This window comes from Pogona vitticeps, chromosome 4 (genome assembly GCF_051106095.1).
Source record: "Pogona vitticeps strain Pit_001003342236 chromosome 4, PviZW2.1, whole genome shotgun sequence".
Taxonomy (NCBI): Eukaryota; Metazoa; Chordata; class Lepidosauria; order Squamata; family Agamidae; genus Pogona; species Pogona vitticeps.
In genome coordinates this window covers 125,778,286-126,066,643 of record NC_135786.1, presented here as the reverse complement: position 1 = coordinate 126,066,643, position 288,358 = coordinate 125,778,286, and the positions used below count along the sequence as shown (strand labels likewise).

General features: G+C 41.5%; 5 protein-coding genes and 2 long non-coding RNA genes across 11 annotated transcripts; 4 read left to right on the top strand and 3 right to left on the bottom strand.

The window, feature by feature from the left end:
* Positions 1-29,518: 29,518 nt before the first annotated feature.
* TEDC1 (tubulin epsilon and delta complex 1) lies at positions 29,519-56,592 on the bottom strand. Of its 4 annotated transcripts, none has more exons than XM_020812336.3 (8): positions 56,328-56,589; positions 55,246-55,324; positions 51,623-51,825; positions 50,163-50,330; positions 43,590-43,688; positions 36,067-36,153; positions 32,853-33,038; positions 29,519-31,133 (listed from the first exon to the last, which is right to left on the bottom strand). In XM_020812336.3, exons 1-8 carry the CDS (start codon positions 56,460-56,462, stop codon positions 30,729-30,731), a joined length of 1,362 nt encoding a protein of 453 aa, XP_020667995.3. In that variant the 5' UTR covers positions 56,463-56,589; the 3' UTR covers positions 29,519-30,728. The 4 variants fall into 4 exon arrangements, with proteins under 4 accessions (XP_020667995.3, XP_020667994.3, XP_078248572.1 ...); XM_020812335.3 differs by having other exon boundaries at positions 32,835-33,038; positions 56,328-56,587; XM_078392446.1 differs by lacking the exon at positions 43,590-43,688 and having other exon boundaries at positions 56,328-56,592.
* A 2,534-nt stretch (positions 56,593-59,126) lies between these two features.
* Positions 59,127-73,866, bottom strand: MGST3 (microsomal glutathione S-transferase 3). Of its 2 annotated transcripts, none has more exons than XM_072998273.2 (6): positions 73,533-73,866; positions 67,273-67,396; positions 62,987-63,060; positions 61,239-61,296; positions 60,497-60,569; positions 59,127-59,326 (listed from the first exon to the last, which is right to left on the bottom strand). In XM_072998273.2, the coding sequence occupies exons 2-6, from the start codon at positions 67,387-67,389 to the stop codon at positions 59,217-59,219; spliced, it is 432 nt and encodes a 143-aa protein (XP_072854374.2). In that variant the 5' UTR covers positions 67,390-67,396; positions 73,533-73,866; the 3' UTR covers positions 59,127-59,216. The 2 variants fall into 2 exon arrangements, with proteins under 2 accessions (XP_072854374.2, XP_020668010.3); XM_020812351.3 differs by having other exon boundaries at positions 73,599-73,864.
* Positions 73,867-80,921: 7,055 nt separating this feature from the next.
* On the bottom strand, positions 80,922-86,670 carry LRRC52 (leucine rich repeat containing 52). The gene is made up of 2 exons (XM_020812341.3): positions 86,067-86,670; positions 80,922-81,247 (listed from the first exon to the last, which is right to left on the bottom strand). Exons 1-2 carry the CDS (start codon positions 86,668-86,670, stop codon positions 81,003-81,005), a joined length of 849 nt encoding a protein of 282 aa, XP_020668000.3. The 3' UTR covers positions 80,922-81,002.
* A 5,505-nt stretch (positions 86,671-92,175) lies between these two features.
* Positions 92,176-211,526, top strand: ADCY10 (adenylate cyclase 10). The gene is made up of 33 exons (XM_078393076.1): positions 92,176-92,341; positions 100,347-100,451; positions 102,428-102,466; positions 103,676-103,819; positions 107,123-107,328; positions 112,561-112,657; positions 116,170-116,258; positions 120,246-120,437; positions 123,044-123,165; positions 127,898-127,974; positions 131,480-131,669; positions 133,397-133,452; positions 134,642-134,795; positions 138,509-138,701; positions 139,485-139,571; positions 156,528-156,811; positions 161,526-161,662; positions 164,155-164,274; positions 166,050-166,331; positions 167,226-167,582; positions 169,343-169,368; positions 175,212-175,288; positions 177,597-177,834; positions 179,578-179,685; positions 184,229-184,404; positions 187,246-187,405; positions 190,263-190,467; positions 190,544-190,640; positions 196,032-196,147; positions 198,167-198,284; positions 199,388-199,583; positions 203,005-203,193; positions 211,243-211,526. The coding sequence occupies exons 1-33, from the start codon at positions 92,176-92,178 to the stop codon at positions 211,426-211,428; spliced, it is 4,989 nt and encodes a 1,662-aa protein (XP_078249202.1). The 3' UTR covers positions 211,429-211,526.
* An 8,924-nt stretch (positions 211,527-220,450) lies between these two features.
* Positions 220,451-264,710, top strand: LOC140706779 (kinetochore protein Nuf2-like). The gene is made up of 14 exons (XM_078392445.1): positions 220,451-220,677; positions 221,866-221,989; positions 224,631-224,705; positions 225,253-225,329; positions 226,267-226,328; positions 229,355-229,452; positions 230,986-231,059; positions 232,109-232,205; positions 232,507-232,569; positions 242,921-243,058; positions 248,127-248,267; positions 249,187-249,362; positions 258,257-258,392; positions 264,481-264,710. Exons 2-14 carry the CDS (start codon positions 221,867-221,869, stop codon positions 264,598-264,600), a joined length of 1,380 nt encoding a protein of 459 aa, XP_078248571.1. The 5' UTR covers positions 220,451-220,677; position 221,866; the 3' UTR covers positions 264,601-264,710.
* On the top strand, positions 254,015-257,729 carry LOC140702152 (uncharacterized). Its single transcript, XR_012081206.2, has 2 exons — positions 254,015-254,704; positions 255,222-257,729. It is a non-coding gene; the product is annotated as an uncharacterized LOC140702152 (long non-coding RNA).
* A 19,044-nt stretch (positions 264,711-283,754) lies between the features above and the next one.
* LOC140701863 (uncharacterized) lies at positions 283,755-286,347 on the top strand. The gene is made up of 3 exons (XR_012080851.2): positions 283,755-283,831; positions 284,402-284,543; positions 285,526-286,347. It is a non-coding gene; the product is annotated as an uncharacterized LOC140701863 (long non-coding RNA).
* Positions 286,348-288,358: the final 2,011 nt, after the last annotated feature.

The window sequence follows — 288,358 nt, the reverse complement described above, 5'->3', positions numbered from 1 at the left end:
ATGTCACACCAATGTAAGACATAAGACATAAGACATAAGAAATTTATTTGTCATTGCGCTCACAAGTGGGTGCAACGAAATGAGGTGCTCTTCCCCAAGGTAAAACTGGACAACACTACAAAAAAAAAGTTAAAATATATACAACTTTCACCATCCAAATATAGATACCCCGTTTTCTCTCAGCAATTAAAATTCCACCAAAAACCTATGGCTCAATTAAACTCAATACTGCACTTGGGTAAAAACTGTTCTTGAATCTGCTTGTCCTTGCTTTCAATACCCTGAATCTCCTTCCTGATGGTAATAGTTTAAAGAGCTGATATCCCGGATGAGAGGAGTCTTTCAGTATGTTAGATATCTTCCTCTTACATCTGTTCTTATACAATTCTTCCAAAGAGAGGAGTGAACAGCCAATGATGTTTTGGGCCGTCTTAATCACCCTTTGAATTGCCTTTTTCTCTGCCACTGTGCAGCTCGTGAACCATACACAGAGACAGTAGGATAATATGCTCTCAATCGAACTCCGATAGAAGGTGATTAACAAACTCTCAGTCAATTGTTGCTTTCTAAGAATCCTTAGAAAATACAACCGTTGTTGCGCCTTCCTGATTAACGCATCGGTGTTTGCACTCCAAGTCAGGTCATTTGTTATGATAGTCCCAAGAAACTTACATTCAACCACCTGTTCCACACAAACTCCATCTATATACAGTGGCTGAATGTCTGCTCTTTTTTTCCTATAGTCCACTATGAATTCCTTGGTTTTTTGGATGTTAAATAAAAGATTGTTTTTTTTGCACCAGCGGGATAGCTGTAATACCTCGTCCCGATACGCAGACTCATCATCCCCAGAGATAAGTCCTACTAGTGTAGTATCGTCTGCAAATTTGATAATCCTATTACTGGGATGGTTATTGGTGCAATCCGATGAATAAATGGAGAACAGTAGTGGACTAAGGACACAGCCTTGTGGAGTGCCAGTGCTGAGTATCTTGTCAGTAGAGATGTAGTCATTCAGTTTAACCCTTTGTGGACGATTTGTTAAAAAATCCAAAATCCACAGACAGATAGAATCTGGAAAATCAAGATCTTTGTCTATTAATCTGTGGGGTATAATGGTGTTAAAAGCAGAGCTAAAGTCCGCGAACAGCATTCTTACATAATTCCCTTGTGTTTCCAAGTGGGATAAAGCCATATAAAGCACAGTATTGATCGCATCCTCGGTTGATCTATTTTCTTTATAAGCAAACTGAAGCCCATCAAAGGGATCAGGAAGGCAGGAGATAATATATTTCCGAACTAACTGCTCAAAGCACTTCATTAAGATTAAAGTTAGTGCCACCGGCCTGTAGTCATTCGGACTGTTTGTAGGCAATTTTTTAGGCAGTGGAACGATGACGGAAGCCTTGAGACAGACGGGAACTGCGCATAGTGTCAGGGATCGATTAAAAATTACAGTCCATATCCCAGCTAGCTGATCAGCACAGTCTTTTACCACCTGACCAGGAATTAAGTCGGGTCCAGCTGCTTTTCTGGAGTTAACCACTTTCATAGTCTGTCTCACATCCTGCTCATTCACAATGAAGGGGGGACTCTGCTGAGTAAATGATGGCAAACAAATAGTTTCAGTTTGATCGATCTCGAATCGAGCAAAAAAGTTGTTCAACTCCTCAGCCACCTCCACACCTCCGCCCGAGGAAACCTTTTTTGCTTTGTAGTTTGTTAGTTGTTGAACCCCCTGCCAAACTTGCCTCATGTTATTGCTGAGAAAGCAGTCTTCAATTCTCCTCTTGTATTCGGCCTTAGCCTGCTTAATGCCTCTCCTCAAATTCGTTCTTGCTGCACTGTAGTCTAGATCATCCCCAGACTTAAAAGCCTTATTTCTAGCATACAACAGACGTCTAACCTTCCCGGTCATCCAAGGTTTTTGATTGGGATAAACCCGGATACGTTTATCCACTGTGACCGTGTCAATACAGTGTGCCATATACCCTAACACTGCAGCTGTATGTTCTTCCAGATCAGGATGGTCAAAAACTTCCCAATTTGTTTGTTCAAAACAGTCCTTTAACTGCTCCATTGCTCCCTCCGGCCAGCTTTTCACTGTCTTGACTACTGGCCCTGACTGTTTTCTCAGAGGAATATACTCCGGAGCTAAAAACAGGGACATATGGTCAGACTGGCCCAAGTGTGGCAATTGTAATATCCTGTATCCATTTGCAATATTCGTGTAGACCTTATCTAAGGTGTTCAGCCCCCTAGTAGCACACCTTACATGTTGATGGAATTTGGGGAGGACTGCACGTAGATCTACATGATTGAAGTCTCCTGCAATAATGTATACAGCATCCGGAAATTTACTTTGCAAGTTGCCAATTTCATCGCCCAGATGACCCAGAGCCAAATCCGCATTCGCATCCGGCGGAATATAAACAACAAGAATAATAACAACGCTGAATTCCCGTGGAAGGTAAAAAGGTCTGCATTTAACAGACAGATATTCCAGCTCCAAAGAGCTATGACGTGTTATAATCTCTGAGTTTGTGCACCAGCTCTCTCTAACAAACACGCACAATCCTCCTCCTCTGCACTTCCCCACATTCCTGTCTCTGTCCAAACGATGTAATAAAAAACCTTCCATATCAATAACAGTGTTTGGAATAGTGGGGTTCAGCCAGGTTTCAGTGATTAACAGCACGCAACAGTTTTTCACAAACTTACTTGAGGAGACCTGTAACCTTAAGTCATCCATCTTGTTTGCCACTGATCTGGCATTAGTCAGAAAGAGACTTGGGAGTGGTAGTCGCTTTGTCTGTTTTTGCAGCCTATACAAAACACCAGCCCTACAGCCCCTTTTCTTCTTCCTCTCCTTACGTTTCCTTTTCCTTCTCACTCTCGCTTTTGCCGGAATTACAGTCCACAGAGAGCCGGGGGACCTTGCAATCTCTGATGGTATGCCATGTTTCCAAATAAACTTAGCTGTTATCTCCTGTTTACATTGCAATCCAATCCTCATAAGTTCACAATTGCTGTAGAGTATATTCACTCCGCCGGAGGTATTCACAACACCAGATAATACACACAAAAACATCCATAAAGAACGCCAAGTCTTGGAAACAGAACTTTATGACAGTTTGATGCATACATAAAACATTGCGTTTTGCAGAGTGTTATTCTCCCAGCTGTTATCATAGGTACTGTCATAGTGTGGGCAACTTGGAAAGCTGGTGTCTCTACAAGTTCAATAATATTTTAGGTCTCATTGAGAATCTAAGATCCATCCAGTAACTTCTCAATCTGAATGTCTAAATAATGTATTGCATTCCTTAATTCCTTTGTTTCTACTTCTTTGCCAAGTTGGTGTACAATCTCCCTTTGGTCTCTCTGGGTTGCAACAATCAGATCATAAGCATACAGATACTGTTTTGTTTCATCTTCCTTGAAGCCTTGCTGCAGCAATATTTTACATTTTTATTACATGTTATTACAGCCTGCTTCAGTCCATATAGTTTATTTAGTTTGCTTCATAATTCTGGTTGATTAAGATCAATAGTTGTTCTGTATATAACTCTGGTTTCTCTTCAGATCATGAAGATGCTTAACACGCATGTTTATAGGCAGCCAAATTTAGGAGCACTCTTATGGTGCTCTGCTTGACAACCAAGATTAAAGTTTCATCAAACAATATCAAAAGTTTAATCAAAATCTGCTCTTCTAATTTCTGTATAATACTTTTTAGTGAGTGGAAGCCATGGGAACTATGGGATTGAAGGAGGAAGTCTTTAATTATCAAAATTCTCTCCCTGCTGCTGATGTCATTTGGTGGTAGTTATTTTCAGTAATTAAAGTCTTCCTTCTTTTTTTGCACAGAAATCTGAAATATGTAATCAAAACAACAATGGACCTACATACAAAATCCATAAACTGGTTACAGACTGGCTACCTTAACATCTTATTTCCTGCATCTAGAGGACAGCACATAATGTCAATTATCTGCTTTGGAATATCTTGTCCTCTAGGTTCTACAACTGGCATCTGGGAAACAGCATATTTTTACCAGAGGAATTGTAGAAGGCAGGAGGTGAAATATACAGTGGTGCCTCGCTTAACGATGTTAATTGGTTAAAAAAAAACATCGCTATGGGAAAACATCATTAAGCGAAAAGCGTTTTCCCATAGAGATGCATTGAAAACCAGTTAATCCGTTCCAATAGGCATGGATTGCCATCCTTAAGCGAAAAAACCCATAGGAAACATTGTTAGGCGATACAATGTTTCCTCCATTGGAATGCATTGAAGCCTATTCAATGCATTTCAATGGTTTCGCGATGTCCATTTTTGCAAATGTAAGTGTATCTTAAAGGGTTCAAAAACTGTTTTAAATGTTTGGAATCGTTAGTGCACCTTCTAAAACGGGTGCAAACTTAATTTGGCTTTGATCTCACTTTTCGTTAATTTTTGCTGAATTTTTTTCCCCCACCAACTTTTGACAGCTGTCAAAATTTGACAGCTCCATGCTTTCCTATGGGGGAGAAAAAATTCACAAAGAATTAACGAAGACTCAGAACAAAGCCAAACTAAGTTTGCACACGATTTAGAAGGTGCTCTCACGACCCCAAGCATTTAAAACAGTTGCTGACTTTTCGTTAATTTTTTGTGAATTTTTTCCTCCCCCATTGAAATGCATTGAGCCCAACTTTTGACAGCTGTCAAAAGTTGGTTTCAATGCTTTGCTATGGGGGAGAAAAAAATTCACCAAACATTAATGAAAAGTCAGATCAAAGCCAAATTAAGTTTGCACATGTTTTAGAAGGTGCACTAACGATTCCAAGCATTTAAAACATTTTTGAACATTTTAAGACACTTTTAAAATTGAAAAAACGGACATCGTTAAGCAAAACAGGGGACCTAAAAATGCATTCACTATGCGAAGCATGGTCCCGAAATCGCTAAGCGAAAATCACCCATAGGAAACATCGTTAAATGATGCATAGAATTCTTTAAAAAACCATCGTTAAGCAAAAACATCGCTAAACGAGGCAATCATTAAGTGAGGCACCACTGTATTAGTGATTAATTTTATCATTCAAGCAGATCCAGGAAAAACTTGATTGAGTTGCTATTTAGTTCTCATTATTTGTTTAGACAGACAGACAGACAGACAGACAGACAGACAGACAGACAGACAGACAGACAGAGATAGATCACACATCTATCTTCAGAGAGCAGAAAATGGAGGATGGAGGAAACCAACAACAAGAAGGAAAGAACAGTCTCCAAGACTTTGAGGCGTGGAGACAACCCTTTAGGTTTAGTGGCTGATACAGAGCATGCTTCCCAAAGAAAAAGCATGCAAGATATTTTCCCCCAACATAATTGCTCTTACATGAGTTTTTCAAATAGCATTTTGACAAAAGTAATTAGTTAATTATAATTACTTTACCTTTGAGCGCTGGACCTAGAACAGGGAGACCCAAATTCATATCCTTGCTCAGTCACAAACCTTATTGACTGAACTTGGACTGGTTCCTACTTCTCAGCTAAACGTGGCTTACTGAGCTATTGTGGGGATACATGAGGAGAAAGGAGACCATGCAAAGTAGTTATGCACATTACTGATATGATATTATTTAACTAAACAAACAATAACATGCTGACACATGAGGATTCTAGTGGCATTCTCGTTGGATTGCTGTACTTTATTTTATTTTGCAATCAGTTTTTTTAATGGTGGAAATAAAAAAAGACAGATTTGTAAAAGTAACATAGAGAATTCCCACGTCGCACACTAGTCAAAATCATATTTGGAAAAAAACAAGCATACAAAGGCAATTGTGCAGTTTTTTCCCCTTTTGGCTTGCTGTCCTTTGCTCAATCAGTCATGCAATGATAGCTTCCCTGAACCATGAAAAGCAGAGGGACATGATCACCAGCAGCACAAGTATGCTTGCTTGAATGATGGCTACTCCATGATGCATAAATCCCATGGGATGATGGCTGTTGTAATCCAATTTGGAAAAAAAGGCCTATTGATAGTAAACACAGGGAGACATCAGGAGAAATTTTAAAAATGTATTATGATTGGGAAGACATATTTGAGGTGAAACATGAAACCTGTTACCTCAAGCTGATTTTTAGGGAAGTGCTATTTATGTTTTTTGGATTCTGATGCCCAGAATTCTCTAAAAAATTCCTTAGCCAAAATTCTGAGAGTTCCAGCCCACAGGCACATACCTCCATTTCACTCACCCAGAACGGGGCTGCCCCTGGAGGTTTCTGAGGCCTATGTTTCCTATTGTACAAAAAGAGAGAGAGAGAGAGAGAGAAAGAAACTGCCCCAGTGCTTCATAAGAGGCCTGGATCTCCATGGAAGGAGTAGTCTCATTGCCCATTAGGCTCCATAGAAGTTTCGTCTCAAAGAACTACACCTTGGACAAAGACCTCGGCTTTCCAGGAAGCATTGAGACAGTTTTCTTTTTCTTTAAGAATGTGTGATTCACTTCAGAATGCAAACGAAATATTTTATTATGATTGGTAACTTGCTCACTTTCCAGCAGCGCTTTGCTATTTTTTTCCCATCACATCAATATATCAAACCCGCCCCCCCTAAATACTGTGAAAGGTGTACCTTTGAGTGTGGAATCTGCACCTATTTTCAAGCAAGGGTTTATCCAGTGTGGTACTCATTGCTCGTCATTCATCACTCCCCTCCTGTGTGCTGCTTCTCCTCTGTATAAATTCTTTTCCCACTGCGGTGTCCACTCATTGTTGTTTTGTTTCACTGTCGTGGAGTGCATTGGCAGTAGGGAAGGATTCCTATCATAGCTTGAGAAGGTGTTTTTTTTTTGTTGTTGTTGTTGGGTTTTGTTGTTGTTGTTTTTTTTGGGGGGGGGAGCTACAACATCCAGAATCCACCAGCTAGCATGTTAGGCTTAGACCTGGCAGCTATCCTGGAGATAGGTGTTCCCTTGGGTTCTTAAGCAGAGTCCTTGGGTTGAATACCCTGATGCTTTACACTGTTGTAATCTATGTACCACATTAAATACATTGAGCAAGATCTTGTTGGAGGAAATTTATGCTGGAGTAACCCAGTTTGAGCATTGGAAATATTTAATTTAAATGGATTAATTTAAACTTCCTCACCTCTCCCTTCCCCTTTTCTTTCAGGATCCTTGGGATGGGGATGTGGGTTGGAGCCTTAAGCAGTAAGAATATTACATCAGATCACCAGTGAGGGTCCCAATACCAATGACAGCAAGCCTGGCAGCAATTTTTGACTATTAAAGGCTTCCCATTCCTGAAGTTCCCTAAAGCTTCCCCAGAGAAAATAGGGAGCCCTAGGGAGCTGCAGAACTTGAAGGGGGGAGGGAATAGAAAGTTGTGCATACGTTTAAATTAAATATTTCCTGATCCAGTGACGGAGAGGGAAGGAGTTACTGTAAGAGAGACCTCAGAATGGACTGTGGTGGTGCACCTGAGGGGACGTGGTCCCTGGAAGAAGGTGGTGCGACCGGACCCCACCTTCAACAAGCCACCCTCGGAGGGGGATTGGGCCCGCCATCCGTGCTGTGGTACTATATGTGCAGTAAGGATTGCACCTCTGAGGAAACCCAACAACAAGGAGTGTTTTGGTCCGGCACCCCAGTCCTAAGGAGAGACTTTAGTTGTAATAAGCACGACAGACTCTTTGATGGACAGTTGACCAAGTGGGGTTTGTTTGTTCCCATGGAAGTTGTTATTGACACACCGTTGTTGAATTTGAATAAAAACAGTTATGGTTTGAACAAGTCGTCTGCCTCTGTTTCCACGCCACATTCGGGACTGCCTAAAACTCCTAATGAACCTTCTGACATGGGATTTTGCCCAGAGTGTACAATTTAAATCCCTCCCCCCGAGTAAATCCACACATCTGGATCTGGAGCATCTCAAGAATGAAGAGGTTTATCCCTGCCTAGTTTTTATTTCATAATTTACTCACTCTGCATGGTGGTTGAAAAACAAACAAACAAAAGCAGAAAAAGGGCAACTCCTCTGGTGGTAAAGAAGCCCGTTGCCTATTTAGGCTTTAAGCCCCACCCACATGTCACTCTCTCAGTTCAGACTAGAGTCATGTGTTTTTGAGATCCCGGGCTTCCATTATCACTCAATAAAGTAGCTGAAATCCTGCTGTGTAATTTAAACTTGTGGAAGGATAATGACATCACCAGCAGTGGCAATTTTTGGTAATTAAAACCTTCTTAGTTGTGTGTGAAGGACAGGAGGCTGTGAGTGCGCCATCTCCTCCAGATGGAAAGGACATTAAAGAGAAGGGAGAAAGGAGGGGCGAGCCAAGAAGGGAAAGTGAACAAGAAAGGGTTAAGATACAGTGGTACCTCGACTAAAGAAATTAATCCATATTGGGACTGCCTTCTTAAGTCAAAATGTTCTTAAGTCGAAGCACCATTTCCCATAGGAATGCATTGAAAACCATTTAATCCATATCTGCTGTTTTTCATTCTTAAATCGAGGCACTGTTCTTAAGTCAAAGCATTAGTTCCCATAGGAACTAATGCAAAGCCGGTTAATCTGTATCTACCCCTAGGGGATGAATTTTTTAATTTTTTTCTTCTTTTGACCTAAGATGAAATTAGGTCAAAAAAGGGGCAGGAAAGGTTTTCTTTTTCTTTTTTTGGTTCTGAAGTCGAGGCTCCGTTCTCAAGTCGAAGCAACTTTTTGCGAACAGAGCCATTCTTAACTCGAATCGTTCTCATGTAGGGACATTCTCAAGTCGAGGTACCACTGTAGATGTTTGTTTGTCTGAAGGGGGAAGGGAGAAAGGGGAGGAGCAGTGGATAGACGTTTGGGAGGAGGGTATAAAAGAGGGGAACGTGCACGGGATTTTCAAGTGGCTATAGACACCGGAAGTAGAACGAAGGAAGATACAAAGTCCAAAGAGATAAAGGACTTACTAAAGGACTTTCTGAACCTAAAAGTCAGAGGGCTACTTCCTGGTCCAGTGACCAGTGAAGAAGGGATCACCATTAAAGAGACTACGGAATGGACGGTGGTGGTGTTCCCGAAGGGACACGGTCCCTGGAAGAAGGTGGTGCAGCTGGACCCCACCTTCAACAGACCACCGGCTGAGGAGGATTGGGCCCGCCATCCCTGCTGCAGTACCATATGCGTGGTGAGGAGCACGCCGCTGAGGAAGCCAATGGACAAAGAGAGGTTTGGACCGGCACCCCAGTACAGTACTAAAAAGAGACTATGTTGTTGACCAGTTCAGTAGAGTAGAAAGAAAGTTAAATGACTGGGACTTGTTCATGCCAACTGAAGTAATAATAGATACACCGATGTTAGAATTAAAGAGAAATCATTATGTTCCTGATAAACAAACTCCTTCTGTTTCTGCGTGTAATTCGGGACCACCTAAAACTCCTTACAAACCTTATGACATTGTGTCTGGTAGCTTTTCCAAGCCCTGTGCTTCCTTTCATTGTATAGGAACCATAGGAGTTGTCAACAGACGGAGGTAGTCTTTAATTACTGAAAATCAAGATGCGCAGAAGATTTTATTGCCATAAAGCAATTTCCCTCCTCCTTCCATCCTTAAAATCAAATAAATTGCAAGCTTTTATGGAGAAAACTCCACTTCTTCAGGCATAGTGTAACACCGCCATGGATGATGCAGAAAAATTCTATACAAGAGTCCAAAAATTAGTGCTACACGTCTGTGAGAGTTGGTGTAAGTCCTCTGAGGCTGGCCTAAAGCCTTTTTGCAGCATGGCAGGGTTTGGAATTTTTACAACTCTTTCCCAGGACCAAAGAGCTGCCAGTTATTCTGTGATTACCCCCGTTCCCCCAACACACATTGCATGTTTTGAAATTTCAGTTTCTTTTTAACTGTGGGGGTGGGGAAAGCAGCACAAAGACATATTAGTCTGTAGCACTAGTTATTATGGGTTATAATTTGGTCTATTCGCCAGGTGGAGATGGACAGTTGTTAAACTAAAGTCAAAACAACATTTTTACCTTCTGAGCACAAGGAGATGTTTCTTCAGATTGTAGTCATCTCTGGCTGATACAAAGAATCTATGTGGTTATTCTTCAAAGTCTACATTGTCTTGTAGGTCAGTGGTTCTTAACGTGGGCGATAATGCTCCCCAGGGGGCGATTTCATTTTTCAGGGGGTTGGTAGAACAAAAAGGGGAGGTGTGGGGGCACTGGAGCAGAAGGGGGGTGGTAGGGGGGCTCTGGAGCAAGCCCAACCTGTGAAGATGGCTGCAGCCTTTTTACAGTGTGCATGAATATATATTTTCCTACAATTTTAATTTAGTTTCAGACTTTTTGTCTTTAAATTTTTAGTTCCTGCATTTGTTTTTATGCCCTTTTTATACTTCATCTTGCGTCTTAAAATTCACTTGCAACTAAATCATTAAATGTTACTTTTTGGGGGCATTTCATTTTCTTGGAATTTAATTTTGTTTTCTGGGGTCATTGGATTTAAGTGTCTTAAATAAATAAATAAATAAATAAATAAATAAATAAATAAATAAATAAATAAATAAATAAATAAATAAATAAATAAATAAATAAAAGATATCATCACCGCGGGTAGGGGGGCAATGATAACTTCTTCAATGGCTCAAGGGGGCGTTTCTTTCAAAAAGGTTAAGAACCACTGTTGTAGGTGATGCTATGTGCAGCCATTATATAGGTATCTCATATAGTCCAGAAAGAACAAGGAAAAGTCAGTGTTGTCTTTGGGATCACATGAATGCAAGACTGGGTTATAACTTCTATTGGACCACTAAAAATCAAACAACCCCTCCATAGATAGTGCAGAAACTTGCAGACATGTATCACCAATATTTGGACCCTTGTGTACAATTTTTCTGCACTTTTCATAGAGTTGTACTAAGCCGAATAAGTAGAATTTTCTCCATCAAAGCTTACAATTGGTTTGATTTTTAGTGGTCCAAGAAAAGATATCACCCAGTCTTGAGTTTGTGTGATCTTGGGGACCACACAGCCTTCTCTTTTTTTCCTTCCATCCTGTAATTCACATGGCTTCCATGCAATAAAAGGACTATATCTCTCCATATAATTCCACCCAGTCCCTGATCTTTTCAGGGGAAGGCCTTCTCTCAGTCCCATCGACACTGTAGGCACATTTGTTGAAGACCTGAGAGAGGGAATTTGTTTCCTTATTTTTCCCACCATTCAGATAATGTAAGTTTTGTCTCACACTGTTCAGCATTTTTGTGCCTTTCTGTAGTTTTTGTCCATGCTGAAGGCAGGGCTTATTTTATTTTGGGCTTTGTTCCAGTGTGTGGAATTTAGTGCTTTCTAGTTCCCCATGAAGGTTATTTCCATGCTAGTGAGAAGCATTTAATCAGCAGACAGATTCTGGGTAAAAATGTTCCAGGGAACTAGATTTCTAACATATTTTTTCTGAGGATTTTAAAGGCATAACAATAAGAATGAAAGAGAATCCGTTTTCAAAGAGGTATTTTCAATAGCACTGTTTTGGCACAAATCCTCGTATGTTTGACTCTTCTCCATGACCAGCTGTGACCAGCTGTACCAGTCCTGAATGTGATCACGGTTACATCTGGGTATTTATATTCATGGACTCTAGGAAGGGGACCAGCAAAAGACAGAAACCTAGTCATAAGTTGCGGCTAGGATAGGCCCATTGAGTTAATAGGATTTACGGAGTAGATGCACCAAATCCAACTGATTCAGTTGGCCTACTCAAAGTAGAACTTACTTCTGGATTTCTGACAATGTCCGATATTTGTCAGGTTGTGAGAATAAGAACTTAGCTTTATGGTAAAAATAAGTTTACAGTTAAGGAAGCCAAATAGCAGCAGTATGACAGCATGCGTTTGCATATGTATGTTGCTACTCAAACGTGCTTGTAAAATCAGTCTATCCAACTTGCTGAGGAGCAAACAGCAAATCCTTCTGCTTCTTGTAAAGTACAATGCACCATTCTGATTTCCTGTCTACTGTGCCGTACAATTTTTAAAAAAGTAATTGAATTTGTCAGGTTATTCAGCATGAAAGCTCATGCAGTGGTAAAAGAGCCTTGAATATTCGAAGCTCGTGAGAGCTAGCACTTGTCCCATAATTAAATATGTTTACTGGTTTTATGTGTTCTCAGTTACTATAAGAGCCGTAATGAATGTCTGAATTAATTGCCTGCTTGCATAAAGTGAGGTTCCTTGTAATTGGCACAGCATTCCCTGATTTCCATGTGTAATTCAATTAAGTTAGAAAGTTAATTGATAGTCATTATAAAATCAATTCTTCATTGTATAATTCTCCCTTCTATAGCATATTTGGAAATCTTGTCACTGCCTGGAATGGGAATTCCTGTGAGTGTCTAAGGACGCCTTAGTGACACTAAGAGAGATTTTATTACATTTTTTAAAAACTTATATTAAAATATCTCAGAATTACATTGTTAAACTGCATTGTTCAGTACCATAATGCAATGGTGCACCAGGGATGCTGGCAAGTCTCTGGGTCCAAGTCGAATCCGGGTCTTTGACACCAAGTCCTGAGTCCCAAGCCTCAGGTCTGAGTCTCATGTCCCTACTAAAAATAAACTTTGTGTGAGATTTCCCCTTCATGGATTGCTGCTTTGTCGTGGCAAAGGAGCTTTAGTAATTCAGAGAAGCTATGGGCTATGCCGTGCAGGGACACCCAAGACAGACAGGTCATAGTGGAGAGTTCTGACTAAACGTGATCCACCTGGAGCAGGAACTGGCAAGCCACTCCATTATCTTTGCCAAGAAAACCCCATGAACAGAAAAAAAAAGCTAATGACACTTGAAGATGAGCCCCTCAAGTTGGAAGGCGTCCAACATGTTACTGAGGAAGAGCGGAGGAGAAGTGCAGGTAACTTAACTCCACAGCTAATGAAGTGGTTGGGCCAAAGCCAAAAGGATGCTCAGCTGCGGATGTGCCTGGAAGTGAAAGGAAAGTCTGATACTGCAAAGAAAAATACTGCATAGGAACCTGGAATGTAAGATCTATGAACCTTGGTAAGCTGGATGGGGTCAAACAGGAGATGGCAAGAATAAACATTGACATCCTGGGCATCAGTGAACTAAAATGGATGGGAATGGTTGACTTCAGTTCAGACAATTATCGTATGTACTATTGTGGGCAAGAATCCCATAGAAGAAATGGAGTAGCCCTCATAATCAACAAAAGAGTGGGAAAAAGTGTACTGGGATATAATCTCAAAAATGATAGAAAGATCTCAATACGAATCCAAGGCAGAACTTTCAACATCACAGTAATCCAGTTTTATGCACCAACCACTGATGCTGAAGAGGCTGAAATTGACCAATTTTATGAAGACTTACAACACCTTCTAGAACTGACACCAAATAATAGAAAGGGAAGAACCAGAGATCTGTTCAAGAAAATTGGAGCTATTAAAGGAATATTTTGTGCAAAGACGGACATGATAAAGGAGAGGATTTATAGCAGAAAGATCTGGATGTCCCAAACAACCCAGATACTGTGGTTGCTGATCTTGAGCCAGACATCCCGGAAAGTGAAGTCAAGTGGGCCTTAGAAAGCAAGGCTAACAACAAAGCCAATGGAGGTGATGGCATTCCAGTCCAACTATTTAAAATCTTAAAAGATGACGCTGTTAATGTGCTACATTCAATATGCCAGCAAGTTTGGAAAACTCAACAGTGGGCAGAGGATTGGAAAAGATCAGTCTACATCCCAATCCCAAAAAAGGGCAGTGCCAAAGAGTGCATACCATACAATTGCACTCATCTCACATGCTAGCAAGGTTATGCTCAAAATCCTCCAAGGTAGGCTTCAGCAGTACCTGGACCGAGAACTCCCAGAAATACAAGCTGGATTTCGAAGGGGCAGAGGAACAAGAGACCAAATTGCTAACATGTGCTGTATTATGGAGAAAGCCAGAGAGTTCCAGAAATATATCTACTTCTGCTTCATTGACTATGCAAACGCCTTTGGCTGTGTTTACCACAACAAACTATGGCAAGTCCTTAAAGAAATGGGAGTGCCTGACCACCTTATCTATCTCCTGAGAAACCTATACATGGGACAGGAAGCAAGAGTTAGAACTGGATATGGAACAAATGATTGGTTCAAAATTGGGAAAGGAGTACCACAAGGCTGTATACTGTCCCCCAGCTTATTTAACGTATATGCAGAATACATCACGCGAAAAGCTGGACTGGAGGAATCCCAAGCCAGAATTAAGATTGCTGGAAGAAATATCAAGAACCTCAGATATCCAGATGATACAACTCTGATGGCAGAAAGTGAGGAGCAATTAAGGAACCTTGTAATGAGGGTGAAAGAGGAGAGTGCCACAAATGGTCTGAAGCTCAACATAAAAAAAAACCCTAAGATCATGGCCACTGGTCCCATCACCTCCTGGCAAATAGAAGGGGAAGAGATGGAGGCAGTGACAGATTTTACTTTCTTGAGCTTCATGATCACTGCAGATGGAGACAGCAGTCACAAAATTAAAAGACGCCTGCTTCTTGGGAGGAAAGCGATGACAAACCTCGACAGCATCTTAAAAAGCAGAGACATCCCCTTACCGACAAAAGTCAGCATAGTCAAAGCTATGGTTTTTCCAGTAGCGATGAATGGAAGTGAGAGCTGGACCATAAAGAAAGCTGACCACTGAGGAGTTCTCTCTCTCTCTCTCTCTCTCTCTCTCTCACTCACTCACTCACTCACTCTCTCTCTCTCTCTCTCTCACATACACACACACACACACACCATATGTTTTTGTCCATGTTGTGTTTGTGTAGCCAAAACTAAGCCTTGGTTTTCTATCTGCAAAATGAATATTAACCTGTTGAGCTGAAATGTTGTGAGACTAACTATTGCACAGGCCTCTGTAGGATTAAACAGCCAAGTAAACATCAAATAGTAAGAAACAAGAGCCTCTGAATGAACTATCACAGTCTAGGAATTGTTCCAAAAGATTGGCCCCTCATTTTGGAATAACAGCTACCTCGGTACTTCCTCTCAGCTTCTGTATGACCATGGAAGCAGGCTGTTGCCATGGTGATGGCTGTATCAGCACAGTGTGATACAGCCATTTATAAATGACTAATTGTTCTATATTTTAAACAGCAGGAAATATTCACAAGAAGCCGCAAATAGACTATTGTATACACACACATACAGATACACACACAAGGGCAGATATATTTCTTCCAATCATTTTTCACACTTTTTGATATTTCTTGTTGGGAAAGAATCTATTAGATGTCATGGAGTGGGTGAATCTTTATTTAAACCTTTACTGAAAAAAAGTGGAAACAACAACAAGAAAATAGTACAGGTCTGTCACTAAAAATGTATACTATTGAGATAGTACTTTCACACCATTTTAATCTGGATCAGATTAGAATATTGCACCAAAGATTGACATGGGGGGCTGGTGGGAAAATGAGTTTTGTTATTTTTTATTAACATAGAAGATAGAAGGAAACCATGTGTTGCAAAAATCATCCTGGGATGAGGTTGTTTAAGGAATTTGGTGTGTTAATTTACCATTGGGGCAATGTGCTATATTCTGTTTCTCTATGCACAGAAAGATAAATTACCAGGTATCTTCCAGTTTGTGGCAATTTCCAAACATGCTGCCATAGAGAAAGAGATAATCAACTGTTTATGAATTAGCTGTTCATTATTGCCTGAAAATAAAGATCGAAAAGCTAGATCTGGCATCATAATTTTCTGCCCTGTGACAATACAGTATCTGTTTCAGAAAAAAAAACTGAACCAGAACAACTAAATGAGAGGGCATATCTACCCTACATGAAAGTATGTACCAATATTCCTACATTTCCCCCAAAAGGTTGAAATATACTGATATAACTTAAAGAAAGTGGTGTAAAATACCAGCTGTGCAAAAGCTTAATAGCATTAGTACTTGCTTGATTTAACAGCTGCTTCCATGATTTGGGGCCAGAACTATTATACAAATCTCTTAATATAAATCACTCTTTCCACATTTTAAATTCTCTTTGTCAACATCATAAAATGAGGGATGGTTAAGGAAGGGTTCAATGGGAATTTTTTTATTGAGATGGTAATTGTGGTCAGTGGTAGGAACTGACAGTAGAGATGGAGACTTTTGATACTGAATGCCTTTGGTGTCAATGATCCTGAATGTGAAGTCAAATTCGACCACTTCTTGTGTTTGTCTGATGTTGGTATGGGAGATCTTGATATTGACTAAATATATTTAGGTGTTGACTAGTGAGCTCAGTGTGATGCAGCTGTAGATCGATCTTTGACACAGAGGATCTTGATACTGATTGTAATTGACTGATTAGAAAGGTGTTCTTTTCTACATTGAGATCTCTTTGGTTCAAATGATTTCGACACCAATCTCAGTGTCTTCCATATTGATGAATATGTTGACCTAGCATCAGTGAGCATATAACTGATCTATGGAGATAGCTTGAACAGCTCTCGCTGTGCTCTTTGATCATCAAAATAGGGTGGTAGATAATACCACTCAGCTTCTGCATAAGATTATGGCAGGGCATTGAAATAATATGGTGGAGGAAAGATGGGTTCTTTCACCTAAAATTGCCCATGTGGAGATGCATTTATTATGAGGTGATTTTTCCCTTTTTATAGTTATAGGAGGCAATGCTGAACTAGTTGAAGATAGTAGCTGAGGTTGAGGTGATGATTGTTGATATTCAGTTAATTTTTCCATGAGAAAAACCTTTTAATATATTTATTTTATTTATTTACTTATTGCATTTATATGCCGCCCATCTAGACATAGTCTATGTAGGGCTGTTAGTTTGCTTAGAGATTGAAGAGTTCATACTGGAGACTGACTAAATATAGGTGAGGTTTCTTGTGGTTAGGGGGATGATATTTCAGCTTCCAATACTAAACCCAAACCCAGTCATTGTGATGATCTCTGTTTTGTGCTATGTGTTGTGGTGTTGGTGGCTGGTCTACCACTGAATGAAGTTCTTTTGTTTTCCATGCCTTTTGTTTTCCCTTGGCTTTTTTCGTTTGCATAAGAGCAGAGTCAACTGATTTTTTCATCTTTTTTAATACCAAAGATGTTGAGTTCAATGTCGATGTTACAATTTGTATGTCAGGAATTGGTTTCTTCTGTACACCATCATTTGTGGTGTCAGATCATTTTGCGTGTTTGGTGATGCAGATTCTGATTTAAATCTCCATCAGGACTTTCTTAGAAGGAGTTTTGTAAATCAAAACAATTAAAACCAATTTCATTGTTGTTTTATTATGGAATCTACCATTTAAAAAGTCTTTCCCCAAGGATAATACTTGAGTCTAGACTGCCTGTTTCTAATTGCTACTTGAGTGAAATTTCTCTAAATTTGGCAAGTCTGAGTTTGACGACCTTTCTCTGAACAGCAGATGCAATTAGAGTGTGCATTGGTGAGGGGCATTTTATTTGTGCAAGATTTACGCTTCTTAAACAGGCCCATGGGGCCATATAAATTGTGGACTCACAAGATGACAAATAATAACTTTTTTTAAAAAATTAAGCAAGTGATAGGTAATAATAACAACAAAAATGGAACAAGGGAATAACACATAGCTTTGTTTGAAATATTGGCTCTAAAAACTTTTGAGAAGCTGCTTCAGTGGCATTCAAGAAGGAACTGAGGATCAACTGGTGGGTGGGGGAGCAGATGCACTGAGAGAGTGTTGGGTTAGTGGCTTACAGGCTCTGGAAAGTTCTGAGGATGTCTTCACAAGTGCAGAAAGAACCCATACACGTGAATTGCAGAGACCACAAAGAAGGAGATGAGGATGCCTAAGAGAGGGATGTGTTGGCAGCAGTGGTGGAGACAGGGTCAATCTTCCTTCTGCACTCCGTGTATGCCATGAGCGGAGGGGATGTCTTATTCTTTATTATTGTCACATGTGTTGATTCCCCTCCTTGCCTCAAGTTCTCTTCAGCTCCTGTTTCCCCAAAAAATGAGTTTACTGGGCATGCCAAGGATACCTCCCTTAGGGATCTGATATTTTATCTGCTGGATCATCTTGGAAAAAGGACAATCCTGTACCCACACAGTTAAGACTAATCCCCATTAAACTCAGTGGCGCTTAAATTTAAATAGACATGTATATTTCTGAGCGGTGTATTCACAAAGGTTTCTTAAGAAATAGAAGGGCAAGTGTTGTACATTTTCCCTCCAAAATGCTGTATGTCACTGCAGAAGCAGTGGAAACTGTATTTAAAATAATTAAGGAAGAACATTATCCCCCTATAGTAAGCAGAGGGAAAGGTTTATAATACCTTCAAAGTACAATATTAATACAATGATACATTTGGAGTATTTAGGCAACAAGAGGCAAGATTGTATTAATTCATTTATTTGTTTGTATCTCACGTTTTTCCTAGTGCAGGACCCAAGGTGGATCATAAGATGAATTAAAAACAGATACAGTTAAAATGACCCTGCAAGCAGTATCTTGTTTAACATTTCCATGTGTGGAACTCAAATTGTGGAATTTGCTAAGCAATCTGATAAAGACACCAGTGTCATGCATTATCAGCACCTCTCTAGAGCACCACAGCACATTCTGCAGCAGGAGCTCTCTGTATGCATAAATACAGAACGGGACGATGGCCCATCATTTATAATATTAACACACAATTAAATAAGTTCTTATGCTAAAACAAGCATGTAGTCAAAACCTATTTTAAAAGTATGCAAATCATCCCAACTTAATTCTCCACTTGAGACTGATTTGTTCTAAATTAAAACTTAGTTGATCAAACTAAATTATCTGTGGGAGACTGGAGGCCAATCATTTTCAGTTGTGCAAATACCCGAGTAGCATATGCGGCAGTAAGGCTGGGGAGGCTGAGGACTACAACAGGATAGTTGCCCAGTTATTATTATCTCTCTTTTATTATAACCAAATGATCTTTAAATATTCTGACCATTTTGAAATGTTGGGGTTACTTTTGTTTTATCTATTGTATTTGGTGGTTCTGTAAGTTACCTTTCTGAAGATTTTCCAACCTAAAAATAAAGAAATAATGTTGATCTCAACCAAAGTAGAGCAGAAGAAATGAGGGAACTCCTGCACTCATGTCAGGAGATGTGGATTTTTTTTGTACAATTTTTTGTTTTGAAGTATTTCAAATAGTTCTGATGAAAATAGCTGTCTCATTGCATGGACCTTTTGGATCTGAGTACTTAGGGGTGGATTCCAGCACACCGACTGTGAATGCTGATAACAAAAGCTCTTGATCCAGATAATATTTTACCCTTGTGTTTGTTACATGGAGGTAGCATTCAGTCCAGATGCATTGTTTTCCTTCATTCTTTTTGTGTATAGGACAAATATAGAGCATGTTTAATTCTTGGCACAAAGAAATGTCACAAAGATCATTTTGGGTACCTTCCTGGATCATCCTTGGGGAACAATTATTAAGATGCTTACCTACTCCGTAATCTCATCCCAAGAGGCTAGTGCTTTCTGTGCTTTTCTTTATGCGCTATTGAGGATTCTGCATCATCATTTAATACAGTCACCAGGAGAAAAACAGCTATTGGAGATTACACATTCTATAAATATTTGTTGTAGCTTTTCATTTCCCAGAACTGTCTGTATGTTTTCCCGACTCATAAATCTCCTTCCTTCCACCCAGCCTGTATATCTGGTCCATTCCCTTGGGTCAAAACATACAAAATAACCTTGGTAGAGTGACCTGTGAAATCATAGTTGGATGGGATCTGGTATTCCATGATCTCCAACCCAGTCTAATTGAATGCAGAACATTCTACGGCTAGATTATTGCAATTAATGACTGTGTAAGTTATACATGGCTTTCAAAGTCAAAACCAGAATACTGACTCAGGTCAGAAGCAAACTGCTGACGAGGAAGGCTTTAAGAACAGTTCTCTCAGTTGGCTCAAATGTTCACTGCCAATTTATTGGGTGAAGACTGGCAAACGTATCTCCAAAAATGAAAAAAAAAAGGGTTAGAAAGGTAATCACATGCAGACACTGAGCATAGTAAAGAGAACAAACCTTCAACAGAACATGTCCCTCCAGTGCCTAATATCGGACAGCAGTGTCAGACATAGGCAGACAGTTGAGAACAGGTGGTAGTTTGGCACAATTCGCCTAAGGAGACCCCTTGTGAAAAAGCAAGGATGGTAGCGATATCTGTAGTGGAATGGCTTTTAGTAACGTTAGGCCAAGGTCTCTTACACAGCTGATGAGCCAATGTGATTGATTTCACAACCCACTTGGCAAATCTCTGAGCAAAAATGGCTGGCCCCCTTTTAAGGCCCAGAATATGCCAAGAAAGACTGAGAAGACTGCCTGAACAAATCTGTTCTCTGAATGTAGAAAGCTAATGCTCTTCTCACATCTAGGGTGTGGAGAACTTTTTCCACTGGTATCAAGTAAAAAGACAGAAAGTGTAATGTCTTGAGAAAGGTGGAAGTCTGACACAATGGGCAAGGAAGTTAAATCCAGTCTAAGTACCACTTTTTCTGGATACCAGCAAAGACAGGGCTGGTCTACTGCTACAGCATAAATCTTTTTCATTCAACATGCTAATGTAGTGGTATTTTCTGCTGAGAAAAAGCAGTGATAGATGCCAGGATAGAACAGGTGGAGGGGTGTGTGTGTGTGGGGGGGATTTATGTTGCAGCCTACACAAAAATTTACTAAGTTCAACCAGTGTAAACAGCGAAGAGTAAAGTCTATCCCCTGGAGCCAAATGAGCTGCTAGATCTCTTAGATCAAATTTTGTAGAACAAAAGGTAACCTCATATCTAATAACGTAAGGAAGATCTGCATAACTTGATACAGGGGACAGTTTCTCCCTCCATTATTTGATGCCTTCTCTTGTCTTCTTTATATTCAGCAGGCAGCAGCAGGCAGGAGCAAAAAGAATCCAAGGAAAAAGCATCAAAAACCAAAACAAAATAGGAAAGGAAAGGAAGGCAAAAGCAAAAAAAGCCCTCAAAGAGAGGGGAATATCGCCATAGAAATCAGGGGCACTGGGAGGGTATAAAAAAATCCCAAGGAGGCATGCAGACACAGGCAAGCTGCATGGTATCAGAAAAAATACATTTTAAAAAATGGGCGGGGGGGGAATCCTTTGAAACATTAAGAAAATAAGGCATAAAAGAGGAAAGGATCCAAGATGGAGGCACAGCAATGGAAGATGGGGGACACAAGGAGCTCATCACACAGTAATTCCACAAAACATCTCAAGCTAAAACTACTCCTTGCTGGGTTTTCTGATGACTCGGTTTTCTTTGACTTGCACACTTTTAGATTTGGTAATGATGAAGTTTATAAGAAGGAGACTTCCCTAGGCTGTATCAACTGAGATGCTAACTGTGTCAGCACTGAAGCTGATGTCTGCTTAGTCAGCTTGTCTGATAGTGATGTACGAGTGGCAGTTGTGACAGAAATGATCAGAGTCACCTAGACTTTAAGAAGCCCTAGGCACTTGCAGATGGACATAATTGATGCTGGGGTGGTCACCACTGCTGAGAGTGCCTTCTTTTAAAGGAATGGATCCAGTCTGGTGCTGCAGTTTCTTTATTTGTTTTAAGAAAGCTAAGCATGTTTTCCAGAAGGGGATCACATAGGCCACCCCAAACAAAAGAGAGAGTTAGAAGGAGAGTTAGAGAGAGACAGTTGGAGATGTGGAATGGCAGTTAGAGTCAGGGTTTCGGAGAACGAAGGAGAGGGTTAGTGAATTGAGCTGAGAGTGTTAGGAGAGGAAATTGAGAAGTTTAAACAATATTGAACAAGCAGGAATGAAAGTATAAGCATTACAAGAGAAATTGATTGAAAGCATACAGCAGTTTGGAATAAAAGTGATTGCTTACATAATCCAATACATATTAACACCTGAAAGAGTTCATATGTGATTTACCTTTATGATTTGTTTGACAATAAAAGAACACTTAATTAAACCTCTGATTCCTAAGTTCTATAACCCTTAGTGTTGGCAGCACATGTGTATGACATAAGTTGGTGTTAGGAGAATACCTGGTGGCAGTATGAAAGGACGTGTTCCTTTGTGAGGGCCAAATAAACAGGGGCAACAAAGGGTAGGTCGCCACAAGTGGTGAGCAGTGGCGGGATCGAAAGATAATCCAGTGAGCCAAAGAAAAAGTGAATTTCCTGAGCTAAGAAACCTAGTAGTCTGGTGCTGTAAGGGCAGGAGTGGGACCCTTTAAAGTGGCTTGGTGAAAAAGCTTAAAAGGGACTCCTGATTGCAGACCGGGGAAGGACTAAAGAAAGGAAAAAGCTCTGGAAAATTCAACAGTTTGAGGTTTACCTCAAGATTGTGAAAGACTAGTGGGCTAGCTTTGGGTCCTAGGCTCTGAGAAGAGAGTGCTGAGGGGACAAAAGCGGAAGCCAAGGTCAAACACAGATCTGAGGGAATGGGACCAAGCAAAGGAGCTTGGAAAACAGAAAAATAAACAGAAGTAGAAATAGCTGGGTGGCTGAAGCCAAAAGAAACAGTGTATCCTACAGGGAACAGTGAGGCTGGGTGCCTGGAATAACAAAGAAGCGAACCTAGGCAAAGGGAAAGCTACTAAGTATCAAGCAATCTCTCCCTAACACAGAAAAAAATAGGTCCCTTTTAAAACAAGGCTTGTCTATCTGAATCTGTGAGAAAACAGATAAAACATGCCTTCTAAGAGAGGGAAACAGTTAACAATGGAGGTATCTGAAGGACAAGGGTTACCTCATGAAGAGGAAAGCCCTCTTGAATTAGCTGAAGATGATGCTCAGGAGGTTACTGCTCAAGAGGATGATGCCTCAAAGGGAGGAGAAGCCACTTTAATCTCCTAAGAATTTCAAAAATGGAAATTGGAAAAGGAATTTCAGCTAAGGCAAAGTGAGCTAGAGGTTGAAAGAGAAAAGATGAGTGCTGAGAGAGAGGCAAAAGAAACGGTTGAAGCCAGACAGGCAGAGGCCAGAGAAAGGGAGATGGCCATGGAACAAGAAAGAAGACAACTAGAAATAAGAGGGGGAAAAGGGCTGAAGCCAGAAAGGCAGAGGCCAGAGAAAGGGTACTAGAAATGAGAGAAAGAGAAATGGCCATGAGAGAAAGATGGAACACCATTTTAAAATGAGACAATTAGAACTAACAGCCTCAAATCAGAATAATAACAATTCAGCAGTTGAAGACATTTCAAAAAAAGACCTCAAGAAATTCCCACAATTCAGAAAGGGGGATAATCCAGAGGCATTCCTGATTCTGTTTGAGAGAGCCTGCTGGGTTTACAAAATAAAGCAATCAGAGAAAATGATCCTTTTAAGAACCCAAATTAGTGGAGAACTCGCCGAAATATATGCCCAAATGCTCAAAGAAAAAGCAAGAGAATATGAAGCTTTTAAAAAGCTGGTTTTTGCAAGGCTTGGGATCAATGCAGAAGATTTGAGGTGGAAATTTAGGGCACTGACCGAAAAGCCTGAGGAATCCTATTCTCAATTAGGGGCAAATATGATGAGGTGTTTGGAAAAGTGGCTTGAGCAGTCAGAAGTCCAGACCCTAGAGGATATGAAAAATGTCATTAGTCTTGAACAATTCTTCTCAGTTCTACCTGGGGAATTGAGGTATTTGGTAACAGATAAAAAGCCTAAAAACATTTGAGGCCAGCGAAATTGCTGACCATATTACAGAAATTAAACATCCAAGATACTCTGAGGTAAAAATTGGAGGGAAAGCTTGGGATGACAGGAATAAAGAACCCAGAGAGCACCTCAAAAATCAACAGACAGTTGGAAGCCATTTTAGAGGCAAGTCCTCAGAGCAGAGCCAGCAGAGATATGAGAACTGGGAAGGAAAGGGAGATAAGTCCCCAAGTTTTGAACGAAAATTTTCTAGATCCTGTTTTGGTTGTGGAGAACAAGAACACTTCATATCTCAATGCACTAAGAATAGAGATCTTGGGCAACAAAAAGGGAATTTGAATTTGCCTAAAAAAGTATACTGCATACAGCAGAATGAGACACCCAGAGGAACAGTTGAAGTGGGCGCCCTAGCAACCCCAGTTACTGCTAGAGTAGAGAGCCCAGAACAACAACAACAACAACTCCTAATAGCTAAAATTCTCCATTGTTATTTGATTGAAAGTAACCAGGAACTTATTAGATGTTCTGGGGATAATATTTATATTGTTGTTCTTTAGTCGTGTCCGACTCTTTGTGACCCCATGGACCAGAGTACCCCAGGCCCTCCTGTCTTCCACTGCCTCCCAGAGTTGGGTTAAATTCATGTTGGTCGCTTCAATGACACTGTCCAACCATCTAATCATCTGTTGTCCCCTTCTCCTCCTGCCTTCACATTTTCCCAACATCATCGTCTTTTCCAGGGAGTCTTCTCTTCTCATGAGATGGCCAAAGTATTGGAGCCTCAGCTTCAGGAACTGTCCTTCCAGTGAGCACTCAAATATCTAGCTCTAAAAGACTCATGCTCTCAGGTGACGTTATGCCATCCAGAAATAATCCCTCCAAAATATATATTGAAAGATGAAAGCCTAACAGTCAAAGGAATTAGGATAGAGATAATTATGTTACCAGTGGCAAAAATACCGATAAAATATCAAGGATGGACTGGGTGGTGGAAAACAGGAATTACCAGGGAAGTATCAGTGCCATGCCTAATAGGTATAGATCTCTCTGAATATGTCAAGAGTGTTTTAGTGAATACTTGCTCCCAGAAAGAAAGAAAAAGAAATATCTGAGGAAAAAACTGAATTCCCTAAGGAACTAAGAGGGAATGATGAGACAGCTGATTTAGTAAGCATGAGGAATCCAAATGAGAGTACATTTAAAAAGGAACAAGAAGCAGATTCTACTTTAGAACAATGCTTTAAAATGGTTAGTGAAGGTCCAGTAACCCCTGAGAAACCTGAGAGGTACTTTGAGGGGAAAGGCCTTTTATATAGAAAGATCTTAATGAATCCCTGGAGGGAAGGGGAGAGCGGTCATAAACTAATAATCCCTTGTAAATACAGACAGAAAATAATGGAAAAAGGACACGCAGAAACCTTTTCTGGGCATTTAGGGATTACAAGAACTAAGCAAAGAATATCTCAGAATTTCTACTGGCCAAAAATGGGAAAGCGGATAAAAGCATTTTGTCAGAGCTGTGACATATGTCAAAGGCAAGGAAATAGTAATGATAAATCCAATAGTGATGAAAAGAATAGTGATAGTTACAATAATTATATTGTAAAAGTTAATAATTTTAATCAACTGATCCATGAACACAGAGAGATATTGGTAGTTGAAGAAGGGGGTTGGAATGAGATGAAACAGGTTAAGAGTATTCATATATACAAGTTCAAAAGGAAGTCAGGGAACACCAAATACAAAAATAGAAGAAAATTGGGAGGAACTAAAGGGGGAGCAAGATCCTAAAACAGTAATTCAATACGTAGATAACTTAAGGAACACTTTGCAGAAATCCCTAGAGATTGCAGCAGAAAATTTACAGGGCCAGCAACAGAAACAGAAATTATGGTGTGACAGAAAAGCTAGAGAGAGAACATTTAACCCTGGAAATGAGGATCTTATGCTAAGACCCATCAAAGGGAATAAGTTGCAACTAAATTGGGCAGGTCCATACAGAATAATCTCCAAAATGAATGAAATAAATTATATAATTCAGCAGAAGGGAGAACCGAGACGACAAGTGGTTCACATAAACATAATAAAACAAGATTATAGAAGGGAAAACGTTGTCCTATTTACTAGGAAAGAAGCTGAAAATGAAAGATATGAATTACACTATTGGGATGGGAGGGGCGAACCCAAATATAACCCTGAAGATGTCCAAGTCAGTCCCTTACTTTCCCTAGAGAGACAAAAAGAAGCAAGAGCCTTGCTGATGAGACCCAAGCAGTTCTTCTCAAACAAACCAGGGGTAGCACAGGGAGTAGTGCACAGAAGTGATACCGGAGGTGCAAAGTTCAGTGAAATAGCTGTCTCTATACGTGACCTGACACAAGAAAAGATGAAAATATCCAAGGGACAAGCAATTGCGAGGAGGCCTTTGGGAAGCGGAAGGAGGCGTTGATGGCCGGCCAGGTCGTGAGAGGTTTAGAGTTCCAGAAGGACTTCACCATCCAAACTGATGTGTCCAGATTCGAACATGGAGCCATGCTGAACCAGTGTTCCTTTATGAGGGCCAAATAAATACTGTAGGGGCAATAAAGGGTAGATCACCACAAGGTCTTTAAAGATATTAACCCACAGTGGGTAGTGTGGCAACCCCAGACCTACTGGGATATGCCACAGTTTCACTAAGCTGCCACCAACCATTCCCTATAAGAAGTCACACAGACCAGGGATGGATTTTTAACCAATAAAGGAATAGGGTTTATTTAAATAACACACAGGGAAAAATAAAATGATCAAGTGAATAATATACAGTAACGTGGCTTAGTCTCAATCATACATACACACAGTTTGGTTCACACAGAACACTTAACTTGAAGCACAGACCCTGAACCTATCAGTTCTGGCTAACCATACAGACACCTGAACCTATCAGGTTGGTACTGACTGACACACAGTAGTACCCTGTCTGACACACAGACTCCCACTCAAGCTTCTTCTCTCAGCTTTTTTCCCCCAGCTCTCCACACAAACTCCACATATATATACAGTACAGCCCCTCCTCCTGATGTCCCGCCTTCCACTCCCCATAGGATGGAACTTTCCCTCCAAACCCATGACAGACAGGTAACATCAGTGCTGTATGTAACAGGTAGAATGTTATATCTTGCAATATTCCAACAATTTGATCTTCCCCTTTTCCTGCCTTCAACTTTTCTTAGCATTATGATTTTCTCCAGCAAATATTGCCTTCTCATGATGTGCCAAAAGTACGACAGCCTTGGTTTCATCATTTTTCCTTTCAGAGAAAATTGAAAGTTAACAAAACTGAGGCCGTCATACTTTGGTCACCTACTTTAGATGACCTCAATCTTTAGCTGGCTATCTGAAAGATAACACAATTTTTAAATTGTGATTTAGTTCCAAAATTTTGATCCTACACATCCTCTTTCACAAAATTCTTATTGTGAAGTTTATATTTGTTTCACCAAAATTCAAACATTTAGTCTTATTATATAGACAAGATTTGTTTTGTTTAATAGCACATTTTAAAATTTGACAGCACTACGGTCAATGGGCCCATGTAATTTGAGAACATGTACATTCTATGCTTAATACTGCACATCTGTAAGTTTATGAATATATCAAGGTAAGTTTCCTGTTAACATTTCCACAATAACAAATTCAAAGGCACAATCAGAGAATGCTAAGGATACCCATGATCAAAACTGAATTAGAATCTGTGAATGTATGAAGTACAGTATGTGGCAAGAAATGAGCTGTTTCTGTACATAAAAGCAGTCTGTCTTGAGATCAGTAAATGTTTGGAGGCGAACCCTATCAATTGCTTTTAGGCCCCCAGAAAGCATTTGGTTGGTACTTCTGGTTTACAGAACACTGCAACACTGTTCGAGCAAGGGCTATGTTTATTTTCTTGACAGAGAAATGTATATGGAAATTAAATGTATGACTTAGTAATCAAAGCCTGGCACAAAGGGCAGTATCCATTCAGAACAAAGAACTGAATGGCAAAAGAAAAACTGGACTTGAGGAAATCTCATTCTGTTCTGTTCACAAGCGTTCATCTTTTTGTATAGATGACGGTGTTGAAGACAAGAGTAAGTTTTGCTGTATAACATAGTAAACGAAATTTCAGTAGCCTCTGGGTTTCATCATGCATACTTCTTCAGGGTGAAATAAAAATCACTTTTCCCTCATATTTAGCCATGAATAACAATTTTTTAAAGAAGCTTGAGACTCACCACTTATACAGAATACAGGCCTACTATAGCCTAAGGGAATTAATTGATGCACACATTGCAGCACTCTTATGTGGGAAAAATTCCCAACAAGAATCATCAGTGTGTGCCAGACGTGCAAAGTAATCCTGTCTACACTTTGTAAGGTATGGTCTTACCATTGGAAACTCAGAGTATTTTCTAATATATTTAAGTGCTGCATGATCTGTTCTACTAATAAAAACAATCCCTCTAATTTTTTACATTCTCATTAATAGTCTCAGAAAGAAAATATAAAAGGAAATTAGTAATTTCAATAAATAATTGAAGATTATTTGTACAAACCAACTTCTATACTTGGTTCCTATCCAGGTCTCCTGAGCAGAGAAGACTAGGGAAGCCAGAAAGGAAAAGCAAGTTCAGTACTGAAAGCCAGAAAGGAAAAACTAATTTTAATAAAATTGTATTTTTTGGGGGAGGGGACCTAATAGGAAAAAAAACTGCTATTAAAATGGTATATAAGATAATGGATCTCTTAAAAATGTTGTTTTGGAATATTTTTTAAACTTCTTACCAGAAGCACACATTGGCTGAAATCTTGTTGCTTAACATAATAGGTTGCACTAGAGTAGACCCACTGATTCAGTGGAGATTTAGTGAGTCAACTCTTCCATAAGATCCATTGATTTAAATGGGCCTACCCTTGTAATGAAGGTGAAAGAGGAGGGTGCAAAATACAGTCTGAAGCTCAACATAAAAAAAACCCCTAAGATCATGGCCACTGGTCCCATCACCTCCTGGCAAATAGAAGGGGAAGATATGGAGGCAGTGACAGATTTTGCTTTCTTGGGCTCCATGATCACTGCAAATGGTGACAGCAGCCACAAAATTAAAAGACCCCTGCTTCTTGGGAGGAAAGTGATGACAAACCTTGACAGCATCTTACAAAGCAGAGACATCACCTTGCCAACAAAAGTCCGAATAGTCAAAGCTATGATTTATCCTGTAGTGATGTACGGAAGTGAGAGCTGGACCATAAAGAAAGCTGACCCCTGAAGAATTGATGCTTTTGAATTGTGGTGCTGGAGGAGGATCTTGAGAGTCCCCTGGATTGCAAGGAGAACAAACTTATCTATTCTAAAGGAAATCAACCCTGAGTGCTCACTGGAAGGACAGATCCTGAAGCTGACGCTCCAATACTTTGGCCATCTCATGAGAAGAATCCCTGGAAAAGATGCTGATGTTAGGAAAATGTGAAGGCAAGAGGAGAAGAGGACGAAAGAGGATGACATGGTTGGATAGTGTCATCGAAACGACCAACATGAATTTGACCCAACTCCGGCAAGCAGTGGAAGACAGGAGGGCCTGGCGTGCTCTGGTCCATGGGGTCACGAAGAGTCGGACATGACTATACGACTAAAAAAACACACACTCTAGTTGTGACTTCCTATATTAGAGTAAGCCTATTTTAATCCATGGAACTTATAGAAGAGCTGACTCGCTAAATCCCCACTGATTCAATGGGCCTACTAAAGTGCCACTTAGTACAATAAGCAACAGAATTTTAGCCAGTGTCTTGTTGATACATAGCAAGTTATTTTACTCACAAAATTAACGATCTTTTCAAATGGTCTATAATCTTTTAGGTGACAAAAGTGCTTCATTTATTACATAACCAGTTAATGCATCCTTAAAGCATGTGCTCTCTACATACAGAGAGGGGAGTACAGTAGCTCCCCTCCTTCACTGTCTAAAGACAAGCAGCCCCTGCATCTGTGGAAGTGCTCCCCATGAGCTCGAGCCCATTGTTTTTTTAATCTTTTAGTTCACATGGGGAGCCTAAACACATACTATTATTATCCAGTTTTACAAGAGGTAGACATGTTAGGCTGTGCAAGCAAATCAGGCAAAATCCAAAGAAACAAAACAAGGACAAAAATATGTAAAGACTTATATGTTAATTTGAGCTTTCGTGGATCACACCCACTTCCTTCAAACATTGGGGGGGGGGGAATGAAATACGGAAATCACAAGTGGATGTGACCAAGTCACGAAAGCTCACATTAAAATATATGTTTTGTCCTTTTTTTTGGTTTTGCTTTGTTTCTTCGGATTTTGCCTGACATGCTCTTCTATAACTGCAGTCTTTTTGTGCTGAGAGCTATTGCTCTCCCCTCATCTCATGTGGAGAATACACACTTTATGAATGCCTATAAGTAATAGGCCCAGGTTTTAAACAGATTTCAGTTAGGGCTTTTACAGGCATTTCAGCAATATGGCTAACAGACACCTCTCCACACTACTTGGGTTTTATTCTTGTTCTGTATGTATACTTGTGATTCCCAGTGTGGTGCAGCGGATTGAACAGGATTCTGGAGAACAGGGTTCGAATCTCCACTTAGAAACTGACTGGGAAAGTGGAACTGTACAAAAAACTCAAATATCTCACTTACTTTGAAAGCTCTATTAGGGTTGCTATAAGTCAATTCTGACTTGATGGCACATAACATACATGTATACTTAGGATGGCAATTTAATAGATTCTCACTTGCTGAAGACTACCACATCTAGGCTAACGCCGAGAACCCACACATCAGAACACATCAACAATTAAAGTGTAAGGAGTTCTTGTAACTACCATGTTCAGACTGTAGTTACTAACATTTATTATGTTTATCAACTGCCTCTGCCTTGACAAACCGGAAACAGTCAGAAAACTATGCAAAATATGTTTTAAAATATCCAGAACAAATCATAGTAGATATACACATATAAACAGGAGTGCACACCAATAACAAAACGGTTTCCAAATCTTGTTTCAAAGCTAACTGCAGTCCCCCTATTCTGTATCTATTCTGTAACTCTTGTGTTCTGTCTTCTCATTGGTGGAATGAAAAGCACCTGAAGAAGTGTTTTTGCAGCTTCATGAATTTTCTTCCTGTCTTCATCCTGTCGTCTTTTCAGCTCCATCTTCAGTCTTGCTTCTTGCTTTTTGAGATCATTGATTAAATCTGCTGCTGTGATTTTTTCATTAATTAACTTGGTGGACTCTGCTGATCTGACTGATTTTGTTTTGTTGGCCTTGCAAAATTTGTCTTTAAATATAAGTCTGTATGGACCATGTGTTTTATTGATTCTGTGGGCACTATCATGGCATTTAAGATTAGAGAGTTTCAGATCCAGAGACGTTTGTGCTTCTTTCAAAGACTTGCAGAAATCCCTTTCTCCAAGTTGTTCTAGCTCTTCTTTTCTGATCTGTGAAGAGGAAATAAAAATTAGGTGACAAAATTAGGTTGTTGAAGAGCAGGAATGAAATAGATCATCACTGTCTGGAAAAGCTAAACAGAACCCCTTTTCTTTGAAAAAATAACATTTGAGCTTTCTTTTGGTTGATCACTGACAGACATTATTAGAGATGGGGTTTTTTTTTGAGTTTATTTAATTCCATCTCCCAAAACTCCCCAAGAATTCCCCAGACAGACTTCTGAGAGGTGCAGCCAGAATCATAAGTCTACAGACCAGCATTCCTTTCCCCCACTGATGCCTTTTTTTGTCTGCATTTACTTTCAAAAACAAGGATGCTGCCCCAGTGCTTCTGTAGAGGTGAAGACTTGCTGCCTGTATAGGACACCTCTCAAAGAACGTAACTAGGTTGGTAAGCAATGCATGATATTAAGCTCATATGAGCCTGTGAAGAAAATGAGGAACTGGGAAGCATGGAACATAGAATACATCTGTTAAAAGCCTGAGGCCGTTTGGACTTTGAGTGCCTCAGAAGCTGGTCAAGAAAGTGGAGATCTGTATCTGCTATGTACAAAAGGACAATTCACACTTTCAATTAACCTGCTAAAGAAGACTTCAAAGGATACTTCCAAGCAATGCCAAAACAGATTTGACACTTCCATGCTTCTCTCTTATCAGATGGGACATAAAAAGCTAGTCCAATTCCTTCTCATGAATCATGCAAATTTAAGCTGTGGAAAAGAGGGGAAGACGACGTTTGTTTTGGGGGAACACGAAAGAGGCTTAAGATATTGATTACAACAGGTAGGGCTCATTGATTATATAAAAGGATTACGAAACTAGTGGCTCAGTCTTACTTAGAAGGAGAAGACTTTGTCTGTTTGCTGTTCTATGAAGCCATGCTAGGAATGGATACATGCCCAAATCAAGGTGCTGTTTTTAACATTCAGAGCCCTAAATGCCTTGACGTCTTGTTATGAACCTGTCTCAAAGTTAGATTTTTAAGGCAAGACCCTCTTGAAATTACTAAGAACTGCTGTGGTTTGTCTGGCAGGCATACAGAAGGTGTGCTCTAGCTTTGCTCTCAGGTTGTGGAATACGCTAATCAGACCTGCAAAACATTTCTGATTATTATTTCATACCCTTTTAGAAAGGGTACGAAGATGAATCTTTTAAAACTGTCTTATTTGGGGTGATTTAACCCCAACTGCTTAAAGATATGATTTTAATGGTTTCTATCATCTTGTCTGTTCTTATTTAATTTTCTTGTTGAATCTGTTTACTGTTGTTTGTGTCATGTGTAACAGCTGTAAGCTGCCCTGAGTAGTGGAAATGCAAGTTATCTAGCAGTAGAAAGTTGGGGTAAGAAGTAAATAACAATTATAAATAATAATACCAATGCTAACTCCTACTAGTTGTTAAAAGGGGAATCCACACATTTGTCTTCTGAGGAAAAGCAACAATTCCTAGAACAGAATACGATTTTTATAGCCTTTTAGCTTCTACTGCAAGTACCAGCTGAAAATTAAAATATGTAGCAAAGAGAGAGCCATTTATATCCTCATTTACAGGATATAATGTGAATATTTTCTTAGCTTTCCTGCACAGAAAGGTGAGATCAAGCTGAGACAAGACTCATAAATCATACACTAATAACAATTAAAGCTTTGTATTCAACCAAACTGGATTTCTAGTATGCTTCCAAATTTTTACCTTTTCACAGCAACTCACTTTCTTGTATGTTGCAAGCTCATGCAGCTCATTACAGAGAATTAAGAGCTCTTGGGTGCATCTATCAAGCTCTTCAATAGTTCTGCTAATGCCACAATAACACAAATTTCCACTTGGAAAATGAGTATTCTTAATATGTTTGTCATGTGGTTCTACATCATCTCTTTCAGGATCTAAAATGGTCTCCTGTGAAATAGGGGGAAGTAATTTCTAAGTTTAATTAACTTTTCATAACAATTTATCATAATTCGAAGAATAACCATCCTAGAAAATAATATGATGAAACAAGCACAGTAAGTTTGCATCCAGCATTAGAGACTGGCATGAACCACAGCAGTTTGGCCCAGTTTGGTGCTGCACTTGGCACAAGTATTCTGTGGGTGTGCCACACTCCCACCTCCTCTGCACACTCCCCCATTCCCTGGGAAATGCACTTCCATTCCTGACTCCTCAGTGCAATCATTCACTTACCCATTGCAGTGCGCACTTCATTCCTGCAATGGCTGCCCACTCAGACAAGAAGACAGGGCAAGGAATCCTGCACTGCTTCCTTTGAGTGGGCAGTTGTGCTGAGGAGGTGGGAGATGGAAGTGCACATCGCTCGGGGAATGGGCGAGCGTGCAGACGAGGTGGGACAGGAGAGTGCACTGTTCCTGCAGTTTGTGCCCATCTCTATTCAATCATCTATCATTTCTTGAGTGATACAATTTCTATTTTTAGAGAATACTGGAAAACAACTTCTTCCCAGCAACAGTACTTGCAAATAATTAACACAATTTTGAGAGAAAATAATTTGATTCCAAAATAGATGTGCCTTATACATACCAATCACAGCATGGAGTCCAACTAATATTGCCCAACAGTATCTTAGAATTAGATACAGCTGTCCCAAAGGCAGCATCCCTTTGCAATCTGGTGCACAGTTGGTAATGTTAGATAAACACTTCCCCAGATTCAAGATCAGCATAAGTCTGATAAGGTAGTCTTTTAAGAATGCCATGGGCCTGTTTATGGCACTAATGGAATAATTTTTGGGTTGTTTTGAAAAGGCTGTCTTGGGCAGTTGATATGCCCAAGTGATTGCCTGAAGTACCCATCTGGCAAATCTCTGAGAGGAAACAGCCTGTTCATTTTTAGGTCTAGAACAATGGTTCCCAACCTTGGTTAACCCAGATGTTCTTGGACTGCAACTCCCAGAAACCCCAGCCAGAACAACTAGTGGTGAAGGGTTCTAGGAGTTGCAGTATAAGAACACCTGGGCTATACAAAGTTGGGAGCTACTAGTCTAGAGTATGCCACAAAAGATTGAATTGAGGCATTTTCTGAATATATAATGTCAGCTCTCTTCTTCTCCAACCCAGGGATCTGAACTCATTCAAAGTAATAAGGTAATCCTTGACTTTTTTGTTTATCACTCTCAATTAATCTCAGTCCTATATCCTTTCTTGTACTTCACATTCGCACAGAGAAGCATACACTTTTAGGAAGACCTGACATAGGAATTGAGCACTCCTGCCTTTTCTTCAACATCTGCTATCATTTCCCCATCCCCACTGAGTAGCTGAGCCACTGTTTCTTTTCTGTCTTTTGCTACACATATACCTGAAGAAGGCTTTTTTGCTGCTTTTAACATCTCTTGCAGACCTCAGCTCACGTTCAGCTTTTGCCTTCCTAACGCCATCCCTGCAATGGTTTTCTGTACTCTTCCTTTGTCGCCTGGCCTTCCTTCTTCTTCCTATATGTGTCCTTTTTCTGTTTTTAGATCCTCTTTGAGCTTTTTGTGCAGCCACATTAGTCTTTTTGGCCATCTTCTACTTTTTTTTCCTTGCTGGAATTATTTGTAGTTACGCCTTTAGAACTTCCTTTTTTAGAAATTCCCAGCTATCTTGGACTCCTTTTTCTGTTAGGATCTCCTGCCATGGGACCTTACCTATCATTGTTCTGAGTTTATTAAAAAGCTGTGGTAGAATTATAAGTAGCAATCTGTAAAACTGAACTGCTGACCAGAGGAAGGAATGTCTTACTTTAACATACTTTATTATTATGACCATAGATCAACCATAGGTCATAGGAACACAAGATTAAAATATTAGAAGATAGTGTTAAGCAACAAAGGCAAATGTAAGGCACAACTATATTGGGAAGCCAAATCAGAGCAATTCAGCTTTGATGTGATTTGATTCAAATCCTGTATTATGTTTGAAATCAGAGTTAGTTTTCCAATAGGGGCTGCAGATTGATTCAGGAGTTCACTGTTCATATTGGATGTGATGCAATTCACATTTCAGCTCACAACCTCCCTCCTTCCCTTTCTTCCTTCCTCTGGTCCTTCCTCTGCCAATTCTTTTATGGGGTATGAATACAGGAAATAATGATGATAACCAAGTGATATGGTGATAGGGTGATCCAGCTCTAAACTCATATAAGTAAGAAATAAAAACAATTAGAGATGAATCAGAGAGGAATGAATGTGGAGGCATGTTCCCTTGGCCCAAACATCATGCCCCAACTGCCTATTGTCACTGAAACACTACATAATACGTATCTGTATCTCCTCGTCTTTACAAGAACGTATCATATCTAACCAAACACAAAAAAGCCAATCTGAATCATTCTGGCTTGAAAAAATGGAAGTAACCAAGTGGCAGGAAAAAAAGGTTGACCGATTCAAATCAGCCTTTGTGTCATGTGGTCAGTAAAAAACAAAACAAAACAAAAACAACCCTTCTGAATTCATCTGTTTATAAGCAGAGCAACTTTTTCAGTGTTTGACCATGTAGTTGCAATCTAAGGCTACTTTCTTTCAATTGGAACATCTAATCCAAAAAAGAGTGAGATTTCAATTAGGAAACACAGATAAAGAGCTTCTGTGTTATAACAAAAACATTCGATCTGAGGGCTACATATTTTCTGTACCACTCATGCAGGCAGACAACTGAATAACCAAAGCAAGGTTGTTTATAAAAAACAAGCAAACTGTAAGGTATGCTTTGAAAGTGTGATACAAGCTGTAAGTGATGGCTGCATTGCAGCCTTTACATCTTCGTCAGCAGAGGCAACAGATCATCCAGTGGGAAGTCTCAATAGCCCCATATCTTGTAGTGTTCCCTTAGGTCCATTGCACATTACCTAGTTTTTCTTGTGCAGAAAATAAAATTATTCCCAACAATTATTTTCTCCATCCCTTTCCAGAGAAGTATTAATTGAGCCATACCATCCACTGCCAATAAACATGTTCCATCGTCTTCCATTTCAGAAAGGATTCCAGCCGAGAGCTCTCAGATTCTATACACTGTAAAAGCTGGGGGTGGGGTGGGAGAGTTTCATTTTTAATATTTACAGAAATGTATCTAGTGCTTGCAGGTGACTAGCAATTAAAACCAACAATAAAACACAATGAATTATTGCAATGTGACTGAAAGTGATATGTCCTCACCCAGCATGGACAGACAGGATTCTGCATTAGAGTAGTCTGAATTCTGTGCAGTAGCCCCAAGGTATGAAGCATGACTTTTTAAGCAAGTAATTTCATATGAATACAGTGGTGCCTCGCATTACAACGTTAATTCATTCCAGCGAAATCGCTGTAGAACGAAAAAGTTGTAAAGCGAAATGAAAAAGCCCATAGAAATGCATTAAAACCCGTTTAATACGTTCCGATGGGCTGGAAACTCTCCGTCCAGTGAAGATCCTCCATAGGGCAGCCATTTTCGCTGCCTGTGCAGTGAGGAATCCGTCCCAGAAAACAGTGGGGGGACATTTTGTTTACCCGGAAGCCATTTTGAAACTGCCAATCAGCTGTCCGAAAATCATCATTTTGCGAAGAATCGGTTCCCGAAGCAGGGAACCAATCATCGCAAAGCAAAATTCCCCCATAGGAAACATCGTAAACCGATCACAAAAGCGATCGCAAAAAGTTCATCGTAATGCGGTTTCGTCGTTAAACGGAGCGATCATAAAGCGAGGCACCACTGTACTAATAACATGTCCAATAACACTGTGCATTTCTGTAGAGCTTATGAATACTTATACCTGATCACAGTAATTCCAGGGACATCACTCAAGGGAAAAATATCAGTTACATAAAAACAAAACAAAACCAAAACCCTGTATTTTGGCAAAGACTGCAAATCACAACCAGAAGGCTATATAGATAAACAATAAAGAGGATGCAGGTTTCCAGTGTATGTGATATTGGGGAGAAACATGGGGCTTGGCCTCTTCCTGAAGAAACTTCTAAAGCAAGTCAAAAACATCCTCTTTCCAGCACACACTTGTCAACTGATAAATGACAGCTCTGTTCTTGTCTACTTTTATTGGTTGCCTGACAGTTCCTATTCTTAATATTTTAATTCTAACACGCTTAATTGTGACACCCAGTGTGGTGAGGTGGATAGAGTGATGGACTAGGACTCAAGAGGCCTGGGTTCAAAACCCACTCAGCCACAGAAACTCATTGGGGATGTGGAACTCATAGAGCCACGCCTTTAATAGCTTACTTACCTTGAAAACTCTATTAGTCTTGCTATACCAGTTGCTCTGTGGCTGCAGCACTTGCTGCCTGATTGAAACATTGAGTTCCATATGTCATTTGGGGTAGTCCTTGCTTCAACTTGAAAGGAATGGGTGGTTTTGCAGCAGAAAACCACACTGCACCTCACTAAGCTAGGTATCTGCTTTCTATGCATTTCGCTCATAAAGCATCTTGTCTCTTTAGCAACGCCATTTATATTTGGAGAATATTTTGAGAAAGAACGGATTGTTGTTTTTAAGCTGCTATCCTGGTGGAACTCATAGAACCACGCCTTTAATAGCTTACTTACCTTGAAAACTCTATTAGGGTCGCTATACGTTGGTTCTGGCTTGACGGCATGTAACAACAAAGCTCTGTCAACTGTTGGGAAAGACCACTGTCTTGTAACTTGACTTTGCTATCCAATGCATAGTGGAGAAAGTGATGGAGTAGGACTCAGGAGACTTGGGTTCCTGCTCAGCCACAGAAATTTACTGGGGCGATGGCATTAGTAAAACTATTCCTTAAATATCTTATATACCTTGAAAGCCTATTAGGGTTACTCAAGTAAGTTCCAACTTAACAGCACATAACACACACAACATAGACCTGACTGACAAAAGTCACTAGAACATTTACATTAGCATTAAGTTACCTTCAGCAGAAACATCATTGTTTTTTAGGCTACATTATATTTGGAATTTATGTATTTGTGGTCTAACATTGTCATCTGGTATGATAAATTATGCCAATGTTATGATTAAAACTCATCAATTTACTCACACTACACTACAATTTTACCGATGACATTACATGTTATCAGTACCACATGCCTTCTATTTCCTTGATTTTTCTGCACACCTTAAAGAAGCCATGTATCTTGTCTGAATTTCCTACTTTCGTATGTTGTTTGGACCGCTATTTTTTTTTTTTTTTGGCTTTTCTACTTTTGTTTCAGATGATCTTTCGTAAACAGTTTGCATGTAATGTTGCCTTTAATTTCTAATTATATCTCTGTTCAATTTGCTATGATATTTCTCTGTTATCCACGCTTCTTTTCTTTACATTTCAACTTCTGAGGTAGTCAATAATATCTACTAACAGCTGTTTCATTTTAGAGCAAGTAGAATTTATATCTGAGCAATTTAAGGGCAGTCTTACTGATGTCCTCATGAATCCCCTCCTTAACAATAATATATACATCAAGATCAGTTAAGGCCTGTTCTTTCATTATGAAAACATCTGGACTACATACATAATGAGAGGAGTTTACAAACCACATTCTTTCCATGTTTGCTTCAAGGCCAAGGTGTCTGGTGTATCTAAATGTCTGTTTCCACTGAAATAATTAAGTTTGCTAGCATGAAAAGAAGCAAAGGTTATCATTTCTCCCTTTTCTAGTTAGTTATGTGTCATCAAGTTGGAATTGACTTATAGCAACTCTAATAGGGCTTTCAAGGTAAGAGAGCTATTTAAGGAGTGGTTCTACCAGTTCCCTTCAGTCTGTTTCCGTGGCTGAGCAGGGATTCAAACCCTGGCCTCCTGAATCCTAATTCATCAGTCTATTCACTACATCCTGGGTATCATCTCTAGCTGTTCACAATGAACCAGCGCATGAACTGTGTTCAGACTCTTTCAGAAAACTGGTGCAAAATGGAAAGGCATTCTATATGAAAAGCTGAGAGATAGTATACTATTCAAAAAGTATCATACTAACTGAACTAACATTGCTTATTGCCACCTAAATATCACATTAACTCACACTTCTTACATATACAATGCTTTCAGATTGAATGATGAGCTGTAATAGCAAGCTACTACAACCATCTATAAGCAATAAGCATATCAAAGTAGAGATACCTGGAAACATCATATGCTGCAATATTTCCTAATTTTCTGTCCACAGATGTTTTAGACTTGAATTCCCAAAATACCCAAATTAGGGATTTTGGGGGTTGAACATATGAGGAACCACTGATGCACTGTATCTGTCAAAGAATAATGTAGATGACTACACAGTCTAGGGATTTGTGGACATTCTGATGAATTAGTTTCATTCTTCTAACAACTAAGACTACTATGTGTTTGGTCAAAGAAGTACATGAAGCAGTAACTCTTTCCTGAAATCTTCCTTTAAAAACAACCTGCTCTTTTAACTGAGAGCAACTATTAATCCTCTTTTGGTTGTGTAAAATGCTCACCATGGGCTTATTTAGGTGATATATGACCACTAAGGGTGTAGTTCAAGATAAAAATGATGCAAACCTCACTTGAACATTATTAAATATTACTAGAAGACTCCCAGGGATTCCCAAATAGACACCAAATGGAAGTGCATGCTGTCTAGTTTTTTTAAAAAAATAATATATAAAGAAATATATTAATATTAAAAGTTACATGAACAAAAATAATCTTCCTAAAGCAGGAACTGAAAATCTTGGTAGCTGGTAGATTAGAGAATTCTAAAGCACTCGCATCTACTTCCAAATAGCTTGGATATAAAATACCATGGTTGGACTGGTGCATGAAGCTAATTAACACTACAAAAAGAGGAGCTTCTGCAATCAGAGGAATGCATGTGCATTCTGTCTGGACACAGGGCAACTTTCATCTGATCATCAATCCCCTACATTGCTGACCACTGTGTAGCAAGTCAGCAAATCTTTCCACTGAACAGAAATTCCTGAGAACTGTCATCTAACTCAGCAGAAAGTCAACTGGGCTTTGCGTTTATCTTGGCTGACAACACTGCATGCTGAGGGCTGCACTCTGGCCAACTGTGAACAGCCTTGATCCACATATTTTTGTATTTAAGTGATGTGACAGTACAGCAAATGTGACTAGTGTGTCAGAATCGGTAAGAAAAAGTCCACTGACAGGCAGTGGAGATGAAGAACAATGCATGGAAAAGCACTGCGAGAAACACCTTCCCAGTAAGCACTCTGAAACGAAGTCAACAAAAGTTTTCCCTCTAGGAGGCAATTAGTACTATTATACTATGGTAGAGAAGAACGAGGGCTTCCATATTTTAGGAAATGGTTTTCAGCTAAATGCTATTTCCCCATTTCCAAAACTGCTCTTTTTGACAGGTGTAAAAGTTCTGAGTTTTGGAAATGATTATTAAAAATATGCAATATTCAGTACATAAAATGTGAGTAATGTACCAATTAGTCCACTAGATGGTGGTACAAGATAATAAATAATTCACTTAGAACAACCAGGTGGTCATATAATCCCCAAGATTACACAAGTATAGGAGTGGGTGATACCTTTTAGTGGACCACTAAAAATTGAACAAATCACAAATTCTACTTCCTCAGGCTTAGCACAACTCACCCATGGACAATGCAAAAAAAAAAAAAAAATGCAAAGGTCCAGAAATTGGTGGTATATGTCTGTAAAATGTGATGCACGTCCTCTTGAGGCTGCTGTCTTGCTTTGTAATTTGGTTGGAATTTTTACACCTCTGCTCTTATGGCCAAAAGATTGCCAGTTGCTCTGTGGCTGCAGCACTTGCTGCCTGATTGAAACATTGAGTTCCATATGTCATTTGGGGTAGTCCTTGCTTGAACTTGAAAGGATTGGGTGGTTTTGCAGCAGAAAACCACACCGCACCTCACTAAGCAAGGTATTTGCTTTCTATGCATTTCGCTCATAAAGCATCGTCTCTTTAGCAACGCCATTTATATTTGGAGAATATTCTGAGAAAGAATGGATTGTTGTTTTTAAGCTGCTATCCTGGTGAAACCAGTAATCCTTTTAAGGTTACAACTGCTCTGGTAAGCAGGTGATGTTCTGAGAATGCACTAATGTTTCAGGAAAAAAAATACTAGGAAAAAAATGGACACCTGATACACTAGCAAGACAGCAAGAATTTTATACTTCCTGATGCAATACTTTAAACTGCTTTCTCCTTTGGAAACTAAGCTCAAGATAAATATGGTGAACTGACCTCAATTTTATAGAGCTCTAAGACCCAGTCCAAGTATCAAACTGTTTAGCTTGACACAATAAAACAGCTAATTATCTGAAACTAATGCCCAGAATAGGGGTATTCTGATCAATTTAGACTTCTAAACCCAACTTTTTATTATATTATAGGCTCTTTATGATTAAAATGACTCCTGGCTTATTTGCTTTACTTACCAAAAATGCTGCAAGCTATTCTGCAATAATAATTTTAATGGCTGGCAAATTTTACGCATAAAACTCTGCTAAAGAGAGACTTTGAGAGTTAATTGTGTTAAAATTAAACCTGGGGTTGAAATTCAGATGCAACTAGATCGGCAAATTAGATCAGGCTAGATTAGGCTAAACGGGGTCACTTTGAGGTATGGTATGTCATTCGGGGCAGTTCTTGCTTCCACTTGGAAGGATTGCACCTCGACCTACCCTATTTAGCCTGTTTCTCCTTTTAAAGGGAAAAAAGGAAGGAAAATAATAATAAAAAGGAGATTTATACTGTATTTTAGAAGTCACACCTAAGTTCAGATGCTGCTTGCTCATTTTATAATAAGTCACAGACAGTCACCTCATGGGAACTGTTCAATGTAATTATTTTTTGGCTTCGCCAAAACCAGGCTAAAATCTTTGGGCTGGCTAATTTCAGACACTTCCATAAATCTTGATGGAAAAGAAAAAAGAAAGAAAAAAGTGCAGAGGACTAGAGATGGGAACAAACCGCAGTTCAGTGGTTCAGCCTATTTGGGGCGGCGTCTGTACAAGTGCTCCATGGGTGCCCCTGCACCCCCCTCTACCCCCTCCTCTGGGTGTTCTCCCCATTTTCGGCTGAAGCGTTTCCTCAGTGTCTCCTGGCCTCCCCTGTTTCCTCAGTGTGATTGCCCACTCACTGATCATAGTGTGCTTCCCTCCCCTGCCTCCTTTGGCAGCTGCCCACTTAAATGACATGGCATAAGGTTACAAAAGGACATTAGACTTAAAATGGGTAATTAAGAATTTAAATCTACCTGCACAAAACCAATGATCCCTTGACTGGCAGGTTAATGTGAAGACAGCCCCAGGAAATAGTCACTTGAATTTTTAAAGTTAATTTGATTTTCTGTGGGTTGGATCCAGACTGGCAGACTCATCAATATCAAGGGCCAAAATTTTCCTATGTAATTTAAGCCAGTGCAGAGAAAAATGTGTCAGTTTACTGATAATTAAAGAGTCCCTGCCTTGATTCTGGATCACACAAAACTCATAAGGAATGAGGCAAAGCTGAAGCGCTGGGGTATTGAAGGAGGACTCCTGAATTAGTGGCAATCTGCTGCTGACAGTGACATCACATCCCCTGTGCTGGCATAAGGTATACAAGAAGATTATGATGGGTGGGAAACAGCCACAATTAAGTCTCACTGATTTCAACAGATCTATACCAAGTATGATTATCCACCCTGCTGCTTTGTGCACAGCATGCAGAAAACCAGACAATACCTTGACACCAAGACACTGACTGAGACAATCAGCAAAAGAGATGATCTAACAAAAGATGTCAAGATAAAAACAAAGACAAAACCAGCAATTATTGAAGTCTGGAAATACGGAAGCAAAATGGATCTAGCAAGTTGAAGACTAGGATTCCACAGAAAGAAGTAACAATTCCATTCATATGAAAGGGAGAATGCAATTGTCTCTGCTTAACAATGGTGAACTTTTACAGCCTGAAATCTGAGTGTGCAGCAGTGCGTACCTACAGCAGAAAATCAGATCATAGTTAAACTTATCATGTATGGGAGCATATATATTGCCTTATACTAGCAAATGTGTACAACAGAGATAGGCCCTTCACAGAGGATGACTCCTTTTAAGTGACTCAGAAGGTTGATTCACTTTAGTTTGTGAAGACAGGTTCGGGGAAGCTTTGGCCCTCTAGATTTGTTCTTTGGTTTCTATCATGTCCAACAGTACCAGTTTCAGAGGGTCATGTTGCAAAACATCTGGAAAGCCAAAGGTACTCCATTGCTTTTGTTAGTTCAAGCTTAGCGAGGGCCTCAAGATGGTGGCAGAGTATAGTATCACCAACCTGGAGAGGTATCTTCGTATCTGGCACACAGAAGGATCATTTGGATCACTTTTGGAATCAAGTTAGTAAGCCTCCCATTTCAGTTACCCTCTTGGAAATTATGAGGAAAGATAGCAGTTAAAGTCAGACATACTTTTTTATACAGTTTCTCCACTAAAATGGTATTTAAAATAATATCATGTCGTAGAAAGAGGATTACCTGTTTATAACTATTTGGTTGTCTTGTAACATCTGCTTCTGTGACTGAGAAATGGCCAATAACAGAGTCACTGTGAGAGCCAATTGTGTATGTATGTACCTGGGGCAGAAATATATAAGTGAGAAATAAAGGTGCATCACCTACCACATTATCAACATGTTTACACAGCTAGTGGTTATTTGAGGCTAGATTTCTAGCAAGCTTAGCAATTTTAACATTTTTCTGCATTCTTTGTTTTCTTATCCATTAGCTGCTGGAAAGAAAATACATGAATGAAAATCAATGTTTGGGAGCTCAGATTATGATTTTAGCAAAGTTATGTATTTCAGTCTGAAACTCTGTTTTGTGCTATTTGAGCACCTTGCAAAATCCCAAAAATTAACCTTTCACTTTAGGGATGATATGGAGCAACAATTACCTGTTCACTCAGCAAACCAAAATGTCTGCTTCTGAACTTTGTTTGCCAATTCTGGTACACTTGCCAACTGGTTTCAGCTACCTAAGTTGAGATACTAGTCAACTAAACAATCAATCACTAACAACCAACTGTGCAATATTTGACCACAGTGAAATATTCCACCAAGGCAAAAAGGAACATGGACTTAATTAGACCTTTACATTATCTGAAAGTAAGCACAGGAGTGAAAACAGCTTGTTGCACAGTTCTGAAACAGCTTGGGTATAACATGTGCCATTTAGAAAAAGATACCATATAGTCCTATGATATAACTATAACCAGTCATATAACTGCGCTTCCCTCCAATATACCTGGTTAATTATCCATTAGTTAATTTCACTTAGATAGTACTCCTACATTCATATGGTATCTCTGAGCTTCTAGAATAATACGGGGGAGAAATCAAGTTATTGAATAGAACTATATAACTATTATCTATAAGTTTAGAGTTTAAGTTAAGAGTTTTGATAATTAACATTTATGTTCCTTTTTGCTATACTGTACTTGCCGGTGTACAAGATGACTTTTTTGGCCCGAAAACATGCCTCCAAGTGGGGGGGGTCGTCTTGTACACCGGGTGCACTTCATTTGGGCCAGGAAGGAGCTGCCGCCTCCGCCCCTGTTAAGTGACGCGGGGCCGCGCTGGCTGGGGAGGAAGGCAGTCGGGCGGGCAGGCAGTCTGTCCGGATGGAGGGAGGGAAGCAGAGCCGGCCATGCCTGAGCGGCCAGAGCCCGCCGCTGGGCTGCCCGCCGCCACGCGCCGCTGCCCAGCAGCTTCCCCTCTTCCTCGCCCTCTTGCCGCTGAGCAAGCTGCTCGCTCGCCCAGCCACTTCCCCTCTTCCTCGCCGTCTCGCTGCTGAGCAAGCTGCTTGCTCACCCAGCCACTTCCCCTCTTCCTCCTCCTCCTCTTCCTGCCACCGCCCGCCCTCCTCGTCGTTGCCCTCCTTGTCGCTGGCCATGAACTTCCAGGGTGGGCCCGGGCAGAGCCCCAGACAGCTGCCGCCGGCGCCGCAGCAGAGCCGTCCACTCTATATTTTGAGTGGAAATGTTGGGGGGGGTCATCTTATACGGCCAGTCACCTTGTACGCCGGCAAATACGGTAATTATATTCAGTCAGCACCATTAATATCTTTAATGAGAATTTGTATAGCAATGCATTACAGCAGTGGTCCCCAACCTTTTCTGAACCGTGGACTGGTTGGAGGGGTGGAGTCCATGCGTTGGGGGTCACCCCCGCGCTTGCGGATGGGTGTAATGCACTCGCTCACACATGCGCAGATGGGCGGGGCACCCGTGCATTTGTGTGGGGAGTGCATGCAGGGGGGGCAGGAGATCTGTCTCCGCGGCCCAGTCCTGCCAAGGCCACAGACGACCACTGGGCTATGGACTGGGGGTTGGAGACCCCTGCATTACAATTATTTTTTCATGTAAACTCGCATTTGGATTAAACTACACTGCTGATGAAGGAATAGAAGAATGCCTCTAGTGCTTTTTTTTCCTCCTGTGTCGAAATGACTAGATAGGCGGGGTATAAATACAATCAATCAATCAATCAATCAATCAATAAATAAACAAACAACCTGAACAAGGCAAAGGTAAAAAAATACATGTGAGCTCCTAAGTGAGGGAGACATTAAAAAAAACCCTGTTACTTTAATACACATTGTCTGGAATAATATTTAAAATAGGCCAATGACTGTGATCTTAGCAGTTAGTTTGAAAGTCTATGGCATAGATAGTATTTATTTATTTATTGATTTGTACCCCACCCATTTAGTCAACTGACTACTCTGGGCGGCTAAAAATATATAAAATAGACATTTAAAATATAGATCAAGCAATACAACAATAGACAAGGGCTCAAAATGAGAAAACAAAATAAATCAAGAGGTGGCTGAAGGGAAGGCTTACCTAAATACAGTTGTGCCCTGCTGGATGATTACCCCGCTCTACGATGAATCCGCTTAACATTGAAGTTTTTGCGATCGCTTTTGCGATCACTTCACGATGTTTAGATGGGTTTTTTTCACTTAGCGATGATCAGTTCCCTGCTTCAGGAACCAATGGAGGATCTTCGCTGGACGAGCAGGTATTCAGCCCACTGGAATGCATTGAACAGTTTTCAATGCGTTTCAATGGGTTTTAAAATTTTCGTTTGACAATGATTTCGCTCTACAGCGATTTCACTGGAACGAATTAACGTCGTCAAGCGAGGCACCACTATAGCCAGGTTTTCAGTTGGCCCTTGAAAATGCCCAGCGAAGGGGCCATACGGATCTCAGAAGGGAGGCTATTCCAAAGGCGAGGAGGAGCCACTGCCGAGAAGGGCCGGTTTCTTGTTTTTTCCTTCCGGGCCTCCCTCGGCGTTAGGCTCCTCAGCCTCACCTCCTGGCTAGATTGAGTGATACGAGTAGATTTGGGTGGCAGGAGGCATTCCATCAGATATCGAGGCACTAAACCGTTTAGGGCTTTATATGTAAGCATTAGAACTTTGAAATCAACGCGGAACCGAACAGGCAGTCAATGTAAGGCAGCCAGGGTGGGGGAGATATGATGTTTCCTCACCCCACTAAGAAGTCTGGCCGCCGCATTCTGCACCATTTGGAGTTTCCACATTGATCTCAAAGGTAGCCCCACGCAGAGAGCATTGCAGTGATATAACCTCGAGATTACGAGCACATGGACCAGACTGGTGAGCGACACCCCCCGTCTAGATAGGGACACAGCTGGGCAATCCTCCACAGATGGAAATAGGCAAGTAATAATAAAGCCTATCCAGTATTGGTCAATAATGGTAAGAGACTGTAGCTTTAGCAAATTAATATTCACAACTATAAAGTTAACAGTGATGGAAAACAATACAAACTTGGGCAAGATAAAGATATTTTATATGCACACAAGTTTGTATTAGAATCAGATTACTCTAATTAATCTGTCACTCGCGCGAGCCAGGAGATAAGGCTGAGGAGCCTAACGCCGAGAGAGGCCCGAAAGGAAAAGACCAGAAACCGGACCTTCTCGGCGGTGGCTCCTCGCCTTTGGAACAACTTGCCCCCTGAGATTCGCGCGGCTCCCTCGCTGGGCATTTTTAAGAAACAACTAAAAACATTGATGTATAGGCGGGCCTTCCCAACAGAAAACCCTTGACGATCTTTTTCTTATTCTGTTCTTTCTTTATTTATTTTTTTAATTTACGTTTCTGCTGTAAAGTCTTAAAATTACATTGTTGTTTTTACTGTAAGCCGCCTAGAGTGGTCTAATATGATCAGATAGGCGGGATAGAAATAAAATAAATAAATAAATAAATAAATAATTAGATGAGACTTTGGAGCAAATGTTTTGATTAAATATTTTTAGGTGAACCAAAAAATTACATTAACTCAAAAAACCCTGAAAAAAAGTTCCAAATAACTGATAAATGAGATTGAATCTAACTGGTAGCTGCAGCTAGAGAAGACCTGTAGAATCAATGGGATTTACATAATTGCTGAGTCACCATTCAATAACAGATTCTATGCATCTGCTCCAGCTGTGAATAGCAACTGGATTTAAATTACAGAGGAAATCAGTCACATACTATTTTAGGATAACTATATCAGAAATTCATGCTGTTACCTCAAAACCATGGGAGCCACAGAACTGTGCAATTCATAACTAAGGGTTAATTGTTGTAAGTCGCCCAGAGAACTTTGGGTTGTGTGGGAGGCATATAAGTTAAATAAATAAATAAATAAATAAATAAATAAATAAATAAATAAATAAATAAATAAATAAATAAATAAATAAATAAATGTTACACAAAACAATTAGACAAAAATAAACCAAAAATAAAAAATAAAGAAGGCAAAAATGTGGTGCATTAAAGCGGCTACATTTTATTATGAATTTTTGTGGATAAGTCCACTTCCTCTGACAACGGAAGCTCACATTAAAATATAAAAGTTAGTCTTTAAGGTGCCACAATGTTTTTCTCGTCTTTTCTTTTGTTTTTGCCTGATATTGTAGTACAGATTAACACAGCTACTTCTTCAAAGAAAACAATTAGTTATCCATTAGCTGAATCTGTTTGCTACAGCCCTACATATACAGTGGTGCCTCTACTTATGAACATCCCTACATATGAACATTTTGACTTACAAACAGCTCCGGTCTCACAATATTGCTTCTACATGCGAACGGAGCTTCCACTTACGAACAGAAAAATGCAGGGGAAAAGGGTGGGAAATTCAAATTTCTAACTGTAGGCGGTGACAAGGTTGCTTCTTTGTAGCTCTTTCGCCCCAGCAGTTAGAGTATGCAATCCGAGGAGGCTGCTTACTAAAGGTAAGGTGCTGCTTTATACTTTTTAAAAACAGTTTTGGGTATTTTTGCAGTGTGGTTTTTGGCTGGGGGGTTATGTTTCTGTGCTGTGATGGGTCTTGGGGGGTTGTTTGTTTTTTAGGTTCCCCCCATTTCTGATGGGGGGTTGGTTGATTTTTTGAGTGTTTTTTCCCATTTTTGATGGGTCTTGGAGGGTTGTTTGCTTTTTTGGTTTTTTCCCCCCATTTTCGATGTGTCTTGCATGCTCCCCTTACTTTTTTGGTTCTTTCTCTTTGCATTTCTGATCTGCTCCATTTGTTTTCTGTGCTATTGCAATTGTTCCTGCATGCTTCCCTTGTAAATCATAAAAGTTTTTGCAAGGGTATGTGCCGACTTGGTTTAAAGTGTGTTGGTGTAAAATGTGTGGGTTTAGCATGTGTTTTCGACTCCAAACGCTCTCCCTCCCCCATTGTCTTCTCTCTCTCTTTCTACTTCCTTTCCTGCCCTTTTTTAAACCTAAATCATCTTAGGTTTTTAAAAAATTCTCCCCCTAGTGGTAGGGGGCGGATTAACCGGTTTTGCATTAGTTCCTATGGGAACTAATGCTTCGACTTACGAACCGTGCCTTGACATAAGAACAAAAAACAGCCAGAACAAATTATTTGGGTTTCAATGCATTCCTATGGGAAATGCTGATTTGACTTATGAATGTTTTGAGTTACAAACACCATTCCGGAACGTATTAAGTTCGCAAGTCAAGGCACCACTGTACAGACTAAAATCGAGATCAGGGTCTCCAAACTAAGGCCTGTGGGCCACATCTAGCCTGCCTTGCTGGTTTACCCAGCCCGTTCCCTTCGGTCCATGCATGTGTGTGGTGTGCATGTGTGCGTGCACAGCTGCACATGCAAACGTTCCTGTCCCTTCGGCCCTCAAAAATGATGAAAATATCCGGTGTGGTCCTCATGGTCAAAAGTTTGGAGACCCCTGATCTAGATGAATGAAGTCTTTGCCTTGCAGAAGGAAAGGTGTTTGGTTTTTTCAAAAGCATTTCAGCCAGGAGGGCTGAAAAATTTCAGTTATTCAAGGTCATAAAAAGCTATTCAAGTTTTTGGACTACCTACTCACTGCTTTTGAAACCTGAGGAAGATGGAATCAGAAGTGTAACAACACACGTACACTAAGACTCTCCAAAGGAACCTAAAGAAGCTACTGGGGCTGGAGCCAGAAATAGTAATCAGAGAAAGTCAATAGAACAAATAAACCATTTTCCTGCAACTACTTAGTCAAAACTTTGGACTAGGCTGGGAACCAGTTAAAATATGCAGAATTTGTATCAGAATCACAACACTGACTCCAAGTTATAGATACTAGTCAAAAGAAAATGTGCAGAAGAGGAATGGGCAAAGTTCACCTGAGCACTCACCTCACTCCTCAAAATTAAGAACATTTAAAAATAGTTTGAAAAGACCCCCTGTGCCCTTTAAGGGGCATGTGACCTTGACACAATGGGAGACATGAGGATGCTAGGGGCTTAAGATACAGCACTTAACAGCCACAGCGTTAAGCCCCGAGCAACCTGTCTCAAGTTCAAAACCTCATTTTGAACTTCAGACCTTGGGGCACCAGGGGCTTGGTTTTTTTTAAAGCCTTCTTTTAAAAAATTCAGAAGAATATTTTACGGTGAGTGGGGCATGAGAGCAAGTGTGGCACCTCCAAGGTCCAGAGATATACTTGTGCAGTCCTTGGAACTCTTAAAAGTTGTCCACATCTGGTCAAGAAATATACATTATGCCAAATTAAGGCCTAACCATTACCTTATGCAGGAGTTTGCATTGCTCTTGCTGTTCAGTATGACAGCTTCGCCATTGGAACTGCAGTCGGCCATTTAACCACTGCAAGTATCGGATATCTCTGCGGCTTTTCAAATCACTTTCTAGAGCTATGTCTTTCCGCTTCTGCAGGCTATTCAGAAGACCATCACACTGTTAGGAGACAATAACAAAAATGCCTTTTTCACCAATAAACATATTTCCAGAACAGGTAACATAATATAAATTCAAACTTTTACAATTACACTTTGGGGGACATAAAATGTTTTCTAAAGGAATTCCATAAACCATTAATGTTCCCTTTAAATTCTGCAGAATGAGCTAGCTGGGACAGTGTCTCCTAATCATCATAATCATTATCAAAGTGCAGAGCTGGAAGGAACCCTATGGATCACTAAGCCCAGCCCCTGTGGTTCTGAGGAAGAGACCTAAACCACTGAGCTACCTAGCAGCTCTTCAGGTCAGACCTTCTACATGAAAAAAGAAATAGCAAGGTGCTTACTTGCTAGAAGTATAAAACTAATGCTCAATACTACAAAGTATTTACTATGATTTTCTGCTCTTTCTGAACTATCACCTGCTGGCAAAATACATGGTGTAAAAGTCAACAAACTTCAATTCTCTTTGGTGATAAATTAATTACTCTCTTCTTCCTTAAAAAAAAAATTCTGTTGGGTATAGAAGCTGGTGAGCTCTGTACTGCTAGATCTTTATATGCAGGTTTTTGGAAAAGTATCTTGCATCTTGTTTGGTAAAAAATGACTTTTTTTCCTTCTGAAATTCATGTATACATGTTTTAAAAAGCAAAGCAAATCCCAAAATTGGGGGGGGGGGACCTTTTAGTTTAAAGTAGGAAGTTATAACTAAAGTTATATTCCCCAAAAGTAAGCCAGTTTAGACCAAAGATCAAACCCCCAAAACACAGCCACGCTTATCCACACTTAGCTTCCACCCCAAGTAAAAACTACAGCACAAACTCACTAACGGGCACATTACTAGCAGTCCAGAAGATATATTTTTCCATTGCAAAAATCAAAGAGTGGAGATCTTACTGAGGTATTTAGTTGGGGTGGAAGAAATAAGAAAGGTGCATCAATGTACCCATATTTGCTGGGGAGGGATGAGCTTAATTCCCTTATTTCTGGGATTACAGGTTTAATAAACTGAACATTTAATTTTCTTCAGGGAATTATACTTATTTGCTGTTTCTTAGCAAGCTTCCTCCCTTTTAGCCAGCTTCAAACTAAGTATCCCCATTTACTCCACAGAGAACAAACAAATCAGACTTCACTTACGCATCTCTCCTCTTTTTCCCCCACATTATCATCCACACCAAATCAAAGAAGAGAAGATAAAGGCAGAAGCACTGAAGAACACATTCAAGTCAGTCCTGTTGGCAAATAGAATGTTTGAGAAGTGTTTCAAGAAAAGCCAAAACACCTCACCGTGCACACGATTGTTTCATCCCAAAGTTTCAGTCTATTTAGTGTCAGCAACTGTTCCATTAGACTAATTCTGCACAGAAACCAGGAAAATGCCAACAGCAGCTCTCCACTCCCCAATGAACCATCATGGGGAAGTTGATAAAACTCAAGTCTTCTGTAGCCATAGTTCAAGGCCACAGATTTGACAAATGTGACTTGGGCTCCTAAGTAGAAGATGAAACAAAAATGGTCACATTTCAATATTCAAAGACTTATGTTTGTGGAGAAAAAACATTAGTTATTATTTTCATAATCAACATTCCACACAAGGTTCAGTTTGAGAAAAAGGAAAACCTAGAGCTCAGAATCACTATGTGTACTTAAAAATATCTACACCAAAGTTTCGGGGAGATTATAAAAACTGTCAGTACTGGAAACCAAAATACACTGGTTAATTAAGAGGTAAAGATCAATCATCAAAAATAATTTTTCAATGAACTTAAAATAGTAACAGTATGATTTTACTAGCTATACTCAGTTCTAATAGAAAAATGGAACCACATGTTAAGAAAGAAGTCTCACGTTTATCCTTCCAACTTAGGTTTTCCATATTTTTGGGTGAAGACTTTCCAAAGAACAACAGAAATAGTTTACTGTACCTGAGCACGGCCTGATACACTTGCTACATAGTATGAATGCAATTTTTTCTTTGCCTTATGAGTAAAGCATGCTGCAAAAACAGGTCAGCAGGCACACACTGAGCACTTTTCTCAGCATGAATCTGCTTTCTGAGGGGGCCCAATTAAACTACGATTGCTATACACTGCTGTGCTTTACGTGTCATTATCCAAAGTATTGCTTATAATTAAAATGTAGCCAATCTGCAATATCATTGAGCTCCTCAAATGCGTACTTTTTGAATGATATTCATGGTAATCTGACCCACTAAAAGGTCACAGCTGTTCCCAAAAATAATATCCCAAGGAAAACAGAAAGGAAGCACACAATCTCGATTGGCCCTACACAACTCCAAATAAGCTTGCATAATAAGATTCCAGAACCTACAGCAAGCAGGCAAGACACTAATGAAACTGTACACATTAGTGCAATGAAAATAATCCCAAATGTTCAAGTTAACTGAAGAAAGGTTAAGAAAAATGGAGAGCAAGACCAAGATGGAAACCTGGAATACTAAACCAACAGTCCTACAACCTGAAGAATAAGCTCAGCTGTGTTTTGCAGGAAGCGTACTCTATATTCCTAGCAGGTGGCCACTGATCAGGCTTATTTTCACAGCCTTACGCAGCAGGGGGAACTCCCCATCATACCTCCCAGCTTGCCAGATCCCATATCTAGTCAGAGTAAACTGAGAAGAAATCCCCATTATATCAAACCAACGATCAGAGATAACAGTTGGGATTATCATTGCTTCACTCCCCACCCCTCACTTTCACAACGAGAAATGGTTCAAAGGTACAGTGGTGCCTCGACTTATGAACGTCCCTACTCACGACCATTTCAAGTTACGACCAGCTCTGGCCGCAAAATTTTGCTTCGACTTGCAGCCAGAGCTTCCAGTTACGATCAGAAAAGGGCGGGGAATTCAAATTGCTAACTGTTGGTGGCAAAGAGGCTGCTTCTTTGTAGCTCTTTCGCCCCAACATTTAGAGCAGGCTTGTCCAACCTGCGGCCCGAGGGCCGCATGCGGCCCAGGTCAGCTCGCAATGCGGCCCAGTGCAATTTTTTATTTTTAAAGAAATTCCAAAGTTTCAAGTTACACTGCCAGCGCTTGTGGCCGGAATGTGGCTGGGGCATGTCACAACAGTAGAGGGGGAGAAAGGGAAGGAAGGAAGGAGTGGGAGGGTAGGGGACAGGGGGGCTGCGTGACTACATTGTGTCGTCCCCGTCAATAGGTGGACCGCCTCCCAGCCCCATAAAGCCACCGGAGTCGAAGCTGGCAGCCTCTGCTGTCTGAGATCGCAGCTGCTGGTAAGTGCGCTTGGAGCGGGGCTGTGGAGGACGGCTAGGGCCGCCCCCCCATGCGGCCCAAACCAAATGTATGTGAGGCCCAAACCAAATTTTCATCTTCTAATGTGGCCCAGGGAAGGTGAAAGGTTGGATACCCCTGATTTAGAGTGAGTGCAATCGGAGGAGGCTTCGGACTGCCTGGTAAGATGCTGCTTTTTGCTTTTTAAAAACTGTTCTGGGTGGGTTTAGACTGGAGGGGGGTTATGTTTCTGTGCTGTGTTGTTTTGTTTTTTGGTAATTTTTTTGCAGCTCCAGCACCTTCAGGGCTTGCTCCATTTATTTTTGAGTTGCTTTTAATTTAATGACCCAGCGCCTTCGGGGCTTGCTCTCTTTATTTTTGGGTTTTTTTCTTTAAGCCCTAGCACCTTTCGGGCTTGCTGTTTGTTTGTTTGTTTGTTTTGCAGCCTCAGCATGTTCCTATGCGGCTTGCAGCATTTTATTAATATTTTATTTTGGGGGGTATTTTTTTCCTTCTGGAATGGATTAATTGCGTTCCAATGCATTTCAATGGGAAATGGTGCTTTGACTTACAACCATTTCGAGTTACATCCATCTTCTGGAATGGATTATGGTCGTAAGTCAAGGCACCACTGTACGTAAGAAAAACCCTGAGTCACAGGACCTATAGTAACCATGCACTTTCAAGAAGTTGCTCTAACTTCAAGATGTACAGCTCAATGGGTGCTTTGTCCATGCCGCAGATGATACAACATGGGCAAAGCCAGGTCATGACTAAGCTACAATGCTAAGGGAGCCTCCCAATGCTGCAGAGTTCAGTTGGGCCTTCACCTATGCCCTCCCTATCAGGGAAAGGTGCAGTGCAGGCAAAGTTGCTCCAATGGAATTAATCTAGAACACTGATATCAGGGTGTCCATGTACAACCCAGTAAAGTTCTCCGCCCCAGTATACAAGTAAATATGTAAAAGAATGGGTTTTTTCTTATCAATCTGCCCATGTAACAAGACCATCTTCACCGACCCTCCTCAGCATGTCACTCACTGAGGACAAGACTTTCTTTGCTGTAGCACTGTGCCTCGGGAATAGCCTCCCCTGGGGTGTTAATGCCTACCTGATGACAAGCAATGGCATTTTAACTTTCCTAGACCCTTTAAGGGACGTGGTGGTGCTGTGGGCTAAACCGCAGAAGCCTGTGCTGCAGGGTCAGAAGACCAAGCAGTCGTAAGATCGAATCCACGCGACGGAGTGAGCGCCCGTTGCTTGTCCCAGCTCCCGCCAACCTAGCGGTTCGAAAGCATGCAAATGCGAGTAGATAAATAGGTACCATCTCGGTGGGAAGGTAAACAGCGTTCCGTGTCTAAATCACACTGGCCATGTGACCACGGAAAGATTGTCTTCGGACAAACGCTGGCTCTATGGCTTGAAGAGCGGGATGAGTGCCGCCCCCTAGAGTCGGACACGACTGGACAAAAATTGTCAAGGGGAACCTTTACCTTTACCTTTAGAACCTTTAAGAGCAAACAAATCTTTTTTCTATGAAACACTAATTAAATATAAAACAAATAGATAACTACATGCATTGTGCACAAGGATACATCTAGCATATCTCTCTCATCCCTAAACAATGTATGCTCTCAAATAATCAGTAGTTTGCTACCTATATCAGGAGACTCCATCCATCCTTCACCATGGATTTGCTTCAGAAGAATGTATAGTAATTTCCAAAACGTAACACTCTGTTTAAAACAGATGAAATTCAGAACATGTTATACTTTTTACTGTTTTGATTCCCATCCCACCCCATCCTAGTACAGGTAGTCTGTATTAACTATAATGGTAACCTCTGCTCTGTGCCGTTACAGTTCGACTGATGCTGCTGCTCCTACACTGAGGGGGCACCTCCCTAGTCACAGCTCAGCCACAAGACCCTTGACAGCTCTAGACTGCAATGCACACTGCAAATGGTGAACAAGGACCCCCCCCCCCCCTTTTCCAGGAAAGGCACAAGGTGGCTTCCTATTCGCTCAGAGCACCCACACACACAGTGCCAACTGTCCTGACAAGCTTTTGACCCTCCACTTTCGAAATACAACTCCCACAGTCTTTTATCATTGGCAATACAGGCTGGGAACTCTTTTGAGTTGTAGTCCAAAAAAAAAAAATCTAGGGTGCCAAAGATTCGCCAGCTCAGCTGCCTTACTTCAAGAGGAGCGGCCAAGCCCTCCCGTCCTTCTCCCTCAGTCTGCAGCCACTGCCATGCCTGGTGGTCCCTTTTACTCCTCTCTACCGTTTGCCTCCTTTCGCTCCCCGGAGAGGGCATCGTTGCAAAGGGCAGGGGACCAGGCGGGCTTAGCACGGATCACGGGAGGGCGAGAAAGAGGCCGACCCCAGCAGCGGGAAAGACCCCGCACCCCGCCATAAGCTTCCCCCTGAACGTGCCCCGCAGGATTGGGAAGGGGAGATGCTGTGGGGGGGGGAGGCTGGAAAAAGCGCCGAATTCGCACCGCGGGCTCTCCCGCGCTGGGAACTTTCTTGAACAAACCCTGCTTGGTGCCCTCGAGGCCCTTGCCCTGCCCGGACTCAACCTCAGGGCAGGGTGCACGTGTCTAAACGGTTTTAATGCTCCCGAAAAGGGGTGGGAAACGCTACGATCAGGATGAGAGCGCTCCTGAGCATGTCCAAAGGGCATTTCCGCAGGAAGAAGGTTCTCTCTTTTCCCCCCCTTCTTCCTCCACCCACCGCCTGGGGCCGGCCGAACTTGGCGAGGCGGAAAATCTCCGGAGGAACACGGGGGCCAGGAAGGCTCAGGCTCAGCGCCCCAATAGCGGCGGGGAGAGAGGACGCCCCCGGTCGCCGGTCGCCCGTTCCCAACATGGCGGCTGCTCTTCTCCCGCCTTCCCGTTCGAACGCCGAGGGAAGGCGACGCGTCGCGCAGCAACCACGCCCCGCCTCCGTGGTCCTCCCAAGGGCGTTTTGGACCGCTTCCACCGTAGAGCTATGAAAAGTGGAGAGGCGCAGCCCTTCGTCGTATCTGCCCTCCACTTCCTGCTTTGGGAATTCCGTCTCCTTTGGCGGAAACGGGAGTTGCCAATACAAGTCAGCCGGAAAAACAGAAATGTTAGGAAAGCCTCCGCAGGCATTATCCGGCTCCTTTCCCCATAACCAATTCCTACTCTTTTTTTCACTCGGGGTTCATCTCATGTGAGATTGTTTAGTTTTGGGGGTGGGGGATTGAAAACGCCCTACCCATTTCAATTCTAATATGGCCTGTTGTTCATAGTTTAGGATGGCGCTGAGCTGGTGTGTACAAACCTTACAGTAGGTTCCTTTGAATGCAGTACTTGATGCTAGGAGTCAAGCTAAGGCTCAACAAAATGTTTTCTGTAACGTGTCTCGCCCAGTATATTTCTGCAGTGGTGTACCACGTTCCTGTCCCTATGATGCTAGCCGGAGTTGGGCGGATGATAAGACAAACTGCATTGAGGTTTACTGTGAATGTTGATGCTTCTGGGGTATTCCGAGCTGTTCCAGATACACGGGGGGGGGGGGGGGAAATTCCCCTTCAAATCAGTGTGTGCAGGTTATGGCAAATGTCAGGTTTTATTTTAATTGACTGATTGATTGGTCTGCTATGTTTGCACCTAATAGTGCAAGCCATTATTCTGGGCTGTGAATAATTCGTTTTCCTCCCAGAACAATTTTTATTAACCCCCCCCAGCAAAATAAAGTATTATATGCTCCTATCTCATGTTTCACTGATTCAGGTGCAAAAGCTTGCAATCCTATGTAGATTTACTGGAAAACAAGATTTGTTTAAGGATGAACCAGAGTACCATGCATTGTTAAATACTCAGCAAGGCAAACAATAATAATTAATGTTTTGCATAGCAAAACTGGTGAATTAGGAAAAAAAACATGCTTCTTTCCTGTCATGTTTTGTTTCTGAGTCGTTAAGTTGGTGCCCTGTCAAAACAATGCTTGCATTCTTGATTCCTGCATTGAAAAGCAATGCTTGCTTACTCTCAAGATGGGTGTATGTCTGCTGAAACCCCAGATTCAAGGTTATATGCCAAGGGAGAGCAACCTCTTGTGGTTTGCAGGAATACAGGTACAGTATGTGGATTTTTCCAAAATGGGAAAAGAAGTGCAGAAGGGAGAATTTACTGGATGGGAACTGATTTGAACATGAAACATCATTGTAAGTAAAAAATAACCATGATTATTATGGTTGTTGTGGGTTTTTCGGGCTCTTTGGCTGTGTTCTGAAGGTTGTTCTTCCTGATGTTTTGCCAGTCTCTGTGGCCGCCATCTTCAGAGGACTGGAGTAGGAACTCTGTCCATGAAGATACTGGCCACAGAGACTGGCGAAATGTCAGGAAGAACAACCTTCAGAACATGGCCAAAGAGCCCGAAAAACCCACAACAACGATCCTGGCCGTGAAAGCCTTTGCAAATACAACCATGATTATGTCCAACTTCTAGGAAGAGACTAAGAAATAGGAATTCCCAAAGCAGCAGGTGTATTAATTTGTTGCAGCAAAACACACCAATGAGTCCTGTGGAACCTCTGCAACACTATTTCAGGTCCGCATATCAAATATGGTGCTGTAAAATTCACTCACTCTCTTATGATTTATGGTTCACTCACTCTCCAGATTTATGGTTAGCTACTTAAATGCAGCCTCTCTATACTGAACCAGTGAAAAGAATAACAGCCAAATCCATTGTCCTTTATGTTTCCTTTGAAATCAGTGGCCTTTTCGCTATAACAGAAACCCATAGATGAGTTTGGCAGAGAAGAATAATTAGAAACAAGTATGTGGAGGAGTTATTTGCTAGCCAAAATTCTTGCTCTCCATAGCAACCCTCTTCTTTTATTTATTTATTTTTTGAAAAAGAACACTGGCAATAGTGTCTGTTAGAACAGAAACTTCAAAACAATAAAAAGAAAACTAAGGGAAGGCAAGACAGGAACAGCAGAAGAGAACAGGTGCTTCCACATCTTATAGGAACCATAATGAGAAACAAAGGACGGGAAAATAAATCGAAATCCAGCAGCTCCAGCATCCAGAGTGCACCAGTGAAATGCAGTGGTATGAAGGTGCTTTTCTCTAAATCTGCAGTACCTGCAGCCTGGCTGTTAAAAGGTGTAAAACTCCCCCTGGCTGGGAAAGAGCCAACCAGCCAGGCTCAACAGAAATGGTAAAGAGTTTATTACCCCACACTGGGAAGCAAGACACCTTCTTCCTCATATCAGTGTGCCAAGAGCTCAGGAGGGAAAAAGATATCCAGCTGTAGTAAAACATAGAGCCTCAAACTTCTTAGCCTTCCTCTTTTAGGCCCTAGGAAACAGAACTGAAAAATCAGCTTTTGATATGCCAAACTAATTGCCCGATTAGGGTAAAGATGCGTGCTAGTATACTGTCCTTTTTTCACAGAAAGTATTTATAATAACAGAGAAAGAAGGTTGCATGATTAATGCTCTTTGACATAGAACATTCCTGACGTGACCAAGAAGGAAACTTTTAAACTAACAGATCTTATCAAGAAAGGTTTTTATTTACGTGTAATATAAAAATGGCATCTTTGAAAGAATTCTTGGGGAGCCACAGATTACGTATATGGTGTCTAGTCACAGCCGACCCAGCCAAGGTGATGGAAAGCTGAGTGTACAGTGGTCCCTGCCAAACCAAGGAGTGCGAGTGAACCAAGGAATCCCCGGCTTCGCTTCTTGGGATCTGTAAGGCAAAGGCACAATGATCACATGATTTGCTACTGGCCTAAATGGCAAAATGAACTGCCTTATTTGCAAAAAGACCATCTTTTTTTCTGATATTGAACAAGAGTCTCTAGAAATACCACACGCAGCTAGTGTCATATCTGAAGGATAGATGTACAACCCATAATATAAAACCTCAGGCGTTTCCAATCTACTTAAGACAAAACAAAATTCTCATTGCCTTTTTTCCCATATAATTCTCACAAATTAATTTACAATTTTAGTATGTTTTGTTCTGTATATAGCTTTGCTTTCCCTTTCTCAAGGCCCATGGTACCACTATCACAGAACGACTGTTACTCAAGGCCTTCAGTAGCCAAGTACATAGATAATTTCTATTTCATTAGCACTGATCACAGGATTGCCCTTCTCACACTTCACATAAGCACAAAAGTGAAGTGTTTCTACTCCTAACTTGATGCTAACTAGGAAGCTGGATTAGTTTCTCCTAATCAATCAGCGTCTGGCTATTGAAACAGCTTTCACTGGTATTCCAGAGAACATATTTCTTGTGGAAGTGAAATGAAAGTTAAGTGCCTAACGCAACTGAGATTGGGTGCTGGAAACATTTAACTTATATTCACAAAAAGCCTCTCCCGTTTTAGGTTCTAAGACTCCATCAGGGGTCGGTCCTTTTTGACCTGGGGAAGCCTTTGAGAGCTTTTGGGCTGGGAAGAAGCTTTAAATGTTTTGTTTTTAAAAAATCACCATTGGATTGGTAATGATGGTCCCAGTCTCAATGGCAGTGATCCAGTGGTGACTTTTTACTTTAAAAGGTTTCCCTATCCTGTCTTGAGGCTCTCAAAGGCTTCCCCAGAGCAAAGAGGAACCCAGTAAAGCCTTAGGATCTAAATCAGGGGGATAGGAAGCTTTTAGTTAACGTACATTAAATGTTTCGGGCACCTGATTCAAGTTGCACTGCCCCCCAAACATCTTCCCATAATTTTCTACCCTATTCAAGAGGAGAGCATGGGACAGAACAGGTCTCTTGACTCCAAATGCATTATTTACATAACCCACACTGTCTTTGCATGCTGTGCAGAAGCAAGGAGGATCAAGATGTAGAATGCAGAGCAGATCCAGCTTTGCCCCAAAAGAATGGACTGCATTGTTCAGTCCAAATACTCACCCCCTGTGTAATAGCCATAGGCATATAGCAATCTTCCTATGATCCACGCTATGCCAAGTCCTGTAGCAGCACGCTAGGAAGAAAACAGAGAATTAGTACACACTGAGAGCATAGGAACTTATATAAACAGGTGAATGTACAGAGGAGAAGACAAGTTCCTGCAGGATCTACTCCTCCGTTTGTGAGAGAGTGTCCAAATATATGACCCATGGCCCATTAGATTAAACATTAAGGCAAGTTCACAAAATTCTTCACTTTGATTTATTTGGCACTAGGACCTGGGCAGGCAGTTTCAGTAGATTCAAGGGCAAATTTGCTCTCCACTCACCACTAGCATTTCCAAATCCTTACTGTAATGCTATGTCTATAGTGAAGGTTCTGTAATAATGTGCTTCATTTAAGTCACTGCTTCCTGCAGGTGGAGATTATATATGTGGTATATATTACACACAGGGAAGATAATACTCCACATGAAGACAACTGACTTTTAGGAGCTAGAGGACACAAACCCCAAAACTGATGTATTTGGGGCACAAATCATTTTGTTTCAGACTTTTGCAATCCCGTGTTACAAATGGGAATTACTATGAAAGTCAGCTCCACAAAAAGCAGACAGGAGCAGGCAACTGAAGGCCACAGGCTGTATGACAACATCCTGATTCTGAATGACAGCAAACACTCTTGGGCCAAACAATAAACAACAACTCCCACTGAAAAAGAAGCAAACAACAACACTACTTACCGGGTGGTAAATTCCACCTATTCCAAGAAAGAACAAAAAGGGGGGATACACTTCCAGCCTGAAAATATAAACAAAAATGGTGGGCGTTTTTATTTTTAAACTTAACAGTGTGCACCTAAAGCCCTCTCCCCCACCCCACCCCATATGGTACACAATGATGCTGAGATCTAAGTTAGTACAGTGGGGTCTCAACTTACAAACTTAATCCGTATTGGAAGGCAGTTCTCAGGTCGAAAAGTTCTTAAGTCGAATCTGCATTTCCCATAGGAATGCATTGAAAACCATTTAATCCGTATCTGTTTTTTTCGTCCATAGAAACTAATGGGAAGCTGCTATTCCGCCTTCTGCCACTAGAGGGGGATATTTTTTCTTTTTTCCTTTTAACCTAAGATGACTTAGCTTTAAAAAAAAGGAAAAAAAAGAGTTCGTAACTCGAATCTAAGTTCGTAAGTCGAGTCCATATATTCCTATGAGAGCGGTTCGTAAGTCGAAACGTTCGTATGTCGAGCCGTTCGTAAGTCGAGACCCCACTGTACACTTGTCATAACTTATCCCAACAAAGGGAAATCTCCATCTGTCCATGGATAACTTAGAATAATCCCATTCTGTACAGATAAAATAAACCCATATAAACCTACTAGGACATTGTGAGTGCACAAGCAAACTTCCGAATCTAGTAAAGAACTACAGTTTTGCCTCATAATGTCCTTCATAATGTGCTCCTGATGGCATTCTCCTGCCCCACAGAAAAGGTAGTGCAGGGCAAAGTAATATGGATTAGCATGAAAGATAGAAAAGGATAACCAGTGGGGAAGCACATAGTCAATATACGAGGTGCCCAAAGGCAGCACTTCAGATTTATGCTAAATATAAGTATCTTGTTTCCTCCTAAACTCTCAAAGGAAACTTTGGTGGAATCTTTGTCATTCCAAAAGGGGATGATTCCCCTAGGAGTCTGCAGCCCTTACTGACTTAAACATGAGCCTAGCACAGTGCAACTGCTACAGCTCCTGTGCCCCTTCAGTCTGTCCATGCACAGCCATGTCGAACTACAGTGGTGCCTCACTTAGCGATGTTAATCCGTGCAGCAAAAATCGCTGCTAACCGAAAACATCGCTAAGCGATCTTAAAAAGCCCATAGAAACACATTAAAACCTGTTTAATGCATTCCCATGGGCTTGAAAACTAACCTTAAGCGAAAATCCTCCGTTGCAGCGGCCATTTTCGCTGTCTCTAAAGTGAGGCAACACAGCAGGCGGCCATTTTGGAACCGCCGATCAGCTGTTAAAAAATCATCACTTTGCAATGATCGGTAAGCGAAACAGGGTACCGATCATCACAAAGCGATTTTTCCCCATAGGGAACACCACAAAGCGATCGCAAAAACATTGTTGGTATGCGGTTTCGTTGCTAAATGGAGTGCCCGTTAAGCGAGGCACCACTGTATTTGGCACTGGTAGTCTCCTATAGGCAACCTGCTCCCTGTATTCTCCAACAGTGAAATTTCAACAGTCCAAAGTTCAGCACAGCAATTTAGATATACATTTTCTTAAGCGTTTTATTATGCCTTCAGCTCTGCAGCAGGTATCTTTGGAGAAAACATTAACTACTGCATTAAAACTGATATTCTACATGCCAAACTTTCCAAACTCCTCTCTAAAGCACAAAGTAGCACATATGTCATTCATGTGCATTCTGAATCCTGAGCACTTGAAAAAACAATAAACTCAATGCGAAGGGCTACTCACGTGTTTTGATGTGCTCTCTGGATACAGTTGAAAATGTGGCCCTTTTCTGGATCTGTACTGTACATGTTTGGGTACTGTTGAGGGAGGCAGGGGTAGGAAAAAGTTTAATTTAGTAAACATCCACACATCATCAACAGGTGACAGAGCTGAGGGAGACTAAAGAATAATTTAGTGTTCACAGCAGTAAATGCATGTTTCCCTCATGAATACACAGATGGAAGCTAAGCACAGCAGAGTTGGAAGTGGTTTATATACTATGCATAGATTTTGTTATGTTAAATACTTACTTACATTATATACTAAGCACTTAAAAAAACTTCTGTTATGAAACACCTTCCATGTTGAAGTCTCTCAGCTAACTTGCAGAATTTTAAATTTGAATGCCTGGCATAAACCTGTTTTTGAAGTAGCCATTTGCCTGTAGGGCCCAATTCAGATGGTTGAGTTCAGTGCTGAGAAACTGAGCTTCACAGTTCCGATTTGCACGGTCTACCAGTGTTTTGATTATGCCTCTTTTTTGCTGTGGGTGGTGGTTGGAATTTTTGTGTAGGTACTGGTCTGTGTGGGTGAGTTTTCTGTAGACCTTGTGTCCCTATAGGAGGTCAGTTTTGTGTATGACCATGACATCTAAGAAAGGGAGTTGGCTCTCTCTTTCTTTTTCCATGGTGAATTGTATATTTGGGTGGATGCTGTTGAGATGGTTCAGAAATTCTTCCAATTTTTCTTCACCATGGCTCCAGATTGCGAAGGTGTCATCCACATATCGGAACCAGACTGTGGGTGCGAGGAGTGCTGAAGCCAGGGACAGTTTTTCAAAATGCTCCATGTAGAAGTTTGCTATAAGTGGGCTGGGGGGGCTTCCCATGGCCACTCCATCTGTTTGTTCCCTTTTCCAACACTGCCTAACGACCAGCTATTTTCCGTGGTGTAATGAATTCTACGAACAGTCACTTTGGGAATGAAGTTGTTTAAGTAATTTGAATTGGTGTCTTAATTTTTCCATTATAGCAATATGCTATATTCTGTTTTTCCATTCATGTAAAGATAAATTACAAGTCCCCTTCCAGTTTGTGACAATGTCCAAATGTGCTGCCATACAGAAACGACTCTCTTGATATGAGAGTTGATTTCTCTTTATGTTTAGAAAGGGTATTCCAACTACAAATAAGTACTGTACAGTGCTCACAAGAGGTTTTTAATAGGTCAAACTGGACTAAATAATCAGTTTATATTAAGAAGTCAGATTTCTGCAACAGATACATGTGTGAAGTCTTGTAGGTTAATTCTGTGCTGCCTTCTAATGACCAATCATAAACAACAACAAAAAATAATTTGCAGGATACTAATCAACATAAACCTTATCCTAGGACAAATAGACACATTTTAAGGAAGTACAGCTTCTGAAGGCAAAGCTGGCATCTCAGTGGAAACATTCAGAGATGTATGGTACAAAAGCTGAGGAGTATCAGCCAAGAGTCATGGGAAACAGAGTACAGTCAAGTCTTTTCACCCCTTTCTAAGCTGGTAAAAACATGCCTACTGCCATGTTCCTGAGATGGGGTTACTTCGAAGGCCAGCCAGCAGAGGCTCACTAGAACGAAAAGCAGACCCAGATACAGGAGATATGAAATTAGTCCAAAACAGTCCCAAGTCAAGCCACTCCAAGATTGAACAAACAGAGAAAGTCCCAAATCATAGCCAGGCAGTCTAAAAGGAATAGTAAGGATTTGACATCAAAGTCAAGGTTCAAGGCAAGGAGAATCAGAAAATAGCAGATACATTGTCTTCCACAGTTTGCATTCCCAACTTAAGATTTTTTTTTTTTTTAAATAGCTGGCCTGCTGAAGCCCCACCAGGCACTCGGCTGCAGTCTCTTTGGGAAGCTGAAATAAGAAGCCATTAGTCAGGTTTGGCCCATGGGTTTCCCAGGGAGGAACAGCATCTTCCAAATCAAACCACATACTGCTGAAGGGGCTTTGTATTTTGCCTTGGGGCTTCAAGCCAAGCCCATGTCTTCATCCTCTCATGCTTGTGTGGGCTTGGAGGGGATCCAGACTCCCCTGGTTTAGCTTCAGAGCTTCATTCACCTAAAGGTTCAGGTTCCTGGCCCATCAGAGGTCCTCTGCCATGTGAGGATTTGGCCTTTTGGATCTCAGGAAGTCCAGGAGCTACTCAATCACATAATCCCACATCTATGCTGGGTTCAAGAAGCTCAAGTTCTTCCTCATTTGACAGTCATTTAGTGGAAGTCTCTGCTTATTTTTATACAACCATTTCAGTTTAAATTAGTATTATTTTAATTTATTTCTGTAATTTATACCCTCATTTTAAAAATGAGTTCAGGGTAGTATACATGGCACTCCCCCCCCCACCTTCTTCCTCACAACAACAGTTCTGTGTTGTCCAGGTCAGGCTGGAAAAAGCATGACTGTACCAAAGTTATTCAGTGAATTTCACAGCTGCACAGGGATTTCAACTCCTGGGTCCTAGTTTAACACCACAACTACTGTGCCACACTAACTGTTCATGAAAAAGAGATCCATTATATAAAGAAGTCATAAGTAGGGTTGTGCTCTTTTGGTTTCCTGAACTCTTACTCCCCAAATCCTACAAGAATTCCCCAGGCAGAACTCTTGGTAGTTTCAGCCCATAAACACATAGCTATAGACACCCACATTTCACTCACCTGGAGAGGAGCCTACCTCTGAGGCTCCATGGCTTTCTCCAGCCTTGCTTCCTGAGGTGAATGTAAGAAAAGGGGGCAAGGGAGCTGCAGTGGGGTTTCCTGGAAGTCACGGTATCTCTGTCCATTATGTTCTATAAACAAATATCTCCCCTCAAAATTACAACTCCTAAGAACCACTGTAGCTACTTCAATTTTATTTAAATATGAACAACAGGAAACAAGGCTGGAGAAGGCCATACAGCTTCAGAGGCAGGCCCTTCTGCAGAATGGAGTGAAATGTAGGTATCTGTAGGTGTGATGTTTGTGGGCTGGAAGTCCCAGAATTCTGCCTGCAGAATTCTGGGAGAATTATAGTTGGAGTCCAAAAAAATGAAAGCACACAACCTACTCAAAAGTAGGTAGGAGAATAGGGGCCTTGAAATTGACCATTAAATGTTTGTATCTGGACAGCAGACAGAACACATTGGTCTTTAACTTTCCCACTGTGATGAGAGTTACTGTACTTCAAGTAATGACAATAACTATATCTATATGCATATTATATTATACTGTACGTTTATTGGCTTTATATCTTGACTTTCAACAATAATTGAGATTCAGAAGGACTTTTCACACACATACGCACCCTCTCCCCCCCCCCCAGTGATTTTCATTTTTGGCACTATATAACTGAGCACACTTCTAGCTCCATCTGAGTGTAGTTAAGACCATTAAAAAGGCTTCTGACTCACCATGTTAAGCAGACACACCCTTTAGCCCTTTTCCAAACTATTACAAAAGTCTTCCAACAACAGATGAAAAGGGCATGTGCTTTTTTTTAAACCACTTCATTTTGTTTTCCACAAGATTTCTGGGAGTAAAAAACTCTCTAGAAACCAGCTCATGGTCTTCTAAGGCAAGCTTCATCCACTCAAAAGATACAGACACAGTTCTAGTAGCTGAAGGATATACAGTATAAGCACAGGCAGGATTAACATCTATCCTAGGCAACTATGTTTCTACTAACAGAAACATTTATAGAGCACTGTCAGGGATAGTCTTTTAGAAATTCTGATTCATTCTCCAAATCTTCAACTACAGGCCCCATAACTCTTTCAAAGTTTTTGTAGGGGCTGCTATTTAGAACTGATTGAATGGTAGCCTGCTCATGTTTAGTAATACTCTCTTGCAGACAATTTTAAACAAAACACCTATTTGCTGTGACTTCTTTCTTCAGTGCAGAATCCAAAGGAAGAAAGAAGAATCCCAGCATTTACTCAAATTGTGAAAGAGGAAGCAAGGTATGCAGAAAGTATGATCCAGTGGGAACATAAGAAGTTGCTTCTTTGCTCATGCAAAGTACATCTCTTTCTCAGCCAGAAGACTTCAACCTTCTGGACTTGAGAGCCCCAGCACAACCCTCTGGCAACTTCTACACAATTCTGGCTGCTTTGCTGAGTAAAAAGTAAACAGTTCCAAGATATCTTTATGAATTGCAGGCTAGATGTTGTTAAAATCATTGGTGTCTCTCTCTGCGTGATTCTTTTTAATCAGTAGTTTCTACTCTAAAAATAACCACTAAATGAGGGAATTTTCAGAAGATACATAATTTTCTGCTTACCTCCACACGGTATTTCTTGCGTGCTTTCCCCACATTTATTGCTAGGTGCATTACCAAGACAAAACTAGCAGCACCAGTGAGGATCACATAACCGTACTCCTTAGAGAGAACCACCATTTTGGCACTGTGGAGAAAACAAAAGGGATAAGTCAGTCATAGCAGGGTAGAAGACCAACCCTCCCCCAGACAAATGGGTTGCACCCTTCTCACTGGTATCAAGAGAGATATAAAGGTCAAAGTCCCAATCATGCCACCCAAAGATAATAAAGAGGTTAACAGTATCTCACAGTTCTCTGGTTAAGCTCCCCTTCTTACAGCCACTAAGATACAATGCCCTTGCACATCCTGGAAGTTTAACTGGAACTGTATCACTCCCCCCCCCACCTGTTTAGTCTTCAGAGAGTTTAACACATAAAAAACATTCCCAAGGATGGGCACTGAGAACTAGTGCACCAACTTTCGAAGGTAGCTGCCACTACTCTCATACACAAACACTACAAAAACAAACAAAATAAATTGAGTAGCTGGCAAAGCAAGGAGTGGTTTTAGTACTGCAAACGCTCTCAGTTCAAAATCCAGACAGCTGTGTGAAAAGATTTTGTAGTTTATTAGAAAGAAAGAAAAAAAATTCAAAAGGGTAAAAGTTCCAAATGGTTACAAGAACAAATTGCAGGCCGAGTTTCATGCGTTTGGGAAGAAAACATACCAGAAAATAATTAAAGCTAATCTATTCTATATATTACTCATACTTCAGCAGAAAGATAGCATAATTCTGGGGCATACACAGAATATATCCTCTAGCACAGTTTCATTGGATAGCAAACAAATCCAGGTTCTCCAACAAGTCAGGCTGAGTCCTTGAGCAGCCTCAGAGACAAGCCAAGTTATGGAACTCATTTCTCTAATCCCTTTTGTACAAGTAAATGTGCTGTTTACACATCTGTTGCTAATCACATCTTAAGGCCATTTCATGTTCTGTAAGGACAAAAGGCAGCTTCCTGACCTGCTCGGATTCACACTGTCAAATCTGTATAAATCTCTGGGAAGCAATCAGGTTGACTTCAAGGGCTACATGTAAGGCATTAGAATCCTTGTGGGGTGACTCCTCTGATGAAGATAAGCAAGATAGCTTTCCTTGTTCGTTCCCTTATTTGAAGTGTTCAATAGCAGAAGATGAGTTGAAGGTGTGAACTTCCTGTTTGCACACTGATCTTTGCCTGTGAAGTCAGCTTCCCAGGTTCACAGAAGCATAGAAGAGTCCAGCAACTGAATTTCATATTTCATACATCCCATTCTCAGTCTCTTCACACAATTAGTACAAAATAGTTGGGGAGGCTGATCGGTATAGTTTGTCAACTCATAAGCATGACCTGAGTGCCACCAATCCCACAATACAAGCCAAGTAAATAATTCCTAACTCTGAAATAGATGGAAACCTCTTGGAGAATGCCATCAAGGCAAAATTAAATAAATAAAATACACTTTCTGATCCTTCCTAATAAGACTTCTATATAGTTGTAAGAATAAGACTTCTATATACATCGTGCGTATATAGAAGGAGGGAAAAGAGAGCCAGTTGAATCACTCTAGAATATTTATGCAATACAAAGGTTGCCAACTTTAACTTATAATGCTGATATATCTTGGGCCATTTTGCTGACACTACTAGTCTGCAAAAAGAACCATTCTGTGGAAAATTGTGGGTTATTTCACAAATTTGCATAGCATGTCAAATCATGAACCCTGACTTATTCCATACGGTGGTATATACTGTCCAGCTCTTTCCTCTTACAGAAGGACTGAATAAACAAATCATTAAATTTCATTGCATGGTTTGTTCATCATGTTGGATGAATTCAAGCAACTACCCTTTTGTGGTCTGTGTGTCTTCCAGAAAATTACACAAAAATATTCAAGGCATGTTCTTAGTCTGCTTTTGGGATTTCTTTGGAGAGAAAAAAACAGAGAAGGGTAGCTCTTGGTGTTTCCACCATGCTTAGAGGGGTCTAAGGTAGCTACTAGAGATGGCGGTATTCGCATTTGAATATGAATATCCCCACACAGGTGGTGTTAACTAGGGTCTAGCCTCATGGGGCTGGACGGTCCATTTACCAATTGACCGTGGATGCGGACAGCGCGATTCTACCAATGGCTTCGCAGCGCGCGATCTGCTCGCCACTCTTCAACCTTGCAGTGAGGCTTGTCCTCCCACCTCCTGCCAGGAGTGGTGAGTGGATCGTGCGCTGCGGAGCTATTGGTAGAATCGCGGCATCCGTGTCAGATTGGTGAGTGGACTGTCCGGTCCCAGGTGGCTGTACCCTTGTTAACACCACCTGTGCTGGGATATTTGTATTCATATACGAATACCCCCCCCCCATCTCTAGTGGCTGCTCTAATGGTTAAATGGGGCTTATAAAGAAACAGCAGACCAGAAAGGAATCAAGAATCTTTGAACACCACAGGGAGCCAGTGTTCCTTCTTTAAAATAAGGGAGTCTCCACAAAGGCTCTATGTAAGCAACCTCCATGTCAATGAGGTCTGATATGGGAGTGCAATCTACCTAAAAATGCTACTGAAGGAACTAGTGTAGTTGGAAATCTATCTGAATATGTTCAGAACACCAAGCAATTGTTTGTCCCTTCCTTTAAGAAACAAGGAACGATTCAATAAATTGTTAATGCTTATTTTCTAGGATGGAGGCATAGTTCCAAATTACTGTTTCATTTTTATCTAGCATTCATTATGTTGCTCCCCTACATATGGTGACTAATCACAGGGTTTTCAAGGTAAGAAAAATTCAGCCGTGGTTTACATTTGCCACTTTCTGCACAGCACTAACAAAAGGTAGCTTTAGCGCCCCTGTCATTGCCTCCTCCACCAGTGTCACTTTTAGCTACTGCTTGCCACCCAGTAGCTGCATCACTGCTGAAACTCTCCATTCTCTTCTGCTGATGCAGCAGTTATCCTTGAGGAAGGTGGGTGCATCTTTTGCCAGGCGTCTCAGCTGTGAACATTTTGCCTTGGGTGACCCAGCTAGGAGTCCAGGCTCCTAATGGAGTCTGGCCTTCTGACGGCACTGCTTTCAACTTTAATGACACACTCAAACCCCTTTCACCACCTTAAAAAGGGGCTGCTGAGGAGAGGGCATTTTAGAGACAGCTTGTTCATAGGGTCGCCGTAAGTCAGAGGTGACTTAATGGCATGTAACAACAAGGTAAGATGTGTCTGCTACTTTGCTCTATCTTCACCAGAAGAGCATCCTAGAACCCCCTGGTCTTTGCTCTGTCTACAGCAGTGAAAATTCATCACATACCATGTGTACGTACATTGCTCTCTGGAAACAGCAATCACTGGCAGTGCAAGTAAATGCTGAAAATTCTAGCAACACTACCAGAGGAAATGTCCAAGTGTCAAGGATGACATTGTAATTCACTGGGAGCTAAGCAGGCAGTGAGTGCAGTTCAAAGTACACATTCAAAGCTATATTGTAGCAATAAAGGAACCGTATTTTGCTTGCTAGCCAAATGTTCATGTGATTCAAAGTCCAAGCACAGAACTCTGCTTAAGAAAAGGAAGGCAATTTCCACTCATCAGGGGTTGATAAGGATTAAATATTTAACACATGCTTCAATCCTGCTTCCTTTTCACCTCCACTGTTGAGCTTTAACTACGGTATTACAAAATCATATATTCTCATTTCTCACAGCTGCATCCCCATACGCCCCAAAACACCTTTTATATATGGTTCAAGAAGCATTGCTCAAAAAAAGAAAAAGAAAAAAAAAGAAGAAAGAAGGAAAAAAAGAAGAGAGAACAGAGTTCATAGAGGGATAAGCACAATTATTACAGCCTATGTTAGGCCATTATAAAATAGCTGAAGAGCTAATAAGAAGGCAATCCATGTGGAAGCAATTCCATAGTCACCCTATTGGTGTGAAAGAACAACCCGATAATTCAAGAGGAATTTAACTACTAGCAAATTGCCATAAATAAGTTTTGCAGGCCTGTTTAAAATGAGACAAACAATGCAGCTAATCTTGTACAGTAACATCTACTTTTGCCTTTTTACCAAAAACAGATTATATGTGAATTGGGCTTTAATCTGCTAAGAGAGCTGTGGCACCTTAAAAGGTAAGACTAGTTCACACATTCGCTTATGTCCTCTAGGTGTTCAACTTGTTACCGTGAACCCGCGAAGATCCAGCAGAGTTAAAGTTTTCAGGTCCTGATGGCAAAATAACTCACGCAGACATGTTCAGCTTCCTCCAGCACAACACGTGTATTTACAGCGTATACAAATATACAAAGCGGCAGCACGACAGCATGGGATCATCAAAGTGAAGGGTGGTGCATGATCTCTGTACAGTTCCTATATATACACTTGAGTATCTGCCCTTGCCCAACCAGAGCAGGTGTTGCATCATCCAAGGCACCAGCTCTCCAGAGTCACTGTGACTCAGCATTTTACACACCTTGATATCATGGCAGCTCATCAATGCTTCTGTTCTGTTCTGTTCAGGCCTGTAAATTTTTAATACTGTGACACAACTGATCATATATCCTTAGTTACATAGAGGCCACAGTAAGAAAAACCAATGTGTAAAAATATGTTGCATATTTTGGTATATGTTGAACATTTCCATAATCCTGGAGAATGAATAGCACATATCCTCAACAGCAGCTATTCTATCATATGACACAGGCCTATTGAAGTCATAAATGGAACCAATGGCTGACTGAGTCTACACTCCACATAGGCTTCCCTGTGCTTTAGGCTGCCAGAGCACAACACCCCACTTGACCTTGCTACCTGGTCTACAAGCCTGTTTATCAGAATACTTAATCTGAATAAAACCTTAACCTCAGAATTTGTTTCTATTCATAAACAAACAGATTTATCTGTGCATCTGTGAAGATGCTTTAGAATCTGAGAAAAACCAAAACCACTGTGTGCTTTAAAAATAACTGTCATATTTCAAATTTTAAATAAACTAGCTTTCACGCATACATGTCTTCATTAGGCCGGCCACCACTATGTTGTGAATGGTGTGGAAAAAAAATATAAACATTCCAGATATCTGTGCCAGGTCTGTACCCTTTTAAATATTGTCTTAACAATAGAAGCTGCCTTGGGCCCCTTTTTTTTTTTAAGGAGAAAGGCAAGGTAAAAATATTTTAAATAAATAAATAAAAAATTTTAAGCCAAGAGCCTGGAGATACAATACAGGTTTTTCAAACTCCATCTCAATGGCTGCTGGTTGGTTTGCCTCTCCCACCTCACCAAACAAAGGACTGCCAGGTATTCAGCATCACTCCTCCTCCATGGCCTTATTTTGAAACTCTGACTTCCTCCTTGTCCAGGGATTGGGGTTATGCAGAAATGTGGCAACCCCCCTATCAGAGAATCAGGGATAAAATTTAGTTTACCTGCTAGATTAAGCCAGCTGCAGCTGAATGAACAGTGTTACCTAGTGACTGGAAAATGTTCAGTTTGCAGTTCTGCTTGGTGGATGGCAAATATTATATTTCCACGTGGATACAACCCACTTCTTCAGACATTTTGCCCCTGAGCAACCATGTCCATTCTACACATAAACCCAGGTAAACAGACATGGTATTCATGGCAAATTGTGCTGTGTCAGCCCTCCTTTTGTAAATCAAACACAAATCTGTCCTGAGGAAGTGGGCTCATCCGAGTGTCATTCGGGAAGTGAATCCAACCACCATCGTTTCCTTATAACAGGGACTCTTTTAAGTTTTAACATTCTTGTTTGTCCACTCCATATTGCTAATAGAAGGCAGTACAGAAAATACAAGAAGTACAACCAACTTCCAAAGGTCATGATGGCCCACTTTATAGGGATCTGGCTTATCTATCCTGCCTTCCATGCAGGCAGGCAGCTTTTTACTAGCCCAAAACAAAAGTCATTCACCTAAAATCTCCTTAGCATCTCAAAGGTGCCTGCTGGCACTCAAGTTAACAGATCAGCAATCCTGGTTAAGACAATAGCTGAAATTTTAGGGACACGCCTGGAACGTTTGCCAACATTTCTGCCAACCAACAGCTATTTGCTCCTTAAATAAATCAAACCCAGGATGGGTAAATCACATAAATGGGGCGGGGGGGTGGTGGCAGCTACGTTTTTAAAAACCAATACTACTCGCAGCTGGTTGTAAAGCTGTTAGAAAACGGAGGCCGCCTGTGTTTCGAAAGGAGGCTGCAAGGCGAGGGCCGACGCGCGCACCGAAGAAGGCCGTACCTGCCCGTCTCGCGCTATTCCGGGGGGGGGGGGAGGAGGAAAGGCGAGGGCGCGTGGACGTCTCACCTTGTTTTCACAATCCACGAAAGAAAGAGTGTACGAAGAGTTCTGTGAGAACCAGCGGCAAGCGAATCCCCGCGACGCCTCGACGTGCAGCAGACCAGAACGGCGACCGAGACCCTGAACTTCGGACCCTCGGGGCTTCCGCGTCGACGGCCGCCACCCTGCCGAGGTGGTTCCGGCGGGCCCTGCGGTGGGTGGTGCGCGATCCCCGCCCGCTGAAGGGAGAGGCAGACCGACGAGGACGTCCCCGCGCTCTGCTACGGGCGGCCCTCCCGCGGGCGACGCAACGCACACCCGGAAAGGCACCGCCGCCACCCCCCATCATCTCCCCGCCGGTCCAGCGGGGCTGATCCCGCCAGCTCGGTTCAGACGAGGGAGGAAGGAGGCGGGAAGGAGCGAGGTGGCGGGCGCGTTCCCCGCAGCCCAGCCTGGATGAGGAAAGCGTTCGCTGGGATTCTTGAAATAAACAACAAAAACGACAATACCAGTTATAGAGTTATATGGAGTAGCCGCCCAGAGTAGACTATCTGTCTAGATGGGCGTGGTATAAATCTAATGAAATAAATAAAATAAATAAAAATATTATTTTCATTGTTGTTATTTAGGCTTTCCGCTTGTGACTCTTTGACAGCAGCCCCACGCGAACCGGTAGGGGTGGGAGAGCGGGTAATGTTCTAACTCAGGATGGAGCTCCACTGATGATGGAAAAGGGCAGTCGCATAGTTACTACTAGGTCAGACCACTTGCTAAATCAGTCTTATCAAAGATGTTAAAGTTTGGGTTGTTACCCTTTATTCCTAGAATCTTTGTTGCATAAATGTGATTGCCGCTGGGAATGGGCACAGCTCCCACCCATCCCCGCTCCTCAGTCGCCCATTGACCTGATTATCTTTACAGGCCAATCAAACAAGGCGGGGAATGTGTTCAGTTGTGTGTGACAGTGACTGGAGGAGAGAGAGAACGGTTAAAATGAAGGACTTAACCTAAGTTTCCAGTGCTCGGTGAGTCTGTGGTTTACCCAGGAGAAAGCTAACCCTGGGGAAACCTGCTCTGCATATGCTCCTCCGCATACTACAACAACATGAAGCCGGGAAGGAGTGAAGACCAGTCTCTTGCCGCCTTCCAATTCCCTTCCGCCTGCTTGTTGCTTCCTTTTAACATGTCCCCTGATGAAGGGGCAGTGTTCCCCAAAGTTTGTGCATTTTGTGTGCTGGTGCACACTCCAGACTGGCTGTTTTAGGCTTTAAAAGCACAGTTTGAGTTCAGGGGGAGGAGCAATGTGCCATTTAGTGCACTCCTTCTGTCCAAAGGGCACTTTGGCTCCTGCTGTCAACACTGCCCCTGATCATCTGCAGAGTGTCAGGAAAAGTGAGATCATTTTTCTTAGGGTCTCCTAGATCATTGCTGAAGCAATGCATCACTTTTGTTAAATAAATATTTTTCTTTGCCAGGTGCTGATTGAGAAACTGCCTGCAGCAACTGAGGTGCTGCCTACAAGGTAGAGGCTTGTATGTGTAGGTGCATGCCTGCAGGGAAGAGGGGAAGGTTCAGCTTTTATTTTCTGACCTTTGCCCAGTAGATTATGAATATACCATAGCAAGTTGCAAAGAGTGAGGGAAAAGACAGAGGGGGAAGTAAAAATTGTGGGCAGTTTCTTGATGGGTAATACACAAACAGGCAAAGAAAAATATTTTTAATTTAACAGAAATGATGCAACACTTCAGTACAGATCCTACAAATGTTAAAAAAAAATCACTTCCCCTCATTGTCTGCAGACAATTCAATTTTTGATATCCTGAAGTGGTTTGTACTGGAAACAAACCACTTCAGAAGAGATTTTTAGTCCATTCCAAGTGACCACATTCCCTGGCAAGGGACTTCACTCAGTCCTTCCAACCCACACCAGAATAATAGAACCTCCTGATAGGGGTTCAGAAAAGTGTGGGATGGCTCTTAAAAGGGGAAAATGGATCAATCTCAAGGGAAGCACCTGTGGACACTGTCATTGGGCTTGATCCAAATGGTGCCAGCAGCAATCCATAGACCGTTCTGTGTGCCAGTGTAGTCAGGCTGTGGGTTGGCCGATTAAGGCATTATCTCAAAATGGAGTTTGGCATTCATTTTGTGCTAATATGGCCCTCACTGCTTTTGTTTAAAACAGGACAGGGCTCTTGCATCTTTAATAATTTTGTCAAAGAGTTAATTTGAATGTCAGACAAATATTTCAAAAATTTTCCCTTCTACACAATTTTTATTAAAGGTACAGAAGCCCTGGCCACCTTGCTCCTTCCTCCTTCAGCACAGTTTAAATTGCCACTTCCATTTACTATCGTTTCGGTGCCTGTCCAATATCCCCAGTATTGGTTTATGGTGGGCGTTGCAGCTCAGCATGCTTTGAATGTTTCAGTTTAGGGAAAGGTGGTCTCAGTCCATTTTATCCTGAAAGCTCTGTTAGCTCCATAGCACTGGACTGCCTTGGTGTGAGGCAGATCTATCATTCTTTAATTGCTGACAACCTGCTAAAGTAAAGGTAAAGGTTGCCCTTGACATTTAGTCCAGTCGTGTCTGACTCTAGGAGGTGGTGCTCATCCCTGTTTCCAAGCTGTAGCGCCAGCATTTGTCCATAGTTTCTGTGGTTACGTGGCCAGCACGACTAGACATTGAACACCTTTACCTTCCCACCGTGGTGGTACCTATTTATCTACTTGCATTTTTACATGCTTTTGAACTGCTAGTTGGCAGGAGCTGGGACAAGCAACTGGAGCTCACTCCGTCACATGGATTTGATCTTACAACTGCTGGTCTTCCGACCTTGCAGCACAGAGGCTTCTGCGGTTTAACCCTCAGCGCCACCACTGCCAACCTGCTACTTCTGGGTTAATTGACTCTGTTTTGCTACCATCTTCTGTGTTAGATGGATTTTATATATCGTTAGTTTTAGGGACGACATTTCCTCTGTTTGATATTTTAATTGATACCTGTTATTTAATTTCCTCTTATGTCCATTGTTTTGTTCGTAAACCACCCAGAGTAGTGGCATAGCCACAAGATGGGTGGAGTAATAAATAAATAAATAAATATTATCATATATACATCTCTTTTTTCATGTTTTTCTTTACAAGGGTAAAATGTTAGGTTCTTGTAAAAGCAACAGCGTCTTATGGTACTTTATTATTTAGTTAGTTAGTTAGTTATTTAACTTATATGCCTCCCACTCTACCCAAATGTCTGTGGGTGGCTTATAACAATTAAAATATAATAAAAAAGATAAAACAATTAAAATAGATACTCTAAAAATTGCCATCAGGACCCACAGTTGATATTATTTCAATTAAAAGCCTTCTGGAACAGGAAGGTTTTGACTTGGCGCCAAAATGTCATTAGCGTCGGAAACAAACAAATCTCAGTCGGGGGGGGGCATTGCATAGCCTGGGGGCAGCTGCCGAAAAGGCCCTTTGTCTACAAGCCAGCCCTCTTACCTCCTTGAGGGATGGCTCTTTCAAAAGGGCCCCCTGGCTAGATCTTAGCTGCCGGGTAGGCTCATATGGAAGGAGGCGGTCCTTCAGGTATCCAGGGCCCAAGCCATTTAGGGCTTTATAAGTCAAAACAAGCACTTTGAATTGGGCTCGGGCAGCGACTGGTAGCCAATGTAATTTAATGAGAATTGGCTTGATGTGTTCCCTAGTGTCCTCACCACTCACCAGCCACACAGCTCGATTCTGGACCAGTTGCAGTTGCTGGACCGTCTTCAAAGGCAGCCCCACGTAGAGCGCATTGCAATAATCTATACGAGATGTTACCAGTGCATGTGTAACTGTCATGAGACTCTGCTCGTCCAGGTAGGGTCGTAGCTGGTATAATTTCTGCAGCTGAAGGAAAGTGCCCCTGGCCACCAAGTCCACCTGGGTTTCCAGAGTTAGACTAGGGTCCAGGAGCACCCCCAGGCTGTCCCTTCGGGGGAGTGTAACCCCATTCAGGGCAGGGAAATGGCCCTCCAGCCTGTCTGGCGAAGCACCCACTAATAGCACTTCCGTCTTGTCTGGATTGAGTTTCAATTTATTAACTCTCATCCAGTCCATTATCAGGTCCAGACACAAGTTCAGCACAGAAACTACCTCACCTGGATTGGTGGAAAATGAGAGGTAGAGCTGTCATCAGCATATTTCTGACTCCTCAGGCCAAACCTTCTGATGACCTCTCCCAGCGGTTTCATGTAGATGTTAAACATCATGGGGGACAGTATCGAGCCCTGAGGAACTCTGTGACATAAACGCCATGAGGCAGAGCAACTGTCCCCCAGCACCACCCTCTGGACATGGTCAGCCAGGAAGGAGCGGAACCACTGTAGAGCAGTGTCCCCAACTCCCAACCCAGCCAGCCTATCCAGAAGGACACCATGGTAGATGGTGTTGAAAGCCGCAGAGAGGTCCAGGAGTATCAACAGGGTCACACTCCCTCTGTCTCTCTCCCAGCAAAGGTCATTGTACAGGGCGACCAAGGCAGTCTCCGTACCAAAACCTGGCCTGAAACCCGATTGAAATGGATCCAGAAAATCAGTTTCATCCAGCAGCGCCTGGAGTTGCCCGACCACAACCTGCTCCAACATTTTGCCCAAATAAGGGAGGTTTGCCATTGGTCGGTAGTTAACCACCAGCCTTGGGTCCAGGTTAGGCTTTTTAAGGAGTGGCCGAAATACCGCCTCTTTCAAGGTGGTAGGGACCACTTCCTCTCTCAAAGAGGCATTCACAGCCTCCTGGACCCAGGTGTGAACCCCCCTGGCAGAGCTTCCAACGGTGGATTCCACTGCAAATCTGAGCAATTTCCCCCTCAAAATAGAATGGCAAACTCATCACAGCGAGCTGATGAGTGGTCTGGGACCTCCACCGGATTTTCTGGTTGAAGAAGATCCCAGACCACTCAAAACAGCTCTGCTGGATGACATTCTGAGGAAGCAACACAGCTGGAGAAATATTGCCATTTTGCCAGCCGTATTGCCACAAAATAGGACCAATAATAGGCTCTAAGTCGTGTTTGATTGGACTCCCAGACGGGATTCCTCCACCTGCGCTCCAGCCATCTCCCCTCTCGCTTCATTGCTGCAGTTCAGAAGTCTACCAAGGAGCTGTCTCGGCTCGGCGAGCAGGGAGATGACACTTAGGCACAATTGTGTCAACCGCCCGGGTCATCTCCTTTTTCCATAGGGTGACCTGAGCTTCGACAGGAGCACCAACCATATCAGAAGCATAATCCCCCAGAGCATTCAGGTGTCATGAGTGCTTCCGAAGATCTGGACCCAGAAGGGTTAACTGTGGCTGAGGAGAATGTGGAGAGATTGGAAACAGCTGAGCAGCCTCCAGGTTCTCCCTTCACAGCAGACAGGCTTTGGGGCAGGCTTCGGAAAAGACTCAGGGCAAGAAGAGCAGAGGATCGCTCTAAGGCTTTCCACAGGGACCTGCGTTCACCTAGTCCTGAGTACTAGCAGAATAGAGAGCTTTCCAACAGCTCAAGGAGCTGTTTTAGTATAAAACAAGTTTCAGTGAAGCCAGAAACTTCGTGGAAGCAAGGAGTCAAAACCTTGGCTGGCATCCACATCTCTTGTTCCTGTCTCTGAACTCTGGACTTTGACCCTGGACTGCGCTGGACTTTGGACCTTGGCCCAGGACTACGTACTCTGAATTCTGAACTCTGACTGTGTATCTGACCCTGGACTTTGACTTTGGACTGCATTCTGTAAGTTTGTTTCGGGACTCTGGCTTTGCATTCTTGGTATCTCTGACCTTGGACTGGTTTATTGGACTTTGGCTATTGTAACCCCCGGGAACGTGACATCAGGAAACCATCTGGATCCATTAGTGTCCGAGGGCAGATCATCTTAATAGATCCCCCACCCTTGCAGAGAAGAAGCTAATAGACTAAACTTGACCAGGAAGTGGTCTGACCATGACAATGAGATCACATCCAAACCACCATCTTCCAGTCCCATTGAGCAAACCAGGTCCAAGGTATGGCCCTTCTCATGTGTCGGGCTAATGACACATTGAGACAACCCCATGGTTGTCATGGCAACCATGAAGTCCTGAGCCGCCCCAGTCAAGGCAGCCTCAGCATGGATGTTGAGGCCTCCCAGCACCAACAGCCTGGGAGTCCTCAACACCAGGTCCGAGACTACCTCCATCAGCTGAGGCAGGGAGACTGCTGGTACACAGCAGGGTGTGCGGTACATCAACAGAATCCCCAATCTGTCTCATAAGCCCAACACACAATACAGGCCCTCAAAACCTCCTCTGAAAGGGATAGGAAGCCTGGTCATGAAGCTAGAACTCCTACAGACTATAGCAACTCCCCCTCCCTGACCCTCCGAGCGACATTGGTGCTGGACCGAGTACCCAGGCGGACACAGCTGGGAGAGGGGAACACCACCCTCCTCTCCCACCCAGGTCTCAGTAAAGCATGCCAGGTCAGCAGCCTTATCCAGAATTACATCATGGATGAGGGCAGTCTTATTTTGTACTGACCTGGCGTTCATCAACAGCACCGTGTGGCTCGAGGATTTGCTGACATGGTCACTTGATACCATCTGGTTGGGGGTAGGACTAGAAGAGGGGATAGATGTAAGGTATCTAACCTCTCTTCTCCTACGTAGGCATGTTCTACCCCCACCGCCATTCCTTCCCCTACCCAGCACCACCTCAATGGCTGCCCCCTCCAACGCCATACCCCCTTCCTGTTCCCTCAGATCCACTATGGGTCTCTCTTAATTGATGGCAATTAATAATTACAATTTATAAAGACCCTTCTAAAGCCCCTCCCCCCAGCCAGGTGGCTGATGTTGGGAGGGGTGGGGCAGCCAGGAGTAGCAGGGCCCAGTCCTGCAAAACAGAGGGAGGTTGAGCCAGGCTCCGTTGGAAAAAGCTGGCAGCTGGTAGGGGTCCAACCACAGTCCCATTGTTTCTCACACAGTGACCTGTAGAAGGCAGATGGTCTTCGGCTTCCCTGAGCGCAGGAATGCTGGTCCTGTTCACAAGTTGTGCTTGATATACTGTGGCCCATCAAATCTGATGACAATAACATTGTCAGTCCTTAAGCTGACTCAAGGCCATTTGTTGTTTTTCTCATGCTGTACATGTGATATGGGAGATTTTTGTTCCCTGACCAAAGCCCAACAGACTCTTGTTTGGGATACCATTTCTTCTTGTTCGTGTCTCCTTTCCTCAGGGAAAGCAAAGCAGCACAATATACTCGTTTGCTTTGTTTATTCAGGAGGAGGTTTGACTTTTTTTAGGAAAGTGTATTTCCTAAGGAGTGTCTGGGGGCAGCAGCGTTATTTAGTCCCATTGAACACAGTGGGACTGATTTTCTATGGAAGCATACATGGAAATGCACTATCAGCAAGTCAGGTTTCAGTGTTTAGTCAGCTTCCTCATCCTCATCTCCTTTGCCTGTTAAGAATGCATATATCACTGCACACACTCCCAAGAGCCAGGCCAGCACAATACCAGCAGAAAATATGCAGAAACCAACCAGGCCTAAGAACAGATAATCTCGGTGATCAAAATGGATGTAGCACTTGTAATGCAGCTGCTCCTGGGCCTCTGCCAGCATTCTCAAACCATGGACAAAAGCTGGACTGTAGCAGGTGACATTGTCAGTGTCTGTAGAGGAAATACAAGAAGGATTACAATCTTTGTATTGTTGGGTTTCTGTTAACTGGATCCCACCGTTGCAAGTGGAGGCTGTGTTTATATACTTTGTCCCTTCCCCCCACCCCCTTACTCAGGGACCCTGGCAGCAGGGCAGCCCAGGGACACAGGGGGCTGGAGGAAGAAGAGCAACAGCTAGGGCGAGATGGATCTGGGTGGCTGGAGGTGGGGATAAGGGAAGAAAAGGGGGAGTTGACATTGGGATTTGAAAAGGTGTAGAAGGAGTTGCCTTCAGTCTTTTGCATCCTTGGGAGCACTGGCCCCTACTCCTCCAAAAGCCCCAGACAGGGGAGTGGGTCAGTTTTGCTTCCAGGGGAGGCCATGGTGGGATAGTGCCCATCTTCCCCCTGCCTCGCTGCCGCATCTGGACCTTCCCAATAGTGGCCAAACCATCCAACAGCCTCAACAAGGAAAGCCCATGCCTGACCCAGAAGGGTCACTGGAGGTGGTGTCACTGACATCTGAGACTCATCCAGCTGCCTCAGCAGGAGGAGGAGCAACTCTGGTGGGAGGACCCTCATCAGCAGGGCACTACTAGCCCTCATTGGTAAATGCCAGGTTGCTGGAGCTATAGTGCCTGGATCCCAGACTCAGTCACAGGTACTGGACAGCTGGAGGCTAGTGTGAGAAACTAAGCCATAACTGCAAACAGGGATGCAGGAGGCTACTGCTAGGAACTGAGCCCCACATGGACTGAGAGGATGGGGGTACCAAAATGTATGGTCTGGGAATGTACCCCACCCCCCTGCCCCAATAAAAGTTAGTTGGAGCTTATGGGAGCTTCGGAACCTTCTTCCGGCCATGCTGTCTTACTTTATGTGAACTGCCCGGAGTAGTGCTGCGGCACTAGAGGGTGTGATATATCAAACTGACCCATCAAATAATACATAATATGCCCTACCTGAGATGGAGGAGGAAAGAGTTGGAAAATACTCGCCATTGCCATTTTTAAAAGTCCTCTGTTTGCTGTCACCTCAGCCCATCAGAGCACCACCCACTGTGTGTGCCTCTAAGCGAGAACGATGGTGGAACAACCACTCGCTGTTTGTCTCGTTCCTCAGAATCCAGCAGTCAGCGGGCGGCTGCTTGTCCTTTGTCTCACGCTGAGGATCTTGTCATAGTGAAACAGAGTGAGCAGTCTCTGTGGATGAACTGGTTGCACAAGAGGACCAGCACATACGTATCTCTAGAGAGGCAGCCTGGGCATATGTGCCAAAATCAGGGCACATATGCCCAGGCTGCCTCTCTAGAACTTGGCTTCTTCCGAACTTGGCATTTAGTTTTCGCTGCAGCAGAAGCAGCTGAAGAGACAGAGGCAACGGGAGGTGATGGTGTGCCCTGCAAACTCAGCCTTTGGCAGAGATTGCGTTGTAGGGATTTGGAATTTGGATATTCCCCTTTTAATGCAGAGAAACGCATGGAGAGATTAGCCAAGTCTCAGAACGTCTCATGTAAAAGGAAAAATGGTCATTCTGAGTGCTTCTTGATTAAAGATAGGAGAATATCTTTTTATTTGAAGTCCCAGGCTATGTTCTTTTATATGTAAAGTGTGCAATTGCATCTCTACACATCTATCTTCTGGGAGCAGAAAAGAGGGGAGAGGAAAGGTAGTTAACAAGGAAAGTAAGAGAAAGGAATTGGGGTCTCAAAGACTGAGGCATGAGGAAAAACTCTTACATTTAGTGGCAAATACAGAAACCAAAATTCTATTGCTTAACGTAAACCAAATCTTAACTTTTGTCCCTTTCCTCTCCAGGAAGTGAACTGACCCTGCTGCAGTTTTTGGGAGCATGCACATATATTGGCTTGATGCATGCATACACACAAAGGCCAAGTATTGCAGCAGGCATGCTTTGTTTACCAGGGAGGAACAGGTCAAAAGTTAAGATTGGCTTATGCTAAGCAACAGGATTTTGACCATGCTCCTCACATACACTCAGAGTAATCATGCAAGATTTTGCCTGTAATCATGCAAGATTTTGCCTGTAATCATGTAAGATTTTGCCTGTAATCATGCAAGATTATTATTTTTTCAACAGCTAGCAGTAGTCATGTGATTATACCTGTGGCTTTAACGCTTTCCACATTCAGGAAAACATTCTCCCCATGCCTCTTCTGTCACCTTGTCAGTCTAAATGGACAAGCTAGAGAGTATTCTGGTAGATTTCTTGCTATACTTACTTACTTTACCTTTATTGGCATAAAAAGCGCATACAGACATACAAAGGGTACAAAGTACAACTTGTGGGGACAGCCCCTAAAACACTAAAACTTAGGATTGGATTCTCGTTCTGTATTAGTTTGGATTATGTCTAGCAAAAATTTGCCGAGGATAGTCAAAAAATGCTCGTCGGACCGCTGTAAAATAAAACTAAAATATGCTTCGTCAGTAAGCCAGGGCTTTCGTTGTGGAAAGGAGGCGAGGAATTTGTCCCTCGCGGTCGAATGAAGTGGGCAATGAAATAAGATGTGGGGTAACGTCTCTACAACATTCATCATGCAGGGGCATAATCTGTTATTGAAGGGGATATTATTAAATCGGCCTGTTAGCACCGCCGAGGGAATTGAATTACAGCGGGCTAACGAAATTGCCCTTCTGATTTCGGGATTATGCAGTATGGAAATGTAGGCCGGTGGGCTGCCTACTACCAGGGGAAGTTTCCAGAACAGAGGTGAGCAGGATCTGTTTGCGGCACTTAATAAGTTTTGCGAATCGATATCGGCCAGTCTTTGTTTGACGGTTTTTAAGGCGGCCTGGAACGTGAGAGAACCCAAGGACTCCGGATCTAGACCAATCTGTTCAATCTTCCTTAGCCAGCCATCAGCAGGAGGGCAACTATCTTTTTTTAGATGATAGAGTAGGGTTGTTTGGGAGGGGTCAAAGTATATTCTTAGCCAGTATTTGCAAGTTCTGTGCCAAGCAACGTCCTTTACTGGGAGTTGTCCCGTTTCGAGGCATAACGCCTCATACGGCACGCAGTTTGGCATGGCCATGATTCTTCTCAAAAAAACTGATTGAAAATTTTCTAATGATTTGTGGTAGGCGTTGATCCAAATAGGGATGCCGTACAAAGCTTGAGAAATGGATTTGGCATTAAATATTTTGAGGGCTGCCAGGATTAGGCGGCCCCCTTTGTTATAGAAGAATCTGGAGATAGCCGTTGAAGATGTTTTGGCAGTTGCATGTGCCATATTACGGTGGCCCACCCAGGAACAGTCAGCTGAGAATAGTAATCCCAGATATTTGAAAGTCCTCACCTGTTCAATTGAATGGTTCTTGCTATATTTTTTCCTGTGAAGCGGAAGACTGAGCAGAAAAGGCACCCCAGAATTCTCCATAATATTGATAGGTGGAAATTTAGGGGAGAGGAGATATCATAAAATATCTTCCTGAAACTTTCTATTAAGATCCTTTTCTGCATGCAAATGTTGAACTATGGTGTGCTTCCAGTGTGGAGCCAGAACATGCATTTTTTTGCATTTGGATATGTCCTGGAAGAGGAAATGTAACTTCCTTCTTTTGGCATCTTTATAATGAATGTCAGCAGTTGCCCTAATATATCTGATGGACTCTTGGTCATCATTAGATTTTGGACATGCCTGTAGTAATGAAACTAGTGATGACAAGCAAAGCTTATGAGACATGGGAAATATACACACACTCTTTGGGATGAATTCTCTTATAGAGTGGGATGGTGGTGAGGGGGCAGAACAGATTGCCTGAATCTACTCTTACACAATAGATGATAACAGTTGAGCAGAGCCAGCAAGTTATCAATAGTATCTTGTGCCAGTGAGTGACATGGAACAGGCTCCGTTTTATTTTAGCTTCAGAAAGAAAGAGGAACTCTTGCCACCAGATAATCTTACATGCTGCATTAAATTTTAAGCACTGTTCTCACAGAAGTCGCAGAGAATGCAAAAATGATATGTCTGTTTCACACACATTGTGTTGATCTTTGAAAAGTTTTAGGTGTGTTGTGTGAAAGAGGTGGGAAATGGAGTTGTCCTGGCTGCATCTAAACAGCCTAATTTTAATTTTGATACCTCAGTTTTCCTCCTCTGATGGTGAGGTTCTTAAGAATAGGAAACCCGACTAAGCAGCACAGTTTTATCTATATCTCAGTTGGGTCCAAACAAGGAATATCCTGACATTGGTGAGAGTAGTTCCACTTTGCAAAAGTGTGACTGAAAAGCTATAATATTTGTTGAATCAGTGGCTCAGTGTAGCAACATGTGTGTCAATCTTAATAATCCCCCAAAGAGCAACAGTTTAAAATTGTGATCTCAGCCAACTTCTCGGTAATAAAACAGGATGAATGCCACTCAAAGAGAAACCCATGGGTGGCTTTCTGCCTCAGACGCTAGTGCACAGTCAGTCACCCATGAATGTCATCAGGAAGACCTTCAGTGTGAATTGCACATGAGAGTGTAAGATAGTAAGAAGAAAACTCGGCATTGCTTTGCATCTTCAAAGAGCGGTTTTGCTTCATTAACTCCAGCGGTAAAGTACTTCATGTCTGCATTATTCACAAAGCCACTTTGTAGGGTAGTAAATTACTGTTGTTCTGCCCTGCTTTGACTTCAGGCAAAGTAGGGGCTTTGAATATGAGGATGTGGATCTTGGGGGAGGGGGCACCTCTCCCTACTTTAGAGACCAAACAGAGCTATATAGACTAGGAACATCCTCATTCCACAGCCTGTAAGCATGAACCCTAGAGTTCATCCAATAATAGAACAGACTCCTGGTTTCTAAGCATGTCATACTCACCGAGGATCGTTACCCCACTGTCTTTCATCCAGCTGCACAGTTCCATGAAGGAGCAGTTACAGAACCAGGGATTCCCGCTTAGGCCCAGGCTTCTCAGGTTAGGCAGGTCCTTCATGGTGGTTGTGTCAATGAATGTCAAACTGCAGCGACTCACATCAAGGTGCCTCAGCCAGGTGTTGTTAGCAAAAGAGTCCTTCTCGATCTCCACCAGGCCAGGGTTGTCTGAGAGTTTTAGTACAACCAAGCTGCTGAGCTGTGAAAAGGTGCCAAAGGTCACCAGGGTGAGGTTGTTGAAACTGAGGTCCAGGTAAACAAGCTTAACAATGCTAACAAAAGCAAAATCCAGATCCTCGCCTAAAGAGTTGCCACTGCAGTCGAGGTAGATTAAGTCACTGAGGAAGTTCAACTCTATCGAAGGCAAATAGCTGAGTTTGTTTTGAGCCAGGATCAGCTGCCTGGTGTCCAGCGGTACGGTGGCTGGGAATTCCTCCAGCTGCTTCCCTGTGCAATTCACAGCCAGATACTGGCAAGTGCATTCCTTTGGGCAGCTCATGCTTTCAGCTGCCCAACTCATTCCAAGGAGAAGCATCATCCACACAGACATGCCACTACTTGAGAGGGACACGATGTGGCATTGCAAGCAGCACCCTTTTTTGCTTGTGCTCTGATGGCCTCTGAGCAACTCTGAGAGAAGAACCATTTCTTCTCTATACTAAACCTGAGGCTGACTCGGGCTCCTGTCTTTCCACGTCAAGATCTCTGGCAAACTGCCAGTTTAAGCACCTGAGGCACGGAGCTCATTTTCTTGAAACTGCCAACTCGCTGCCTGCAGTAAAGCACATCTCCCATGTCAGTTGGCTGCCAGGGGACACCTTTCTGTCATCCCCAGGTAAGTTCATAGGCAGGTAGGTCTGTGGCACACTGTTTACGCTTCAGGGCGCGTGTTTGTGTTCTGTACATGGCGGGGATGCAGGGGGCCTCTGTGCCAACCAACTGTTTCGTTTCCAGAGAAATTTCAGGCAGTCTAAGATTGACCAGACATGTTCCCTGTGACAAGTCAACTCACATTTCCTTGTGTCACACCACTGCTTTTAAAAATAACATTAGGGAGAAGGCTTAGTTAGAAATCCTCCCGCAAAATCTATTTTTCTGGATGCTGAGGGCCCACCTATTTGTATTGAGGGCTGTTAAACCTGGAGTGGGGTACCCAAATGGATGCTTGGTGTGGCCTAGAAATCCCTAAAAGATTTGTTGCATTAAAACAGTAGATATTGGATTATTATTATTATTATTATTATTATTATTATTATTATTATTATTATTATTATTATTATTATTATTATTAATAATAATAATAATAATAATAATAATAATAATAATAATAATAATAATAATAATAATGATGATGATGATGATGATGATGATGATGATGATGATGATGATGATGATGATGATGATGATGATGATGATGATGATGATGATGATGCCATATTTCTCCCAACAAGGGACCCATTGGAGTTATATCCCAAATATATGTTGTTGGTTGTGTCAGGAATAAGGGCACAATAGCAATGCATGAAACTGGGCAGCTAGTAGATTCAGCATAGTTAGGGAGTAGAGATTACAAGCTTAGAAGAAGTATTTACTTGACGTGTCATAACAGTTCCAGACATAAGTATATGAACATGAAGGCTCAGCATAGCACGCATGAGAGCCAGGAGGCCAAATACGTACCTTGATGTTGGGCATAATTTGGATAAAACTATGTCCGTCTTCCTTAGATGTTAGATTATGATTGGTCTTAGGTATGGTGAATGTGTTGTTGAAATTTGACAGTTCTTTCTGGTGTGTTGCAAGTGTTGGTATTATTGAGGTCCTAATGAACTGGATTCTGGAAAATCAGAGGGAGAACAACCCAGTGTCTGGGTTGAATATGTAAGATCAAAACATACCATCTGTCAGCATTGATTGGCAAGGTAGGAAGAGATTGCTTTAAAGTGTTTCTCCCCTGCTTGCTGGCAGAATATGCCACAAACCCTAGTTAGGAGAGAGATAGAGATAGAGATAGAGATAGAGATAGAGATAGAGATAGAGATAGAGATAGATAGATAGATAGATAGATAGATAGATAGATAGAGAGAGAGAGAGAGAGAGAGAGAGAGAGAGAGAGAGAGAGAGAGAGAGAGAGAGAGAGAGAGAGAGAGAGAGAGAGAGAGAGAGAGAGAGAGAGAGGACAAAAAAACCCAAGAAAGAACGATTATGCACCTAATTGAGTGGGTTCTGGGAAATACAGTGTGCATAAATATCCAGGGTTTGCTAATTTGTGGTCTGGTGTGTTGAAGCACATTTGAGGGTTGGTAGTGTTGGCACTGACATGATTTCCAGCCAGGCTACGTGAAGGGCTGCATTCTTCCTTACTTGCTCTCTCAGTTTTAAGGTCTTTGAGGGAGATGCTTTTCCTGATCTCATTACCCTCTTAGGCTTCCTTGGAAATGCAAAAGAGAATGTGTGTGTGTGTGTGTGTGTGTGTGTGTGTGTGTGTGTGTGTGTGTGTGTGTGTGTGTGTGTGTGTGTGAGAGAGAGAGAGAGAGAGAGAGAGAGAGAGAGAGAGAGAGAGAGAGAGAGAGAGAGGCACTTCACACATTTTCCTCCGCATGATATAGATTATTGACCACAACACTGTAGAGATGAGAAAGAGAAGCATGAGATTCATCATATCACCATCACCATTCACCACATCTTTACAGGGTGGCACCACTTCTTTTATCTCATCATCATCATCAATGATCAAATCATTGTGTAATTTTTCAGGTGCAAGAGAAAATTCCGGGGTGGCCTTAGAAATGGGTGAGGAGGAATGGAGTTTGATTGGCTGGAATCATGCACAGCCCTCTCATTCCTTTCTCTCCTTTCAGGTTTGGCTGGCTTCCCTCCAAGCGGGCTGCCCACTGCATCAGCCAGCCAGACTCTGGTCTCTTCCCAGGTGATTCTCTTTCACCAGCACAGAGCCACCTTCAAAAACACAAGGGGACTTCATACCTGACCTCATCATACAAACATCATGCAGAGACATTTGCTTATCACCATTCTAGTCTCTTAGCCTTGGCATCAGGAAGGCAAGCATTCCTGCCCTACCACTCTGAGTCCTCATCCCAAATGTTTTCTGTGCTCCTCCTCTAACATATTCAAAACCACACTCACAGTTTTATCTTGCCAATGCCAATGCCATGCTTTCATCTGCTAGCAAATCTCCTATCAGTAGCAGGTGCTGGGCGCAGGCTTAGCGGCTTGCTCTTTGGTCCTAGTGCCCTTTGTTATTATTTCACTGCCTCCTTTAGCTCTCTTCAGGCAGGGTGGGTTGGTGGGAACTGAACAATTAACTTTTTTTTTCCTATTTAAAGGCAGAGAAATAACTTTTTTTCCTGCCTAGTCTACCTCAATAGGGAAAGGGAGGAAGCAGTGGTGAGATATGTATTGGCAAAGAGGTGAGATAGATTGTGAAACTTCAGTTACAACAGGAGCTTTCCTTTCAATTTGGTGTTTTAAGGCTAGGGCTTTACCATTCTTTCTTGATGCCCCCCCCCCCCCCGTAGGCAAATCTTTTTGTTTCCCCTTTTCTCCCTAAATACAGGTATTTCTCTCTCTCTCTCTCTCTCTCTCTCTCTCTCTCTTTCAACCCCTCACCTGTTCAGTAGTGACCCTATCCAACCTCTTGACCTCTTGGGAGATTAATGGTTTTGGGAAGCTTTCAAAAATTCTTTCTTAATTTTTCTGATTTGCAGGCTGGAAAAACTTTGGGTTTTAAACATTGGAGGGGCCTACTTTGTTCAAGCAGTAGGGCTGCTCTCTTTTTGGAGTGGTTTGGAACTATCAGGACTGGATGGAAGGGTTTCTCTAAGAAATACTCGGGTGTCAACAGCTTCTGATATGATCCAATATAATCCTGATGTGACTGTCTGATCGCACCCGGTTCCTCAGCATTGTGTATAAATAAGCGTGTGCACTTGAGTCACTTTGTTCCCCGCTTGAATATGTTTACTGGAGATCAGGCTTTCTTGCTCTCAGTTCTCCCTGTTCTTAGAATTATAGCATCATGAAGTTGGAAGGGGCCTACAAGGCCATCGAGTCCAACCCCCTGCTCAGTGCAGGAATCCAAAACAAAAAAATTCTCCCAGGTAGTTTTCTAAATCTCTCTGGAATGCCTCCAGTCTTGGAACACTCGCCACCTCTAGAGGGAATTGGTTCCAGTTCTGCCACAGCACAATAGAACTCCCACTAGTGCTTTTACAGACTGGAGTCTTTTCAGTTGATTCTGGGTCCTGAGGTGAGTAAAAATGATGGAAACAAGCAAGAGAAAGGACAGGCTGTGGAGGTACCACTGCATGTGCAGAACTTGGAGAAGACTGACAGCTCTCCAAAAATAGCATTAGAGGATTCACCATGCCTATTTTCTGTGCCACCTTCGAAAATATGCATTCCATTATACAGTGGTGCCTCGGTTAAAGAGTGCACCGCATAATGATGAAATCGCATAGCGATCCGTTTTTTCGGATCGCTAATGCGATCGCTTAACGTTTTTTAAATAGGGCTAAATTCGCTTTGTGAAGACCGGTAAGCGTTTCGCTTACCGATCTTCGCAAAACGAAGCCCGACGATCAGCTGTTCGGCAGCCAAAATGGCCGCTGGAAGCCCGGAAATGGCCCAAAATGGCCGCGCGCAGCATTTTCGCGCCCTCGTTAAGCGAGGCGAGGGTGCGAAAATGGCTGCCGGCCATTACGAAGCTTCGCTGAACGGTGAGTATTTGGCCCATTTGGAATGCATTAAACGATGTTTAATGCATTCCAATGGGTTTTTTTGATCCGTTCAACGATGCTTCAGCATAGCGAAGGTTAATCCGGAACGGATTAACCTCACTATGCGAGGCACCACTGTAGTTATGTTCTTGGAGTGACAAGTAAGAATTGAGGCATTACATAACTTTATGCAGTTATGTCCTTTAAAAAAATAAAATGGTTATTCACATTCCCCATCCTAATTGCAGTTCAGCTTCCCCATCCTAATTATAATATGAGTGGAGGTATTTTTCAGCTTATCAGACAAATTCCAAATTGAGAAGGCACCTATGGAGAAGCACATTTCAGCAGTGGGTGAGGCTGAGTAGAGTGGGGATGAATGTAGAATAGGTAGGGCCAAAGCAAAATGTATGAGGCTGCATGTAATTCTTAGAAATGTAGTCATGTTCCTACCATATACAGTATATAAAGCATAGTTCAATTTACACGTGTATCTACTCAGATTAAAGTCTCACTGCAGCTGTTAGACTTCAGCTCAGTTCTGTGCAAGGTCTAGAAGTTTAAATACTTCTTACATATCACAGCAAGAGAACCTTGCAGGCCGGAGGTGGCCTCCCAAGGGCCATCTGCCTGAAGATCACCCCACGTGTGATCTTTGGAGTCATATATATGAAGCATAGAATGGCTTGTCAGTGTTAGTTGCCTCTGTTTTGATTGTCCTTGAACTGCAAAACAGAGCCCTAAGAAAATTAAGAAGCATGTAGTCAAAGGTTATTTATGTAAAAATGTATGTGAAATATTTGTTGGTGTTTATATTACTGCAGGCAAGTTACTGGCATGCAGTGGTTTAGGTATCTGGCTGCGGAGCCAAAGGTTGGGAGTCTGATTCCCCCGTGTGCCTCCTTGATAGAGGCTGGACTCAGTGATCCATACGGTCCCTTCCAGCTCTGCAATTCCGGGATTCTAAGATTCAGGGTAGTCCAAGAGTGTAAGCTTGAGCAAACATCTGCTTTTAGAGAAGCTCAACAGGGATTCAGGATCTCTGTCTGGACTATGAGTTGGTCCATGGTAAAAGTGAATTCATTGGCAAAATAACGGTTCAGCCTAGCAACGAGCAACAGGACCATAGTATTCAGCAATTCTGATTGGAGGAGAAACTGCTGCCACTTCATTGTGACATCTGTCAGGCAACAGAGGTGGTATCTAAGCATTGGAAGGAATCCTTGCAATGCTGGAACACCACAGCTGAATGCCTGATGTGTCTTTTCTACCTCTAAAATAGTGCCTCTGTAAATTTGCTACATCCACATACAACGATGTCAACAGAAGCAGTACAGAATGAGAAGAAAAAGAAGTCAGAGTTCTCAACAATTGGCAAAATAGCTGCACACATCCCTGACCTCATAGTATACGATGGTTTCTCCCAGGAAGTGCCATTCATTAAGGATTTTGATGGTGTTTTACTCTTTATTGACATTTCAGGTAGGCTAGACGAGTTCAAGGGTAATGTGAGTGGATCTGAGAGAAGGGGTGGAGATTTGAACAACATTTTTAGCAGAAAGGTGTATAAGATTTCAGAATTCCATATTTTGGGGAAAAGATATGCAAGCCATCTCTTGCTCATCCTCAAAATAGATTTATTTTTTCAAATAAATCAAGCTGGTAAATACTTATTTATTTTATTATTTTATTTATATGCCGCCCACTCTACCCAGAGGTCTCTGGGTGGCTTACAGCAATTAAAATTCAATTAAGATACAATAAAAGATAAAATGATTAAAACACAATTAAAATTGCCATCAGGACACACAGTTGATGTTATTTCAATTAAAAGCCTTCTGGAACAGGAAGGTTTTGACCTGGCGCCAAAATGTCATCAATGCTGGTGCCTGACAAATTTCAGTCGGGAGGGCATTCCATAGTCTGGGGGCAGCTGCCGAAAAGGCCCTTTCTCTACAAGCCCTCCCTTTTATCTCCTTGAGGGACGGCTCTTTCAAAAGGGCCCCCTGGCTAGATCTTAACTGCTGGTACTTTAAAACTTCCAGAGGGTTTGTTCGGTTTGGATGTTCAGTCATCCAAAACCCTCCCATTTAGCTGTTTCTTCCCCTTTGTTGGGCCAAAAAAAACTTTCAGAAAGGACTGTAAAACTATTGACCAGTAGTGGGGAAATGATACTTCACACATCATTTACCATTAAGGAGGAGCCCCTCCTGTGCCCAGGGTTCACTTGTTCCCCTACCCTTCCCCAAGACAAGGCTCTTTTGGCACAGAGAAGAGGAGACTGGTGGGAAATACATGGCGACAGAGAAAAGAGAATAGGAAATTCACTTAAGGATGGTGTTTCAGATGTAATAAGCTCCTCCAAACACAAGGATCCTCTCCATCTGTAACTTCAACCTATAGTAAGAATTATCTCCCATGATTTCAGAAAATATGCAAATTCTATAATATACTTTAGGGACAATATTGTAAAAATGTAGGAATTCTACACATCAAAGGATACGTGTGAATTTTTGCATTAATTGAGTGATAAGGGAAATTTCTAGCCATCATAGTTTGGAAACTATGAATAATTTACGAATTTCTCAATAGATTTGGTTGGGAGTAGAATGAGCAGCTGCCAGTTCTATGGCCACTGTCACAGCTCCTGCAAGCTTGTGACTAGAAATGTATGATTAGAAGAGACTAAACAGGGTGTACAAACACATTTCTTGTGAACATTTATGAAGATGGATGGATAATACAGTGAGGTGGAGCACCTAGTTGCAGATTCCTCGCTGTGCCTTGTAGGAGAAACAATGGCCTGTGTAGCCTTGGGCAAGTTGCACGGTCCCAGAGCACACCTAAAATGAGAATACTGAACTTCTGAACTGCTGGATAGCTCAATAGTTTGGATATGACAACATTGGCAATTATAGGCCCGTCACCAATATTTTCTTCCTTAGCAAGGCTGTAGAGAGGGTGGTGGCTGATCAGTTTCAGGCTATCTTGGATGAAACCAATGTCCAGGATCCATTCCAGCTGGGCTTCAGGCCACGTCACAGTATGGAAATGGCATTGGTCACCCTGCTTGATGACCTATTGAGGGAGGTCGATAGGGGCAAAATGTTCTTGTTGGTTCCCCTTGATATCTCAGCCACCTTTAATACCATCGACCACAGTATCCTCCTGGGATGGCTTTCCATTCCCAGAGAGTCCAGCTTGGAGAGAGAATATTGGCCCTGTGGCTCCTCAATTGTAGAGTGCTGCAGGGCTCGATTATCTCCCCAACGCTGCTTAATATCTATATGAGGCTGCTGGGCGGGGTCATCTGGGGGTGTGGTGCTTCATGCCATCAGTATGCTGATGACACACCACTATACATTTCCTTTTTTCCAATAGCAGTGGATGCCGCTGTGCCCCTTGAGTGCTGCCTGGGGGCTGTACTGCAATGGGTGCAAGAGGGTGAACCTGGACAAGATGGAGGCTTTGAGGGTGGGGGCCCTCCTCTCAGTAGTTTGGGAAGCTCCCTCTCTTTTGGGGGGGTTACTCTCAGTACAAAGACTGTGGTCTGTAGCTTGGGGGTTCACCCTGACCCAGCGCTTACCATGGAGTCCCAGGTAGTATCTGTGGTCCATACCACCCATCTACATCTTCAGCGGATTGCCCAGCTGCACTCCTATCTTGATGCTGGGGTGCTCACCACTCTGATCCATGCGCTCGTAGTCTCGAGATTAGAGTACTGTAATGCGCTCTACATGGGTTGCCCTTGAGATTGATGCAGAAACTACAAATGGTCCAGAACACGGCTGCCAGACTAACTGGAGTGAAAAAATGTAATCATATTTCCCCCACTCTGGCAGCCTTACACTGGTTGCTCATTCATTTGTGCATTGACCTCAAGGTATTAATGTTTACATATAAAGCCCTAAACGGTTTAGGACCTTGATACCTGGCAGAGTGCCTGCTCCCACCGAGTTCTGTTTGTGTCACTCGATGTAGCCAGGCTTGGTGACTGAGGGGCTTGACCCCAAGAGAGGCCCAGAAGGAGAGAACTAGAAACTGGGCCTTCTTGGTGGTAGCCCCTCGCCTCTGGAATATCTTGCCCCCTGAGATTCGCCTGGCACCCATGCTGGGAATTTTTAAGAACAACAAACTACAGTACTGCTAAAAACATTAATTTTTTTAGACAGGCCTTTCCAGACCTTATAACGGCCTAACATAGTGGTTGTTTTAACATTTATGTTATTAGTCCTGCCACCTTGCCTCCATTTCATTTTAATTATTTTCAATTAAATTTGTTGATATGTATGTGTTTAATTTTGATTTTATAATTATTATATTTATTGTTCTAAATTGTTATTTGATGTTATATTTGTTTAACGTATAAACCACCCAGAGTGGCCTTGGCAGCTAGGTAGTTGGTATAAAAGTCAAACATCCATCCATCCATCCATCCATCCATCCATCTGGCTGAGGACCTAAAGGTTCAGAGTTTGATTTCCCATTGTGCCTCCTTGACAGGACTGGACTTGATGATCCAGAGGATCCCTTCAAGCTTTTCTAGTATACTAATACCACTACTGCTACTGCTACTGCTACCACCACCACCACCACCACCAATGAACAATCTCCAAAATGTCCTATGCTCAATAGTCTTGCTCAGCTTTTGTAAACCAAGGCCTGTGGCTTCCTGTGATCTTCCTCTTTTTCTGCTGCCTTCGATCTTTCTCAACAGCTTCAGTTTTGTCATTTTTGCTTCCATAGATAGTTCAGGCTTCATTTGCTCTAGGACCCACTTGTTCATCTTTCTGGCAGACCAGAAAGCAAAGTATCTGCAAAGTTCTTCTCTAGCACCATATTGCAAACAAATCAAAAAATTTTTCAGCTTTCTTTGCTGTCCAGCTTTCACACTCATACATGATCAGAAATACAAGGATATGGATGATCTTGGCTTAGTTTTCCAGTGACACTTCTTTGCGTTTGATGATCTTTTCTAATTCCTTCATTGCTGCTCTTCCAAATCTCAGTCTTCTCCTGATTTCTTGGTTGCAGTCTCTGTTTTGATTAATGGCTGAACAAGGGTATACAACATCTCCAACAATTTCAATTTCTTTATTGTCAACCATAAAGTTGTGTAGTCCTTCAACAGTCGTGATTTTGGTCATTTTAACATTCAACTGCAGTTCTGCTTTGGCACTTTCTTCTTTCACTTTCCCTAAAAAGTCATTTCAAGTCATTGCTGCTTAATGCCAGTAATATTTTGTCATCCACATATTTTAAATTGCAGATCCCCTTATCCATGGGATCAATATCCTCTAATTCACCAGTCTGAAAATATTAATGGTATTAAAAGAAAAGTTCTAGAAATAGATATTTCAAAATGTAAAGTTAGTAGAATCAGCCACTAAAGGGAGCCAGAGACCATGATATACAGTATTTAGCATGCATTAGAGAAATATATTTCCACAACATCATTACCAGAATTGGCCACTAAAGGGACCAAGATACCATGTTATGTATATCATTCACTATTAAAATAGCACTAGATATTAGATTAGAGTAGGCATCATTCAGTCTTGAGAGACTATGATAACGTGCTCTGAATAAGAACTTAGAACAGTGTCTGGTGTGGCTGAGGCCAATACAAGAGTGAAAATCCCTTTCACACTGAAGACAAATCCAATCTGTCCCCTGTCCAGCTCCCTGATTTTGCTGGTTTCGTGACTGCCTCTTTGCCTCAACCTGCTGGACAAGGATCTCATCAAATTTGGAGAGGCCATGATGCAACGCCTGCCTCCAGGCTGAATGCTCAGATGTCAAGGTTTCCCATCTGTTGAGGTCCATTCCTAAGGCCTTCAGATCCCGCTTGCAGATGTCCTTATATCACAGCTGTGGTCTCCCTCTGAGGCAATTTCCCTGCACTAATTCTCCATACAGGAGATATTTTGGAATCCAACCATCAGCTGTTCTCACCACATGCCTGAGCCAACATAAACATTGCTGTTTCGGTAATGTATACATGCTAAAAATTCCAGCTTGTTCTAGGACTACTCTATTTGGAACTTTGTCCTGCCAGGTGATACCAAAAATGTGTTGTAGACTACACATATGGTAGGTGTTCAGCTTCCTCTTCTGCCGTGCACACAGGGTCCAGGACTCACTGCAGTATAGGAAGTGTGCTCAGGACACAGGCTGTATAGACCTGGATCTTGGTATATGCCATCAGCTTCTTATTAAGCCATACTCTGTGTTTGTCCATCTTGACATCTAGGGAGAGAGTGTCAGAGATCGTTGAGCCAAGATACACAAAGTCATGAACAACCTCCAATTCTTGTGTGGAGATGTTGATAGAGGGAGGTGAGTCCACGCCCTGGCCCATGACTAGTGTTTTCTTCAGGCTGATTGTTGGCAGGCCTTGCTAAAGCGATTCATGAGTTGTTGGAGGTCTTCAGCAGAATGGGCAACAACAGCTGCATCATCTGCGAAGAGGAAGTCCTCATGCATTTCAGCTGGACTTTGGTCTTTGCTCTCAATCTAGATTGAGCAATAGGTATAATCCACATTTTTCAGCAGCTCTGGGTGGTGGGGCATTGCATATAGGGGTCTCATTGTATTGATGTTTCTTCCTGCAATTTTCACTAATCCTTTGTCTGAATCAAGCTTGGCTTTCCATATGATACGTTCTCATACAGATAAAGGAATAAAATGAAGCCTTGTCTGAAACCTTTGCCTATAAAAAACCATTCTATCTCTCCATATATTGTCCTAATTGCAGCTTCTTATCCATAATTAAAGTTTCACATCAGGACAATGAAGTACTGAGGCACACCCGTTTCTTTCAGAACAACTCATAGTTTCTCATGATCCACACAGTAAAAGGCTTTGCTGTAGTCTATTAAATATAGACTCATCTTCTTCCGAAATCTTTGGAGCACTCCAATAGGAAGCAGGTATTTGCAATATTTTATTTATTAATTTAAGGGACGTGGTGGCGCTGCAGGTTAAACCACAGAAGCCTCTGTGCTGTAAGGTCTGTAGATCTTCAGCTGTAAGCTCAAATCCACATAATGGAGTGAGCACCCGTCGCTTGTCCCAGCTCCTGCCAACCTAGCGGTTTGAAAGCATGCAAATGCGAGTAGATAAATAGGGACCACCTCAGTGGGAAAGTAACAGTGTTCTGTGTCTAGTTGCACTGGCCATGTGACCACAGAAAATTGTCTTCGGACAAACGCTGGCTCTACAGCTTGGAAACAGGGATGAGCACCGCCCCCTAGAGTCAAACATGACTGGACAAATTGTCAAGGGGAACCTTTACCTTTATTTATTTATTTATTTATTTATTTATTTATTTATTTATTTATTTATTTATTTATTCATTCATTCATTCATTCATTCATTCATTCATTCATTCATTCATTCAGTGTGTTTCCCCATAGGTCATTCAGCATCCTTAATCTAGGCTTAAATTTCCCTTTGACTTCTTGGATATTCTGGAAGATATTTCTTATTTTCCCATTCTGTTGTTCTCCTCTATTTCTTTGCCATAGTTATTGTAATACAGTAGTTCTGTTTGTCTCTATTTCACAGTTGCTGAACAACTGTATTTATAGTTCTAAATGTTTCTTTAATCTCTTACTTGCTTCTCATCATACCTTACAATTTTAATTGTTTTTTTCCCATTATCCATTACTTTCATTATCCATTGCTTTTCTGCATTCTTTCCTAATAATACCTGTAGCTTCAATTCACGGTTAATTGAGTTCATTCATGCAGATCTCTGGACTTCAAAATATTGTTTTAATTGTGTTTTGGCACTACAATTCTTTTAGTGTTCTTTTAAAAATTTTACTCTAATGTTGGATATTAACATAATCAGTATCACAATCTGTTCCTAGTCTTGTTTTGACAGAGATAATACAACTTCTCAGAATCATAGAATCAGATAACAGAATCATAGAATAATTGAATAGGAAGGGGCCAATATGGCCATCGAGTCCAACCCCTTGCTTAGTGCAGGAATCCAAATCAAAGTAGATCTGTTAGATGGTTGTCCAATTTTCTTTTGAATGCCTCCAGTGCTAGAGCGCTCACCACCTCTTGAAGTAACTGGTTCCACTGTCATACTGCTCTAACAGTTAAAAAGATTCTTGGAAGGCACTTCTCAAAGTTATGTTACTATAATTGTAGATGTAATTTACATGCATTACCTTTGAAAATTTAAATGTTGAAGAGGAATAAACAGTTATCAATAAATTGAATGGTCTGGTCTTCAAATAGACCTAATTGGCAAATGCACCAAACCTGACTTTAATTACTCCGAGGGACATTTTAATGGCTTAGAATAAAAAGAAGAATGATTTCAGTGATATCTCATGACACCTTGCCTATGAAAGATCAATTTATAATCACGTGTAATTTACTGAATCTGCAAGATAAAAAATCTAAAGAAATCCTTGCATAATTTTGTTCTGTTTTATTTATTTGTTTTTATTTATTCATTTATTTTGTTTTATTTATTTATTTATGTTTTGATTTGTTTTGTTTTGTTTGCTTTCCATCTTACAGAATTTTTAAATTGTGTAAAAATTCCTTTTTTTATATGGTTCTTGCATTTTGTATTTTGTGTTATATGCCACATAGAGTGGTCACAATTGACCAGATAGGCGGGGTATAAATGGAATAAATAAATAAATAAAAATAAATAATATATAAGAAAATATGAATGTTCAGGTGGAGTCAAGTGATATTAACTTTCTATGTCCAGTAATAGATTTAACAGGATTGTATGAGCAGAAAGTACTAAGGGGAATTTAACTTAAGAACATCTGCAATTAACAATAGATGAAGAGTAAACTCACCTTCATAAGAGCATTGCCATCTTGGATGAGATACCATGTAAATTAGTATGTTATATCCAGAAATGAATTTTTTAAAACTAATGTTATTAAAAACTCGTGGGTCAGCTGATATCTACTTATATTATTATTGGATTTGGGCACTTGCTAAATGCCAGGCAGAGGGGCAGAGATAGAAGAGAAAATGGTGACTAGGGTACAGCTATGGTTGATTTGACATATCATTTTTAAATGATGAACACCAAGAATCTTAAATCTTAGGGGTTTGGAATCAATAATTGTAATGATCAGGAGAAGAACCACATACTGTTTTTCTTCGAGAAACAAGGGAGACTAAGATAACATGACCAGAAGTAATTCAAAAGTTTGAGGAGTGACAATGGGCTTGGCAACATCTTTTTTTTCTTCACTGTGAATGGAAACTACTTTGCCTGATCCAAGAGGCAGATTCTTTCTTTTTCCTTTTTTTTTTTTTTGTTAAAAGATCTTTTGCAGGGAAAATGCATCACACCCATTTATGATTCAAAGATTGTACAACTTTTTGAAGGAAGTATTGCTGAACCTGCTCCTCCCATTCTAAAAGTAGCTGAGCTGTAATTCACAATTTCGAGTTGCATTTTATTGACCTTAAATATTTATACATATTAAAGGCTTCACGGCGCTGACAGAAAAGTTCAGCATGAATACCAATCTGGACTGTGGTGCTGATGAACTCACACAAACTCTCAACCACTATGTTGGTGACATCGTGGAAGGTGAGTACAGCAATAGCGCATGATCTGTTACAAGAGAGTACTCAGTGGATGGATCTATCATTCTGTCATCTAATGACATCCTTTAAAAAAATATGTGCTTCCTTTTCTGATCTACAACCTGAAGGCTTGACCAGACAGTTCATAGTGCAAAGAATAACAGTTACTGGCCAGTACACTGAATGTCGCTTTATTACACTATGACTGAAATCCTCTTGTGCAACTCCACAGTAGAGATGGGCACAAACTGGGGAAATGGTGGTTCATGATGGTTTGTGCTTTGTCCTTATTCACGAACAATGAACTTATATAAGCTTTTTGATGAAATGAATAGTTTCATGGTTTGTGTGATTTGGGACTTCCAGGAATTGTAATACAGCCCCTGCACGAGTTAGAGATGCCAAACTCAAAGTGAGTCTTCAAATGACTCCCCACCCCCACCTCCTCCAAGTTTGGTGATCAGATTTGGAACATCCAAGCTATATACCCTCAAAGCATTTACCTCTTAGCCACAAAAGTGCTAAACTATAAGTGCTAACTATGGGGGCTATAACTTGTATCCAATCTTCACCAAACTTGGCCAGACTCTTGAACTATCTTTCCTCCTCACCTCTTCCAAGATTAGCAAATATTGGATTTGGGACATGCAAGTTATAGCCCATGTACAGATCACCAATGCTGATAATAGTTTGACATTTCATTTCAGGCAGAAACTTTCCACTAAAGCACCTTGAAACAAACTACGAAACAACACAATTCATCGTGGTTTTTTTTCGCCTTGTGACTCATTTCTTGTCCATCTCTACTCCATAATCATAAAGACTAAAGGCGGAAGTTAATGTTTAGAGTTTCCTCTCTCCTCCTCCACAGATCTGAGGATCCCTAGAGATCCCTTTCAACCTGGGGAAATCTCTGGGATCCTTGGGATGGGGGGATGCTTTTAGTATCCAACAGTTATTGGTGCTGGTTCTCTCAAAGGGTCTCCATAACCATACAGCTCCACCAACAAGATTCCAGCTTATGGGTTTTTAAATTGATCATTAAAAGATTTTATTCTGTTTTTTTTAAATGAAGGGACAGCCTAGCACTATAATGTTAATTCCGAAACATATTTGTATGTTTGTCTAATAGTGCTATAACACCACAATATAAAAATTAACACTATATCATCTATAGCACTGTACCTCTCTTTCATGAGAGCACTATGACTGGAATCTCACTAGTATTTGCTTAAAGTTTCCCTAACTTTCCTCAGCTTATTGTGGCTAATTGATGAAGTGCTGGGAGACATCTCAGGTGCGCAACTGGGTACATAACCAGATGTAGGACTGAGATGCATCCCAGCAACTCATCATTTAACTGCAATTACATGTGCCAAGTTAAGCAACTCTTATGCAAATATCAATTGGATTCTTGCTCATATTGCTTTAATTTGAATAAAAATCCTCAAAAATCTAATTAAAAATGTTTTAGTTTTACTTAAACTATCCATATATATATCCAGCATACACACATACATGGAAAGACAGGCACAAACATGAATAAATTTGATTCTAAAATGGTAGTCATTATCAGTAGTATAGTACATGTGTGTTGTGATTGAAATGGATGCATCCAGAACAATTATGTTACACCCATTGGTGTTGAATAGTCATAGTGGAATCTGTCAAGTGCAATATTCCCCATAGTGTGAAAAGTCCTTAGCCATTTGCTTGTAGGCTACTGCAGAAGGGTAATGACTGGATGGTTTTAGAACCCAATTGACAACTCAGTTGTTTGGATGCAGCCAATAAAGATTTTCTTTGATTTGTATTCGTGTATTGAGTTGGACTCGATGGCCTTATAGTTCCCTTCCAACTTCATTATTCTATAATTCTATGAAAAAGAATGCAAGACTAATTTAAATTTAATGCCCCCTGACAATTCAGCAACAGATCTCTATATGATTCTGCTCTTCTTTCTCTTCCTTTTATCTACAGAAGTGCTGGCTTTTGGAGGTGACATCTTGAAATTTGCAGGTATGGATTGTAGAGAAAAATAATTTTAGATACTATGTGAGTAATTTCCTCTGGCTCTAACTAAGATTAAGATTTTATATATGGGAAAAAGATGAGCTTCCTAAATGCCCAGTTAATGGATGAGGAATATACATTGACTCTGCTCTTCGCTATCATGTTGATTTGCTTCTCTAGTTGATAGCTGCTAACACATCAGCTGCAAGTCCCAGAAGGGTTTGTTTAGGTTTATTCCTAACAGCTAACTCACATTCTAGGTATTTTCTCCACACCTTACCTGTGCTTAAATTTCTAAATTTGCTTGCCTAGAATTGAGAATGATTTAGGCTGCAATCTTATACTTCAGGGATCCCCAACCTTTTTCACCCCACGGACCAGCTGGGGAAGGCGGGGCACCCCCCGCGCTCATGCGCATGCATGAACAAGCGAGCACAGTGCTTGCACAGGTGTGCTGTAGTGTGTACATATGTTCAAATCAGCTGTGTGGGGTGAGTGCATGTAGGAGGGTTGGGGCGGGAGGTCTGTCTCCATGGCCTGGTCTGGCTCAGGCCACGGACTGGCACCAGGCCATGGACCAGGGGTTGGGGACCTCTGCTATACTTTCCTTAGAGTAAATCCTGATGCTGTAGGTCAGCCTTTTGCATAGGAAAGCAGTATATCATTGCAATCTCTGCACACATATTAGAAATTTATAAGCATTATTTGGATCACGATCCCTCATACTTTTTTATTTGGTACACTGGTACAAGGCTAAATTTACAAAAAAAAGCAGACATCTTTATTCCAAAGCAGAAAGCTTGCTTTTATATAGCTGACGGTGTAAAGATCCACTGCACTAGTTTCATCTTCTTGCTTAACTCAATGTCACAAACAGGAAAGAGAGTAGTACAACCTTCATAACATGTTGGCCATGATCTGAGGACATGCACACAATAGTAGCCACCTTCAAAATGATTGTGCACCTGAGCCTCCAAGGGCACCTGCAGTTATTTGTTAAGAGTTTTATGCATTAAGATAATTGTATCTAGCAGCAATCAAGAGGTACAGATAGCAACAGAGTGTGGGAAGTCATTGTAAGTCACTATAATAATGTGGCAATATGAGTGATTTACATTCCCTCTTTGTGAACAGAGCATTTGTGACAGATTAGATGTTGGTAAACATATTTGCCTTGATCATATACTTCTTTTTTCCCCTGTATGTTCTCCCCAGGGGATGCATTATTGGCACTCTGGAAGGTGGAGCGTCGTGAGATAAATCACATCATCACTCTGGCCATAATTTGTAGTTTCAAAATACAAGAAGACTATGGTGTTCGTGACACTGAGGTGGGACAGGAACTACGAGTGAAAATAGGTATCAAAGCAGCCATCTTTTGTTGCAAGAAGAAGCCTTTTATATTGTATAAACCACAGGCTAGTCAGGAGTGAAAGCCCTGTTCTCAGTCTGTACGATTCAGGAGTATTGGTGTTCAAATCCACCAATAGATAACTGTGGGAGACTCTTGTAGCATCTGCAAAACCCTCCATGAAGAAATGGACGTTTCGTGGATAGATCTGGTGGGATACAGTGACAATTTGCAGTTTATCCCTGGGATTTTTAAATAGGACCATACACTTGACATTTAGACTAATGCTGCAGGCACTTTTTCCCTTGCAGAAAATGTTCTGAGTAATTAAAAAAAAACACTGACGTTCCTGTGATGCACATATCATGTAGATAACTTTTCCACTTCCTTATTATCAGAGGCGCACAGCATCAAATCATCTACAATCAAGAAGTTTATTTTAGTGGTGGGTAATAGAATATCAACATCAAATTTATCCGGCAGTCCTTCTACAAAACAAATAAAGGGATATTTACACAGGAGATTTTTACATACAGGTTGCCAACAGTTATAACAACAAATAATATTTTCAGGCATATTAGAAAATACACTGCGAGCGTTGTCCAACATGTTTTTTTAATAAAAAAGGTTTTTCACAGCCACTAGGCCCTGCTAGAATGGCTAAAAAAGGATGGAACCACCTTGTATTCATTTCAGTAGCCATAAGGAAGGGTTTTTAAATCTTCCGTAATCATTCTTTTGTCATAAACCACCTTTTGAGTTTTTCTTAACAGCTTTGTGCAGATCAGCCACTGTCATTTATCCCTAACAATCCCTGGCTGCTGCACAACTGTTTCACAGGGCGAGCTATCCTGCTTGTCTGAAACGTGTTTAAAAACCTATCAAAATAATTTTTTTCACAGTTAGCAAAATTCAGTGTGAATTCTACGGGTTGACTGTCTACAAGGGAGCAAACCCAAAGTTACACATTCCCCTTTATTTTAAGGAACAAGCCCCAGTAGTTACATGCTTTTTTCTAATTCTAAACATAACATTACAAGGTCTTTAAAAGAGATAAGCTCTTACCTGTTTGCTCAGAATTAGAAGACTTATGGATCTGGGCTTTGGTGACCATTTTCTATAAAAGAGAGGAGAGAGTAAGAGCAATCATGCCTATAACAGAGAACCCAAGCATTAAAGAGTAAGGTTGGAAGAGTCCTAAAGGACCAGACAATCCAAACCTCTGATCAAGGCATGATTACAAGCAAAGGAATACAAGCTATATTACACTGAAATAAAATCTCACATTTGAAGCAGCTAGGCAGTAAGATACTTACATGTGCCGTCAGGAAGCACTTCTCAGCAACAGGTTGATGGCAGAAGAGGGAATATGTGGTGATCTTCTAGAGAAGCCCCCACTTTTTATAGTTTTCCATGGGAAGCAAAATAATGCAAAAAATATATATTTTTCCAGACTCTTTGTATAATTGTGTTTTGCATCTACAGTTTTCCCTGGGAATCAAAATAATGCCCATAATTTTGTTTTCCCTGGGAAGCAAAAGGCCTCCTCAGGTGTTTAAACATTTTTCCCAATCCCTTTGCATTATTGTGTTGTCTTTCCTCACTTACCCACAAATACAACAAATTATGCTGACACCTGCTTCCTTTTTTCAGGGGAGTTCCACTTACTTGTAAATGGGATGGTTGCTGAAAAATCAAAGAGGGATTTTAACAAACATATACACAGAGTTATCATATATAGCAGCCATCTGGTGCCACCCTTCCACAAATAATTACATACCGGTGTTTCACAAGATTTCTTTATATGAAAGGAAGCTTCCATATTATGCCATCTTTCAGGTTCTTCCAGGCATTGTAGTGATACAAATGGCATGTTAACATTGTCAGAATCTATACTCTTGCACCACTTTCTGGGGTTGGCTGGGGTATTGGCGTCCAGGTCCTTTTGGCTTTCCGCCTTTGGGGGGCCCTGGGTACCAGCGAGCTGGTTTTCCTTGTCCTCCATCTTCTCCAAGTCGCACCCGTCTCTGCAAAGAGCTGCAAGCATGCACAGAAGGCCCCCAAAACCATAGCTGTGGTGTTTCGGCAACCGCTGTGGAGTTTCAGCCCCAGGTGGCCTGGGGGCATGCCAAGGCATGATCTACGGCCACCCCTTTTCTAGACAAACCCCTCCAACCTCCCCCCATTGGCCCACAGGACCGCAAGGTGACACATCACTTCGGGGGCCAATCCTGAGGCTGCGCTCTGGTCATGGGGGACCCCGGTGTCTATGAACCCCTTCTATAGGCCCCTGGTGGCCTCAACAACCCCCTACATCATTGTAAAGCCCCACCCACCCAGGAGGAGGGCCATGGGTCGATTCTTGACCCTTTGTCTCACTCACAGGGGCAGCACGCCCGTCAAAAGTGATGTTGATGCATGTTAGGTAGTATTACTACTTCTGAGACCAGCAATAATGTCCCAGGTGGTCTCGATCCTGTTTTGCCTTATGAAGCATTGCTCGATAAATCCATATCTTAATTGGCTTATACTTGCTTGATGCTTACATCATCATGTGACACATCTTTTGAAACATCAGCTTTGGCTTCCAGTTTCCTGGCTCTGAATAGGTTGAACCACATGAAGAGGTCACTACTCTGATCCTAAAACCAGCAGAGTCTTTGATCAGTGAGTAAATACAAACTGTGCATAATATCCATGAAATAGATGCAAAATATACATTTCCCCTATGTATGCAGTTCACTTTTTCAAGAAATATTTTCACTGAAGAGAGTCTTCCTTTGCTTTTTTTTAACTCTAGTTCCTGCATGTTCCATCTCTTATCAGTCACCCTGAACTAAAAACTTCAAATGATGCTCCAAAATTTTGGGGTGGGGGTGGAGATAGAGAGGAAGAGCAAGCAAGTCAAGTGTATAGTAATCTAAAGGGTTTTATAGCTATAGAGGTATGTTGTGCAACTTGCTGAATCACAGTGCTTGGGATGTATTTTCAGAGCACTAAATAATGCATAGTATAATGTTAAGGGGAGGAGGAAAGGTAAACACACTCTCCAAAAATCAGGTCAACTGAAGTGTGATGTTTGCTCTCTGACAGCATTTTGGGGGGAAAAACATAGCACTACTGATAGAAATTTGGAGGGTATGCTACAGCCCTGTGTAAGGTGGAAATTGTTAGCATATAAGAGATGGATTCTTTAGTTCCTCTGAACCTTCTTGTTCCAGAAGGGATATTTAAGAAATAGCTTTTTAAATAATTAAAATACTCTTATATGGCATGTTAAAGCTCAACAAAGATTTTGCATATTTTGCCAGGAGTATCTGCTGGCCACATTTCAAAGGTTGTTGTTGGAGATCACATACATCAGCATTTCCTAGTTATTGGTCGGGCAGTGGACGAAGTTCGGTTGGCCCAAAATTTAGCAAAAGCTAGTGAAATCATCCTGTCACCAAATTGCTGGGAGCTCTGTGACCGAAAACTAATTGTAGTGGAAAAGATTCCAGGTGAAAGAGCTGTTAAGGTGGGTATCTGCTCCACTGCATGTTGTTGTTGGCATCGACTACATGGAATTCAGCTTACACTGAATTGGGTCCTGGATTATAAGTCATGGTGGTGGCTGGCTTGTGCTTCTTACTGTGCTCTGACCAGGAACAGATTTGGCTGGGTTTTAGAAAACTTACCATAAAGTTGCCTTTATTCTCTAAATGCAGACTGAATAGAAGCAAGTCTTAACAATAGTCCTTGATTTCTCTTAAAATTCCTCCACAAACTTTGAAATCCTTACAGAGAAACCTCTGTAAGAGATAAGAAATCTCCATTTTACTTCATTTATTCTTCCTGAAAAATTCATTATTCTACACTAAGTAATGTGGGGGGAGGGATTTTGTACTACAAATAGTGGGGTAGCTTGTGGAAAATTCTCCTGTCAATGTGTTGCGTGTCAACTGTAACCTTGTTCTTTTAAGATTTGATGACTCCTTCCAAATCCATTTGATAGAGCATTTGCCCGCAAGCAGAAGGTTCCAGGTTCAAACTTTAGTTTAAGAGAAGGACCACTAGAGCCACAAGCAGCTATAGACACAACTAGGCTAAAAGGATCAATGATGTGATCCCATGAAATGGTGTCTAATACTTACGGTATCTATTTATGTACAGTATTTAACTTATATGCTGCCCACACTACCCAAAGGCCTCTGGGCGGCTTACAACAATTTAAATGTAATAAAAGATATAAATATAAAACAATTAAAATACAATCAAAAATACAGTACTCTAAAAATTGCCATCAGGACCCACAGTTGATAATATGCTTAAGGCCTAGAGCTTACTGTGGCATCTTCCACCAAAATAAAGCATACCAACTTTAGCGTTCACCCTGCTCATTAATATTCATATTGATATTTGCATGCACCAATGGGAGTTGGTGGGGGGCAGAGTTAAGGACAGAGAAGAAAAAGGAGGGAGATCAGAAGAGGAGGAAGGCAATTTGAGTTTAGTTTGGCATTGAGAGAGAGTTTGGGAAGGCGGTAGAGAATTAAAAGGTATGTTGTTTTAGTTGAGAGTTAATGACACTAACTGAATTTTATTTCTTGTAAAAATAAACAATTTCTACTTGGTTATTAAATGACATGTTGACTGGACCTCTCTGCAATACTGAATAACAATGATGTAATCAACAGCTGCCTTTGTTTGATGAAATAACCAAGGGGCAGGTGAGAACGCGACACCAACCTATTTGTTTCATGTATCCATCAGATATAAATCCTTGAACCCATACACGTTCTTGTTACAGCCACTGTTAATTTAAACTCTGAATTGAGAAACAGAATAGCATAACTACTAGTGGAGCAAAGCATCCAGATTTAGAAAAAGAAGAAAGTTAATATTTATTAGAAGATACACTGGAATAATATTTATTACTTTTCAAAGGAGAAGTAATCCATTTTTTTAACACACTGATTGTGGAATCATTCCACGTACACATGTACAAAAACAGCTTAAAAAACTGTGATTACCTTACTCTGATAACACTCCAGAGAAACTGGAAGAATTTCTAAACCATCTCAACAGCATCCACCCAAATATACAATTCACCATGTAAAAAGAAATAGAGGGCCAACTCCCGTTCTTAGATGTCATGGTCATATGCAAAACTGACCTCCTATTGGGACACAAGGTCTGCAGAAAACCCACACACAGAGACCGGTACCTACACAAAAAACATCCAACACCACCCATGACGAAAAAGAGGCATAATCAAAACACTGGTAGACCATGCAAATTGGAACTGTGAAGCTCAATTTCTCAGCACCAAACTCAACCATCTGAATTGGGCCCTACAGGTGAATGGCTACTCCAAGAATGAAATCAAAAGAACCATTAAAGCAAGAAAACAACACCAAACTGAAGAGGAAAAACAGGAATAAAGTAATTCTGCCATACATCAAAAGGGTCACGGACCGCATGGGGAAACTTTTGAAAAAACACAACCTACAAACAGTATTCAAGCCCACCAGAAAAATACAACAAATGTTACAGTCAGCAAAGGACAGAAGCCCCCCCCCTCACCACTGCAGGAGTATACCAGATAACTTGCAGTTGTGGCCAGGTATATATTGGAACCACAAAACGAAGCATCCACACCAGAATCAAAGAACATGAGAGACACTGTGGACTAAAACAACTGGAAAAATCAGCAGTAGCTGAACATGCTCTAAAACAAGCTGGACATGAAATTCTATTTCAAAATACTGAAATACTGGACAACACCAGCAATCAGTACGTTAGACTGCACAGGGAAGCCATTGAAATCCACAAACACCAGCAGAGCTTCAACAAAAAAGAAGAAAGTTTAAAACTCAACAAAGCTTGGCTCCCAGCTCTGAAACATACAGCCTGCAAAAGGTCAACAAACTCTACCCAGCCAAAAGGACTGGTCATCACTACACACAAAAGATCAGCTAACAACACCCATCAATCGTAGTGACACATAATCTCTCATCCTTATCACAACAATACATCCACAACAAAAGCACACCGATCACCATAATCACCCATCTCCTGAAAAGGACAAAAGCTGATCCCACAGCTATAAATACTCAACTCCCAAACAAACTGCACAAGAGCACAGACAGTGTTCTGTCTCCTGTCCTCTGAAGATGCCGGCCACAGAGACTGGCAAAATGTTAGGAAGAACAACCTTCAGAAAATGGCCAAAGAACCCAAAAAACCCACTTCAACCACTCCAGAGGACATTCAGTGGTCAAAACCCTGTTGCTTCATTTAGTAGTCAGCACTAGATAAGGCTCATTGAACCAATGGGGATTTGATGAGTTAATGTCTCTATAGGTTCAATTGATCAAATGGTCGTACTCTAAATGCGACTTACTTTAGCATAGTAAGTCACAGTTCAAATACACCCATTCCATTTATACTTAGCAACAGGATTTTGGCCAATACCATTTTTTCAACTTATTTTTTATTTATTTATTTGATTTATACCCTGCCTATCTGGCCTAATAGACCACTCTATTTAGAAATAGATCACTTGATGTAGTACCTATCATAAGGCGCTGCATCTTCTTGCTGATTGTAAGCAGAAAAGCCCTGCACATACCTATGATTGATACTCCACAAGTAGTTTCAGGTGATTCTGTGCTGGGAGGTCTACATTTTTGTCAGTTAGGTTGACATTGGTCCTAGTTCTGCAGCACTCAGATTCCATAAATTGTAGAGAAGGACAGAAGTGCATTTTTGGGACAGTGGCAGACATTGTGTTGTGCAACTCATTTTCATGTGCTTACATTGGGACTGCCATCTTTCTGGCCAAAGTTGCAGCCAATCAGTGGTCTTAGAGCAGTGGTTGTGCCAATCTTGGGTAACCCAGGTGTTCCTGGACTGCAACTCTTGGGGATCCCAAGAAAGATGAGTACAGTATTGTCTGCCTAAAATCAGCAGTTTATTGAAATTAAACTGGCTAAGTGATTAAAGAAGAGAGCCACTTCAGGATATTGGGAAATGTAACACTTCTTCAGCATGGAGGGGGCTGAGGAAGTGAAAAAATATTTAAATATATGAAGTATGTGTATTAGGCATGTGTATACCTAATACATAAACTTAATACACTTCTCTTAAATGTCAAGTTGAAAGCCTAGCAGCAGCCTAGTACACTTATCTAATACACTTTACTCTTTAAAGAGTCTGCCCACAGGCAGATCAGGTGGTGGATATAACTCTGGGCAGATGAAAGTTTTAACAAATTTTTTACAATCGTCTACTACATATAGTCATTTTTTTTCACTTCCCCTGCTCTCTGCCACTTATTAAGCCATTTCACAATATTGACAGATTGAAAGAGGAAGGCTTGCTTTGTATCAGATCCAGCAATCACAGATAGAAAAGTAGAAAACTCTTGACAGGGGCGAGAAAGGTGTGAGTAGGAATGTTCCGGGGGGGGGGGGATAGGTTGCTGTGCTCTGGTCACTATTTTTAAGAGCACATCACAGCTCCTCCCTGCCGTGCTGCAACAGCATGTAGTTAGCCTCAAAATTATCAATGGGAGACTGGAAGCGAGTCGTTTTTAGTTCTGTAAATCAAGAAGATGATGAGTGTGGTTGCTTCTGACCTCTGTAGCTGTGCAGCAGAGTAAGGGCCCCCCTGAAAACTTTTATTCTGCTTATAGGGATAGATTCGATGGTGTTTTATTAAAGAATTGCATTTGAAAGTGATCTAAGAAATCAGTGGTTCTGTACAAAGCCAGTCTTCTGTTAGAGAAGTATGGGTGTCTCTTTTGGATGGGTGTGCTTTACAGAGTACAAACGCATGTACTTTCTGGCAGCAAACAGGAAATAGTATATTTGCAGTGGAGATAAGAGTGACTAACTTTGATAGTGTTCAACTAGCATAAAATGTTGAATTACTCCCATTTTCTGTTGAAACAAAAACTGACAAATTAAATTTTAATCTGACTGATCATTGATCATCAATGATCATCATTCAGAGTTTCTTTAAAGGTAAATGTTCCCCTTGACAATTTGTCCAGTCGTGTCTGACTCTAGGGGGTGGTGCTCATCTCCATTTCCATCCCATAGAGCTAGCATTTGTCTGAAGACAATCTTCCGTGGTCACGTGGCCAGCACAATCAGACACGGAACGCCATTACCTTCCCATTACTGGTTAACTCTGGTTAAGGTTGAATCAGCCTTCCATCCTTCCGAGGTCGGTAAAATGAGTATCCAGCTCGCTGGGGGGGGGGGGCCAATGTGTAGCCTGCATAATTAACTTGTAAACCGCCCAGAGAGTGCTTGAAGCGCTATGGGGTGGTATATAAGCAGCACGCTCTTTTGCTTTGCTTTAATATTCCAAGTTCTAAAGATACTGGCTAAAATACTCTCATTTCATGTTAGAGGAGGCCCATTGAATCACTGCTGTGTAAGTTCCATTGATTCAAATGGGCCTATTCTAACCATGACTTACTATGCTAAACATTACCAAACACCCATAGATTCGATGGGCCTACTTTAACACAATTTACTGCACTAAGCAACATGATTTTGATTAACGTTTTCCCAGCATTGGATGACAAGAGAGGAGAAAAATGCCCACTCTGAACAAGCTGAGATCTGGTGGAGGGGACATTTATTATATAGAAAATATGCTTGCCATGTCATTGGAGGAAAAAAAATTGACAGTTCCCAAAGCAAGAATAAAAGGCAGCTTTTTCTGAATTGGTGTTAATTCTTTTCACTTTCAGGTTAGATATATTAAGAATCTACCTGGATTTTCTACTGCAGAGTTACTTGTAAGATGTGCAGAGCACCTGGATCAAAATCTTATCAGTGGCAAGACTGGTAAGTTCTTTGGCTACACTTAGGTTTCTAGAAACCACTGAGCTTGTGTGCTACTGGCACTTCATAATCTTTCCATACATTATTTACCCAGTTTTGAGCCTTCTCAAACATTCTTGCACAACTAGAGTGGTGTCTCATTCATAGATTAGTTTCATTCAGTTATGCTAATATCCTAATATTCCCCACACCTCATAATATTGTTATTAGAAATCTGTTACATTTGTCATTTGCCAATGAGGGCCAATATGGTTTAATAGATAAAGAGGTGTATTTCGCTGTCATCCCAACTATAAAAGAAGAGTGATTTACTTTACAGAGTTGTTGTATAGATGAAAACAGTAATCTGCAAAGCATTTTATGGACTTTAAAAGTGTGGTCAAAGTTTTAGATGCATGAGTTAGTAACAATTCCTATTGCACCCTTCACCTGTTGCCTGAATGCTCAGAGGAAGTGTGTGCAGAACCACAGCAGCCAACCACACTTCTGACATCAGTGCATTTCTCTGGCCATCCCTAAATTCCTGAAAAAGCTGAATGCATGTAGTTATTTTAATGAGCCTATTGCACTGTAATGGGGTGGTGGTCTGCTGTAAGAATTTGCTTCCAAGTGGATGATGATGTCTAACTTTTCCAGATTTAAAATTCTGGTTAACTAAAATTCTGTTTAGCTACTGTAACATCACAAAACTGTCCACCAGCCCTAAATTCCCTTCCCCATAACCCTATCCCAATCAAAAAGAATTTTTAAAAAACCCTGAATAATAATAAAAAAGAAACATTGGTTAAGGTGAAGGAGCTGCTTTAAACCTTGTGTTCTCAGCTGCTTAGGGAGCTGGGTAAGAAACAAGCCCAAGGTGACACATACCTACTGTATATGACACACAAGTGTGGTCTTAATCTTTGGGGAGCCAAACTGTTTTTAGTTCAAACTCTGCTGTTTGTTTTATTTTTAAGAATTGTTATTACAGACACAGGAGCAGGGGCGCTTGCATCCTGGAGATTACCCCTTTTAACTTCTGTTTGTAACTACAGATGACGTTTTCTTACTACAGAAAAGGCTGGATTTTTGTGTTAAGGGAGGCTCATGAGACTGGGCTGTCTCTCTCACACTTCTGTGGATTTGTTTCTTGCCTTATGCCTTGTTAACAAAAGGAATAACCAGTTCCCTGGTATAAAACCCTTTTATCAAACATCCATAATGTAAGTTTCACTCTTTCCTGCATTTAAAAATGTTAAACCTGAAAACCATGGTCTCTTATTTTCTTGAAATTATGGATGGGTGAGTGCCAGATGACTGAAGGAGGGCTTCAAAAAAGGCCAAAAAAGAGGAACCCAAGAACAACAGTTCAGCTGAATCAATCCTGGGGAAAATCCTGAAGCAGATGATAAAGCAATCAGTCTGCAACTGTTCTGAAAATAGCGCAGCAATAACTAGAAGCCAACATGGATTTGTCAAAAACAAATCCTGCCTGAGTAATGTTATCTATTTTTACATCATGTAGCCTTCTTGGTAGACAGTGGAAATTCTTTAGAAGTAGTATTTCTTGACTTCAGCAAAGCTTTTGACAAAATGACAAGGAGCATTCCTGATTATCCCATTCTGCAGTCTGTGTGGTTACTTAGTTTACACGCAAGTAAAGCAATGGGCAGAATTCTGTTTGGTGACAACTCTATGATGTATGCAGTGTGTTGTGATATTAGAAAGGACAGTGAAGAAACCCTCTCCCATATTTTCCCCCTCTCATATTTTTTGAATATTCCCCTCAGTGATGCAGCACTATTTCAGATATAAGGGGATATCCATGTTAGGTTCATGTATTGCTGTAGTGCTATTCCACTTACTAAATTGAACAAAAACAAGGGATGAGTCAATGGTGCAAAACCTTGTTGGAAGAAGGTAAGCTTTAGCCAGTGCTTGAACATGTAAACCTTGGCACACACTCTGATGGAGACTAAACCTGCCTCTAGGCGTAGAGCTGCATTATGGGCACAAGGAGGCACTGCCAGTATAGCTCTCAGAAATTTGGCCTAGACAAACTCAAGGGGGTGCAGATTGGAATATGCAAATAATTGGGAACCATAGAGCATCTGTGCGATTACTTTAGCCTTAAACACTTGGATCACTGATGGAACTTGCTGTCCCCCTTTATTGTAAAAAAATTAATTAATGCAGAAGCACCTTTTTGTGCATTTATTGCTACATGCTTTATGTGGGAGATCCAGGATCCAGAGGAATGAAAGACTGTACCTAAAAACTGTATTTATAACTTGACACCTGCTCTATGGGATTCCCGTTGATGGACCATTTGTGCCAGTATTTGGGAGTGCCAAATACTGGCACCCCCAAGCCAACTACACCAGAGCACAGGTTGCTGTCCTCTGAAGATGCCGGCCACAGAGACTGGCGAAACGTCAGGAAGAACAACCTACAGAACACGGCCAAAGAGCCCGAAAAACCCACAACAACCATTAGATCCCGGCCATGAAAGCCTTCGCGAATACATTTGTGCTTGATTCTTCTTCTGCCATCAACCAACACCTTCGTTTTTAAGTAGTTAATAGTTAGCTGCTCTTTGTTACAATAAGAAGAGAGAGCCCTTATAGGTCATTTTAAGTCAACACAACTAGATTGTCGGCATATAAAAGAATTGAGAGAGAGCGGGTAGACAATCTAGGAGGGTGAAAATCAGGATTTGTTAGATTTTCAACTATACCATTGATGTAAAAATTGAACAATGTAGGAGCTAAAATGCAGCACTGTTTCACTCCACTGAACAATTGAATCAATTTGGACAGGACCCCGGCTTGACTGCATAGGACCTGTAGACAAGTATTTTCATGTAAATGCCACATTAGCAAAAGGAGTTGCCTGTCAATGTTAGTGGCCTGACATTTAATTTGGCCCAGAGTTTGTCTCGTGGGATGAAGTTGAATGCAGACTTGAAACTGAAAACAGGGAGCCACCTCTGGGTGAGGAACATTTATGAGTTAGATTATGAAAAATAAGGCCCTGGTCCAAACTTGACCTTCCAGGTCTGAATCTGCAGGGATATGTTCTGCTTGTAACCAGTCCTCTAATTTCCCTAACAAATAGTGTACATATAGTTTGCTGGTAATATTTAGCAAACTTATCAGGTGATAGTTGACAGGGTTCAATCTGTTTCCTTTCTTGAATACTGGAACATACATAAAAATTCCAGGGAGTGTTGTAAAAAAAAAAAAACTCACAACAATATCTCTTTCTGATATTGCTCATAATTGTAATCAGTGCAAGAAACTTCAGCCAACTCCTATCTTCCCTTTCTCTTTCACAGCATTTAAAGTGGGAATAATTAGCTAGCAATTTCTGTCAGTACTCCATCCTGTTGGCATATGAACAACACAGAGAATGCAAGAATGCACAAGTAGGATTGATAGATAAGTAACTAGATCAAAGTACCTTAAAGGAGACTTCACTCTTGTGCTTTCTTCATTACCTTTTTCTTTCCTCACTGGAATTTTCTCATATTTTAGGTATCTTCAGATACGCGTCTCTGTTGGCTCCAGATGAAGAACTGGAGAATCACTTGCGAAAATATGTGATGAAGAACATTTTGAGGAAGGTAGTTCAGCTTGATTGTTAATAGTTTTCTGATTTACTGTAACACAACATGTTCCAGACAGGAAACACTCACCATGCATTTTTAAAATATGAAAGTATGTGTATATCTTGCATGTTTCTTCCTTATGTGAATCTAATAATTAAATAAAAATTGGTGTAGTTGCTCCTATTTCAGATTTCTGTTAGGCAAATGAGTCATTCTCTTACATATCTGTAACTTAGAGATAATGTAATTTAGAGATACTGATACTAAACTATCTCTAACTTGTGACTAGACCAGTTTTTCAAACTTATGACAAGATTGATTCCCCCACCCCCACAAACCTGTGAGTAGGCCAATCCCTGTGCTACCGTATGCAGAAAGTTTATATTTTACTGAAGTAGGGCTTAGGATAGCATATTGCTCTGAAGAGTAGCTTGTAATAAACTACCTAAAGACCAAAAGGTTTGTTAAGCAAAAGTGGCAGATTTTGGTAAGAAGGCTTATAGAACAGTTACTGCCATTTTGAGGTGGTTCTTCTCAAAAGGAGGCTCCTGCTGTCCATACCACATGTACATGTACTAAACGTTTTCCAGGGCAATGTACCAATACACCATATGTGTAGGCAAGACTAAGCGTAGATTGAAACTTCTGCCCTCTTGAAGCAGTACAGTCTGGACTATGTGTACCACCAGGGTTACAAACCAGGACATTTAGGGATACAGTGGTGCCTCGCATAGCGAGGGTTAATCCGGAACGGATTAACCCTCGCTATGTGAAAACATCGCTGTACGGAACGGGGAAGCCCAGTGGAACACATTAAACATTGTTTAATGCGTTCCAAATGGGCAAAAAACTCACAGTTCAGCGATGTTTCCAGGGTCCGGCAGCCATTTTCGCACCCTCGGTAAGCGAGGGCAGGGCGCGAAAATGCTGCGCGTGGCCATTTGGGGGCTTCCGGTGGCCATTTTGGAACCGCTGATCAGCTGTTCCCCCAATCACAAATACCTCATCGCTATGCGATTTCGTCGTTCTGCAGTGCGCTCATTAAGCGAGGCACCACTGTATGTTAAAAAGAAAAGAAAAAGAATAATGGCAGAAAAAGACACATACATCAACAGTGTAAGATAAGATAGGAGTCAAAAGTTGTGAAATTAATTGAACATTATAATAAGCGGTGGAACAGGTTTTCTTTGTTATTTCACCTCAAGAAAAGCCCTCTTCCGCCATTTTGATATTTTGGGAAATGGTGTGGAGTCCCTCCCTACAGAATGTGTTGCAAACACATTATTATAGCATGCATGATTGGCAGCATGCCCCTCACAAACTCAGCTTTCACTCTCCTCCACTTTGTGAAGAACATTCAAATGCTAGTCATGCTGGTACTGGTGTATACACTGATCAGCCACAACATTAAAGCCACTGACAGGTGAAGTGAATAGCATTGATTATATTGATACAATGGCACCTATCAAGTGGTGGGATATATTAGGCACCAAGTTAGTTCTTCAATTTCATGTGTTGGAAGCAGGAAATACGGACAAACAAAAAGATCTGAGTGACTTTGACAAAGCTCAAATGGTGATGGCTAGAGTCAGAGCATCTCCAAAATGGCAAGTTTTATGGGATGTTCCCAGTGTGCAGTGGTTAATATCTACCAAAAATGGTGCAAGGAAAGGACAATTGATGAACTGGTGTCAGGGACACGAGGACCCAAGACTCATTGATGCATGTGAGGAATGAAGGCTAGCCCAAAGTGCTGAAAACCTCAATGCTGGCCAGGATAGAAAGGTGTCAGAATAGACAGTGCAATAAAGTTTGGTGTGTTTGGGGCTGTGTAGCTGCAGACCAGTCAGAGTGCCCATGATGATCCCTGTCCACTGCCAAAAGTGCCCACAGTGGGGACATGAGCACCAGAACTGAACCATGGAGCAATGGGGAAAAAGTTGCCTGATCTGATGAATCACGTTTTCTTTTAGATCAGGTGGATGGCCAAGTGTGTGTGTATTGTTTACCCGGGGGAGAGATGGCAGCAGGATGCACTATTGGAAGAAGAGAAGCTGGCAGAGGCAGTGTTCTGCTCTGGGCAATGTTCTGCTGGGATACCTTGGACCTGGCATTCATGTGGAGGTTACCTTTACACATACCACCTACCAAGAGATTGTTGGAGACCACATGCACCCCTTAATGGCAATGGTGTTCCCTGATGGCAGTGGCCTCTTCCAGCAGGATAATGCACCGTGATACACTGCAAAAATTGTTCAGGAATGGTTTGAAGAACATGACAAAGAGTTCAAGGTGTTACCTTGGACTCCAAATTCCCCATAACTCAGTCTGACTGAGCATCTATGGGGTGTGCTGGAACACCAGATCCAATCCATGGAGGCCCCACCTCGCAGCTTGCAGAACTTACAGGATGCTAATGTCTTGGTGCCAGATACCACAGGACACATTCAGAGGTCTTGTGAAGTCCATGCCTCAGAGCTGTTTCGGCAGCACGAGGGGACCTACATGATATCAGGCAGATGGTTTTAATGTTGTGGCTGATCAGTGTATATAAGCAGGCACCTCAGTTAGTCCACTAAGCAGTATTCAATGAGCAAGTTCTTCCAGGTCTTCTCTACATCTCTTCTCTTTATAATTGTTTTATGTTTTAAATTATTTTTTTTTCAGTTCATGTATTATCAGATATGGATTAGTGGTTGAAAACTGACACAGTAAAAAAAGCTGAAACAATGTGGATAGTGATCAATCACTAAGAATTTCTCAGGTGTTAGACCCATCTAACATCTGTGCAAAACAGTGAGGGACACAGTCTTCAATTCTTCAAACAAGTAAAAAGAGAAAATATTGTGGCGAATACATGAAGTACGGATTTTTTTAATATATAGGAAATGAGGATTGTTTCATGTTCCATTGTGTGCAGAAATATTATCCAATGGCAGCACAAAACCTTCTTTACTCTTGCAGCATTTACAAACAAAATATGAAAGCTATACAAACAAGGAATGGCAGATTTTACTTTGGACAGCCACAAACAGGTGTCTCATCTGTTGCAAGTAACTGCATTTTGACTTCCTGGGACTGTTGCTGTGCTCCACTTGGAAATCAGCAAGTTAAAAGCGGAAAGGGAAGAAGATGAAAAGGGAAGCAAGAGAAGGGGTTTGGTGGGGTGGATAGGATTCTACCCCCGATGTATATCCAAAGCTTAAAACAAGGGATGAGGCGAAAGGAGTGAAATAATGGTGGGATTTTTCTAATTTTTCTGGCGAGGCTTTCATGTTATCACCAACTTAAACTTGACTAGCAGTTTAACATTGATTTAACTGTTAAAAATTTTTCCCCTCCAACTTAAACTTAAGTAAATTAGATTTTCAGTCTCAATGAAGATTATTTTTTCCGATTAACTTTCCATCTCGGGAGATAATATGGAAGATATCACTTCACTGCATATACAGAGTTCAGCTCTATTTAAGGTCATGATTAACTGTTAATTCTAGTATCAAGTGCTTTCTTGATGCAATGAATTAACACTAAATTTAGGAATTAAGCACTTTCATCTCCAAAGGTTAAGAACAAAGTGATCTCCCAAAGGGGTCTGAACTCAATTACTCAGGGGCCCTTTGAGCCCTCTAGTTCTCTGATTGCATTTATCTGTTGAACTAACTGAGGCTCTGACAGAACCAATCCTGAGATATAACCGATCTAGTTATTTAAACTGGGGAAATCAGTATTTTCACCACAAGATTTTGTGCTTCTAGCTCCTCCTATTTCAAAGGAAGTCCCACCCATTGCAGATTTTTGAAAATATTTTTAATTCTATCTTTAACATTTCTGAAATCAAATGTATAAGCATAATACCAAAATCTGTTTTGTGATCAATAAAGGCAACAAAAAGTGCCCAAGTGGATACAAATCTACATATATTTGTTGTAGCCTTTTGACACACTTCTCTTCTTCTAAGTTAAAGTTCCTCACAAAGTTAATACAGCTTGGTTTGTTTTCCAGATTGATGATAACCAGCCATTGGAATATTTATCAGAGCTTCGTCCTGTTACCACTGTTTTTGTGAATTTGCAGTTTGATGCAAGTGCTAACACTGATCACTTGTGTAAGACTATCCAAGCTGCCAACATGGAGATCACAAGAGTCATACACTCACTCAGTGGCAAGATGAATAAAGTCTTCATGTTTGACAAAGTGAGTATCCTGCAGGGCAATCTCCTGTTCTAGTGGAAAACTGGAAAGTGCAACCAAAGTCAGTGTAACCCGCAGGTCATCAGGTGCATAGACAGTGCACTATGAGACTGGGTAGAAAATAAGGCTGGAGAAAAGACATATTGACAAGAACTTGAACAGTCAATTCCATCAGTAGTCCAGAGTCAGCTGCAAGCCTAAATAGCCCGGGTTATGTTTTAACCTCACCTTTATGTAACACAGTTATGGAGTCAAGATGAATAATAATAATAATAATAATAATAATAATAATAATAATAATAATAATAATAATAATAATAATTTATTGTCATTGTAAGTATATACACAGTATACCCATACAACGAAATTCACAGATGATGATGATGATGATGATGATGATGATGATGATGATGATGATGATGATGTTTTATTATGTTTTATTTATACACGCAGGGAAGTGTTTATCTTAGTACAATATCTAATATAGAATCTTGACTCCATAACTGTGTTACAGTACTAAATCTTTAACCTATGTTATAGTCTCTACTCATGTTTGTTTCTGGGCTCAATCATAAAACATTTTTCAGTTTACTTTAGCATAACTTCTCAAATTCTCAGATAACATTTCTAACAAGCTATCCCATTTTAAGCCCAGATCGACCTTGTATCTATAAATCTTTATAACCACATATGTTTACTATATGTGGTTTACTAAAGATATATATCTTTCAAATCAACAATTTCTGATATTATATTCAACAAGAGCATTTCTAGTTTGAAGGTTATAGTTATGTAATTTCTTATACAGTATATCTTTTTTATCTATCTCCAAAATCATTTTATTTTGTCACTTATCCACCACCTATACAAAAAATTGGATCATGCAAGCTGGACATGTTTGAGAAAGATTTCTCAGCTTCCTCTTGGATTTGAGTGTTTGCATTGAATGTACTCTGTACTGACTGCAATTTTGTCAATATTTAAAGTGATATAGCACTTTAAGAATATGTAGTTACTGTGAAATAATTCATACGCACGGGTTTTTATTTATTTTATTTTATTTTATTTTTATACCACCCACCTGGCAGCCAAGGCCACACTGGGCGGTTTACAACTAAATGACAACAATAACATAATGAAAGGGAGCTCAACAACATCCATTAAAATATAAAAGGTACAAAATAAATTGCAATAAAAATACACAATAGAACATAATAAATAAAACAAAGTGAGAAACATGGCGGTAGGTTAGATGTTAAGTTATTGGAGGCATTATTGCATCAAGGTGTTTTAGATCCAAGAAGGCCTGTCTTAAAAACCAGGTGTTTAATGGTTTTTTAAAGGTTCCTAACGAAGGAGCCAGGCAAATTTCGGGTGGGAAACTGTTCCATAGTTGCAGAGCTACCACCGAGAAGGCCCGATTTCCAGTGGCCGTTTTTTGGTTTTTCTTTCGTTACTTGGGCATGAAATAATAACAGAGGGGTTCCAGCGCAAGCTGCAAGTGGTTCAGAGGAAGAGACCTCTTGTTTATGCCAGAGATGGCAAAACACTTCTCAACATCCCAGAAGCATGTCTCTTCAGAAGAGGGTACAGCTCTTACACCAGCCATAGCAACAGATTCATCCATGTCATTATGTGGCAAAATTTTAAAAAAATGTTCTTAAGGTTGCAACATGTCAGGAAAAGGTCAGAAAGAGGTAACATTATGAAAAGCATAGGCATTAATATCAGCAATGCTGCTGCTGCTGACAACTTACAGGTATTAATTAAGTCAGTTTCACTGAGGGATTGATTGATCAATTAATTAATTTGTTAATTTGTACCCAGAGACCTTTGGGTAGAGTGTGTGGCATATAAATTAAAAAAATAAATAAATATTTAGAACAATAATTGTCATGTTATTTTAACTTTTACACAGCAACAATGTTACTGATTTGAACAATGATTCATGTTCCAATTTATTTTAATGTGTTTTTTTGGAGCTTAAGACAGGTTTTTTAAATAATATTTTTGCAATGTTTGATAATTTTAATGGATTTTTTGTAAATGTTTAATTTTAAAGTACTGTAACATTTTACCAGTGTATTACTAATTATTTAAATTAAATATATTAATAATGTTCATTGAAATTATTAATATTAACAATTTGATTTTCAATTTGACAGTAAAGTCACTGCATTAGCATAAGACCAACATTTCCTAGTTCTGGTTCTCCTTTGTGTTGTTCAGCTCCCTGCATTACAACCAAGGGATTAAAGGTTTAAACCAATTAGTTATTGAAAAAGAAACCAATGGGGATATCACTAGTCAATCAGCATCAAGTCATCAATTGATAATCATCTTTATCAGAGCAAATCACCAATAGATTTGGCTTGTGGACATTATTCCTTTTTTATTATATTATTTTCCTGGTTTTGAGTTTTTCCATTGTTAAACTTTACTTAACTTATTGTGCTTTTAGAGACTGGTTGTATCATTCTCAGCCACATTGGACTGCTTAGTCTCAAAAGCAGTTACTGAGGCCACTTAAATAAATATTTTTTTGCAAATAGTACTTTTTGCGAATAGTAATAGCGCTTTTTGAAACAATTTTTTCTCCTTCCTTAAAGGGTTGCACATTTCTTTGCGTCTTTGGCCTTCCCGGGGATAAGCAAGCCGATGAGAGCACAAATGCCCTTGACAGTGCCCATGAAATCCATGCTTTCTGTTCTACATCACTCATGAAAGTGAAGTAAGTGAGAATGGTTTGCCAATGGTATGTGTTTGATGGTGTTATTTACTTGTGCCCAAGGTCAAACTTCTGTAACCAAAACTTACATCTGGAGTTCAAAAGAAGAAAGGGATCATAATGCAAACAAACCAAACATAACATTTGGATTGTAGTTCAATGAAATACCGGAGGTCCCATTTGTGAATGGAGGCTACAGATAGACTGTACCACTCAGTGTGGCAAAAGGCAGGGTCACTGGGGCTTGAGAGACTGGGAGAAGGACCTCCTGGAAGATCTTTAAAAATCAGGTGGACTTGGGTATCATCAGCACACTGGTAGTACCAGACCACAATATTCTGGGCAGCCTCTTTCAGGTTTTTCATGGTGTATGTGAGATAGTATGGGGAATCATGGAACCCTGAGACACTCCACAGCCTAATGGTCAAGGTGCTGAACAGGAGTCCCCCAGCACCACTGCCATTCACAAAGTGACACCAGTCAAGGGAAAATCCCCGAAGCTGACTCCCTTTTTGATCAGTTAACTACTCCTCACTCAGACACAAAGCAATTCTCAGGGCTGTTTTTCAACACGTGTGAATGGCAGTGAGGAGAAGAGAGTATCCTGTAGACCAGCTTGACGGCTGCCACTGGTGTTGTCAACATTCAGGCTGCCCTTTGCTATGTACAGCTTTGGCATCCTTTTTCCTGCTGGCAACATAGGCATGATATTATGCAATTTGGTGCCATTTCCTGGCTTTTTGAATCATGGGCACAGAAGCACAATATCCCACGTTCATAAACTGGAGGTTTTTTGAAGAGTTTAATTTCTGTACAAAATAACCATGTTGAATGATTGTGAAATACCACTGTTTCAAACATGACTGCCCCTGCAGTGCAGTATGTGAGAACAATTTGAACAGTGTGTCTTATTGCTCTTAAACTCTTCCTACAGGAAAAATAATAATTTTTTAAGAAGGAGTACAAAGCTATCGGGAAATTTCAGGGGACTGCCAATAATTTACCAAATATATTTTTAAATATACACCAGCCATGCTTCAACATTTGCTTTCCATTTGGAACAGTATGGAATAATTACCAGGAAGGTTGTTCTGTCTTCTGAGCTAGCAAGAAAGTGAACAGAAATTTTTGGGTCTCCTATTTTAAAAACTTAGAAAGCATTAGATTGCAATGAGCATTCTTTACAGCAAGCACACAGCGAGCTGCATTATCTTTAAGAAAAGGTAGTATTTTGGCTCCAGTATGCTTCTGCCTAGATATTTAGGAGAACAAACAGGAATGTGGAAGCTATCCACCATACCAATACTATGTGGGAACTCAATTTCCAGAAATAGTAAGTAATACCAAACAGTGGTACAAGCTGACAAAGTGATATATCACTACAGCAACACAGATATAAATGTGAACATGTTCTTTGTTGTTCTTTGGCGAATAGTTCTTGATACATATATCTCAATTCTTCTGTCATTAAAGAAGGTTGAGTAAATGCTTCCAACGGTGCTACCCAGATCGGGATTTTTTAAAAATACATTTGCTCCTGGAACCTTTACCACACCTGGTATAATGCTTTCCTTATTTATTTATTGGACTTATATACTGCCCCATAGCGCTACAAGCACTCTCCGGGCGGTTTACAATTTAATTATACAGGCTACACATTGCCCCCCCAGCAAGCTGGGTACTCATTTTACCGACCTCGGAAGGATGGAAGGCTGAGTCAACCTTGAGCCGGCTACCTGGGAATTGAACCCCAGGTCGTGAGCACAGTTTTAGCTGCAGTACAGTGTTTTAACCATATGATTGAAAAAAGTTATTTAATCTTTACCCTTGCTATACCAAATATATGCATGGCATCCTAATCTTTGGTCATGTCCTTCTAATTTTAAAAGTCTTTGGTCTTCCAATGTAATCCATTCCTTTATCCAGTTCAATGCCGAACCCTTATAGTATAGTAAACCATTTGGTAAGCCCATGTGATACGTTTTTCTGCTGCTCCCACTGCTTGAGTGAAATCATCTATCTTCTGAGTATTTTTTTTCAATTTCCATTTTAAGACTTAAAGACACACACACACACACACACACACACACACATATATATATTAGCGTTGGAATAGGGATAGACTGAAAGAAATTAGAAGATTGACTATATATATATATATATAAAGTCAATCTTCTAATTTCTTTCAGTCTATCCCTATTCCAACACTAATCTTCTCGGGCATTTAATATTTATTGTATAGAGACACAGGAAGGCTAGAGCTGAAGAAATAATTTCTTTCATTTCTGGGGGTCTGCAAACCAGAGAATACAGAGGTTTTTCCCAGAGCCCTGGGTTTCCCCTGCTCTTGCTGCTGTCACTCCACCCCCTCAGATCACCTACATTTATGATCACCATGTATGGGTGTGAAAGCTGGACAGTTAAGGAACCTGACAAGAAAAAAATTGATTCATTTGAAATGTGGTGCTGGAGGAGAGCTTTGCAGCTACCCTGGACTGCCAGAAAGGCAAACAAGTGGGCCTTAGACCAAAGCAGCCTGAACTATCTCTGCAGGCAAAAATGTTGAAGCTGAGGCTTCAACATTTGGTGTTGATATCTTCAACACACACACCAAAAAATAATAATAATAATTTGGGCACATCATGAGAAGGCAAGATTCTCTGGAAAAGACAATAATGCTGGGAAAGGTGGAAGGCAACAGAAAAAGAGAAAGACCAACTATCAGATGATTGACTCCCCAAAAGAACCCACAGTCTTGAGTTTAGAAGAGCTGAGCAGGGCAGTTGTGGACAGAGCATTTTGGAGATTGCTCATTCACAGGGTTGCTGCAAGTCAGAGGTGACTTGACAATACATAACAACAGCAATTCTCATGTCAGGTTCTGAGGCTCCCTAGGAACTCCTTTTAATCTGTGGAAGTCTTTGGGAGTCTCAGAATGGGGTGGAGAAATATTTAGTGCCTGAAAATGTCCACCACCAGTAGGACTTAGGTGCAATGATTTTCAGGCATTAAATGAAGGCCCCTATTGGGGACAAAACACTTAAAACTAAAGATCAGTGGCCATGTTTGTTAATGTCATCAGCTTTTAGATGTGTGTGGAGTTAATAGATCATTGTTTTTCTCTCAAATACCAGGTGTTTCTTCGGCTTGTATACTGACTGTTACATACAGCACTGATGTTACCTGTCTGTCATGGGTTTGGAGGGAAAGTTCCATCCTATGGGGAGTGGAAGGCGGGACATCAGGAGGAGGGGCTGTACTGTATATATATGTGGAGCGTGTGTGGAGAAGTTTAGAAGAAGGAGAAGCTGGGAAGAAGAAGCTGGTGTGGGAGTCTGTGTGTCAGACAGGGTACTACTGTGTGTCAGTCAGTACCAACCTGATAGGTTCAGGTGTATGTATGGGTAGCCAGAACTGATAGGTTCAGGGTCTGTGCTTTATTTAAAAGTGTTCTGTGTGAACCAAACTGTGTGTGTGTATGATTGAGACTAAGCCACGTTACTGTATCTTATTCACTTGATCCTTTTATTTTTCCCTGTGTGTTATTTAATAAACCTTGTTCTTTTATTTGTTAAAAATCCATCCCTGGTCTGTGTGACTTCTTATAGGGAATGGTTGGTGGCAGCTTAGTGAAACTGTGGCATATCCCAGTAGGTCTGGGTTTGTCACACTGACCTGTAAGAAACACTGCCAAAACACAAAGCAAAAGGTCTCAACAAAGAATAATATTCTTCCTGTCAGGAACTCATCAGAACACACAGGCACAAAAACTAGGAAATCTGGACCCTATGCTACTCTGCAGGCAAATACACCAGTCTGGTGTGATATAGTTCAGCTTCTGCAAAACTGGTAGATTTAAACTTCAATGAAAACTGTAGGATCATTCCTGAATACCTGAAGCCAACCCCTATTGGTGAAATCTATTACCTAGCAGGCATTGCACCCAGTGACATGCTAAGAGACTTAGGAGCTCACAGTGAAAGATTCAAGACATGCCAGTCCCAGATTAAAATAAAAAAGTGTATTTTTTTTTTTAAAAAAAATCTGTGAATCTTGAGGGAATAGTAAAGAATGCCAGGACTATAATTTGAAAAGAAAGAACTACATACCTCTTAAATTGACTTTCCTGCGCAAGTCTAGCCCCTGTCCCTATGGAGAACTGGTGTACTTGGAAGTCATTTAGACTGGAGTTGGCAGAGCCAAAGTAAACCTAAGAAAATGGGGGGTTTGCGCTGGCACAGTTCTTATTGAGTGCAGGGGAAAACAGGCAACTTCACCCCCATGTCAGTGTATTCTATACTCCTCAATTGATACTAGGTAGGATTTGATTCTAGCTGCCTCAAATGCTCTTGATATTGTCCATTACTAGACAAAACCAACAAACTACTGATGCATTTATTAATTGTGCTGTGATGCTTCTGACATGAACAGAGAAAGAAGGCTATTCTCTTGCATGAGCAATGTCCTCCAATGCTTTTCACGTGCTTTCAGTCTTCAAAGCAAAAAGAATGCCTTGAAACTCAGAGAGCAGGGAAATGAGCTGGGAACATTCTCAGGATGTGCAAATCAGTGCATAGTACAATATTCTGGGGCTTGTGTTAAATAATAACTGTTCACAGCAGTTCCATTTGTATAGGTGTAAGTTATGTTCACTGAGTGTTACCTCATGGTTGAGAGGAACAATTCAAACTTTATTTTGGATTACTAACTTTCTGTCCTTCTTGTTGTGTTTTAGGATTGTCTCTATTGGGATCACCAGCGGATCAGTTTTTTGTGGAGTAGTTGGTCATTGTGAGAGACATGAATACACAGGTACAATTAGAATAGTCTTTTGAGCCTTTCTCTTGCCTAGGGCCAATTCAAGGAATGTTGGTACAATAAACAAAATATTTGTCACCTCACTCCAACACAGCCTGGTAGGTAGTACTTCCTTCACAGCCTCTTTCATCTATTCGTTTCTGTTTCTGCGTTGGGTAAAATTTTTGTCCTATGAGTGGAATCTTCTTTCTTTCTTTGTGCAAAGTACATGTGTAAAATCTTGGAAAACTCCAGGATATGGAGAGGTATAAACCTTCCTACAGTACCTATTTCTCTATTTTGAACATGTCCCCATGTATGGGTTTGCCTAAAATAAAGGGGAAAATTTCTCACCTTAACACCACATGTGCTGGGTGGGGACACAAGTAAAAAAATCTGGTAATGTAGGTTAAATTTTTACTTACCCACACATAGGGGTCCTGGTCAGGCCAACAAATCTGAGGGAGCCATCAAATATTAATTTAGATCCATTTAGTAAATTGATTAGGAAATACTCTAATGCTATTAAATTAGCTAAGAATATCTTCAACACCAGAAAAATTAATGAGGCAGTTAACCGGCAGGTGGAGCTCTACTGAGTGAATCGTTCCCATTGATCCTGATCAGAAAAGACCTCAATTTGACAATTTTATGTATGAAAACTTTGCAGTTTTCTTTAGATCTAAAACTGAGGTTATCTGATAGAATCTAGATTCCTTCAAACTGTCTGAGACTGCCAATGCATTGCCCCTCAGGTTTGCTTGCATCAGTTTCAGTCTGTAACATCAGAAGATATGATCAGGGCACTGATACCCATCACTGATATCCCCTTAATGGCCAAGCTGATCAAACAGGTGGTGGCAGACCAGCTCCAGATGTTCCTAGAAGAGGAAGATTTCCATTTCAGGCCAAGCTCAGGCTGTGCTATGTTATCGAGACAGCATTGGCTGCACTGCAAGATGATGTGTTAACGGGGGAGGAATGACCCTGATGGTATGCCTTGATATCTCAGTAGCCTTTGATACTGTTGATTACGGTATCCTCCAGGGCAGGCTGTCAGGTGCAGGGGTTGGAGGATTGGCTTTAAGCAGATTCCAATCTTTTCTGAACAGCTGGATCCACAGAGTTCAGTTTGGAGATGAATTGTCAAACCCCTTGATCTAAATTGTGGAGTACCATTTATTTCCCCAGTGCTTGTAAATGTCTATGTAAGGCGACTGGAAGAGGTCATGTGGAGATTTGGGGTGCATTTTCATCAGTATGCTGATGATATGCAACTCTATCTCTCCTTTACATCTTCTGCAGTGGATGCTGTCCAGGTGCTGGAGCACTGCTTGACCTCAATTGTGGAATGGATGAAGGATAATAGGCTGAAAATGAATCTTGAAAAGACTGACTCAGACTGATTGCCCAGTTATGCTCTTACCTAGATGGAGAGTCCCTGACAACATTAGCCCATGCACTGATGATCTCTAAGACTGCTGACTGTAACACTCTCTGTGTGGGACTACCCTTGAGACTAACCTGGAGACTACAGTGGGTGTAGAGTCTTGTAGCTAGACTGGTGTCAGGTATGAACAAGTTTGATCACATGTTCCCAGTTCTGATCTGCCTGCACTGGCTTCCGGTACAAGGTACTAATTAGTGTATAAAGCCCTACATGGTTTGGGGCCCCATTATTTGTTGGGGCATCTCTCCCTCAGAGCATCAGTCCATAGCACCCGTTCTTCACAGTCCTTTCATCTCCAGGTTGTCATGCCAAGAGGGGCAAAGAGGACGGTCATCAGAAATTGTGCTTTTTTGGTAGTGGCCCCTTCCTTATGGAATGGGCTCCTGGTAGAAGTTCATCAGATATCCTTCCTCCTGTTTTTTAAGAGGATGTTAGACTGTCTTTTCAAAAGGTGCTCAAGGACATCCTAGTCTAAGTTCATTTTGTATGTGTTCCCTGTTTCATGATCATTTAGGCTTTTTTATTTATTGTCTTAATTATTTAGAGGTGGCATGGAAGGTTTTGTTCTGTTATCTTACTGTAAATTGATTAGAGTAGTACTTTGCACTAAGTTGGTGGTATCAAAATGCATCAAACAAATGCTATAAATGGGAATAAGAATAACGTTGTGGTTTGGGACAAATCCAACTAATATGTTACACACACCTATTAGATGTGGGAATTTTGTAAGTGTTGACAGTGTGTGAATGTTATAGTTAGGCATGGGATATCTGTATTTTTTGGACTATAGTTTCCATAAGTCAGCAGGAATTCCCTGAACCGGAATTCTGGGGGCTTTAGCTAAAAATTAAAGTCCTCTTGTGTGTTTTGCATCATTTTAAAGGCTTCAACAGACATGATGAATCTTCATGAAGATGGAGGAAGTGGCTAAGAGGGGCTAAGTACTATGGGAGCTGCAAGGCATAGGGTCTGGTAGTCTCCCTACCCAAGGCCTTCAAGTTCCTGCAGAACTTAGACCTTCCCAGCTTTCCCCATCTTCATGAAGATTCATCATTTTATTATTCAATACATCTGGGATGACTTTAAATTTTTGGCTAAAGCCCCCATAATTCTTAGCTGGAAGATTTGCGAAGACTTTTGGGGTCTATAATCAAAAAAATACAAAAGTCCCATGTTAAAAAAAGAGATGAAATAGGAGCATTCCTCGTATTCTATAAAATTAGATTCCTTTGTTTTGCGATTTGTTCTCTTACACATTCTTTCTGTGTAAGTCTGATTTCTCAGACACAAAAAAGAGAAATCAGAGGCATGCTCAGAGGCAGTGTCAGGCTCCTGGTAAGGAAGCCAGACCCACTGCCTCTGCACATGTGCTTGACTCTCAGCTAGTGGCAGGCACATGCTAAGAGGCAGTGCTCAGCTCTGGAAAGCCAGGTCACTGCCTTTGAGCATGCACCCACTGACCATCTGAGAGTTGAGGACATGTATAGAGGCAGCAGGAGCCTGCCATTACCTCTGTACAGCTGGATGATGTGCGCATGTTCAGAGGTGGCAGCCAACTCCTGGCAGGGAAGCCAAATACTGCCTCTGCACATGCACCTTCCTCTCAGCTGGGTGATGGGCGCATGCTCAGAAGCAATGGCTTAGCTTCCCAAAGCCAGCCGCTGCCTCTGAGTAGGTGCAAGCCACCCAGCTGATAGGAAGCCACATGCACCAAGGCAGCTCCTGGCTCCTGGCAGGGAGGCCACAATCACTGCCTCTAAGGATGGTAGCTGCGGGAAGGGGGTGGGTGGGCATCCCTTTTTGCCGAAGCAAACAAAATGGCAAAAGGAAAACAGTTCAGCGTTCCATTTTGCTTTGGTAAAACAGTATCTCCAAACTGGTTCAGCAAACAAACCATGAACTAGCCTGGTCTGTCAGGGTTTTTTGGTTCATGGCTCGTTTTATACCCATCTCCAGTTGCAGGATTGTTCCTGTTTATATGTATTAATGACCAACTGGAAGAAGAAAGTGCACATCCTTGAGCGGATAGGTTTGACATAATCTGCTTTGCTCCTCTTCTCACAATAACAGTAATTGGCCAGAAAGTCAACCTTGCTGCCCGGATGATGATGTGTTATCCAGGCCTAGTGACTTGTGATTCAGTCACCTATGCCAACTCAAAACTGCCACATTATTTCTTTGAGGAGCTCCCATTAATTGAAATGAAAGGCGTTCTGAACCCTGGAGCAGTTTATCAATACCTTGGCATCACAGAGAAAACGTAAGTCTGATGTTCATCTGCGTAAAAAAGACTGTTAGGATGTGTGCTCCCAAGAATGTCTGAAGCCCTGGTGTGGGCTCTTCCTCTTCCAATATACTTCATTTCTCCAGTTCCAGCTCTCAGCAAATGGGGTACATGGATTCTTGTTCTGTGAAGAACCAAATGCAGGTACTTCCAGGTGCTTTTGTCAAAAGACTCCAGATAGGCTTTGCTGATTTCCTTTATAAATTATCCTTCAAAAGTCAAATGGATCTATGCAACCCTTTGCGGCTTATTGTTGTTGTTATGTATCCTCAAGTTGCTACTCTACTCTAGCGCAACTATTGTAGTGCAACTTACTACACTAAGCAATATGATTTCAGATAGTGAGTTTCCACGGCTGAGTGGGGTTTCAAGCCAACCTCTCCTGAGACTTGTGGCTCACATGTATCAAAATTCCACATAGCCTTTTAATTCCATTTCCTCCCATATGTCTCTTAGTATTCAGCGATCTGACTAAAGGCTTCCCAAGCCAGTTCTGTGATAGGCAGTACCAGTATGACAATCTCTGCAAGAGGGACTATGATATCTCTGTTTGTCAAGACCTATTGTGAACTCAGAACAGATTAACTAATGGCATCAAGAGAATCTGTATAGTAACTGATTTTACATTTTTACTATATGTAACAGATAAAATATAAACAGATTTTGAAAAAACAAAAACAAGCGCAGAGCTGGCAGAGTTCTCAATCTCATAGAGCTGAATCTGAAATATAATCTGATAATTCTTAGCATTAGATGTGAATTTCCTTATCCCCAGTTCCTCCAGAACACGTGAACATATGCCTCAGTATTTCTGTCACTTGAAAAATTACATTTTATAAAACTTTTGGAGAAGATCCAAAATTGATATTAATTTAAGCAAGTTGCACACATTAAGATGTATTGTAATATTGTGAGCCATCCTGACTTTCCTAGGAACAGAGTTCCATTATCAAGGTGCTGCTGCAGAGAAAGCTCTATCTGAGGTACTCATCACCCTTGCTTCTTGCGATGCTGTGACACACAACAAAGTCTTTACTGAAGGTCTGTGATTCCAGGCAGGGTCGTATGGCAGGAAGTAGTCTTTCAGATATCATGGCCCCAAGTAGTAATTTAGGGTTTTGTACATAAAAACAAACAAACAAACAAACAAAAAAACAAAAACAAAAAAACCTTGAATTAATTTGAGAAATAAATTGGAAGCACATACAGCTGGTTTGAGACTAGTACTATGTGGTCTATACAGTGCACATCAGTCTGGTTGCTGCATTTTGCAACAGATGTAGGTTACAAAGAGTTTTCAAAGGCAGCCTCACATAGGGTGGATTGCAGTAATGAACTAAGCAGTCATGAAGTAATTAAGATGTGATCACATTAATCTTTCCTTGGAAAGGGCACAGAGAGTATAGTAGCTGAAGCCAAACAAAGGCACATGAGGACACAGTGGCAACCTGGCCTTTGCGGAAGATGTGAATATGGTCTTTCAGAGGTAATGCAGGCCGAAGTAGAAATGGCTGTGATCCCAATCTGTTTGTCTTTCTGTTAGCCAACAAAACCTCTGTCTTATTTGCCCACATGCAATCTTCAGTGTGTCTGTGCAGGGTTTCAGGATTTCTACAGGTGTAAGTAGCATATTTGACTTGCAGAATCTCCTGTGAAAATCAGATATTCTTTTCTTGTTTCCATCCCTTCTCCCCCTCCCCCAGAATGATTTACAAATCATACCTGACCAGGGAAAGATCTGAACATTATCCTTTGTTAGGTAGGTGACTTGATTCCTAGTGTCCTAAGACAATAGATGATTACCTGTATGAGAGATTTCCTTATACAGTGGTGCCTCGCATTACGACGTTAATTCATTCCGGCAAAATCGCTGTAGAACAAAAATGTCATAATGTGAAAATAAAAAGCCCATTGAAACACACTGAAACCCCTTCAGTGCGTTCCAATGGGCTGGAAACTCAACATCCAGCGAAGATCTTCCATAGGGCGGCCATTTTCGGTGTCTGTGCAGCGAGGAATCCGTCCCAGAAAACAGCAGGGAGCCAATTTATTTACCCGGTGGCCATTTTGAAACCACCGATCAGTTGGAGGAAAATCATCGTTTTCCGAAGAATCGGTTCCCGAAGCAGGGAACCGATCATTGCAAAGTGAAAAACCCCCATTCAGACCATTGTTCTGCGATTGCAATTGCGGGGCAATCGTAAAGCGAGGCACCACTGTATCTGGTTAGTTCTTGCCTTTCTTTCGTGTTTTGCCTATATGGCAGCTATTGCAATTGCTGCATTAAACTGGAAGCATGGGTCACTAGTGAGATAACTGCAAGACATGAATAGTATAAAACTTTTTAAAAATTTTTTTGCTAATTTTGGTTTTGCCACTTATGTAGATCCTGACACAGTCCTCAAATATCACTCACAGTGTAAAGCTGTACTGTTTCTTAAAAAGTCACCCCCAGAACCTGGGAGTTCAGTCCATCCCTGTGCATCCCAGAAAAGCCAGTCTGTATGGCCTTGTGCAAGCTGGACAATCCCAGGATGCCCCCCAAAGAAGGGAACAATAAACTACTTATGAGTCACTCTCTGCTTCGGAAACCCTGAAAAGGGTTACCATAAGCCTGACTTGATGGCATACAATTATGATTATGATTATATTTTAATGGCATAATTCAGACAAATTTAGGCAGCTCAAGCATTTTGAAAATGTTCTCACTAGAATTAGTATGGCCTGACATGGCATATATGTTGTCTTGACTGTAAAAGATAATGGTCTTTTTTATCTGACAGCATTTGATAGTCAATAAAAATGTAAGAGGTATCAGCAGATCTCATTTTGAATGTTGAGGCAAAAAAATCTGAATATAAATACAGCACTTCTCATTTAAAACTTGACTTGTTGCTTTATGTTACCCTTTTAAAGCCACTTCGTTTGGATTTCCTGTTTTTCCCCAGGTCGCAAGAAAGAAACTGATGTCTTTGAGAATTTATTGAATGATTTTAAAGTCTCCCAAAAAAGCCATGTCATGGTGTATGAAGGCCCCATGGGATATGGAAAAAGTCAGCTGATGGCTGAAGTTGCCTACTTAGGGCAAGGTGCTGGTCAAAAGTCAGTGCTTTTAATTTTGTTGTATATTTCTAAATCTCCAGTATTAGCTTATCCACATGCTGCATTTGTTTAAATTTCCTTGTGTGACCAGCCCACCTGGCTAATTACTTTTCCAACTCTGTAGTCTTTTTGCTGGGCTATCCTTAAGCCCAAACCACAAGAGCCAAACTGATTCAATTGGAAAAGAAACAATAATGTATTTTAATTTATGAAGTATAATGGTTATGTGGCACAATTCTTAGTCAAGCAGTTTCCTGTATTATGAAGAATCTACTTTCTAACTATAACAAACTAGTTCTTAACAATATAACTATGAAAGACAATTCTCTTTTGGAAACCCACACTACTATGCTGGTAAACTATGTATTAACCTCACTCCAGCCCTCTGACTATTAACTCTCTTCACTCAGAATTCTCCTCTCAGACTCCTCTTTTTCTTCCCTGAACCCACCTGGTAAGTCATGGTTGGCTCAGCCCCAGTTTGAAACTCAACAAAACTTGGCTTCCAGCTCTGAAAAATGCAGTGTGCAAAAGGTCAATGATCTCTACGCAGCCACAAGGCCCGGGGATCACTACACACAAAAGACTGGCTAATGACACCCATCAATCACAGTGACAGATAATCTCTCCTCCTTATCATAACAATACACCCACAACAAGACACACTAATCACCCATCTCCTGAATAGGACAAAAGCCTATCTCGCAGCCATAAATACTCCACTCCCAAGCAAACTACACCAGAGCACAGAGTGCTGTCCTCTGAAGATGCCAGCCACAGAGACTGGCGAAACATTAGGAAGAACAACCTTCAGAACACGGCCAAAGAGCCCAAAAAACCCACAACAACCAATACATTACTTACATTAATATGAATTACATTACATCACTTTTACATTAATAAGGATTCTCACCATTATTTTTGCCATCTCTATACACACCTCTCAGTTCATCAACATCCAAGTAAACTGCACTTTAAGCATATTCCATAACTATTACACAAACAGAATAGTTAATACAATATTACAAACTTTTCTCCACCCATTAGTCATTTGGCCTTCAAGACAAGGCGTCAGTAACCACATTCTGTGTCCCTTTTATGCAGTGGATTTCAAAGTCAAAGTCTTGCAGAATCAGCACCCATTTCACCAATTTGCTGCTGTTGGCGTGAATAGACTTTAGTCATAGAAGAGGAGAGTGATCGGTGCACAGGACAAATCTTCTCCCCCAAATGTACGTCTTCAGCTTTTGCAGTGTCTATACGATAGCCAGATACTCTTTCTCTATGATGTTTAACTGTCTCTCACCAGATTGGAGTTTCTTGCTGATAAAAGACACTGGGTGTAGATTCCCACTGTCATATGCCTGGCACAGCACAGCTCCCAGTCCCACGTTCAATGCATCCATGTATATGATGAACTCATGGTCGAAGTCCAGTGCAATAAGGACAGATCCTGAAGTCTGTGCCCTCTTCAGACGATCGAAGGCTACTTGGCACTCTGATGTCCACTGGATGTCCTCAGCTCAGCTCTTTCGGGTGAAGCCTGTTTTCTTTTTGATTAGTGACTTCATTTTCTCAACTGTGGGAAGGGAAGGCAGTTTCTTGAACTCCTCCAGAACAGCTATGGCTGCGTTCTTTAAAAACTTCTTGCTCTTGCCTTCACCCTCACTCATAAACTCACGCACAAGTACTTTTGTCACAAAGTTCTTCATATGAGGGGGACCACTTTCCCAGGTCACCTCAAAATTCACAGGCAAGTTTCTTTTAAGTGCCATCTCAAACACTTAGCTTATTTCAGATTTATTGAGATTTTCATCATCTGGATTCTCAGGCAGGGGCTCATTTTGCAGGATTTTCAGTGCTTTCACAGCTGCATGTTGAGCCTTCTTTAAGTTTGTTAACAGAGCAGCTTCAGGTAAAGGGGTAAACTTCCACAAATCAGCCACATTGACAACTGCACCACATCCAACAAGTAGTTCAGCCACCTCACAGAGGTGGAACCTCCCCACTGGAATTATTATTGTTATTATTTTGACTAGCTAATTCCAATTTCTTCATCCCTATTTGGAATTGCATTTCCCTTTCTCTAAATTCTAGTTCCCTTTTTCTTTCAAGTTCTCTGTTCTTTTTCAATTCTAATTGGTTTTTCATAGATAGCTCCTTCTTCAGTTCAAATTCATGCTCTAGTTTCCATTTTTCAAAATCTTGGGAGCTTTGAATATTTTCTTCCTCAGAGGCAGTCAATACAGGTCCCTCAGTTTCATTATCTCTTTGAATCTGAGGGTTCCCATTTTCCTCAGCACTCTGGAACTCAACCTGTACTTCCATTACTAATTTGGGTGGAATAAACAATACAATTTCTAATTAACTTGGACTAGTTCTTTTCCCTCACAAAAGCCAAAAGCAGAAACCCTTTTTCTCTCTTGCAGTGGCTTTCCTTGTAACTAGGTTATGCTTTTCCAAGCAACTTGCCTCAGCTACTCCCAAGCTCACAACCCTTGTCACAATATTTCCCTGTCTGGGCGATTGTTGTCTCCTGACACCAGAACAACTTTCTGCTTAGCTTTTCTTATAACTTCAGATCTATCCTGACCTAGGCTTCCACTTCATCCGCCACTGCTCTTTACCCTCAGAGCTCCGGATTTTGAGCTAGCCACTAGGTCTTGTAAATCCTAAGGTAAAATGATTTCTCTTTAGTAGGTATATTCCTTCTCTTATGATTCCCTGTGGGAACATGAGGTAGAGAAGGTGTCAGAAAATGAGGAAGTCAAGATCTTGTGGGATTTCTGTGTCCAGACAGATAGATACCTTGAACATAACACACAAGATATAGTAGTAATAAAATGAGGAAATGTCTGGATCATTGACATTGTAATTCCAGGGGATGCCAGAGCTGAAAATAAAGAATTGAAAAAGCTAACAAAGTACAGAGGACTGGCAATTGAAACATCTTACTTTTGGAAGAAACACACTTCATTGGTCTCCGTAGTCATTGGGGCTTTGGGAAAAATATCAAGAAACTTCACACAGTAGTATAAGCATTTGCAGATCTCAGAAACCGCACCATCAGAGCTACAAAAAATAGCAATTTCAGGAATAGCACGCATACCGTGCCGATATTTAACAGCTACTTAGGTTTTTGGTTCAAACTTGTATCTGTTATATAGCAGTCAATGTTTTCATAATGTTTTTTAATAATAATAATAATAATAATAATAATAATAATAATAATAATAATAATAATAATAATAATAATAATAATAATAATAATAATAATAATAATAATAATAACAACGACAACGACGACGACGATGACGATGACGATGACGATGATGATGATGATGATGATGATGATGATGATGATGATGATGATGATGACAAAAGAGAATAACAATGGATGTGAAATAATAAATTGCATCATTAAATTGGAGATGGGTGGGTCATATCATAAGGCAAGTAGATGGGCAATGGAAGAAAGAATACATCAATGGCAATCTTTGTTTGGAAGAAGGAGTAGAAGAAGAATGCAAACTAGATGGATGGAAGATATTAAATGATCAGCAGTAGTAGCATGGGTTATATGTGAGATTACCCTGCTACTACTGTGGAGTGTCCAGATCTGGTCTCATGGTGTACTGGGGGAAAAAAAACAGACAGTAGGATTGTCACTGTTTCCTAATAAAACTAGTTCTCCTGTTCTTGTAATCAAACAGGGTTGTGGCAATGGAGCTCACAAAGATAAATGTGTGGCAGAACTTCTTTGCTATCCGGACACTCATGGCTATGGTTCTCGAGATTGATACCTGTAAAACATATTATGCAAGACAGTACATCCTTGCAGGCAAACTCCGTGAAATCATAAAGGAAGAGTATTTATGTCTTCTCAACAACCTATTTCATGTCAAGGTAAAAGTGCAAGCACATGAGAGCTTATTTTCTGAATAAATTTATGATGTTTGATATGAAGAAGATTCCCTATTCATAGTCAACTGGAAAAAGAAATCTCTATGAAATAGAGATGGAAAAAAATACCAGTTAAATTCCTGGTTTCTCATCAATTTAGGCTATCTGGAAAAGAAAGGACATTTCAGTGAGGAGTTTTAAAGCTTCCTCCAAATTAGGTGAAAGCAACCCATCTACTATTTCAAGTTCTTCAATAATATAGGCATCTTCCTAGTTAGGGCCAATCTATTTCCACAATTGCACAGGTTGCTTATATTGGATTTTTTCTCTGCAAAAACAGGTTGTTTTGTGTAAAAAGATGTTCTTTGGTTTGCACAAAATGTCTTTCTTGCCAAAACAAGAGTTCTGTTGAGAATGCCAGGAAATTGTTTGACATCTTTACTGATAAAGGTGGCAGTTCTTTACCCTTGCCTGCAAGGATGAGACAAGCAAGGATTTACATTCCTGATATGGATGCTTGAAATAGATGATAGAGACATTGTTCCCAAGGTACACAGATCACTTGAGATGCAGAAGGTTGGCCTCTAGTAGGAACACTGATTGCCTAGTTTCAAAGCCAATTACAGGGTGACGATGGGCTCCTTAACATGCAGCCTGAATGAAGCCGAGGAATTCTTGCTATGGCCTCAGTGTTATTTGTTACCATACGTATTGTGAGCAGATGTGTGAAGGTTTGCCTTGCTAATATAAAAAGTGAAATTTGCTTTCATTTGTTTTCCTGATCAGTTTAATACATCACAAGTGGTTTCCAAAATGAACAATGATGTGAAAAACAAAAAGACAGAACAGATATTTGTAAAGATTCTAGAGAACGTAAGTGACGTTTTTATCTTGCACACCCTTTTCATTGAGATTTCTATATGAACTGTTATTTTTAAGACTCTTCAGTTTAAGAAAACTGCTTGTCTTTAAGAAATTATTGAAAACCTTTCCCTGCTGAAGATTTTCTTTTAGAGCTTTTTGTTGTTTAAATGCTAACCACTCTGCAACTCACCGTGAGGGACCTGCAGAACACTTTCAGGCACAGTTGCTCTGATCTGCTCTGTCTTGGATACTGTAATCGATAGAGGTTCCATGGATGCAACTTTGGCCCTTCTTGTCCTGTTATGATAGATATGTTTTTGTTGGTGCAGCTACGGCCTTGCCCTTCCTGGCTTACAAAAGTGGCCAGTGGGGGAATGGCTGAGTGCATAAAGGGAGTGGTGAATGCCTCCTTGCAGCAGGGTAGGACTCCAGCATGTTTAAAGGAGGCAGTAATGAGACCATTATTGAAAAGGCCTCCCTGGATCCCCCTTTAATGGACAACTACAGTGGTGCCTTGACTTACGAACGTCCCAGCCTACAAACATTTTGAGTTACAAACAGCTCCATTCGCAAAATTTTGCTCTGACTTGCAAACAGAGCTTTGACTTATGAATGGAAAAAAAATTGTAGGGAAGGCAGGAAATTTGAACTTTAAGTTAACCGTTGGCCAGCGAAAAGGCTGCTTGTCTGCTACCTCATTCACCCCAGTGGTTAGAGTGTGGATATGGAGAGAGACTTCAGATTGCCTGGTTCTGTACTGTACGGACTGTTTTTTTTTTTTTTTTTTTGGCTTTTAAATTTTTTTGGATTTTTGACCTTTTTTAAAACAGAGAGACTGTCTCTTCTGGGTGAGTACACTGTATTTACTGTACAGGGGTTTTGCAGCTTAGGGATGGGCTAGGTGGCTAGGTGGGGATTATGTTTCTGCGCTGGCTGTTGGTTTTAAAATCAGAAAACTGTTTGCAAAGTTCTGTCTGGCTGTTGGCCTCTAAAATGCATTTTAGTCTTTTGGTTGCTTGCTTTAAAATGTGCTGTTGTAAAATGTGTGGGTTTAAAAAGTGTTTGATTTAAAAGGTGTTTTGTTTAAAATGTGTTTTAGACTCCGAACTCTCTCTCCCCCACACTGTCTACTCTCTCTCTGTCTTCTCTCTTTTTGTGCTTAAAAGCACAAACCTTTGTTTGAGGGGTCTGTGTGCCCCAGTGATGACCTTCTTTCTTTCTTTCCTCTTTTCTCCATTGTTCCCTCCTTTCCTGCCTTTTTTTAACCTAGGTTCATCAAGAAAAATTCTCTCCCTAGTGGTAGAGGATGGATTAACGGTTTTGCATTAGTTCCTATGGGAACTAATGCTTTGACTTACAAACTGTGCCTTGACATAAGAACAAAAATCAGCCAGAACAAATTAATAGGGTTTCAGTGCATTCCTATGGGAAATGTTGATTTGACTTATGAACGTTTTGACTTACTAACAACTTCTGGGATGGATTAAGTTCATATGTCAAGGCACCTCTGTATTGGCCAGTCTCATAGATTCAATTTATGGACAAGACACTGGACTGTGTGGTGGTTTCTTGGTTCCATTTATTCATTTATTTATTTGCCTTTTATACCACCCGTCTGGCTGCCAAGGCCACTCTGGGCGGTTTATACATTAAGCAAATATAACATCAAATAACAATTTATAATAATCATGTTTTGTTTGTTTGTTCAGTCGTTTAGTTGTATCCGACTCTTTGTGACCCCATGGACCAGAGCACGCCAGGCCCTCCTATCCTCCACCGCTTCCCGGAGTTGTGTCAAATTCATGTTGGTTGCTTCAATGACACTGTCCAACCATCTCATCCTCGGTCGTCCCCTTCTACTCTTGCCTTCACACTTTCCCAACATCAAAGTCTTTTCCAAGGAGTCTTCTATTCTCATGAGATGGCCAAAGTACTAGAGCCTCAGCTTCAGGATCTGTCCTTCCAATGAGCACTCGGGGTTGATTTCCTTTAGAATTGATAGGTTTGTTCTCTTTGCAGTCCAGGGAACTCTCAAGAGTCTCCTCCAGCACCACAATTCAAAGGCATCAATTCTTCGGCGGTCAGCTTTCTTTATGGTCCAGCTCTCACTTCCATACATCACGACAGGAAAAACCATAGCTTTGACTATTCGAACTTTTGTTGGCGAGGTGATGTCTCTGCTTTTTAAGATGCTGTCAAGGTTTGTCATTGCTTTCCTCCCAAGAAGCAGGCATCTTTTAATTTCGGGGCTGCTGTCTCCATCTGCAGTGATCATGGAGCCCAAGAAAGTAAAATCTGTCACTGCCTCCATATCTTCCCCTTCTATTTCTCAGGAGGTGATGGGACCAGTGGCCATGATCTTAGTTTTTTTGATGTTGAGTTTCAGACCGTTTTTTGCACTCTCGTCTTTCACCCTCATTACAAGGTTCTTTAGTTCCTCCTCACTTTCCGCCATCAGAGTGGTATCATCTGCATATCGGAGGTTGTTGATATTACTTCCTGCAATCTAAATTCCAGCTTGGGATTCCTCCAGTCCAGCCTTCCGCATGATGTATTCTGCATATAAGTTAAATAAGCAGGGTGACAGTATACAGCCTTGTCGTACTCCTTTCCTAATTTTGAACCAATCCGTTGTTCCATATCCAGTTCTAACTGTTGCTTCCTGTCCCACATATAGGTTTCTCAGGAGATGGATAAGGTGGTCAGGCACGCCCATTTCTTTTAGGACTTGCCATAGTTTGCTGTGGTCCACACAGTCAAAGGCTTTTGCATAGTCAATGAAGCAGAAGTAGATGTTTTTCTGGAACTCTCTGGCTTTCTCCATAATCCAGTACATGTTGGCAATTTGGTCTCGAGTTCCTCTGCCCCTTCGGAATCCCGCTTGTACTTCTGGGAGTTCTCGGTCCACATACTGCTGAAGCCTACCTTGTATGATTTTGAGCATAACCTTGCTGGCGTGTGAGATGAGTGCAATTGTCCGGTAGTTGGAGCATTCTTTGGCACTGCCCTTCTTTGGTATTGGGATGTAGACTGATCTTTTCCAGTCCTCTGGCCACTGTTGAGTTTTCCAAACTTGTTGGCATATTGAATGTAGCACCTTAACAGCATCATCCTTTAAGATTTTAAATAGTTCAACTGGAATGCCATCACCTCCACTGGCCTTGTTGTTAGCCAGGCTTTCTAAGGCCCACTTGACCTCACTCTCCAGGATGTCTGGCTCTAGGTCAGCAACTATATTGTCTGGGTTGTCCGGGATATCAAAAACTTTCTGATATAATTCCTCTGTGTATTCTTGCCTCCTCTTCTTGATGTCTTCTGCTTCTGTGAGGTCCCTTCCATTTTTGTCTTTTATCATGTCCATCTTTGCACAAAATTTTCCTCTAATATCTCCAATTTTCCTGAACAGATCTCTGGTTTTTCCTTTTCTGTTATTTTCCTCTATTTCTTTGTATTGTTCATTTAGGAAGGCCCTCTTGTCTCTCCTTGCTATTCTTTGGAAGTCTGCATTCAATTTTCTGTAACTTTCCCTATCTCCCCTGCATTTTGTTTCCCTTCTCTTTTCTGCTATTTGTAAGGCCTCGTTGGACAGCCACTTTGCTTTCTTTTTTTCTTTTCTTTTATACTTAAACCTTTATTGGCATTAAAGTATGTGTACATCAGTAACAGTTGGCACCATACTATAGCAAACAGAAGGAAAGCAATCCTGAAGGTACGAACTAGAGAGGTTATACAGGAGGGGATTGGGGAAGGAGTTTTGGCTTGGAGACCGCTAACAGAAAATCCGCTACCAAGCTGGAGATGGTCGCTGAGTAGTCACTTAGAAGGATAGGAAGAGGGTCAGCAAATGAAACAAAGAGAGAAGACAGAAGGGGTTCGAGGATATTGTTTCGTAGGTATTGGTGAGCCGGGCAACGGAGTAATATGTGATCTAGAGAGTCTGGCTCAGATGAGCAAGAGCGGCAGAGTCTGTTATTGTGTGGTATGTTAGCAAATCTGCCAAAATGAGCGGCTGATGGAAAGATGTTTAGCCTTGCTAACATAAATGCTCTCCTTTTACTGGGATTAATTAATTTACTAAAATAATTGGAGGGTCTACCGAGAGAGGGAGAGAGGCCGAAGAAATAGGGGGAGCAAGTAGGATTTAAATTGGGAAGTAAAAAGTTGAGTTCCTGTTGCCAGAGTTTGGATTTGATGATTTGGTGCGCTCTATAAAGGTTGGTGTCTGCGAGGGATTCGGGGGAGAGGTCCCATAGATTCAAGCTTGGCATTGAGAAGTTTAAACCACTTGGATGAGAAGGGATCTTTTAATAGGTCATTGAGTATGGAGTCTGGGTGAGTACTGAGGTGCAGTCTAAGCCAAAACTTGAAAGTTAGGGACCAAGCGGTGGTAGAGGGAAGATGAATACCTAATTCAAGTATCAATGTGGATAATCTAATTAGGTTAGGGACCCCAAGAATCCTTCTAAGGAAATGGGCCGCTATTTTGTCAAGGTCTTGATTTGCAGCCTCAATCCAGATTGGGGCTCCATATAGCAACTGGGAAAGAATTTTAATTTGAAATATATGGAGAGCAGCGGGGATGTACTGGTTGCCGTTGTAGAAGTGGAATCGGGCAATTGCATTTAAATGTGGCAAGGCTAAGGAAATGGCAGATTTATGGTGGTAGATCCAGCTATGTCGAAAGTGGAAAGTGATCCCCAAATATTTAAAGGTCTGGACTTGCTGGAATGATAATTTACCAATCTTCCAGACAGTCGGGGCCCAGGATTTCGAGAAAACCAAAATTTTTGTTTTCTCAGAATTAATTGATAATTCATTAGAAAGACAGTATTCTTGGAATGAAAAAAGCAGATGACGAAGGCCAGATTTAGTGACTGACAACAGCATCGTGTCATCTGCGTAGAGAAGAATAGGGACGGGGACACCATTGAGAGAAGGAGGGGAGTTTCCTGGACTAGAAAGAAAGGAAGGCAGATGTGCAAGATATAGGTTGAAGAGGGAAGGGGCACACTTTGCTTTCTATCCAAAGTTCTTCAGGCACTCTGTCCACCAAATCTAGTTCCTTAAATCTGTTCTTCACTTCTACTGTGTATTCGTAAGGGATTTGGTTTAGATTATACCTGAGTGGCCCAGTGGTTTTTCCTACTCTCTTCAGTTTAAGCTTGAATTTTGCTATGAGAAGCTGATGATCAGAGCCACAATCAGCTCCAGGTCTTGTTTTTGCTGACTGTATAGAGCTTCTCCATCTTTGGCTGCAGAGAATATAGTCAATCTGATTTCGATGTTGCCCAACTGGTGATTTCCATGTGTAGAGTCGCCTCTTGTGTTGTTGGAAAAGGGTGTTTGTGATGACCAGCTTGTTCTCTTGACAAAACTCTATTAGTCTTTGCCCTGCTTCGTTTTGAACTCCAAGGCCAAACTTCCCTGTTGTTCCTTTTATCTCTTGACTTCCTACCTTAGCATTCCAGTCCCCCAGAATGAGAAGAACATCCTTCTTCGGTGTCAGTTCTAGAAGGTGTTGTAAATCTTCATAAAATTGTTCAGTTTCAGTCTCCTCAGCAATGGAGGTTGGTGCATAAGCTTGGATTATTGTGATGTTGAAAGGTCTGCCTTGGATACGTATTGACATCATTCTATCATTTTTGAGATTATATCCCATTATGGCTTTTCCCACTCTTTTGTTGACTATGAGGGCTACTCCATTCCTTCTACGGGATTCTTGCCCACAATAGTAGACATGATAATCATCTGAGTTGAAATCACCCATTCCCATCAATTTTAGTTCACTGATGCCCAGAATGTCGATGTTTATTCTTGCCATCTCCTGTTTGACCACCTCCAGCTTCCCAAGGTTCATAGATCTTACATTCCAGGTTCCTATGCAGTATTTTTCTTTCCAGCATCGGACTTTCCTTTCACTTCCAGGCACGTCCACAGCTGAGCGTCCTTTCGGCTTTGGCCCATCCACTTCATCAGCTCTGGAGCTACTTGTACTTGTCCTCCGCTCTTCCTCAGTAGCATGTTGGACGCCTTTTGACCTGAGGGTCCCATCTTCCAGCGTCATATCTTTTAGCGTTTTGTTTCTGATCATGGGGCATTCTTGGCAAAGATACTGGAGTGGAATTGCCGGTTCCTACCCCAGGTGGATTGCGTTTAGTCAGAACTCTCCACTATGACCTGTCCGTCTTGGGTGTCCCTGCACGGCATAGCCCATAGCTTCTCTGAGTTACTCAAGCCCCCTTGCCACGACAAGGCAGCAATCCATGAAGGGGTATAATAATCATAGTAATTATAAAATCAAAATTAAACACATACATATCAACAAATTTAACTGAAAATAATTGAAATGGAGGCAAGGTGGCAGGACTAATAATATAAATGTTAAAACAACCACTATGTTCGGATGTTATAAGGTTTTTAATACTATGAGTCGCTTTGAGTCTCCTTATTGGAAGAAAGTTTCCTTTTTATGAATGAGCTAAAAACAAACCAACAAACCTTGAAGCTGCTAACTGAGAGTGTCTCCCTAGACATCACATTCAACGAGAAACACTATACTATTAAACTCAGCCCAGCCCCCTGAATACAAAATGATACTAAAAATAAACCATGTTTTCTGGATGGATCAAAAGATATGGGAAATCATGGAGAAAGTCATTGTAATTATTGAGATGAGAAGAGTGTCATATGGAGGATTGCCGAAATAGGAAGTAACTGGTGTTTTGGTTTGGTTTTTTTGTAACAAATTACTTCCGTAACATGTTGCCTTTTGCAGTAATAAGGTGGAATGGATTTCCTTTTTTAAAAACCTATGACTCCCACACCTGTATTTTGTTGGAGTTTTTGAGTTTGTAGACAGTAGGTTAAGCCTGAGTATTAAAAAGCCACATAGATCTTGAATAATATTCTCTCTTGGTTTACATATATGTGTATCAGGAGATAAAAGAATAATCATTCAGTCATAGTAAACTTTAAAAACATTGACTGAAAAAACATATTGAAAGATAAACTGACAATATTTGAACATTTAACTTGGTATAGTTTTGGCTTATGCTTGACAGACTTACAACAGTTTCGTAACATTTTCTTTTATTAACACAATAACAGCAGACACCTAGCAGCATTCTTAACTGAACATCTACATATCAACAGATATACAGTGGTGCCTCACTTGACGATTACCCTGCTCCACGACAAATCCACTTGACGATGAGGTTTTTGCTATCACTATTATGATCACAAAGTGATGTTTAAATGGGGAAAATTCGCTTTACGACGATCGCTTCCCTGCTTCGGGAACCGATTCTTTGCTGAACGATGATTTTAAAACAGCTGATCGGTGGCTCTCAAAATGGCCGCCCGCTGTGCAAAATGGCTCCCTGCTGTGTTTAGGACAGATTCCTTGCTTAACAGGCACTGGGAAATGGCTGCCCTATGGAGGATCCTCGCTGCATGATGAGGTATTTCGCCCATTGGAACGCATTGAACCGGTTTTCAATGGGTTTTTTTACTTTCGCTTGACGACAATTTTGTTCTACAGTGATTTTGCTGGAACGGATTATTGTCGTCAAGCGAGGCACCACTGTATTAACAGAAAAGCCTCATTCTGTCACTTTTTCTCATGTCTGACAGTTAACTTTTTAAGCATCTATTGGCGGACACTAGACACAATCTGATTGGTTACACATATAGCATTCTCTATGAAAATAATACATCTAATTCATTCTTATATATACATACAGTCACGTGGAAAAGAAAGTGCACCCTCTTTGAAATCTGTGGGTTTACATATCAGGAGATAGTAAAAATCATCTGGTCCTTAGGAGGTCTGAAAATTAGGCAAATGCAACCTCAGATGAACAACAAAACATGACGTGTGTATTACACTGTGTCATGATTTGTTTTACAAAAATAAAGCCAAAATGGAGAAATTTTGTGTGAAAAACTAAGCATATCTTATGATTCAATAGCTTGTAGAACCACCTTTACCAACATTAACTTGAAGTAATTGTTTTTTGTATGACTTTTTCAGTCTTTCACATCATTGAGGAGGAATTCTGACCCCCTCTTCTTTACAAAAGTATTCTTCCTCTAGTTCATTGAGGTTTGCGGGCATTTGTTTATGCACTACTCTCGTGTTGAGGTCTGGACTTTGAGTGAGCCATTGCAGCACCTTCTTTATTTTCTTTTTCAGCCATTCTACTGTGGATTTGCTGGTGCGCTTGGGATCATTGTCCTCTTGTATGACCCAATTTCAACCAAGCTTTAGCTGTTGGACAGATGGCCTCACATTTGACTCTGGAATACTTTGGTATACAGAGGAGTTCATGATTGGCTCAATGACTTCAAAGTATCCACGTCCTGTGGCTGCAAAACAAGCTCAAATCATCATCCCTCCAGCACCATGTTTGGCAGTTGGTATGAGGTGTTAGTGCTGATATGCTGTGTTTGGTTTTCACTAAATGTGGCGCTGTGCATTATGGACAGACATCTCTACTTTGGTCTTGTCTGTCTAAAGGACATTGTTCCCAAAGTCCAGATGCAAATTTGCATAGCTAACTGATGCTGCAATGTTCTCTTTAGAGAGAAGAATCTTTCTCCTACAACCTTTCCAAACAAATTAAACCTGTTCAGTCTTTTTCTAATTGTACTGTCATGATGTCATGAGTGCATCCGAAGACCTGGAACCAGAAGGGTTAACTGAGGCTGAAGAGAATGCTGAGATATCAGAACCACCTGAACCACCTTCAGATTCTCCTTCCACAGCAGCCAAGCTTCGGGCCAGGCTTCGGGAAAGACTTAGGACAAGAAGATCAGAGGATCACTCAAAGGCTGTCCACAGAAACCTACGTTCATCTAGTCCTGAGTATTAACAGGATAGAAAGCTTTCCAGCAGCTCAAGGAGCTGTTTTACTATAAAACAGCTCCCAGTGAAGCCAGAAATTCTGTGGAAGCAAAGAGTCAAAACCTTGGCTTGCATCCATGCTTCTTGGACCGTGTTCCTGACTCTGAACTCTGCCCCTGGACTACGCTGGTATTGGACTTTGGACTCTGCCCCTGGATTATGCTGTGTATCGGACTCTGGACTTTGACATTAGACTTCATTCTGTGAGTTGATTTATGGACATTGGCTTTGCATTCTTGGTATTCTTAACTCTGGACTGGCTTATCGGACTTCGGCTGTTGTAACCTCCAGGAACATGACACACGAGTTTTTCACATGCTAATGGAGGCCTGCAGAGCCTAAGATGTAACTCTTAGGTTGTTGTTTGTTTGTTTTTGCAATTTCTCTGAGTGTTACATGGTCTTAACTTGGAGTGAATTTGCTTAAATGTCCATTCCCGGGAAGATTAGCGACTATCTTGAATATTTTCCATTTGTGAATAATCTTCCTCACTATAGAATGATGGACTTTAAATTGTTTGGAAATGGCCCTTATAACTTTTCCCAGATTTCCCAGCAAAAATAGCTTCTCTATGATAATTGCTGATGTGTTTCTTCCTTGGCATTGTGTTAACTCACACCTGAATGGTCCAGACCAGCAAACTGCTAAAATTTCAGCTTTTATACAGGTGGTCACACTTGCTGATGATCAATTAAAGGTAAAGGTTCCCCTTGAAAATTTTGTCCAGTTGCGTCCAATTCTAGGTGGCGGTGCTCATTTTCGTTTCCAACCCATAGAGTTAGTGTTTGTCCGCAGACAATCCTCGGTGGTCACGTGGCCAGTGTGACTAGACATGGAATGCCATTTGCTGACTGTGGTGGTACCTATTTATCTACTCGCATTTTTGCATTCTGCATGCTTTTGAACCGCTAGCTTGGCGGGAGCTGGGACAAGCGATGGGGGCTCACTCTGTTGTGTGGATTTGATCTTATGACTGCAGGTCTTCTGACCTTGCTGCTACTTAGCCTCTTAATTCCTATGAAATCAGAAAGAGTGTGCTTAGTTTTTTGCACATGCTTTTGCCATTTTGGCTTTATTATTGTAAAATAAATTATGATATGATGTAATATGTCATGTGTTGTTATTCATCTGAGGTTGTATACTTACCTAATTTTCAAACCTGCTAAGGACCAGATATTTTTATCATCCTGATATATAAAACCATAATATTTAAAGAGGGTGTACTACCTTTTTCACATGAATATATATATACATATACGTACTGGATGGCATAACATTTATATTTTTTGCATCTCTAAAGCTTTTGATAATTTTGAGTGGTCTTGCCTTTTGAAAGTTTGTAGTTTTATGAATATAGGTTCCTCTTTTGTGAAAGTGCTTCTATTTCTCTATAACAATAATCAGATAATACAGTAGAACAAACAGACTGGACTCCGTACCCTTTTAGCAATGACAGCAGTGCTTCCCAACTTTGTGTCCTCAGATGTTCTTGGACTAAAACCCCCAGAAAACCCTCGTTTCTGGGAGTTTTAGTTGAAGAACATATGGAGACCCAAGACTGGGGACCAATGAAATAGAGGGACAAAGCAAGGATGTTCTCTGTCAACAATTTTATTTGCATTTGTAATTACACCACTGGCAATTTTATTTAGAGAACACCCTGTGCTTAAACGGATAGCTGTCAATAGAAAAAGAATTCCAGCTAGTTTATTTATTGATGATATAGCTATAATATCGTCTAGTCCTATTGAAATCCCATGTGCTTCAGAGTTGTTTCTGAATTAATTTCAGGACTATAAATAATTAGATCCAAATTAAAAAAAATACTGGATATGTCAAGGAGTTATAAATGCAGCCTTTAAAATCTACAAGTATTCCAAATATTTTATATTTTATAAAATATTTAGGGGTATTTTTGCCTGCTAAACTATCTAGAAGTACTTCTTTAAATTTCACCCCATTGTTAAACTGTGAAAAATTATGAGAGGATAATTGTAATTGTCTCATTTGTAATTGAAACTCCCTTTCTTTCTGTCTTCTTGCTCAAATTGTAGTTACTGAGCTTTTTCTCTAATTTCTAATTCCCTGGTTCTTTCTTTGATATCTAATTCTTTAAGCTTGAATTCCTGTTATAACCTCCATTTTTCAAACTCTTGAGAGCTTAGGACACCTGGTCTTTCTGAGGCATTTTCCTCAGTCTCCAACTTCTTTCCTGGAGTTAAAGGGTCATCATTTCCCTCTATTTCCTGAGGCAATAAACTTTGTGCCTCTTGAGACTCAGTTTCCACTATTACTGGTCTTTTAGTTCTTTTGGGAGGCATAGTTATCTGAGTTACTTATTCTAGAGTGTGTTTCTACTGATTTTATAATGGACCTGTCTTTCTTCTTTTACTTCCAGTCATTGAAATAATTTCTATTTCAAGCAAAGGCTTTTTCTTCTATTCCCTCAGATCTGCTCTGGCCCCTGGCTTCTGATTTTTCCACAAGCACTCCCTAAACTCTTAGAGCCTCGAACCTTAAGCTAGCCCACTGGGTCTTCAAATCTTGAGGTAAATACAAAGGAATTTTCTCTCAGAGTTGTTCCCTATCTTAGACCCTCTCAGATCTGGGTTCAGAAGCCCCCACCACTAAGCTTTTCCCAAAAGCAATTAGTGGGTAACCAAGTTTCTTTACCACAGACCTCTGTCTAAAAGGTGCCCTTGACCCAAGAAAAATTCTCTTTAAACTCAGGCTTGACTGGATTTATTCGTATCCCACCGCTGGACACCAATTGTGGCATTTGCCACTCTTGGCCCCTGCCTGACTCTCTAAACACATAGCACACGAAGGCAAACTAATACTTCTTTTCACCCACTGCCACCAGTTGATCACTAAATCAACATTACTTATGGAAGGATGAAGATGAAGGTCCAAATTTCATTGTCTTTTAAATAAAACTTGTTTATTGATTACAGATGTTTGATTATTAATCATTGGTAACTTCTCAACCTTCTATTGCAGAGGTCATCAATCCCCGGGCTGCGGCCCATTGCTGGTCCATGGCTTGAGCCTGACTGGGCTGTGAAGACATACCACCCCCCCCACACACTCCTCTCCCCACAGCTGCTTTGTGCGCATGTGTGTCAGCGCCATGTGAGCGCTCCCTCATCCCTTCATGCAAGCCCTCGCATGTGCAAAGCAGCTGTGGGGAGGGGAGTGCGTGTAGGGGTAGGTGGGAGGTCTGCCTTTGCGGCCCAGTGGTGGTGGTGACTGGGGTGGAGAAGAGCTGGGAGGAAGAGCAAGGCCTGGGCGCTCTCCTCCTGGCAGCGGCGGTGGCAATGTGGGTGGGGGTGGGGTGCAGAACCATGAGAGAGAGAGAGAGAGAGGCAAGCAAATATTTACATTTATAGCAGGAAGGGAACAGAGGTAGGACTTCCCCCAGTAAGGAGGCAGAAAGAATACGTATGCTGGCTTGGGGTATTCTATATCTTGGGACCGCTCGCCTCCCAATCTCCAACAAAGCCAGGGTCGGCACTCCTTGCCACCCTCAGCAGGCTGATGCTGCCGCTGGTGCCTCCTGCTCCAGAACTGGCACCAGTGGCTGCTTGCCGGGGCTGCCACGTCAGTCTTCGGCACTCCTCCCTGCCCTCCACCATTTGAATTTCCCGCTGCAGAGGGTGGTGAGGAGCGCTGCCCCTGGCTTTGTTGGAGCCTGGGAGGTGAGCGGCCGGAGGGAGCACCCCAGCCATGCTCAGACTCCCAGGCTGCTGGCGCTGGCAGGCACTCCCTCACCCCTTCAAGCATGCGCCAACACGCAGGGGTGGGGTGGGCAGGCACTCCTGCGAACATGTCAAGTAGTGGGGGAGCGCACGTGCACATGCGCTAGAGGCATGGCAAGAACTTTACAAATGGGGTATGATGGTTCCCAACCTGAGGCTGAGAATACCCCAAGCCAGCATACGTATTCTTTCTGCCTCCTTACTGGGGGAAGTCCTACTTCTGTTCCCTTCCTGCTGTAAATGTAAATACTTGCTTGCCTCTCTCTCACACACACACACACACTCACTCACTCTTGCTCTCTCTCCCGGCTCTGCACCACCCGGTCGCTGCCGCCACCCAGCTGTGAAAATAAACCTTCCCCCCTCACCCCTGCTCCCTCACCCCTTCAAACATGTGCCCCCGCGCAGGAGTGGGTGCACGGGTGGGCAGGCACTCCTGCACATGCACAAAGTGGTGGGGGAGCATGCGTGCACCTCTAGCGCGTGCAATCCCTCATCACTTCGTGCATGCATCTGAGAGCGCGAGCGTGAGGGGCTGCCCGACCTCCCTCAGAGGCTCAGCCGGTCCGTGGTAAGGAAAAGGTTGAGGACCTCTGTTCTATTGGTTATCACAGTTCTTATTCACTCTTCACTCTAATTACACCTCAGATCTCCCAAATACCACACTCTATCTCCCTCTCCACTCTCACTGACTTTCACTCTCTGACTCCGCCTCTTTTTACATATCTCTTAGCTCCGCCTCTCAGCAACATTAGCCTGCAACATGTATATGCATGACTCCTTAACATAATAAGGGTGAACGCTATACTTACCATTTTAGATAAAAAAATAAACCTTCAGAGATCAATGAAGAAATGTTAACTTGAACACAGTCCATTTTCAAACAATATTTAACTGTGGAATTCTTTTATCTAGATTCATTTTATTTGTTTACCTAGTTAGTGTGTTTTTGTGGCTGTTTTCTGATAGCCAAGGCACTAATGAAGTCAAGTTTGTGGCAGACACCCTTAAAATGTCATCTAAATGTTCATCTGTAAGTCTTAAGCTACACTTGGATTTCACAATTTTCATCTTCAAAAAAGTTTGCTCACAGATCTATGTGGTGCCAAAAGACTGCAAACATATCTGCAGCAAATTGCTTTTGGTTGATAAATACTTCAGGTAGATCAAAACAGAACTCTAACAGACTATTTTCTTTGCAAATGTCTCTGAGATGATCACTAGCTTGCAAATCAATTACTTCCATCTAAAAAAAGTCACTTTCACCTTCTGGTGCTACTTCAAATGGATTCTGAAGCATTCTTATTTCCTTTCCATGTTTATGGCAATCAGAGTGGTCACAAGACCAGATAGGCGGGATATAAATAAAAATAAAAATAAATAAATCAGTGAATCTGTTCTGGAATTCTACCTACAATGGGTTCAGTGCTTTGATGTGTCTTTCAACATTGAATTGTAAATTCCTGTCCTTCTCAAATTTAAGTTCATTGCAGAATAAGAAGTTTGAAAAGTTACTTTCACTAACTTTCTTCACAAAATGTTTTCTTTTGCTTTAGAAGCTTTCAGTTCAGAACACATGTCACACACAAACTTCTCTTTTCCCTGCAACCTTAGATTCAATGTGTTCAGATGCTCTGCAATATCAGTTAAGAAAACCAACTCAAAAATCCATCCAGGGTCAGAAAGCACTTCTTAAACTTTTCCTTTCTCCTTGAGAAAGGCATTATGATGAAGACTGAAAAAACATTTGAGGACTTTGCCTCTGCTAAGCCACATGACTTCTGCATAGTACAATACATCTCCATATTCTGCATTTATCTATGACAGAAAATTTTGAAATTGATAATGAGTATGGCCAAGATGCCAGATGTAATGAATGTTGGGTACAACAATACACATCACACTTTCCCACTGAAGAATTTTACTACACAAGACTTGCTGATGAAGTGACATTGCATGGGAAGTATACCATTTAATTTCGATGTCTCTTCACTGATTCTTGCAACTGCACTTGCACCATCGGTTGCTTTTCAATTTATCTCAACTCAGACCAAGATTTTCTACTGATTCACATACCTACAAAAATATGTTTTCTGCACTTTTAGTGACTTTCAAAGTCTGCAGTGGACACAATTCTTCTGCAATTCTGAAGTTGGAATCTATCCCACTGATAAGTATTAGGAGCTGAGCAGTGTCTATAATGCCATTGCTCTCATCTAATGCAAAAGGGAAAAAAAATAAAATCTTTTTGCCTTGACAGTCAGTGACATATGCAGTCTCCTAGTTCTTCAACATGCCCGATGATTACAGGTGCAGATAAACTAACACAACTAACACAAGGTACCTTGGGAGGACACATTTCCTCCATTACTCTAACCATGTACTTTTTAACAAATTCACTATCAGTGAATGGCCTGCTACTCTCAACAATACATTTAGCAACATGATAGCTGGCCCTCAGTCGACAGGTTCTCATCCATATGCTTTCTCAAACTATTTTGCTGCAAAAACATTGATTTTTAAAGAGAATTTGTGTTGTTCATTCTCACCTCTCATGAGAGGACTCAGAGTTCCTTTTTCATTGTATTCCTTTAATAGTGAGACCATTTCAAGACATATCCCGCAGACTGCTTAATCTTTGTTTAAAGTAGTCCATTTGTCATTAAAGACACGGTGCTCATTTGTAATTTCTTGTTGCTTTGAGACAACACTTTCTTTTGCAGACATCTTCTTACATAATTTTTAGCAGAGCAGCAGTTGTGGAGTTTCAATATTATCCCTAAATAAATAAAAACCCAAGAAGTATACTTTTAGGGGTCTAATTCTTCCTTTTCCCATCAAATCCACACCACCCTTGCTGCTGCTAGCTGGGGATTTTCAGTTGACTATGGCAAAGAAGAGACGAGACCCTTGCCTCTAACAACTCTCAGAAATATTGGGCCATATGCACAGGTTAGGAATATTTTTTAAAAAAATGGATTATGATTCTAACCTACCAGATGGCAGAGTTGTGATCCTAAGTACATTGGATACTACGGGTTTTATTTCTTAATAAACACACTCCCTTGAGGTTTAAATCTAGACATGCTAATATTTTTAAAATGAGGGGCAGGTAGAGAGAAGGAGTGACTGAAAGGGCAGCCTCCCACCTGGAGCAGGGGATACGCCATCAAGTTGGCTTTAAATTATATGCAAGGTGGACATACACATCACTGCCTGCCAACCACGTCTCAATTATGAGAAGCAAAATGGCAGCCATGGGGGAATGGAACTTGGCAGGAAGAAGATGTGGGAAGGGGAATCCCATAAGCTTCCCTGCAGGGGAGCACTCCTTCCCTTTCAACCCAAGGGGCCACTCACCAGCTCCTGCCATCACAGAGCCATAAGAAGACTCCCAGCTGGAAAGGGTGGGAAAAGAGAGGCAAAAGCAAGCAAAGTAAAAAGGCCAGAGCAACCAGCTCCTGTTGAGGAAGGAAGAATGCTTTTGCATCAAGCAGCAAATCTCAGCAGGAATCTTGGAAGCCACTTGCGGGAGCCTTCATGGGTAGAGTCTTTTGCCTCTAGAGATGTTTAGTATGCAAAACACTTGGTAACATTTTTGGAAAAATGGCAGGTGTTTTACTCAACTTTTCCTGCCTTTTTTTTTTAAGCAGGCCAGACATTTCCTGTACCCATCAACACAGCTGCTTTATCTTCCTTACACATATATTATATATAGCCTTCAACATGGTGATGTATGGAGAAGGAAAGAGAAAAACCTGAGTGATACGAGTGGCAGGGCTAGCAAAGCACCCAGAATAGCCAAAGTGCTAGTATGGAGGATAAGACGAAGAGGGGGCTGATAGAAGGAACCTTGGAGACCAGAAGAAACAATGTTGTGGTGGTGGTTTTTGTAAGAAAGGGACAGGGAAAAAAAAAACAGATGTAGATGGGGCTGGAAGAAGAGTGCGGGTCTGAGGGAAAATGCCTTGAGGGTGATGGCAGTAAACAAGCAGTTTGGAGGGCTGCACAGAAAGAGCCCAGAGGATACATTCGGCCTGAGGGCTGTAGGTTGAGAACCCCTGACCTAGAGGACCATACATCACGTATCTTCATTTTATGGCGTCTTGTGCAATATTAGGAACATTAATAGTAGTTTTAATAGTTTTATTCCAAAACAGGGTAAAGAAACTCGGGCTTTTGTCTCAAGGGGAAAGTTCATTAATAACAATAATGGATGACAGCTGTAAATGGTGTGGTGACAGAGACAGGAGGTCTGTAGTTATATGATCATCTGATACTGGATTGTTGCTTCCTTCTCAGGCAGCGAAGAAGGAAATTCTGATTTTTGTCATCGATGAAGCTCAGTTCATTGATTCAGCTTCCTGGGATTTCCTAGATAACATAATGAAGAAGATTGCCATCTTCGTTGTGATGTCTTTGTCTCCTATCAATCACAAGGAACGCCTGCCTTGCGCCACTGCAGTCCGAATTTTGAACAGTCCAGACACAACCTTTATTCAGCTCAGGGAGTTAACTCCCTCAGTAATTATTCAGAAAGCATGCCAAGACCTTGGCGTGGTCAGTATTGCCAGGGAGCTGGAAATGTAAGTGATACCAGCCATCATAGATCTTTGCACCTCTTCCATTGAAAGCAGAGGCAATTCATACCCAGCAGGATCAGGGTCACTTTATTGCTTAAGCAGTGGTCTAAATGTATGTTTCAAGTATGTGTTCTACCCCTTCACTCATTTTGTAGGGACCACACAATTCTATCTGACTTCCTGTATCCATAGCAGCTCATACAAATTCCCTTACTCTTGGTGGTGTGTGGGCTATCCAGTGGTCGAGTAGACCAGATAGGCGAGGTATAAATCAAATACATAAATAAATAAAATAAATATTTTTTTCTACAACTCTTTCTTTTGGTCAGGGTTAGGTGATGGTGCAAAGATTGTATCTCCATCTGGCACATCTTGGCTGCCAGTTAAACACCCACCATAAGTGCAAAAAAGCAAAAATAACAGCATAGTCTTGTGTCACCATCAATAAACATAAGCAGATACAGTATCTATAATATTGCCTAACATATACAGTGGGGTCTTGACTTAAGAACGACTTGAGTTAAGAACATTTTGACTTAAGAACCACTCTCATAGGAAAATATTGACTTGACTTACATACTTAGATTTGAGTTAAGAACTGAAAAAAACCCACGTGGGAGGCAGGGAAAGTGCAAAATTTGAACTTTCAGTTAACTGTTGGCCAGTGAAAAGGGTGCCTGTCTGCTTCTTCACTCCTCCCAGCGTTTAGAGAGTGGATTGGGAGACAGTCTTCAGACTGCCTGGTACTGCCTGGACTGTATTTTCCCTGCCTTCCCTGAACCTTTCTTGACCTAAGAAAAAAAGAAACAAAATATCCCCCTCTAGTGGTTGAAGGCAGAATAGCAGCTTCCCATTAGTTTCTATGGACGGAAAAGAGCAGATACGGATCAAATGGTTTTCAATGCATTCCTATGGGAAATGCAGATTTGACCTGAGAACTTTTTGACTTGAGAACTGCCTTTCAATACGGATTAAGTTCTCAAGTCAAGACCGCACTGTATGTCTTGAAATTTTGAAAAGTGAAAATCCAGATAGGCATTCTGGGTAGCTCATTAGAAAAGTGAAGGGTATTTGCACCTCCTCCAGCAAATACCATCTGTTTGACGATATCTTCTACCACTGTTTAATTTTACATGGCTAATTGGTATTATAATACAGCAGGTAACTATAGAGTATAGGAGCAGTTCCAATAACAGTGAGGTTCTTTTCTTAAGGAGCTACTATGTGCCTCCAAAACTTTAAAAAATTTCAGTGCTAGCAGAAGTGCACAATATGTTCAAACAAGTATCATGTATTGGGAATTGTTTCATTTTCATTTCAAATAGTCTGTTAAAGGAAAAGAGAGAGAGAGAAAGGCAAAGCCTGCATTTTAATGTTATTTAAATCTGTTAGGACGATTGACTCACAGCTCTGCTGTACTGATACTCTGATTCCAGTACTACAGCAAGTAAGCAATCTACTGGAACTCTCAAGTATACCTGAACTTTGGGGAAGTGCATAGGTCACCAGATGTTAAACTACATTTTAAAAAATTATTATTATTATTATTATTATTATTATTATTATTATTATTATTATTATTATTATTATTATTATTATTATTATTATTATTATTATTATTATTATTATTACATACAAACAAACATACAAAACAATAGAATAGGACACAACAAAAACAATGAAAGACAACTAAAGACATGCATACTACATATATAGATCAGAGATTTCGCCATCATCTAGGTCATCTAATACAGGGGTCGTCAACCTGGTGCTGGTCCATGGGCTTGCCAGAACTGGGCTGAGGATATGGATCTCCCCCCCCCCGCACGCATACGGGGTGTGTGTCACACTTGTGTGTGGGGGCATCTCGTCCTCATGGCGAGCATGTTGCACTCACGTGGGACATGCCCCCAGCACGAGCGTGACAACCCCCCCATGGAACTTGCTCCCCCCAGCCAGTCCACAGCCCCAAAAAGGTTGGAGACTGCTGATCTAATATCATCAATGGGTTCTTGTAAGTACTGGTATTTCTTCCCCTAAGTTGCTGTCTCTTTCTGGACACAATTGTACATCAGCTTCCAGCTTTCCTTTACAAAATGTCTCAGTTGATCATGTAGTGCCTCTCAAAGCATATCTAGTTCTTTAATATCAAGTAACTTCTTTAGTAGCTCCTCTATCATTGGTATTTCTCCATTCTTCCATTTTTGGGGATAGAGTAACCTAGCTGCTGTGTGTGTGTATATATATATATATATATATATATATATATATATATATATATATATATATATATATATATATATATACAGTAGACTATATTTTATTTTTTTTTATCAATGATCTCTGGCATTATATTCAATAAAAACATTTCAGGTTTAAAACTTTCTTATGACATTTCCCAAACCTGTAACCAAATTCTTTTTGGTTTTTCACATGACCACCACACATGATAAGTCCCTGGATTTTTTTTTTTTTTTTACATTTCTAACAAGCATTACTAATCCCTTCTGACATTTTTTGCCAATCTTACTGGAATAAAATGGCATCTATAATACATTTCAAGGATGTTTTCTCTAAGATTAACTGGTTTAATCAACTTATAAATATTTTTCCACATTTCGTCCAGTCATCTATATCAAAGTTATAACCAAAGTTTTGTGCCCATTTGACCATCACCTCCTTCACCCTCTCATCTTCCAGATCATACTCTAATAGATATGTATACTTTTTTGATTTTCCATTTCATGTAAATTCATAGTTCATCCACCTGAACTTTCCCCTCAAAAAGCCCACATTTGTATCCTTTTTATATCTCGCTTCTAATTTCAACATTGACCACCAGTCTGTTGATAGACCCAGTCCCTCTAAATCTTGTTTATTTTTCAGAATTTGATCTTTAGTCGACAAGTCTCTATATGTGAGTAGAGCTCCCTCCTGGCTTAGTACTTTTAATGTAAAGGCCTCTAGTGGGGCTACCCATATTGGAATTTTCTTATAGGTTTGGACTTGAAATTTTTGCCATATTAAATATAGAGCTTTCCTCACAATATGTTCTGAGAAATGTGTCTGTTCTTTGCTTTTTCCATACCATACATATACATGCCAACCCATCTTTAAACCTTGACCTTCCAATTTCAACAGTCTTCAATTTGGATTGTTATCCATTCTTTTATCCAAAGCATAGCACAGGCCTTGTAATATAATAGCCAATTCGGCAGTCCTAGTTCTCCTCTCTCTTTTATGTCTTATAGTGCTCTAAGTTTTATTCTTGGCTTTTTGGCCTTCCAGACAAATTTCGAGGTCAGGCTGCCCAGGTCCTTAAAGTATTTATAATTTAGTAGAATTGGTAAATTTTGAAATAGAAATAGCATTTTTGGGAAAATGTTTATCTTTATTATCAAGATTCGTCCCATCATTGAGACTTGTAGCTTATTCCAATCTTCCAAATCTCTCTGTATTTCTTTCTGGATTGAGAGATAATTTTCTTTCATCAAATTACTTGTCTTTTTTGTAATAATGATTCCTAAATATTTAACCTTTTGCATCTCCTCAAAACCAGTTTTCATTATCAATGTTTCCACATCCTCTATATTCATATTTTTTGTCAGAAATTTAGTTTTCTAATAGTTTATTTTAAGTCCTGAGACAGCTCCAAACTCTTCTACTGTTCACAATAGTTCTTCCATACTATCCAGGGGGTTTGCTGGTATCAATGCTAAGTCATCAGCATATGTTTATAATTTGTATTCTTCTCCCCTGATTCTGAGGCCTCTAATTTCATTATTTCCTCTTATTTGTCTATTCAGAATGTCTAAGATTAGATTAAACAGCAACAGAGATAGAGGGCAGCCCTGCCTTGTGCCTTGTTCGATTTAGATATCTTCAGTTATTTGACCATTGACTTTGATCTTCGCCATCTGTTTGGCGTATATTGCTTTAATTGCTTGTAAAAAAATTCCTTCTGGCTCCATCTTCTTTAATCGCAATAGCATACACTCCCAGTTCACATTACCGAAGGCTTTTTCTGCATCTAGGAAGATCAGCATCATTTGTTTTTCTGGATGTGTTTCATAATATTTCAAAATGTCTATTATTGATCTTATATTTGACGTAAGTTTCCATTTGGGGATGAAGCCTGTTTGATCTTAATGTACCATTTCAGTATGTACCTTCTTTAATCTAGGGATCCATTTGCAGAAACAGTTAGAAGTTAATGGGTCCCATTTAGATGGTTATTTCTCTGTATATATTCCCTAGGGGCTAGAGTTCAGTACTTACTTCCCCACTTATGATACTGATGTCCTTCCAAGGGCAAATAGCTCTTGATCTGGGCGGGTTACACAGCTAATTCACCCAAAAGGGAGAGGACTCGCCCCAAGGGTCAAATTGCAGTCCATGCCCATGTGCTTCTTCAATCCCTGCTGACACAGGAGGTGCTCTCCTGGACCCTCCTGCCCTCAACCAGACGTTAAATGTCTGATGGCACCTTGCAGTCAATGAAAGCAATCTCTGTACCTCCTGGCCAGTTTGTGACCATCTGATCAGGAACAGTTGGAGCTGCTCTGAACAGTTTCTAACTGCCAATTGTGAAGTCCATATACAACTAGTGTTTGCTGTTGATGACATGGCAACAGAAAATGGAAGAACCAAGATATTATGACAGTTTTTGAATTGTTCCTTAAATCCTGAAGCTCACTTATGAATCTCCATCCACTAGATTCCTAATACAGAGGAGCCATGGAAACCCATTTTACTGTGAGGAGCTTCTCTGCAACCTGTACCTAAACAATGTGCTCCAGTTCCACATTCTGAAAGAAGATGAAGAAAGAGATGACGAGTGGGACAGTCTTTTCAGTAAGCTAAGAGACATTAACTGTCCACATCACATAGGGTCCTGCAGAGGAGACTCTAGTGGCCCACAAAACCACTTCTTGATTAAGAAATTTTGGAAACTGATTTTTAAGGAAATATGTGATATATTTAGTAAAGATATTTAATTTAACTCTAAAATTGCTTTGTTATCAATATTTGATAAAATAGATCTTGATTATTATTCGAAGGAATTGATTAGTAACGTTATGACAAGCACTAGAATATTAATAGCTAGGTTTTGGAAAAACAAAAATGATATTAGAAGATTGGTATGGTGAAGTATGGGACATTGCATTAAATGATAAATTAACTATTGAACTTAAGATGAAAAATAGGGGAAATAAGTTCAAATATTTTTTATGCTATTTGGGGAAGATTTGTTGAATTTGTATTAGTGAAAGGAAAGGGGAAAGCCTCTAAACAACAATCTATACAATTTTGGAAAGGAAGTTTGTAATAAAAATATTGTTCAATGGGGTCCCGTGGGTATGGGGTGCACTGCAGAATTCAGCGTATAGTAAGCACTATTATTTGTATTTTTGTATTTCTTTTCTGTTTTAAAAATAATAAAAATATAAACTAAAAAAAGAAGTGTTGTTGCACAACATGGGGCCTAGTGGGATCTCAGACTTCAAGGCTAAGCACATTGACACCACCACACCCATCAAATTCTACAAAACAACACAGCTAAAACTATTCATCTGAATAAGCAAGCTACATATATTGTATTTACTCTCGTTATGAATATTAAGAACAGATTTTGGGTGGTATTTTTTTGAAGTGGTGCGGGAGCCCCATGAAAGCAGATAATGCTAATTTCTTTAAACCAGGTATGTTCTCACTCTCACAAGCAGTATGTGACCAATTGAGAAGGTACCTGCCCCATCGTTTTCATCTGGATTTTTGCCAGTTGGTCTTCATTACTTTTCTGACATGATCACACAGTATTGGATGAAAAAAAAAAGAAAAGTCAAGACAGACAAATTTAATCCCCAGAAGCCTAATTTGAAACTCCCTCCATTCAGATGTTAGTCTGGCTCTAACCTTGCTGAATTTTCAACAGGCAATCAAAGCTAAGAATGTCCAATGCATTTTTTAAAAAGTTTCTTTCATTTTATGTTCTTTCAGGCGTGTCTCATTCATTTTCATATTTTCTCTGTAAACATCCTTTCATTTTGCATAAAAAGGAAAACCTCTTTTGAGTTTCCCATGCGTGTTTCCCCGTTTGTGTTTTATGACACTCCAAAAATCCTAAAGATTGCTTTAAAATACTCTAGAAAAATAGGGGCAAGGCAATAGAGAATCAGACTACTGCAAAAGCAAGTAGCAGTACATGAGAAAGAAAAGTAATCATTAGAAAAAGAAGAGAGAAATTACCTAGGTTGTGCCCAAACAATCACCGCTACACACACAGCCCAGTGGGAGACAGACCCAATCGCAAAGCCCACCACTTGGCCCACACACTTGCACAGAAACAAATAAAACAGCCTCCAAAACCCAAACCAAAACATATATCTTTACCAGAATAAATACACAGGAAATTAACTGAATAACAATTTTTAAAAATTTATTAACTAGAGAAGACTCATGAAAAAACCCAGCAAAATTAAGAACAAAAGAAAACATCAAAAAACCTTTCACAAAATAAAAAAACCTTAAAAGAAAGCAAGTAAATATAGGCAAAAAAAAAAATACAGTATCAGTCTTCTGAATATGACGATATTTCTCTTTTCCCCTCCCCACCATTTGATGCTTCCATTTCTCTTGTTTGATTCCAGTAGGCAGCGGTAGGGAGGCAAGGCAATAGCAAAAATGATTCAAAAATGTAAAGGACCCCTGGAAAGCCTACAAAGGAAAAAATCCTGAAAGAAATCAGGTAGACACACAAATAATCCCAATACACACAAATCCAAGATGGAAGGCTCTAGTAAGAGCTCAGCAGCCGACAATGAACAATTGAAGAAAACACACTTCTGATTGGATTCTGGTCCCTTTTACAGATTCAGAATTTCTGCTTCCCTCAGATGTTTTCCTTAGCTGCTGATAGTCCTTGCAACACTGTTGGATGAAACATTTTTCAAGTTATTCGGCACATAGTAAAGGGTGAAAGAGCACTGAAAGATGATACCAAAGAGAAAATACAAAAGAAACACAAAACATTTGTGAGCTCTTCTTTCAAAAACACAAAATCATTTATATTCAGAGGCTGTCTTTCAGCAAACCCTGAAAGATTATGAATTATGCAAAAGAGAGCCTCCTGTTCAGACACTCAAGGCATATCCTTAGTTAAAACTATGTGATTTGATTGAGGCTTTGGCTTCCATAATTGTTTAGTATGTTTTGAAATAATATTTTTCTTCATTGAGAGATGTTTTTGTCTTTTGCTTTGGTAGGCAGAACAGCAGTTAATAATTAAACAAATTAATAATGATATTTAATCCAGTTATCTTGTTCCTTTTCACTCTTCCTCAAAGCCACCGCCATTTTGAAGACCAAAGACTCTGAAATCCTTAACGATGAGAGTGAATCATACATCTGTACAATCAGACAGAATGTGAAGTTGCATAATATAATGCTGCCTCCAACATTAAAAGGTGAGAAGATGAACCAAATTCTGTGACAATTTAAGTTAAAATTGTTTTATTTGCTGTCAGTGTTCATAGCTTTAACTTCTACTCTATCCAGTCCCCCTGCCTACATTTTTCATCCTACCGTGCACTGACTCCATCTGACATATGTGTCAGATCACCGGACTTTTAAAAACCAGATCCAGGATTATTAGATAGGAATTTTCTACTTCTCCTAATGTTTAAATGCAGACCTAGTGATCCTTGATGTGTTCACAGGGGAGCAATGTGTGTTTCATCTGCAAAGGTCAGAGACATTCTGAAGACTTATTGTAGGAAACTGTGTAAAAGATCTAAAAGGTACAATTTGTACTCCAAAAGATAATGTACATCACCTGGCAGGGTGCATGTTTCTCTATCTTGATGCTGAGACGCTCACCACTTTAGCGCATGCGCTTGTAATCTTGAGATTAGACCACTGTAATGCGCTCTACGTGGGGCTACATTTGAGACTGATGCGGAAGCTTCAAATAGTGCAGAATGCGGCGGCCAGACTTCTTAGTGGGATGAGAAAACACCATATCTCTCCCACTCTGGCCGCATTGCATAGGCTGTCCGTGCGCTTCCGCGTCGATTTCAAAGATTTAATGATGACATACAAAGCCCTAAATGATTTAGGACCTTGCTATCTGACAGAACACCTCCTCCCACCAAAATCTACCTGCATCACTCGATCTAGTCAGGAGGTGTGACTGAGGAGCCTAATGCCGAGAGAGGCCCGGAAGGAAAAAAAACAAGAAACTGGGCCTTCTCGGCAGTGGCTCCTCGGTTATGGAATAATCTACCTTCAGAGATCCGTTTGGCCCCTTCGCTGGGTATTTTTAAAAGCCAATTAAAAACCTGGCTATTCAGGAAGGCCTTATCTCCGGGCACTATTTGATCTATCTTCTTTGTCTTTTTCCATCTTGAATGATTACTTATTCTTGGATACTGATGTTATTTTAATTGTTTACTTTGTCTGATGTATGCCACCCATAGAAGTTGAATGACTAGATGGGCGGGATGTAAATATAACAAATAAATAAAATAAATAAATATTGGCCATTTCTGACTCTGCAGTTTGGAAATATTTATAACAACCATAAAAATTACTTGCTATCAAGTAATTTTTTACTTTGGTAGCCCTTATGGGTTTTTCTAGATATAAAACAGTAAGACGTGGTTTACCACTTGGTCCTGTGGGATCATACGGCTTACTCAAAGCTGCACAGATGGTTGGGCACATAATACATCAGCCACCAATAAATGTTTCCTTTGCCTGTTGATTGATTAGACAGTGGCAACAGCACCTGAAAATTCTTTCAGTGAGCCTTAAAATATACTTAATAGTAACTATGTTCGATTTAATATACCAAAGTAACATACGTTTTATTCATTACACCTAAAATGTAACTTTGTAGTTATTATTTATTTATTTAAAATATTTATATCATGCCTTTCTCAAGAGGACCCAAGATAATATTGAAACAACCAATATTAAAAGCTAAAAAAGTTATTACAGTATTGAAAAAAAAAGCAAACAGATATCAAAATAAGAAACAGTAGATAAAAACAGCTTATTCCCATTCTACAAATTTAAAAATGATAATAACAAAATAATAAACAATAACAAATTGCTAATTGTTATACATTACACCCAAAAGTAATTAGATGCAGACAACTTTGTTAGTTGTAATTAGTTATTTTCTAGTTCTGGCCTTCATTACATTTCTGACCATGTGACTTGACTTTTTGCGGCGTAGGAATTGCCCTGGCAGAACTGGACAACATGAATCCTTCAGAGCAGATGGTGGTAAAGTGTGCATCCATTATCGGCGTAACCTTTACCACTGAGTTCTTGCTTCATATCCTCCCTGAATGGACCAAGGTGAAAATGAACCAAACCTTGGCAGCCCTGGTGGAATCTCATATCTTCCAGTGTTTCAGAGGGAAAAAAAAACGGATTGCCACCCAAAAATGGGATGTCGTCTCCAATGAACTCTACGTTTGCTCCGCAGTTATGAAATCCATGGGAGAAGAGTCTGGTAGGTACATTTTTAGAAAAGAGATATTCAAACACTCCAGTTTGAATTCTTGAGGGATAAGCAAGCCTTATATAGTGAAATTGTTAGGGGTTCCTGTATGTTTATTTCATATTAAAATGTTGATGAACGTATCTTAAATACATGATGTATGTACAGGACTCTATCGCTAGCCTTTATCTTCTGCTAAGCCTCTAGCTTGGCCTTTGTGAGGGCCAAGGAGAGCAAGCTTTGGTTAGTACCTGTTCTGAGAGATGTCCATATGCCTTATATAATCTCCCACAACCAATGTGAGAAAGACTATGATACCAGAGCATGAAGGATTTAGGGACAGCCAGCCTTAATGGAGAAAAAAATCCTGTCTTAATGTATTTTCAGAACAGGAATGGGGAGGGCAATCTTTTCAGCCTGGGAGCTGCAGGCTGGATTGCTGGGGCACACACTTGTATGCACATTCATACCTTAGTGTGCAGATCTAGAGATATTCAAACATTGCCTCCTTGCCTGCTGAGATCCAGGAGTGCTGAACCCGAAAGACAATGCCTCTCCAGGCTTTGTCATAACAGAGGTCACAGGAGTTGTGTTTGAGAGAGGCTTTTAATTCAGCAACCCCCACCGAGACTGCTGTTCTCACATGGCTAATGGTAGTGCTGGAACAGATGAACCACTCCCACCTTGTGGTGGATTGAATGGGTTGGAAAAAAAGTTGGAGGAAATCTCCTTCAAGTTTTTGAGGTACACTGGGGTAATTCCCTACCCCTGATGTAGAATCTAAGCAGCAGTGGTGCTTGTTCTGTTCTGCCCTGTAAGGAACCTTTCAAATGCTAGGAGTAGTAGATGGGTGATGGAGGCATTTCTTGATAGAAGAGTGAACCTAAATCCTGCCTTCTGTTTCAGATCCTGCATTGACTGTTTTCAAGAGGCTCAAGCAAGAGGAGCTGGTGATGCAGAGTGAAGTCATGGGGTTCTGCACACCATTGTTACAAGAAGCAGCCTATGAGCTCTGGCTGAAGAGTCAGAAAAAAGCATTGCATCTCAAATGTGCTCATTACCTCGCGTTGCGGGCTCACCGATGTGAGTGCTGTGGGGAGGGAGACTTCATTTCCTTCCACCGGTATGCAGTGGACAGCATTCTGGAAAACATATCTTCCTTGGAGCCAAAACCTGAGAAAACCCAAGAAAGAAGGCTGACTGAGGCTGCTGGAGAGATTGTTTCAGAAACATTAAAAAAACTGGACTCCACCGCCTTTGAAGGTAGTATTGAAAGTCTTAAATGGTATAAGGCTTTGAAAATGGTGGTGCAATAATCATTTTTCCTTAATGTGGATTAGATTCAGTTCCCGTATGACACATTCCAGGGTGATGGCAGAAGCCTAAGGCAAAAGGCATAATTATTTCATAAAGAACAAATAGTAAATGTCAATGAGAAATGCAAAGCAGAAGCAACAACAAAGATTTTCATTCATTCATTCATTCATTCATTCATTCATTCATTCATTCATTCATTCATTCATTCATTTTACATCCTGCCTATCTCCTGGAAAGGACCCAAGGAGCTTACAGAGACAAAAACTGTGTTAAGAGCTAAAAAAACCCACACACAATAAATTATTATGCTATTAAATAATAGTTAAACAGCTATGGCATTAAAACTGTTAGGTAAAAACAGTTGTAAAAGCCCATTAAGAACAGCAAAAACACAAAAGCCCCACAAGAAACAAGTGCAGCAGGTATAGGTTTACTTTAGGTTGGCACTACCTGCAGGTTTGCCTGCATGGACATTTTGCTGAGGAGTTTGTTTTTTCTGGGATTTCTTTTGTCCCCCCCCCCACTGTATGGCCTAGGAGGTGGGGCTTTCCTCCTTAAATGAGGGTGTGCCAGGACCTGGGCCCTTTTCCCTAGGAGGCTGAGATGAGGATGAAGACCAGGTTTGCCTACATGGATATTTTGCTGAGGAGTTTGTTTTTGCTGGGATTTCTTTTGCTCCCCCCCACCACATCGCCTAGGAGGTGGGGCTTTCCCTCCTTAAATGATGACCCTAATATGGTAAATAGGAAAGCCAATTAGCATTGCATACACCTGGGAGGCAGGAAAGTTTTAAGAGTCGGATCATACTTCCGCACTATTAGAGAGCAGGCCAGGTAGGTGGGGCTTGTCAGCCATGGAAGGCAGCCCATCTAGTAGAAGGAAAACTCCAATTTCAAACCTCCACTGCATTGTGGCTATATTCCTTCATGGAAAAGGCTTCAGGAGTTAACCTAGAGGCAAAATCCAGAGCTGGAGTCCAGAAGGCAGTTTGTCGTTCTGCCAACTCCTGCGATGTTGCTGGAACCAGTTGTATTGGCTCTTGCCTTTTCATTGGACCATTTCAGCAATGTGGAGAGGCGGGATTTGCTGCTTGGGTAACAGCCTATCCTCCATATTCCTTTACCCAGGCTTCATGCTCTGGAGAGGACACTTCTCGATACATAACATGTTACCATAGTCTCTCAAGACTGAAGGATGCCTATGAGATGAGAGGTTGGCACTACCTGCTTAGTGGGATTTGGAGACTATACTTCTGTTAATGCATCCTAAAACAGCGTTTTCCTTTTTTGCAGCCATATCACACTGTTGGCTCATATTTAGCTTGTGATCGACAACAATTCCAAGATCCTTCTCACTTGTAGTATTGCTGAGCCAAGTATCCCCCGTAACTGTAACTGTGCATTTGGATTCTTTTTCCGAGGTGTAGTACTTTGCACTTATCCCTGCTCAATTTCATTCTGTTGTTTTCAGCCCAGTGCTCAATGCTCAGGATCATTTTGAATTTTGCTTGTCTTCCAGGGTATTTATTTGCTGTACCACCCAACCTCGTGTCCTCCACAAATGTGATAATCATTCGCTTCACCCCCTCATACACAGCTCCCTTTCACTTAGTATTTTGGTTGTTTGGGATGATACTCTGCTTTTCATGGCTAAATGTTGTTATTTTCTTTACCTTCTCTCTCCACATTAACTCTTTTTTGTGCCAGGCTGTCCCAGGAACACTGACAAGAAGGTACTTGTAACATCTCTTGAGAAGCTAGACCATGCCTAGAAGGGAGGTGGCTGTCTTTTGCTTGCTGCCTGTAATTCTCACAGATTCTAACATGGAAGGCAGAGAGGGGACTGTTCCACCCACTGCTCAAAACTTCTGATAGGTTCTGCAATGGAGACACCACTAGTATAGAAGCATTGCTGGATGTTTACTTTCCACCTGGGATCCAAAATGTGCAAGTGTTTTCAGGTGGCTAGATCTCAAAAGATGAATCTTCAGCTGCAACCCCCTGGAGCCATTCTTTTGCTATGGAAGCATGGAGCTGTCTTATGATCTACAGTGGACCCTCTACTTACAGAATTAATCCTTATTGGAACGGTGGCTACAGGTCAAAAAGTCTGTAGGTCAAATCTCCATTGACCTACAATGCATTGAAAACCGATTAATCCCGTAACCGCCCGTTTTTATTCCATTTTTGTTCCATTTTATTTTGTTTTTTTCTGGTCTGTATGTTAATAATAATAATAATAATAATAATAATAATAATAATAATAATAATAATAATAATAATAATAATAATAATAATAATAATAATAATAATAATAATAATAATTTATTGTCATTGTAAGTATATACACATACAACGAAATTCACAGACACCCAGAGACCAGACACATGCACACACGTAAAATTCCCAAACACTCCCCACCCACTAAAAGTGCCCCACTAAAAATACAAACATCTACATGTTGATTATCTGGCTGCAAGTTGAACCTAAATGGCCAGAGAAGTCTGTAACTCGAAAAGTCTGTAAGTCAAGCCGTCTGTAAGTTGAGGGTCCGCTGTACTACATCCTGTTCATTCTGTTAAACAAATCCGATTGTTATGAGCCAGCCAGTCCTTTCTGAACTATGGAAATCTTAACAGGAGTTTCAAGACATGTATGATGTTCGAGGAGTGGTTTACCAATTGCTATCAGCAGTGAGTTTCTGTGGCCAAACAGGGATTTTGAACCAGGTTGTTCATAACACCACAAATTGCACAAGTAGCAAGGGTTTTCTCAATCAATCATAAACTCATTAGTTTGGAGCTGTGCCATGGTGATTAAATTAAGACAGCCCTAAACAGCTCCATGCACTCCATGCTTGGCATTTGCCCATGGAGGTGTTTTTTTAACTAGTTATTTTTAATCTCTTTCCTGTGCATTACCTCTTCTGTTGCATTTTGCTTCTTTTCCTCCCTTCTTCTTTAATCACATTTTAAAAGCCTTGTGCCTTCACTTTTTCTCTCCCTAATTCTCCTTCTTTTTGTACTTGGGAGCTACTGCACTAGCCATGTGAGGCATTTAAATGATCGTGTACCCATGAGTAGCTCCTCCTAAGTTTCCTTGATGTTCTACAATGTGGGTGCAGTGGTCAAGCCAACAAATAAACAGGGCATTTCCCTATACCACAAATTTTTGATGCTCTTTGCAATCTGCCTAGTTCATTCTCTACCACAGTGGTCCCCAACCTTGGGCCTCCAGATGTTCTTGGCCTTCAGCTCCCAAAAATCCTCGCCAGCAGAGGTGAAGGCTTCTGGGAGTTGTAGTCCAAGAACAGCTGGAGGCCCAAGGCTGGCGATCCCTGCTCTACCATAAGCAGGAAAGAAGAGTCCCAGCAGTCTCCTGCACCATGAAAGGAAGATGGAAGACAAAGGAAAACTGTGACACAAATATTTGCATATCTTTCTATATAACGGCCACATAGAGGAAATGCCCTCTCAATCACTGTCCTTATTTGCTGGTTATTAAATCTAGCAAATGGAGTATGCTTGGGTGAATCTGGATGTGGTGAATGCATCATTGCCTGTCTATAGTGTGTAAAAAAATGGTAATGCGGTCACCCCTGGGGCGGGGGGGGGGGGGTAATCCATTCTAGAATCGTTTGTGGTAACTAGTACTGAATAGTTACTACCTGACCCCTTCCCATAATTTGTAGGGAATGTATTCAGGGGAAGATACTCCTGGGATGTCCATTTATCTAGAATCTACAACTGTGCCAGTCTGGATTCAGGCCTGGTTTGGGAATGAAAATGGCTCTGATCATTTTTCTGAGAGAGTGATAATGGAAACGGGACGTTACTTGTGCTCAGTCTCTCTGTGGCTTTAGATACGTTTAAATCACAGTATGTTGCAAGACTAGTTCTGTGCTGTGGTGTCTTCCAAAATGATTATTTCCTTTCCTTTCTACATGGGCTTCTGTATTTTATTTACAAATAAAATGCTGAGTCCAATGTGGTGTAGTGGATAGAGTGACGGATGAGGACCCTGGAGAATAGGGTTCAAATCCCCACTCAACCATGGAAACTGACTTGGGGAGTGGAACAGGTAAAACCACTCCTTAAATATCCATTTACCTTGAAAACCAGTGCTCTGCCTTACCCGATGAAACTCGATCTCTTTCAGTCTGTCACGCCAGATATGGTGGACAAAGCCCTTGACCCTTGCCCGGCCTGGCTAATCAAAGCAGCCAGGCCTATAACAACAGAATAGGCCACAGCAATAATTAATGGGTTTCTCCGGGAGGGCAAGGTTCCCTTTGCCCTCAAGGAGACACTTATTAGGCCCATTAGGAAGAAACCAAATTTGGCGGCGGATGAAATTGGCAATTATAGGCCCGCCACCAGTGTTTCTTTCCTCAGCAAAGTGGTAGAGAGGGTGGCAGTGGACCAGCTCCAGGCCCTTTTGGATAAAACCAATGCCCTGGATCCATTTCAGTCGGGCTTCAGGCCGCGCCACGGTACAGAAACGGCATTGGATGTCCTGTTTGATGACCTGCTGAGGGAGGCCGACAGGCAAAATGTCTCTGTTGGTCCTTCTTGATATCTCAGCCACCTTTGATACCATCGACCACGGTATCCTCCTGGGGACGCTCCCCGAGCTGAGAATTAGTGGTCTGGTGCTAGCCTGGCTCTGATCCTTCTTGGAGGACTGTCCCCAGAGAGTGCAGCTTGGAGGGAGTGCATCGGCTCCGTGGAATCTTAATTGTGGAGTTTCGCAAGCTCAATTATCTCCCTAATGCTGTTTAATATCTACATGAGGCCACTGGGTCAGGTCATCAGGGGGTGTGGGAATTCATGTCATCAGTATGCTGATGACACCCAGCTCTACATCTCCTTTTCTCCAACAACAGTGGATGCTATTTTGTCCCTTCAGCGCTGTCTGGAAGCGGTATTGAAATGGATTCAGGTGAATGGTCTGAGGCTGAACCCGGACAATACTGAGGTCCTGAGGGTAGGTGGCCCCAATGTCAGGGAGGGAGGGCATTAGGCCTCCTGGAGGATGCACAATATGCACAAAAGCATAGTTCTAGGTTTCAGTCCTGGAACCATATCAACTACATGTTTCTATGTTTCATATCTTTAGACACATTTTCCTCTGAAGACTGGAAGAGAATGAGAGTTCCAAGGCGCACCGTTAGCAGGGGTAAGGGCTAATTATTAGAAAATGACAGGTGATGGCTAAAAAATGGGAAGCTGACAGGTGGGACATCTATGTCCAACTTCAAAATCCAAAACTGAGTATAATCCTCTCCTAATGAAGCATCTCCTGGCCTGTGTCACATCTGAAGCAACTGAACATAATTTAACTTTGCAGGAGAGGATTCTTCAGAGGGAAAAAAACCCCAAACTCTTTTTGTCATATGTGAAGCTGACTGATAAAGAGGACAGGATGCTGAGAGTCTAACTGGGAAGGAAAAATTGTCTTGGAATCAAAAAATAAGCACATAACATGAGAAGGGAATTGTGGAGCTGATCTAGTTGGAACATGATATTCAGGCTCTCTTGCTACAAATCATTCTAAAGTGTTTGATGCCTTATTGTCAGATCTAAGCATATCCTACACTGAGCTTCCTTGACCTGGACCCCTCCAGATGTTTTGGACTCCAGTTCCCAACAGCCTTTGCCAGTCTGCACACTACAACTCCTATTTAATGGAGTTTTTTTTTCAGGGCTGGACATAGAGCTCATTTCATTGCAAAACCTTCCCCAGCTTTAAAGAACTTCTTATCTCCAACCACAGATAGAAAATACCTGCTGGGGTATAAAGAAATAATGAGTCAGAACTTGCTATTCACTATGACAAAATTATAACAAAGATGAGCTTTGTTCAAGTAAAAGCAAAAATATGAAGTTCCCTGGTTTCTTTTTAAAAAGTCCAGTGAATTTACTTAGTGTTGTTCAGAGACGCACATGATTGTCTTCACATTTCATTTAACATGCTTTGTTTTGCAGTTGGTTATTGCAAGGTAAATGTACCAGTCGTATTCCTGACACATGTAACTCTAAGAAAGGAAGAAAAATGGGAATACACCTAGGGCACACACATTCGTCGTATCGTATCGTATCATTCCTTTTAGTGCCTAATTTGACCCTGAGATCACACTGACACAGGAGCTATTTCTGTTTCTGGTGCAGTCCCATGTAGCAGCATGTAAATAATGCATATAGGGACTGATTGTGAATCTTTCCCAGTGCATGTAAATCAGGTCAGAAGGATTTGTATGACTTAGCTCCACTCAGGTTATTGCAACAGCTTATTGATATGAGCAACCCCTTAGAAAATCTGAAGGAAATGATCAATAACTACTGTAACTTCACACAACATGAGCCCTGATGCAGAATAAAAATGGTACCCAAGCATACTTTTTAAAGCTACACCAAGGCTTCCATGACTGGTATACCAATGCTGAGAGGGTTTCCAGCTATTGACAGTACTGGGGTCAGGACAGGAGAGTCATTGCCCGCTCAACATGTGGCAAAAATGTGCCACTGGAGCTGCCCTCTGGGAAGAACATCACCCTCCCCCAGCCACCACTGGCCACATTGGCAGTTACTTTATCACTGGCCAGCTGACAACATTGTTCTTGCTGGGAAGCAGTTCCAGTGGCTCCGTTTTCATTACATGTCATTACATGCTGTACCAACTCCAGTGCTGTCAGTAGTGGCAGGAAGCTTCTGCTACTGGCCGGCCAGCCAACTAGCTGGTGGTTTCTCCATGTCCTATTGGATGCATTAAAACAGGCCATGTAAAACAGGCAATTTCATGCCTGTTGGCAGATAAGTCACAATAAAAAGCCTACTGTGAGGGGCCCCTGTGCCATTCCATGACAACACCAAGAGTAGTCGCAGAAATAGGCTCTTTTACTGAGCAACAGGCCAACAAGGCCATTAACATGAAACACTTAACTCTGGGAACCATTGAGTTAACTTTACTCCCTCAGTCTTTAGGGTGCTACCCCTGTATAGTCTTTACTGGGAGTTGTGGAGCTCTGCTTTTTCCACCAGGTCAATGACCCCTCACAGGTAGGCAAGGCAAAGTGTCTCGCAGCAGAGATGCTGGATGCAGACTGTCAAGTGTCTCTGGAGACAAGCAGTAAAGGCTTCTTTCCCCTGCCACTCCCTCTAAGTCCCTGGCAGGGGCCTGTAGGTACAGTCATCTTCTTGGGCTACTCATCCAAACTCCACACAAAATTGGTGGGGGAAGAAGACCTTCTTGAGACTTGGTGAGGAGGATGACCATGGGGGTTCTCCATTGGAGCTGCTTGCTCCTGGTGCTTCTTCTGGCAGCCATAAGCCTGACATTGGTTCTCAAGCCTCTGAGCCTCTTGGCACCTCACCTGGTTCTAATGGACCAGGGCTGCTTCCTCCAGTGGCACCAGTAGCTCTACCCAATAGATGGTTCTTTGATCTCGTCTGTGGACCATCTCCTAGTCATTCTTCAACTTCAGTGGTGAGACAGCAACAGCACCTCCTGGGCTTCATACGCTACCCAATCTATGGTGTCCACCCAACTCCTCTCCTGTCTCCCACCCCTCCTTAAGTCTGAGTCCCGCCATGGTCACACCTGTGGTTTTGATGGTGTTGTCCTCCTCTGCTGTGCCAACATTACAGTCCACAGGTGAGTTGCAGGTAGGGCATCTGGCTGGTGTTCTCTGAGAGATAAAGAGCCCACTCTTGCAGCTAAGGCCCCATAGTATAGTTCCTACCATAGTCATGTGATTAATCTGTTCCCCGCGCAGGGGCTCTAGACAATTTAAGCTTCTGACCACCTTTATATTGTATTTTAAAATTTTTATGTGCAGATTTGAAACATGTAATGGGTCCTGTCATTGAGATCATTTTACTCTTAAATGATACATACCAAAGTAAAACCTCTTTTGGATTCAGATCAATAAACATAGATGAAATGCAATCTCTCTCTCTCTCTCTCTTTTTCCAAAGGAATTACAACACCTAGTACAATGTTCTAGGATGATTCATTTATCTCTCTCTCTCTCTTCTCTCTTCGTAGATGCTGGACAGAGAAAATTCACCTTAGAAGAATCATTTAGGTTTGCTGAAAATTACTTTCAAGTTCCTGGGAATTTTTACCATTACTGGGTGTGTGTGTGTGTGTGTGTGTGTGAGGCAGCTGGTTATATAGCACTCAAAGACAGAAGGAGCAGATTTTGTCCTTCTTAAAACCACACACCATAAACAAACATCACATGTCCATATTAGCAGACATAATTACATTAACCAATTCAATGTGATATCATAAACACTGTCCCAAATCCAAGAACGTTTTGTAAATGTAAGAAATAACATTATAGAAGTCATTAGTATAAACAGCTCATAATAAACATTTTTAGACAGCAGAAATGGAAATTCATTCATTCATTCATTTAACTCACTTTCATTTATATCCATTTGTCCCAATGTGGGCCCCCAGGATGTTCTGATTGGCAAACTTACAACGTGTGAACTGGATGGAACAAGTGTCAGGTGGCTACACAGGTGGTTACAGAATGCTACCCAGAGAGTGCTTATCAATGGTGCCTTCTCAAACTAGGAGGAGGTAACAAGTGGGGTACCACAAGGCTCAGTCCTGGGCCTGATGCTCTTCAATCTTTATATTAACAACTTGAATGAGGGGGTGTATGGAATGCTTATCAAATTTGTTGATGGCACAAAATTGGGTGGAATAGCTAATAGCCTGGAAGACAGAAATAACATTCAAAAAGTTATTGACAGGCTCAAGCACTGCACTGAAAATAACAGAATGAAATTTAACAGGGATAATTGTAAAGTTCTCCACCTGATGGTTGTTCTATCCAGCCCACACCTAGCTAGCTTCCTAATCATATTATCACTTGGGGCACTTTGTCAAAAGCTTTGCCGAAGTCAAGATATATTATGTGTACAGTATTCCCACCATCTGCTAGGGAGTTACTATAAATTTATCAAATAGTTTGCAAGAATGTATCCCCTGTATTAAATATTGACAATAAGTTACATACAGATTGTCACTAGACCCTGTCAAAAGGCACTGCCAAAATATATATAATGGCTGCTCTTGATGTTTACTTTCAGTGGCTGAATCATGTTACACATGGTATGCCAGTGGAAGGATGATGATGCCACCAAGCAGAGGGCAATTTTTTGGTAATGATAAAGTCCCTATTTCTCTCCTATGACTTTTCCAAATCCTGTGAAATCACTAGCATTGTGTGAAAGCCAGAGGAATGTGGAACAGTATAAGGAAGTATTTAATTACAGAAAATTGTCACTGCTAGATGATGTTACCAGCAAGAGGAGATTTTTCAGTAATTAAATACTTCCTCCTGTATTAATGTTTATTTTATGAATTCATTTTTATATACATTAATTTTCCCATGCAAGAGGAAGCCACACTGTTACCTCTGACAATTCATCAGAGATAAACTGGGAATTCCACTTTGTATCTCTTTATAGAGACAGTGAGGGTAGGACCTAAATGAAGTGTGGACAAGGTCCCAGTTGTGTTCCTTTCTCTGTGTAGGGAGAAGCTAGGAGCTTCCTACCTTTCACTGCATGATGAAAGTAAAAAGTAGAGTCAGAGGGGCAGAGTTTCATGACAGGGGGAGAGGACTGGAGATAGAGACCAACTCTCTTGATACCATGTAGTCCACTGATTTGATCCTATTCTTAAACTATGCTTTGGCAGCTTCCTTCATGTTATGTCCCCCTCTATTTCCTTTAAGATAAAAACTGTGCAGAGATTTTTGCCTGAGCCTTTGCTGATCAAATCTAATACACTACTTATTATACCAGATTGGCTATCCCCTAATGAAGGCTCTAGAAGCTGTTCCTAGGTACTGGTGTCTTTTAAAATTTCATGTAAGGATGAAGAACCAAGCTTATAGCAAGAGTCCCTGAATTTTCTGTTCCTATGTCCATTCCAATAGAGCTGAAGTTACAGAATTAAAGTTCCTAAAGAGGATGGATGAAATCATCTTGCTGATTGACACAGGCAAGAAAAGTGTCAAGACCACGGAGTCCTCTGAGTGTCAATGTGAAGAGATTCTAGAATCTGTCATTGTGCCCTTGTCTCAACACTGTTTGGCTCTTGGCAATTACACTTTGGCATTTTATTACTTATTGGAATGTGCATCCGGTTATGTTCATCTCTCCAATTACTACATGGTAGGCTGGACATGTCCATTGTTGTCTCTTCCAGGTTCTGATTCAGTTTCCCAACTCTTTCTTTTCCCTTTTCTGTGTTTTAGGTCTAAGTGTCTTTAAACACTCATGCTTCATATGTGGCTACATTTTACTTTTTCCAAATTGCACTTTAGTGAAATGTTAAAAGTATTAAATGATGACAGTGTAGTGGGACTTAGCATTATGGATACCAATATGCATAATTCTAGTGCCAATTTGGGAAATACTCTACTGGTATAAGGAATACGTTTGCCAGCTGATTCTGATCCCCCAAAATGGAGGTTGTTCTTTTTTGTTTCCTCGGCAGAAAAGCATAGAGTAAGGTTGGTTTGTAGGCTCATCAATTTCTTTTTATTTGTGCTCTTGTGATGAAGAGACTGAAACAAGTAAAATCAGGGAGCTGGACAGGGGACAGATTGTATTTGTCTTCAGTGTGGAAGGGATTGTCACTCTCGAATTGGCCTCCTCAGCCACACTAGATGCTGTTCCAATACTTCTATTCAGAGCACGTTACCGTAGTCTATCGAGGATGAAGGATGCCTACAAGAGATGAAGCGACAATGTTTGCTTGGTTGAACACTACAGGTACTCCCACCCATCTATGAAATAATCAGTTTCTCAGAGCTGAAATCCCCGGAGAATGGGATTGTGGTGTCCACCCTCGTGCCCCTTTGCTTGACCTTCAAGCCCCCAGAGCACACAAAGGCAGACACTCTCTTCTTTTACACTTGCTGCCACCAGGTGATCTCTAAATCACCATTTACCTCAGAAAGACTCAGGTCCACACTTCAAGTCCTTTAAAATAAAACTTTGGTTCAGTGAATACATAGATTAATTCGTGAATATCTTCAGGATTTAATCATTCCTCAGAAGTTCCCCAAACTACACATTCTATTACACTCTCTGACTCTACTCTTACTGACTCAATCTCTCTTAATCTCCTCACTGACTTGAACGCTCTTAATCTTACACTCTGCCTCAAATATTGACTCAGGCTCTGCCTCTTATAGCATCTGTCTCGGCTCCACCTCTCTGCAACATTAATATTCATAAACCATTATATTACATAACATAGACCATAGATCAAATAAATAGAGAATGCTACAGGGATAAAGAGGGATATAACAGGTAGGGAAGAGAAAATTATTGGAGATTATTGCAGAGTCGTATATGAAATGTTGAAATGTCAGAAAAATTGTATTTTATGAGATATCAGTTAAACTGGAATGGTGTTAATTGAGTATTATGTCTGAGATTGTAGATAAAGAAATGAAACTTTTGATAATACACGTAATTATAGGAAAAATTTGAAGAAAACAGAAATACGTTTATTTTTAAAGGGAAGCAACAATGTGGAATGATTTTATAGTTGGACTCAAAATATGGACTGGAAAGCATAGATAAAAGAAGAATGTGAAGGTCCAATCAGGGACTGAAGATATTAGTAACTATAGTAATTCTGGTAAAACCTGTTAAGTTGTTCTTTTTTGTTATTTTTTTTATTTTTGTAGAATTGTATAAGTAGATGTAAAGGTACCCTTGCGCTCTCTCGAATTTTACCCTTCCTCTACTACCCATGTCCACTCCCCCGGCCCTCCAGCCCTCTATCCCCAAATCCTATCCCTATTGAAAATGGATTTTGAAAATTAATTTAAAAAGAAGGATATATATAACAGGAAGAAATTCAGAAAGTAAATGTTCTGTTCTGTGTCATTCTTGTTTGAGGCTTTCATGTATTTGAACACAGCAGAAAGTCTGTTGAAATCTTCAGAGGACAAGCGGAATATAATTAGTCACTTTGAGGAGTCAGTTTTCTACAGTCTGAAAGGAGAGGTAAGATGTCATGCTGAATCTCATGTGAAGAAGGTAAAGGCATGTTGAAGGCATGGAAACTCTGGCTGGAGGAAGAGGGAGGTCAGGAGTTAACCCTGATGTCAAGCAAAAACAAAACAAAACAGCAGGTTGAAGCAGAAAGGACCAGATTCCCGAAGGGCTAGAAGACAGACCAACTGTTGTCTTCCCCCCTCCAAATCTTTTATTTTTTTTTTACTTTTCTTGTCTCTTTCCTTCCTTCATTCATATCGATTTTTTCTTTCTTTTTTTCCTAGTTTTTAGTAATAACTATACTAATTATATTATTATTAGATAGCAACAGTAATAATAAAACTAAAATTATCAATAATTATGGATGTTACCATATTTTTCTGTGTATAAAATGAGATTTTTTAACTTAAATAATTAGACCAAAATTGTTTTATACACAGCAGGCAGCCACTTTCCCTGCCTTTTGCGAAGCCACAGAGTTAATCAGCCGTGAAAGGGCAGCACACTTGCACCCTTTGATCCTGAAGCAGCCATGAAAGGGCGTCAGAATCAAAAGGGTGCAAGCGTGCTGCCCTTTCATGGCTGCATTATTATTATTATTATTATTATTATTATTATTATTATTATTATTATTATTATTATTATTATTATTATTATTATTATTATTATTATTATTATTATTATTATTATTATTATTATTATTATTATTATTATTATTATTATTATTATTATTATTATTATTATTATTATTATTATTATTATTATTATTATTATTAATTTAATTTATATCCCGCCTATCTAGTCATGGTGGACTACTCTAGGCGGCCATTATCCATTTCCTAAGGTCCGCAGGGCTTAGGAAGCGGGAAATGCGGCCGTGAAAGGGGGGGAGGATCAAAGGTGCGAGCTTGCACATTTTCTAATTTGGGGGTTAGAAAAGGGGGGGTCGTCTTATACTTTGGGTCATCTTGTAAATGGAAAAATACAGCAATTGTTTAATTATAATTACAGGGGAGAGAGGGGTGGAGAAGGGGGCTTCAGTGTTATCAAACATTAAGAAGAAATGGAAAAAAATTATTAAAAAGAGCAGAGGCAAGGTTCTGATTGCAGTTCTGCTGGATGGTGGTGGTGTTCCCTCTCCCCCCATTTTGTGCCCTCACTAGTAGTTATGGCGGGGGAATATGGTTGTTAGGGGTAAAGTATTGTATGTTTGGGTTATGTTCAGTTTAATTTTTAGTGTATTTTTGTTAGTTTGTTGGGGGAGGGGTTGCACATGGGGCCTGTTAGGAGGACAGACCTTGAACTCAAATGGGTAAGAGAATAAGACTAGCCACTTAAACATGAAAGGCCTGGGATCAATAGTGAAAAGAAGAATAGAAGTATTATTGAAGAAAAATAAGGTGGACATTGTCTTTTTGCAAGAGACTCATCAGTCAGAAGATGGAGTCAATGAACTTGAGATGAATAATATAGACATTTATGAAAAAAAACTTTGGAACGTCTAAATCTTGAGGAGTGGCAATCATAATTTTTAAAAATTGTGAATTTATAGTGAAACGTAGTAAAAGATTGTAATGGTAGATTTATAATAATACAGGGTAAAATGAGTTTGGAAGAATATACTTTGGTTAATGTGTAAACACCTAATAATAAACAAGGAGATTTTTATGACATGGTTATTAAAGAAATGGAGAAAGTAAAGTAGGGTTATGTTATTATGCCAGGGGATTTTAATATGGTTGTGGATAAGATAAAGGATAAAACTTTTTATGATTGGAATGATGTTCTTCAAAGAAACACGATAGTGAGCAAGAAGGTAAAAATAATCACTTGAGGGATATTTGGAGGGTAATGAAAAGTGATGAAGGAAGATATACTTTTAGCAGTATATAATAGTTACTCCAGAATAGATTAATTCCTAAAATAGTTAATACTGAGATTAATTCCATAAAAATAACAAATCATGCTTTGATGTCAATGGAGATTGAGATTTAAGAAGATTATAAAGACTCTAAAAGATGGAGAATGGATATTAACATGTTCTAGTACCCAGAGGTAATAGAAAAGATAAAGAATAGTTAGAATTATGGACAATAACTGAAGCAGGAGGTATGAAATTAGGCCTGTTGTGGGATATCATGAAATCAATTTCAAGAGGAATAACAATAAGGGAATCCTGCAAACTGAAAAAAAAATTAAGGAGAAAAGGTGAAAAAAACCTAAGCTAAAAATGTTTTATAATAAAATATTGGAAGGAGAGACAATGCCATCTTCTTGGAAACACTCATTAACGATTCTTATCCCCAAACCAACAAGGATCTAACAGATCCGGGATCTTATTATCGCTAGACGTATTTAAGGCCTTTGATTGTGTGGAATGGCCAACATTAAAGCTGCTTATAAAGGGTTGGAGATTTGGTAGAAGATTTATTGTGGTTATATATCAATTATATTCAGAGAATACTTCAGAAGTAATAATTATGGTTTAACAGAACGGATTTTTCAAGGCCGAGGTACAAGACAAGGCTGTCCACTTTCACCAATATTGTGTTGTATGGTTATAGAACTGTTAGCCAATGCAATAAGAAATGATGAATTAATTAAAGGATTAGGTAAAAATGATACAGTTAAGATTAATTTATTTGCGGATGACTCATTATTGACCATTAAAAACCCATTAGAAAGTATGGATAAAATTAAAAACCATTTACAAAAATTTGGTGAAATAACAGGACTATTAACTGGCAAAAACACAAAAATGATGTTTGATTATAATAAATACAAACAAGAAATGTTTGTAAATATATATGGTTTTAAAATGTGTAATTATATTAAATATTTAGGTATAAATATACTTAAAGTGACTCATAAATTAAAGAAGCAAAGTTTTAATTAATTAAAAAGTGATACTAAAGATAAATTGCAGGAGTATTCTTAATTGAAACTATCGTGGTTTGGGAGAATCGCTATGATCAAAATGAAATTATTACCAAAAATTACTTTTTTATTCAGGATGCTCCCAATACAATTAGAAGAAGAAGATTTTAAGTATTTGCAGGGATTAATTAATGGACTCTGTAATCAAGGTAAAAAAATCAGGAATAAATAAAAGATATTTGTATAAGGCTTAAAAAATGAGGTTTAGGTATTCCTAATATAAAAAAATATTTTAAAGCGAATCAGCTAAGATTTATTGGAGATATTATATACAACAAGGGAAGGTTAATTTGGTGGGATATGGAATCCTCAGAAATAAATGGGAATATTGAAAAATATTTGTTTAATGAAGTGAAAAGAAATACAATAAATCAGATGAACAACCCTTTTTAAGAAACATGTCAAATGTCTGGAACAGAAATAAAAAGAAGTTATGTCCCTTTATTTCACCACTAAAATTAGTGACCGAAATAGAAAATTTCCCAGCAAACTTGAAGGGTTTAGCAGTTTTGTTTAAGGATAAAAAAGTTGCCAGACTGAAGGATTGGATGATTAAAATGAGATTGAAGGATCAGATTGTAGTTAAACTTCAAACTAATAAACTATTGTGGTATAGTTATATCCAGCTAGATAGTTTGACAAATGAATGGTTGAAAACTAATGGCAAATGTAGAGAATGTACGAACAATTTCTATCATCACATGAAGACATGCAGAAAGATGGTTTGAGGAAGAGAGTAGTAAGTAGAATTTATAACCTGATTTTGGAACAAGAGGAAAGAGACAGAAATAGAAGGTTTGAAATCAATTTGAGAACATGAGTTAAAGACAGAAATTAAAACAGAGGATTGGACAAAAATTTGGAAGATGAGAGTTTTAAGATTAATATTGGTAAGAATAAAGGAATTTTTTCAAAAAAAAATAGTTTAAGGTGGTACATGACTCCGGTGAAATTGAATATAACAAATTCAGACTATTCTAAGGCCTGTTGGAAATGTAATGAAGAAATTGGCACATATTATCATATGAGGTGGGAGTGTAAATGGATTCAGAAATTTTGGAAACTGATTTCTAAAGAAATACGTATGTGATATATTTGGAAAAGATATCAAATTTAATTCTAAAATTGCTTTGTTGTCAATTTTTGATAAGATAGAACTTTATTATTATTCAAAGCACTTGATTTCCAATTTTAGGACAAGTGCTAGAATATTAATAGCTAGATTCTGGAAAGATAAAAATGACATTAAATTAGAAGATTGGTATAATGAAGTATGGGACATTGCATTAAATAATAAATTGACTACTGAACTTAAGATGAAAAGAGGGGAAATAAGTTCAAATATTTGTTATGTTATTTGGGGTAGATTTATTGAATTTGTATAAGTGAAAGGAAAGGGAAAAGCCTCTAAGCAACAAAATTTTGGAGGTTTGTATTAAAAGTATTGCTCCAAAGGGTCCCGTGGATATGGGGGTGCACTGTGGTTTATATTGTATTAGTATTTTGTATTTTGTATTCTTGTATTTGTTTTTGTTTTGGATTTTTTTTTTAAAAAAAGGACATTATAAATTTTTGAAGACTACTACTGTATTATTGTTCCCACATGTTTCTGCAGGTGTCCTACAATATGGGTCAAATTACATTGGGGAAAAAAATGATAAAGAAGGCTTTGACTTTGTTGAAGAAAAGCTTCCCATCAACTATTGTGGGAGTGTTTTTCATGTATATGATGGAAACCTCAAAGCACTTGTCTCGTCAGAAGAAGAAGGCTCTACGTCAAAAGCCCAGAGGGTAGGATGGTGCTAAACCCCTTTTAAAAAAAGAATGTATGGATAGGCTAGAAAGCCATAAAAGCAGAAGAGGTTGCCGTGTTAACATATCAGGCCAAAACAAAACAGAAATAAAAATAAAGAAGACAAAAATGTTGTGCCATCTTAAAGACTAACTACTATATTTTAATGTGAGCTTTAATTCTTTCAAATATTATTGAGTACTTTAAAATATTGTCTTTTTAATGATGTCAGCTAACTTGGGTATTTTTTTTAAGAAGAAAGGTGGAATAAAAATATTTTAAATAAATAAATAAATAATCTAATAGAATTTCATGTAATATTTAGTACTCCCTCTACAAGCACCATTTAGATGAATACCATTTTGGTCTTTAGTGGCAGCCTGTAAAGTTAAGATATTGCACTCTTTCTCTCTCAGCACATTCTTTTCTTCTTACTCACTTTTGACCACTTTTTCCCTCTTAAAATGTAGGGATAAACAAGGTATGTGAAACTTGAGGCCACCAAAATGTGTCTTAAAATATAAAAACAAACTACAATGGAAAAATGAAAACCAGAAGTACTTGTACTTTTGGATTGCAGTGAAGGTAGTAGGCTGTGCCTTTGTTGTGATTCATAATTACTGCTCCTGGAAGAGTGCAGGAGTTTCAATTGAAATTTCTTGCAAAAAAAGAAGGAAACAAACAAACAAAGACAATCTGGTCAATCTAGGAGCTGTATTCAGTCTCCTGGCCACATTTTGCCTACCCCATAATAATCCACCTCTAAAATCAGTACTGGTGTGATCCTTCCAGTTACAGAGCTAAGCATAATTAATCCAAATGATAATGTTGCTGGGTTTAATTTTATCCCTATATGCAGTGGTATATAAAGCGAAAGAAAGAGGGATCACATGAAAAAATTCAGTTCTCATACTTTGTGGAATTGTTTTAGGTTTTCTCATCCCCTAATCACCTTTTCCCTCCTTTGTTCACAAATGATTTTTTTAAAATTTTGTATTGGAGGAAGATTGGCCCCTAAAAATGTTCTTGCATGCTAAGAGATGGAAAATTCTGTGATATTCATGTGCACACATGCATACTGTCTGATAATGGAAAATCATAGAATTCACTTTAACTGGAGTAAATTATATGATTCAGGGATTCAGGAAGAGGAGATGCTGGTTGGGGTAGGAGATATAATCAACTGACCTTCACATATTTTATTTTCTATCAATTTTAAAACATTTTGTTACCTTTTATTGGAGGGACCAGTTTGGAGCATTCAAGGCTTAAATTGTTTTTTGTGGAATTAGGTACAATATATCGCCCGTACTGCAATGTTTAGAATTATGCAAAATACTTTCATACACATGGCAAGCACATACATTTGAATTTAGTGTGAGAAAGGCAGAGGCACAACTTGTCCAGAGAAGCACAGCACAACATGGCAGCCAGCATAGTCACAATCATGGGTGGTGCTGGTGGAAATCAGCTGAAAATGCTGTTGCCTTGAATAAGAATTCCTATTCCTAAGTGCTCAGTGTGTCTCTCATTATCTTAGATCCTGAATGCAGTATATGCTGTGCTGGACTACAGTTCCCCTTGTCCAGCTGACAGGCCAGTGGCCATGATCGCACTTGTAGTCCTGCACCCCCTGAGGATGTCTATCTTGAAAAGAATTCACAAAAAAACTTGTATGTCAGTGAATTCCCCAATTTACCCAAAATCCCTTTATCTAATCCATTAGAACTGAGATCTGAAGAAGAATCACTTTGGCTGTGTCTGGTAGACAAAGATGTTGGCAAGTCTTCGGACCTGTGTTCCAAATCTGAGTCTTCAGGCCTGAGTCTGATGTCTGAGTTCAAGACTTTGGGCTCAAGTCCCAAGGCTTGAGTCCCAAGTCTCGAGTCATTTGCCCTGCCTCCCAAGTCTTGTGACTAGGACCCAAAGACTCAGACTGTGCATACACCACCCAGTTGATAGGCCTGCACATGCGAAGAGACAGTGGGTCTACTTCCCTTCCCAGAGCCAGCCCCTACCTCTACCCATGTGCCAGTCTATCAGCATGGGTAGAGGCAGCAGTTGGGTCCTGGTGCCGGCAAGGGAGGCACATCCCTAATATGGACTTGAAATGCAACTCAGAAAAATGGTTCTGAGTTGAATCCAAATTGAGTCACTAGTGCAACTTAAATTGGACTCAACAATGACTTGGGACTCGCGAGTCCCCATCCCCGCTGGCAGTCAAGGAATCTATGGGAGCTATGAAAAGAGGGTAATCTTCCTGCTGGTATCAGGGAACCTATCCATCCGTGGGACTTATTTCTTGTTTTCAACACGTGTTGTTTTTGTTCTTTGTTTTGTTCTTCAGAAGTTTACTTATCTTCCATCTTAAGACACTTTCCACCACCTTGCTGACATATCTGGATGCTGTTCTCTTACCTGCTCACTCCTAGATTCCTGGGATGGTGGCTTGCCCTTGTGCTAAGCCATGCCAGTAGTTGCTACCAGTTTTTCATACCCAGCCAAATGAAGTTTCTCCTTAAACTAGATAAGTCTCACAAAACATCATATTCACTCAGCTAAACACAAACCAATAACTATGTTGAGAGATTGCCAGGGTCCGAGGAAACCTCATTTTTGTTGTACATTTGGTATCTACCAAGTTGATGAGTGGTTCTCAAACGTGGATCCCAAATATTTTAAAACTAAAACTGCACCTGGATGAGTAGGGATCTCCACATGTTTCATGTCCACTTTTGTGGCAGCATTCAGATTTAGGAACTTTGTAGTTGATTACATGGCTAATAAGCTAATATGCTGAAGGAGTCTGATCCTGTCTGATCTTCTGCCATCTTCTGTAGCAGGGAGAAGAAGCTGGCCATTCTATACCAACAAGCTCAGTGCCTTTCAGTGTTGTGGCAGCTCTTCAGCCTAGATCTTGCCAGAAGCAGCAAAAAATTCTCCCGCTTGGCAGCTCTTATGAAGGTGAACTGTGCAGAAGAATCTCAAGATGAGTCACAGGTAATCAGCGTTTCTTCTTAGAGCTGGAGACGACTTCATTTCAGCCTTGTGCTTTCTCTGAAGTATTCTAATGAATAATGCACTCACTACAGTTACTGTGCCCACTGATGTCTGAACATTATGCTTTAGCTTGCTTTCTGTGCATCCACTCCTCCCCCTTCTCCATCTGCTGTTTGGGTCTTTTGTCCATTTTGTCACACTTACAATCTGGTTATAGAAAACTAAAATAATAGTTTTTTTTTTCCTTATCCATGCATTATTATAAAGGTGCTAGGGATTTTCATCCATTTTAAGGAGTGTAAATGTAGAAGAGTTTATTTGATCATCTTCCAAACTAAGTATCTTAGACAAATATTGAAATTTGAGCTGTTTTCCCCCTGCATGGGTGGATGAAGAATCACTTTCTGTTTGGTTGAGAAGTGGTTAACTAATGAAAAAAGGAGTCAGATTCTGGGATTTCTTCCTGCTTGGTGTCTCTCTGTGAACAGCAGTGGGCACAAGAGGGTATCGAGTAGATCACTTTGACTATTTACATTGGTGTTGTCAACATTCAGGCTGCCCATTTGCTATGTATAGTTTGGCATAATTACTAGCCAATATTGTCCAATATTTTGTTCTTGGGAAATGTATTAAAGCTTCTAATGTATTTTTAAATCAGAATTTTATAGATCAGACATATCCATTTCGAAGTGGCTGCAGGCCTAGTCAGGACACAGAGACAGCTATGGTAATATTGGTGGATGGGGTAGTATACGAGTATTCCTGTTGATTCTGCTGGATCTTTTGGTGAACTGCTGGATAGTTTAGGTATTTGATTTGCTAAGTCAACTCTCTGAAAATGCAAAACTCTGCAGCCAGACTACTAACTGGGGCCAGCTACAGGGAGCATATAACCCACCTGTTACAAGAACTGCACTGGCTACCAGTCTGTTTCCAAGCCCAATTCAAAGTGCTGGTCATTACCTCCAAAGCCCTATACAGTTTGGGTCCAGGCTACCTGAAGGACTGTTATCTCCCTATATGTTCCTTCTTGGTGATTAAGATCAGCAGAGGAGACCTCTCTGTCCTATTGCCAGCACAAGTACAGCTGATGGGGACACAGGAGAGGGCCTTCTCTGTGGCAGCTCCCAGGTTATGGAAGCTCTCCCTCAGGAGATCAGGATGGCCACTTATCCTTTTGAAAAAAGCTAAAGACCCATCTCTTCAGGCAAACTTTTAGCAATTACAACTGAATCGCTGAACCCCACTTTAGCAGATAATTTTAATCATTTTTATATTTTCATGTTTTAATTTTGAAATTGTATTTAAAATCATATATTGTTTAATTTATCTTTTAATATTTAACTTATTCTGTTGTACTGTGTGAATTTTAATGTTGTGAGCTGCTTGGGTCATTTCCTACCATCATCACTTCTGTCTTGTCAGCTTACAATGTCAGATTTTCCTACCTCATCACATCTCCATAGTCTCCAAGTACCGGCTCAAGAACATAGGCAATTGCTATTGGATAATCAGTTTATGATCTGTGTGATACAGTAGACTGGGCCTACAGTACTCATTATTAGGTTTACATCATGGAATCAACAGGAGAAAAAAATCAAAATTAACAGAACTGAACTACTATCAGCAAGACAAATGTCTTTGTACATACACCTAGGTAAAGGTAAAGGCTCCCCTTGACATTTAGTCCAGTCATGTCCGACTCTAGGGGGCGGTGCTCATCCCCGTTTCCAAGCCGTAGAGCTGGCTTTTGTCCTTAGACAGTTTCCGTGGTCACATGGCCAGCCCAACTAGACACTGAACACTGTTACCTTCCCATTGTGGTGGTACCTATTTATCTACTCGCATTTTTACATGCTTTTGAATTGCTAGGTTGGCAGGAGCTGGGACAAGCAACAGAAGTTCAATCCGTCACGTGGATTCAATTTTACGACTGCTAGTCTTCCAACTTTGCAGTACAGAGGCTTATGTGGTTTAACCTGCAGCACCGCCACCTCCCTACTGTCTAATTGCTATTCTTGGGGTTGCAGATGTTGCTTCTTTACTTTCTTCCCTCTTACAGCTTTCTCTATAAAAGAAACTTTTTTTCCTTTTTTTTTCTAGTCATGGCTCCTGACATCTCTAGCTCAGGTAGCAAGAACTAGTACTTCTATTATGTTTCCTATCTCAAGTGTATTTCTATAATAAACAAAAGATTTCTTGTTTTATAAGAGGAGTGTGGATGTGACTCTTTCACAAAGGGGAAATGTGCTAAGGTAATCATTCGGAGTTTCAAAAGGAGTGAATCCACAAGTTAATATTGCTTCAGTACTGCTGTGTGCTTACCCCCTAACACCTCAGACACATTGGCTGAAGGGACAGGAATCTTAAAAAAAATTGTCATGACTGATGATATCATCAGCTTTGTGCAGCAAAACTGTGAACAGGATTTCAAGCATTGTGACTGAGGAAGTTAATTTTGATCTACAAAAGTTCACATGGAAACAAATTTGTTAGCCTTTGAGGTGACAATATTTTGTCCTTCTTTTTTTTTGCTCAACACCCTTTCCAGTCATCACCCTCTGAAATCTATTGAGTGAAAATTAACCTATTGGCATGCTTCCCAGCCTGAAGTTCAAAGCAATCTAATATAACACCAGTGCAAAAATCACAGAGAGATCTAGCAGAATTAGTGGTGAGATATTCTGCTTGTTAACTTCCAAAATGGTGAACAGACGAAAAGTGGCCAAGGAAAAGTGAAGATAAGATTTGAGGACTTCTCATTTGTCCAGCCGTCATAAATCCTATGGCAAATTATATCAAATAGAGTGTTCCAAATAAGAAACAAATGTTTTTTTTCTTATTTGCAATATCTTAGATAATTTCCTCCTACATGGAATTCTCACTTTGCTGTCAGCTGATGGGCTACCAACAAGAATGGCTGAAATATGGATTAATGGCCATCGAACGTAGTTTACATCTTCAAGTTGATGGAGAACGGCTATTAATAATAGCTAAGCTGGCACAATCACTGGCCTACACAAAGCTTTGCTTGGGAAACTTGCCCTTGGCCATCCAAATGGGTAAGTCAGTCTTACAGCTCCTAAAGGCACTTCATAACTAAAAATTGAGACATTTCACATATTGCTTTCTTTGCAGGTTTTCGAGCACATGACCTGTGTGAGCAGCTGAAGAAATCTAAGCTTGATTGCATTGTTCTCCTTGATCTTTTCACTGCTCTTTTTTTGAGTGCCAGGTACGTATGCTAAATGTTTATTTATTTATTAAAACTTTGATTTCCCAAGCACTCGCTTTCTTTCAGTTGAGGGAATTCATTCTAGATTAATTTGTCTGCTCTGTGTGTATACCATACAACACTTTGTGCTAGAGAAAGTTCTGCAGCGTTGACTTGACTCGGTTTCTGCTTCTCCAGAAAGTAGAACCAAAACAAATGGATTTGGTGTACATCAAAATAGATTCAGTCAGAAGAGATTTTGACAGAGGCGCAGATAGCCACAAAAACACAGTGTATTCACTGGAGGTTTTTAAACAGAGTTTGGATGCCCATATTTTACGGATTATTTAGCTGCCTTGGCACTGAGTTGGATTACAGTCTAGTCACAAGATGGCACTTGGGGTCCCTGCTAACTCAATGGTCTGAATCCTACTGGAATTTGTGCAATGCCAAGAGCAATCATGGGAGTTGCGATGCCAACTGAAGAGACCATGCTCATGATACACATATGATATATGCCCAGCACCTTGTCATTTAGCCAAAGCTAGCCATGGAAACAATAAAACTTTATTTTCAATTTCCCTGACCACATTCAAGTATCATCCCAAGTTAAACAAACAAATTTTAAAAAGGTTGTATTGCATTAATTAAAGGTTTTATGATTACAGATGTCTCATATGCAAAAAAAAGTCAAGGCAAGAGATTTAATACAAGCTTCTTTAAGCATTATCTGCAGATGCATCTGTTTTGAAATTGCACTGAAATTTCACTAAGACAGAAATTTCAATTCAATTAATTTTTGTTCTTGTTTTAAAGGAATAGTAACAATTATATAAAACATATTTCAATTGTTCTGTCCAAAATAGTAATTGAAGCCATATTTCAAAACTCATGCTTCTGAAATTGCAGTAAAAACCAAGTTAGAAATTAGAGTATCCTTTGTTTTAAATAAACGATTAAGATATAAAACTATCACTGCTACAGTACCATTCTTCTAGTTTCTGATCGATTGCTTCCTCTTCCATTTTGGCTTCTTCCAGGTTTCATTCTAGTGTTTTCAAGGCATTTAATTTCTCCCTCAAGTTTCTTTTTTTATCTGAGTTTCTTCTTATTGCATATGATATTTAGCTGAGTAGTGATCATGAGCATGCCTGACTGCAATAGGCTTCTATCAATTACAATGGATTCATGCCCTCCAAAATTCAAGACATCATCATAAACCTGATGTTGATGGACAACAGTTTCCTTATGCAAGTTTTCTGTTAACACTGACTTTTTAATTGATAATCCACTTTGAATAGAAGCAGTACCATGATATAGGATAAGGCATATTTTGGCATCATTCCATTGGTCTTAAAAAACTCTTGCTAGTCATCAAAATATCACTGTAAGATGTATCCATGCCAGCTTCATCATCTTGTTTTGCAAGTTACATGTTAAAACAAGCCTTGAACTCATTGTGGACCACTGTGGTTAAAGCAACCTTTTGTCATGCATTCCAATTGCTGTATGTAGGCTCCTCCCCTACTCCTCTTTGGTTGTTTAACCAGTCCCTGGTTAAACAGGAGCATAGGTTTGCCTGTCCTGCCTCCTTGTCTGAGTGGACAAGATTTGTGCCCTTCTCTAATGTAGAGCTGTAAGTATAGCCCCAATTCTGCAAATACCAAAAAGGTGATAGGTGATAGGCCAAGAACCATGGTGAACTCAATCAACTTTTCAGCAACATCTTAGGTAAAACTCAGCCACTTGATGTTTACTCAAGTGAACATCACTCTTTTCTTTCAATAACTTCTTTGCTGCAAAGTCAATGTCAACCTTTCTTCTATTAAGCAAGTTCTCAGCAATTTCATGTCAGGGAACCAGAAGATACGTTTTGCAGCTTTTCCAACTTTATGCAACAACTTGGCTGAAATCTTGTTTAAGTTGGCATAATGTAAAATTATTCCTATAGAACTACACCGCATATTACGCCTAGGTGGTCCACATCACACAACTTTACTGTGCAATTCAACAATTTATGGCAAATATCCCTTGTGTGATTTCCCCCCACTTTTCGCGTAACTTTGAGTTGTGCAAATGAACTGTAGCTTAGGATTTCAGCCATCAGCTTCCTGATTAGCTTACAAAGGTCTTCACAGAAAAAAAAAAGGTGCCAGTAGTTTTTGGTTTGGAAACTTCTGTAAGAAACATATTCTCCAGCAACTGTTTTAACAAAATTTGGAGTTGTAGCTGTGTTAGTTTTTCGTATTTCAACAAGGAACACAAAACAAAACAAAAGCAAAAAGAAGAATAAGTAGTTCTGGCATTTTGCATTTCATTAATGGCTGTTGCATTGCAGTTTTATGTACATTGTAGGTTTACTGTCAGTGAATTTTTGTCCTTCCACATATTTCTTGATGTTGTCACAAAGAGTAACAACTCTATCCAGGCACTCGTATTTTCCAGCTACCTAGGGGAGCAAAACGTCAGGGGAAACTGTTTGCTTCCAGTTATAGCATTGTACGATGTCCTCCCAGCTGAGGCGTATTTGAACAAATATTACATGTTTCAGAAAACTGAATTGTCCCATTTCATTGCTTACAACCCTATTTTAAAAGACTCGCATACTACAAGAAGGCTGCAAATCCCAAAGTCAATCAACTATTTTTCTTCTTTTTTCCAATCAAGGTTAGTTACCATTTCTTCTTTCAGTTTTTTCCATAGATACTTTAAATTATATTGCAAGTGATAATGAAGACATGTCTTTGTGAAACTTCAGAAAAAGGTATTCAGCAATAGCTGTTTGAAGAAAAACACTGCTTAGATAGCTGTGGGTGGAAACTTTATGATAGTATTTAGCCAAGAAATGCATCACCAAATCCATCTGTTCCTTTAGGACCATCTTGTTCAAAGTTTCATTGAAACAAGTAACATTTTTTCACATTGTCCCAGCCATTTCAGTGAAAGATCGGAGAAGTATGGTGCGAAGCCAAAAGCAACAATATACATTGCTTTTGTTTTCCTTGTTTTAAGATGCAGCTGCTGTGCTATTTGGCTGGCTGAGAACATTTACTTGAATAACTCATTGCTTTTGTTCCAAGAATTAAATGACAGCTTCTTTATCACGAATCGCAAAACATGCACACATTTTGCTATTCTTGATGACATAGACAGCCATACTAATTTGTGGGGATGGTAGTACTTAGCTTTTCAACACTCTGAACATTTTTCCCCAGTTTTTGTAGGGGCTGTCTCTTCATCCTCCCAGCTTTTACTATCTAAACTTGTGCTTGGCTTTGAACTTAACCATATTGTGATGAACTGTTGACTTTATTTAATTTTCAAGTTCTTCTGTTGTTGTGGGCCACATCTAATTCTCATGTTACTTAGATCAAAGCTTTTGTATCAGACTTTACAATAACATTTACATTTGCCTCCAGCAACTAGTTATAGCCATGGAACAAAGTCACCATGAAGTTTAATATCCATCTATTGCATATTAAAAATTGTCCCCTTAAATGCCATCTTCAAAACGTCATTTCAGATACAGCCGGCAAGTTATATTTTTTGTATAATGACCAGTGCACTAACTTTGCCACTCTGTCATATCTAACTTTGCAATCTGTTTGTGCAGTCTTTGGACATTCACAGATGAGGTGTGACACAGTTTTATCTCTGTTTTTTGGCAGAGTTGACATTTGCTGTTAGCACTAATTCCTTGGATCTTAGCTTTCTTCATGTTGATTTGGAGTGCTTCTTCTTGTGCAGCAAAAATCAAGCCTTCAGTTTCTTTCTTAGGGGTCCCCAGTTTTAGCCGCACCCATGTTGAATTATGATCATGCTGTCCATCAATATTTCTCAGATGTTGTCCATGTAGTGGTTTATTTTTTTCAGTTGTTTAATTTCTTTTAAAATTGTTGTTTCTTATATTGAGACTTTGCTTCTGTTGTTTTCAAAATATTCTCCATTTTCACTGCTTTCAGTAATTTTTCTCTGCTTGTATTGATATAATCATTAGGCTTCTTTTTTCTTCCTCGACTACCTGCTATATTTGCAGTAATCCATGGCCTCTGATTTTTTTTGTAGTAAATATAATCTGTCCACATGGCTTTTTGGATGTAGTGTGTGATGCACGCCCATTAGTTTCCGTGGTTTTTGATCCCATTCTTCTAATTTGTTTTGTACCCAGTCTATTATTCCAGCTGGTTATCTAATTACTGGAACTGCCAATGTGTGTATGGCTTTGATTGTATTTCAAATTTTATTTTGATTTTAAGATTTTCTGCAGTTTTTTGATATACAGTATTCTCTTTCTGTCAGTTCTTTAACTTTTGTGAGCAGGATGTTATCTGCTTCTAGTATTCCAGGGTATTTATAATTTTCATCACATGATAGTGGTTTTATAATATTGCCTTTTTAAAACTCTCTTCCATCTAGTTTTTGGATCTTGCTACAGTGTATAGACAGAGCTGCACATTTGTCCATGCCATATTTCATTTGATTTTTTTTCAGCTTGTTGTAAAATATGGTAACCCAATCCAGTTTTGCTTAAAATTATTGACATGGAGATTAGTGAGATGCTAAACAGCAGTGGTGACAAAGAATCCCCTTGAAACATTCCTCTTTTGATGCTAACTTCCCCGATTTCTTCACCATAGGCCATTAAGATAGTTTTCCATTTTTTCATGTTTTTCTTGAGGAACGTCTGAATGTTTTTAATTAATCCCAAACATTTTTAGGCAGGTGTTAATCCAGCTGTGTGTAAATGAGACAAATGCCTTTTTATAGTCTATCTAGGCCATGTTAAGGTTTGTTTTTCGTCTTTTTTTAATTCTTCAGTATCATTTTATCAATAAGCAGCTGATCATTTGTGCCTCTTGACTTTTTAAAGTGTCCTTTCTGTTCAGTTGGGTATAGGGAGTTTTCAGTTAAGTGTTTAGATACATCTTGCAAGTACTCCTGTGTCAGCGTGAACATTGTTGGAAGGCATGTAATTGGTTGATAATTACTGGGTTTGTTGCCCTTTTAATGATCTTTATTATCAGAAGTGTGTGGCCTGTTGTCATCCATCTTCAGTTGTAGAATTTTTAAGTGGTTAAATTGCACTGCAATTTAACTTTTCCTCTATTACCTGCTGTATTTGCATTATCCACGATTTACTGGTATTATTATTGTAGTTGTGTTATTGTTGTTGTTAAAAATCATCGGGGACAACCAATCAAAATTATCAAAACATTTACTGGTATTGTATAACAGATACGAGCTTTAACCAGAAATCTAAGTAACCATTTTGGAGATTTCCTGGTGTCTGTGAAGTAGTTGCGATGTTGTAAAATATAGCTACTCGGGTGTCATAAGAAATCAAGCCAACTTTTCAAGGAAGAAACTTTTAGAAATTCCTGAAGTTTTTTATTGCTATCTACTTCTCCCTAGATACCAGGATGCTGTACTAGTGCTCAGTTGGCTAGAAGAACTCTCCATTCAAGATGACAATGTCATTGCACAAGCCGCTTTCATTTCTAGCTGCTTAAATCTCATGCTTTATGCAGGTATGTCTCGGCAGATTTTCAAAGTGTGTCTGATACATGTGTCTGAAACAAGAAATTACATGGTGACTAAAAAGTTCAGGTTATCAGTGGAATCTCCAACAGGGAGCCAAGCAAAATGTTTTTATTGTGGTTAGAGCCCAACGGAGCAGATTGATGGCAATGGAATTACTGTATTCCATCTTTTCCTGGTCTATGATCCACAACACACTTCTTCTCCATGAGTGTTTCCCAGAGCTATTTGATTCATAACAGATGGATTATTCTAGTAGAAAGGGATTAAGCCAGTTGTTGTGCTTTGGTTCCTCCAACCCTTTGGCGGCCTCCACATAGTTGTCTTGGGAACCATGAGCATCCATGTAACACCTACTAATGTAAGCAGCAATACAGTGCACAGAGATTAATCTTTCAGTTCCTTCACCTCTTCCAGTTCCAGTTTGGTCCTAGCAGGAAGGTATGAGTAATGACATACCCTATGCAGGAATAAATAGAACTGTTCTGGCCATTGCTGGTCACAAGGAATGACTCCCTCATATTCTGCACGGAACTATGCAGAACGGCCATTTGACCGGTTGAGACAGATGGTCCTTGAAGTTAATTAGAGTGTTTGTGAGGAATGACACATGGCCATTTAAATGCTCATGCCTCAGAGCCAAATATATATTTTTCCTGCTCTTACAAATTTTCTCCCCAGCTACATTATTGCCTTTGTTATCTGTGACTCTGGCATTAAACATGTAAAGGGAGCCATTGTTTATATTCCTGAGATTATCTCAGTCACATATGCATCTTCTTTTAATTTTCACAATTACTTCTTTTTCGGCACTTAAGGAAACACTCCTTCTGCAAATGAATTATGTATTCTGGCCCTTAAAATTCCTTGGCTACAGAACAAAATTTTATCAAGCAGTCCATAACATAAAGATCTGGTTGGCAAGTAGTCTCACTTTAGGATTTCTTTCAGTAAGGATAGAGAGCCATCCTCTTTTGCCATTATGAAGTTGAAGGAAATCGGAAAAAAGAAAGACCTAACAGATTGACTGAATTAAAGAAGCTATTGACTTTACCATGCAGGACCTGAAGTGGACTATTAATGATAGGACCTTCTGGGAGATAGTTTGAGAGCATATAACAGTAATATCTACCATATACAGTAATGTCACCAACTACAGGTGATGCCGTTCTGTCCCTTCAGTGCTGCTTGGAGTCTGTGCTGCAATGCATGCAGGAAAATGGGCTGAGGCTGAACCCAGACAAGATGGAGGTCCTGAGGGTGGGTGGCCCCACCATCAGCGGTCTGGGAAACTCACATTTGTGGGGCATGACTCTTACTGCAAAGAGTGAGGTTCGCAGCTTGGGGATCCACCTGGACCCGGCGCTCACCATGGAAACTCAGGTGGTGTCAGTGGTCCGTACCGCCTTTTTTCATCTTTGGCAGATAGCCCAGCTGTGTCCCTATCTTGATGTTGGGGCACTAACCACTTTGGTACATGAGCTCGTAATCTTGAGATTAGACCACTGTAATGCGCTCTACATGGGGCTACCTTTGAGGCTGATGCGGAAACTCCAAATGGTGCAAAATGCGGTGGCCAGACTCCTTAGTGGAGTGAGAAAATATCACCATATCTCTCCTACTCTGCCCATGCTGCATTGGCTGCCCATTCAGTTCCACATTGAGTTCAAAGTTTCATTGCTTACATACAAAGCCCTAAACGGTTTAGGGCCTTGATACTTGGCAGAATGCCTACTCCCACCAAAATCTACCCGTACCACTCGGTCTAGTCAGGAGGTGAAATAAATAAATAAATAAATAAATAAATAAATAAATAAATAAATAAATGAATAAATGGATGGATGGATGGATGGATGGATGGATGGATGGATGGATGGATGACTTTTATACCACCTACCTGGTATAGATAGATAGATAGATAAATGTAATACTAGAATCTTTGGCTAGTACAGACAAATCTCAGTGAGGCAGAGACACTTACTTACTTACTTATTTGTCTTCTTCTGCAGGTTTTTCATTTAAGCCATTTCAGTACTGCCTAGACTTTGTTGTCTCCAATCAAACTAACTGCATTCTCATGTCTCAAAACAACATCATGATTGGCCTCTACTCTTCTCTGGCAAATTGGTACTGTTTAACATTTGATGGTCCTCTTCTCAGTTCTAGAACTGCAGAACATATCGCTTGTATTAATGCTTTGGCACTGTGAGCTGACCAAGAATGGTATGCGTGGCTGGAAAAAGAAAAGGGAATGCTATTGAAACATCAGCTGGAGAAGCAACATTTTGCAAAGCAGTTGTGTGGCATATAATATGTTGACAGGGATGGAGAGGTATCCTTTGTTACATGATTTATATATTAATCCAGGGCCCAACAGAGTTCAGCTCAGCAACCTATTAGGCTTAGGTAGCAGAAGAAATATCTGGAACACAGGAGCAACGTACCACTGTCTTTCCTACTGGAATCACAGAGAGTACTGTTGTTATTTAAAACAGCACATTGACTATATAGCTTATTTTAATTATAAACTGGGGAGAAGCAAATTAATTAGGCAGGACATTTATGCTGAATAACAACAAACCTGACAAGAGTTTCTACTCACAAGTAGTGAGTCTATATTGCCTTTCCCCCCAAAAAAACCCATTCTACAATCCACACATTTATCAGTTACCAAGGTTCACCTTTCCTCCCATACCATTAGCATGGTTTTTGAAAGAGGAGGTATAGTTTCCTCAAAACAATATAAAATGGTAAAGAAAATCCTTGCAGCATATCATGCAAAATAGTCCATATTTTGAGTATTTTATACTGGGGCATTGCTGAGTTTACTTGCTACCAGATTTGGAACATAGATAGTGATGGGCACAAACTGCCAGTTCGTGCTGGCTCATTTTCTGCCCACTCAGGCAGAGCCTGAAGGATGTGGGGCAGAGATGCCAAGGTGCTGCCCCTGAGTGGGCACCCACTGGAAGAGGTGGGGCTGGGAACCGTTGAATATCTGTTTGGCTGAAAATGAACCAGCTCCTTTCTAAGTGCGACTGGATGCATTTGGGACATTCTCTTGCATATGTATATTTGAAGATGTTCACATTCACAGTCCTTAAAATGTAACATTTGAAACCTTCATGCCCATTGATGTGGAAAATCAGAGCTCAGATTTCACATAGTTAGAAGATGAAAGGTTGAGTTACTCCAACTTAAAATATAATTGATTAAGATTTATCTTATAGGTTTGCTAGACTTCAACTTTGGGAGAACTTTGCACATCCATTTGAACAGGCCAGAAGGCTAGTAAGGAGAACAAGTGCTTCACTCTATGCTAACCATGGATTCTGCAAGTTTCTGGAGTGTCAGATTCTTTTGCTGAGGAAATATATTGAGGAAAAGTCTGACAAGGCGCAAGAGATGCACAGCAGGATAGCAAAGGTGGGATACTTGGAGGCAGAGTTTAGGGAAATTTTTGTATAGTTATGACTGATAAAGATTTTAATCTTATTCCGCCCTCCCAGTTGTCCTCAAACAATTGAACATTGTTCTCTTTATTATTATTATTATTATTTTCCCTCATGGGAAAATTGTTATTGTGGTTATTATTAACTGATGTTGAAATTCTACCTATCTTTACCAAAGTGGATAATATAAAGTGGTAATTGTGAGGTGTAAATTATAGGCTGTATCAGACAAGCATTTGTTCTGCTGGTCCATGGATTCAGCTTTGGGCAGTTTCTCAACTGGCTCTTGAAGGAAAGAAAAATATGGTCCCCTCCTTTGTTTTTTTCTTTAAAGTGATGCAGCACTCAGCAATAGTTCACCAGACTCTTTTTCTTAAAAAAAAAAATTACCTGCCATTCCACCAAGGAAGGATTCATTTGCCAATATTCTGAAGTAGCTCACTCATCACTCTGCTTCACAACATCAGAAGGAGCCAGGATAAATAAACCTGCCTGAGCTCCAATGTGCCATTTGGATTTAAGGTAAAGGACAGATGGCACCTCTGCATGATTCCAAGCAACCCTTTTTTAGCCTGCACCAGCTCACTCCACAAATGCTAGTGTAGATGTGCCCTATGCAGTCAACTCTTGACTTACGAACAGCCCTAGTTACGAACATTTCGACTCATGAACCACTCTGACAGGAAAACATGGACTTGACTTGTAAACTTTGCTCCAAGTTACGAATGGAAAAAACGTGCAGCAGGCAGGGAAAGCATGAAATTTGAACTTTTCAAGGTGTTCTGTTGAAAAGGTGTCTATTCCCTCCTTCCCTCCCTCTTTTCTTTCCTTTTTTAAAAACCTAAGTCATCTTAAAAGGAAAAAAATTCTCCTCCTAGTGGTAGGAATGGATTAACTGGCTTTGCATTAGTTCCTATGGGAACTAATGCTTCGACTTACAAACTGCCCCTCGACCTAAGAACCAAAAACAGCCAGAACAGATTAATTGGTTTTCAGTGCATTCCTATGGGAAATTTTGCTTCGACTTACTAACTTTTCAACTCCTTCCGGAACGGATTAAGTTCGTAAATTGAGGACTGACTGTATTTTCTTTGTGTTGGATCAATCTTTGGTGGAACAGGTAGGAGTGCTGGCTCAAAATAAATTCTAAATTCCATACTGTAGTGATAGAACTCAACTGAAAAGACACAGAAAGTGTGTCAGTTTTCAGGAATATTATCTCTTTCCAAGGCATAATAATTATTTATTTATTCATAAACAATACACTTATCAGTAAAATCAATGGACAGCACTTTGTGCAGCAACTCTACATAGAAAGCTTTTTCTGTGTATGGGACTGACTTTTGACTTGGAGCATTTTGCACATGACACCATCTAAGTAATTATCTCTACCATAAGACCTATAGCCATGTTCACTCTGCTGACTGATGTACATAGTTCTGATATACATATTTTGTACACTGCTGCTGAAGGAATCTACCATCTCTGAGATTGTCTTTGCTGTTGACCTGCAATACTGACTTGGTTGGACCATCTCCACATCCCAAGTTCCTGATACCATCTGGCCAAGGGCGATTCTGGGAAGTTTACAGCAAAACACACAGCAGCATAATTAAAATACCAGTTTGACAGAACAGAAAATAAAAATAATAAAGTACAAATAAATAATACAATCAGAATGTATTAAGATATATTTACATAAGTGAGGGAGACAGAGAAAGGGAAGAGGAAGAAGGCTTGCTTAAAATCTTCATTGTCTACATGTAGATGTCAATACCTTTCACCTTAGGAAAATAACCTTGGAGACAGGAGTTTACTATGAAAGTGTGTGACTACTGAATAAAATTGATAACTTACAGGTAGGCGTTTTATGGAAAAACAAAGAATTCAGGGGAAGGAGAAAGAAAATGTACCATCCTAAGAATTTAGTATCCTCATGTAGGGCAACTTTGTCTCTGAAGAAGGGTTGTCCAATGCTCAGAGGAGACCCTCTTCAGATTGTTGTTGTTCTTTCAACTTATATACCAACCCATAATGCTTAAAGCACTCCCTGGGCAGCTGACAACATAATTGTGCAAACAACAACTTGCCTCCCAACATACAAAGTATAACTTTTAACAACCTTGGAAGGATGGAAGGCTGAGTCAACCTTGAGATGACTACCAGATGAGAGAATAGGGATGCGGCCTGTGCTGGATGAGGTTACACTCCCCCTGAAAACTCAGGTTCACAGCTTGGATATACTCCTGTATTCATCCCTGAGCCTGGATGCCTAGGCTTCAGCAGTGACCAGGAGTGCTTTTCTAGAGTTAAAACTGGTGCACCAGCTATGCCCATTCTTTGAGATTCTGATTTGGCTACAGTGACACATACACTAATTACATCTCACTTGGATTACTGCAACATGCTCTATGTGAGGCTGCCTTTGAAGAGGGTTCAGAAATGTCAGCTGGTTCAAAATGCAACAGTCAGACTACTGACTGGGGCGTTACAGGGAGCATATAATGTTCCTGTTGCAACAACTTCACTGACTACTAGTCCATTTCTGGGCCCAATTCGAAGTGCTGGTCATTACCTAAAAAGCCCTAGGTAATGGGCCCAGACCATATCTCCCCATACGAGGCTTCTTGGTGCTTCTGTCAGTCCTATTGCCAACGCAAGCACGGCTGATAGGTTCACAGGAGAAGGCCTTCCCTCTGGCAGTTCCCAGAATGTTCTCCCTTGGGAAATCAAGCAGGTTCCCTCCCTTTTATCCTTCCACTGACACCCAAAGACCCATCTTTTCAGGCAGTATTTTAACCAATCATAATTGAGTCCCTGAATGCCTTTTAAAAGTTAAGATAGTTTTTAATGTTTACTCACGTTTAATTATTTAATCATATTTTAATTACTGTACAGGTTTAATTGTATTTTTTATTCTGTTACTTCGATATTGTGAGCCACCTTGGGTCCCCTTATTGGGAGAAAGGCAGCCTATAAATAAAACAAACAAATGTATGAATACCTGAATCCATTGGGATCAAACTCAGTTGTGAGCAGAGGCTTGACTATAGTACTTCAGTTCGACCACTGAGCCATGGGGCTCGGTGACAGCATGGGTTAGGAATTGTCACCTGAGGAGCTTACTCTCAAAGGACAACAGAAAAGGCATTACCTTATGGCAGGTGTGTGGAAATTGTGGGCTTCCAGGAGTTGTTAAATGGATGTTCCCATTAATAATTCTCATGATCTTATTGCCTATTCTGTGTAAAATGGATGAGTATTCAACATCTGAAAAGCTAGTTGCTCATGCTTGCGTTACAGCCTCCTTATGGTTTTTTCTCACTCAGTCTTTCATTCAGCCCCAGGTTACAGTTCTTATGCAACTTGACATTATTCCATATTGCTCTCTTTAGAATTTGGAGCATATAATGACTCAATGCTCCACAAGCCCAGTGTTCTATCCCAGAGTTTACCATCTGAAGGCCTATTTCCAACTGATGCTTAGGTATGATGAAAACAGTCACCATTTTCTTGAGACGGCATTCCAGAATAGTGATTTATATGGAAACCATTTGGAACTATCTTGGCTGGAGATTAGCAAGGTAAGGTCTTAAAAACTGATCTGGAAGCAGTTTCATATGTGGGTAGTACACAGAACATTTTATAATAAACATGGAAAATTTAGCATATTTGGATGTTGAAAAGGATTGGCTTCAAATTAAATCTGTACTCCTGTGAAAAGAATCTACATGGCATGGCATAGTTTGCTGGCAAGGGAGTGATAACTAACTATATAAATCCAATTGTTAGTTGTGCTTAAAGTAGACAGATTGCATTAGGGAGACTTTGCTACATCAACATTTATGTAAGTGCCACTGATAGTAATTCAGTTGGGAATAACAATTCGATGTAGCTCTTTAAAGAAACCAAAAACAGCTCTACCCCTAAAGGGTCCGGTTAGGTTAAAACACTGAAAACATAGTTGTAAGTTTAGAAGAGGGAATTGTGTTAGTCTGTGCTAGCATATCAAGCAAAAACAAAACAAAAATATATATTGTGATGTGAGCTATAATGGGCAAGTCCACTTCCTGGAAGATTTTTGTTTTGTTTTTGCCTAAAACACTGAAAACAGTATCATAAGTTGTTACACACCAGGGTAGCTTTCCTTTTTCCCAATGTTGTATGATACTTCTCATGAAACAAGGAGGTGCAAGCAAATGGCTCTGTTACAACTGTCAAGATTCCAGTATAGTATATTCCTTAATTCTGTGTATCATTGTTGCTTGAGAATACAGTGGTGCCTCGCATAGCGAGGTTAATCCGTTCCGGATTAACCTTCGCTATGCGAAAACTTCGCTCAACGGAACAAAAAAACCCATTAAAATGCATTAAACTTGGTTTAATGCATTCCAATGGGCCCTAAACTTACCGTTGAGCGAAGCTTCTCCATAGGGGCGGCCATTTTCGGGCCCTCGCAAAGCGAGGGCGCGGCGGGAAAAGTTGCGGCGGCTATTTTGGAACCGCCGATCAGCTGTTTCCCCCCGCTTCGTTGTACGAAAATCGCTAAGCGAATCACTTAGCGATCATCGCACAGCGAAAAAACGCCATAGGGGCCATCGCTGAGCGAACGCTCCAGCGATGGCCCGGACCCCCTCGCTATGCAAATTCATCACTCAACGGAGCGATCGCTAAGCGAGGCACCACTGTACTCCAGTGATACTGTATGGAAGAGCAAATCAGAGTTCTACAAGGAATTTTTGTAAAAGGCGGAAGCCCAAACAAAGTATTGTAACTTTTAAACTACATTGGAGAATTTTGTTTGAGTGCTAACTGAAAACTTCCAACCTGGAGCCTCTTACTGGACATCACATTCACATTCTAATAGCACTGACTGCATTCCTAGCTGTTTAACCACTGAATAACTGCCAGCAGACTGAAAAGAGATCCAGAAAAGTCCCTCTCAGCCAAACCTACCGAAAGCAGCATACGAAGCTGAAATAATTCCAAGAAGACAAAAGGGAAAGCAGTGCACTAAATGAGACAAAAGGAACAATGTATGGATAGCAGGAAAAATTCTACTAACATCAGTACAAAACCCAACAGTTTTAAGGAGAATAAATGTTCCACACAGAACAGTTTTCAGTCTTTTGATCCCCCTTTATTATAGCTGCACAAGAATGCAGCTATGTTATTGTGCAGCAGAGCAAATCAACATTCTACATGGCAATACTAAAAATAGGGGAAACCCAAACAAAAGGTTATAACTTTTGTTACATACAGCACTGATGTTACATGTCTGTCATGGGTTTGGAGGGAAAGTTCCATCCTATGGGGAGTGGAAGGCGGGACATCAGGAGGAGGGGCTGTACTGTATATATAGGTGATGCGTGTGTGGAGAAGTGGAGACGCTGGGATGTGAAGAAGCAGCAGCTGGGAAGAAGAAGCTGGTGTGGGAGTCTGTGTGTCAGACAGGGTACTACTGTGTGTCAGAGTACCAACCTGATAGGTTCAGGTGTCTGTTGGTTAGCCAGAACTGATAGGTTCAGGGTCTGTGCTTCAAGTTAAGGGTTCTGTGTGAACCAAACTGTATGCATGTATGAATGAGAATAAGCCACGTTACTTTATCTTATTCACCTGATCGTTTTATTTTCCCTGTGTGTTGTTTTAAATAAACCTTATTCTTTTATGTGTTAAAAATCCATCCCTGGTCTGTGTGACTTCTTACAGGGAATGGTTGGTGGCAGCTTAGTTAACGTGTGGCATATCCCAGTAGGTCTGGGTTTGTCACATTGATTGGTGTCCAGCGTGTGGGATACGACTGGTCCAGTTGTCCAGCGGTCCAGCAAAGCCTTGGCACGTGTGCCCAGAGCAAGGGGGGTCTAGTCAGGGACAATCTGAGGCGCGTAGGTAATCTTCTAGGTGTACCTCAGGGGGAGGTGCGCTAGTGGAAGAACGTGCCAACTGGGGAGACTAGATTAGGGTGCTCTGAGGCAGCCTGTTTTTGGCGGGGAAAAAAAGCTGAGGCAAAACTGTGAAATAGAAGTGAGCTAGCTTGCCTGCTGAGAGGCCCAGCAGAGGGGGGTAGACTTTAACTCGCTACAGTTGCAAGTAGTGCTGAAGGACAGCAGCAATCTATAGGGAAAGCTGGTTCTGAGGCAAAAGAGAAAAAAAAAGTGGTCGTTTTATTTTGAGGCTTGACTTTTTAAAGCAGCCTGTGCTGGGGGCGGGATTATGCCCTTGACTCGAAGCCAGATGGCAGAAATGGGTGAAGTGAAAGACCCCCAGGTTGACCAAGGTTCTGAGGATGAATTTGGCTCAGTGCAGGGTGACAGCACGGGAGAACAAAACCCAGAACTCAGAAAAATACTCCTGGCTCAACAGCATGAACTGAGGGTGAGGGAAATGGAGGAAAGGGAAAGAGAGAAACAACGGCAATTTGAATTAGAGAGAGAGAGAGAGAGAATGGAAAAAGAAGAAAGATTAGAGAGACAGAGAATTGAATTGGAATTGCAGAGAGAGAAAATGGCGTTTGAATTAAAAAAATTGGAACTGATGAACCAGAACAATAATAACAATAGGGATTCTGAGGGAGGCCAACTGTCTAAAGCTGACCTGAAGAAATTCCCTGTGTACCACAAGGGAGATTGTCCTGAGGTGTTCTTTTCCTTAGTGGAAAGAGCGTTTGTGGACTTCTCAGTGAGGGAAACTGAGAAGATGACCATCATGCGATCTTTAATCAGTGGTAGCCTGGCCGAAGTCTATGCCGAGATGCCTGAGGAACTGATGAAAGATTTTGCAGAGTTTAAAAAACTGGTGTTTGCAAGACATGGGATAAATGCAGAACAGCTGAGGCAAAGATTCAGGTCCCTCACAAAGAAACCAGAGCAGACTTTTACCCAAGTGGGGGCCCAATTGGTGAGGCTGCTTGAGAAATGGCTATCTCAGGAGGGGACAGAGACCTACCAGCAGCTTAAAGACTTGATAGCGCTGGAACAGTTCTATTCAGTCCTGCATGGGGAACTGAAATTCCAGGTGAGGGAAAGGAAACCAAAATCTGTGGCAGAAGCCGCCGAGATTGCAGATTTTATTTCCCAAATAAGAAAGCCCTTGGGTGAGGGGAAAGCGATGGGGAAACCTAAAGAAACCTACAGCAAGTACTCTCAGGGACCAGGGAAAAGCCAGCAAGGGGGAGGGGCCCATGGTGAAGGGAAGCCCTCAGACATGAAACTAAGACCTCAGATTTTGGAGGGAAAACCAAAACAAGATGAGAGAGAATCAAAATACACCAGAAAATGTTATTTCTGTCAGGGAAAGGGCCATCTAATCTCAGAGTGTGAGAAATTAAAGCAGCTAAAAGGAATTGTGCCTCAGGATTCGAGTGGGACCAAGCCAAAAGCTGTGTTCTGTGTCCAGAAAGAGCAAGGCTCATTGTCACTGAGGGAGCCTGTTGCCATGGCGACTCAATCTGGAACAGTGACATCTGCTGATCAGGCTGAGGAAAATGGTCCTCTTGTGGAGGTAAAGCGCTGCTTGCTCGTGAGAACAGATTCCCAGTTGTTTGAAACAGCAGGGGTGGACGTAGGAATACTTGGCCATCAGTATCGGGGGCTGCGGGACACTTGTTCCCAGGTGACCCTGTGCCATCCAGATATTATTCCTAGGGAGTATGTAATCCCAAATGAGAGCATGAAGGTGGCAGGGATTGAGGGGCAGGTGATCTCTCTGCCAGTCGCGGAGGTACCTGTGAACTTTCAAGGCTGGAGGGGAGTTTGGCGGCTAGCAATTTCATCGACTCTGCCAGCAGCCGTGCTCGTGGGAAATGACCTGGCTGAACATGTGAAACGGGTGCTAGTGATTACACGCTCACAAGCCACCACGGGGACAGGTCAGGGGGGTAATGATGAGCCAGAGACGGAAGCAGAGGGGAGTTCAGAAGCTGTGGTGGAAACCTTAACCACAGACAGCAGATTTGGACAAGAGCAAAAGGCAGACGCCACTCTCCAAAAGTGTTTTGAACAGGTGACTGACGCCCAGCTAACACCTGAAACCCCAGTGAGATTTCTAGAGAAAAAGGGGATTTTGTATAGAGAGACCCTGAGGAATATCTCAAAAGGGGGAGATGGGATCAGGAGTCAGCTAGTGGTACCTGAAAAGTATCGCCCCATGATCTTACAAAGGGGGCACTCTGACATGTTTGCTGCGCACTTAGGGGTGAACAAAACACAGCAGAGAATCACACAGAATTTTTACTGGCCTGACATAGGGAAGCAGATCAGGGAGTTCTGTAAACAATGTGATGTGTGTCAAAGGCAGGGGAATAGCCGCGACAGGACCAAAGCAAAGTTGTGCCCTTTGCCTGTGATTGACACTCCGTTCAAATGCATAGGGGTGGATATTGTGGGACCTTTGCCCAAGGCCACAAAGAGGGGGAACAGGTTCATTCTCACCATTGTGGACCATGCCACAAGGTACCCTGAAGCCATACCCTTGACTAACATTGAAACTAACACAGTGGCAGATGCCTTGGTGGGGTATATGTCCAGGATGGGATTTGCCTCAGAAATAATCACAGATTTGGGCGCATCGTTCACATCAAAGCTCATGAAACGCTTATGGCAAATCTGTGGAATTAAGCACAAGGAAACCACTGCCTATCATCCTGAAAGTAATGGGTTAACTGAGAAGTTCAATGGGACTCTAATGCGCATGATTAGGGCTTACTTGGCAGAGAATCCAAACAATTGGGACCAGAAGCTGCAATCCCTTTTGTTTGCTTATCGATCAGTGCCACAAGCCAGTACCGGGTTCAGTCCATTTGAACTTTTATTTGGGAGAAGGGTGAAAGGGCCCCTTGATTTGATCAAACAAAATTGGGAGCAGATCACCCAGGATGACCCACAAGACGTTGTGACAGATAGAGACTCCTTGAGGAAGGACCTAAAGAGAAACCTAGAGCTAGCAGCAGAGACCCTGCAAGCTCAAAAGGTCAGAAAGAAAGCTTGGGATGACCAGGAAGGCAGGGAGAGGCACTTTAATCCAGGGGAGGGAGTGCTTTGGCCTAGGCTCTGCAGAGAGAACAGACTGCAGCTGGGTATCCCAGAAACAAAATATTTGGGTCACATAGTAGGGGGAGGAGTGATAAAACCCCTAGAGGCCAAAATAGAAGCAGTTCGTGATTGGCCCAGACCCAACACCAAGAAAACAGTCAAATCATTTCTTGGGTTGGTGGGCTACTACAGAAAGTTCATCCCGAGGTTTAGCGAGATTGCGGCTCCGCTGACCGATCTGACGAGGAAGAAGGCTGATGACCGCATCCCGTGGACCAGCGACTGTGAGGAGGCGTTCCAGAGGTTGAAGCAGGCGCTCATCAACTATCCAGTGCTGCGTGCTCCAGACTTCGACAGGGAGTTCATCATCTACACCAATGCGTCTAACAGCGGGGTAGGAGCAGTTCTGTGCCAGGAGGATGAGAATGGTGACCAGCATCCAGTGTCCTACCTGAGTAGGAAACTTCAAAAAGGTGAGAGACATTTGGCAACCGTGGAGAAGGAGTGTTTGGCCATAGTCTACGCGATCCAGAAGGCCAAGCCTTACATCTGGGGAAGACATTTTGTTCTGTGCACTGACCATTCACCACTGCAATGGTTAAAGACAATGAAAACCCACAATAGCAAACTTATGAGGTGGGCTTTAAACCTACAGGACTATGACTTTGAAGTGAAGGTGGTCAGAGGGTCAGTGAACTGTGTTGCTGACGCCTTGTCAAGAAGACCTGAAGAATGAAGACGGCGAAAGAAACATGGACTATGTATATATGTTGGTGACCAAAGGTTAAATGTACCTGTTTTTTGAATTGGGTTTGTATGAATAAAGGTAAATTGATGTAATGTATATGGTAAATGTTTAAATGCTTAATTGATATGGTTAACTTAGAATGTAAGTATAAGTAAGTATGATATTGTATATATAACTGTTTTTGTGTGTTTTATCCAGGTTGTTTTTTGGGAAAAAGCACCTTAGCTTTCCCCCTACAAAACAACTTATAAAGAGGGGAGGTGTTACATACAGCACTGATGTTACATGTCTGTCATGGGTTTGGAGGGAAAGTTCCATCCTATGGGGAGTGGAAGGCGGGACATCAGGAGGAGGGGCTGTACTGTATATATAGGTGATGCGTGTGTGGAGAAGTGGAGACGCTGGGATGTGAAGAAGCAGCAGCTGGGAAGAAGAAGCTGGTGTGGGAGTCTGTGTGTCAGACAGGGTACTACTGTGTGTCAGAGTACCAACCTGATAGGTTCAGGTGTCTGTTGGTTAGCCAGAACTGATAGGTTCAGGGTCTGTGCTTCAAGTTAAGGGTTCTGTGTGAACCAAACTGTATGCATGTATGAATGAGAATAAGCCACGTTACTTTATCTTATTCACCTGATCGTTTTATTTTCCCTGTGTGTTGTTTTAAATAAACCTTATTCTTTTATTTGTTGAAAATCCATCCCTGGTCTGTGTGACTTCTTACAGGGAATGGTTGGTGGCAGCTTAGTTAACGTGTGGCATATCCCAGTAGGTCGGAAGCCCAAACAAAGTATTGTAACTTTTAAACTACATTGGAGAATTTTGTTTGAGTGCTAACTGAAAACTTTCAACCTGGAGCCTCTTACTGGACATCACATTCACATTCTAATAGCACTGACTGCATTCCTAGCTGTTTAACCACTGAATAACTGCCAGCAGACTGAAAAGAGATCCAGAAAAGTCCCTCTCAGCCAAACCTACCGAAAGCAGCATACGAAGCTGAAATAATTCCAAGAAGACAAAAGGGAAAGCAGTGCACTAAATGAGACAAAAGGAACAATGTATGGATAGCAGGAAAAATTCTACTAACATCAGTACAAAACCCAACAGTTTTAAGGAGAATAAATGTTCCACACAGAACAGTTTTCAGTCTTTTGATCCCCCTTTATTATAGCTGCACAAGAATGCAGCTATGTTATTGTGCAGCAGAGCAAATCAACATTCTACATGGCAATACTAAAAATAGGGGAAACCCAAACAAAAGGTTATAACTTTAAAACTAGGCTTTGGATCAGCACCACATTTTGCACAGGTGTAGCAGTCTGTTCTTGCTCTATGGGAAAGAGCCCTGACAATTACTTTGGGTTTGGGTGGGAAATATTTTCTCCTGCCTTTTCTTTTTGTGAATGGTAGTGAGCACAAGAGAGTATTCTGTAAACTAGTGGTTCCCAACCTTGGGCAACCCAGGTGTTCTTGGACGGCAATTCTTAGAAGCCTTTATCACCAGCTTGCTAGCCTGGGTTTCTAGGAATTGTGGTCCAAGAACACCTGGTCTAACCAAGGTTGGGAACTACTGCTATAGGGCATGATGATTTCTGTCATTGGTGTTGTAAACATTCAAGCTGTCCTTTGCAATTTTGGCATCTTTTTCTCCTGTTGGCAATTCATTTTGAACCATGGATACAGAAGCACATTACTCCATATTCATAAACCGGAGGGATTATTTTTTAAAAGAATTGAATTAGTTGTAAAATAGATTAATACCTTATTGAATATGAACATTTTTCCCTAATCCTTACAAACCTGTCCTCATTAATCTTGCTCTGAGAAGTTGCCCATTTTCTCTTTTTTTCCCCCCCTAGGAGTGTTGGTTCACTGGAAGATGCCCCATGGAAGATTTGTGGTTAAAGACAGCTCCAGATTTCCCCATGTGGAAAGTAGGAATGACAAGCCAGGAAATGGGACCCTTCTACAAAAACAAATACCTTCTGAAGGTGCCAGAGTTGGACATAGACAATCCATTCCCAGAAGCTCCTGTCGACCTCTAAAATGAAATCATGTTGCAGTGTCCACTGTCAGGAAACCTCCATCTGTAAGAAACACTTGAGCAGCAGTTCTTTACACCTATTAAATCCAGGTTCCAGCATTTGGTCTCTTTTTCTAATTTTTCCCCTATTACCTATTTCAGGTGGAGAGCATATACTGTACTTTTAAGACTTTTCATCCTTTAAATTCTTGAGGTAAAACATTGGAATTAAATTTTATTAACAGGGAACTTTCTAGCTCTGCAGTTCTATGATGATGAATTTCATCTGTCTTTCAACAGAGGTTACATACATTTCAGGGCATCTTCATTCTTTCTGTTCCACAAAACTGAAAAAAATTATTTCAGTTCCCAGAACGCTGTCCTCTGAAGATGCCGGCCACAGAGACTGGTGAAACGTTCGGAAGAACAACCTTCAGAACACGGCCAAAGAGCCCGAAAAACCCACAACAACCATTAGATCCCGGCCGTGAAAGCCTTCGCGAACACATTGAAAAAATTATTCCTTTTTTTTAGCACTTGAAATTTTAGCCAAAATTCTACTGTGTAACGTTGAGCTCATATAACCCAGATTGGGTGCCGAAAACATTTAATGTAATTAAAAGCTTGCTATCTCCTTCACTTTGGTTCTCATGTACCCCAGGGTTCCTTTTTGCCCCAGGGAAGCCTTTGGGAGCCTCAGGATAGGAGTGGGGACTTCACTGCTAGATCGCTGCTAGATCAGTGGAGAGGGACCATTGGCAACACTTTTTTTAACTGTTAAACCATCTCATTTCCCCACCCACCACTTGCAAATTCTAAGGCTCCAAAGTCTTCCCAGAGCAAAAGGGAAGCCTCAGAACCTGAAAGCAGAAGGATAGGAAGCTTTCAACTACAGTGGTGCCTCGCTTAACGTTTGCTTCGTTTAACGTTTTTTTCGCTTAACGTTTATTTTTTCAGAGGCAGATTGTACTTCGTATAACGTTTTTCCCTATGGGCGATTTTCGCATAGCGTTTTTGGGACCATGCTTCGCTTAACGTTTTTGGTTTTAGGTCCCCTGCTTCGCTTAACGTTTTTTTTGTTTTCAATTTAAAAAGTGTCTTAGAAGGGTCCAAAACGGTTCTAAATGCTTGGATTCGTTAGAGGACCCCTTAAGTCATGTGCAAACCTGATTTGGCTTTGATCTGACATTTCGTTAATTTTTTTGTGAATTTTTGTTTTTTGGCCCATAGGAACCAATGGACCTGTCAAAATCTGACAGCTCCATGCTTTCCTATGGGGGAGAAAACAATTTCCAAAAAATAACGAAAGTTCAGATCAAAGCCAAATCAGGTTTGCACACAACTTAGGGGGTCCTCTAACGAACCCAAGAATTTAGAACAGTTGCTGAGTCTTCATTAATTTTTTGTGAATTTTTTCTTCCCCCATAGGAAATAATGGAGCTGTCAGATTTTGACAGCTGTCAAAAGTTGGGGGAAAAAAATTCACCATTAATTAACGAAAAGTCAGATCAAAGCCAAATTAACTTTTGCATCCGTTTTAGAGGGTGCAGAAGCTAATCCAAGCATTTAAAACCATTTTTGACCCTTTTATGACACACTTAATTTTGCAAAAATTGACTTCGCAAAGCCATTGAAACCTATTGAGTCAGCTACAATACATTCCAATGGAGGATACATTGTATCGTTTAACGATGTTTCCTATGGGTTTTTTCGCTTAAGGACGGCAATCCGTGCCTATTGGAACGGATTAACCGGTTTCCAATGCATCTCTATGGGAAATGGTGTTTCGCATAAAGTTTTTTTCGCATAAGGTTTTTTTTTTTGGAACCAATTAAAAACGTTATGCAAGGCACCACTGTACTTTAAATTTTTTTCCAGAGCCTGATCTGGGTTATACCAAGTGAAGTTATTCCAAAAGGATTTTACCCATTGTTTTTGGAAGCAGGGGTCTATATGCAATCACAGGCGCCTGTGCCTACCTGAGCTGACGGAGGCAGTCTTGGACCTGGTGTTGAGGACTCCCAGGCTGCTGGTGCTGGGGGACCTCAACATCCATGCTGAGGCTGCCTTGACTGGGGCGGCTCAGGACTTCATGGCCGCCATGACAACCATGGGGCTGTCTCAATGTGTCATCGGCCCGACACATGAGAAGGGCCACACCTTGGACCTGGTTTTCACAACGGGACTGGAAGGTGGTGGTTTGGATGTGGAGGGGCTGGTCGTGACCCCATTGTCATGGTCAGACCACTTCCTGGTCAAGTTCAGTCTATTAGCTTCTTCTTCCCTCTGCAAGGGTGGGGGATCGATTAAAATGATCCGCCCCCAGAGACTAATGGATCCGGATGGTTTCCTGAATGCTCTGGGGGAGTATCCGTCTGATATGGTTGGCGCTCCTGTCGAAGCTCAGGTCACCCTATGGAATAGGGAGATGACCTGGGCGGCTGACACGATTGCGCCTAAGCGCCCTCTCCCTGCTCGCCGAGCCCGGACAGCTCCCTGGTATACTTCTGAACTGCGGGCGATGAAGCGAGAGGGGAGACGGCTAGAGCGCAGGTGGAGGAAGTCCCGCTGGGAATCCGATCGAACACGACTTAGAGCCCATTATCGGGCCTATTTCGTGGCAATACAGCTGGCGAAACGGCAATATTTCTCTAGCCGCATTGCTTCCTCAGAATGTCGTCCAGCAGAGCTGTTTCGGGTGGTCCGGGATCTTCTTCAACCGGGAAACCCGGTGGAGGTCCCGGACTGCTCATCAGCTCGCTGTGATGAGTTTGCTATTCATTTTGAGGAAAAAATCGCTCAGATTCGCAGTGGGCTGGACTCCACTGTTACTGCAAAATCGGAAGATGTGCCCAGTGTGCCGTGCTTAGGTCAAACTTTAATGGATGAGTTTCAATTGTTGAGACCCGAGGATGTGGACAGGGTGCTTGGATCTGTCCGTTCTACCACCACGCCGCTCGACCCTTGCCCATCTTGGCTAATTGGAAGATCTGCCAGGGGGGTTCGCACTTGGGTCCAGGAGGCCGTGAACGCCTCTCTGAGAGAGGGAGTGGTCCCTACCGCCTTGAAAGAGGCGGTAATTCGACCACTCCTTAAAAAGCCTAACCTGGACCCAAGGCTGGTGGTCAACTACTGACCAGTGGCGAACCTCCCTCATTTGGGCAAGGTGTTGGAGCGGGTTGTGGCCGGGCAACTCCAGGCGCTACTGGATGAAACGGATTTTCTGGATCCATTTCAATCGGGTTTCAGGCCGGGTTTTGGTACAGAGACAGCCTTGGTCGCCCTGTATGATGCCCTTTGCCGGGAGAGAGACAGGGGGAGTGTGACCCTGTTGATACTCCTGGACCTCTCAGCGGCTTTCGACACCATCGACCATGGTGTCCTTCTGGATAGGCTGGCTGGGTTGGGAGTTGGGGGCACTGCTTTACGGTGGTTCCGCTCCTTCCTAGCTGACCGTATCCAGAGGGTGGTGCTGGGGGACAGTTGCTCTGCCCCATGGCATTCATGTCATGGGGTTCCTCAGGGCTCGATACTGTCCCCCATGCTGTTTAACATCTACATGAAACCGCTGGGAGAGGTCATCAGGAGGTTTGGGCTGAGGAGTCAGCAATATGCTGACGACACTCAGCTCTACCTCTCGTTTTCCACCAATCCAGGTGAGGCGGTTTCTGTGCTGAACTCGTGTCTGGACCTGATAATGGACTGGATGAGGGTTAATAAATTGAAACTCAATCCAGACAAGACGGGAGTGCTGTTAGTGGGTGCTTCGCCGGACAGGTTGGAGGGCCACTTCCCTGTCCTGAATAGGGTTACACTCCCCCTAAGGGACAGGGTCCGCAGCCTGGGGTTGCTCCTGGACCCCAGTCTAACTTTGGAAGCTCAGGTGGACTCGGTGGCCAGGGGTGCCTTCCTTCAGCTGCGGAAATTATACCAGCTACGACCCTACCTGGACGAGTGGAATCTCATGACAGTTACACATGCACTGGTAACATCTCGTATTGATTATTGCAATGCGCTCTACGTGGGGCTGCCTTTGAAGACGGTCCGGCGACTGCAACTGGTTCAGAATCGAGCTGCGCGGCTGGTGAGTGGTGGGGCCGCCAGAGAGCACATCAAGCCAATTCTGTATAATTTACACTGGTTACCAGTTGCTGTCCGGGCCCAATTCAAAGTGCTTGTTTTGACATATAAAGCCCTAAACGGCTTGGGCCCTGGATACTTGAAGGACCGCCTCCTTCCATATGAGCCTACCCGGCTGTTAAGATCTAGCCAGGGGGCCCTTTTGAAAGAGCCATCCCTCAAGGAGGTAAGAGGGATGGCTTGTAGACAAAGGGCCTTCTCGGCAGCTGCCCCCAGACTATGGAACGCCCTCCCAACTGAAATTCGCCTGGCGCCGACACTGATGATATTTCGGCGCCAGGTCAAAACCTTCCTGTTCCAGAAGGCTTTTAATTGAAATAACATTAACTGTGGGTCTTAATGATGGCAATTTTAATTGTATTTTAATTGTATTTTACTCATTTTATTTTATTGCATTGAATTTTAATTGTTGTAAGCCGCCCAGAGACCTTTGGGTAGAGTGGGCGGCATATAAATTAAATAAATAAATTAATAAATTAAATAAATAAATATATGTAGCTTCTGTAGATTTTCTCTATGTTTCTGTGTTGCATGTCATCTGATTTGCAACTTTCAATGCAACTTTTCCAACTAATCAGCTTGTTTATTTAGTCCATTTATCACATGACATAAAAAAGACCCAAAAAAGATTAAAGCTAATGTATTATTATAACTAATCCATGATTATAGCTAATCTTGGAATAATAATACAAAATGGAACAACTGTAGGGATTACCTTTATACAGTTAATACTGTAGATCATTAGCATCTTCAGTCGACTCTAGCATACAAAACAACATAAAAAACTTTCAAATAAGGACTGAAATTTTCCTCTTCTGAATTTTAGATCTTGGCAAGTCAGCATGGATCTATGGCTAAGTATCATCCATTGAATCAAAGAGTTATGCAGTGGTTTCCAATTAGAGCCTTCAACTTCAGCTGAAGCTACTTTGAACTGGGCAGAGCGGAATGCTGCAGAATGCAGTAGCCTCAACCACTGCATGCAATGTTTGGGGCTACTGCAACCTAGCAGTAATGATCTCCTACCATAAAGGAATCTTCATCTGAGTCTGGAAGCTGAGATGGAACAGGAAGTACTGTGACTGCATTTACCTAAGATAACGTTACTATGGCTGGAAAGGTGGATGTAACCATATACCAGACACCCAGAAAAGATTGATCTGCTAAGAAAGAATAGTGGCAGATGGGGTGTAGATACATCACTGGAACATTTCATTTTATACATTTCTCCTTTACTGACTAGACAAGGTGCCCTTTTTCAGGTGTAGGGCAATGTCAATGGATTCATAAGTGGACTCTTATTTTATTGTAACTACAGTGGTGTTACAGTGGAGGGACCTGGTCAGGGTCTACTGGTGGCAGTTGTGCACATAGAACTGGATTGAATTTGGTGGGAAATAGGCATGCAGGCCCATTCCAAGATGGGGATCCCTGTTAAGATACTGGTCTGAATACTAGTGGCCAGGTCAGAGGCAGCTTTTCCTCCCTTTACAGCACATAGTGTCTTGGGAGTCCAAATGTTTTTGCACATACAATGACACCTAATTAAGATCATTCCATGGGTACCTAAAAAGCAGGCTGCAAAGAGGCACTGGCCAGCAAATAGGTGGTCTGATGTTTATATCCACTATAACTACAGTATTTTATCCAGCTGTTAATAGATTTATGGGATTGTAGTGTTTGATACATTCAAAGACAATTGGCTGTATGTGCAGTCATGCTGTTTGGACCACAGTCCCAAAGACAATGTCACTTGTGAATCTGGAGATCTTAAAACATTTTCATATATCCTGCTGTACTGTACATTTTGTAGGAGGATAGGATAGCTAATCTACCCGATACAGATAGCCTTGCCAGGCCACCCCAATGTGTAGAATCAAATGTAGAAGGACAGAATATTAAAATTATCAGCAATTACATATGCCAGAATGAAGATGCTATTTTTTTCTAGAACTTTCACTAAACATTATCTCAGGATTTTTGAGACCAGCTTCTGCCCATAAATTTTGAAAGAGAAAATCAGCTTGAGACCTAGGGCAATCTGAACTTTTGCTCCTATCAGTCAGGTCCCAATTAGCTGACTCTTTAACTCCTTCCTGGTAAAACAGGTTTATCAGAATCAAGCTCATAAGGGGATTTGATGTCTGGTTGTAAAAATGGAGACACAAAAAGAAAATTAATTTAAAAACCCAAACAATAGTTAAAAAACTATTTTTATATATAGAGAGAACAAATAATATAAATATAGAACCAATATTATGAAGGCCAGTATTGTAGGCTGTGAAATTGCTGGGTTTTTGTTTCTATTTTGCTTTGTGGCTGGGAATGGTCTTACTTGATGTTAGCACAGCTTTGTTGTCTATGTCATATCGTAGTCTCCATTCCACCCATCTGGTTGCTATACAACTGTTTGCCAATTAAAAACAAAACTCCAACAATGCTATATGCCATCAAATCACTTCTGATGTGTAGTGGCTATATTTATTTATGTACATTTATATCCTACCCAACTAGTACCCAACTAGTAGTACTACTCTGGCCGACTAACAGAGCAACACATAGTCATCATCAAAAACAACAGCAACAACAACAACACAATAAAACAAGAGCAGTAATTAATGGCAGGCTGGCGGCAGGAGGGATGCATAAAATTACTTATTTAGGGGGCAAACTATTGAAAGGTTTGGGAAAATACCAGGTCTTCAGTTGTCTCCTAAAAGCCAGGAGTGATGGGGCCAGTTGAACCTCTGATGCGAGGGAGTTCCAAAGTGAAGTGACCATCATAGAGAAGGCGTGGTTTCAGGTGGCTGATTTCCGGGTCTTCTTCAGGGTGGTCACCTGGAGTCACCAAGTATGAGAGGTGTGGGTGGGAAAGGTAGATATTTTAAGGGAGAGGTGCTCAGCCAGATAACAAGGTCCTAAACTGTTAAGGGCTTTAAAAGTTAGCATAAGCACCCTGAACTTGGCCCAGAAGCAAACAGGCCGCCAGTGCAGACAAGCCAGGATAGGGGTCATAAAAAGATGCCCCAGAGACTACCCTGACAGCAGTGCTGTGCACCTGCTGCAGCTTCTGAACCACCCTCAAGGGCAGCCCCACATAGAGAGTATTGCAGTAGTTTATTTTCAAGATTACAAGCGCATGGATCAATGCTGTAAGGCAGGAGTCCCCACCCCCCAGTTTGCAACCCAGCAGCGGTCCGCAGCCTAGGCAGGACCAGGCCGTGGACACAAATCTACTGCCCCCCCCGAGCACAACACACACACAGTGAGCATGACACGCCCCCCGCGTGCATGCATGACACCCCTGCGAGTGTGACACACCCTGCATGGTTGGGAAAAGGTTGGGGTGCACTGCTGTAATGGACTTCCTGTCAAGCTAGGGACAAAAGGGCGAGTGAGTGTAACACAAGAAACATACACACCCTTTAACCTGAGAGATTAAAGGGTGTGTATGTTTCTTGTGTTACACTCACTCTTTTGCTTCACTGTTTAAGTCCAAGAGCTCTTCAAAATATTTTGGTGCAGAAAGACTGCAGCCACATCCCACTTGTTCCTGGTTCTGTCTTCCCCCAGCATCCATAATACGTATCATTTGGGATCCTCTAGCACTGGCAATTCTACATCAGGAAAGCTGCTTTTGGAAACTGTATAGTTTACATTCACTTAAATTTCTGTTTTAAAAAGCCAGAAAATTCAATTCTTAAAAAAGAACCCACTGATTTATGAATGTGGAATATTGTGATTTTATACTCATGATTCAAAAATGCCAGCAAATGGTTGTTGCACACTATCATGCCTGCAATGCCAGCAGGAAAAAGGATGCCAAATTTTACATAGCAAAGGACAGCCTGAATATTGACAGCACTCATGTCAACAGTCAGAACAGTCTGCAGCAATCATTCCCAGTGGGGGCCTTATGGCTCCCTGAAAGGTCAGAGGACATTGGAAGGGGACCATAGACTGGAAACAATTCTTCATGCACCACCTTATAAGGTTCCTTATGAGACTTATAAATCCTGATTCAGCCTATATTTTATGGTGTTTGGGGCTGTGGCCAAAAAAGCTTGAGAATGGCTAGTCTACAGAATACCCTCTTGTGCTTACTACTATCCAGAGAAACCAAGCAGGGGAATTCATCCTACATTGCCTGGGACAAAACCCCACATCTCTAGCTAATGCAAGAAGCTTGCAGTTTCCACCTGAAGGTATTTCTGCAGAATTTGCTCAGGATGAATTTTGCACTATTCTGTTTCTCTCTCTCTCTCCCCCCCCCCCCCCCAGTTCTGCAATGCCTAGCCTAAAAAGGGATCTTCCTGGATTTAAAAACTCGTTTATAATACTGTAATGGTAGAATAACGACATTAGCTACTTTGTTTTGATAACTTTTACAGAACAGCGGGCGAAGCACTTTTATTTTTATTATTTATTATGTAACTTCATATATGTTGATAAACTTTCCTACGACTGAAAAACTAACAACATTGCTTTCCTGTTTTTGTTAACACTGTTGCCCACTTAACTTGGCTCTCAGGGGCCTGCTCCCTTCTTGCCACCTGCCTCTCTCCGTCATACCTGAAGAAAACCCCTTCCAGCAAATCCTGTCTACAAAGAAAAGAAATCATATTTTACAATTTCTGGGTTCTACCTAAACTTCAAAGCCTCGTTTCATTAGAGACCAGAAGCAGCACACTAACAGGCGAAAAAAAATGGAATAGGGATAGATCGGGAGAGAGTAGCTCTTAGAAATCTTAGAAACCCGCTCTTTCGTGGCCCGGTAAAACGAATATCACTGCCACACTTAATTGAACAAGAAGGGAAAGAAAACGCCAAAACAGAGTCTAGCCGTGACTCGGTCGCGCGTTTACGTCATCGTACGTGCCTGGAAAGGGGTGGGACTCCCGCCAAATTTAAACGGCCGGCTGGGCGCGTCTTCGAGAGGCTGTTGAGTGGCTTCTTTGTGGGAGGTCGAGCCCGTGAGTGGGGCGCCTGCCTCCATTTCTCAGCTGGGTTTGGGGGCGCCTCTTGGAAAAGGGCGCCGAGCGAAAAGGGGGCAATTTGGGAGGCAAGGGGCGGGAACGACAGTTTTCTTTAAGGACGCGGGAAAAGGAAGCGGCGGCGGCGGCTCCACCAGGTAGAAGCTCTAGGGCCGTGGGGAGGGATGGGGAGCATGAATGCTGGGGACAAAGACGAGGGGCGGCCGTCGTCGTCGTCGTCGTCTTGCGCTTGAGGGTCCCGAAGGCCCTGGGCTGCCTCCGGTGAGAAGCAGAAAGGCGGGCTAGGTGAAGCTTTTGGACCCAGTAGGGCGGCTCTTCATTTCCTCTGGAAGAGCGAGGGTGCGAGCACCGTGGCTTGCTTTGGAAAGGCCGGAAACAACACACAAACACACACACAAACACACACACACACACAGATTGAGAGAGAGGGGCCGGAAACAACACACACAGAGTGGTCCTCGGGTAGGGAAGTGGCCTGGGGAGCTAGGAGAGGGTCCCTTTTTTCTTCTGAGGTAAAATGGCAACTGCAATTCTGGAAGGAATGCACTCGGATGTGAAGTTCAATGTATATATATATGTCTCAAAACTGGTAATCGTTTCATATAGCACCTTGGTCTCCAAGACCCTGCGAGAAGGTCAGCACTCTTTGGGGGGGGGGGTCAATTGCAATATCTGCCTCTGTTGCGGTTATTATAAATACCGTAACCGATTTATCAACATTTTCAGTTGATTGCAGGAATGTGCCTATAAAAACGTATTTGCATATTTTAATCTCTTTGTTAATAGGTTAAGCTGCATAATTACCTTATTGGGCTAAAGTTTTCAAACTTAATTTTCTTGAAATGCAAACAGCGTTTATTGTGCTTTAATGTGTTGCAGCTTTTGCAATCTTACTGTGAAAATGTAAAGTTGGCTACTTTAAATTGGAGGTTTGAAGAGTAATACACTGATGTAACAATTGTATCAATTCTTAGTCTGCTTATTGGCAAAGGTGTACAGTATTAGAGAGCCCTGTCAGTTTTTCCCTGCTGTGATCAGTGTGAAGGGAGTGGCTGATAGCAAGTGTACTATTTTTCCAGGCTTATTTCAGGTTTATCTGAGATGTAATTAAGAAAGTTTCTAGGCTATTGTATTATTTCTTTTGCAGTGGCTACTTAACAAAATATTTAAGTATTTAATAAAATATTTAATGTATTTTCACAAGTATAACGTGACAGTTACTCATGTGTTACAGTAGACTTTTCCTCACATGAGCAGATAAACTTACATTTAGTTATCATCTGCTTTGTCTCTAAACCCATACTTTTTATTTTGTTTTCTTGTAGGATGGATAATTGTACTTTTCCAAGATATAATGAAAATGATATAATTGTACACATAAGAACCCACTTACTGACTTGTACTGAAGCTAAAAACTTTTCGAAAAATGATTTATTTCCAAATGTCAAGGTAAGATCTATGGAACAGCTTACTCCTTAAGTGAAATTAAAATGCAACACTATGATATATGTGGTGGTGCTGCGGGCTAAATCGCAGAAGCCTGTGCTGCAGGGTCAGAAGACCAAGCAGTCGTAAGGTTGAATCCACGTGACGGAGTGAGCGCCCATCGCTTGTCCCAGCTCCCACCAACCTAGCGGTTCAAAAGCATGCAAATGCAAGTAGATAAATACGGACCACCTTGGTGGGAAGGTAACGGTGTTCCCTATCTAAGTCGCACTGGCCATGTGACCACAGAAGATTGTCTTGAGACAAACGCTGGCTCTATGGCTTGGAAACGGGGATGAGCACCGCCCCCTAGAGTCAAACACAAGTGGACAAAAATTGTCAAGGGGAACCTTTACCTTTACCTATAATATATGTGTGGCATTCATACACGAGCCTTCTCAATGTGAAGAAGGGTTACTGAATTGAGCAGCTGTGGCTATTTATTTCCTAGCAAAATCATTCATTTTAAATACGTTTTTATGTTTAGCCAAAAAAGTCTCCCAGAGTGACTCAGAAGAACAGCTCTGCCACATTTTACAGTCTGAAAGACAGGATGCATGTCAATGCTGATGTTTTTTTCTCTCTCTCCACATCTTTGCACAGATTTGAATGGTATGCATTTCTTGTTTCTTACAGAGTTTGTTTTGAATATTGTTTGGCCTAGTAGTACCTGTAGTTTCAAATATTAGCACCAATTAAGAAACAGTTAAGCTCTTACTGCCCACACAGCGGTTCCAGCATGCTTTAATGAAGGCAGATTAACTGGAAAGCAAGATTCTTGTTTGTTTAACTTAAATCCTTCCATTTTCCCAGAGGTTGGAGTCAGTTTCTCAAACTGATTTTTAAAAATACGTACAAATAGAAATTATAAAATCATAACATTAAAATGCAAGCGAGTTATGAAATACAACTGAATTAAACCCATCTTAAAACAGCATCAATTATAATAGATTACAAGCACAACATTCATTATTTACACTCCAGAAAAGCTTCTTCCACTGCAAGTGAATTTGCTTTGTCCTTAGCATAGAACTGTAGAACTGGAAGGGATTCCCAATTATCATCTAGACCAGTGGTTCTTAACCTTGGGTTACTCAGGTGTTTTTGGACTGCACCTCCCAGAAGCCTTCACCACCAGCTGTGCTGGCTGGGGTTTCTGGGAGTTGCAGTTCAAAAATACCTGAGTAACCCAAGGTAAGGAAACACTGATCTAGACCAGTCCCCTAGAAATGCAGGAAATCCACAGCTTAACATCCCTGATCGCTGGCTGTCCAGCCTCTGCTTAAAACTCCAGCGAATCCACCATTCCATGAGGCAGTGTTTCCATTGTCAAATGGCTCTCACTGTCAGATGAACTTGGGTAAAAAAAAGGGCAGGAAAGTAGGGTGGGTGAGGGAACACCTTCTAAACAGAACACCTTTTAACCCAAGCACGTTTGAGTCTACAGTAAACTCAATTTTAAAGCCTGCCTGCATCAACAAGCACCACAGCTCCTTACAGAATATTTTCTGATTTTAAGAGAGAGACCCTGGAGCCACATTTTAAACACACATTTTAAAACAAGAGAGGTCACAGTACACAAACCCTAGGAGCCACAGAATGCAAAAACATAAATTTTACATTTTTAAATTGCAGTCTAATTTTCTCATTTAATTTTAATATAATATTACAGTCTACTTTTCACATTTTAATCCACACAGCAAGACCCATCAGAGCACAGAAACATAACCCCCCACCTAGCCCTACCTCCCCCCAAGCTGCAAAAACCGTGTACATTACAGTGGTGCCTCGCTTAACGAGCGCACCGTTTAACGACGAATCCGCATAGCAATCTGTTTTTTCAGATCGCTAATGCGATCGCATTGCGATGTTTTCAATGGCAAAACATCGCATTGCGATGATCGGTAAGCGTTTCGCTTACCGATCTTCGCATTGCGATGTTTTTTTAAACAGCTGATTGGCGGTTCCAAAATGGCTCCCGGACGCCCAAAATGGCCACCGCAACCATTTTTGCGGCCTGCCCTCGCTTACCGAGGGCGCAAAAATGGCAGCACTATGGAGGAACTTCAATGAACGGTGAGTTTGGGGCCCCAATGGTTTTTTTTTGCTTTGTCCTTAGCATAGAACTATGGGGTTTTTTGATCTGTTTAGCGATGTTTTTGCATAGCGATGATTAATCCGAAATGGATTAACGTTGCTATGCGGGGCACCACTGTACAGTAAATACAGTGTACTCACCCAGAACAGGCAGTCTCTCTGTTTTAAAAAAGTCAAAAATTCAAACAAACAAACAAAAAATGCAGTCTGCACAGTACAGTACCAGGCAGCACCGTACAATACCAGGCAGTCTGAAGACTCTCCCTATCCACTCTCTAACCACTGGGACGAGCGAGGTAGCAGACAAGCAGCCTCTTTACTGGCCAACGATTAACAGAAAGTCCAAACTTAGCGCTTTCCCCACCTCTCCCATGGTTTTTTCCCCTCTAACTCGAAGCTCTGGCTATGTTTAAAGTTAAGTAAACTAAATCAGTCCTGAGAGATAAGTAACATGTAAGCTTAGCATGTTTTCTGTTAAGAAACAAGTGTTTGTTTATTTGTTCTTTAGCCTGAAGTATTGCATATGATCTTCATGAGAACTTTACAAAGAGTGTACGGAATCCGTCTAGAACACTTTTACATGGTAAGTATTACAGTAGGGTATGGGTAAGACTAGATAGTGGCTGAAATCCTTGCCTAAGATAGGTTGCAACTGTGCCTGTTGCAATTGGCTAATGTAAAGACCTGGCTCTACAACAGCCATTACTTAGCATTTATTTATTTATTTTTGCCATCTTGGACTCCTGTAGTAAAATTGGGCCCCATCTTTTAATGTATTTGTTTTCATTTACTATATCTGTGGTTTTGTGTAAACTTCCCAGAGTAGACATGTTCTAAGATGGGCAGTATATAAGTCAAATAAATAAATAATTATTCATCTGGGAATAGTTAATGTTCAGTCTGGGTGGGGAGAAATAATCTGAAGGAGTTATGTTCCTTAGAGTAGGCCCATTTGAATCAACAGAAGTTGACTCACCAAATCCTCACTGATTAAGTGGGCCTACTCTTAGTTCAGTTTAGTACTCTAAGCAACAGGATTTCAGCCAATGAGTCTTTGCTTACATCTAAATAATTTAAGGAAGGAAGAATGTGTGTTTGGATAGTACATATTGGTCTTGATGTATTTTCAGATGCCAGTGACATTTGAAACTGCATATCCCCAGATTTTTGAAGGCTTCCTACCTATAGGGAATCTATTTATTAATATGTGAGTACCCTGAAATTCTGCTGTATACATTAATCTAGGAATTTTCTTTCTGAATTTGGTTGGTGATTGAATTTTTGTGTAGTCAGAAAAAAAATTCAGCTTATTTTTCTAAAATCAGGAGGGTTTTACTCTAGCAAGGCACCGAATGCTTAGTTCTAGAATAAGTCCAATGTTCCCTCTAATTTTCAGCCCTGCATGTGTGAGTCTTCCCATGGGGTTCTGTTGCAACCAAAGCCAAAGCAGCTGAAAACTATTGTTGTGGAGGAGGAGGAGGAGCCTGGCACAGAGGGAGGCAGAATTGCCCGTATAGGTGCAGGCACGCACCTTGGAGGGAACCTTAAGTCCTAAAGAGAGCTGACAATCGTTTTTCCAATTTATAATAATTTTTAAAATTTGGATGACAGATAATTTTATTTGGCAATGTTATTAGAGATCTCTTGGCAGCATCTTCAGTGCCCACAGGTTTTAATTGACAAATGTGAATAAAAGAAAGTATGGGAAAATGCCATTTGGGGAATGGGTTGGCGAATGAATTAAAAAGACTTGTATTTTCAGAAGTCTTGTGTTCATTAAAATGAGATGCACATGCATATTGTAGCCATGCCTGGACTATGGAATTGTGCTTCAGGAGATTCATTTGATAGCCTGCAACTTGACATGCTAATAATTTTTTTCCCAATGGGCATTTGGCTGTTGAGAAGTTATAATGGATTGAAGCCTCCTTCTCAGGCTGTTCTTCTGGTGTGCTTGACTCTTGTTTTCAGTTTACTTTGTAGTTGTTTTAAATTTGTTAGAACCTACCTTGCTCAGTTTTGATAACAACAATAGAGCAGGGTCTACATTTTTCTTACATAGATAAAACTTGGATGTGGACTGCTAAATCAGAGTACTCTAAGTATAATTACAGAATGTGTAATGTTTTCTACAACTTTGGCAGGGAGCGATTTTTCCCAATCTGTCGCGTCAGTGACTTCCAGATTGCTGATGTCATAAATCCAAGTAAGCATTTAACATTCGTTTTTGGGTGCTGATATGTTTTTCTCTTTGATAACTGTAGGTTTGATAGCTTTTACATTGGCTATCCTCAATAGCTAATTCTTTGAAATGTGGTTGCTAGTTTGCAAGCTTAGGATTTTATTTCATGTGGTTGTCTGAAAACTGTCATTACTCTAGATCAAAACAGAACAGGGAGTGTGGTTTAATCAAGAGATCTTACTGTACAATCTCTCTGGCTTACTGAGTGCTGGTGCAATGTGGACTCCTGACCATGTTGAAGTAGTAATCATGTCACAATAAGAAGAAATAACTGTTTCCAGAGAGGAAAGTTTGGAAAAGCTCACCCATTACACGTCTAAGGAGGAAATTCATCCATGGTGATGGATGTTACCTTTTCAGCTATTCTAAGGACATTTGCCTGGCATCAGTTTCATTCTCTCTCTCACTCTCTCGCGTCCTCTTTGGAGAAGATCCCTCTCCATTCAAAAACAGTGTGTGTCTCCCATCATTTCTCATGACACTCCATGTGATTTCATCCTGTATTTATATTCTGACCAAACCAAACCAAACGTATTGACAAGGACATTGCTATCCGATGACAGCAATCTGGTATTAGAGCTTATTGTTACTAGAGTTTATCATTGTGGAAACATTCCTAATCTTCTGTCAATTGCAAGTATAACAAGACCAGTCTGCTAGGATAGCTCCAGGAGATGTAGGTCATTTTAGTGCCAAGAGTTAGTGTTACAGAATAACATATAGTTATATCCCTTTTTAAAACACTTACTACAGGTTTGTGGCTGAAGCCTTTATGTTTATTCTCCTTTGCCTAACACAGTTTTCCTGTGTATTTTATAGCATCTCTTTGTTAATTAACATTTTAGGTAAAACATTACACACTCGGCATTTTGAAATGCACTTCACTTTTTTCTCTCTGTTTCACATGACATAACTGTGTCATAGTTTACTCTTTCTTGTGAAAACTGACACAAAATTGAATAAACTATTTTGAATAAACTACTTTTTTCTTATGTCATCAATAGCCTTGTTCTAAAACAAGTGAAGCGTTTTTGGCTTTGTAATATAAAATATCTTCATGGAGCACTTTTCCAATTATACTTTCACTTTCCTCAGCAATCTCCTAGCATGTTTTAAAATAATTTTTCATTTTTAGGGCAACACTTTTGCACCTCATAAACTGCACCCCATAGACTCAAATTTTCTGGATTATTTTTCCCAAGTTGGGAGATCAGAGTTCTGCTTGTTTGACCTCACCTGATTTTTTTTGTGGTTTCTCTTTACTGAGTTAATCAGAAAACAAAATATTGTGTTTATTAAAATTAAAAACAAGAAAGAACATAGTACTGTACATTTCAAAGTGGATGGCTGTAATTGATACAATGGCAGGGGAATCTAACAATAGCTAATTGTTTTAAATTTCATGGCCCCTTTGAAAGCCTTTTAAATAATCCTAGGCAAATAATCCATAAAACTTTTTATCATACACATTTTTTCCTGGTTTTGCTGTGTTGCATGGCAAAGAAGTAAAGAGTTCTGTCTAATTTGTAGTATCTCCCTGCATTTCTGTGTTGCAAATGAAGGAATGGGATTCCCTGCTCTCACAGCTAAATTCGCTTCCAAGCTGACCATGGTGGAAGGATGGAGAGCTCCATCTGTCTTCTGCTTAGCCTGCCCACAAACCTGCCAAGAATTCTGTCAGCTTGCCTATCTGGAATCCCTTGTTGCTATGGCTACAAGCAGAATCTTAAAAGTAATATGTTCTGTGCTTTCTACTTTGGATCAGTGGCAAATAACACTTGTCTGCAAAATTATTTCAATCTGCTGCTTGCCTGTTTACTGGTGCAGTCTTTGAAAATTTCCTGAAAACACTCACTGAATTCTCTCAAGTGTCCAATTCTGTTTTTTTTGCATGTAGAAGTTACTGTGATAATGCAACTGAACAAAGTTACTTTCTTTGCAGATGCCTTGAGTTGCAATCCCCCCTCAGTCCAGTTGGTAATAGGGAAGATTTGTAGTCCAACACATTGAGAAGATGCAGTGTTGTCTGGAATTCTGTGACTATTGATTTAACAAATGAATTGAACTTTCTATAAAATGCCATCCATTTGGCATTTTCTAGACAGTACTCGATAAAATGATAATCAGGAATAAAAATTATATCCACGTTGCTTTGGGTCCTAGGTAGAAGAATTGCATGGGATCTTGAATTAAGATTCCATATTTAGGAATGGTTTTGAAAAAAGTATATTAGATTGTCTCAGCATCTTGGCAAGAATTAAAAAGAAATGAGAAAAAGGCAAAATATGGCACTTAAAAGACTATTGAAGTTATTTAATGTGCACTTTGAGTGCTCAAATCCAATTTGTCAGAGACAAAAAGCAGAAATACATATTGCATAAATACACACCCACACACTTCCCCTCCCTTCCAGCTTACCTTAAGTTCCAAGGCTCCCTTTTTGCCCTTCAGCACCCTTGGGATATGGGGAGAAGCTTTTAATATTGCACAACTGCTGCAGCTGATTTTTTAATTTTAAAGGCTGCCCCTCCAACATTCCAAGGTTCCCAAAGCCTTCCCCAAGCAACAGGGAGCCCTGGGAAGCCTCAGAATCTGAAGGTGGGGTTAGGAAGTTTCAAATTTAATTAAACTAAAAAGTAAACGCACATGGTGATAACTTCATTCACATTTATGCTGCCGAGTTGCAGCAACTGGATTTCAGTCATAGAGTATTCCTCTGGGTTTATAATCGAGATCCCATTAGGCATAAATGTAATGTTGTGGCCATCTCCCAGTCGGTGTCTTTTCTGAAACTCTGATGCAGTGCTATTCTTTTCCAGCATAACAAATACAGTATTTAAAAGTTTGTGTGGATTCTTGACCTGCTACATGCAGCTTTTTGCCTTGTGGACATAATATCCTGATTAGTATGAGTTTAACCTTCATAAAACATTTTAATTTTTAAAACTGCAGGTCGTGCTAAACCATTTCATTTTGTGTTGGTATTCCAGAAGCTAAAAGAACAGCTCGTTTTTTGAGTGGCATTCTGAACTTTCTTTTCTTCCGTGAATCTCGTCATCAAGTCTATCTAGAAATCCAGAACACATATGTAAGATCAAGTCCAAATTTTTGCTTCAAAAATGTAACTTCTAGAATTTTTAAGATTGGTCGTGTTATATTCTTTTAACAGCTGTCCTAACCTAATAGAATAACCAACAGTTTGTGCACAGTGAAATCTTTCACAGAGGAAAAGTTAATATTTTCCCTTATGTGTTTTTGTGCCAGCTTGGTCTTTGTTGAAATATTAAATAATGTTTATTGTTTAGAACATATGTATAATAGAATAAAACTCATAGTGCTTAGACGTATTGCTATTTGTTATATGTGTACTTGGCTTATAGACAGATGTATTTACTATAATAAACAGCTAATTTTCACATCCTACACATTTAGCCCTATCTGGCCCTTTCACATATCATGACCCGATCACGGAGATATGCTACTTCATATTTGCCCTATCTCAACGCAGTTACATATTGGACCCAACCTGAGAGAACTACTGACACCTGCTTTATTTATCTGTCCGATGGTAGACACATTCTGATTGGTTAGAATGCTTCACTATCCACATATAACATTCTGGCCCTACCCATGCATGCACGCGCACACACACACGCGCGCACACACACACACATGCACACACAAATAAATTGTACAATTATGTATACTGATTTGAGGACTGAACTTTGTTTTTCCTGAGTTACTTCAATTTGGTGCAGGTCTTTGTTTTTTTCTGATTGAGTGATGGCTATAGCTGGTCTTAAACTAGGACAGAGTTAGCCCCCCTCTCTCCCGGACCTGAAACTGCCCCATTTGTACCCGAGTGTAGGTGTGTCTAGTGAAGAAGTGCTCTAACGTATACAGTGAGGTTTGCCAAGTAAGGTATGCATTTTATCCATACATGTAGCAAAGCAACACTTTTTGTTTGTTCTCCCCCACTTTTAGGCAATTCTAAAAATGGGGGCAGCACAAACAAAAATGTAACTTTGAAACTGGGCTTTGGATCAGCACCACATTTGGCACAAGGATAGCAGACAGTCTGTTGTTGCTCTATGCCAGATTGGGGGAAGAGATCTGACAATTGCTTTGCGTTTGGGTTGAAAGTAGTTAACTGATGAAAATAGGAGTCAGGTCTTGGGATTTTCCCCTGCCTTGTGTGTCTTTGTGAATGGAATGGGCTCAAGAGGATCTCCTGTAGACCAGTGATTCCCAACCTCGGGTAACCCAGGTGTTCCTGGATGAAGATTCTCAGAAGCCTTCACCACTAGCTGTGGTCGCCTGGGTTTCTGGGAGTTGCAGTCCAAAAACACCTGATTTATCCAAGGTTGGGAACCACTGCTGTAAACCATCTTGACTGTTGCCATCGGTGTTGTCAACATTCAAACTGCCCTTTGCTATGTAAACCTTGGCATCCTTTTTTTGCTAGCAACATGGGCTTTATATTGGGCAGAAGCATCGAACCATTTCCTGGAGGTTTGAATTATGGATACACAAGCACAATATACCACATTCATTAAACTGGATTTTTTTAAAGAATTAAACATGTAGGATTGCATAGAAATTGAAGTATTCTCTTTTACAGAAATCAGCTATGGAAAAAGAACAGCAAGTTTCAACGGCAATTGAGGAGGCAACCCTGAAGCTAGAGAAACTTGAGTACATTAATTGATTACCTCACGTTTACTTAAAGACCCATTCACAGGGCCCAAAATATAATATCCACATGCACTGGGATCAATGTGTGTTCTGCTGTCAGACATAAGATGTGGAGCATGAATCAGTGACTACAACATGTAAATCTTGCTTGCATGGTCTTCCCATCCATGTCCATTCCTTTTGTGATCTAGGGAGATATTTGAGTCCAAGGTTTGCTTCTTCATCCTACACTATGTATAGCTGCTCTGTGGTCATGTTTACATTGGTCCTTTTTACTTATTCTTGGACATTTTAACAGGTACATTGATATTGCCAGCTAGTTTTTTGTGAAGTGTGTACCTTTCTTTTCATAAAGTACATTACAACTACTTGTTACTCTGGTGTAAAGTAAGGCTGAGAAACTTTTGGAGTATAGCTAGTGACATCAGAGTGCAGCAATTTGTCTTTGCCTAAAGAAATCAATAACTACCATTTTCTTAAATAAGAGTAAAGTATAAGCCACCTTTCCTTCCCATTCCCCTCCCCCTTTTTGATTGCTCTTTTATGGCCTTGCTCTTGGTTGTTTTTCATCTTACAAGGGACAAGGAATTCATAACTTTAAGGAAAAAATGTAGGGTTTGCAAGATACTGTACAACACAGGAACTGGCTAGAGAACATCTCCTTGTTCCAAACATTTCCGTCACTCTGCATTCCTCCCAAGAAAAAGTGTCAGTGGGAGGCTCTTTCAATTTTGTCCTTTCCATCACTTTCCACTGCTTTTCAATGGACAGGGAGACGTATAATCTCCTTTTCTTCCAGGATGAGGGGCTGCCCTGGATCTCTACACCAGGAATATAGTCTACTTGCACTGCAGCAATGTGCTTTTTTAAAACTTTGCTGTCATATCACCCAAGTTCAGTGACATCACAGTAGAAATTTACTTTCACTTTCTAATTGACTTTTCAATAGTTTTAAACACAACTTTTCTAGTAAGGAAAAGATAGTTCAACTGTGTGTGTTCACACATGGGTGCATATACATTAACAGCTTACTTTCATTGTACACTTAGTACCATACCACCTGATCAACAGACAGATTTCAAGGAACTGTCTCAAGATATTCAAGACCTGGAGCAAAAGCTGAACCAAGAATATCGGCATAAGACGGTGTGTATTTTGAAATGCAGCACTAGTCTGGTCTTGCTTTAAATGTTAGGTAGCAACTTTGAGTGTGTGTTCTCTATCTTAAACCATGACAAAATAGCCTTGATGTGTTGGCTTTGTAGACAAAAGTTTATTAGAAAATGTAAGAAGCTGCAAGCCACAGAAATGAACTGATAGTATTCTCTTTAAATCAGTAAGTTGTTTGTGTGCCAGTGGGCCTCCATCCACTGTAATCCTTTCCATGTTTTCAGCAGGGCTGCTGTAAGCTATTCCTTAACTGAGAAGCAATTGTTCTTTCTGTTAGAATATTCTGCAAGAAGGCATCCATCAAAAGAAAACTGAAATTGCAGGAAAAAAACAAACTCTGGTAAGTGGATCTCAAACAGCTTTGACTTTCCAGAAGCTGAAGTTGAATATGTTTATCATGAACTGGCAGCATGCAATATGGAAACTTTTCAGACCTTAAGATGAATTTTCGAATTTACCTTTGAGATTTTTTTCTAGTATCATAAATTGATTATAGCATACATTTGATGGAACTTAACATTCTCCCAAGTGAACTCTGTGAATCACACATTTGGGTCTTGTCCGCGCTTGCGTGGAACGTTCGGAATATTCTAGAGCTTATCTGAAAGATCAAAAGGATACATTGCCCCTATTGCGCATGAGCAACCTCCCTTTCCCTCCAGTTCCTTTTCATCCGCCATCGCGTACGGAACGTTTTCGGCTTGCTCCTCTTTGGCTATTGTTATACGGTATTTCTTGCTGATTTTCTCTTGCCCCTGACCACGGACTGTTGACCATTCTTCTGTTTTTCGGACTTTGGCTTCGTTTTGACGCTTGGTACAGGTCTTTGCGACCTTAATTGGAGGCTTCCCGCCTCAGCGGGGAGGCCTATTATCGCCTCAGCAGGAGGCTCATTATCCACTTAACCTTAATAGTCCTGGGAACTAGGGCTTCTAGCCCTTTATTATTGTGTTTATGCCCGTATCCGGTCCCTTTAAACAGTGCCAGGGATGTAATAAGAAAATTCCCTTTTATGATAAGCACTCTAAATGTCTTTTTTGTCTCGGTGAGGGGCACAATACAACTGTTTGTTCTTTTTGTAAAGAGTTCACTAAGGCGGCTCTTAAAGCGCGCCAGCAAAGGCTTAAACTTCACCTTTTGGAGACATCCCTATCATCAACCCATTCATCGGCTATGGAATCTGTTTCTGAGCCTTCTAGCACCCCTCGATCTGAGGCGACAGGCTCAATTCCTCCGGCGGGCACTTCTAAATCTGTTAAAACTTCTAAGAAGGCAACTGCCTTTCCCGCCAAAAAGCCTTCGACGTCGACCGCAGGGAAGGAGGTCTCTAAGACAAAGAAGCCTGCTCACGCTAAAAAGGCAAAAACTAAGGATACTGTGGCTTTGCAGCCTGTCTCTGCCTCTCTTCCCTCCCCTATATTGGAGGATTCGTCTAGGGATAGGGATTCCCTATCGGAGGCAGCTCCTTCATTGCCTCCTTCCCAGCGTGGAGAAGACGACGGTCGACGTGGGCATTCTCCGAGCCCAGTCAGGCTTGAAGAGGCTGCATTATCCAGCCCTCACTCTGCCCCTATTGGCCTTGCTCCTGCCGGCCGGGCGATTGAGACGTCGAAGTCTCCTCCTCTGTTTCAAGAGGGAGAGGTCCCTCATAAACGGACCTCAAAGAAGAAACATCTCTCCACCGATCCCGAGGGTGGCTCCGACGTGGAGGAGGATTCACGTCGTAAAAAGCATAAGCATACTAAGATTAAGCACTCCCACTCCCGACGGGGTCGTGTCAAGCATCGACGTCGTCACTACGACGTGGATGACACTTCTGCTTCATCATCGAGTTGCTGTAGGCACAGGAAGAGGCATTACTCCTCCTCGTCCACGACGTCGTCCTCTCCTTCCCCTGTACGACGTCGTAAGCCTCATTCTACCCATGTTGCTCAGACTGCTGATATTACTAAGAAGGTTCCCCCTTCTTCGACGTCGAAGGCAAAGGGTACTGGCCCTCAACCTTCCCTCGCTGAGGTTTCTGTTCACGCTATTCCTTCTGAAGAGGATGAGGAAGTTGGCGAACTGTCTTCCAATGGAGAAGCAGTGGATTTTGAGATTCCACAAGGGCAATCTCCTATTGAAGCTGATTCCTTTGATTCTGATACTGGGAATCCTCACCCATCCTCCCCTACTGAGGATTTCTCCTCTTATTCTCAAATGATAGAGAGAATGGCAAAGGCTCTTTCAATGCAGGCAAACATTCCACCTGCTCCTACTGTTGATCCCATTTTTGGGGAGATTGATAAGGATTCTGCTCAACCTCTGAGTGTCAATTTTATTGCTAAGCTTTATGCTTTGGTTATGGATGCCTGCTCCCAACCTGCCAACCCGGTTGCTGTCACACGCAGGACTGAGAACATGTACAGAGTTCATGGGGAGGAAGTGAACTTTTTGTCTAAACATCCAGCCCCCAATTCAGTTATAGTTCACGCTAATGCATCCAAAGCCTCGGGGAGGCCTCATGTGACCCCTCCTAACAAGGAGGGCAGGAAATTAGACGTTTTGGGAAGGAAACTTTATTCCTTTCAATCTCTCTTGCTTAAGATCTTTAACTATCAGGCCATGATGGGTGCATACCAGAAGCACTTATGGGACAAGGTTCTTCCAGCCCTGCAATCTGCTTCTCCTGATATCAGACAGGACTGTCTTAATGCACATGCTGAGGCCATGACTCTTTCAAAGCATCAGACTCTTTCAGCCCGACACGCCACCGATGTGGCAGCTAAATCTCTTAATTCTGCTATTACTCTGAGGAGGCATGCTTGGCTTAGAGCCTCAGGTATTGTTGAAGACGTAAGAAAACAAATAGAAGACCAGCCATTTGACACCAAGGGTTTATTTAACGAAAAGACTGATGAATCCTTAAAATCCATACATGAAAGTAAGAAAACTGCCAAGGCGTACACTATTCATCAGCAGCCACGTTTCCAAAAGCATCAATGGCAGCGACAGTATCCTCAGTCGCAATACCAGCAACAGGGCTCGCAATCTTTCCGCCAGTTCCGAACATCTGGTACTAGGTCCGCTCAGCAGTCGTCCTTCACACCTGCATATAGACAACAACAGCAGACTAAACGTCAGTCCTTCCGTCCTCCTTCTAAGAAGTCCAGACAGTTTCTTTGACTTCCTGACAGTCGCCGGCTCCCACCATCAAACTCGACTCTCCCCGTTTCTACCAAATTGGCAACTCATAACTCAGGACTCCTGGGTCCTAAGCATCATACAATTCGGATACCGTCTAGAGTTCCTCAAACTTCCTCCCCTAGGATACCTCAAAGTCACAGCTTCCAACCCTGTCCTATAGGAGGAAGTGCAGGCTCTGATCCAAAAGAAAGCTGTCCAACTGGTCCCTCATCACAAAATCCCAAGAGGGTTTTATTCCAGATATTTCACCGTCCCCAAGAAGGACGGGGGACTTCGCCCGATCCTGGATCTAAGAAAATTAAACACTTACCTGCATCCTCGTCGGTTCCGGATGGTAACACTGGAGTCCATTGTCCACCTATTGAGGAAAGGAGATTGGTTTACAGTCATAGACCTAAAAGATGCATATTTTCATATTACAATTCATCACAGTCACAGAAAATACCTCAGGTTTATCACAAACAAAACCGCTCTACAGTATATGGCCTTACCCTTCGGTTTAGCAACGGCTCCACGCACTTTTACAAAATGTATGGCGCCGGTTGCTGCCTTTCTCCGCCTGCAAGGTGTAAAAATTTTTCCTTACATCGACGACTGGCTAGTGGTGTCACCCTCCAGAAGACGGGCAGTTCAGGACACAAACTTCACTATACACACGTTACAAAGTTTAGGTCTCACCATAAACTGGGACAAGTCGACGCTAACTCCTTCTCAAGTGATGTCCTACATAGGAGCCACTCTGGACTCAAAAAAGGCAAGGCTGTTTCTGCCTGTAGAACGCATACAAAAGCTTCAAATAGCCCTGCAGGGATTCCTACCTCATGCCCTAGTGTCAGCACATCAAGCCGAGCATTTGCTAGGCCTCATGGCATCAACAACGGCTGCTTTGCCTCACGCCAGGCTCAGAATGAGATCACTACAAGCATGGCTCCTTCATCACTTCAACCCGTTGTACGACCATCCAAAGAAGCAGTTAAGAGTCACTCCAGAGTTGGCGAGGCAACTGTTATGGTGGGGCTTCCGACCACATCTTTTCATGGGGCGCCCTTTTCGACCTCTACGACTGTCGGCTCAAGTTACAACGGATGCGAGCCCCACGGGTTGGGGGGCTCATTGCAGCGGCCACACCGTAAATGCCCTGTGGACCTCTCGTCAAAAGGGCCTCCACATAAATCATCTAGAGCTGATAGCTGTAATAAAGGCCTTCAAAGCTTTTCTACCCATAATACAGGGTCGTGGTGTGCAGGTTGTAACAGACAATACCACGACCCTGTTTTATATAAACAAGCAAGGAGGAACAAGGTCTCTCTCCTTACTTTACCTAGCTGTACTACTCTGGGAATGGTGTTGTGTCCATCATGTCTATCCCATGGCCATTCATATAGCGACAGCAGACAACTCTCTAGCAGACACTCTGAGCCGGCGAAAAAGTCAGTCCCACGAGTGGGAACTAAACCAACTCATGTTTCAGGAGTTATGCCACAGATGGGGCCGTCCTCACATAGACATGTTTGCCTCGAGCGTGAACAGAAAATGTCACGCTTATGCCTCAAGAGCAGGGAAGGATCCCTCATCCCTGGGAGACGCCTTCATGATTCCCTGGAAGGAACATCTCATTTACCTATTCCCGCCGATTCCTTTGATTCAAAGGACCATAGTCAGGCTAATTCAACACAAGGCCTCTGCCATCCTGGTGGCCCCCTTCTGGCCACGTCAGCCGTGGTTCCCAGTCCTCAGGGAGATAGCCACGGACGTCTTCAAGTTTCCGATGATGCCAGACTTGCTCTCCAGGGACTTGGGGTCCATTCTTCACCCGGACGTGGAATCCCTTCACCTGACCGCTTGGAGGATCTGCCAGAAATTAAAGAAATATTAGATAAGTCTAGGAAACCTTCTACTAAATCTCTGTACAAATACAAATGGGACAACTTTGTCCGTTTTGCTTCTTCTAAAGACCTTCAAACATCTCCTGTTTCTTTGAGGACTTTGTTGGTCTATTTAAGGCATTTGTTTGACCTTGGTTTGTCTGTTTCCACTTTGAAAGTTTATGCATCTGCTATTGTTGCTCATCAGCCTTCTGGTTCGCGTTCTGCACAGCTGTTTACTCACCCGACTGTTAAGACCTTTTTTAAGGGACTTATCAACGCTCGCCCACCTGTCCGACCTCCTATCCCTCAATGGTCTCTGACTCTTGTTCTGAATGTGTTAATGAAACACCCCTTTGAACCAATGTCATCCTGTGATCTCAAGTTTCTCTCCTTAAAGACTCTGTTTTTGGTGGCTATTACATCTGCCAGGAGAGCATCTGAGCTAGCAGCTCTACGGTCAGATCCACCTTATCTACAGTTCTACAGGGATAAGGTAGTTCTCTTTCCAGACATTTCCTTTCTTCCTAAGGTGGTATCTGAATTTCATCTAAATCAGCCCATATCATTGCCAACCTTGTTCTCTGACCCATCCTCGGATATTGAAAGGATGCTGCATTCTCTGGACGTCAAAAGGGCTTTGTCCTATTACATTTCGAGGACTAAGGACTTTCGGGGTTCTCCTAAACTTTTCCTGTGCTACTATGGATCACGCAGGGGGTCGGCTGCTTCAGCTCCTGCCTTATCTAGGTGGTTAGTCTCCACTGTAGTTCTGGCTTATCAGCTATCCAAGAAGGATGTTCCTGAAGGTATTCGTGGACACTCGACGAGGTCAATGGCAACATCTACCGCTTTGCTCCGAGGAGTCGACTTACCTGATATCTGCAGGGCGGCTACCTGGTCCAAGGTGTCCACTTTTGTCACCCATTACCGGCTGGACCTTCGGGCTAAAAAGGAAACATCCTTCGGAAGGGCTGTCCTCACATCAGTTCTCCAGTGACGGCCCACCGTCCGGTAAGTTAGCTTGTCAGTCACCCAAATGTGTGATTCACAGAGTTCACTTGGGAGAAAGAGTGGTTACTTACCTGTAAATATGGTTCTCCAAGTGATACTCTGTGAATTCACACATACCCTCCCATCCTTCCCCACTGTCCGTCACTGCTGCCAGGTGCAAGCCTTGGTTTGGCGATGACGGATGTGTGGAACTGGAGGGAAAGGGAGGTTGCTCATGCGCAATAGGGGCAATGTATCCTTTTGATCTTTCAGATAAGAAGCTCTAGAATATTCCGAACATTCCACGCAAGCGCGGACAAGACCCAAATGTGTGAATTCACAGAGTATCACTTGGAGAACCATATTTACAGGTAAGTAACCACTCTTTTCCTCTCTCTCTCTCTCTCTCTCACACACACACACACACACACACACTCACACACACACACTATGTGAGTATGTGGCTTCTGAGTTACATACAAACTAGTTTTAATTTATTTATTTAATATAATTTTACCCAACCTTTCTCTCAAAATTGATCCAAGGTGGTAATGTGGTAATTTGGAATTACTGACAAGAGAAGGGATGTGGTGGCACTGTGGGCTAAACCACAGAAGCCTTTGTCTGCTGCAGGGTCAGAGGACCAGCAGTCGTAAGATCGAATCCATGCGACGGAGTGAGCTCCTGTCACTTTGTCCTAGCTCCTCGCCAACCTAGCCGTTCGAAAGCATGTAAATGCGAGTACATAAATAGGTACCACCTCAGTGGGAAGGTGAACAGTGTTCTGTGTATAGCCGTGCTGGCCACGTGACAACGGAAACTGTCTTCGGACAAACGCTGGCTCTACAGCTTGGAAACGGGGATGAGCACTGCCCCCTAGAATCGAACACGACTGACTAAAATGTCAAGGGGAACCTTTACCTAATAACTTATAACTACTGTAGTAAACTGTAACAGGGTTGATTGGCAGCCCTTAAATTGTATCTCCCCTCCCAAACTAGTAATTGAAGGAAGCAAGTATTTTAACCTCATTACAAATATAGACATTTAACCGGATGCTTTTCTGAAGTGCATGAATTGTCTTCAGCCATAGCGTTAATATATCTTAATCCTATTCGTTTGTAATCAAAGTATGTGTACTTGATACACAAGGAGAGAAACACACTAGTGCTTTTCCTTCTGTTCTTACTTTCATCATGTAAAGTAACTGTTAAAGAAGGTGAGCCCTTTTTATCTGTTTAGGTGTTACACATGAGCCAGAATAGCAAAGCATCAGGAGTCTGGTTTATTTTAAGAGCTTACACCAAGAGAATCAGTGTGGTGGAGTGGATAGAGTATTGAACTAGGAGTCTGGCAAACAGGATTCAGATCCCTGTTCAGCCATGGAAATTCACTGGGGGAGTGTAAGTGGTAAAACCGCTCCTTAAATATCTCACTTGCTTTGAAAGCCCTATTAGGGTCTCTTTAAGCTGGTTCCAACTTGGTGGCACATAATAACAACAACACTAAGATTGGCCAACTTTTATCTAAGGGTCTTACTCCCAAGGGGGCATGGCCAAAGTGGATAATTAGCCTTCTAATAACTTTTTTAAAAATTAAAAGTTACTAATTAATTAATCGTTTAGTTATTTGTGGGCCAATTACTCTGTAAAAGTCACGTTTTTCCTGGGTAATTTACAAAATAAAAGGTAATAAAAATGTTTTTAATTTTGTTTTTACTTATTAGTACTATGCAGAGCACTGGTTCTTTGTTAATACCTGCTGTGCTGACCCCTGACTATGGCCATCACCAGATCATGGCTGCTGTGAGTCTGTGATGCCTGAATAGACTCTAATGGTTCAGTCTAGAGACTGGCACAAAGTGACAGCTTGTGCTGGTTCTGTTACTGGCCAGATAGGTGTTTGGCACTTCCAAGCTCTACGTCCTCTGGCAGGTGCCTCGTCAGAGGCAGTCCCTGGATAACGCAGGGCAGGGAAGCTGGGGCGCTCACTTCGAATGAATGCATACCCGCTGGAGGAGGTGGTGCTTAGAAGCTCTGGACACCTCTCCAGCCAGTGAACAAAGACCTGAACCAGCTGTTTATGCCCATTTTTATTCAGGACAATAAAAAGAACAGTCACCAGTTAACAAGGAAGTAATTGCTGAAAGAATAGTTAGGCTGAACGACTGCTTCTGGATGTTATCCATCAAGACACAAAATTAGTTTCTAGTGAAAAATTTTCACACCATCTAATAGCTCTTTTTTTTAATTTAAAAATTGTTAGCATCTGGACAAGTACGTTGGGGAGTCCAAAGCAAAACAAAATTGATTCCAGAGGGGGCAAACAGACTATTTGAGCAAAACTGTTTAAAAAACAAAAATTAGGGCCCTGGAGGGCACTGGTTTGCCAAGACTGCTCCATTTTGACTCCCTACTTTAGCATTCCAGTCCCCTAGAATGAGAAGAACATCTTTCTTTGGTGTCAATTCTAGAAGGTGTTGTAAGTCTTTATAGAATTGGTCAATTTCAGCCTCTTCAGCATTGGTGGTTGGTGCATAAACTGGATTACTGTGATGGTGAAAGGTCTGCCTTGGATTTGTATTGAAATAATTCTATCATTGTTGAGATTTTATCCCAGTACAGTTTTTCCTACTCTTTTGTTGACTATGAGGGCTACTCCATTTCTTCTATGGGATTCTTGCCCACAATAGTAGATATGATAATGGTCTGAACTGAAATTGCCCATTCCCATCCATTTTAGTTCACTGACGCCCAGAATGTCAATGTTTATTCTTGTCATCTTCTGTTCGACCACATCCAACTTACTAAGGTTCATAGATCTTACATTCCAGGTTCCTATGCAGTATTTTTCTTTGCAGCATCGGACTTTCCTTTCACTTCCAGGCACATCCACAGCTGAAGTCCTTTCGGCTTTGGCCCATCCACTTCATCAGCTCTGGAGCTATTTGTACTTGTCCTCCGCTCTTCCTCAATAGAATGTTGGACGCATTCCGACCTGAGGGGCTCATCTTCCAGCGTCATGTCTTTTAGCCTTTTGCTTCTGTTCATGGGTTTTCTTGGCAAAGATACTGGAGTGGCTTGCCGGTTCCTCCTCCAGATGGATTGCGTTTAGTCAGAACTCTCCACTATGACCTGTCCGTCTTGGGTGTCCCTGCATGGCATAGCCCATAGCTTCTCTGAATATATATATATATATCCTTCTCAGATTGCTGCCTTCTCGTGGTGAAGGGGCTTGAGTAATTTAGAGAAGCTATGGGCTATGCCATATATAGAATTGGGTATATAGAAACTTCTACCTTATTCTGGTGTGGCTCTATTTCCTCTCTGAACTGACAGGCAGTAGCTAACGAAGTTCATTATTCAAGGGAATGAGGCAGTTGCATGGTTGACTGACTGACTGTGGTAGACTTCCTTTTTAATCACCAAAAGCAGTGGTTCCCAACCTTGGATAATCCTGGTGTTCTTGGACTGTAACTTTCAGAAACTCCAACCAGCACAACTAGTGATGAAGCCTTTTGGGAATTGTAGTCCAAGAACACTTGGGTTACCCAAGATTGGGAACCATTGACCTAAAGCAAACTAGAGATTAGAATTTTCAAAAAATATGTAATCATAAAACTGCACTCCAATTTGCATATGTTGTTAATTCATAAAATAGAGACTTTGCAGCATAGTCATCTGTACTTAACTACAGTGGTGCCTCGCAAGACGAGCGCTTCGTTTAACGATGAAATCGCATAACAAAGAAGTTTTTGCGATCGCAAAAACGATCGCAAAACGATGTTTCCTATGAGTTTTTTTCGCTTTGCGATGATCGGTTACCTGCTTTGCTAAGCGATTATCGCAAAACTAAGATTTTCGCACAGCTAATCGGCGGTTTCAAAATGGTTGCCGGGTTAAAAAATGGCCACCTGCTGTTTTCTGGGATGGATTCCTCGCTGCATGGGCAGTGAAAAAGGCCACGCTATGGAGGATCTTTGCTGGACTGTGAGTTTCAAGCCCATAGGAACGCATTAATCGGGTTTTAATGTGTTTCTATGGGCTTTTTAAAATCGCTTTACGATGTTTTTGTTCTACACAGTGATTTTGCTGGAACAAATTAACATCGTAATGCGAGGCACCACTGTATTTGCACTTTATATATTGGCCAGAATCGACTTATGCGAATATAAATGTATTGGTATAAATTACAGAGCTGAACCAATATTAGTGAGTTGCAGTTCTTTTTCCTCATGGTAACCTGACTCAGTGAGGGGTAGAAGCAGTGATAATTTATGCCATTGTGCTTATGCCAGTGTAGGATTCTGGCCCTAATTAAATGTGGATTTTTCAAGGAGTAACAATGGTTTCTGAGGAAATGGTGGTCCTTCTTGTCAAGCTAGTTCTAGAATTTGGAATTCTGAGGAACGAAGTAGCAGATATTGTGCTTCTTTTTCCTGTACTCTAAATAAGTGCATGGAGGTGGAAAACTGGACTGCTGTAAGACTGATTTGACAGTCAGGAAAAAAATTGTCTAATACATACTGACTTTACTGCTAAATGGAGAACTGACTTACTTGAAGGTAGGTTTTTTGTTTTTGATAGCAAACATAAACCGCTAAACAAACATTGAGATAAGCTTTTTATTAACTGTCTTGTAAATCAGAATGAGTTAAAGTTGGCCATATGTGCCCTGAAGGAGGAACAGGAGCAACTGAAGTCCAAGATTACAGAGTCTCCAGAGGAGTTGACTAATTGCAAAGAACATTTGAAAGAGACACTACAGAAAATCAAGAGAGACAAGGTGAGTCTTGCTGCTAGATTCTTTGGCTTTATATTTATCAGCAGTAAGTAAGCTACTTTGACAAATGAGCAAAATCAGTTTCTGTGCGATTTGATACCGTGAGTCAATGGTTCTTAACCTTTTTGTAAGAAACACCCCCTTGAGCCATTGAGGAGGTTATCATTGCCCCCCTCCCCACAACGGCAGTGCAACGCCACTGCGGGGAGGGGGGCGATGATAACTTCCTCAATGGCGTTGGAACCGTGGTGTCAGCAGCACCACATCTGCTGCCAGCACCAGCTGCTCTGGATCCAGCGGCGCAGGGAGGGGGGGTGATGATAACTTCCTCAATGGTGGAGGGGGCGCGGCGGCTCCATCGCCCCCTATCACCCCCTTTCTGTTCCTTCACCCTGCGTTGACTCTTTTCATTCCATGGCCCCCCTGAAAAACAAAATCGCCCCCTGGGGGGCAATATCGCCCAGGTTAAGAGCCACTGCCATGAGTAAACGTAACATAATTTCTGAAACTTCATTGTTTCAGGATCTCAAAAACAAAATTAATCTTTAAAAGAGTACTTGTTCAGATAGGTATAGCTGCAGTTCAATACTTCGCCACTTAATGTGAGTTTTCTCAGAACCTTTCCCCCTCAGATTTTCATGCCCCAGCCATAGATGACTCTGTCACTTCTTATTTACCCAAAGTTAACTCTTTGTGTTTAACAAATTTAACAGATCCAACTCAACAAACAGTTTACAGTTCTCTGTAATGGGCTAGGTGTAGACCCAACATCTCAGTCTGACCTCTTGTTTAATACCTTTTGCCTCACATCTGCCACTGCTATATTCAAGAGAGATGAGGGTGGTAAACCCATCCCCCCCCCCCAAATGGCTCCCAAACATTGCCTGGGCTGGCCTGGGATGGGGTTTGAAGGGACCCATCCCACGAGGTTTCCCAACTTGCTTCTATGCATGCCCAATTCTCTCTGTTCCAAGCTTCTCTTTTTCCCTCTATCTCTGTTACGTTTCTCTTTCTCTCAGTGGTCTGACCCAGTACAGTGGTTTATACATTTGTGTTTTCCATTCTCTCTCTCTGCTTCTTATTTATTTATTTATTTTATTTACAATATTTTTCAGCCGCACCATTGCCAAAGTGATCTCTATGCACTTTAAAAAGTAGCCCATTTCCCTGTCCAGGGATCTTCTTTAACAATTTCAACCCAACCTCCTTCTTCATTAACTTTCTCGCCCTCTTCTGCTGACCAGCAACCTTCCTCCACTTCTTCTCTTCTCAACTGCCCCCCTTCTTCCCTCACATCTTCCTTTATATCACCCTCTTTTCCTGCCAAAATAGCTCCCTCTACTGCTGCAGTTTTGCCTGGGTCTTTTCTGTTTCTTGCATAATCATCTTTTCAAGCTCGTTTGCCAAGTCTATCAAGTCTGTCTTTTCTGGTTTTTCCTTTTCCACGGAAGGTACACCTCTGGAGCCCAGATCCATCACTTCTTCAATCTCACATATCATACAAATACATTGTGGGAATATAGTCAGTACACATATTTGAAAGGTACTTATTTTTTTTTTACCTGTTTCAGCAACCCAGAGAAGAATAAAGATTGTACCTTTGGTTTTTAAAAAGGTAAACCATTGAAAATAACATTCTGGATCTAGAACACACCATGGCAAAGTTTTCTCAAACTTTTCTGGATTATTTGAAAGGTTTCTGAAAAAGAACAATGAGCAGAAGGCATAAGACAAAAGAGTATAATGACATGCAACATTCCTGGGGAGTGCTGATCTTTCCACTGATTTTCACAGGATACTACTTTTACTTTAATTAGATTTATACCCTGCCCCTCTAGACCAGGTCTACTCGGGGCAGCATTACATACATAAAACATAACAAACAGCATCTTAAAAGCATTAGAAACATCAAAAATTTTAACAATTATATAAAAAGCCTTGCCAAGATGGAAAGATTAAAGGAAAGTGAAGGGCAGTTTAATTGACTGGAGGGAAAAGCCTGCCTGAAAAACCATGTTTTCAAATGGTTTTTAAAAGCATCCAGCGAGGGTGCCAGCCGAATTTCTGTCGGGAGGCTGTTCCAAAGCCAAGGGGCCACTGCCAAGAAGGCCCGGTTTCTTGTTCTTTCCGGGCCTCTCTCAGCGTTAGGCCCCTCAGCTGTCCCTGCTGGCTGTGTCGGGTGATTCAGGTAGAACTAGGTGGGAGAAGACGCTCTGCCAGGTATCAAGGTCCCAAACCGTTTAGGGCTTTATATGTCATCGTTAGTACTTTGAAGCCAATGTGGAAATGAATGGGAAGCCGATGCAGAGCAGCCAGAGTGGGGGAGATATGCTGATGTTTCCTCACCGCACTAAAGAGCCTGGCCGCTGCCTTCTAAACCATTTGAAGTTTCCGCATCAATCTCAAAGGCAGCCCCATGTAGAGTGCATTGCAACGGTCTAATCTCGAGATTGCGAGTGTGTGGACCAGAGTGGTGAGGGCCCCACCATCAAGATATGGTCGCAGCTGGGCAATCCGCCATAGATGAAAGTAGGCGGAGCGGGCCACGGACGCCACCTGGGTTTCCATGGTAAGCGCCGGGTCCAGGTGTATCCCCAAGCTGCGAACTTCGCTCTTTGCGGCAAGGGTCGTCCCCCCAAAAAGAGAGGGAATCACCCAGACCGCCGATGGAGGGACCACCCACACTCAAGACCTCAACCTATTCAGCCGCATCCATTGCAGTATGGTCTCCAAGCAGCGCTGAAGGGACAGAATGGCATCCACTGAAGTAGGTGAAAAGGAGATGTAGAGCTGCGTTTCATCAGCATACTGGTGACACGAGGCCCCACACCCCCTGATGACCCCGCCCAGCGGCCTCATATAGATATTAAACAGCATTGGGGAGATGAGCGACCCCTGTGGAACCCCACAGTTGAGACTCCATGGGGCTGAAACACTCTCGTTGACGGTATTGAAGGCAGCTGAGATATTGAGGAGGACCAACAAGGACACGTTGCCCCCATCAGCCTCCCTCAGCAGGTCATCCAACAGTGCAACCAGTGCCATCTTTGTGCCGTAGCGCAGCCTGAAGCCCGACTGAAATGGATCCAGGGCATTGGTTTTGTCTAAGAGGGCCTGAGGTTGGTCTGCCACCACCCTCTCCACCACTTTGCTCAAGAAAGAAACATTGGCGACGGGCCTATAATTTCCAATATCCGTTGCAAAATTTGGTTTCTTCATAATGGGCCTAATGAGTGTCTCCTTGTGGGCAAGGGGAACCTTGCCCTCTTGGAGAGACCCATTAATTATTGCTGTGGCCCATTCCGTTGTTACAGGCTGGGCTGCTTTGATTAGCCAGGCCGGGCAAGGGTCAAGGGAGGAGGTGGTGGCCCGACAGTGATCAAGTGCTTTGTCCACCAAGTCTGGGGTCACAGGCTGAAAGATGTCAAGGATCACCAAGGTGGAGTGCTGGACATCTCTCGATCCATTGTATTTAAAAAAGGGGAGAGGTCACAGCGGATGGCCTCCACTTTAGATTTTTAAAATGCTGCAAATTGGTCAGGTGAGATATTAGTGGGAGGCCCATCACCCAGACCAATTCAGGATAGATCGCAAACTATACGGAAAAGTTCTGCCTGCTGATTGGAAGCTTCGCTTATCCGGTCAGCGAAGTGTGATCGTTTGGCAGCCCTTACATTAGCCAGGTAACAGTTAGTTGTGATCCTGATAGCTATCTTATTATAATCCGTCGGTTCCTCTCCAAGTGCACTCTAGCCTCCTGATTCGCTTCATTGCTTGTAGGTCCCAATTATACCAGGACCCTGGCCGAGCTCTGCGCCTGAGAGGGCGTTTAGGAGATACTACTGTGTCACACACTCCTCAGGCTTTTGCAGGTACCACTCAGGCACTTTTTAATACCTTTTTAATGCCTAAAATCCTAGACACCACTCATTGCCACCAGGGAAGGCTAAAACTTCCAAAACAATAACCCCAAAATCTTCCAAGAAAGGATTTTTTTCATTATTTCAACATTTTAAAAATATTGTAGGTTTTTAAAAGTAGTTTGCAATATAATGCCCTTTCTGAAAGCCTCTGATTCACCCACTTAGATTTTATATTCTATAGACAATTAAGCCTAACATTACATTGTCTAATCCCTTTTATCTCATCTTTATTTCCTACCTTTCTCTCTCTTGTAAAAAAGTATTTTATGTTGGCATAAGCGTGCTGCTTATGCTGCTTATATACCGCCCCATAGTGCTTCAAGCACTCTCTGGGTGGTATACAAGTTAATTATGCAGGCTACACATTGCCCCCCCCCCCCGCAAGCTGGGTACTCATTTTACCGACCTCAGAAGGATATAAGGCTGACTCAACCTTGAGCCAGCTACCTGGGATTGAGCCCCAGGTCGTGAGCACAGTTTTGGCTGCAGTACAGCAGTTTAACCACTGCGCCACAAGGCTGCCATAAATCTGCAGCAAAGTGTCACAAGTTTAAAATACAGCGTACGTATTTGCTGTGGTATGCTGAGTTTTGTGGCTTGGTGTGTGATAGTGAATGTTTACACTGAATTCTTAAACTGGAGTAATTTGCCACCAGGTCACTTGAGTTACATGGGAAGGTATAACTAATATGATCCGGGCTGCTATATGTATGGTGCTGTTCAAATAATAGAATATTTGTAATGCTGTGCAAATATGACAGTCAAGGATCCCTCTAAGGTGCGCAGCTGTGCGCGTGCAACTCCACCTCCCTCTGCACAGCTTTTCTTCTCCTCCACGGAGCGCCTTTGGTTCCAGTTGCATCAGGATCCCCCTTCTGAGAGGCAGAGCACATAGTGGGGCTGAAAATTAGAGGGTATGTTGAGGACAGTGCATGTATTGCTTGAAATTTCATTTTTCTGGTTTTTAAAGGTTAGTCTTATCTATAGGTACAGCTTACCAAAACTTCCAAAAATGTAAGCACTATAATCCTTTACGGGGTGGGGGGAACTAATTTATTAAAAGTTCCCAGACATGTTTTTCGTCTCACTTATAACAGTTGCCTGTAGCATGAAATTCTAAAACTCTGCTTACTTTTTAAATTATAAAGCAAGAAGTAATTGAGAAGTATGAAGCTTACAGAGACCTAGTAGAGATGTTTCCATCGTGCCAGTTGGAAGTACAGTTGTACCAAAAGAAGATGCAAACCCAAGGAGCAAATATGGATAGATTGTCAAATATATTGGCAGAGGTTTGTATTCTGCAAATAGAATTCTACTTTAGTTTTGTACTTCAGTTGCTGAAACATCTGGAGGTGCATCCTTATGTGAGTATAACTTGCAGTAAATTCTGCATTGTGCCCTTGGTTAGAGTCAAAAGTCTGAGTGGAAAAATGGGAAACTGGTGCCCTATTGCTTGCTCGTCATGTCTAAAGTAGGATGCCTTGGGGTTCCTGGATTATTAAACTAATATTGGGAAACAGTCTGAGCCAGGAACATCTTTTTAAGGCAGTTATAAAGAACTTTTGGCCTGTGTAGTTAATCTGGTTCCCATCATAGCCCTGCCCCCTGATCTGCCAGTGGTTGAAGTTAACAGCAGTTAGTCCTTAACACACATCTCATCCTCTGATGCCGGGGAAGCCCAGTGCTTAGTGAAGCCATCACTGCAGGAGCTTCAACCAGCACTTTAGTTAGGGCCAGATGACTTCAAGGTGCTGGTCCCCTTGATGGCATCTGGTTTATGGAGGAAATAAATAAGTATTCTAGCCCTCCCACTCAAGATAGGCTTTGTGCCCTACTGCAAGATGTCAGTTCCATTTTTGTTTTTAGAGCTAGTGAAGTGTAATGGTTTACAGTATTGGACTGGGACTTTAGCAATCCACGTTCAAGCTTCCACTGAGCCATGAAATGCACTGGGAGACTTTGAGCCACCTGTTCTTTCTCAGCCTAACATACTGTACCTCACAGGATTACTATGAGAATGAAGGAGAACAATATAGGTTCCTTGTGCAAGGCAGTTATCAAGTACTGTTTGATGCTCGTCTTTGACCATAATAAATTAAATTCAAGTATTATTTAATGTTGTGTACTGTAATTGTGTTCTGCTAGCCAGTAGAGAAACTGTCTTGTATAACTGGTTCTTGTGTTTTTTCCAAAATGTTTTTGTTCTAGATTAGAACACTAGAGGATCAAATAGAGAACAGTACAAGTTCTTTAAAGAATGTGAAGACAGAAGAAATGTCCTTAAAGAGACTGGTTATTGTTAAACGGGAAAAACTTGCAACTACTGAAATCAGACTGAAAAAGATACGCGAGGATATTGAACAGCGCAAGCAGGCAATAACAGAGTATGAGTTTATTTTATTTGTTTTTATGCTACATGGTCTGTTAAAACATCTTCACAGGGGTTCAGAAGTAGTATTCTGAAGAAAGCTGATATTGGAACCATCTTCAAAAACAGTATCAGAAACAGCATATTAAAGTAATCAAAGAGGGATATAACTAAGGCATTTGTTACCCAGCCATATTGGACATCTGAAGAAACCCAGTTTTAACTGTGCAAGTGCACTCCTGGCCAATCCAGGCTTAGGGGTGAATCCAGGAGTACAACCAAGCTGTGGATCTATATTTTCAGGTGGGGTATAACCCCATTCAGCACAGATTGCATCCCTGTTCCCTGGTCTGTCTTTTGATTGGCCAGAAGCACTCCTGTCCTGTCTGGATTAAGTTTCAGTTTATTTGCCCTTGTCCAACCAATTACTGACACCAGGCAGTGGAACAGGCTGTCTGGAGTTTTGGGGTGTGGTGTCACCAGTATACTGATGGTACCCAGCTCTCCTTTCCAGGTAGTTCCAGGGAAGGTGTCTCCATCTCATAACCAGGCCTTGAAGCCAGATTAAAAAGGATCCAAATGATCCACTTCATCTAGGAGTTTTTGCACCTGAGAAACTACCATATGGTCCAGTACCTTGCCTAGAAACTGAATATTTGAGACTGGCTGATACTTGTCCATTACACTGGGATTCAAGGAAGAGCTTTTTCAATAATGGTCTTACTACCACCTCCTTTAAGCTTGCTGGCACTCTGCCTTGCTGCAAGGAGGCATTCAGCACTCTCTCAGCCTTTCCCTCTCTGTCTTTAATAAACCAGGAAGGGCAAGAGTCCAGCATACATGTGGTGGCTTTCACCTCTCCGAGAACCCTGTCCACATCCTCAGGTTGCATCAATTGAAGTGTATCCATTATAACAGAACAAGCAAGGACTGAAGTTACATCCACAGGTCCTGATTAAATGCAGCCTCCAAGTCAGAATGCATGAGCGACTTTGCCTGCAAAGTGTTGTGCAAATTCCTCAGAGAGGTTTACTGAGTGGTCAGTATCTTGTTCTTTTGGTAGGCCCTGGCTACTCCAAATAACTCTGCTGGACTACTCTGTCCAGACACAGTGGTGGCAGAGAAGCATGTTTTTTTCACTGTAGTCACTGCCACAGAATAGGCTTTCAAGTGACCCCTAGCTCATGTTTGGTTGGATTTGTTCTGTGTTTTCTGCCATCCTGCATCCCACTCATTTCATCACTGCCAGCTCCCTTGTAAACTATAGGGGTTGTCTGGCTCTACTGCCTGGGAGAAGACACTGCAATCGTGGCCATTTCACCATTTCAGATGTCAACCAGGACTTTGGCAGAACTGCCTACCAAGAGAACAGGAGACCCCCCAGAGCCATCAGGAAGCCCATTTGGGTTCATCCATCTCCTAGGGCAGACCATAGTGATTGGTCCTCCACTCTTGCAGAGGTTGTGAGGTCCTATAAGTCTAAACTCAACAGATAGTGATCTATCCATGACAACAGAAATACAGAGCGTTCTTCCATACTCATTTCACCATCATCAAGGCCAGCGTAGAAAACTAGGTGGAGAGTACCCTGCAGCTGGGGGGGGGGGCAATTACTGGTTGAGACAGGATGTCATGGAGGACAAGAAGTTCTGAGCTGCTTGTAATAAAGTAGTTTCAGATGTCGCGGGCCAGTAGGACTACAAGCCTAGAAGACTCCAGCATCATTTCTGAAACCAGCTCAGGAAGGGAGACTGTTGAGCAGCAGAGTGGATAGTGGACCAACAGAATTCTTATTATATCACTGGCACCCACTTTCTGGTATACATAGACCCAACAAACTGGGACAGGGCACCTTGTGAGGGAGGTAGTATCGAAGTAGACTACAGTAACTCTGCCTCCCTACCCCTCATTTCTGGCGTGGTCCTGCACAGAGAACCCGAGTGGAGAAAGCTGAGAAAGACTAATTACCCTAAGTGTTTTTCAGCTGGATCTCTGTCTATTATTTGTATACCCAAGTTTGCGTGCAGAAACCAGTTTTTGTTGTGGCAGGTGGTTCAGTGTTCTAATTAAAACATGGCAAATAAAAGGCAAATGTGTTAGAAAAGCAAACAAATCGACAGTGTATTACTAGATCTTCCTCTTTTTTCTTGATGTGGCCTTCCAACATGAGAACTCAGATTCTTTGCATATACTCGTACAAACAACCACACAAGTACTCACTCCCCCACAAGTTCCTATAAATCCATCTAACATTGGCACACACTTGTACTCAGCCCCTTATATAGTAGTTACAAGCAAGCACGCACTCGTGTACTCACTGCTTAAATAGCATCACTTACATGGACTACAGAGCTGTTTCAGGGAACAGGCCAACCTAGGGTCTAGCTCTAGAGACACTGGGAGCCCTCCAGCTCCAAGGTTAATACTGAAGCTAAAGCTGAACATGGTACCAGGTAGTGTCCTATATTCATACCACCCAGTTGCCTCATCTTTTAAGACTGTGGCCTTAATAAGTATGCTTTTCCATTGCTTTGGAGCTTCAGTGGCATGGAAACCCTTTTACAAAATGAAGGCTGGGGGGGGTTTTGTATTTTGAGATTTTAAAAAGTATTATTTTCAGATGCAACAGCTGAATTGTAGCAGATTCCAGGTAAAGTTTGCTTACCATATTTGCCGGTGTATAAGGCGACTGGGCGTATAAGACGTCCCCCCAACATTTCCACTCAAAATGTATAGTTTGTTATATACTTGCTGTATAAGACTATCCCCTCTTCCGCATGCGTGATTCTGGTTCCTTTTGCTGGGAGAGAGCGAGGGTTTCCTGGAAGGACAGCATCAGCGCTGAACAGCAGACTGTCGGGAAGCAGCAGAGAGGCGGCAGTCATGTGGTCTCATCTCAAAATGGCTGCCTCCTCTCTGCTGTTCCCGACAGTCAGCTGTTCGGTGCTAGAGTCTTTCTTTCTCCAAACCTTTATTGGCATAAATACAGCTGGGATTACTAACAATAAACACAACGGGTTATAATTTGGAAGTTAATTTAAGAATCTCAAGCAGAAAAATAGCGACAGCTTCAGTGATACGGGAGGAAGAATCATTCAGAAAAATCTCAGGGGTGTTCGGCAGGGAAGATAACCAGGGTTCTAGTAGTGCCTTACGAATGGAAAAATGAACTGAGCAGAAAAACAATATATGGTCAAGTGTATCCGGAACCAAATGGCAGAACAGGCATAATCGATCCTCTTTAGGAATATTTGCAAATCGACCGGTATGGTTCGCTGAGGGAAAAATGTTAAATCGGGCTAACATAAATGCTCTTCTTAACCTGGGGTTGATAAGTGAGGAAAAATAATTTGGATGATAACCAAGTGAAGGGAAAAGACCAAAAGAAAGCGGAGAACAGGTAGGATTCAGTTTGGCTGCAAGAACCTCAAACTCATGCTGCCAGAGTTTAGATTTAATAAGAGCATGGGCCTGTTGAATTCCTAAATCATTTAGGGATTCTAGTTTAAAATCAAGGGATTGAAGTTTAATCTCAATCAACTTCAGCCACTTGGAAAGGAAATTGTCTCTGAGTAGATCGTATAGTAAGGAATTGGGCTTAGAGTTTAAATGTAAACGAAGCCAATATTTAAATGTGGTGGACCAAGCAAGGGTAGAAGGGAGATGGGTACCCAATTCCAAAACTAAAGTTGAAAGACGAATCATCTTGGGGACTCCTAAGATTTTCCTGAAAAAGGCGGCTGCCAAAGTGTCAACATCGTGATCTATGGCCTCAATCCAAATAGGAGCTCCATATAGTAAGTGGGAAAGCAATTTAGTCCGAAAAATAAGCAACGCTGCAGGCACAAATTGATTGCCAGATGAGTAGTGAAATTTTGAGATGGCATTAAGATGGAGGCTAGAGGAAGATAGAACCAATTTTTTGTGGGGACGCCAACTGAGTTTATGATGCAGAGTGATACCTAGATATTTAAAGGATAAAACCTGCTGAAAGGTTTGTGCTCCGATTGTCCAGGGAGATAGTGATACAGAGTTGGAAAAGTTAATTATTTTAGTCTTGTCAGCATTTATAACCAGGTCATTAGCTGAACAAAAAGTTTGAAATTTGGATAGGGTACGACGGAGACCAGCTTTTGTTAGAGATAATAGGACTGCGTCGTCCGCGTACAAAAGCACAGAAATTGGGGAACCATTAAGAGAGGGTGCAGCATTAGTAGAAGCAGAAAGAGAGGAAGGCAGGTCCGCTAAAAATAAATTAAAAAGTAGTGGGGCTAAGACACATCCCTGCCGAACACCTTTGTCAACTAATAATTTGTCAGAGAGCTCATGGGAATTTGGCAGCCGAATCTGACATATATTGGAGGAGTGGAGACGCCTAAGCAAAAAAAGCAGTCGGGGTTCAATACCCCAGTTGTTAAGTTTATCCCACAGTAAATTCCTATTAACTGAATCAAAGGCTCCTCGTAGATCGACGAAGGAGGCAAAAAGTCTAGCTTTGTGATACATTGAGTATTTTTCGGCAAGGTGATACAAAAGCAGAACATGATCCAGAGTCGAGGCTTCAGAGCAGAAGCCTATCTGTTCCTTCCCAGGGAGGTTTTTAGAAGAGGCCCAAGCTGATAGTTTTGATAAGAGAAATTTAGAATAAAGTTTGCCTATATAAGACAATAGGCTGATTGGGCGATAGTTACTAGGAAGAGAAGGGTCGCCCTTTTTGAAGATTGGTATCAGAATAGAAGATAGCCAAGAGTCCGGAAATACACCGGAGTGATTTACTATGGTAAATAATTTGGCAAGCAGATGGGACCACCAAAGAGGATTGTTAGACAGAATCTCTGAGATAACATGATCAGGGCCTGGGGATTTGCCAGGTTTAAGGGTGGAAATTAACTCTAGTACCTCATCGGAGGTAACCGGGGGCCAATCTGGGAAGTTTTGAGAGGGATTGATAGAATAATGGAGAGAGCACGAGGAGGAGAAGATTTTTGAAAAATGGGTAACCCAAGAATCAGAGGGTATTGGAGAGTACGGAGAGAGAGCATAAGATAAGTTTGTACGGGAAACAAGGGACCAAAAAACCTTAAAATTCCGAGAAAGAATGGCTTGCAGCAGATTGGTCCATTTGCGTTGGGCGTGTAGATGTTGTTTCATATCCAGAAGGGTGGTACAAGACCTTCTGGCTTCGAAGTAAATTTTAAGAGCATTAGGGGAAGGGTAGGCTCGAATAGAATGAAAAAGGGATCTGACCTGTTTCTTTGCCAGCCAACAATCGGAGTCGAACCAAGAATTAGCTCGATTGTGGGAAGAAGACCGATAAGGCCTACTAAGAGCTTGAACCAAGGAGGCCAAGAGACAGTCGTAAGTGTCTATAGCCTGGGGGGTAGAGTTGGTTGAACCTATAGTATTAATAAGGTCAATAGTCTCTGGCAATTGTGACCATGATAAAAAGTCAGTGTCAGTTTGAGGGGACCATTTAAGGCGTGGTGTGGGGCTGAGGGGGGGGAGTAATAGGAGGGGGACGGACTGGGAGATTTAAGGATAGTCGAAGAGGCAGGTGGTCACTGTCAGTTCGTGTTTCAACAAAGAAATCAGATATAAATGGAAGGAGAATAGGGGAGGCAAGGGCATAATCGATTACACTGGGGCCCTTGACAGAAAAATGAGTATAACCCCCAGGAATGTCTCTCCCCACAGTTCCATTTAATATAACAACTTGGAGACTGAGACTAAGGTTGGCTAACAAAGCAGCATAAGCATTGATAGAATGGTCTTTAGAGGATCTTGCAAGGTTGAACCAAGGAGGGGTTGATGTTTCAAGATCCCACTTCAAATGGCTAGCCAGTTTGATGTTATTAGGTCCTATTCTGGTATTTAGATCACCCATAAGAAGAACAGAAGCTGTGGAGTGAGTCCTTAAATGGAGATTTGCAAGATTCTCAATCTCGGTCCAGTAATTATTCGGGGAAGGAGCAGAAGGCGGTATGTATAAATTGAAAAGTAAAATAGTAAATTTGTTACACTGCAATAACAGAATCTGAATATAATTGGAATGGGAAGGGATAGAAGATAGTGTAAACAAGGAAGAGGATTGAAAAAGACAACATAGTCCAGCTGCAGGGCGACCCTTAGGGTTAAGTTTAATAGCGGGTATATGAAACGTAGAGAAACCCGGAATAAACGGAGGTGTTAATGACCAGGTTTCTTGAAGAATAATAATATCATAGCCGGATAGAAAACTGGTTAAATCCTTATCTAAGGCTTTTCTCTGCCACCCAGAAATATTCCAGGAGAGGAATTTAATATGAAAAGGGGAATTAGGGGGCATCTGAGAAGTATCATCCAGTCATGAAGAGGCTGGAGATCTAGGATTAGGGGTGGATGGAATGGGAAAGGGGGGGGAACAAGCAGATTGGAGGCGAGGGGAAGTTATCTGGGGTGGGCTGGGGCTAGATTGTGGTAAGGAAATTAAGGGCATAGTATGACAAATACCTAAAGAGGAAGAACAATTTGAATCCCTACAGGATTTTGTGCTATTAAATGTAAGTTTGGGATTGACTAAATCAAACTTTAAAGGGGGAGGGTCTTGAGTAAGAGCATCCACCAGGAGAAAAGCGTCGGGTGTTACACTACGTTTGATTAAACAAATTGGGGATAGCGGGATAACGGAAGAGGGCTTGGAAGAGTTGGTAGCTATAAAATTACAATCGGAAATGTCCAGTTGTTTGGGAAGGTCAACATCAGGTTGTGGATCCTGGGAGGTTCCTGAGAATGTCGTGGGTAGATTCATGATGTTATCAGAGGGAAAATTTTGGAGAGGCAATGATTGTATTTTAGGCGAATTAGGAAGTACTCCTGTAGTCTTCTGGAAGGGAGTTGGGATCAGGATGGAGTTCTGCAGGGGGTCCAGGGGCAAATCAAGAGGATTGGTAGAACTCTTGCAACATGAGGTCCGGGCAACTGAAGAAACTTGCAAAGAGGCATGCAAAGGCAATGTAGATATAAGAGGTCTGATTGGAATAACATCTTTAAAAAAACGATGGGGAGTAACTCCCCAAGTGCGTAAAAACTGTGCAGATGCAAACAAAAGTCCCGGGACAAGATGAGAGTCAAACTTCAAAAGTACTCTACTCTCAACATGAGACTTAGATAATAATTCAATGTTGACCAGATCAATCTTCCGAATAGGCATTCTGAGAAGAGCAGCGAGGTGTCTCTTGGCCAATATAATTCTGTTCCAGCATGGGTAGCTTGCAGAATTGCCAGAAGGACGCACTGTGATGACAGCCACGTGTGGATCGTAGACTAATTGAGTGGCTGGCTGCATGGAAGTCCGTTGAGTAGCATTATCTGGCGAAGGATGATGAAAAGCAAATTGATGAGAGTCAAAAGGAATATCTTTCAGGCTTTTAGGAGGATTAACCGATATCTGGGGGTGTGTGTGGCAGAGCTCCCTCACAGCAGCCGTGAGGCAAGTAAGCTGCGTAAAAATGCGAGAAACCGTCTGGTAAGTCAACAGTGAATGATGTTTCAAAAGTTCAAGGGTATCACAGTCCAAGGATTCATCCGCACAGTAATTCTCATTAGGCTTCTGCGTTGGGGGCTTAATTGGAGAAGAGGAATGTTCTGGAAACGCTCCGTCCGAGGAACACTCATTCACAGGCAAGGGTGGTTTATTAGACACTGGGGGCTGAGATGAAAAATAGGACTCCAGCCTCGACTGTTTGAACAAAGGCAGCAATCTTGCAGAATTAGGGCTAGGTGGCGAAAGAAGTCTCTTGGATTTCCCCATGGCAGTAGGCAGTTGGATAAGGGGGCAGGGTGAGAATAACACACACTCTCTTCTCAGAGGAGCAATGGCGTCAGGAGAAGTCCTTTCAGCTGGGAGCTGTATCAACAACGCCGTAGGAGCAGATGCATTGGCAGGCCACCAAACAAACTAACCAGAACAACAAATGACTCCCCAGCTGATAAATAGAATTTGCAGGGAGAGAAAGTAGCAACTCAAGGAGAGAGGAAAAAGCAAAAGGATTACCGGAGCTCCGATTCCAGCTGCAGTCGGCTCGGACTCTCCTGAGCAGTTCCTTGTCCACGCTGTCTAATTACTTCCCCAGACTGGAATTTTGTAATCCTCTGTTGTTTGCTGTTGTTCGCTGGTATTAAGGCTCTTCTTGATAAGGACCGAGCTGATGGTATCCACCAGATATCCACAAGGCTACCCGGCCTTATCTGCACTCTTCCTTCACGAAGAAGTACGGTTCTGGCTGCAGGGAGACTATCACTAATTGTGAAAACTATAAGGTTTGTTTATAAAAATAAAGATAAAATAACGCTTGCTCACTGCACCCAGCTGGAAAGTAGGGTAGCAGCTTCAAGTAAATAAAAACAGTAAAACCCTATAGAGTTAAATAAAATAAAGATAAAATCATCGCCGCTTGGCCAAAAGCGTGCTGCCTGGGCGAGCCGGAACCGGAAGTCGAACCGGTGCTAGAGTCAGGCTGTTCCCAGGCTAGGAGCGGGGCTCTACTCGGTCCTACTACCAGGTAAGTGACTTCGCTGGGAGATAGGGAGGGTTTGCTGGACATGCACCTGGTGTATAAGACGACAGCCCCACACACTTGGAGGCATGTTTTTCAGGGCCAAAAAGTCATCTTGTATGCCGGCAAATATGGTAACTTATTTTTTAAAACGGAAAACATTACCATAAAAAGAAATAATTTTCTGTAACAAATACAAATATTCAAGCTATAACCCCATTCTGTTTTTTTAAATTATTTTAAAGCAAAGCATAAAACGATATGTGCAAATCATTGGTATATGAAGTGATGTTTGTTAGTATTCTTTATAGTATATAAGGATACAAAATTACATTTGAAAGTAGCACCCCTAAATATTTATTAAATTGCTCTCTAGGTGTTGTAACAAATTTCAGGAGAAAAGAGAGACTGTCTGTGAGAAGCTGAAAACAACTCATGCAGAAATTATGCAGCTCAAAAGTGCTATTCAGCAGTTTAATGACAATATTGGTAAAGAGAAATCAAAAGCCCAGGTGAGTGTTAGCAGGTGTGGTGTTGGTACCATATCTTTCCTCTTGAAATAGGATTAAAATAGCATTTTTCTGACCTCAGTGATTCTGTTGTTCCCTATCTGAGTGGAAAGTTAAGTGTTAAACTTTTTTGACAAAAAACCAACTGACGTACATTTTTGTTCTCTTTCTTGTGTCATTAGGCCTAATAGCTCTGGGGCAGCACCACTGCTGCTGCTTCATAGATGTGAAACTAGATGTGCACTCATTTTATCCCTCCCCTAAAACAGGGATGTGGTGGCGCTGTGGGTTAAACCAGTGGTTCTTAACCTTTGTTACTCAGATTCTTTTGAACTGCAACACCCAGAAACCCCAGTTAGGACAGCTGGTGGTGAAGGCTTCTGGGAGTTGCAGTCCAAAACTCCTGAGTAACCCAAGGTTAAGAACCAGTGGGTTAAACCACAGAAGCCTCTGTGTTGCAAGGTCAGACCTGCAGTCGTAAGATCGAATCCACACATTGGAGTGAGCCCCCGTCGCTTGTCCCAGCCTAGCAGTTAGAAAGCATGCAAAATGCTAGTAGATAAATAGATACCACCACAGTGGGAAGGTAACGGCGCTCCATGTCTAGTCGTGCTGGCCACATGAACGCAGAATATTGTCTTCGGACAAAACGCTAGCTATATGGGCTGGAAACGTAGATCAGCACCGCCCCCTAGAGTCGGACATGACTGCACAAATTGTCAAGGGGAACCTTTACCTAAAACAGGAGTAAAAGAACACTTTTCTGTACCAAACTTAAATCTTTTGCGCTTGCAGAGACTGCTTAGTGCATTCTTGAGTGGAGGAATCATTTTGGTTATCAGTAAGGTGAGGATTTCTATGAGCTAAAATGTCAGAAATATGTAAGCATTTGTGACCTTAAAATCATCTAAATATGACCAATTACCACCAAAATATGACTTCACAATTTTTCTGAAATTAGCACCCAGTTTTTAAAAATCTGTGCTTATACATACACATACAAAAAGGTCTATTCTTCATCTCAAGTCCAGAGAAGTGTTAGTATTGAAGGAATCAAATGAACATTTTGAGAATAAAATGGTCATACCTGAATTAGTTTTTGCCAACAGCAGAATTGCATTGGATGATCACATGCATCTTGAGGTTATTAAATGTGGAACTCCTCCTGCTGTCCGTCAATATGTTCTTATACCTTGAGAAACTCTGATATCACAAGAAGTTACAGGAACAAATTTGAAAAAAGCCAACTTAGCTGAAGAAAATGATGGCTCATCGTCATGAAATATTGCTACATGTCCATTTAGAATGTTCCTTATTTTGCAGTGTTGAATAACCCAGAGTAGATTGCACCACTCTTTGCCGTTTATAACCATTTTTTCAGCCACTTTCCTTTTTGCTGACTTTAAATCACTCTCAGTTTGTTTCACAATTCTCAGAGCGTCACTAAGTTCCATTCCTTCAGTTTCAAGGTGGGCGATTGCTGTTGATAATTCACTGAAGTTAGATTTTATATATGCCAAGGTTTCAGAAAAGGAATATTGCACCATCTTGATGGAGGGAATTTCACAACAATCAAATTATTTTAACCATCCGCTGCAAAAAATTAAAATTTATGGAATACATAGTCACATCCAGCCAAGTTTCCCAATAATCACAACAGGTTGGGGAGGGAGAGCCAAAGTAGGAGCAGTTTCTTTGAACTTTTGTTCAAAGAGCTTTAACCAACATTCTTTTCTCCATTTGAAATTATCTTCATTGAGGTAGTTCCTTCAAAAGTCTTCAGCTACTCTGTGTAAACCACATGCAAGGCATGTGATATGGATCGTTTTCAAATAAAGGAGTTGAAGCCCCTTGGCTGCCTTCATCATGTATAGATCAATGTCTGTTACAAAGAAGAGAATGTTTCCCTTTTTTACACCATCTGGCCAGAGTAGTTTCATAGAATCATTGAAGAGCATAGCAGTAGTAGAGTTGTTTACTTTTTGTAGATTTACACATGTTAGAAGAAATACTTCACTGGGCTTGTCACACTTCAGAGTGCCAATAATAACTTTATTTCCATATCTTCTGTTGACATCACTTGTTTCATCTATTGATGCACCTTTCCCTCAGCCACTGCAGCTAATCAGTCTGGCAGCCTTATGACTGCCCATCTCCTCCACGTTTGCTAACTCGTCAGGAGGGTTGCCAGCAACCAAAATATGATCAAAAAATGTTTATTACAATATTAAGCAGAAATATAACATGTTTTTTTTAAAAAAATCATAATATGACTTTCCAAGCAAAATAACATAATCCTCACCAGAATACTTATGTTTAAATTTATAAATTCAAGTATAGGTTGCAGAAAAAAATATGACAGGTCATTAGAAACTCTCACCCTAGTTTTGAATCTCAGTCAATATATTTCACATGTCTCAGGCCATTCCCTCCAGTTTCTCTGAGTGCTTCTTTCCCTGCTGTAATGACAGCAGCATTTAAGATTTTTCTATAAGCTTTGGTTTTCTAGCTGAGTAATTATTTACTCCATTTTCATCATTTATGTTTTCTTCTCTTTTTTTCGCTCCTCCTTCATGTATACCTTTGCAGTTTCTTTTGTTTTGTCTACACCTCTTGGGTTTTATAGTCTCAAATCTTTAACTCAAAAATGTGTCTTTTGAGGGTCCTAAAGTCTCAACAGACACACACTTGGGATGTTTGTTGTCTGTGAGATCCTCACCATTAATTCCTATTAACACTATCAAACACTTACTGTATACTTCAAAGAATCAGTTATCTAGTTTGTGAGCCCTCTTCTGGGGAGAAAGTTTGCTAACATCAGCTGTGGTGGCTAAAATCAACTTCAATGATTATCTGTTAAAGATGACAGCCATCAAGAGCTCTTCCAATGGAAACCAGTCGCTTATTATGAGTTGGTTCTAACCAAACAATAGTTTACTGATTAGTTCCCTGAAAACTGCAAAAGTTAAAGCAAATGATGTCTCCTTTACTTTCAGTGCTTACCAGATTTTTAAAAAGGGAGGGGAGAGTGATCTTGACATACTGTATTTCTAGATAGGTCTGGTATAGACATTTACCTTGTTGTACTCAGTTTCAATGCCCTCAGTGCTGGGGATGCAAAAAAGAGGTAGGTCATCAATGTTACCAACCCAATCTTTTTCACAACCACTGACTAACAAGACAGAACTGGGGCCTGGTTGGGTGCTTTTGCAGATCCAATTCAATTACCAAAAGAACAGTAAGCTCCCTCTATTGCTACAAATTTGAGTCCTAGTCACCACCTGAATCTCCAGCATTAACTCTGGCACTGAGATCAATGTCCTCGGCATTGTTTCTACAAGCCATTTACGTGGGTGAAGAATCTTCATCACTACTCCTCTAAGACTAGAGAATCAGGAACGTTTTGTGTCTGAATTTACATCTAACACTCCTCTAATTGCTAACCAATATCCATCGTCTTGCATAATGCTTCTATAGCATTGGGCTGCCATGTGTGGCTAAGATCATCTGCTTTAACTCCAGAAATGTATTAAATATCTAAACAAAGTTGACTAGATATTGTAAGTGAATGCCCACTTTCCTAGCTGCTGCTAGCAGCTTTCGGTCATGATGGAATTGTAGTTTGCCTTAATGCTGAATAATTATGCTTTGCTGAACGGTAAGTTGGATGGAAGGAATAATTCCTTCCTTTGATGACCAGTATCCTGTTGCACAAGTCTGTCTGTGTTAAATTGTCATGACTGGCAGTTCGCTACTTTTTAAACAATTCTTTGTTGTTGTTGAACTACAAACAATTTGTGTGTGATGAGCCAAAATTATGTGCACCCTAAAATTGAAAACGTAAGCCTTAAATTAGCTGTCATCCACTGCTAACAGTACAGTGGTGCCTCGCTAAACGACGATAATCCGTTCCAGGAAAATCGCCATTAAGCGAAAACATTGTAAAGCGAAATTAAAAAGCCCATTGTTTTTAACCCATTGAACGGGTTTCACTGCGTTCCAATGGGGTAAAAACTCACCGTCCAGCGAAGATCCACCATATGGCGGCCATTTTCGCTGCCTGTATAGCGAGGAATCCGTCCCGAAACATAGCGGGGAGCCATTTTAATCGCCTGGTGGCTATTTTGAAACAGCCAATCAGCTGTTCAAAAAACATCGTTTTGCGAAGAATCGGTTCCGAAGCAGGGAACCGATCATAGCAAAGTGAAATTCCCCCAATCAGACCATCGTTTTGTGATTGCAATTTGATCGTTGTTAAGCGGATTTGTCAAAGTGTAGGGCAATCATAAAGCGAGGCACCACTGTATTATTCCCATTGTGTAGGCAGAACTATGTAAGCTGATTTTGCAATTGGTCCTGTACTTCATGTTTCCACTGATTGCAGTGGGAATTCTTTGTGGATACCATTTCCACCTTGGTGCAATTGTAGCTACTGCAGCATAACTTTAAGTTATGCCTGTATAGCTAAGCAACAAGATTTCACCCACAGTGTTCTTTTCTGAGTGCTCCCAGACAGACTGCTTAATGCTTCTAGAACATTTCCTAATATAGATGTCAAAACTGACTAGTTGATAGTTGCCCAGATTCTCTTCTCCTTTTTGAAAATGGGATGACATTTGTCCTCCTTTAGTCCTTAGGGGCCTCATCTGTTCTCCAAGAGTTCTCAAAAATTAGACAGGGGCTCCTATATTTAATCTGCAAATTCTGATAGTACTCTTGGATGTTGCTCATCTGATCCTGGACATTTGAACCCATTTAAAGCAGCTAGGTGTTCCTGCACAAGTGGTGTACCCAATGTTCCTTCTAAGGTGTGCAGGTCACAGCTGTGCAATGCTGCATCAGTGCTGCACACCCGCTGCCACTGTTGCTGCCCATTTGGTTCTAGTCATGGTGCCCCTGCCCAGAGCTCTTGGAAAATTAGAGGGAGTGTTGTCTGTACCTATTGTGGACAGCAGCTCTCTCGCTTTCTCCTTGATGCTACTTGTCCTGGTTTGAACACTGCCTTCTTTCTGGTAAATGATGCAAGATAGGTGTTCAGTAATGTTATGTGTTCTCTCTGTCGCTCACTCATATTTTCCTATTGTATTCATGCAAGTGGATCAATTACTTTCTGATTTCATCTACCCTTTTTATTTCTCATGGTCGTCCAAAGAAAGGGAAACAGGTGTCTTCTCAGTATTTCGCAAACTGAATAATGTCGACCGCATTTTTTTCTATAAGCTGGCCTAAGCTTCCATTGCCACAGTGAATGTAACCAATCAAGGACAACACCAATCCCAACTGATTTTGTTTGGGATGTAACACTTCCAGAGATACGTTATGTGCAACTTAGTAACTGTCTAGTTTTATCCATTGTTAACATTTGGATATCAGGGTCTGGTCTGATAAATTCTTTTAGCAGTATTCTTTTGTCTTCTGTATATGTGTGACTTCACTGTCCTCCCAACAGGTTACAGTGAAAATGAAGAACAGGTTGACTGCTTGTAACTAATTCTTCAAATAATTGCTTGCTTTATTCCCCGAATCTGATTGTTTTTATTATTGTCACAAAGAACTAAGGGAAATTGGAGGGAACAATGGGAGACAATGGAGAGCTTCATTGGAGCTTGCTTCAAAACCAATGTTTATCACTAGAAGGTTCCAGACACATTTTGTGTAGGCCTAGGGAATCCCATGTGAATAAATTCACCAATGCTTGTGCAAAAGGTCCACAGTTAGAAGATGTAACACCTCCATCAGTTCAAGCTGATGAAATGGGCCAGACTCGTAACGGGAACTCTCATTTTTTAAAGCTCTGTTACACAACATGTGTTAAGGATTACTTTAAGGGTCACTTGGCATACCTCTGGAATGTGGCTAGCATGGGTGAAATGAGGCCTCTATTTACCCCATTGTGTGTTTTGGATGATTCCGGAAGAGCAGACATCTGTGCTGGCTTTACAGAAACCAGAAGTACTCAAGAGTTTAGCATATTAAAGCTACTATGTGTTTCATATTTTTAAAAAATTCTAATTGGCAGTTATGAAAGAAATATTTAGGTATCTTTGACATCTTATTTCTGACTCTTCCTATTTTTCTCTATCTACCTAAGGAGATCTACCTTAGTCTGAGGGTTGGCTTGGAGAAATACCATGAAAATCTGGCAAGGATTGTGGACAGCTACACATCTGCAAGAGAAAACAAGATTTCTGAATTAGCCAGACTGTTTTAGCTTAATTTCTGCAATGGAGTTTATTTATACCCTTGTTTTTAAAATGCATGCTATTTTCAGTATATGCTGAAGGACACAATTAAAGCATCCCTTTGCCTATGAGGAGATAATTCAGGCCTGTTTAATGTTGTTTATAGTTGATAAATCCTGTTAGATGCAGAACATTGTTCATTTCATCTGCACTATTTTGTCTCTTCTTGGTTCATCCTCATCGTTGAAAGTGTGGATTAAACTGTCAGCTATTACAATGTTAAATACATGGCTCTTCAGTACAGAAATATGCTGACTGAAAGATTGTTTCCAGGTTTCCTTTTCTAAAGGAGTAAGGTGTTGGACTACAGTTGCCATCCTCCATAGCCAGCATAGACAGTGGTGTGTGTCAGTGATAGTTGTCGCCCCAATATCTCAAAAGAGAACTTCTGGTCCTCCCTCAGAGTAGCAGCACAAAAGAGCATAGCCTGAGCCTCACATTGGGGAAAAATCCTCTGACAAGTACCAAATTGAATGGCTTTACATGTGAGTGTCAAAAACTTGAACCTGATCAGGGACATAATGAGTAACCAGTGAAGGTGAGCCAAAGCTGGAGCAATGTCAAATTTGTTCACATCAGATACTGTCCTGGCCACTGCATTTTGGACTCTAGTCTCCAGGATAGCTTCAAGGGAAGGCTCACGTAGCATTATAATGGTCGATCAGGGAGATGACCATTGCTTGCACCTGCATCCTGAGGCAGTCCTCATTTAGGTAGGGGCAGAGTTGGGCAATCAGTCTCAGTTTGTAAAGGCAGATCTGGACAAGGCTGCAATCTGAAAGTCTCAAGAAAGCAGCTAGCCAGCACCCTGGACACTTCCAAATTAGCAGAGAGAACGGGTGGAGCAGCGGTCACCACCCAATCAACCAAGCCACCGATAGAGTCAAGGTCAGATTGGATGGCCTCAATTTTGGATTTTAAAAAGCCTGTAAATTGATCACTGGTGAGATCACCAAGACAAGGCCGTTGTTAACCAATTTTGAGTGAGGTCCTGAACCACCTGGCAAAGTTCAGCTTGTTGATTTGTGTCCTCACAATGGGTCTTAATATTAAAAGTCCTTTTGGTTGGTTTTAAGGCAGTGGCGTACCTCCTGGTCATGGTCTTAGCAGCAAACAAATGTTCATCCAATTTATATTTCCTCCACCTGTTCTTTTGCAGTCTCCTAGCTAGCTTCGTAGTTGGGAGCTCCCGAATATACCCCTCAGGGTGAGTGTTCCCTCCACAGAGCGGGGGGTGGGGTGTCAATGTTGACAGGATAAAACTCAGCAGGAAGTGATCTGTCCATGATGGTGGAAGGTCACACTCCTCACCCTCAGATCACTCAGTCTGCACAGTTGACAACACCAGGTCCAGGGTGTGACACATGTTATCGGCGTGGGGCAGATAGCATCCATTGTCTGTTGTCTCTTCAGTGATGAGATCATGAATAAGATGGAATGTATTATTAGCTGACCTGGCATTTACCAGCAGGAGGGTCAGATTGGAGGGTCAGTGGAACTGGTAACCACATTGCCATGCCTGGCTTAGGACCACTAATATATCTGAAGATTCTCAGCGGCTAATTGGACAGATGGAGAGGGTCTGTTCAATGCTAAAGCAGATGAGACTGAATCATCTCTTAAAGATTATTACAGCTAAAAGGATGGTTCTTACTTTTTCCTCTCATTCTCAGCCTAATAATAAACAACCGTAGGGGTGGGGTGGAGGGAAACCAGACACCTATTCTTGTCAAGATCTCTGCCTCTTGCTTCTGGAATACCCATGTCTTATTCCACTTCAATAAACTGTGGCTTCAAAAAACTATCAGACCTCTTCCTTTCCCTCAAATGTCACACAAAATTATAAGCACTGACTTTGACTTTATCCATCCTCTTACACATGCTGAGTGTCCTGTTCCTTCACCTCTACCCATTCCCCCCCTCACACTACCTATCAAATTGGCACTCCATTAGCACTGATCAATGGGTTTGAACAATTGTATAAGATGGGTATGCTAAAGGTTCAACATCTTCCTCCTCTAGGAGTCTCCAACACTAAAAACATTTCCCCTATTTTGAAGGAAGAGATTGCAACTCTTACTGTCAAAAGTGCCATAGAACCCTTTCCCTGTAAATGCAGTCTCAGACACTTCCTGGTATTTCACAACTCCAGAAAGAGATGGAGGGTTTTTCCTTGATACTCAACCATCGGAGCTTGAGCAAGTTTATTCACCTGCATTGTTCTAAAATAGTTATTCAAGTTAGTCTGGTTATTATCCTTCCCCTCCTCAAGAGGGGGGATTGGTTTGCATCAGTAGAACTTTGTTACTTTTTTAAGCATTTGCCTTTCTCACAACTGCTACTTGTGTTTTGTCCTAGGCAATTGCCTGCTCCAGTTTAAGGTCCTTCCCTGGCCACAGCTCCAAGGATATTCACCTTGTGGCCTTCTTCAGGACAAGAGTGATCAGTGTTTGTCCGTTAGGTAAACCATTGGCTGACAGTTGCCAGTTAAAGGGAGAAACTGGTAGAAGATGTCAGCTTCACTTTACACCTAAAAAACCTCAGCTTGTGCCTCAGTGAGGAGAAGTCTCTGCTACCTCCATTTGATTTTGGTCTTGCTGAAGTCACTAAGAGGAAAAGTATGTCTTCCACTAGACAAAGCCAAGATGATATAATGCATAGCTCATTGCACTGCCTCCAAGAGTCAGTCTTTAAAATTCACCTTTTAGGCCTTATGGCTTCTACCGTGTTAGTCCTGGGGTTCAGAGTCAAAATTCCTCAAAATTGGTTCATGAAGAAACCCTACCTGAGGCATCACCAGAAGTCCCAAATGCTTATCTCTCCATGAGAGGTTCAGCAAAATCTAGCATGGGAACAACTCTTTTTAGTCTCACTGCAGGGTTCCGCTTTTCATCAGCCGTGCCCTTTCATAGTGATTGCAACAGATGTTTTGAATACCAGCTGGGGACCCTACTGGGACAACCTTATCATCACCGATATCGTCTTGTACATAAATGTGTTGGAGCTCCTCACAGTCATCAAAGCACTTTCATCATGGAAACTTCTTTGCAGTCAAACAGTACAAGTAGTCACAGACAACAGTGTCGCCATGTATTGCATCAACAGACAGGGCAGTATGTGTTCATCTGTACTGCTCAACCTGACTCTTGATCTCTGGAACTGGTGCACTTGACAATACATCTTCCTTTAGGCAACACGTTTAGCAGATCCTCAGAACTGCCGAGCAGGTTCACTTCCTTCGTGCATAACTGGCAGCTCCATTCAAAGATTTACCATTTGCCAATGAGAAAGTGGGGGAGGGGCACCCTCTAGCAATGTGTTTGTTTCTGCCAGCAATGTCAATTGTCACTTCCATAGCAGGTTAGATCTTGCACATAATTCAGAAAGAGATACCTTTCCAGCCTCTTGGAATAAAGGCTATTTATACATTTTCCCTTCCTTTCCTTGGATATCCTCAGTCATTGTTCATCTCCAACAAGACCAAGCGCAAGCAATCCTGATTATCCTCTGGTGACTTTGCCAATCATAATTTCCAGTACTTCTTCAGCTGTCCTTACTTCATTTCTTCTACTTACCAACATTCTCAGACCTCCTTTCCCAGTGCAAGGAGCAGATCTACCATCCAGATCTCCACACTATGTGCTTGATTGCATGGAGAATCTAGGAGAATCTTCTTTAATCCTTATTTAACTTTGATCATTTTGACATTTCAGAAGTCTCTTGCCAACACATACGATTATCCTACCTTGATTTTCCAAGAGAGAATAACTTGTTGCCAAGTGCAACATATTCTTCAGTTTTTTGCTATCCTCAAAAACCATGGATTGAAATTCTCCATTAAAGTGTGCCCAGCTTCAATTTCTACCTCTTGACTAATATTCCCCCTACATACACTTTACTGTCAAGGACTCTCTTGTATGGAGATTTCTTCACAGTCTGAGAAATGAACTTGCAGAGGTGCGCCTGCCTGTCCTGTCCTGGTTGTTTTTTTGTCATTTTGTCACAACTTACCAAAAACTCCTTTGAGCTATTTGAGATCTAACATATTTATTTAAAGTATTTATATGGCACATTTCTCCTAAAAGATCCAAACGCAGCTTACAGTATTAAAACAATCTTAGATTGTTATCCTATAAAAGAGACTTCCTAGTAACAATAATGTCTGCTAGACAGGTGTCTGGATTAAGTGCACTGCACTCAGACAGTCCCTTTGTTTCCATATGGACAAGTTGATTCTTCTGGCATGTCTTTCTTGCTGAAGGTGGTTTCCTTATTCCACATTAACCAATATGTTGTCTTTCCTGCTTTCTATCCAGAGCCTGCTCCCTCTGGAATGCACTTAGTGCAGTGGTTCTTAACCTTTTTGAAAGAAACACCCCCTTGAGCCATTGAGGAAGTTATCATCGCCCCCCCTCCCCACGGTGATGATATCTTTATTTATTTATTTATTTATTTATTTATTTATTTATTTATTTATTTATTTATTTATTTATTTATTTATTTATTTATGACACTTAAATGCAATGACCCCTGAAAACAAAATTCAATTCCAAGAAAATGAAATGCCCCCCAAAAGTAACATTTAATGATTTAGTTTCAAGCGAATTTTAAGACGCAAAAAGAAATATAAAAAGGGCATAAAAGCAAACTGCAATGCAGGAACTAAAAATTTCAAGACGAAAACTCTGAAACTAAATTAAGATTGGAGGAAAATATATATTCATGCACATTGTAAAAAGGCTGCAGCCACCTTCACAGGTTTGGCTTGCTCCAGCACCCCCCTACCTCCCTTCTGCTCCAGCGCCCCCACACCGCCCCTTTTCGTTCTACCGCCCCCCTGAAAAATGAAATCGCCCCTGGGGGGCATTATCGCCCACGTTAAGAACCACTGACTTAGTGCACTTATGACATTGGTCTTTTGCACTCCCACAACTGCATCATTCCAGTGCTCTCCCTGCCTCTTTGTGTGTTATGCTGGGAGTTATAAGGATTCTACAGTTTCCTTGCAACATTTTATCCACTCCATCCAATGGACTGCATCCAACTGGCATATTGAGTTGCCAAACTTCCTCCATTGTCTGCCCTAAAAACACTCAACAAGAGCATTTGCAACTTCAGCTGCCAGTCTCTGGGAAAATCTCACTATCCAATATTTGTTGGTCCAATATATCCAATATATGCGGTCACAGCCCCTGAGTTTTGTTGCCACTATGTTTGGACATCCAGTTTCAATCTGACTCATCATTTGGCAAATCAATTCTTCACTGCTGTCCAGACATCATTCGATCAGGCGGTTTAGCTTTTCAATCTCCCATTAGTGTGACACACACAGGCCACCAAGAATGATGGGTTGTTTCCACAACGGTGGTTCTTCTGTGAACTTCCATGACCCACCCTCCTCCCCTTTGGTGTTTGGTCCAAGTACTACTCCTTCCTTACTGCAGTGGACTGAACTGAAGGAATCTGTCCAATGCATGCTGTGACATGCATTATGGGGAGGGGGGGCAAGGGGGCAGGTTTCTTGTACTTAGCTCAGCTCTGAAAGATTACAAACAATTATCTCTGCAGGCACAGAACCTGTTAGTGTGAGTTCACAGATGGCCACTCAAAGAACCAGTTACCAAAACAAGCCTCCATTTTTGCAGATCACATGATAAGACATCAGAGCTCCAATATCTAGAGGGAGAGTGATGCCATCCCTGCCGGGTGTCTATCAACCATAACAATCGTCATTCAGAAGAGAACATGGATAATATTGAACAACATAATAAGGTAATAGGAAGAAAAATATATATCCTCAAATGTGATACTGTAATTCATATATTCTTTGCCAACAAGACAGCAACAATAGTTTTTGGAAAGCAATTTTAACAAGAAGAATTAGGAGCAGAGTATGTCATTCCTACCCAGGCTCTCCTGAGTCCCCTGTTCAGGAGAAAGGAGGTCTATAAATAAGACAAATAAACATTAAATAAATAAATGTGTCTAGTTACTTGGCAAACCTGAGGCATTACTTGCACTTTTGATGAATATTTATCAAAAGATAACTCTGATAATGCCTGAAACAAATGCGCTCTTAACCAAATGAACTGTAATTTGTTACTCAAACTCAAGGTATCCGGTTTTTTCCTCTTTGTCCTTGACTTTCTTTGGCTCTTAATCTTTTTTAAAAAAAAATCTGTTTGTTTTCTTGTTACTTTATCGCTTCTCTTGCCTGGTATTGTTTCCATAGGAAAATAGTCTAGAAAATCTCTTCAAATGACCAAGGTGTGAGATGAACTTAAATCCTCAGCCTTCAAGCATCTCAGAGTTTCTCAGGCTCAATACATCTTCCTTTCGGTCTCCGTGAGAAGCTGATCAAAGGTGGGATTGCTGTTTTCTCTCACCATCCATGCTTCATCTTCCAACATGTCAGCCAGAGTCTTAGTTTCTCTAGCCAAAAGTAGCTGCCAGGCTGAGGTGGTTCCAGCAATTGAGAGAGCAGGAAATGAAAGCCTTCGATGGTTAAACCTGCAGATAATGGCTAAAAGGGAGACTTTTCAGTTGTGGTGTCAGGGAAGAGGCATTCACCCAAAATTTTCTATGAATCTGCCATGGTGGCCACTCACAATTCTGCCACTGAATTAGACTAGCCTCAACACTGTGACAAACATTTATCCTCCATTGCATCAACACCTGCTAAAAAGCAGAGATAGCCATTAACAGCGGTACTTCCATATCATCACACTGGACACTTTCTCTTGTTCAGCCTTCCTTATAGCAATAGCAAGTGATCACCCATTTTTGTTTCTGCAATGGCTGGGCAGCCGTTTTGATTTTCCACACTTTCACGCTTTCCACCAAGTTTGCAGTTTATCCTCGCCCCACCTCTTTTACATATATTGTTCCTTGTGTTAAATGAAGATGAGTTCATAAAATTAATAAGGCAGTTGTGGGAGGTAATAGGACAAGCCCGCATTTCCTTATTCCTCCAAAATTATCTATGTAGTCTCAGTCCAGCCCCTAAATGCAAGACCCCTGCCAACAAAGTACTCAGATCTTCTACACAAAAGCCAGCTATTAGTTCAACATCTTTATTTCCTCATACTTTTACAGCTCTCTCTGAAACCATAGGTTCTGTTCTAGTCCCTAGAAATCAAGATGTGAATTTTGAGATATTATTTACTCACTGATCTTCAGTCTGAACAATCAGACCTAGAAAAGGGGGAGTGGTCTGTTTTCACTGATCTATTGTGGAGGGCAATGGTCGTACTGGGCAGGAAGAAGAGTCTACATGTAAATGTTTAATGCAGATGGTATTCTTGGCCTTTCTATATCTGTTGCTACTGTTTTTTATAGCAATATAAGCCTTTGGCACATTCATGTTGAGAGCTGTACCTGAAGCTTCAGCTTATGCTACTACTCTGTTTCCTAAGGCTGTTACAGAAATTAAATAAACAAAATAGCAATTCACACTTCAGACATGTATTAAGTTTATTTCAGAACTTTTAACAGAACTCAACTGAAAATTTTTAAATAGCTGCATACTTGTTGGGCAATTGTAGAAAACAAAACTTCTGAAATGTTTCTCTGATTGGAATGGGTGCATGGATTTTGAATGTTCATGTTGAGTCCCATAGATTTGAGAAAATGGATTGAAAGTGCAGAGCAAACTAATATTACATCTACAAACCTCCTTTTCAGCATGAGCGAAGCCACGGTGGAGTCTAAACTTTCTGTAGAATAGAACAAGGAACAACAATCACTTCTTCAAGCTGCTGGGATAGATCATTCAGACATTTGGAGCATGCTGTCATCAATACGTTGATGACATGCAACCATATATCTCCTTTTCCTCATCAGCAGTGGAAGTCGTTCAGACCCTGGAGTGGTGCGTGACCTTGATAAGGGCTAACAGACTGAAGTTGAATCTGGACAAAATAGAGATCATGTTGTTGGGAGGAGAATCTAGGAGGCATTTTGCCTGGTCTGGATGGGATCATGCTCCCTCTGAAAGACCTGATTTGCAAGTTAGGAGTGCTTCTAGACCCAACACTCTCCATGGAGAAGCATATCAGCCATGGCCAGGTGTGTCTTTTTCCATCCGCAGCAGATTTCCTTGTTGCAGCCCTTCCTGGACAGAAAATCCCTGACCACACTGATTCATTTATTGGGAGTCTCTAGGACTGATTATTGCGATGCTCTCTATGTGGGGTTGCCTTTGAAGGCAATATGGAACCTACAGGAGGTACAAAATGAAGCGGTCAGGTTCTTGTCAGGAGTGTAGAGATAGGACCATGTTTCTCTGATTTGGGCATGCCTGCATTGGCTTCCTGTTTGCTTCCATGCCAAATTCAAAGTGCTAGTACTAACTTATAAAGCTATTACCGTGTTTCCCCGAAAATAAGACAGGGTCATATACTAATTTTCCTCCAAAAACACTGCATTAGGGCTTATTTTCAGGGAATGTTTTTCCCCCCACGTACAACAATCTACATTTATTCAAATACAGTCATGTCATCTTCTTCTAGTTGCTGCACAATGGTGGAGAGCGGGGTTTCACTGAACTAGGGCTTATTTTTGGGGTAGGGCTTATATTACGAGCATCCTGAAAAATTATACTAGGGTTTATTTTCAGGTTAGGTCTTATTTTCAGGGAAACAGGGTAACAATTTGTGACCTCACTATCTGTTGGAGAGATTTTCCCTAAAATTGTCTACCTGGGCTATCTGGTCTTCTCAGACTTCGCAGTTACACATGGTTACCCTAAGAGAGGCTCAGAAATATAACACCAGGAACGGTGTAGTGAACAGCCCTGCCCTCACCTGTCCATCACAGCAGAACAGGGAAGAAGAAGCCAATGGGTGGATGGAAGGTGGAGCCAAGGGGGCAGGGGGCTGGATATAAAGGCTGGTGGATGCAGTCTGAGGGAGATTCTGGTAGTGAGAGACAGTGTGAAACTTAAAAGTGAACTTAGAGTGAGTTAGAGATCTGTAAGAACGCTGAATGGTACAGAGAGTTATTAGAGATTTAAAGTTAAAGTAGAACTGATACAAATACGAGTGATTAGCAACCTGTGATTTACTTATCGAATATTAATCTTATCTTAACTTCCCTGATCTAATAAATGAGTTAAGTTTTAAAAGCACACATGTCTCCTTAATTGAATGGTATTGAGGTAGCAATACCTGGTGGCAGCCAAGAAAGGCGAGAACCTCGTGAAAGCCTGGGGGAATAAGGGCTTCAGGGGAGATCACCACACTGGGTCTTTCGGGTGGTGGCTGCAATGCTGTGGAGTGCATTGTCTGTGGGCATGCACCAGGCTCCCCTTCTCTTGACCTTTGGGAAATGTTTAAAATCGGAGCTTTTTAAGTAGGCCTTCAGATATCTTCCTCCCCCACATGATTTTCTTGCTGTTCCATGTGATTGTATTTGTATTAGTTTGCCACTGTCTTTCAGGGATTCATTTTCCCCCCTGTCATTTTTATGATTTCAGTGTTTTCTGTTGGTGGGTGGGCACATGGATTCTTTACATGTTTATTTGTTGTTGGCCACCCAGTAGATGCGCTGCTAGATCTGCTGGATATAAATGTAATAAATAAGTAAAAAGCCTTGGCTTATATTAAGTTCATTGATGTGTGCGTTTGGCGTGTGTATATATTTTATCTCAGCTGTGAACTGCTATCCTTCTATTTTGGCTTTAAGGAAGTTATCTCTGATTCCAAGTGGCTTACTTTCTCATTTCCTGTTTTTTCATCTATGATAATTCTTTTATGCAAATACTGCAGAGTACAGCCTTCATACCTTCCAATCTGGTGATAGTGGAGATTGACAGATCTGCATTATCTTTAAAATAAAATTACAAGTCTTTATGTATGCTGTGCTCACATGGTCACGAAAACTACAGTTGTGCCCCGCTGGATGATTACCCTGTATAACGACGAATCTGCTTAATGTTGAAGTTTTTGCGACCACTTTTGCGATCGCAAAACAATGGTTTTAATGGGTTTTTTCCCTTTCATGATGATCGGTTCCCTGCTTCAGGAACCGATTTTCGCTTTACGACTATCAGCAAACAGCTGATCGTCGGGTTTCAAAATGGCCACTGGCTAAAGAAAATGGGCCCCCACTGTTTTTAGGACTGATTTTTTGCTTAACAGGCACTAGAAAATGGCCACCGTATGGAGGATATTCGCTGGACGAGCAGGTATTCAGCCCATCGGAACGCATTGAACGGTTTTCAATGCGTTTCAATGGGGTTTTTTATTTCGTTTGACGTTTTTGCTCTACAGCGATTTCGCTGGAAAGAATTAATGTTGTCAAGTGAGGCACCACTGTACCTAATTCTGAAGGAGATACGTATTAGATAGCCTAGAAGCCTTAGAAGTGAAGCAACAGCAAAAAGAGTGAGATGAGAATTAAAGCCAGTATTGAATCTAGTTATAGATTTTTTTTAACAAGGGATATTCATTCACATAAACACTATGTAATATTCCTAGTTAAGAAGCAAGCTCAGTGAGCTACTCATCTGGTGGCAGCACCAGAGGCTGGGAATTCAGTTCCCCAGTGTGCCTCCAAGAAGAGCAAACCTGTATGGCCTTGGGCAAGCTGCAGAGTCGCAAGATGCCCCCAGAAGAAAGGACCCCTCTTGAGTATTCTTTGCCTAGAAAACCTTGAAAAAGGTCAGTGTTAAGTCTGAACTGACTTGACAGCACACTTATTATTATTATTATTATTGAATATTTATGTTGATATTTGCATGGCCCAATAGGAGTTGGTGGGGTGGAGTTAACTGGGGGAAAGAAAAGGAGAGAGAGGGGGAGAGAAGAGTAGGTGGTTGAGAGTGGAGGCAGATCAAATAGATCTACCAGAATATTTTCTCAAGGATGACCAGACTCTGGGAGGTGAGCTTTTAAATGTCACCCAGCTTAATAGCACGATGTATATGGACTTCGGCAATTTAAGGAAAGCTCTCCATATATCTTTATGAGGTTTAAAATGGCTAGGGACAAATTTTAAAATAACAAAAAGGAACTATTACTATTTCAAAAAAGTGGGAAACTAGTCCTAGGATGTTGAAAATATAATATTCCTTATTCCAGTGTGCAAAGTGAGAAGTTGGGAGTTTGATTCCCCAATGTGCCTCCTTGAGAGGGCTAGACTCGATGATATGGAGGGTCCCCTTCCAGCTCTGCCATTCTAAGATAATGATGCCATTTTCTACATCCTGGGATTACAGTTTCCCTCCTCCTTTTGAACTAGTATAATAGGGTTAAATTTTTCTTCCACCATGAATTTGATACCAGGTACAAAGCAAGTTGCAACCTTTTGGCTGCCTATCCAGAAAATGGGGATGATGTTACCTACTTTATGCGACTGTTGCAATTATACCACAAAACAGAAAAATACTGTGTAAACACAGTTACCATTGCTACCGTGTCTTCTAAGTCTATTCTGAGTAGTCAGACTCCTATTGTAGCTTTAATTTATCTGAAGTGCTCAGCTTCTATGCATTACATTGTCATGATTTTTTTTTGAAATGTCAAACAACCATTGTAGACATTTTGATACCTTTGCCCTAAAGAAGGATGCCTGGAAGAAAGGGACTTTGTGTTTATCCACTGGGTGACACTGTTGCACAGTGGAATGTGCATTGCTAGGGCTAAGTGAATATTTCTAGTCATAGATCTTTCAGAACAAAGGTCTGTCTTGACACCCCTCAGAAAGCAGCTTTGAACATAACTGTAACTTCATGTCACGACAGTTACTCTAAAAATAAACTGTACACATCCCTGTTGCCTAAATATACAATGCAAAATAATATTTTGGTATAATTCAGTGGGCCTTTGGTTAAAATGCCTGTGGGCAATTTGTTGTTTTAAGCTGGAGAAGCATAACGAGAGAGAGAGAGAGAGAGAGAGAGATGATTTCATTCTGAAAGATCATAAATTGCAAATTCTAGTGACACCCTGCACGCTAAAAAGTACAATTCTTGCAGATTTTTTTCTTGTGGAGGAGGCAGGTCCAGACTGATTTGCCTAGGCTTTTACATCATGTGGCCAACAGAAAAAAAAATGCAAACCAAACCATCCCAGTCCCATAGTATCTACTGCATTATATGTCCAGGTTGTCAAGCCCTAAAGTGCTGGCCATTTTGAATCTTGTCGTGAATTCCATTATTTCACTATGTATTGTGCATTTCTTGTGTTTGTTTTGAGAGCTCCACTCTTCAACTTCAGTGGATGATCCCTGATTCTGATATTATGGCACAAGGAAGAAATACACTCTCCACACTATGCACAATTTTACAAATAGTACGATTTTTTAAAACTGAAAAAGCTCCAGATATGTAATATTTCTTCAGAGAACTTGCTGCAGTCCCTTGTTTATTTTTGTTGTCCTTTTCCTAATCTTTTACAAGATTAGGAGAATTGTCAACCACAACCGTACATGTTATTCTGAGACTGTAGATTTGTGCAAAGCAAGGATTGAGAGGCCTCAGATCTTCCCCTAGGCTGCATCCTGTCACATACCACATAAATTAGGCTGCACAGTAGCAACTGGAAATGGGAAATCCACTCATGGTTTCTCAGAATAGTTTCAATGGGAAAAAAAATTAAATACAGTGGTGCCTCACTTAACGAGTGCCTCGCTCAACGATGAATTCGCATAACGATGGACTTTGCTGGAAATTTTGCCGCCTCACCTAACGATGTTTCCTATGGGGGATTTTTGCATAACGATGTTTGGGACCTTGCTTCACTTAACGATGACAGTTTTAGGTCCCCTGTTTCGCTTAACGTTTTTTTTGACAGCCCTGTTTTCGCTATTTTAAAAATATTCTAAAATGTTTTTAAAATGTTTAAAATGCTTGGAATCATTAGTGCACCTAATAAAACCTTCATTAACGTAATCTGGCTTCGTTCTGAGTCTTTTTGAATTTTTGGTGATTTTTTTTTCACCATTGAAATGTATTGAATAGGCTCCTATTGGAACAGATTAACCGGTTTTCCGATCCGGCATTCCATCCACCCACTCCATCAGAAGGAACTCTCTGGTCTCCAGACCCCAGAAGCTGCGTCCTCTGTTAAGATGCCTCCCAGATCAAGCAAGGAGCCTCCGGAGCTCCGCCAAGCAGTCTGCAGCCGACCCCTGCGTCCCAAGCTCCAGCTCCGTTAGACTCCGTCCGCTCCACTCCAACTCAAACCCCACAGCCAGCAGCACAGGATTCAGAGCTTTTTCCGAGCTCACGCCCAGCGCTTTGGGACAGGTAGGGGAGAAAGGCAGTTCGGGGGGGGGGAGAAAAAATATTTGCCCAATCCCCCTCTGGAGGCTTCTGTAGGAAAGAGGGACCAGGTCTGATCACTCTCCTCCCCCCAGGATGGTTGCAAGGGGTACACGACCACCGTCCATTCTAGAGGATTTAATCCTCTTCCTTTGGCGCTGGGAAAGGTAGGATCTGGCAGTAATCCCCCTCCCAACTGCAGATTAGGGAAGGTTTAGGATATTCCGGCCGTCCCTATATCGAGCATGGGATCCGTTTGCACCCCTCGACTTACAGTTCCACTAATAGCACCATCTCCCGTCCAACTGAACAGGAGCGCTTCCTCACCCCCTTTTATATCCTCCCATAGGATCAAATCCAACTCCTCCCCTCCTTCCTCCACCAAGCACACTTCTGCGGGTCAACTAGGTATCATTTCCTCTGGTTCTATGTCTATTAATATGCCCTCCGCACATCCACTCTCTGTCACGGTGGCTTGTGACTCTGAGGACGGCACACTTGTCTTCTCTTCTCCACTTCACAAAAGTGTTTCAAATCTGTCACACAACTTTTTAAACTTTTTATTTCACTTTATTATGCTTTTATTAAAATTAAAAAAAATCAATAAGTAAAACAAGGGGGATGGGTCTCCATTAAAGGAAGGAACAGATTGTCTCCATTGGTCCTGAGAGCCCAGGAAGTGTATATGTAGATTTGTTTGTTTTTTTTTTTAACATTTTTTTAAAACACGAAAACACAGTGGCCAGTGGATTCTGAGTTTTGTAGTCCAAAAATGTAACTTTCCCAGTCTTGGCCTTTCAAGTAGGTTAAATGGTTATGGTATTGCCCCATGATCAAAGAGCTATTCTCCCCAATACCTAATTCCAAAAGTGACATGCTCCCCCATCCCACCCTGCGCACAGAGCCCCTCCCCCCATATGTCCTCCTTTGTCCCCCTTTTTGGCTTTCTATGGCCTCGTTTTCATACACATGTATCTGGCAACCCTAGCCGTGAGGGATAAACTAAGAGGCTGGATCTATCCTTCCTCCTTTTGTCCCACAATAGATTGAGTTCCAGTGTTTCATGGGAGGTGAGGGAAGCATTAGTCACATCTGGCCTTAAATTTCAATGGATTATTTTCCCAGTCAGTATAAGGCAGACAAAATCTTTATTGTGCTATCAGTAGACAATTACAATATCAAAATAAGATTAACGCACCAATTTAGGGCAGAATCCAAAATCCCATATAGGCTTGCTGTAGAAGGTTTGGATTGGGCCTAAGTCCCTTTTGCCAGGACAACTATCCTTCTGCTGGCCTAGCCCCCTGAGGCTGGCCTAACCCTCTGTGCCGGCTGTCTGATCCGCCGCCGTCTGATCAGTGGGGAGAAGGGCCAAAAGGGGGAGGGGAAGCAGAGGAGAAAGGGAGGGGGAGGGGAGGAGCTGAGTTACACCAAACTCAAACTCCTCACCCTTATGCTGGCACATGTCAGGCCAGGAAAAAAAATACTCCAAAGTAATCTCCAGCACATGGAAACCAATGGGAGCTCCCAACATAATTAAGGCCCCAGTCCTCCCACCTCTCAGGGAGACAGACTCGGCTGACATTAAGATACAGTACACCACCACCGGTATATATACCCCTCACTCAGATGACAACGTACGGGCCAAGGGACTCTTTCTCTCTGGCTTTGCAGCATACTCACTTTGGACTCACGAGGAGACACTTGAGTCGTGGTGGTGGTGGCAGCTCACTCTGGGAAATGGCACTTTGCAACACAACAGACACAACAGACCCACTCCAAAGCGTGTAAGTTCTCTTCTCTAACATCTGTCTGCCTCGCATCCTGCCTCGTATCCTAACAGGTAGAGATTTCAACCCCCAGAAATCCTGACCAGCAGAGGTGATGATGAAGGCTTCTGGAAGTTGTAGTCCAAGAATATCTGGAGGCCCAAGGTTGGGGACCACTGTCCTAACAGGTAGAGCCGCTAATCTGTCTGCCTCGTAGCCTAACAGGTAGAGCCATCCAGGAATACAGCTGCAAGAAACAAACACCCCGAACCTTGGGGCTTCCAGCTTCTAGAAAAGAAAACCCAGTTAAGTGAAGGGAGGAAAGCCATGAAATGTCAGTCTTGCTTTCCTCATGAGAGTACTTCTTACTAGCAAGAAATAAGACTTGACTTCTCCTGCCTGTGTCTTCTAGGGCTGAAGTGAAGTTGTTGTGAGAAAGCTGAAACTCTGCATGCGAACAATAGACTTCAGGGAGACTGCAAAGCCCATGAGCCAGGTCAGTCCATGCCCCCTTGGTGCCCTCTTTAGCTACCTCCCAACAGCACCGCCATGTCCAGTGCTCTACGACTTCAAAAGAAGCAATGGCCTGCTGCCCTCTCCTTTCCATACTAGGCTAGGGCTTTGACTGTTGTCCCCCCATCTCTCTTTTTTATAAAGGTAGCTGTGCTACAGGTGCAGCTCCCAAACCACTCAGCTGTGCATGACCACAGCCATTTCACTAAGCACTGCCTGAGCCTTGCACCTGGACCCTGGCAATGGTATGGTCAGACAGCTATGGGTCAGGTGCAGCACATCTACACGAAGGCTCTCTGCACAAGTCTCTCTGCTGTCTGTCTGTCTCTCTGTCTGTTTTCTCTTTGTCGAAGATACAAGGGTGCTTCTGAGGCAAAATGCCAGTGCCAAGGCACACTATATTCTAAGCACCATTTCTTTGAACCTGCTCAATAAAATGCCACCTACAACGTGTTGTTTGTTTATTCTTGTAATTACATGATTGCACAAGTAGGCTCAAGGTCTTTCTCCTAGGGGATGATGTGGCAGGAAAATGGAAGGAACATAAACTCCAATTTCCATCATAATGTCAGGGGAAGGATGGAAGAAACCCATGGCTTGCCTTTAACATGGGGTGGGGAGTGAAAACAAATGCAGAGGGCCCCATCCACCCATCATGAGCTCTAGGAACAAGGTTGAGAGTGGGTGAGGCTTGTGCCGGCTGTCCAATAATGACCCAGGTGGCTGAGGTGGGCAGAATGCTACTCTAAGGGACCCAAACAACCCTCCCAGAAATTAACCAGGAGGCTGAGGGTGGAGAGGATTAGGGTTGGATGGATCCACGCAGCCCCCCAATCATGAGCCAGGAGGCGGAGGAAGTGGGTGGGAGCCAAACCGGCTGCCCAATCATGGGGAAAAGAGCCCAAGTTAAGTCCCTAAACATTACCCAACCAGAAAAGAAGACAGGAAGATGGACAGTGAAAGGTCAGACCCTGAGCTGTGTAGAGTTGTGTCAGAGGGACGAGAGCCCCTGTGATCCCTAACATGCCAGCCTAGGAATGGTTGCCCAAAGTACAACTCTGCACAGCTCTGGTTGCTATAGTTGCCACTGATGACGAGTTAGAAAGGAGGGGAAAGGGAATAAGACGAGGCCATCCCACGGAAGGAGGGTGGCATGGCATCTAGGGAGGTAGCTAGGAGCAAGGGGGTGGGTTTCAGCAGGAGAATCCTTGGGAAATGCTTGGGAATGTGAAAGACAGCTCCGCAGTTCCAAAAAAGTGGGGAGAAGGCAAGACGGATCACATCCTGCAGCAGCTTGCTTGCCTCGTGGCCCAAAGTAGGCATGGGTAATGTCGTCCTGCAACTGTGCCCCCTGTGGATCCTGGCCCTGGGATGTTTCTCCCATCGAATTCAAAGCACACATGGGGCGTCATGGCTATAAGAGCCCCCACATCTGGGGGGATCTGGGGGGGAAGTTATGTAGCACAGCACACACTAGCAAGGTCTTTGACACCTTTTCTGATTTACACAGCAAGCGACACTGTACGTGCCGCAAACAACAGAAACACGTTTTCCCCATCCCAAAGGGTCGCTCATTCTGTCACCATACTGGTTTTCCTGTGTGCTTCATTATAGGGGCTGGTGCATCCAGGGAGGTCCTTAGGATACGTTGTCCGCAGGAATGGCCGGAGAGGATAGCCCCAATCAGCTGGAGTGGGGGAAACATAGTCGTCAGCATCTGTATGAGTCCTCCCTGTTCCCTCCCATTTGCCACACATTAAACTTACCCAGCCACCAACCTCAGGCGGCAGGCCAGCTCTCTACCAAAGGAAGCAGACCAGATGCCTCCAGCACCTGGGCATCATGATCCGATCCAGGCATAGTGCCATTCACATAGGTGAAAGTTCCCCGGGCATTACTGGAGGCTGGGCTCCCCAAACCCCCTCCTCCGATGGGGACCAAATGCTCTTCGCTTCAGGAAGCGTCTCCCCAAAGGGGACAGAACCAGGATTCTGCTGGAGAAGCGTCTCGAAACCCATCAGTCCAAAAGACTGCGTTCGGCCAGAGGGCGTGTGAAGCGCATCACCACACCGTCGTCTGCCTGTCTTCAGAGAGACCCTTGCCTCCCTCGTGCCAGCAGTGGGGGAGTTCAAAAGAGTTTAATATTCAGTCCCTCTCCCTGACTCAGAGATGCCTAGTTTTGGTACCAGGAAAGCTGCCACTCTAACCACCGCTCAGAAAACATGGCAGAGGAAAGACCAGAGAGTTTCTTGGAGCAAAAACGCAGTTTATTTTGAGCTCAGAAATCACGAACAGTCACAAATGCATTTTGTATGAATTCAAGTGTACCTACATGTTTAGCACACTTATAGCTAACAGCTACCTGTTTATATATTTTGGATGTCTTATTCATTTCCCAGCTACAAAAAGAGTGGAGAAGAGAGAAAGAAGGCTCAGGCAATGAGAGAGCCATCCTGGCTGTGAAGAATGCTATCTATAGGCCTGGAAACTGGGGAGGATATTTTTTGGCTTCCCTTGGTGGGCTAAATAGGCACACCTGCTGTCCTCAGGAGCTACACTTCCAGGAGTTACCAATTAGTTGGCTTCAGAAAGAACGGCACCTGATTGGTTGGAAAGGCTGCAGGCTCTGATGGAGGGAGATGGGATATAAGGCCAGCCAGAGGGAATGGCTGAGCTCAGCAGTTCTGGGCAGCAGCTTTATTCTGGCTGTAATATGTCCTCCAGCTTGCTGTTATGAGGAACTCTGCTTGAGCACTGGAACCTTGTTACTCTGTGGGGAGAGCTGAGAGGTAAGAAGCTGTTATTGTTTTTGGTGGGAACAGCTCTTAGCTGCCTAAATCTCAGACTAGGTTTTGTCCTTAAGGTTGCTTTTGAGCCTGGATGTGCTTTTGCATCACCCTGCCTCAAAGTCTGACTAAAGTGGTCAGTGCATCCTCTCTGTAAGAGGCTTCCCACTTCACTAATAGTGAACCTGGAAGAGTCTAGGGAAAGAAAACAATTAAGCTGGGTTACTCTGGGGAATGCATTTCCCCAGAACGGTGTTGACTTTGCTGTTAGGTCTTTGAGTATTGATTAGGCAGAAGACTTGTTCAGTTTCCTTTATTTCTGGTGGGCCCTTTTCATGGCCTTGCTTTTGCCTCGCATCCATTGGGGGCATTCCTAGCCGGTGCAATAAAAGGGCCTTTGACTCTCTCTGCATGCAAGGCTTAGTCTGAGTTGTAGGTGGCAGCAGAGCAGTTTTCTGTCTCCCTCTCTCTTTCTCTAGCCATGCCTTCCCTGGTTCTCAAGGTTGATGGTGTCTCTCTTTCTCTGTCTGCTTTTCCTCTTCCAAGGTAGAGTGAGGTGTGGACAGGGCGCTTTACCAGAGCTGCTGCCTATGGCAACTGGATGTGTCCCCCCAAGGCAGAGGCCAAGGCCCTTCTCTGCCCCACAGCCTCTTTCGTGAAGGGCCTGCAAGCCCCGCCTAGCAAAGGGAAAGCCTCGTCCTCCGCTCTCTCACCGACCAAATTGCCCTGGGAGGATTCCTGCAAAGGCCGGCGCTGCTCCGCCCTGAGGCAGGGGTCAAGCCTGTTGCTGAGCAACCCTCTGGCATCCCCCGGCCTGGCGTGCTCTGGCAGAAGGGGCATCGGCAGCTGGCAGGGCGAGGCAAGGCAGGTAGGTCACTGGGCCTGGTGGGAGAGGGTGGTGACCCTTTGGACCGAGGGCTGGGCTCCTGGCCCCAGTCAGCGTAGGTTCTTGTTTCATTACCCCAGCGTCGGAGCAGTCCGCAGTTTGCCAAAGACCAGGAGTGGGGAGGGGGTGGTGGAAGAAAATGCCAGCCCAGGGGCTGCCTTGTTGCCTGCCACCTCTTTCTGTCTGTCTCTTTTTCCCTTCAAAGGTCCCAGGTTGCTTGGGGGGGGCACTGGGGATGGGAGTCACCCTTGTAGAGTCTCTTCTAAACTGATCATTTCTGCAGGGCTTATTGATCTTAAGTATCTGGGTGGGGATAAAACCCCTTCATCTAAGTTATGATAAGGAAAAGATTGCACAGTTTTTGACTGCTTTCCTTTTCAGTTTTAGGTGTTAAGAGGTACATTCCCCCCCCTCCATTTCATATTGTCCATATGAAGCAATACATGAAGATATATGTTGTTATGTTAACGGTGTACTTATTGTTTTGCATGTTATGTCTTGTCAGCTGCTGCATTGTCATTTTGGTTTATTTGGTGTGCGTTGTGTTTTCAGACTTTTGAAGTATGTCTGTGCGCCGATGGTCGAATGAGCATAATGAGTAGCAAGGAAGAAACATGGCAGAAACGGGATGCCAAATGCTATGATTGTCTGGTTGAAATGAAAACTCTTGACTGAAAACTGTTGAATAAGTCAGGTAAACCTTAGAAGGAAGTATTTCTTTTCTTCTTCTTTTTAAAGAAACTTATTTAAGGCACGTAAAATAAACAGATGTACAGCATTTTTTTAAAAAAATTAAAATAAAATCAGTAGTGGGCAAAGTATCATTAAAACAGTGGCAAAGGTAAATCTGTTCTTGTACAGTACGTCATTAAAAGCTGGTTGGAATTGGACTGTCTTCAGAGTCTGTCCAGGAGCTATTAAGGGACGTGTGTCGCAAGGCCTTTTCCATTCATAGCAAACCAGATGTGCCTGCCAAATGCCTCTCTAAGAGTGCAAGCGACTTTTCAGGTTCAGAGAAAGGATGCATCTGAGCCGCCTTTACAGAGATAAAGAAACGTAGGATTGGGCAATGTTATGACATTGTAAATTCTTTTTGAAAGTTCTCCACCTGATGTTGAGAACTGTAACGCAGTGGTTGAGAACATGGTTATGAATAGGTGAAAACTCATGTTCATCCATGTAAGTATCAAAGATTAGGAGAGCATACGCGGCATCACTTAGGTTACTTCAGAATAAAAAAAAAATAAAAACAGCAGACAAAAAGAGTAAATGAGAGAGTTTCGGGAGTTAAGATCAAAGCATACAGTTGATTCAGGATTGCCAAATGGCCAAAATAAAGGTGCATTTTCCCACATTTACACTATTCTCCTCTGACAGTTTTTTCGTTATGTAAAGAAGAAAGATCTTCTGTACCAGATTTTTAATTTCTATTCTACATATCTCATTCTAATATTCTTGACTGATTTTTCATGGATGGAAATGTCAGGGTTCTAGTGCCTCCAGTGTGTTTTTCTGCTTAGAGCTGTGTTTCCAAATGCAAACTCTAACAATGCAGATGTGTTGCCTTTAATGCTTTTGTGAACTTGCAGCAGAAGTATTTCAGTACAAAAGTACTTATTCCTGGAAAAAAATCAGTGTTCTGACCATTGCAATTTTGTCTTCTTTTCTCCCTGCAGAACATCGGAGATGTGCACATTGCATTAGAAAGCTCAGTGACCCATCAAGTGCAAGCAGGTGAACTCTTGGTTGAAAGAACTGGAGTGACGGCATATAAAACAAAGTGGCTTCTGCATTTGTGGAAACGTCTCACTCCTGAGAGAGATCCTAGACTATAGTGATCAAGAAACAAAGACTGAAGGTTTAGGTGATCACAGAACAAAGAGAAAGCAATTCACTTTAGAGAGAAGCAAGAAGTCAGTGGACATGTAGATGTCTGCCAGCGGAATTCCTTAGGCAAGGCCCTGAGAACTCCCTTTTATGAACCTTAACAAGCTTACAGATTATTGACAGAATTCAGATGGGACACTAGTTACCTCATGGCCACTCAGGATAGGCCGGAGAAATCGTTTGAAGTTACGCTCTAACTCTAAGGGAAAATAGGCAGAATGGGTGAGTCACCCCTCTCCGTCAGGAGCCGCTCTCACTATGCCAGGAGAGTGTACTCTGCGCTGAAGAACAGACATCAGCTAGTGACCTGGAGGGGAGCGTTTCCACACTAGACCATGTGGAAGTGCTATATTTGCCAAACCTGAACTTGAAACATAGTCCAGCCATTCTTTTTTCTTTCAACCTGTGGCCAACGACCATTGGCAAAACGAGGGGAAAATGCCTCCTTATGAGAGACTTGAGTTGGCACCCTTGATAGCAAAAGAAAAACAATAGAACACAGCTGGCATCAGGAAGGGATGTGTGTTGGGGAGGAAATGACCTGAGAGGGGAAAGACAGATGGTGTGGCAACCACGGAATGACAGAACTTCCTTGGGGGGTGGGGGAGAGAAGCAAACTTGTGGGGCGGGGGGAGGAAATGGACAGGGCTTGGGACATGGAGGGAATGACTGCAGAATGGGGGGTGGGGAACCACGCTCATGGTGGCCAGAAAAATATGGGGAGATAGACAGGGCTCGCGTCGAGGAGGGAATGAGGGGAGGGGAGGGGAGGGGAGGGGAGGGGAGGGGAGGGGGAGGGGAGGCGAGGGGAGGGGGCAGAAATGCACTTGAGGTGGGCAGGCAAAGCCATGGGCTTTAGATGAGATGCGTCGAGGAGGGACTGACAAGAGAGCGGGGCGGGTGGGAGGGACCATGCTTGGGTTGGGCCAGAAAGGCAGGGTGGGGATAGAGGGGGCTTGAGGGGAGGAGAGAGAAGAGCGTTGAGGGTGAAGGGGGATTTGTGGTAGGCAGGGCACGCAGCGGGGAGCAGAGGGGGCATTGCGGGAGGGTTTGTGAAAGGAAAGGGGTGGTCCTGGGAGTGGAGAGGGATGGGCAAGAGGGGTTTATTTGCATAATAGAGATGAATGAGAAGAAAGGGATGTTATTTTCTTCGGTATATAAGGGGAAAGAGAAACAGTCTTTTTATGGGTGTGTTTCTACCCATTTAATGCACGCTTCTGCTTAAAATAGTGTGCTGCACCCCAAAGTTCAAATCAGCTATTCCCAGAAGCTACAAACGACCCCATCAGAGTTGTTTTCTTCTCTCTACCCCAAGAGAGACTCTTAACAACTGACTGAATCCTCTTCAGGGAAGACCATGGAAAGCATTTCCTTGACATCCACCCAGGTAGGGGCTGAGAAACATGTCCCCTACCCCAATATTAAAATTGACCCATCAGTGGCACTTCCTGAAATGAGACAATGCAAAGGCTGCTTATTTCCTTGGCTGATGGGAAGCGATAGTTTCTCCCGTGTTATTGTGAATTCAGCAGGCTTTCGTCTTCACCTTTTAGAGAGCGGTGCTGTTTTAAAGCTGAGACAGGAGAAATATTTCATGGACCCGTCTCGTGGGTGGGTGTTAAGATAATCTTGGTATTCAATTTTTTCAGGAAGGGAAGCATTGGTTTCTCTTCCCTTAGCGGCATATAGGCAGGCTTGGCATCGTCTCGTGCTGCTGCTGGCTGAAGTTCTAATCTTCAGGCAGGAGAGCTCCTTCTACCCGCCATTGGAGGGAGGGTGTCAAGCAGAGCACTTAAGCATTTGAGAATTGTTAGTTTCTCTTCTGCTCCATGGTCGTAGCAGGCTTGGCATCGTCGCATTTTGAAGAAGGGTTCGTTCTGGCAAGTTTTTGCATTGTTTAAATTTGGGGATGTGGTGCGTCCTTAGGCGCCTTTCACCTTGGATTAGGCGACGTATTTCCTCTACCCGTCTTGAGTGATTGGTTGTCAAGGAAATCCCTTCCGTGGGCTTTCCTGAACAGAAGTGGTGATTTCTCTTCTGTCCAAAGACAACATCAGGCTTGGCTTCGTCGTAACGGGGGGGCTGGGTTCGTAGTGCGATTTTCATTACGAAAAGGATTTTCTTTACCCGTCCTGTGTGATTGGAGTTCTAGGAAATGACTTTCATGGCTTTCTTGAAGAGAAGAAGTAATTTCTCTTCTTGTTGAAGGAAACTCTCAGTCGTTGCATTGTTTCACTTCGGTGGCGTGGTGCGTCCTTAGGCGCCTTTCATCTTGGATTAGGCGTCGTATATCCTCTACCCGTCTTGAGTGATTGGTTGTCAAGGAAATCCCTTCCGTGGGCTTTCCTGAACAGAAGTGGTGATTTCTCTTCTGTTCAAAGACAACATCAGGCTTGGCTTCGTCGTAATTGGGGGGGCTGGGTTCGTAGTGCGATTTTCATTATGAAAAGGATTTCCTTTACCCGTCCTGTGTGATTGGATTTCTAGGAAATGACTGTCATGGCTTTCTTGAAGCGAAGAAGTAATTTCTCTTCTTGTTGAAGGAAACTATCAGACTTTGCATTGTTTCACTTCGGTGGCGTGGTGCGTCCTTAGGCGCCTTTCATCTTGGATTAGGCGACG

Bases quoted from the DNA above. Each gene is read 5' to 3' on its own strand.
- TEDC1 (XM_020812335.3), bottom strand. From the start codon at position 56,462: ATGTTGGGAACGGGCGACCGGCGACCGGGGGCGTCCTCTCTCCCCGCC. The intron at 51,826-55,245 runs GTAGCAAACTAC...TCTTCTACTTAG, and splicing joins GATGGAGTCTCCTGATATAG to GAGCCCAAGTCACATTTGTC. The intron at 36,154-43,589 runs GTAATCCTCTTT...CCCCACCCCCAG, and splicing joins AACCAAATAGTTATAAACAG to CTTTTACAGTGTATAGAATC.
- MGST3 (XM_072998273.2), bottom strand. From the start codon at position 67,389: ATGGTGGTTCTCTCTAAGGAGTACGGTTATGTGATCCTCACTGGTGCT. The intron at 63,061-67,272 runs GTAAGCAGAAAA...CTCCCTCAACAG, and splicing joins GCAAGAAATACCGTGTGGAG to TACCCAAACATGTACAGTAC. The intron at 60,570-61,238 runs GTAAGTAGTGTT...TTTTCTTCCTAG, and splicing joins TAGGTGGAATTTACCACCCG to CGTGCTGCTACAGGACTTGG.
- LRRC52 (XM_020812341.3), bottom strand. From the start codon at position 86,670: ATGTCTGTGTGGATGATGCTTCTCCTTGGAATGAGTTGGGCAGCTGAA. The intron at 81,248-86,066 runs GTGAGTATGACA...TTTCCTCTACAG, and splicing joins CAGTGGGGTAACGATCCTCG to ACACTGACAATGTCACCTGC.
- ADCY10 (XM_078393076.1), top strand. From the start codon at position 92,176: ATGTCAACAGAAGCAGTACAGAATGAGAAGAAAAAGAAGTCAGAGTTC. The intron at 138,702-139,484 runs GTAAAAGTGCAA...TTTCCTGATCAG, and splicing joins ACAACCTATTTCATGTCAAG to TTTAATACATCACAAGTGGT. The intron at 179,686-184,228 runs GTAAGATGTCAT...ATGTTTCTGCAG, and splicing joins TCTACAGTCTGAAAGGAGAG to GTGTCCTACAATATGGGTCA.
- LOC140706779 (XM_078392445.1), top strand. From the start codon at position 221,867: ATGGATAATTGTACTTTTCCAAGATATAATGAAAATGATATAATTGTA. The intron at 221,990-224,630 runs GTAAGATCTATG...TTTGTTCTTTAG, and splicing joins ATTTATTTCCAAATGTCAAG to CCTGAAGTATTGCATATGAT. The intron at 224,706-225,252 runs GTAAGTATTACA...ATGTATTTTCAG, and splicing joins GTCTAGAACACTTTTACATG to ATGCCAGTGACATTTGAAAC.